Source organism: Balaenoptera borealis (genome assembly GCF_965194805.1).
Source record: "Balaenoptera borealis genome assembly, chromosome: 13".
In the NCBI taxonomy this organism is placed as follows: Eukaryota; Metazoa; Chordata; class Mammalia; order Artiodactyla; family Balaenopteridae; genus Balaenoptera; species Balaenoptera borealis.
The window spans coordinates 4,348,213-4,562,446 of NC_138870.1; the positions used below are offsets into that span (position 1 = coordinate 4,348,213).

The 214,234-nt window shown below is 47.9% G+C and overlaps 3 protein-coding genes across 32 annotated transcripts; 1 reads left to right on the forward strand and 2 right to left on the reverse strand.

The window, feature by feature from the left end:
- Positions 1-1,853: 1,853 nt before the first annotated feature.
- Positions 1,854-167,607, reverse strand: CRACR2A (calcium release activated channel regulator 2A). 12 transcript variants are annotated; one of them, XM_082352884.1, is made up of 20 exons: positions 167,531-167,607; positions 111,608-111,852; positions 110,892-110,950; positions 76,824-77,074; positions 67,106-67,217; positions 65,842-66,025; positions 62,192-62,338; positions 47,927-48,017; positions 44,450-44,545; positions 42,875-43,062; positions 38,083-38,154; positions 34,379-34,424; positions 32,265-32,371; positions 28,683-29,001; positions 24,719-24,851; positions 20,105-20,186; positions 19,887-20,001; positions 13,840-13,941; positions 11,539-11,615; positions 1,854-10,061 (listed from the first exon to the last, which is right to left on the reverse strand). In XM_082352884.1, the coding sequence occupies exons 4-20, from the start codon at positions 77,037-77,039 to the stop codon at positions 9,977-9,979; spliced, it is 2,172 nt and encodes a 723-aa protein (XP_082209010.1). In that variant the 5' UTR covers positions 77,040-77,074; positions 110,892-110,950; positions 111,608-111,852; positions 167,531-167,607; the 3' UTR covers positions 1,854-9,976. The 12 variants fall into 12 exon arrangements, with proteins under 12 accessions (XP_082209010.1, XP_082209014.1, XP_082209008.1 ...); XM_082352888.1 differs by lacking the exons at positions 110,892-110,950; positions 167,531-167,607 and adding exons at positions 119,193-119,477; positions 125,927-126,312; XM_082352882.1 differs by lacking the exons at positions 110,892-110,950; positions 167,531-167,607 and adding exons at positions 119,193-119,477; positions 125,060-125,266.
- On the forward strand, positions 29,009-32,244 carry LOC309610270 (uncharacterized protein). 11 transcript variants are annotated; one of them, XM_082352921.1, is made up of 3 exons: positions 29,009-29,384; positions 29,430-29,462; positions 29,499-32,244. In XM_082352921.1, the coding sequence occupies exons 1-3, from the start codon at positions 29,187-29,189 to the stop codon at positions 29,604-29,606; spliced, it is 339 nt and encodes a 112-aa protein (XP_082209047.1). In that variant the 5' UTR covers positions 29,009-29,186; the 3' UTR covers positions 29,607-32,244. The 11 variants fall into 11 exon arrangements, with proteins under 11 accessions (XP_082209047.1, XP_082209043.1, XP_082209040.1 ...); XM_082352917.1 differs by having other exon boundaries at positions 29,009-29,534; positions 29,577-32,244; XM_082352914.1 differs by having other exon boundaries at positions 29,009-29,462.
- Positions 167,608-168,394: 787 nt separating the features above from the next.
- On the reverse strand, positions 168,395-204,287 carry PARP11 (poly(ADP-ribose) polymerase family member 11). 9 transcript variants are annotated; one of them, XR_014233808.1, is made up of 10 exons: positions 204,081-204,287; positions 186,978-187,106; positions 185,996-186,116; positions 183,598-183,673; positions 180,530-180,602; positions 180,320-180,450; positions 173,120-173,271; positions 170,959-171,059; positions 169,158-169,261; positions 168,395-168,473 (listed from the first exon to the last, which is right to left on the reverse strand). XR_014233808.1 is itself a non-coding variant. In XM_082352894.1 (10 exons), the coding sequence occupies exons 4-10, from the start codon at positions 187,101-187,103 to the stop codon at positions 171,279-171,281; spliced, it is 996 nt and encodes a 331-aa protein (XP_082209020.1). In that variant the 5' UTR covers positions 187,104-187,106; positions 195,895-196,051; positions 203,476-203,531; positions 204,081-204,286; the 3' UTR covers positions 171,124-171,278. The 9 variants fall into 9 exon arrangements, 8 of the variants coding, with proteins under 8 accessions (XP_082209024.1, XP_082209023.1, XP_082209020.1 ...); XM_082352894.1 differs by lacking the exons at positions 168,395-168,473; positions 169,158-169,261; positions 170,959-171,059 and adding exons at positions 171,124-171,595; positions 195,895-196,051; positions 203,476-203,531 and having other exon boundaries at positions 204,081-204,286; XM_082352898.1 differs by lacking the exon at positions 168,395-168,473 and having other exon boundaries at positions 168,616-169,261.
- Between the last annotated feature and the right edge of the window lie 9,947 nt (positions 204,288-214,234).

A 214,234-nucleotide genomic window follows, 5' to 3' on the forward strand; every position in this document is an offset into this window, starting at 1 on the left:
GGGCCGAGGCTCCGGAATATCTGGGCACAGACTGTGACCCCTGCTGTGACAGCAGCCTGTGAGGTGTTCACAGGTGGCTTATCGGGAGCTGTGGGGCTCTGGAGAGAGCAAACAGCCTTCCTGGAAAACAGAATGCGGACATTTGGGAAGGCTGGCCGTGACCGCCAGGGAAGTGGGCTGCAGTCTCCTCATCTGGGACAGGAGGGGGCTTGGTGAACCCAGCTCTGGGGTCAGCCTGGCACTGCATTTGCACACAACGGCCAATGCAGATGACCCCCTGGCCAGGCAGGGATTGAGCTGGGAGTGAGGGCGCCCCGCATGCCCGTGGGGTGGTCTCCCTTGTCTCCTATGAGCTGAGGAGGGAACCCAGACCCCAGGGGCGCCCAGACACCGCTCAAGCGGCAGACTTCCATGCCATTGAGAGAAGGGGAGGGGTGGGGAGGGGGGAAATGGGCCTCATGAATGAAAACTGCTCTGGGAGGGCGCAGGAGAGGGGGAGGGAGGAAGGAGGGCGGGGCTGGCACAGAGGAAGGAAAACGCAGCCTCATCTGCTTGTTTGTGTTTCTTGTATTCAAGATGCTGAGTTCTAGCATATTTTTAAATCCATCAGACGTGAAAGGCTGATTTAAATAGATCTGCAGCATGAAGCTGGTAATTTCACTTGCCACGGTGGAGGAGCTGGCAGGACACTGGCGAGGATCCAGCGCCTCTCCCCGCGCCAGGGAAGCTGTAGGAGCACGGCTCTCTGGGGCGCTTTCAGGCAGGTGCTTTCCCCGCTGACTGGGGGAGGGCGACACAGGCTGCGGGGGTGGGGAGAGGGGTAGTGGGAAACTGAACTCGAGATGTGAACTGGCCCAACATTCTCCTGGTCCAGGGGAACTTCCTGGTTTAACCCATCCTGACTCCCTGTCACACACTTATACTACATACTCTCACTTCGATCTCAGCTCAGAAGAATCCTAGACTCTTGGGGTTCGTGGGCTGGAGGTGAGGGCCTGGCAACTCATGGTATCTAGTTTCTCACCTGCATTCCTTAAAGCAGAACCTCAACACCTGCTTGAATGCCTCTCGTGTCGGAGAGCTCAGTACCTCACGTGGCAGCCTGCGCCATTGCTGGAGAGCAGTCACTGGGTAAACTTCCCTGGGATGACGCGAAAGCCCCATCCTCTGCGTTGACTAGTTCTTCTCTTGTCCTCTTGGCATGATGCCAAAGTCAGCCCCTTACCCCTGAAGACGTACTCAGCTCCCTCCCCCAGCCCGGTGCCTAGTCTCCTTCCCATAAACTTACCCCATAAATCTCTGCAAAACCAAAATATTTCTGGGTGCTAAACTAACATATTTCCTGTTGTAGGAATGCATATTTTCCAATGCAACAAAATTCCAGGAACGACAAAAGACTCTGTCATTCAATTTTGTTGTCATTCAACCCACTCTGGCCCCTGCTCTGGGACCAGGCTATGCTTACCGTTGGCCTTCGGTGTATGGAGGTCCCCTCATCCCCAGGAGCTTGTCTCCAGGGAGAGGCGCCAAGCTCCTAAAGAGACAGGTGTGCACAGGTGGGCAGGGGCAGCAAGGCCGGCAGAGTGGGCTGGGGGAGTTGGCTCGGGGCCCTGCAGGGAGGGGAGCCTGGGGTCGTTGTGACGGTGTTTTTATGATGCGTCAATGTATAGTTGTGGGTTTCTAGGTGTTTCCTCCCCTCAGTGCCCTGAAGCTCAAGGGCTGTCAGCAAGCTGGTCTTCCTTTCCTGCTCCCTCATCTCCTGACACAGCCCAAGACAAACATCGGGTGTTTTAGAGCCTCAGTGGTGGCATTGAAGAGGATCCATCCTTCACTCATTCATGGAACATAAACGCTTGTGAAAGAGGTTGTTCAAAAAATGTATTGTGGGAAAATAGACATAGCATACATTTACAGTTTTAACCATTTTAAAATGTACAATTCAGAGGCATTAAGTACATTCACAACAGTGTGTGCAGCCATCACTCACTGCCCTCCAAGGCCAGAACTTGTGCCTCATCACAAAGTGAAAGTGTTTCATAAACCATGCGGGTAAAGATGGTTCGATTAGGAGTCTGGTAGCTAAAGTCTTAAATCCGCCCATCCACCAGTCCGGTGTCTGTTACGTGCCAGGCCCTAGTAAATACAAAAGTGAATGAGACCTGAACCCTGCCAGGGGGAGCCTGGAGTCTGGATGCCGGGCCCCCGTCCACCTTCAACGCAGAGGAGGAAGACACAGAGCGTTCTTAGACCAAGTGTCTAGCTTGGAGGAATGCAGGATTTCCTTGTTTTATTAGCCTAGCGAAATGGGAAATGCTCTTGCCTGAGACCCCAGCTTTTCCAAGTACCAAGACTTGAGGGATTTTCTCTCTTGCCTATTGTGTTTTGGCTCTGGTCTCTTCACGGGAGACAGATGTGGTAACTAGTTTGCCTAGAGCTTTTCAGTTGACTAAGCCCTGTCCCCAGGGTTCTCATTTGACCTACACATGCCTGGTGAGGGTAGTCGGGCAGAGAGAACTCTTTTACAGCCTGGGAAGCTGGGGCTCAGAGCATCAAGCAGGTCCAGGTTCTGCCCAATGCCGCAAACTTGTGTGTAGGTTCTCACTCTGCACAGGTCTTTAGGGGCTAGAGAAAGCCTTTGGGAGAGGCACCGCCTGGGTGAAGGTGGCTGGTTCCACACCAGGAAAGAAGAGGGCCGGGCAGGGAAGTATCTTTTAATGCTCAGAGGCATGGAGCCCAAGTCAGATTGAGCTGTTGAGCTGCCAGCGGGAGCCGGGGCGGCCGCAAGGTGATGAGACAGAGACTTTGATGGGCCTCACACTGTCTGAAAGGCAATCAAACCGCAGCAGCTGGAACGGTCCTCAGCACTTTGTGTTAAAGCTGGAAGCAGCTCCACATTGGAGCCAGCAGGCAAACCCCATGGGTCTACTAGGCCACAGGGGTCCAGGTGTCCAGCCAAATGACCCACCAAGTGGTGGGCCTTGCTCTCGAGACACGATGCTCTGCTCTTAACTGGACCTTTAGGCAAACACTGCTGGCCAGACACTGTGCCCAAAATGAGGTGACAGAGGTGAATGTTCGTGCCCTCAGGGGATCGGTCCGTGGACACTGTGTATAAATAAGCTCCACACCCAAACTTTACAGGACGGCCCGGCAACCCATGGACTGGATGTTGGATCACCCCAACCCTCTGCCCGTGACCTAGTTCTACACCTGCTCATTGAACCCCACTTCCATAGTCACATGACCCAAACTCATTCTTATGCCCCTTGAGCACCACATGTTTTAATTCTTCTTTTTGAGTCAAAAAAGATTCCATCCTCTCTCTCCATGTTCTTTGGGCATTTTTGCTTAGTAGCGCAGTGTTTTTATGTGTAGTATTTATTTTTATAGGTCAGATGGGTGCAGTCATAATCATTATGATAGCACAGGCCTCACTGGACCTGGGAGTCCTTATTTTTGGGGAGTGGAATCTCCCGGTGCTGTGACAAGGGCCTGCAATTACCACTTCTGGATCAGAGCCCAAGCCCTGATAAAGCCCCAGCCCTTGGAGGGGATCAGTCCCTGGACCTGACCCAGTCCTGCCCAAGGATGATAAATGGCCCAGCCTCACGAGCGCTCCTCAGTTTCCACATTGATCTCAGGTCCTCTGCCAAGCACCATTCGGCTTCCCAACCCCCATCACTTCTAGCAGGGTCCTTCCTAAACAGGGCACTTCGATTATGTGCCCTATTTGTGTGAAGGGTAGAGTTATGATGTTCTTTGTTACTGCTGCTGCTGATAATTAGCGTGTCTATTAATAGAAACGTTAATAGTTAGGAAGTGGGGAGGTTTAGAAAGCTCCTGTATCCTGCCAACCATCTCCATCCTCACCCCACCAACACACACCCCAGGATAAGGAGGGAGGGAATAACTAATGACTATGGATTTTGACTGAATTGGTTGGAAATTGTAGAACCACTTTCTGTTCCCCAGAATGATTGGAAGAGAAATAGCAGGAAACCTAGGGCCAGTCAGCCACAGGACAGCTAAGTCTTGGTTTTTGTATGCTTATATGCTGTGATTTCATTATTTTGAAGTAATTAAACTGCTTTTTAAATAAGCTTCTGATTTGCAGTCTTCCCACACCTATCCCTTGTGAGTGAAGCTTTGTGGAATGTCTGGATTCCTGGCAGGAAGGAGAACACTGCCTGAGGATTGCTGGCCTCCCTTCACTTCCCCAGGGAACTGGACACCTCCTTGAGAAGCTCATCTCCAGCAGGGCAGCCAAAAGCTCAAGGTGGAGGGGAGGGTTTCTCAGACCTAAACAACTTCTGATTTTAAGGTGCCTCCTCCAATCTAGAAGAGAAGAAAGACTTTGGGGAGGAGGTTTGGGATGGGGCTAAGGAATGAGACCGGAGTCCTGGCTACATTGTGTGAAGTGGGAGAAGGAAAGCAGGATGGCAAACAGAGCTTGATTTGTGCACAGGGCAGATGGCTGCCAGTGTGAGGTCTTTGAAACTTTAAATCCAGCTATTTAAAATATGTTCAAAGACCTAAAGGAAACCATGTCTAAATAACTAAAGGAAAGTGTGAGAGCAATGTCTCACCGTAGAGAATGTCAATAAAGAGACAGAAATTATCAAAAAGAATCAAACAGAAATTGTGGAGTTGATAAGTACAATAATAAAATTCACTAGAAGTACAATGAAAAATTCACTAGAGGATCCCAACAGCATATCTGAGCAGGCAGAAGAAAGAATTAGTGAGCTTGAAGATAAGGCAATTGAGATTATCCAGTCTGAGGAACACAAATAAAAAATAAAGAAAGAAAGAAAAATGAACAGAGCCTCAGAAACCTGTGGGACACCATCAAGCATGCCAACATATGCACAAGCAGGTTCTATAAGGAAGGGAAAGGGAGAGAGGAACAAAAATAATATTTAAAGAAATAATAACCAAAAACCCCCCAAATTTGATGAAAGCCATTAATTTATACACCCAAGAAGCTCAGTGAACTGCAAGTAGGATAAACTCAAAGGGATCTATTGTTAAACACATCAAAATCAAACCACTGAAAGACCAAGACAAAGAACTTTGAAAGCAGCAAGAAAGAAGCAACTCATCACATACAAAGGATCCTCAATAAGATGAACAGCTGATTTCTCATTAGAAACCATGGAGGCCAGAAACAGTGGGATGGTAAAGTCAAAGTACTGACCAAGGGAAGAAACCCTGTCAATCAAAAGTTCTATATCTGGCAAAACTATCTTTCAAAACTAAAGGATAAATTAAGACATTTCCAGATAAACAAAATTGAGACAGTTTGTCTCTAGCAGACCTGCCCTACAAGAAATACTACTGAAATAAAAGGACACTAAATAGCAACTTCAATCAACATGAAAAAAATAAAGAGCACTGGTAAAAGTAATTACATAAATAAATTAAGATGATATAAATGTATTTTTTGTTTGTAACTCCTTTCTACTGACTTAAAAGACAACTGCATAAAGCAATAAATACAAATCTATGTTGATGGGCATAAAATGTATAAAGATGTAATTTATAATAATAACGGGGGGGGGAATGGAAACTATACAGGAACAAATTTTTTATACTATTGGAATTAAGTCATTATTAATCCAAACTTTTGTAAATTGAGATATTAATGGTGACCCCCAGGGCAAGCACCAAGAAAACAAATAAATTATACATAGTAAATAAAATTACAAGAGAATTACAGTTCTACAATAGAAAATTACTAAGACAAACAACAAAAGGCAGTAGTGGAGGAATAGAGGAACAAAAAGGACATCTGAAATATAGAACAGAAATAGCAAAATGGCTGACACAAATCATACTTTACCTATCACATTAAATATAAACAGATTAAACTTTCCAATTAAAAAGCAGAGACTGGAAGAAAAGATTTAAAAACATGATCCAACTACATGCTGTCTACAAGAGAACCACTTTAGATTCAAAGGCACAAATAGGTTGAAGGTAAAAGGATAGAGAAGATACATCAGGTGGAAGATGTATCAACCAAAAGAGCTGGAGTGGCTGTACTAACATCAGACAAAATAGATTTTAAGACAAAAATTGTGACTAAAGACAAAGAAGCACACTTTATGATGATAAAGGGTCAATTCATCAAGAAGAGATAACAATTATAAACATACAAGTGAGTGAAGTAAGTCAGACAGAGAAAGAGAAATATCATATAATATTGCTTATATGTGGAATCTGAAAAAAAGAGTACAAATGAACTTACTTACAAAACAGAAATAGAGGTCACAGATGTAGAACACAAACTTATGGTTACCAAGGGAGGGATAAATCAGGAGACTGGGATTGACATATACACACTACTATATATAAAATAGATAACTATTAAGGACCTTATTGTATAGCACGGGGAACTCACCCAATACTCTGTAAAGACCTATATGGGAAAATAACCTAAAAAAGAGTGGATATATGTATATGTATAACTGATTCACTTTGCTGTATAACAGAAACTAACACAACATTTTAAATCAACTATACTCCAATAAAAATTTTAAAAAAATATATAGTAACTTAGAAATAGAGCCCCAAAGTACATGAAGCAAACTGAGATCTTTAAGAGGAGTACAGGAGAAGCAGCTCTGTCCTAAATATTTGACCCCCATGACTCATTATGGTGCTTAATAGTCTAGCACTAAGGATTTATTCCTTTGAGTTAAAGTTTTGTCTCCTTTAGAGTTCTTTGTTAAAGTATAAATATGGCCCTGAACACCACTGGCATTAACACCTTAGCTGAAATTGGCTTAAGACCCTTTGGAGCAGTGACCACTCATGACAGAGTCAAAGGGTTGAGCCATTTATGATGGAGGATGCAGGTGCCGCCTGTGGGCCGGGGGGAGAGAAGGGGGGAGAGGAGTCCAAGACTGGGCGGAGGTATGAACACTGGGGAAAGAGTACAGGGCGGGGAGAGGTGGGAGAAAGTCAGGGTATCACAGAGGAACAGAAAAGACCCCAGAGGGGCTGTGAGGGGAAATAAGTGTGGGACAAGGAGCAAAGCGACAGGGCTGTTGGTTTGGTGATGGAGCTTGTGGTGGCCACTCAGGGTGAAGGCAGCAGCAGACCCAAGAGGAGCCCAAGGAATCGGAATTGGGGAGCGGGCATGCCCGACGAGCACAGGGCATCCCTGGGTAAGCACCGGGAACGGGCTGAGGCCGGGAGAACCACGGCGGGGAGGGAGAGTGGTGGGGCGTGGACGCGACTGGAAAACCAGGAAACCCGCAGGACAAAGACGGGCAGGGCCAAGAGGCAACGCCGGACACAAGCTCAGAAGCCGGGGGAACGGGCTGGACAAGCAGGCACACAAACGAGGTGGTGTCCGTGCGGTTCCCAGTTACGGGAGGACGCTTAGTGTTAGCTGCTGCTAAATCTGAAACTGAGGCAAGGCAAGGGGTCTGGGAGAAACTCGACCTTGACAATGACCACAGCCCCTACTTGTCAGCACCTGTGTGTTCTGGGCACTTCACATGCACTGCCTCCCGTGATACCTAAACTCCCTGTGAGGTAGACATGGGAACCTCCCGTCTACAGACAGAAAGGAAACCTGCTTAAGTGACTTGCTCAGGGTCATTCCCGCAGCAAGGGGGTGGAGCTAGGAGGCTTTTCTGACACACTGTGCTAGGCTCTGGGCCGGGCTGGCGGCCACTGGGGTTGCTTCAAAGGAATAGGCAGGGAAGGGGCAGCTGAGACCCAGGGACACAGAACTTCTGAGAGTCTCTCTGAGGTCCCCCTCTGCCATTTTTTTTTCAGGTGGGGTTGGAGAAGGAAGCAGCAGAGGCCTAACGACCCTTCCTGCCCCTCTTTCTGCCTGGATCTTTGAGGGTCCGTGGGGAGTTACCCAACATGCTGCAAGGCCAGGCACTAGGGTCAGCTCACCCTGCTCGAAACCCAAGCCAGGGACTAGTGTCTGGGGATAAGGGCACCTGTGGGCTTGGGGAGCCCCAGGTACAGCCTGCTGGCCCCATGAGTCCCGTTGACATCTCTGTTTTTTGTCAGAAGTGGGAGAGCTTGTTCATTTTCTCCATGCTGTCCCCTCTCTTCTACTGCCCTCCACATGCACACACACAGACATTGGAGGGCCACTTCTGGGTGACCCATCCCACTAGTGAGACCATCAGCAGTGCCCCCTCTTAGGGAAAGGAGCTTCCTGTGGGTCCCTTCACGCCTGGACTGGGGGCCAGCAAAAGTTAGACAGTGAACACAAGCCCTCTTAGCAGGAAGAACCTGAAGCATCAAACAGCCCACCCCTTATTTTACGGATGTGACGGGGGCCCGGGAGGGAGCAGGCGTGCCCAAGATCCTGGGCCCCTCCTGGTGCTCAGTGCTGGCTTTTGTCCCCCACCTCTGTGGGCTCCCAGGGGCCTACAAAGGCTGGACGAGAGAGAAAGTCTGCACACGGCGGCTGGCGCTGGCTTGTGGCCCATGGGCTCTGACCCTGAGGCTGGTTTGGCAAAGAGGCCACAGGAATACCCTTGGGAGCTCTGGCCGGTGGCTTTCCCTCCCGCCCCACGGTCGGGCTGGCTGTGTGCAGGTATCTTGAATCATCTTCTTGGAGGCCTGTGGATACTTCCTGCTCCCTTCCTTCCTGCATGCCCCACCGCACATGGACACCACCCAATTTCCTACAGGGGGTCTGGGTCTAGCCCTAGAATGGTCATCGGCAGTGATATTTATGATCATTGCATCCAAACTCCCAGCCAGCGCAAGAGTGCCCTCGCCAACCCCCTGGACACCAGCCAGTGACGCTGGAGCGCTGCCAGGGGTTGGGACCTCACCACCTAGTGGATGGGCCCACACACGGGCCCAGATCAGTCCCCTCCATCCAAGTGCCCTGTGCCGGGGCCCTCACAGGGGTGCCAAGGCCGACAGCTACCCTCTGTTCACGCTCAAACCCCAGCAAAATGTCAACATCACAGCCACACTTTAAAAAAAAAAAAATAGAGCCTTCTAGAAAAAAGTAACATAAAGTGAAATCAGTAACTGTGGACCTGGTGTTGGGCCTCCCTGCCTGTCTGTCAATCTACCCTGTTAATCATCATGTACAAATTTTGAAGAGCTATTTTGAGAAACATTTAGAAAATGGCTTTTACATAGCTATGTATACTTATTTATACCCTCAGACATGGCCTCTCTGTTTAGCAACAGATGGTTTTGTTGCCCTGGTTTTCATCTCCTAGGCAAAGTTAAGCAGTTAGTAAGCCCACTCCCTGACCCCAGGCGTACATTTATCGCCCACACTCCACCTTGGCGTCAGGGGTCTGGGTGGCCGGCGGGGAGCAAAGGCTGTGGTTTTTGCAAGGCATGGCCCCAGAGACCCCAGGGGGACAAATACTGGAGGCACGGTGGCTGCTGAGAGGGGAGGGGCCCAGAAGCTTGGGAAGGAGCAGGGCCACTGGGGGGAGAGGCTGGGACACGATGCAGGTGCCCCAGTGTGTTTTCTCAACACCCGCGGGCGTCTCAACGTCCACGAAGCATGTGCCAAGGGTATCCCACTGCCATCCGGAGAACAGGCTCCAAGGCCAGACCAGCTGCCCCAGTGCTGTGTCTTCGGCCTACAGGAAGCAGCAAGTCTGCCTTGTTCAGTTGCCATGGCAACCTCAGTGCCGAGGCTCCTAAGGGCAGGGGGCGAGAAGGGAGGTGGGAAAGGCACGTGGTGGCTTTTCTGGAAAAGCTCATCTGTTGTTTCCCCAGGAAACCAAGCTGGGGGGAGAAAAAAGAAAGGAATAGGCAACTGGGTCTAGACAGAGAAGGGGGAGAAAGACCCCAAGATGCTCCAAGAGCAGCTTTCCTGACGGGCTGTGTTTTCCTTCCTTTGGGGTGGGGGACATCGCTGACAAGGATAAAGGTCTGGGTGGGCCTTGGTGAGGGCATCTGTGCAGGAGGCAGGGTAGGCCCCGTGGCCTCAGGCCTGGGTGGGAGTCCTAGGGGGCCTGTATCAGCCGCAGCAGGCTTTCTTCTTGGCGGGGCGGTCAATCTGAATGGTGTTGTCCCTCACTGTGTCTTCTTGTTCCTTGAGGATCCTGGGAGAGGGGAAGGTAGAGTGTCAGCAGCAGAGGAGCTGCTAGGCACCTCAGGTTACAGGCCATCTGGGTCACGAGGAGGGACCCAGCCTCCCCAGAGCATCAGAGAGAGTCCTCCAAGTCTCCCCCGGCGAGCACAGGTGCACGACTATAATTTGTAAAGCCAGAGTGTAGTCAATATGGGTCCTTCATAACACCTCCTCCAGGAAGTCTCTCCTGATGCTCTGATAGCACTTGGATCCTTTCTCCGTTCTAGCCCCATCACTGGGTGTAATGCACTGCTTCTGTGCTGGCTCCCTCAGCAGAGGGTGAGGGGCTGACGGCAGAGACTGTATCTTTTGTCTCTGCAGCCTATCACAGTACCCAGCACACAGCAGAGGCTCAAAAATTATATTTATTGGTTATTAACTTTATGGTGGGGCTTCCCGCATGAGCACAGCTCCAGATTAACTATAAGAGGTGAAGGATTAAAAATAGCATTAAGTATCTTATCCCTGCTTTATACTTTCCAAGAGCTTTCACCTGAAGCATGTCTTCTGATTTTCACAACAACCCTCGAGTGGGCAGGGAAAGTACGATGGATGTTCCTTTGCTGGGGGCAAAGCTCAGAAAGGCAGGGTGACTTGCCCCGGGAATCAGTGGCAGAGAAAACCCTAGAATTTTCCCCATAACTCCCTAGGTCTTCCATAACTCCACCACCTCTCCAGTGCATTGAAGAAGTTGTCCTGGGCTCTTAGTTACTCAAATAAAAATATTTTTTAGATGCCCCAAGATGAAGGCTGAGCGCAAAATGAGCACTAGTCAGTATTTGCCGGCTGGATGGATAGATGGATGGAGGGATGGATGGAGGGAGGGATGAATGGACAGACGGAAGGAGGGGTGGACTGATGCCTAGATGGATGAATGAGTGAATTGCCCAAGGAATGAAATGGGGCTTGTGTGGTTCTGTTTCCTTACTCTCAGTGTAGGCAGAGGCTTACGGGACCGGTCTCTTGAGTGCTGTCCTCTTGGGTGCCTCTGCGTCCCCCATCGCAGCCCCTCTCCTTGGGTCCCCCTCCCCCTCCCCCAGGAGCCCACAGTATAACCCAGCTGGCTGCCAACTAATCCCTGCTAAAATATTAGCCAGCATTGAGGGGCCTCTGACCTGACCTTTCCCAGGAGCATTTGCATTTAAAAAGAGGATCCCTGGGAAAAAGGCAGCCTTTAAGGCTCAGAAGAAGACTGCACCATTGTAAAGCAATTATACTCCAATAAAGATGTTAAAAAAAAAAAAAAAAGGTAATGGATTTTGACAAAAAAAAAGAAGACTGCAGTTGGGGGGCGGTCGGGGTGACAGGCAAGGAGGCTTTCTTTTTGTCACTGTGTTTCGGAGGGCTGTCCCTCACCCCTGGGGTCCCACACAAAGGCCTAGGCCTCCAGCCGCTCTATCCAGACGGCTCAGATGGACAGAGGGACCGGCTCAGTGGTGTCTCTTTACCTGGCCAGATGGAGCACGGACTCTTGGGTGTTGTGACCGGAATAGGCACTGCATTCGTAGAAGATCAGGTTGTGCTTCTGGAATCAGAGAACAGAGGGCACGAAGGAGAATATGGGGGGTGGGGCTGGAGGGAGCCATGGGGGGCGTGGGAGAATGCCCCTCTGCACTTACCACACCCTCACTTCCTTGTGTCGTCCCCTCCCCACTCTGTACCAGGTTGATTTCTGTCCCTCGTGCTCCCTGACTGATGCAGGTTCTGGAACTATCTCTCAGGGGAGCCGTAACAACTATAAAACAACAGGACCTACACTGCTGCCTTCATGTTTTACACTTTCTGGAATTGCTGTCCGGGATGTATCGGCTCCTTTCTTTTCACACCAGCCTGTGATGCAGGCCGAGACACAGAGGCCAGGGTGGGCAACATCCGTCCCACTTTACAGGCAGGGAAACTGAGGCTCAGGAAGGTACAAACGGCGGGTTGGCCTGTTCAGGTCACAGCGGGGCTCCCAGCAGCCTGCTTTCCCCAGGACACGGGCACAGTTAATTCACACACCAGTTAATTAATACTCCGGCTGCCCATGCCGTCCGCACTGGCGCCACAGGACAATTGTCCATCACTTTGCTAGGCCGAAGCTGGACGGTGAGAGTGCAGGTATGGGTGTCCTGGCCAAGGCCCATCTTATTCCACTTATCACTCCCATTAACAGGTTTCCTGCTTCCTTAATGACAATGATAATGGCATCTGGCATGAGCCCTGGGGGGTCGGGTAGCTGAGTGCAGACACTTCTGTGGTTGCAGGTCAGGAGGCCCCGCGAACGCTGGCCCAGCTCCATCCTCTGCCTTCACCCAGTCTGGTCCCTGCACACCTCGGTTGGGCCCTGACTCCCCTTCCATCTGTGGAAGGATGAAGGCTCTGTGTGGGTGCGGGCAGCACACAGGACCTAGAACTGGGAGACGTGATTTGCCTTCCAGCTTCGAGTCCCGACCCCACCCCTGGGGCCAGGTGATAATTTGAATAAATCACTTAACTTCTCGGAGCCACAGGTTTTTTTTTCACTAGAAAGGAAGAGAGAAAGAGAGAAAGAGAGAAAGTGAGAAAGAAAGAAAGAAAGAAAGAAAGAAAGAAAGAAAGAAAGAAAGAAAGAAAGAAAGAAAGAAAGAAAGAAAAAGAAAGAAAGAAAGAAAGAAAAAGAAAGAAAGAAAAGAAAAGAAAAGAAAATGGGATGATAAACTAAAAACACAGGTCTGCAGTTCCTTAATCGAAAACCTTGGATCCAGATGTATTTTGGAATCCAGAATTTTTGAGTTTTATAAAGCGAATACTTGTCTATAATGTGTATTATATAATAGCCTCTGTGGATCTGGGATAGCACGCTATAATCAAATATATTAATAATTCTTCAGTGAAATATTTGAATATTTGTTCAAAGTGAGGTAAACAAAACCCATAAATAGCCTCACATCGGTTCCGGTCAGGTTTTTTCTGCCAAACGCAATGCAAAAGCCTTTGTGCTCAGAGCTCCTTGGGCTGGGAAATGTGGATGCAGCCCATGGACATGCAGCTGCAGGCCTTTCTTCCTCCTTTTCCCCTTGAGTTTCACCACCTGTGCCTGCCTTCCTAGCCTCTGAGGTCCTGAGTCCCTGTCTGGAGCAAGCACACTGAGAATTATGGAATCCTGGGGCTGGGAAGCCCTGTCTCCCCAGACACACAGTTCCCCGAAAACCACTCTGAGGCAGTAGAGGAAGCCAAGGAGCGAGCATGGCTTGTGTTGCTGCCTGACTTCCATCATGCCGCAACGGTTCCCTGCTTGGGCAAGAGGGCTGATGCTTATTTTACTGGTCAGCTTTGCAGCGCCTGCCCTGAATTTATCTGGAGTTTGCAGCTTGGACGCTCAGTCTTGGTAGGAAGGATGGATGCTCTAACAGAGCTGCCCAAGGAAGAGCACGCTGCCCGACAGGTAGTGAGTGTTTCATCCCTGAAGGCAACCAAGTAGGGAAACACAGATGATGGGATTCCAGGATCAGCTAGGGGACTGAAATAAGTAACTTCCTACTATCTGAGGATTCATAATTCTGAGTTCCAAGGAAGAGAAGCTGGGAAATTCCCCACACCTGAGTCAAGTTCTCTGCGGAAAGTTCCACGTGCAGCAGCTGGACCAGCCCCACGATGCCAGGACACCATCCAGCCCGCTTGCTGCCTTCACAGGGGGCTCCCAGAGAAGGTTCCCACACCGGCTCTTGGGCACATGCCCGACTCCCCTCGGGGTCCCTCCCTGTCCCAGGGGGATGCTCGCCCCTCACCTTGGCCAGCTGCTCTCCCAGGCTCCGCGGCACTTCCCGCTCTTTCTCGTTGTCAGCTTTGTTGCCCAGCAGGAGAACGGGACCGCGGTCTCCCACAGCTTCCTGCGGAACAGATACCCCCCAACTGAGAGAGGCGCCCTTCAGGAGAACCGGGAAGGGCAGGTGGAGACCCTGGTTGCAAAGACACAAACTAGCTTGCGAACCCCCTGCTGCCACAAAGGCCGGCGATGACAGAGTCACCCCAAAGCACAGAGGGGACCACCATCTCCCAGAGCCCCAGTTTGCCGGGCTTCTGCAAGGTGCTCAAGGCTGCCTCTGGGTGCCTCCCAGCCCTCTCAGCGCAGGGACCCCCCTTTACCCCGCTCCTCGGGTCCTGGCTGGAACATGCAGCCTCCCCGTGAGCTGGCACTGGGAGCAGGATGAGGGCACAGCTGACGCTGATACCACAGGTGTCCGTACAGAGCCCCCAAGGGCGTTCCCAAGTGACCAGACTCGATCGATGTGACCAGAATGAACAAGGAGCTGCTCAACGGGCTTGTGAGGTGGTCCAGGGGCTGCACGGTCAGAAGTGTACCTCCGGCGGCCTTGACCTGGGCACGTAGCTCCCCGAGGGCTGGGTCCAGATCCGATTCACGGTCTTGGGTCCACAGCGCGTGATACATGACTGTCATGTGCCTCCCTGGAGGTCACCCCATGGGGACCCCTGTCCTGTGTGTCCTGGCTCTGAAGGAGCCCTGATCCGGAAGAACGGGGGCCACAGCAGTCGTATTTCATGGGCCAGAAGAACAGGTTTATTCCAGGGCTCAACACTACTTACTCCTCCAGGGGCTGTGTCCTGTGTCATATCAGCCAGGGGCCTGCACCCCAGGGTCCCTGCACCCAGGGTCCCTGCATCCCAGGGTCCCTGAACCCCAGGGCCCCTGCACCCCAGGGTCCCTACACCCCAGAGTCCCTGCACCCTACATCCCAGGGTCCCTGCACCCCAGGGTCTTTGCACCCCAAGGGCCCAGGACGCATAGCTACTGAGTGAGTCAATATGGTAATGTTCACATTTACGCAGGTTGTTATTTTTGCTTTGTGAGATATTTAATTAGGGGCTTTTAATCATAATTTGGTAATAAATAGGTATTCACTGCAGCTCTGTTTCACTAAGTAGAGAAGGCCGTGGGACACCAGAAGCCTGCCGGCGGCTAGCTTCGCCAACAGTTCGGCTGCTTTACCCTAGACCCCGTCAAATAAATGTCCATGGTCCATCTGACAGGTCACCTGTTTCGGGTTTAAATAGCATCACATTCGAAATGAAGCCTCCGTGGTTCCTCAATCTACACATTCATTTTTATTGCAGTTCAGCAGTGAAAAAACCTCTCATGTATTAAATGAGAATGTTAAAGCTCAGAGAATCCAAAAGAACATCCAACAAAGCATTATGAGGACCCACCCTTTAGTATACGGGGCCACCTTTCTCTAATCCTTGGCTCTGAATTCTTATTTCCAATGACCTCCCTGCTATTTAGTGTCTCATTAACCAGAACGCTCTAAAGGCAGTATTTCCACATATTCGTGGTGAGATGGTAATGAACGTTCGTAACGATGACTCAGAGGCCCAAGATCTCACAGTGCCTTCTGACCCTTCAGAAGTAGACTGACTTATGCACATGGTGGTGGATGTGTTGGGTAGACTTCGCCATATTCCAGTTATCTGCGAGTGAGAAACCCACTGACGGCTACGTGCGTGGACCCTGAGGCTCCCTCTTGACCAGACTGCGGGTACCGGGAATACCCCGTCCCCCACCTGTGCTGTGCCGCAGAAACTTGTGCGAAGAGCTTTTCACAGAAAAGGAAGAAAAGAGGAAGAAGCAGGAATATGGGCCAAAAGACTTGCTATTTGGAGCACACGCGCGCGAGAGATATTTGTAGATGGATGTGTGAGGAATGACTAAGGCTGGTGGGGTTTCTTGACATGGAAATGCTCTGAAAATAAGAGCATCAGGCTTGAAATCCCAGGGTGGGATTCTAGCCTGGAATCTGGTATTAGTTGTTACGGGCGATGGCTTGTTCCTCCCTTGCAAAGGGGATGCCGGGTCCTGAATGACCCGATAGGATGAGGTAGGAACAGTCAGCCCAGCATCTGGGCCCTGCACCATGAGCAGCAGGGCTGCCTCTTGGAAAAGGAGAGGCCGCCTTCCTTCCTAAAGTGATTCCTGGCTAAAAAAATAAAAATAAAAGAGCTTAGAAGGAGCAGGAAAAAAAAAGCCCAGGCCCCAGCTGGAGCGGTGGTTTTCTGTTCTTTGCAGCGTTCCCCTCTTATACAAACTCTCTGGACCCCTCGTGTCCCCTCCCAGGGCCCTGGCCTGTGCTGATGTAGGAGAATTAGGCCTATCTCCAAAGACGTGGCAAAAATAAGTGAGAACACACATAAGGCCAGGGCGTGTGCCACCCATTGCAGACAGCCAGGCACTCTCACCCCGGCCCCAGGTCACCCTTCGACACAGGAGGCACTGGGGCTGGGCTGGGGGTTTCACGGTCCTCTCTGACTTGAACCTCGAGACTTGAGCTTTTTGCCTACACTTTGCACCATTCACCTACTTAACGAGGGTGTTGGCCTGCCCACTGCTTGGACAAAGAGGCTCATAATTATCCACCAGATGAAGCCACACTTACTTTTAAAAGTCCAAAGGGCACCTCCTTTGGTGACTAAGTCTAAGGCCACCCAATGTCTGCAGACATTTTTATAGGTGTTGCTAAAGTCCCATGGGCACACCAGGTCAGAGGGACCGGTCGGAGGGCAGCTCCCGGGCTGGCCACAGTCTCTGTGCAGGAGGCCCAGGCTCTGTCCGGCTCTGCCACGTCTCTCTGTGGGACTCACCTGGATCCCTCCTCTCTTCCCTGAGCTGTGAGGTGGGCTCCAGAGCTGGCTTCTGTCCTCCCTCTAGCCTCTCCGCCTTCCACCACTTCAGTTACCTTTCTCTGAACTTGAACTTCTTGGAAGACAGACTTGTTGAAATTCAAAAGATTCCCCGTCTCTGATTTTCACTTACAGGAGCTGTCAACTCAGAGCAAGGGTTGGCTTTCAGCTCAGGACGTGCAGCTGTTGCATTTGGTTGGTTGTAGCGTGTGTGTGTGTGTGTGTGTGTGTGTGTGTGTGTGTGTGTATGTGTGTGTATATGTGTGCGTATGTGTGTGCGTGTATATGTGCATGTGTATGTGTGTGCATGTGCGTGTGTGTGTGTGTGAATACCTATTTGCTGGGAGGCAAGAAAAAGCACTTAGCCAGGCGAGTGCTGCTATTTCTCCAGAGGCAGAACAAAAAAATTTCTCAGCACATTAAAGCATGCATTTATGCTCAGAAGAAAATGACTGCAAAATTATATCTTGGGGGTTTCCATATTTATCCGCCCCCCTGGACGATGAGTCAAAACAAGATTTATTTGCGTAGTTCGTTCTCAACTGCCAGCACTTTGAGCTCAACTTGGAACGTGGGAAAAAAAAAAAAATCAAACTGCTATTTTTTGCCGTGTGCTGTACATTGTCACCGGTGACAAAGATCACAGAGCGAGAGCCAGTCAGCCATCCAGGAAGGGAGAGGAAAGCTGCAGAACTATAAAACAAGAGGCTATGTGAGATTAATCTCCCTGGCTTTTTTCTGGCTCAGAGGCACTGGCCTTGCTGGTTGATGACTTGGGTCCGATGCCACTTCCTTGATGCATAGGCCTAACAGGACAGTGCTCTTGGGATGACAGAAAGAGCCAAACGAGATGTTAACATGCCAGGACTGCAGACATTGCGGACCAAACATCTGGATTCGGGAGAAATACCAGCCCATTGGGCTTGTACCACATCCTATCTTCTCTACCTGATACAGGCCCCAACGTCTTCAGATGTCCAGGGTGCCTCACGGTCTAAACATGGGGCCCTTAGAGCCTGACCAGTTTCTCCTCTAGATGGGACTGGTTAAACCAGTACCACGCGGCAGAGATTTGGTGGTCAGGAGGGTGGGGGATGCTGAGTTGGTAGGAAGGTCTAACTGCTTTGATTTCCTGGAAGTGCACAGGAAAGCTAAATGGCGGGAGAATCAGCACAGAGTGTGTCTGGGCCCCGCTTGGGTCTTTTCTGCAGGAGGCCTGCGGGCCAGGTAAAGGTGCTGAGGTGGGAGAGGAGGGGGTGTGGGGCAGGACACCTCATAAAGCAGAGCAGTCGCCCCTTCTCTTGTGCCCAAGGCATTTGGTTCCCTCTGGGCTGGCAGGGTTCTCTCATCCACACACACTTGCTCCATCCCGGCCCCCCAGAGGGTCAAGTGCCAGCCCCTATAGAATGCGGGGGCCAGGAGGAACCTTCCAGACCCTTTGGTCCACCCCTTCATGGAGTGACTGGCCCACGCTTCACGGCCAGGCGGTGGCTGGGCTGGGACGATGAAAATGTCCTTTGCAGGGAGCTCCACGCCCCCCCAGCAGCTGTTCCTGCCCGACACAACCTAGGAGTCAGTCTTTGCCGTGTATAATCTGTGGCAATTTCAGCCCTCTCCTTGGGTACAGCTTTTCAGGTTGATGGGGGAAGGGGCGCTGGGAACAGCTGGCCACCATTCACTTAATAATAAGGCTTCCGAACCCAAAGCCTGTTATTAAAGCTCCCCCTCCACCCTCCCTTCTCCCGGCAAGGCGAAACACTGGGAGTGCTATGGAAATTCAAGGTGCGCCACAAACATCAAGCGCTGATTATTTTCAGTTCCCCTCCGATCCAAGAAGGTGTCAAGTTTTAATCTATCACCTGACGTCTCTGATGGCTGGTTGCCAAGGCATAACGACTTCGCTTTTCAAGAATCTTGAGAACAACTGCATTTAGGATGCCACGGCTCTGTATCCTCAACACACAACCCCACGTGACACACCTGCTCGCAGAACCCTGGGGCCGCTGCATCGGTGCATCACACTGAGTCCTCCAGAGCGCGTGGCGCGGGCTGGGCACGTGGGTCGTGCCCCGCAAATTCTTGGTGAAGGAACACAAACATCTTTGAAAAGGATTTAGAATCTTGCTTCTCAAAGTGTGGTCCCTGGACCAGCAGCATTGGCTTGTTAGAACTTGTTAGAAATGCAGAATCTCAGGCCCCAGCCCACACCTGCTGACCCAGGATCTGTATTTTAACCAGGTCTCCAGGAGATGTTTCATGCATCTTAGAGTTTGAGAAGCACTTGTTTAGGCTGGAAACCATCGTGGCTGAGAAACAAAACCACCTGGGGGACTTTTGCTTTTTTTGGTTTTTTTGTTTTTTGGATTTCTAGGACCTGAATCATTCTCTTTGGGCCCTGGTGTCTGTTTTGTTTGAAAGCTTCACAAGTGATCCTGATGTTCATCTAAGTTTGGAATCATCATTTAAAATTTACCTGTACCTTCTGCAAAAATTTTAAAGCAGGAAAACGCAAACTACAAATTATACAGAGGAGCCCCATCCGCATATGGATAATCTGAGTTAACCACAGACGGATCTGCCATCTCAGCTTCCACTGGGGAGTGGCTCAGGCGATGCTTCTCGGCCCTACCCCGGGCAGGAACAGGCCAGTCACGCAGTGCTCGACCCAGCTTTCTGCAGAATGGCCAAACTCATGCTTCAAGCTGCAATGATGACCCCCTGACATTTCTTCACCTCCACCACCACCTTCAAATTCAACCAGACGTTTCACTTCCTGGCTAGATCCCAGGCTCTCTGCAAAACAGGGGCCTTAGAAACTACAGCTCCCTACTAATGGCAGAAAGCGTAGTTCTGTAAGTTTCTCTCCATCCATCCCTACTAATCCCAGACTATTTGCATTGCCTCTTCCCAGCTCTAGTATACAGTCGTCCCTCCCTATCTGCCCTCCCCCCATGAGGGCAGGGACCGCACCTCTCGTGTTCACCTTTGGGTCCCCAGTAACCAGCCTGGTGCCGGGCACTTGGGTGGACTGACGCATGGACGCCTGAACCGGTTTCTTCCCGGAGAAGGTGGGGTGTGAGTCAGGTGTCCAGAGAGGGCAGCGGGCCCAGGAAGAGGGGCCGCCCGGAGGCCCCCAGCTCACCTCCACGCTGCTCAGCCACGGCCGCACGGCCACGAAGGACTGTCTGGCTGTGAGATCGTACATGACGACGACGCCGTCGGCCTTGCGGAAGAACTGCCGGGTGATGCAGCGATACCTGCGCGAAGGGCCGGGTCACGTGCGCGGCCTCCTCTGCCGCCACAGCCCGCCCCCGCGGGGAGAGGAGAGGCGGGGTTACCGGGGAGGAGGGGGGTCCTCACCTCTCCTGCCCCGCCGTGTCCCACAGCTGCAGGGCCACTCGCGAGTCGTCCACGCGCACGGTCTTCACGCGGTAATCGATGCCTGCGGGGGGAGCCGAGCATCATGTCCAAGTCCGGAAGCCACGCCCCAGCCTGGAATCCCATCAGCCCGAGGGGCGGCCCTCCCCCTGCATCTCCTGACAGGTGATGTGGGCCGGGACAGAGCATTGGGCGGGGAGGCCCAGGACCTAGGTTCTGGTCCTGTCTCTGCCGCTGACCGGCTGTGGGACCTTGATCCAGTCACGGAGCCTCTCTGAACCGCAGGCTTTTCACTGCAGTGTAATCCAGACCCTCTTTAGGGATCAAATGAGATCACATACGGAAAAGCAATCTACCAACGCAAAGAATCATCATTTACTCCCTCCTTGGGAAGATGGAGCAACAGAAAGACTGTCCTCAGATTCCTTCCTCCCTCCCTCCCTCCCTTTTCTTCTTTCTCCCTAGAACCCTTTTCAAAGTTCCCATAGTAAAATCCGAATATCCCTGGGGGATGGATCACACTTTCAGACTTCCATTGTGGTAATGAGAAGGTAGGTGGAGGAGAGGAGCAGGAGGGGAGGGCTTGGCAGGTGGAGGGAGGGACGGAAGAGAAGAAAAGGGGTGGGGGAGGGAATCAGAGGCAAATCCTCCTTAGAGATGGAATCAGAGCTCCTAATCCCAGCCATCAGGCCACTTGCAATCCTCCCTCTGAAGCTGTGACCCTACCTGGAGTCATGGATCCCAGAGAGAGGGTGCAGGGCAGGGAGATGTACTGTGGACCCCACAGCAGCCCTCAGACAGAGGACCTAAATGTAGGTGCTTTGATAAGAAACATTCCTCCCTCCTACACCCTGTGAGAATGTTCACAGATGCTCAACCAGGTTTTAAAACGTTTTTCCCCCTTAAGGCATCAGATCTTGGAACCAGAGGGCATCCCCTCCCAACCTCTAAAAGGCCCAGCCTCTGGGGTCCTTACTCTGGAGGGCTCAGGGGACAGCAACAGCAGCCTGGCCAGATAGAGACAGACAGACAGACAACAAAGAGGCAGTTGATGGAAAAGGGCATCCCTTCCACGGTCTCCAGGCAAAGGCGAGTGTGTGAGGGGCCGGGCAGGGGAGGAGAGATGGGAGGGTCATCTGCTCCTACAATGTTAGCAGGACTACAGAAGCCCTGGGCTCACAGAAGAGAGTCAGAGAGAGGATGCGCGTGTCTGGGTAATGAAAAGAGGGACGTGTCCCATTGGTAGAATGCTTGGTATCCCCAGTTTCCATGTGCCATCTCTTCCTCTTCACCGCGCTTCCCTGGGACATCCACGTGCGGGTTGCTATCTGCACACACACGCGCGCACACACACGTACCCATACTCACACGTGCACACACGTGCACCCCCCTTCTCTTCCCAAACCATAGAAGGATAAGGAAGCAGGAGCCCAGCCTTGCCCAAGCTGGTCAGCAGCCTCAGCGAGTTGCAAACCCAGTTCTGAGGCTCACTGCTCTTTTCATAGCAGTACCCTGGGCACGGGGCCCCTGGCAGCTTCGTTTCACCTAGAAAGTCCAAGGCTAAATGCTCCCATCAGAACAGATGGGAACCGAGGGACTTCTGAGACGCCCGCTGCACCCGTTCCAGCGGTCCGGGAGCCCAGACCCCACGTTCCTGCCTCAGTCCTGCCTCTGACCAGCTGTGTGACCTTGACGACATGACTTCACCCCATCGGGGGGGCTTCGCTTTCCCCATCTGTAAACTGAGGCGTGACGGGGGTGCTGGAGGGAAGTTGGGTGTCCATGATTTTACGTCCAGCTGTAGCGTTCAGCAAACATGTGGGGGTGACCCCCGACTTGCAACCCCAGTGGTTCCTGAGTGAGGACTGGACCTCGGGGGCCCCATCACCGTGGAGTGTACTGTGTGTGGGATGTGTGGGTCAGAGCTGTGGGTGATGGACCCCAGGAAGGGCGGCGTTCACCTTTCTGGACAGGACAGGTCATTCCAAGCAGGAGGGCTTGGGAGCGGGGAGTGCCAGCGAGATGTCCCGGAGGGGAAGCTCTCGGGATTTCTCTGTGGAGTCGAGGAGAGGGATGGAAACGGACTGGTGCCCAGGAGAGGGCAGAAGAAACACCTTGGGCCGCGGGCCGTGGTTTAAAGCAGGGCCATGAACCAAGGCGGGGCCTCGGGAAGAGCTCTGGACTCAGAGTCCGGGGTTCTAGAGCCTTGGCCGCTGGCAGCCACTCTTCTCATTGACAAAATGAGCTCCAACGTTCTGCAAGAGCCATCGTTTGACGTCTCCAGGACACCCGCAGGGCCCACACACCTGCTTTACAAGGGATCCGCTGGTGCTAAGGTGCGGAAGGCAGGGGCGCCCCAAGACAAACTGTTGCATCGTGGAAGCCACACCACGCACAAGCCGAAGGTGGAGGACAGGTCACGTGCTCATGAGGGGCTGGGCGATCAGGAAGGCCCTTCGGTGATGGAGGAGAGCTTTAAGGCACCACCGCGCCCCTGCTGGTGCTGTGCTGAGGGTCCAGGGCTGCTCTGCTTGACAGGGGTTGGCCTGCTTGAGCCCAGGACTCGGTGGCTCATCTGTGTCTTTAAAGGGAGCATCTTCCAGGCGGCTGGTGTGACATCAGCTCCCTGACACGTGTGCCGGGGAGGCTAATTCCAGCTGCTGCTCTGGCTCGTTTTGCACAGCTCGATGAAGGGCGTTCCAGATTTGGAAACTTTGATATTTTTCCCCTTCCTAAATTGTAGGTGTTTCCATAATTGGCCTCCTGGGGAGTGCAAATTAGTCTGATTTTCTCTTTTTCAGAGCTTTCCATCTCGGGGGCACCAGTTGGAGGTGTAAGCAGACCCCGATTCCCTGATTTTACCAACAGGAGAGGCACCATGTGCACCGCCGGAGGGCCGCCCCTGGGGGCTGCGGCATCCTTCCCCTGCTCCCACAGCCTGTGCCCGAGCTGTGACCTCAGGGGTGGTTCTGTGGCCACCCCATGGAACGCTCCAGGGCGGGCCAGTCCAGCTCTGCAGCCGCTGCTTCCTGCGTCACCACACTCGGCACACGGGGGTCACTCCTAGCATCCCTTCCGGCCGCACGAGGCCAGGCTCTTCTGGGCCGTCTTCCCATCAGAGTCCCGATTCTTCACCTTGGGATGCGCCCAGTCTCTGGGTGGGATGGGGCGGGGGGTGGGGCATGAGGGGGCTCCGGATTTGGAAACTGCAAAGGCTCAGCAGTAAGAACAGGGTGCCTACAGTCGTGGGAAGAGACCCATCTGTAGGAAGAAAGTTGGAAGGAAGGGCCCGTTCAGGTTACCCTGGAGGAAGAGACCAGACTCTCCCCAGGCAGGCTCTGGGGCAGGAAAGTTTGTCTCGGATTGTCTTGGAGGGCCAGCCTGTGAGACCTCCAGGGGTCAGAGGTGGTCTGGACAGAGCCCTGGGCTTGGAAGCAGTCTTGGCTGGCCCGGTTCAGATCTCTCATTTTTTTCAGGTGAGGAAAGACTGAAGCCGAAAAGGAAACACCTTCTCCCGAGGTCACACAGCTGATCAGTGGCAGAGCTGAGATGAAGGTCCGGGACTTCCGATGCCCCATTGGACCTTAGCAGCCTCCCCTGCCTGTGCCAGCCTCTGCCCGCCTCCTGTGGCAGAAATTGGGCTCTGAGCACGCACAGCACAATACTGTTAGGGAGACAGTGGGCTGGGACAGCAGGGGTGCATGTGGGGTTGGGTCGGGACCAGTATCAGCACCAACCAGCTGATGGGAATGAGGACCCGCCTCTGGACCTCTCTGGGCCTCAGTGTCTTGGTCTGTCCATTGGGCTGATAGCAATGCTTGCCTTTCAGGGTTGTTGGGAAGACAGATGGAAATGATAAATATCAAAACCCATGGGAAATATTCAGATCATATCAATGTATTTTTAATATAATTGACCTAGCGTGGTTAAATGGCACATAGAAGGCACCCAAAGGATTCATTGTGTTTTTTGCTCGAGTGATTCACCTTGGTAGAAACTAAAAGGTCAATATGCCCTTGGGTCTTAACCACATACTCCAATGCAAGGAGCACCTCTGGGTGAAGGGGCAAAGGCTCCTATCTAAATACAGAATTGCCCGAGATAGTAATGGAGGCGCATGAAGCCCTGATCAGCTATTAGTGGCTGAGCTTAACGAGTGTCCACGATGGACTCCCGCTGTCACGCAGCAGGCCCGGGATGCAGGAGGAGGAAGCCTGATGGGTAAAAGAAGCCCCCACGGCACTGTCCTCCATCCTGCCCGTCTACACGAGTGTGCATGCACGCACGCACACACACACACACACACACACACACACACACACAGAGAAAGTGGGGAAGGGATGACTGAAGACAGACAGGCTCAGAGAGGGGACAAAGGGCCAGAAGTCCACCTTTGCCAACTTCAGAGCCCCTCATCTTGGGCATAGGAACCGTTTGTGGTCCCATCCCCGTGGAGCACCAGGCAGAGGGGGGCCTCACCTACCAGCCAAGCCTTCGGCCCCTCCCACGGGACTCCAAGTCCCTCCCTGGGCACCCTTCTCACAGCCGCCCCTTCCCAGAGGTGGGCTGGGGTCCAGCCCAGGGCCGAGAACTCACCCACGGTGGCCGCTGAACCCGGGGAGAAACTGCCGTCGCAGAACCGGCTCAGGAAGGACGTCTTCCCCACGGAGGAATTGCCCACAAACACGATCTTGAAGAGCCGGTCTGGGGTGGACACAGAACCTTCCTCCTGTGGAAGACAGACAGTAGGGTCAAATGCTGGGACGGCCGCCTGCCACCCCTGCCCCTGACCTGTCCCTGCGGTGTCCAGGGAGGGGCCCGCAACCAGCACCGGGGAGGCTGCTCGGGCCTTGGATGCGGGAAGCTTCGGGCTTGGGGCACCGAGGCTCCTTCCAGCTTCAGCAGCGGGAAGAGAGACCTTCATTCCACCACCACTGTTGCCCACGTGCTGCGCCGCAGGCCCTGTGCTGGGCCGGGTGTGTGGTGGAGGGAAGGCGGCCACGTGTACAGATAGTCACGGCACGATGTTCCCAGTGCCCAGAGCACGGACGAGGAGTCAAGGGTCTCGGGGTGCGGGGGGCTCTGGGCTGGGGCTTAAGGGGGAAGCAGAGATTCTCTGCAAGGGGGGGTGTGGGGAGGACAAGGTGGGGTGTTTGCAGGGGAAGGGGAGAGAGAAAAAGACGGCTTGTCTATAACTCGGGGGCAGACGCATCCCAGGCTGGGGTCGGGCCTCTCGTTTCTGCCCCGTCACTGAAAGCCCGGACCGGAGGGAGGACACGCTCGCCTCCCTGCGTGCTGCCCTTCTGTCCCAGCTCACCTTCCATCTAGGGTCCCTGCCTGCCCTGGAAATAAGGCAAGACAGCCTCCACTCAGTAGCTTGGGAAATCCCAAGATGCCAGGCTACAGGAAGAACTTTCCAGAACACAGTCATGGTGCTGCTTCTCCAGCCAGCAGCGGAAGAGACTGGGAGCTGGCCTGCCTGTTACTCTGGCATGCTACAGCCCAGCGGGAAATGGACTTGCTCCAGGATGCTGGGTGAGTGAGAGGCAGAGTGAAGACCAGCACAGGGTCCTTTCTCCGAATGGTCATTAAGTCCCGAAAGCCGCGCGCTCCCCCAAATCCTGCCTTCAGGCCCAGCCCAGCACTGCCAGGCCAGATGAGGAGGCTTGTTAGAATCTGTTTGGAAGTGGATTTGGGGGGAATTAGCTCCTCTCACTGAGCAAATACCATCGTGGAGGAGCAGCAGATATTAGCAGTACTTGAATTTCAGAGAAAAGCCATTAACAGCCTTTTGGGGAGAAATCAATTCCATGCTGTACTTAGGAGGGAATTCAAGGTCAATTACAGGAATTTAAACCCAACTTCAAAAAAAAAAAAAAGAGAGAAACCCACACTCAGAAACGCTGCCCTGGCCCCAGTCTCTTTGTTCCTGCAATGCACAAGCGCCACTCTCTGCCAGGCCTGTGCTCCATTCGTCCTTTGTTTGAGACTAAAGCTCAGCGCAGCCATTGGTCCACCCGAGGCCCGGGGACGGTGGGAGGAGCTGGTCTTGGCTGCAGAGGCAGTGGCTGACCTCGCTCTGCGCTCCCCTCACCCTGGCCCCCGCCCCCCGCAGGACGCTTATCCCGCAGACAGGATACGATGATCAACCCGGTGATGGTTCGGTTGGGGGAAGGACCCACCTCACAGGAGCAGCGAAGCTATTCCGGTTCTTGCCCTTAGCCTGGGGGACAATCCACCTGCCCGTGAACGACAGTGAGACAACAAAATTGTGGGGAGGGGTTGGAGAAAGTCTCCCTCCACTGGCAAGTCAGGGGATCTGCTCTCACCCTCCTTCCCACCACTGTTGTTGTTTTTTTTAAAAGCTTTAAAAAATGAAAGTAATATATACTGATTTCTAAAATTAGGAAACTTAGCAGAGGGGAAATTAATAACTATTCATAATTTACCCCCCAACCCTGAAATGGTCACTATTCCTATTTGGATGCATTTCTTCCAGGCTTCTTTCCTTTTTTTTTTTTTTAAAGAATAGCTCTTTATTTATTTATTTTTTGCATTTTAATTTTATTTATTTATTTATTTTTGGCTGTGTTGGGTCTTCTTTTCTGTGCGAGGGCTTTCCCTAGTTGCGGCAAGCGGGGGCCACTCTTCATCACGGTGCGCAGGCCTCTCACTGTCACGGCCTCTCTTGCTGCGGAGCACAGGCTCCAGACGCGCAGGCTCAGTAGTTGTGGCTCACGGGCCTAGTTGCTCCGCGGCACGTGGGATCTTCCCAGACCAGGGCTCGAACCCGTGTCCCCTGCATTAGCAGGCAGATTCTCAACCACTGCGCCACCAGGGAAGCCCCAGGCTTCTTTTTTTATATAGATGAATCAATATATGTTTTTTAAGAGAAATCTGATATACTATGTATACTTTATTTATATTATTATATATAATATAAATTTATGTATAATTTTCTATTTGTTCCTATGTTATTAAATTATATATAAATATTTCTGAGTCACTGAAGTTTTCCAAAAATGTGATTTTTAATAGCACTATATAACATTCTATTAAATTAATATAGTCTAATTTATGTCCCTATTGTTGTTTTTTCAATTATTTGCTCTTATGTACTTACATTCTTGAATTAAATTTTTGTCTGATTTTGGTTATTTCCTTAGGAAAGGTTGCTAGAAGTAGGAGGGCTGGTTCAAAGGAGGCGGACCTTTAAAGTTCTTGATTCCTATTATCAAACTACTTTCCCGAAAGCTGGTACCAATTGATGGCTCAGCGGCCTTGCAAGGGACCCTCTGTTGAGGTTGCTGTGTGACTGACTTCCAGCAGATGCATTTCCTCTCTGCTGCAGTTTCCGTCCCAGCTAAACGGCAGCGCATCTCGGTGCAGCCGGTGGGGATGCAGAGCGGTGGGTGAGAAGGCTGGGCTCCCATCACTGCGGGCTGGGTGGGCCTCCTCGCTCTGTGCTCTACTTCCCCACCTGCCTAAGGGGAGAACAGATCTCTGATGCCCCTCATCCGACAAATGCGAGGATCAGATGCCACGGCAGACACGGACGCTCAGCCTCTCCCTTCACCCCGTCTCCCGTGGACCTCTTAACACTTCTTTCACATTTGGGGGGCTATTGTGGGGTATTTAAAGCCCCATTTGTGCCCACTGCCAGCAAGTGTAGTCTGTGCACTTTTGGGGATGTACAAGGTGGTGTTGGAGGGATGCCCCACCCACCAAGGGCCCCACCCACCAAGTTCTCCCCCCTCCCTTGGCCCAGGGCCCTTCAGAGGAGTGGTCTGTAGGCATGAATCTTAATCCAGGCCCAAGAACGATAACCGAGGCCAAGAAGTCCCTGTGCAGGGGCTGGAGAGGGCTCGCTGGCACGCATGCTAACGCCATCACTCGGACCGCTCAGCTCTGAAGGCCGCCACAGGGTGAGGGAACTGTTCTAGAGGGTCCAGTGGCGGGCAGGGGGAGGGCTGCGGAGCCAGTTCCAAGGCCTGGGTCACAGACAAGGTGAGGAGCATCCGCAGTGATCCACAGGAGGATGGTCCCTGCGGCCTCCTTCTCCCGGAGAACTCAGCAGGGAGAGCTGGTGGGGGGCGCGGGGATGGAGGGTGGGAGTGGAGGGTCACACCGCCGGGAGGAGCAGGAGGCGAGCTGATTAGGAACCGAGGGAAAAGCGACGGTGCGCAGACTTCCCCAGCAGGGACTGGCCTGCAGGGAGCGGTTACAGAAAGGACCAGAAGAGGTACCATTTTTAAAGCATGTGACAGCTGACGCTAATTGCCCAGCAGAGGCTCTGTCCTACTCTATAAATGCAGAATCTGAATCCGAAAAAAACACATAGCGGCCAACAACAGAAGTTGTTAGGAGACTGTCTCCAGATCCCCGAGTCTCCATCATGACACTCGGCAGAGCAGAGAAGGGTGGTACCCGAGGGACATAAATTTGGTGCATCACCAGGCCTGCTGAGTCTGGCTTCCTGAGTGGCCTTGGGGCTCTTGGGCTCACACTCGAGGAACAAGGCACAGAGTGACCCACAAGCCAGCGTGGGATGCACCCTTACCTTAGACAGGGTTTCTTTTCCGACGGGCTGCCCTCGGGGAGATGCAGGCGTGAGTCCCAGAGGTCGGGACGGCCCGATTTGTCCCTCCACTCCCTGGTCGGAGGCCTCCCCTTCTTCCGGGCATTTGTCCAGTGGCTGCTCAAAGCCACCCCCCAGCAGCTGAGGCAGCGGGTCCTCTTCAATGGAGATGATTCTGCAGAGCGGCCGGGGGCTCAGACCCCCGGTCCCCGGCCCCTCTTCTGTAAGCGGGTACCCACTCAGGCCCAGGGAGCTTCTCCTCCTCAGGATGCCAAACACTTCTTCTTCCTCCTCTGACTGGCTGTTTTGGAGAAGAATGAAGATTGGGGAGAATATCATAAAATGTATCTGAATGGAAGCTGGGGGTCTGTGACAAACAGATAGTTGAGGAGCACACTTTTGGGGGGCCGAGGGGAGCCAAGAAAAGGAAAACCAGACCAAGCATTGCTTAGCTCATTCATTCAATGTCCTTATGATGAAGGTGAGATGAAGGTGAAGGTGATGATGAAGGTGAAGGTGGTAAAGGTGAAGGTGATGAAGGTGAAGGTGATGAAGGTGATGATGATGAAGGCGAAGGTGGTGAAGGTGATGATGAAGGTGAAGGGGATGATGATGAAGGTGAAGGTGGTGAAGGTGAAGGTGGTGAAGGTGAAGGTGATGAAGGTGATGATGATGAAGGCAAAGGTGGTGAAGGTGAAGGTGATGAAGGCGAAGGTGGTGAAGGTGAAGGTGATGATGAAGGTGAAGGGGACGATGCTGAAGGTGAAGGTGGTGAAGGTGAAGGTGAAGGTGATGAAGGTGAAGGTGATGAAGGTGAAGGGGATGATGATGAAGGTGAAGGTGAAGGTGATGAAGGTGAAAGGGATGATGATGAAGGTGAAGGGGATGCTGGCTCCCAGGTATTAAGCTAATGACAGCCAGCAGCAGATGCACACAGCCCCCGTCCTCGTGGAGCGCTTGGCTTAGCAGGGCTAGAGCAGTCATGACACACTCACTACACTGTTCCAGGTTGTGGGAAGTGCCACAAAGGAGAAGTAAAGGTGTGAAGAAAGGAGCAAAACAGATGTGGAAACAAAGCATCCCGGGTTAACAGTCGGTGGCCTTTGCCCTGGTCCCATGCCAGCCCTTACCAGCTGTGTGTCCCCAGGTAAGACGCCAACTCACCAGGCCTGTTTCCTCACCCTTCCGCCCTGCCCACCTCCCCAGTAAGCCAGTGCCTAAACCAGACCTGTTAGGGAAGCAGCCCTCGGGGATGCAGGTGAGGGGGACCACTGCTCTGGGAGGGACCCCGGCACGGCAAGCGTCCACCACCAGCTCAGGGTGGGAAGGAAGCCCTCCACCCGCTTCTCCTTCCTTCCTCCTTAGCATCAGGAGTGAGTGGCCTCAGAGGCCTGAGTGCACGTTTGCTTGCAGAAGCACCTGAGCATCCAGAACAAGGGGAAGCAGCAGGAGGTGTGCAGCAGTCGGGCACCAGACGTGGGTCCAGGGCACGGGCTGTGTCCCCAAGGTTTGCGAGCAAAGGCCCCACGGGCCCTCCTGGTGCGGCCCCTTCTCAGGCCTTTATGAACAAGTCAAGCTGAGGACTGTTTTACGGGGAGGAACTTGAGTCCAGAATCGAAACACACACACACACACACACACACACACACACACACACACACTCAAGAATTAGAAAATAGAGCAGGATGCGGGGGTGAGGCGAAAGTGGGCGAAGGACACAGAATATGCAGAACAGGGGAAGCCCCTTCACTTTGCCCCAACTCCCGTCCCCCGGCTTCTAGCATTTCTGGCCCCTAAGGACCAAAAACAGAAAAAAAAAAGAAAAAAATGCGAGTATCACTGTTCTGAACTCTGGACACTTCTGAAAGAGAAATTAAGGTATAGTGCTTGCTCACAAAAGTGCTGACTTAGTTTGGATCCCTTGATATAAAATAAAGGATTTGTAGCAATTCAAGGACTGTTACACTTATTTATAAAGTCAGCGTTTTACAGAAACTGTCATCTTTCCAACAAATTTCTTCTACATTCTGACGAGCCTGCTAAGTGCCTAGCCACTTTAGCACACAATTAGTGTTCCCATCTGCTTTCACTCTGCTCACACACACGAGTGCACACGTGTGAGCACGTGTTGTGAGCAAGTATGCACACGCACAGATGCAGAGCATGGCTTTTCAAAGGCCTTGCAACTAGAAAAGAAATGGACACTGAAATGACCCTAAATGAAGCGTTTCTTGGAAAAGCTTCTGACTTGGGAAATTCTCAAGCACTATTACGTTCTGGAATACCTTCCGCTTAGCATGACTAAGCTCCTTTTCGGTTTTGCCACCAAATGCTATGCACCAGCAGCAGAGAGCAGTCACCTCTGACAAGGTCTGCATGGGAATTCGGGGTTTGCAATTTATCGATTACTCATCAATTATCGTGTTTCCTCCACTCAATTATAAGCTCCATGAAAGCAGAGATGGGGTCTATTTTGTTCACCCCGTGTCCCCAGCACACGGCACTGAGTCTTGCACACAGCAGGCACTCAGTAATGGATATTAAGGGCAGGACTCATGTCTAATTGATATTTGGAGGCTTCACAGAACTCAGAGAATGTCAGGTACAGAGTAGGCAATCGGTCTCTGCTTGTTGGAAGCACATATTCCATTCCGAGGAACCAACAGGTGAACTGTTGCTGCAGGAATTTGGCTCCCATGTTGTGTCTCCTGGTTCAGCTGTTTAGAAGAGGAATCCACGATGGTCAGGTGCAAGGTCTTGACCCATCAGCGGATCGACATCCCCAGGTCACCTCCACTTGGCATACCTGTCTATGTCATGCTTGCTGTCCTCAGGGTCTCCTGGATGAGCAAATTCACACACTTTGTCCCGGGTTTGATACTTGGGGATCTGGCAGCCTCCACCTCTCTGTGGCCATCCATGGGATGAAGCACGCGCCCCAGAGAAGACAGGGCAGGGGTAGGGGCGGGAGGCTGGCGAGCCTCCTTCGGGGAGCAACGGGCCACCCCTCTGGGGACTTAAAGGCAATCGTGTGCTGTTCAACAACAACCAAGCATGTTATCCCTGAGTTAATTAAATATGAATTATTGAAAGGAGTCTGTCAGGTACAGGCCCCATTCTCATCTGTAAAGGACTTCAACGATTGGAGATTCCGTACTACACTCTAATTACCCTTCAGACTCATGCAGTCTTGTCCCTGGAAAACCGAGAGCATCCATCCTGCTCAACAGACAGCAGAGCCCGGCCCAGCACGCACTCCCTCCCTCTCTCTGAGCCCTCCTCCTCCCACCCCCTCTGTCCCTTGCTGATCTGCAGCCCCTCTTCAGCGCTCCCTGGCAGGCACCTGAGGCGGTGTCAGGAGACAACGGCCTGTCCTCAGTGCTTGCCCTGCAACTAGATGTCAGAACAGGAAGGCACGCGTCCTCCAAGATTCAAGGGGAGCGACAGTGGCTGTCCCCAGGCTTCCCGCCAGCGCCAATCTGCACTCAGCTTGGGCTCACAGCCTGCTCCCAACCTTGCAAGACCAAGGAACAGGCAATGAAGGAGCCCAGCGGGGTGCCTTACCTTCTGCGCACCCCTCTGCCGTCCACGTACTGGCTGATCACAGAGCCAGATCGCTGCTTCTGGCTCGCCTTGGAAGCAGCTGTGTTTGCCTTGGCTGCCTTGTCTTTCTGTAGAAACACAAAATGCCCTCAGATCCGCGCCTACTGATTTGTCCCAACGTTGGAGCGGAAAAGGGCTCAATTTCCCCACCTCATAGTTCAGGCTTGAAATAAAACTCTAAAGGAAGCAAGTGATGGCCTGGGCTCCCAGCTAGCCTTCACCCACTCTTTCCTTCTGCTGTCATCTCTCACCATAATTCCTCCATCTCCCGTCTAATAAGCTAATCAAAGTTTCGAGCCTGGGGTCTGCCAGGTTCCCCTTCCCAGGAGTAGTGATAATTTGCAAGAGGACAAGCTAAATGTGGGATGCATAGGAAAAATATTTATGGGCAGAAAAAACTCTGTGCATCTTTAAATCATACACACTCTTCAGTGGGGCTTCAATCCCTCTTTATTTCCAACCCCCCAGATAGGAGGATCAATGAACCCAGTGCCTTGTCCACAGCTACGAAGCTAGGACAGGGTATTTCAGATCTTTCGTGGAAGTAGGCTGGCTGTACGTAAATTGCTCCCGTATCTGCAATGGAGAGACTGGGAGGAGTGGGGGACTTACACCTGCCTCGCCAGGGCTCCCCTGACAGATGTCTTCCAGATAAGGGGTGGGGGTGGGGGTTAGATCACAGGAAGAATCTCTCATAAACCAGCCAGCGCCGTGGTTCCTAGGGATCCTTCCTGAAACAAGGAGGGGTTGCAGTGCTCCCAGGGCCCCCGAAGGTATGGCTGTCATCCCAACTTAATCTTTAATTGTGATTCGGCATGAACATGATTTTATCCCTCTTTCTTCTATTCCCCATGAGGGTTCTTATTCCCTTCATTCCATTCCCTTCTCAAAGCAGAATGAGTTTGGCAGGTGAAGGGAAGCGAGGTCAAGGGATTAGGGTGACATTTGTTAGGAAGTTTTAAAATAAATTCAGTGTTACTTCTTAAACAATTATAACCATTACCACCATCAAACAAACATGTGTAGGCTTAAGTCTTGCTCTGATAGTACACACAGGTGGGTGGCAGAGACATGTTGCTGACAGCCAGTGGTAGAAAAGACATTGTGATGTACAAGGTCCCTAAAGGATTTGCACTTATAAACTAGGTTGCACCGAATCCGGGGCAAACTAGCTGCCATGTACTGACCGCATTTAGGGCACTGAACAGCTGAGGGTCCAGCGCAAGACCTTCCTTTCCAAGAGTTTTTCACACACACAAAAATCCCTACAATATGGAAAAAAGGATAGAGATTCTCTTTCCTCATGTGATGATTGGGGTCATGGTCCAAGGAGGCTGATGATTTGCCCGAGGACACAAGTGAAATTCATGGTGCGATAATCCTGATAATCAGAATGTCACATCAATCCATCCTGCCCGCCTTTTTCTTCCCTTCAGAGCTTCCACAGCTACTGTCTAAAGGGGAGGATGTTAGGGGAATGAGAAATCCTAGATTCTGTTTAACGCAGCCGGAAGTGAAATTCTTTAAATAAATACAGGATTTTCGTGCTATTTGGGAAAGTATGTAAGTGTGGCACTCAGGTTCAGAGAAGCATGAGTCCCCATAGGGTAAAAAAATTGTACATAAAATCAACTATGTAAACGGTGAAATATACATTTTTAATTCTTTCTACGACAGTGTAAAAATGAAAATTTTTCATCAAAAGATCAAAATGTTAATGAAGAAAAAAACTGAGCATTTTGGTTTAAAAGCGATGGTGCCATTTCAACTGCACCGTCTCATGGATGGAACGATCATTTCTACATCCAAGAAATGTGGGACCCTCCCAAGTATTCCAGTCTCGTGATGTCAAGGGGAAAGTGTGTCACTTCACGGAAAATTAACACACTATGACCCTATAGGTCAACCTGAATTTTTACTATTTTCAAAAAATCTTATGCCACCGTCCTGCCCACACAAAGGAGTGACCAGATTCCAAGCCTCAGGATCTTCTTGGGCCAGTCCCAGCGCAGGTCTGGCTGCCACTGGACCCCAGTCTTTGTCTTCCCCCAGGGTAGGGGGCACTGGCCAATTACCTGAAAACATATGTCCCGTTCATCCCGAAGATGCTTGTTCCTTTCCCTGTGGATGGAAAAGGGGAATCTATTCAAACATGGGGCTTGCAGTCAACAGATCCAATAGCATTGGTTTGACGGTCAGATGGGTACAGAGGAAGGCCAGCCATGGAAGGCCCGGGGAGGGCGTGGAACCACTTTCCTTAGGGATTGTGGCTAAGGGCAGAGGGTAATTGTGTATAAGTCAGGTCAGAGGCAGGGGGATAGACAGAATGGCCTTGTGACACCCAGGGCCCTTCAGGACCCTGCACTGGTCCATCTGATCACTAAGGGAGCCTTCCACAGAGCTGACCAGGTGTTCCAGCTCCGCCTTGAACTTGCTGTTGCCCCCACCCCTTCTCTAAACCTTTCATTCATGAGTGCATGGGTGCCTGCATGCCACACGTGTCTCCCTGAGCCCGCACTGTGTGCCGGGCACGGCTCCAGCTGTCAGGGCTACGCCAAGGAACGGAAGAAAAAGTTCCTGCCCCCAGGGCATTTGTATTTCATTGCTATTGAGAAAAATAAAGTGGGGAAGAAGTGGCATAAAGAGGGCCAGAGATGGAGGGTGGTCAGGGAAGACCTCACTGAGGAGGTGGCATCTGAGCAGAGGCTTAAGGGGTGGGGAGGGGAGGGCCCAGCAGGGATGGGGAAGAGCGTCACAGGCAGAGGGAACGGCAAGGGCAGGCCCTGGGGTTGGGAGACACGTGGTGTGCATCCAGGGGAACGGAGACGAGGGAGCGGATGCTCAGGGTGAGGTCAGAGGAAAGATGGGGGAGGTGGGGGTCTGCCATCCCCTGCCTGTGGGCCATTGTCAGAACTTTGAATTTATCCCAATGAGATATGAAGCCATGGGGGGGTGGGCTTTGGCCGAAGAGTGTCCTGACCTGACTCAAGTTTTAAAAGGAGTCCTAGAAACGCTGTGCTAAGAGTGATGTGCTGGGGGATGGGGCCCTGAGAACTGGCCCATATCTTAAGCAACATGGAGGTCATTGGTTCCATGTTCGGTGGAATAGTGGGAGAAAAAGCCTGGTGGAGGGTTGAGAAGGTGAGGCTGGGAAATGGAGACGGCCGAGTGTAAATGGAAACAACTCTTTGGAAAGTTCTGTTGAAAGTGATGAAAGAAATGGGAAGTAGCTGGATGGGCCGGTGGAGACAAGAGATATTAGACAAGAAGTATTCTAGCACATTTGTCCGTCTCTCCCAAAGAGAAAAAACTGACAATAGAGGAGGGAGAAGAAAGACGGGAGTAGCCCTTGAGGAAGGTGGGATCTAGTTCCAGAGCACGAGCTGGGGGCTGGCCTTGGCTAGCAGTGAAGGCAGAGGTGGGGGGCGGAGCACAGGGGGAAGGTCTCAGGATGGCGCTGGCCGCCGTGAGGATGGGGAGGAGGCGTTAGGGCTTCAGTGGGGGACTGAGTGGCCTTGGGGACGCGGTGCAACCGCAGAACGCACTCGAGGTTACGGTGGGAACTTTACCTACCAAAGCGTGAGGTTAAGGGGATGGCCAGGTGGCCTCAGGGTGCTTTCCAGTTTTGTGACTCTCTGACCCTCTGACTCTCCCGGCCAGTGGCCTCAGAACCATCAGCACTTTTGAAGGGGAAGAGAGGGCACGGCGGCGGTCTGGCCCTTGTCATTGCAATGCGGCCGTGCTCTGGCGCCTACTGTGTGCAGGCACTCGGCTACGTGTGCTGCATGCACCCTGCGTGTTAGACCAGAGGTGGGCTGGGGTAATGGCCTCGGTCCCCTGGTCCTGCAGGAAACAGCAGGAACACGTGTGGGGTTGTTTTGGACCAGTTACACATCTGATGGGCAGGCAGGCACACAGCCAGGGCCTCAGGACAAGCTCGTGGGGGCAGTAGCGGGGTGCGGGGAGGGTATCTTATAAACCCTGAGCGAAGGGAGCTCCTCCTGCCACAAGGACCCTCCCTCTGCGGGCAGTGGCGTCAGCAGCCTTGCACCCGGGTGAGGACTTGGGGAGCCTGGGGGAGCCACGCCTTCGTCTCTTGTCTCCTGGAGCATCTCCATGCAGAGGCTCCGATAGGCAAGGGAATGTTCTGCTCTGTACGTGTGTCCTCCGTCCTTCATGGCACCGCCCTGCGGCGACGGCTGCGCACCAGTCAGCCATTCTCCCAGGAAGCCTGTGACACAGGCCTGTCCAGGAGGCGGACAACTGCTCAAGGTCACACAGGTGATGAGGGGCAGGGCTGAGTCTGGAACCAGATCCAGCTCCAAAGTGCACGTTCCTACCAAGCGCCTGCCCGGAAACTGTTTCCATGTGCCCCCATTTCCCTTAGGACGGCAGCCCCTCACCACTGGGTCACACCCCGGCCGTGGTCCCGATCGCCCCCCCCCATTCCCACTGTCCTCCCTCCCCACCTGCTCCCAGCTCTCTCTCTCTCTCCCTGATGCCCATTTCCCCCGGCTCTCTGTCTCCACCCGGAGATCTCAAGAGTCTGCCATAGGCTGTCCCGCCACATCCGGGCCCTCCCCAGCTGGCTCGGGGACCACACAGCAAGGTTCAGGCTGGGATTCTGCACAGACGCTGGTCTCCATGAAAAAGACCCACAAGTGTTGGCAGAGTGCTGCCTTGCCAAACTCCCCTGCGCCTTCACACTCAATCTGCCCCTGTATTTTTTTCTAAGTACAATAGAAAAAAGGGAAAAAACCCAACCAAACTCGTTCTTGTACATCTTATTCTCTGCCTTCACTAAAGCCTTCCTGAGAATCCAGACCTTCTCTCACAGGGATTAGAACTTGGCCACTAAGAACCACTTCCATCTCCCCGGCCTTTGGAATCACATCTTGAGGGAAACAAATCTGAAATGCATTCAGTTTGAAGAACTTTTCTATTTGGTGGCATCAAAGATGCCAGATGCAGTGATCTTACCTTGCTTTCAAATTAAAAAAAAAAAACAAAAACCTAAAAACTGTCAAAAGGTACCCAATTCAAACCCACCTGCACTTTAAAAATCAGGCCCCAAATTCCATCACTATTCCCCAAGAGGTGTTTGACAGGCAGCAAGTATAGTAACTTAGAAACCTCAGAGACGAAACTGAACATTCCATCTTTCCCCACACCCGTTTGGGTTTGGTTGTTTTTTTGGGGGGATAATCCAAACCAAACCAATGAGCTTTGAATTTACAGGTAGCTTAACAGGTTGAGGACACTCCTGACGCCCTTCTTGCTGGTCTGTTTGTGATTCATTTACTCATTCAACAAACACGAACAGAATACGGCAGAAGAAAGAGCATCAGCCAGCTGTGGACTCAGTGCCGGCCCTGGCAGCGAGCGCCTGGGTCACTCTGGTAAATTAGTCCATCTCTCTGATATCAGCTTCCTTGATGGCTAACCCCTGTGTTAACAGCTGCCCTACTTCCCAGGTTTTGTTGAAGACGAAGGAGATACTACATCTGGCATGGATTAGATGCTCCATAAATTCAGTTCTCCTCCTACCTGAGCAAGTCCCGTGCCAGGTACCAAACAGAAGGAGGCAGCGCCTGCCTGCAGAGGTACAAACTGGAGAGGGGGGTGGGCACCTGTGTAAATGGACCAAACATAATAGAGAGGCTGTGCTCAGTTGTCCAACAGTACGTTGGCGACCAGGGAAATGTGGGTGCTCCCTCAGCAGGCAGGGAAGACTCTGGGGGTGCCCCTTCCCACCCAAGGCTCTGGGAGGCGGACGCACCTTAGGAAATCCAGCTGTTTCAGGAGCGCTGACTTCTCCCGCTGCAGACTCTCCGTGACGCGGTACACTTCCCTGCAGGGGATGCAAGACGGCAGTGATGAGTGACATGGGGGGGAGGGTGTGCTACCAGGGCACGAGGCAGTGATGAAGTTGGACCTGGAAGGTGGTGCCCGGGCTGGCCTTCCGCTGGAGAGCACGGCCTCGTGCAGGGCTTATAGCCAGGTCTCACCAAATCGTCTCAGACACCCTGTTTGGAAGGTGAAATGATCCCTGTTTTATAGACACAGACAGTCAAATAGGTTTGATAACTCTCCCTGGACAACCCAGGACTGAGCCAGGGTCCTAATCTAGACCCCCAACTCCCTGTCCCAAGGATACAGCTTGATGATGACTGCACTGTTTTCTCAGGCTCCCAGTGGTCCTGCACTGCCCCCACCAGAGGTCAGGGAATCAGATCAATATTCTTCTCCAGCCCAACCTCAGAGGGTGAGAGCAGAGCTGGTGTTTCTCCCGCCCCCCGTCCCCCCCATGCTAGTTTAGTTTGTTTGCAGGAGCTATTGAAGACCTATCTTTCCTTCCCCACCTTCCCTCAACAGTCTCCAATCTGTTCCCAGAGATCTGGAATTTCCACTGTTGCGCATTCATTTCTTTGACTAAAATTTCTTATCTCTACCTACAAAGCAGAGATTTAATGTATCAATCATTATCCATCATTTACATCACAGTGTGAGCGTGTCAATCATAGGAGTTTTGAGAAAGGGGAGAGAGAAGCTGAGACATACACAGGGTGGCTGGAGGGCAACTCAGGCTGTGAGGCAGGGGGCTGTGTGTGCTTTGTTTACATCTGTATCCTCGACACAGTGGCTGGCTTGGAGGTGCAGTCAACAAATAGCAGTGGGAAGAGAAAAAAGAGAGAGGGCGAAAGGAGGGGTGGGGAGGGAAGATGGCAGGGATGGAGGGAGGAAGAGAGCCGGAAGGGGGGAGGGGGGGTTAGGGAGGAATCCAGCACCACTCAGAGAAGAAAGGAAAAAAATAAAGAATGGGGTGATGTTGGAAAATAAACCTTGCTTAACTGCACAGTTCTGCTTCCATCCTTCCCTCTGTGCTCTGCACCACAGTTCAGACATTTTAAATCTCCCCCAAGCTTACTGCAAAGGGTCCCATATTTCCAAGCCACAGCCTAGTAAATGCGTCACTGCCACGGGCCGTCAGGGCTGTCTGGACTGTCCACAGGCTCAGCTGCGTAAGGATGGTCCGCTGGCAGCCCAACCACGGCACCACGAGCTTGCTGGGGCCACAGGACTCGTCCGTCAGGCTCGCAATCGCCTGATTCCTTGAGCGGGATCTGTGGGGTTTTCCCCTTTATAGCAGAATTATAAAGTCAATTTGCGACAGTAACAGACTGTCTCAAATTCCAAGTTCACCTCAGACAATGCTTATTAAGCAACAGAACTTCTCTGGCTCCTGCAGAGCTGCAAACTCCCAACATTTTATTACCAATTATATTTAATGTCAACTGGAGGGAAAACAGTGTCTTCCCCATCATCCAAGCTGGGTCCCTAAACGCCGTCTGGGACTCTGCTCCGATGGGCACCAGGTGAGCACAGCTGTCTGCTCGCAGCCTGGTGCCCTGGGAGCGCAGGTTGCCTGCGTCCCGCTCTGGGGCTCCGCCACCCCCATCCCGGGTCCTGCTTCTTCCTGGGGCAGCCGGAAGCAGACGGCTTTCCCCGCTGAGGCCAGTCACTCACACCGGAGACCTAACCTAACGGGGTCTCACGATGTCTGACCGAGGGGCCAATTCCTCCACAACACAGAGGACCTCACTCCAAGCCTCCTCTGGCCCTGCTTACAAGGCACCAGGGACCTTGGCACCGGGCACACACACACATACACACACATACGTGGTATGTATCGGTGCAAACCTATGTCTGTTTGTCTAGTGGACACACATCTGTCTAAACATGCACACATATGTATATTCAGATAGATTTTTTGTGTTAACAAATGGAAAAGCATTTCTACAAAAAAAAGACACTTGGATATTTGACTAAAATGACCTTGAAAGTCCTTCTAACCTAGATGTTCTACAAGTTTATGTCTGGCTAACAGGTGAAGTGAAAGGAACAGAACTTGCCATTTTGCAGTAGTAACTGGTGAGAGGTTTATGGCTGCTGGGAGGGAAGGGCTGTTGGCTGTGTTTTTATGAGAAAGAAACATGTACAGAACACTCTGAAAGGATCCACAAGGAGCCGTGACTGGCGCCCTCTGGGTGGCGGGAGGCTGGGGGTCAGGGGGTGGGGGGGCGCACCTCTTTCTGTCACATTTCCTGCCTTGTCATAAACCACCTCTCCCCCAGATACAAGTTAATTAACAAAACAGACAGAGGTGCTGCCTTCCAGCCGAACTTCATCTTTATATTGTCTCCCCTGCTTGACTGCGCCTTCTTTATCTGATTTTAAACTCTAGTTCTCCTTCCTTGGGCATCTTCAGAGAACAGGAAAATTCATTTTGTCCGTTCAGAACTCCAGCTGATACAGGACGGGGTCTGTTGGTCTAGAGGCCCACTCTCCCCCCTCCCAGCAGCATCCGGCAGGGGGACGTCATCGGGGAAGCACAGGGTATCAGGAGGACGAGGCTCTGACCTTGTTTTCTGACACTAACTAGCTGCGTGGCTGTGGGCTGCTCACTACCCCTCTCTGAGCTTCCGTTTTTCATTTGTGAAATGAAGAGGTGGGTTCCAGCACAAAGGTCCTGTCGGTACTGCTGGTCTGGGATCCTGCTCTACGGAGGACTAGCTAAGCCTCTCCCTGCCCTTCTCTCCGGGCCTCTCTGGACGAGACACGCTCTCCTGGGCTCCAGACGGTTCCCTGGCTGCACACGCTGCTGCAAGCTTCTTATTGAAAAAAAAGTCGTGAAGGTTCTGGACTCATTTATCTCTCCCTCCTAACCCTCCTTCCCTCTTTGTCAATTCCCAGCCTCGGGAGATTGTGTCCCTGGCTTGCTTAATTAAGATAAGACTTCAGAAAGATTTTAATCCTCACGCTGTGATGTGTTACCCCTGCTCCGGGGCTCATTTCCATTTGCGGTTCTCAGGCCTGTGCCTTTCAGATGTTTGCTTTCAGGACTTGATTGAATTTTAAGAGCCTGACTCCTTAATTCTGTTTATAAAGTTAAGCGCCTGGTTGACCTGATCTCAATGGGGAGGAACTGATTTTGCTTGTTTACAATGAAATATCCTGTCCTTCCACCCGGCATCCAAGCCTTGGAATGGAGGGGTTGATTTTACTTTAAGTCAGCTGCTTGGGAAGACATTTTTCAACTGGAGATGTCTTCCGAGGGTAAAACTCCAAATCCAAACATATCCCCTCCCTCTCACTCTAGATCATTCCCAAACAGTACAGGACACCACACATGAGCCAGACAGCAGAACAATTTGATTTAGGCTGATGCACCAACGATTTGCCAGCGGTCAGACAGAGTCAGGGCTTTTGAACAAAGAGAGTTAACACACGTAAAACATCAAGCATTGGTAAGACTGCCCTTTTTTGGAAATCAGACTTTATACATTATCTCACCCAGGACCAGGCACCCAGGTTTTGCAGAATGACTACATGAGTCCTTGAACAAGCGAGTGAGTGAAGGGCGGCCAGTCCTAGTGCTGGGCACAGATTTTCCGGCTGATTCACTTGTCACTGTGGGGAGTCAGCAGCGTGTGTCCAGCGCTTAGCATCTCGGGACAGGTACTTAACACCTCTGACCCGCTTAGCGTCTCGGGACAGGTGCTTAACACCGCTGATCCTCTTAGCGTCTCGGGACAGGTGCTTAACACCTCTGACCCTCTTAGCGTCTCGGGACAGGTGCTTAACACCTCTGACCCTCTTAGCGTCTTGGGACAGGTGCTTAACACCTCTGACCCTCAGTTTCCTCATCCATAAATTAGAGCGGATAACAACAGTATCTGGCACATCAGGATGCTGAGAAGTTCAAATGAGATAATGTCAGATTTTCGACATAAAAAGTGCCCAGGACAATGTTGAAAGCACTGAGTAGCTTTCAACAAATGTTGCTGAGGTGAATCCGCCAATGAATGCCCTGGTACATGGATGAACAGATAAGCAAGTGAGATTCCGGGGCCTCAGAGAGCCCTTGTTCTCAAAGCCCAACACTCCTGAGACCGATTCCTCAGTGACTTCTCTGGCTCAGGTGCAGACCCAGCCCTGGACTGGTCCCAGGGGCACCTCCATCCAGCAAGCTGAACCCAATGGCTGGACGCCTAAAGTAGTTTATCAGCAAACCAGTCCCCAAAGATGTGGGGCTGCCCACACAGAGGAAGGCTGAAAAAGGAAGGAAAAAGAGGAAGGAAAAAAATGGGCAGAGCTGGGGTGAAGCGTCCAGGGCACTGTCGCACGCCCTGTCGAACTACACGCTGACCTCGGAAGTCTTCCTGGCTCACCCTGTTCTTCCAGGTCTCCGAACCATGACAGTCAATGTCTGGTCTTTCCACTCACTCAGGATCTTCCCCCAGACTGCCTCCTATTTGTTGGTTGGACAACGTCTTTCTAATCACATAATAAATGTTCTGAGAATGAGGCTGTACGTTTCTTGTCAATCCTAGGTAGTGCTTGGCGCAGAACTGATCTGCTTCATAGTCTCAGAACCCTAGAAGGTTAGAAGAGGTCCCAGGGACCAAGGAGCCCCATCCCCATGTTATGAGCAAGGAGAAGGGTCTGGGGGGCGGGCTGACACGCTCACAGCAGGGGACGGACCTGGAGGGCACAAGGGTGACACTCACATCTCCTTCTCCTGGTGGAGTTTTCGGGCCTCTTGCTGGAGGCTTTCCAGCTGCTGCTGGGCGTCCTGCAGCTCCCAGGACGTCCGCTCCAACTCCCGGGCCAGCTCCTGGTTGGTGAGCTTCAGCTTGGTGTTCTCAGCCTTGGTTTCGTGCTTGTCGTCGTGCAGGGCGGTGCACTGGCCTTCCAGCTGGAAAGGAACGGGGGCGTTGTGCAGAGGGGAGCGATGAGCAAGCACCCCCCCGCCCCATCAGGCTGGTCTTTCCCAGCCGCGCCCTGCTTCCTCCACTCGGTGGGCGGGAATCCATGCTACTGCCCCTCACGGCCCTCAAGCCTCAGTCAGCTTTGTTCTGCCCCTTGATGCACACATACACGTTTCTGGAGGCAGGAAGAATAAATTCAGTTTAATGAACGTGGCCAGTAAGAGAAGGAGGAAGCAACAACAAGGAATTTTGGGTGATTCTCAAGAGGCCCCTGAGTAATCAGGCAAGCATGCAGTAATTAAGTCAAGTGGCAATCATTCACTGGAGGGGTAAATCTAATTGGTAAGAACTTAATGCATAATAGCGAGGAGGAGGAGGGAGAGGATGAGAAGCCAGGTAGACGGTGCAGGGGAGCGGGGAGGCAGCTGGCAGTGAGAGCGTCTTGCTGCAGGAGAGAAACCAAAATCTACAGGTTGGGTACTCAAGAGGAGTGGAACCGTCTCCAGCCTTAGCATGGGGGTGTCTTCAAGTGTATTTTAATGTGCTGCTAAAGATATCCCTCTCTATTCAAATGGAAGCAATGTGTCCGGGTCTGTCCAGGGCTGGATGCCTTCCAGCACCAGACAAAACAAAACAGGAGCCCAGTGGCACCCGGGCCTCTCTCTCCTACGAGCCCCTTGCTTTGGAGAGGCGGCGGCGAGCGCGAGGTTTGCCTAGGTAACCCGTCTCCCTGGGGTCCTGAGCCACGTGCTCCCGGCCACAGCGGATGGACCCTGGGACACCATCCAGCCTGCCTCTGGGGACTCAGGTGCAGCAGGGGTGCGTCTGGTGTCTGCATCCACCCTGCGGGGTGACGGGAGCTGTCCCAGAGGAGGCTGAGGCACCTTGTGCGGGCACACGGGAAGACAGGGGATGGACACATTGACCTTCGTCCTGGTCAACCTGCCGTTCCAGCTGGAGGCACCCCTGGCCATCCTGGCAGGAAGACATCACAATCTGCGGCCTCCCCCCAGATACCAGTGTGTGTGACCCCCCGTACCGCAGCATCCCCCTTATCTCTCATACAGGATGCAGGAAACAAAGTAACGTTTTGGCATTCTGGTGGCTCCTGGGCATAATTATACCATGATGTCTGCGGAGGATACTTGGGGGAATTCTTGGCAATTTTTCCAAGTTAAACACCAGGCGTTGGAGAGTAAAGGCTTTATCTTGGGATCACCTGTGATTTCAAATGCTCTCTTTTGTACAACTAAATGGTTCTTCTCAGATTTAAGAAAACAGAGTCCTTAAGTGAATGGCAGGGGAAGTGGGCAGGTGCCAGAGGAGAGGATGGAGTGAAAAGCAGGTGCTCCGAGGACACGGACAAGAACAGACCCGCCTCTGCTTCTGAATGAGCTGCTCCAGCTCCTGCTCCTTGGAGAACAGCCTCTGTTCCAGCTCCTGACTGCAGACCTGGAGCCTCTTCGTGTCCTGCCAAGCCAGGAAGAAGGACACGTGAGACCCAGATGCACCGGGACGGAGATTTTTTTTTTTCCCCACCTTGAACCTGCTCAATAGCAGGGAGGGGCCCGCCCATCCTTTGGGGTCTTCCCACAACATCCCAGGGCTTTGGTCACCCGCCTGCCCTGGCGGATGGAGAGTGTGCACAATGCCAGCTCCCACCACGTACGACCATGTCGGACGACCGCCTCCCACAAGAGAGGCAGCGGCGGATAGTGGGCGGGTACCGAACGGGGAACAGAACGGGGGCTGAGCCGCAATCTCAGGCCTCAGGCCCCTCGTCTGTACCCTGGAAGATGGAACGTCCTTCCGGCTCGGATATGCTGTCCATGTTGGGCGCAGTCATTCAATCCTTTAAACTGCCCTCCCTCTGAAAACACAGGGGCCCCACTTCTTCCTCCTTCAGGCGGGTCTAGGCCCTCGCTGTGTCCCCGCTGGGACGGAGGGCTCCCAAGCTCCCGGGGGGATCTCTGCCCTGAGCTCCACAGCCCCTCCCTCCTGCCCTAGAACCAGCCTTCCCCACTGAGGGATGCGGAGACCCCCGTGATGCAAGCGGGAAGGGGCCTGGTCGTGGGACAAAGAGGACAGTGTGTCGCTGGCAGGATGTCTGACACTCTCACCAGCGCCTGATCCGGTGTAAGGGCCCTGAGTGGGCAGCGGGAGACTTGGGGTCCAGCCCTTGCCTTGCCCAGCGTCCCTGCTGTTTTCTTCCACGTCGCTGTTTCTTGGGAAACAAAACTACCCGCACCACCTGCAGCTCTCTGCTTGTCCGAGGCACGGCCGCGGCGCGTGACAGGCAGGAAGAGAAGAAAGCATCACAGCCTCCGTATAACTCACCACGGGAGCCCCCCGGGCTTTCCGTGACGTGGAACGACACCGCCCCAAGGAGGACGGTGGTGAGAGGCAGCCCTAGGGGGCGGCCTGTCTGGGAGCAGCAGAGTGAGGGGACAGCAGCCCCCTTCCAAGCCCAGGGCTCTTCCTCGGCTCCTCTTCTGGGGATGCCGCCTCGCCCCCTGCCCATTTAGGACAGGCCGGCGGGGCTCGGGGTGAGGCCGTGACTGTCCTCGTGTCAACCACACCTGACGGCGCAGGCAGGGTGCGCCAGGCAGCTCCTGCCCCCACGTTTGCTGCGGGGAATCTTCTCCATCCCGCCGGTGGGGGGTGGGGCAGCAGCTCCAGGACCCCCAGCTGATGCCGGCAGCCCCACGAAGGCCAGACGGAGTGTCTTACTGCCCCTGCCCGGCACAGAGTGCTGAGGGGGTCACGGCCAGTGAGATGCCGAGCTCCAAGCCCTGGCCAGAGGCTGCAGCCTCTCACGCTGTCATGAGCTGTAGGCCACCGTCCTCACACGGTGGCCAGGCCAAGCCTGCGCATCCAAAGGTTTAACAGCACAGCTGAACACGTGTTCACAGCTCCCACGTGTACGCAGACAGCATACAACCCAGCGCTGAGCCTGACAGGCGTCTGGGGCTCAGAGGCCTTGAGAAGGGAGGAGCCGGAGCAGAGGGGAGGGGGGGTGCGACAGTGGGGTCAGACCCCCCAACTGGTGCAGATTTGCCCTGGAATTCCCCCCCACCCCACCTCTTTCCGCGCCCAGTCCCCAGGCGTTGACTTCTGGAAGCAGCATCTTTCCTCAGCTATGACCTTTGACCTGTAGTCATGGTGGGGGCGAGGGGGCCGAATGCCGCCCCCTCCCCCCGCCCCAGAACTTAGCCCCTCTGTGCACAAAGCCACTGGGGTAAAGGGAGCGGGTCTACTATTGCAGGGGGTGCGGCGGGGGTCAGGCTGATGCTCTCGGAAACCCCCCGTAGGGTCCGCTCAGTGAGGAGCTCCGAGTTCTCTCTGCCGTGTTCGCCTTCACTAACGCTGGAAGTCGGGGGAGGGCGGGGTCAGCCAGGATGCATTAGCGCTCTAAAAAGGAAGGCGAGGGGGAGGTCTGGAAATACCGCCCAGCCTCCAGAGGGTTCCGGGTGGAGAACACAACCGGCTTTTTCTGGAAAGCATTCTGACGCCCTCTCAGCTGGAAGGGCATCTGTGATAAGAAACGGGGCCGTGGTGTGGCTAATCGGCAGCCTAAAGTGAAACGTTGGTTTAGACAAACCTGCCTTAAGGAGCAGGGAAGGGATGTGACGGCGGCTCAGGTTCAGCGTTGACAGGCAGCAGGGATGGGGTCTCTATGTTCAAAGTTCATACGTTGAAACTTAACCCCCAAGGAGATGGCCCCAAGGAGGTGGGCTCTTTGGGAGGTGACTAGGTCACGAGGGCAGAGCCCACCAGAGTGGGATTAGTGCCCTTGTCCGATACCCCAGAGAGCCTGCTTGCCCACAGAGAAGGACACAGAGAAGTTGGCAGCCTGCAACCCAGAACAGGGCTGTTCCTTGAACCTGACCACGCTGGCACCCTGATCTTGGACTTCCAGCCTCCAAAGCCGTGAGAAGTGAATGTTTGTTGTTTATAAGCCACCCAGGTTATGATATTTTTGTAATGGCCCCGAACTAAGACAGGAGGCCACCTTTCAAGATCCAAGACTTTTCCGCTGAGAGCCCAACAAGTGGATAATCCGAAAACGGATAAGAGGGAGTTTCTTGTAGCTCTGTCTGGTGAATATGTTCCCCTAAAGCATCCTGCTTAGCCTGGAACAGGAAGGGATTTCACCAGTTCTGAGCTCCCAAGACAAACAGCAGGGCTTGGTGTTGAAGGCTAAGCGCCAGACCAGGAGCAGGAATGTGAGTTTTACATCTTCCCCCGTGGAATCCGAGAAGCGTGGAACTTGAGTTGTCTTGGGAATTAAAATGTCTAGGTTTCCAAGGGGAAAGGATGGGAAACATCGGCTCTAACGAGGGTGCCCTGAGGGGAGCTGCTGGGCGTGGAGTGGCACGGGCTGTCGCGTTCGTGCAGGCTTGCCGTGGAGGTCTCAGGAGCAGCCAGCATCAAGCCAGTCTTCAGGCTGCTTTAACTGGTAAAGCCCCTCCATCCTTCTCTGCATTTATTCCTTGTTCATTCGTTCACTGATCCAACAAAATACTTGTTGAACGCCTGCCTGCTGTGCTCCAAGCACGGTGGAGGTGCTGAGGGTGCATTAGTACGTAAAAGGTAAAGATCCCTGCTCTTTGGGGCTTGCATCTTAGTAGGACGAGACAGACCACAATCAATAAAAATAAACCAGTAAATTATATGCCATATTTGAAGGTGACAACGGCCTTGAAAAAAATAAGCAAAGCAGGGAAACAGGAAATCAATAGTGCCATGGGGCACTGCAATCTTAGAGCCGGGGCTGAGGAGAGGGCACGGTCAGAGCAGGTGGTATCTCAGCCTGGCCCGCAGAGCCAAGCCCCGGGAATGGGCTCTTACCTTCAGGAGAAACTGCTCTCTCTCACTTTTGATTTGCTGTTCCATCTCCTCATAGAGGTGCTGGATTTCTTCATCGTAGGCAGCAATTTTCCTGCACAGGTGACAAAAGGAGAGCGTGAGGAGATGCCTTTATCCCCCAGTGGAGCTCTGGGTGGTTGGGTGACCATGGCGGTTGGGTCAGCCAAGGCTGCAGGGTCAGCTCCTCGGATCAGCTGACCACTGAGGCCCGGTAGGACCCTCTCATCCTCCTGTCTCCCAGCTGTCCCTCCCAGATGATCCACACAGCCCCCCCGGGGAGCGTCCCTGGCTCTATCTTCCTGCCTCTGCTTTATCTCAGCACCAATCCACCCAGCCTCTGTGACACTCACCATCCTATTGCCCACTGACCCCTATGCTTGCCGACAGCATAAAGGTGTGCAGTGTGGGCTTCCTTTCTGCTTGGTTTCTTGGTTTATGTCTTTCCCACTTTGGGCGCTTTCTCTCTACCTGGTTCCATCAGCACCATCTGAACTGTACTCTCCTGGAAACTATTCTCTACCTGGTTCCATCAGCACCATCTGAACTGTACTCTCCTGGAAACTATGTGCTGAACTTTGCGTGACCCTCATTTCTCACAGGATCTCAAAAGGCTGCATGGTGATGACCACCACCACCATCACGACGCCCCTAGAAAGGAAGGGGGCCACACCTGTCCAAGGGCTCACCCATCTCGGCACAGGGCCATGGGAAGGGCGAGGCTGGTTAAATGCTGATGGCAATAGTGACACGCTGGGTTCTCAGCGTCCCCTCCTACTCCAAAGAGCCCCACAGGACAGGAAGTAAGTAGCTGGCCTCTCTGCTCCTACATGGAGATAAAGACAGAGGCAGCTCTGGGGACAAGGTTTGTGGGTCACCCCTGGGATGGCTCCTCCTTCTCTCCCAGTAATAGATCCTCCTTCAAGTACTCCCCCAAGTTCAAATGGGAAGGACCAAGTATTAGCATTTGAACCAAGACTGGAGATGATCACATGTGACATTCCCAGGGGACTGCATCTTTACACCTCTTCTCTGACCGGGCATGGGAGGCCCACTCTGCCCCTCGCTCTCTGCCCTCTTTCCTGTTAAGGAAACTCTAGGCTCCAGCAAGCAGGCTTATGTCATAGCTCTCCAGGTCTGTTTTGAACCTGTAATATACACACCTACTGCCAATTTTGGCACCTGCTATTCTAAACTCAAATGCTGGCACTCCCTTGTTCTTTATTCAACGAAGGAGGCTTTTATAATTGAGGAAACAGCCCTGGTTCTCGGTTCTAAGAGGTATCAGAGAGATTTCGGAAGAAATCATCAAGGATAGGAAAGCATTCATTCCCCTGAGCCTTCCGTCATTCAAACTCCCACCTCCCTGTATCCCTAAGTCCCCCTAGGACTCCAATCCAGCGCCAAGCCTCCCCCGCCGCCCGAGGCTGCACCACAGCCCAGAGGCTGCCCCTTCCTCACTCGCTACCTGTTGGGGGAACCTGGCACCATATGCACAGGCTGCCATTTTGACTGGCATCCTTCCAATTCTACAGAAACCACACAACTGACCCAGACGAGGGAACCGGTGTGGATCTGCATGGTGAAGGTCACTCACCTGTTTGAGTTCCCTTTCTTGGTTGTATCCCCAAGACCACAAACCTGACTCTGAGTGAGTACGGCACTGGCCCAGGGTGCGCTCAGCAAGAGGACACAGCTCTCCAAGACTCCTCCAAGCCAAGGCTCTGTGTTCAGCACTGGGCTTCCCATCCCAGGAGTAACAAATGTCTTTCTGGTGAAGAGTGAGAACTCTCTTCTTGGTAAATGACAAATGTTTGGATTGTTACTTTGGTTCTTAGCTACCCCATAACAATTACAAGAAAATCTTGGCAAGAAATAAGGAGCCGAGGCACCTGCTGTTGCATAGGGACACCTCAGGGACAGAAATGATACAGTGGAAAGGAAATTTCAGAAACAAAGATGGTCTTCCCCTGGTGCCTGCAATTATATTCCTGTGCTGGAAGAAATTCTGATGCTACGTGGTAAATGGTATCCAGGAAAACTTTAGAGACGGTGATTCCAACTATATAAGTACCAGGGAACTAATAAAGTGATATGAGAAAAACTTAAAAATGGATTTGATGCCGCTAAAGCAATACTAATTACAGTCATGCATATAAGCTGTGTACCATTTAGGCCTAATAATCATGCAGAGCATTAATTCTACACTATCATTAAATGTGTTATATTAACTTGAAGTTTTATTGGATTAAATTAATAAACTCTATGCTTCTCGTGCTCACATGTTAGTCTGTTAGTCGTGAAGTAAGTAATTTTGCAAATTGCTACAAACAAACAAACAAATGGGGGGAAGAGAGATGTAGCCTCTGAATGGCACCTACTCCCAGCCCTCATCACAAAGGATGCGCCCACCACAAAGAAGTCCTGGGATGCAGGCGGGCATCAGCGATCTTGGGCCCACACTGGATCAGACATGGAGCTCATTCTTTGCAAACGCTCTTGAACAAAACCGGCCAGCATCCTGGGAGGCTGCCAAGGCCTGAATGACTTCAGAGGATGAGCCCTGACCCAGGGTCGGACACCCGAGCCCCGGGAATGAGATCATTAAGGTGCTGTGCACACCACTCCCATCACCAAACCAGCTCAGAGGGCAGAAGACCTCCTCCGATCCCAAAGTAGCACCTGTACCCCTGGTTCCTCCCAGCATCATCTCGATGACCAAACAAGAGAGCAGGTGTGCAAGGTATTTGGAATTGCAAAGTCCTAAATGGATGTAAGGGATTATTCATTATTGTAATTATTATCATGGGTTGCGGGGGGCAAAGGCTAACACTCCCCAAGGGGAGGAGGGTCTTTGTTTCAAGAATAAAAGGGTTGCTAGGTTTGGAAAGGGTCAGAAGCAATCAAGAAGATGAAGAACAGAAAGCTTAGTCAATAAAACCTCCTGTCAGAGCGATCCATTAGAGATGCAGGCTGTGTGTGAGCAGGGGCTGCAGAGAAATCATTTTTCTGGGAGAAACAATGGCTAGAGACACTCTCAGAAGATCTGGGCATATGGCCTATGGTGCTCCAGCCGGGCTTACCACGTCCTGCCATCAGAGGAAAGAGGCAACTGATTATGTTTGCTTCTTATACACCCCTTTGTTGCCACAATTTCTAAAACCACTCAGATTGCCTGACGCACACAAATACAGACTTTGAAGTCTTCTCCATGAGTATTTCCCTGTCTGTTCCAACGCACTGACCCCCTTCTCTGACCTCGGAGGACACCATATGTCTTTATTTGAACATTTCAAAGTCCTGAACTACTCTTTCCTTTGGGTTTATGCTGTCTTCACTAGGTTACGAACACTCAGACATTGATGTCACCCACAGGGCCTGTGCTCAAAATGTTAATGCTGAAAATCTGTAAGAAATAAATTTAAGACTTTGGATACCAGACTCAGAAGTCCATGGGTGGACCACATGGCGGGAAATACCAGATTCCAGGGGAGTTGAAGAATTTCGGGGTTGGAAGGCTTGTCTGATCCAACCACCTGTTTTTCCAGTGTTAAAATCCTCGCCACAAAATCTCCACCAAGTATTTACCCAGACTGGGTTAGAACACCTCCAGTGAGAGGGAACGCTGGATCTCTAAGCAGGTCTTTCATCTATGGACTATTCTGGCTCATAGACATGTGTCTTTCTACGACCTTATCCTGCCTCTGTGTAATAACCCTTCATATATTTAAAAACAGCATTAAGACCTCAAGGAGTAGCCTTGGGTTGCGGTCATGCCTCTCCACTTCCTCCAGCCATGTCTCACATGGAATTTTTTCTTTTGGAAGTCCCTTCACCATCCCCTTTACTCTTCTCTGAATGGGCTCTAATTGAGCTTTCTCAAGCCATAGAGTCGCAAACTGAATGCCCAGTGTATGAGGTCTGATCGGTGCAGATTAGATCTCTCTTGATCTAGTTGCTGCCTACCTATTCATGCAGCCTAAGAGCACATTCACTTTTCTGGGCACTCACATCACATAGTTGATGAATGCTGAACCCATTTGTCGACTAAAACCCCTAAACCTGATGGCAGAGTGATGGTTTTTGTTTTAAAGATGGTGAGACTGAGGGACTTCCCTGGTGGCACAGTGGTTAAGAATCTGCCTGCTAATGCAGGGGACATGGGTTCGAGCCCTGGTCCCGGAAGATCCCACATGCCACGGAGCAACTAAGCCCATGAGCCACAACTACTGAGCCCATGTGCCACAACTACTGAAGCCCGCACACCTAGAGCTTGTGCTCCACAGCAAAGACAAGCCACCACAATGAGAAGTCCACTTGTTGCAACTAGAGAAAGCCCATGTGCAGCAACGAAGACCCAAAGCAGCCAAAAATAAATTAATTAATTATTTTAAAAAACAAAGAAAAAGATGGGGTGACTGAATCATATCTCTCCCACCTTGTGCTTTTGCCATTGGTGTTTTGGATTTTGGCAAGATCTCAAATGTAATTCTGTTAGATTTTATGCTTGTTAGATTCAGTCCATCTTTCTCAACTGTCACTATCTTAATGGATCCCAACTGGTGGCTCAGTGTACTCAATGACCTTCCAAATTTTGTTGATATTTTAAGTTTTCAATCATAATGTAATCTAAATAACCTATAATGTTGGTTTTGATTATTTAATTTATCTGAGATTTACTTAGAAGAACATTTTAGGGACTTCTCTGGTGGTCCAGTGGTTAAGACTCTGAGCTCCCAGTGCAGGGGGCCAGGGTTTGATCCCTTGTCAGAGAACTAGATCCTGCATGCTGCAACTAAAAAGCCCCCATACTGCAACTAAGGAGCCCACATGCCATAACTAAAGCTCCCGTGTGCCATGACGAAGATCCTGTGAAGCCAAATAAATAAAATAAATAAATATATTTTAAAAAAGAAAAAAAGGAAGAGCATTTTAAAAAATATATAAACTGTTGGTTTCTAGTTTTATTGTATTATAGTAAGAAAATATATTGGTAAGGGATTACTTTTTGGAATCTATTAGCCTTTCCTTTGTATCCCCATATTGTCAATTTTTACATAAGTTCTATAACAAGAATGTGTATTCTACTGCAAGGCACACAACTCCACATTCATCTCTTAAATCAAGCTTGCTGGCTGATGGTTTCAAATACTTTGTATATTTGATGTGCTTTTTGCTTGACTGATATGTCAAATTTGAGATAAGTTTGTTGAAGTCTTCTAAAACTCTTTTAAAGTCTTGTTTTTATCAAATTTTCTTTGTTTTTCTAAGTTTCTGCTTTTTGCGTTTTGCTATGTTGTTTGGCACATACAGGTTTATATTTGTTGTATCTTCTCTATGGATGGACCTTTTTTTTTTTATTACTACAAAATATTCTTCCATATCTCCCTTAATTCATGCCATTGGTAAACATGTTGAACACGACAAGAAGAACAGTCTGTAATAGAGCTCTCTGAGCTATTAATTAATTACATGGGAGCATAAATATGCAACCTGTCTTCTATTAACCACTCTGAAAACACTCCCTTCCCCCAGGGCAGTGTCTAATGATTTCATTCTATGATAGCTATGCCTAGTTATTTTGAACAACAGAGGGAGGAGGAGACAGAGAAGAGATAGATAAGAGAAGGGAGGGAAAGAGACACGAGTTCTCAGGGGGACGGGGGACATATGTGTGAAGGAGCCAGGGAGAGTGAGTAAGAGTCATGAGCACTAATTATTTATCCTCTTCTTTCTGTCTCACTATGATAGCTGGGGAGCCTCTCTTGTGTAGTCCAGGGTAGTGTAGGTCTTAACCCCCTGCTGACACCTACAGTTGGCTCCGAGTTCATTAGACCCAGAGTGAGAAGGCCTCGGTTCAAATCCTGCTTTTGACATTTATAAGCTTTCTGGCCTTGGACAAGTCACATTACCTCAATGAGCTCGAGGTTTTCTGTATCTGGAAAACCAGATGGTAATACCTGCATTAGAAAGAAGTCATGTGTAAAAAAAGGGTACACATGAACTTATCTACAAAACAGAAATAGAGTTACAGATGGAGAAAACAAACTTTCGGTTACCAGGGGGTAAGGGGGGGAGGGATAAATTGAGAGATTGGGATTGACATATACACACCACATATATAAAATAGGTAACTAATAAGGACCTACTGCATAGCACAGGGAACTCTACTCAATACTCTGTAATGGCCTATATGCGGAAAGAATCTAAAAAAAGAGTGGATATATGTATATGTATAACTGATTCACTTTGCTGTACACCTGAAACTAACACAACATTGTAAATCAACTAGATTCCAATAAAAATTTTAAAAAAAGAAAGAAATCATGTGGACTTAGTAAGATCATGCATGTGGAAATGTCTAGCAGACCCATTACGTCACCATCAGCATTAACAAGTATTGACTGACTACTTCATAAAACAACATTCTGGGTAACATAATTTAGACTTACCGAATGGTCTCTGCCCACCAGGAATTCAGCATTTATGAACTCCAAGTCCACGTGTAAGTGGCGTGGAGGAAAGGAACAGGCAGAAGAGGCCACACACCGCCCCACGGTGCCAACCCCACCCCATGGTGCCTTCCTGAGCTCCAGCTGACATAATTCTGCGACCACAGAGCCTTGGCTGAGTTAAGTGGAGGAAGTTACCTGCTCCGGCAGTGGGGCAGGTGTAGAGTTATCAGGGGAAAAGTTAAGAAAGGCTGAGTCCAGACAAGGGAGATTTTCAACAGTGGGGGAAGGAGAACAATTGTATACTGAGGATGCTGCAAGGGTAGTGATGGACTTGGAAAGGATGGAACCTACTGAAAGCCAGGGTGAAAGGCCCAGGTGTGACCTCGAGGATGCAATGCCACCCAGGACGTCTGACTGTGGTGGATTGCGCCTCTCAGAAGGATGACTCTGTGTGTGTGTGTGTATGTGTGTGTGGGTGTGTAGTGTGCACGTGCATGGTATCAGGGGTACTGGAGGTCTAAGGATGGGACACGTGGGAAGCAAAATGGGCTGGGAATAGAGATGCTCATGTGAATACAAGGCTTAGGTTCAAAGAGGCCTTCAGAGAGAATTCGCAGCGAGCAAGGACTTTCCCTGCCAGCCTCCCACAGGCACTGTGGAAATTAATTAAGCTTCACAAAGTGCATTGCACACAGAGAGTCAAGGTGCCAGGCTAGAACAGAGCATTAATACTCAGTTCCACCGGGGTTCCAGCTGATGGCACACAGGCTAAGCCTTTCTGCTATAGAATATTACTTGGTCAACATATTTTTTTCCTGTTCCCTCTCTCCTTTGCCTTCACTTAGGAACAAAGGGTCTCAGAAAGTCATCTGGTCCCGCCTCTAGGTTCTAGGCAGGGTGTGCTGAAATCATTCCAGGAAAAAAAGTAGCGTCTTCCTTCCCTAAATGAAAGGATAGTCTTGACCTTGAACAGAACAAATGGCATTCTTCTACAGTTTAGATAAATTTCAGAAGCCGAACTCAAAGCAGAGCTTCAGAAATGGCCACTGGCCTTGGAGAGCAGTCGCTCTGATCTCATGTGTTTCCGTGTGGACCAACAGTGGTCTGATGCATAGGACTCCGGTTTGCAAAGCCTGGGGAAAGGCAGATGCAGAGAGAGGAAGAGTTCCCCTCCCAACACAGACAAGTGTCCTGTATCCCATGTGAAGGAAGTGAGGGTCGGGGCAGTGCAAGTGGCCAGTGTGTGGTCACCTGGTTCCCTGGGCCAGAGTGGGGGAAGAATCCAGGCCTCAACTCCCACCCCACGTGCATCTACAGTACCACACTTCCCTCCCAGCATCCACAGTTTTAAGACAAATATCATACGATATTGCTTATATGTGGAATCTAAAAAAAAAAAAGATACAAAAGAACTTATTTACAAAAGAGAAATAGAGTCACAGATGTAGAAAACAAACTTATGGTTGCCAGGGGGAGAAAGGGGGGGGGATAAATTGGGAGATTGGGATTGACATATACGCACTACGATATATAAAATGGATAACTAATAAGGACCTACTGTACAGCATAGGGAACTCTACTCAATACTCTGTAATGATCTACATGGGAAAAGAATCTAAAAAAGAGGGGATATATGTATATGTATAACTGATTCACTTTGCTGTACACCTGAAACTAACACAACATTGTAAATCAGCTATACGCCAATAAAAATTTTAAAAAAAGAAAAAGAAGGAAAGAAAAGAAAAAAAACCCAAAAACCTGACAACTCCAAACCTCTGCATTTAGGATTGTCAGCATCCAAATTCCATCTGGCATCTGTCAATTGTGCAGTGAGCATGCCCTGGGGTGAGGAATGGGGCCGAATGTCTGGAGGTTGCCCCCTTTCCTGGGTCTCCCCCGCCCCTGCCCCTCATGCTCTGATCACGGAGTGAAGACCCTGGGCCAGAAACATCTCAATGAGTCTGCTATTTGCCGGAGAAGAAAATGGAAGCAAGTTCAGCCTCCGCCAGCTTTGCCGTGGGGATGAGAACAGTCATGAGGGACTCAGACTCACCACTGCCCCCTGCCGCCTTCCCCACACAACTGCGGTCTCCGGCTGCAAAGGGAGGCTCTTACTAGAAAAACCCACTTAGGGTTCCCTTGTTCCCCTGAAATCAGTCTCTCTCAGTCTCTCTAATGCCTCTCTGTCTCTGTCTCTGTCTCTGTCTGTCCCTCTCTCTTTCACATGCACACAGCCCCACACGATTAGGGTAGCGGTGAATGAAAGGCAAACATAAGAGTTTGTAGAAAATTCTGCAAAGGCTGTAAAATCGCCAATTGGATTTTCAAGACGGATGGTTTCTCCCTAATTAGATTCTGCTGCCTTGTATAAACCAACTTTGCAGCTTTATCCCATCCTATAAAGCAAACCATTTCTCATCAGTCAAGTTTACAGATCATGCCCGCGGTGCACACAGAGCACAAATCGACCTCACCTTTCCATCTGCTCTCAGGGCCAAGTTAAAATGTGCTTCTGCCTCCGATAATAATATACCAATAAAAAGACACGTGCGTGACTAAGCTGTGGCCTTATGGCCTAGAGCCCTCCCCAAGAACTTCCCTCCACTCTGAGAACAGGAGTGGAATTATAGACTGGAAGGGCTCCTGGGCGTGCCTTTTGCAGGCTGGTACCTTCTGGAAGAACAGGCTAGAGCAGCATTTCTCAGTGGGGTGTGGGGTCTGCCTGCATCAGAACCCCTGGGGAACGTGTGCTAAGATGCACATTGCTGGGTCCCCTGCCCCCAAAACACACTGATTTAGACCTCCTGGAGGAGGGACCTGGGAATTTACTCTTTAATCGAGAGTCCCTGGTCATTCTGAAACAAGCTAACATTCAAGAACCACACAGCTAAGGCTCGTCACAAGTGGTACGTAAGGGTCGCCTGCCATACGTACGATGCTTTAATTGCTGCCCTACCTGGAAGCAAGGCCAAGGAAATGATGACCTCCCCGCCCACACACACACACACACACACACACACACACACACACACACATCACAGAACACCAGTTATCAGGCTTGTGTCAGGTGCCGGGATCACAGCTGGGCTGCCTGTCAGGTTGTGAGACACATTCCCTCCTGGTCTGGACACCCTTGCAGAGCCGAGGAAAACTGGTCTAGACAGAAAGCAGCAGCATAGTGGCTGGGTGGGAGCTGCAAGCGAAGCCCTCCCAAAGCCCCACCCCCCATGCTCCCGAGAAACTGCCCAAGGCCTGAATCATTTGGACGAGGAAAGACTGTGCAGAGGAGGGACTGATGCCAATGAGGGTGTGGGGAGCATCACGAAACTTGTCAAGGCCAAGGGTGGTCCACCGAGGATGCAGAACAGGATACTGAGCTGCAGAAGACTGAGAGAGGGCTGCCTTTGATCTCGAAAGCACTTTTCTTCAAAGAGCTCAAAGCACTCCCCAGACACAGCCTAATCCATTCTTACCCCCATCCTCCGGGTTAGATCTTGGTAAGGAACTCAGCCAGGGCAACTCCTCCGGCAGATTCCAACTCTGCTCCAAAGTCAGAATCCCTCGGGATATTTTATACGCGCAGACTTGGAGCCCTCACCCCTGACCAAGGCAACGGGGCCCTCCTGGAGTAGGGCCCCAGCATCCCCTACTGGTGAAAGGTCTGAAGTTCCTGCTGCCTCCAGGCAGTATCGTTCTACATGGGGAGAGCTCAAGTTTTTTTTTCCAGATCAACATAATTGGGCAGGGTGCTTTCAGTGGCAAAGGAATTCGTAGATCTGATGGCCAGAAGTTCCTCCTCACGTCAAACCATGTCTCCCATGGTAAAATGTAAGGTTCGACAAGCCTCTGCATGGTGCACACAGAGAAAAGCGGCTTGGTTGCAATCTGACCCCCTCCTCCTCCGAGGGAGGTGGAGGGAATGCAGTCCGCTCTGGAGGTGCCGCAGACGAGCTGGGCACTAGCCCAGGGCCCTGCGTTCCACCTGGCCCCCACCTCACCCCGCCGGGCCGTGGCTGCTTCTCGGTGCACACGCACCAGCGTCAAACACTGAACCCAGAGTATAACTCAGATCTAAGGTTTTCTCAACTTCCGTCCCAAAGGCAAGAGGGTGGGAGGTTGAAGGCCCCCAGGCTTGCTTCTTTCCCCTGCTCCCGATATGCAGGGTCAGAAGATAAAATCCACGGCCGGGAGGAAAGGCCTGGAGTTGCTTCTGACACTGCCCTAGAGCCTGGGCCTCCGGACATCAGCTTCAAGATGTCAAGCCGAAGCACTGCCCCCGCTGTATCCTCCTCCCTCCTAGAGGCTGGGGGTGACCCTGGAGGATGCGGCAGGGGGGCCTTTCTCACTCACTGCAGTGAAACTGTAACCCTGAGGGACACGGCCAGCCTGGGGACCTGGGACCAGGACTCCCCCCAGGTCGGTCGCAAGTCTCTGGGCCCCGTGGGACAGAGAAACGAGGTGTGTGGTTCGGAAAAGGGGGAGGCAGCTGAGGCCACTGCTGCCAATGGCCACGCTGTCAGGTGCTTCAACAGCACGGGGATTTCCTGGTCGGCTTTGCGGCAGAATTTTTACAGCTCTGCCTCACTGGTGTGATCATAAACTCCTCAAAGACGGGGACGCTGTGCTCCGTTGGCTCAGCTCAGCCTGGCACAGAGTAAGTGCCCGTTACGTGCCAGCTACTAGTCACACGCGGCTGTACCCTGGTGCCCAGCCCTGGGCTGCGCACAGCAGTCAAGTCTCGTCGCCCTCTCTGGGACAAGCGCTCATTTCCCAGATGGAGTGACATGTTAGCCCCTGGGCTGAACAGCCTGCTCGTGGCGGAGCCTGGGAGATGCTCTGACAGTCAGGGTTCCCCAGGCTGCAGCCCGAGCCAAACGATTCCCCAGACCTTCCTTTCTCTCCCTTCACCAGCCAGAGTGTGCCCCTCCTGCAAACAAGCCCAGACCCCCAAACTCGCCTCCTAGATGTCCCAGAATCACTTAGCCTCACGCTGAGCCATTTGTCAAACCTCCCATCTAACTATTCTGTATCCCATTGGGGTTTCAGTTTTTTCTTTGACTTCTAAGCTGCAAGGACCTCCAGGGATCCCCTGGTCCAGGTAGAACCCGGAAACAAGATGTGAACAACCTGTTTTCTTTCTTTAACAGAAGAGAAGAGAACACAAGAGACTCTAAGAGAAGACCTCAGAGCCCGTCACATGTCATGAGGGTGAACACATTTCATGAAACTTTTGTCTCAGTTATTCACACACACAAGTGTGTGGGAGCTGCAAAGTCAAGCGCGTGTCTTCTGGCCAGTCACAATCAGAAAGTTTGAACAACACCAATCCCGTTCTCGAATGTTGCCGGTAAGGAAACAGATGCACAGAGAGGTAAAGCACATTGCCTGAGGTCACACAGCTGGTCAGTGGCAGTGCCTGGGCAGGACCTCAGGTTTCTCCTGTCTCCTGTTTCAGTGCTCTGCTCGCTACAGGTCTCTGGGAAAAGGACTGCCAGAGAGCTCAGTGACCCCCAAGCCCACCCGAGCCCCCCGGCCGGAGTGGACCCCATCAGCTGACCTGGGGCAGGGGTAGCTGGCAGGCATATGAACGGAGCATGGGCACAGACGGCTGGAACTCCTGGCTGAGCTAGTTTCGACCATGCAGCTGAGAGTGACCTTGACTTTCAGCTCAAGAACTTTTTAACCATCATTAAATTGGAACAAAAACACGAATGGAGGCCACTTAGAGATGGATGTATGGCCCAAGAGGCTCTGCCGTAAGTCTCTCCCTGCGGAGGTGCAGGCCAGCAGAGGGGCCCCCTGCAGGTAAGATTCTGGGCCCTGAGCTGGGTCACTGCAGGCATTCAGGCCCTCGTCTCCTTATGAAACAAGGGAGCCGTCCCCTCTGGGGGTGCCCCCTGACTTTCACTGTGGCCCCTTGGGGTGATCAGTGCTGGACTCAGAGAGGGGGGTGGTGAGGGGCAGAAAATAAGCCTCGATTTTACACATGGGAAAATTGAGGCTCAGAGAGGCCAAGAGACCACAGCAAGGTCACAGAGCTAGCTGGTTGGAGAGCCAAACATGACTCTGACCCAGAGCTCCTGATTCCCTGGGCCTGCTTCTCACATCCACACAAGAGACACCTGGATATCGTGTTAAAACGCAGAGTCGGTAGGCCTGGGGCGAGGCCTGAGGTTCTGCATTCCTGAGAAGCTTCCAGGTGATTCCGAAGCTTCTGGTCCGTAGACTAGACTTCGACAGCAAAGTTCTACGCTGTGTTGTCTGGAAGGATAAACGGATCCTTATACTTCACCTCCAACTCTCCACTTCAGCCAGGCAAATCCTCCAAGACTCACCGACATAGTTATTTAAAATAGTTATAAATGTTATTATTTTAACGTTCATCAAATACTAAGTGCCAACACTGTTCTAAATGCTGACATGTAATCCTCACAGGTCTATGAGACGGGTATTACCGCCCCTATCTTACACATAAGGAAGCTGCAACTCAGAGAGGTTAAGTAACTTGGCCTAAGTCACACAGCTAGTAAGCAGCAGAACCAAGATTCGAACTCAGCTCTGACTCACAGCTTATTCAGCTAAAGGCTCTATAGCGTATACCCTCAACCCCTCTCTCTCCCAGCCCTGGGAGCCTCGCCCCAGAATGCTCTGAACACTCCTCTAGCCCGACCGTGTTCCCTCCAGCACCACACGGCCACGATTTCTCATCATTCAGGGTCCTAAAGGTCCTCTTCCAGATCTGTGTATACCCAGTGGGCCTCAGCAAGTTATTTTAGAGTTGATGGGGAGGAGGCGTGAGATGAAAGGGAGCTCAGGGTGGTGCGTGGGCAGCGGTCCGCACACGTGGTGATCTCTCTCTATATTAGGGGCTTGTGTGCTTTCTTGTGGTCTCTGTTGGAATCGCTGAGGATTCCTATGGAACATGAGCAAATCTCCGGGTGGGACAAGGGGCCCGGGGAGGACCTCCTCAGGGTGCTTCCGATCTCGCCCCCCACCCAGCCTGCGTTCTGGCTGAGGCTTCAGGACGGTAAGCTGTCCTGAGTTACCCTGTGGGTCACAAAATCGAGCTCCTTGCTGTAATGTTCGCTGATGAGTGTGGACAAGCACAGCGCCCCGCTGGCACACTCGTCCTCACAGGCCAAGGGACACCCACCTGGCGGGCCCGCACCGGCGGCGCCCGGGGCCTGGCCAACTCGGGCTTGGCTCCGAAGCAGTGTCTGCAGGGCCCGAGCGCGTTGCCTGGTGCGGCGCCCTCCAGTGCACGAGGGGTTCTAGGACGCACCGAGTATCTGGAGAGACCCCAGGGCCAAGAGGGCAGCAGGACAAACTGAAGACCATGACGGGAGTGAGAGGGCAGGAGGGCCGGGGGCTGGTCCAGGGATGGGGGTAGGTCCCATAGGCCGGGGCCTTACTGCCCCGGGGCAGACAGAGTGGTTTCTAATGGGTCTCGGGCACCAGACCATCTTGCTCTGAGTCCTGGCTCTGCCGCTTACACACTGTGTGTTCTGGGGGCGTGTTACTTGCCCTTTCAGTGCCTCGATTTCCCCGTTGGTAAGTTGTGGATAATGACAAATACCCAAATGGGCTGTGGAGGAATTTAGGATGGTGCCTAGCACATGGCGAGGGCCTAATAAATGTGAGCGGGGGCTTAGAAATAGATACCCGGTGACAGCCCCGGGCCCGGCCCCCGCTCTGGCGGATGGTCGTAAGGCGGCATCACCGAATAGGAGACGGAAGAGGTGTGTCTGGTTTGCACGCGTCTGTACAGAGGGCGGCTGAGACTGGTACCCACTTTTTCAGGGCGCACTCCAGCTCGTCCTTCTCCTCGTGGGCTTCTAGGAGCTGCGAGAAGATTCTGGTCAGGAAATCCTCAAAGTTGGACAGTAAGTGAGGCTCGTCCTTCTTCAGCTGCAGCCAGAGTTGCTTGACGTCATTTTCACTGTGAGAGAAAAAGGAGCATCAGGGTGGGAGCGTGGCCGTGAGGCTTCACGGGACACACGGAGGTCCCAGGTGTGACGCCAATGGCTAGAGCATCATTATCATCGTCAGTAAGGAACAGCAGTGGCTGACATTTATTGAGCGCTTGCCGCATGCTGGCTGCTTTATGCACATTTGCTCATTTGACCTTCCAGTGAGGCAGGTGCCGCTAACACCGCCATTTACGGGTGAGGGGACGGATGAAGAGAGGGGAGGTGAGCGGCCTCAGGTCACTCAGCTGGGAAGTGATGAAGCCGGGAGTCATGCTGGCCTCCTAATGGCCACACTCAACAGCCTTGCTTTCTGTCTCCCGCGCTGAGCTGGTGGCGGGGAGCACACAGAGCCGCGGGCCAGGAGCCTCTCCAAACGCCAGGAGGAAGCGGGAGGACAGGAGCCCAGCGCGCGGGAGGACGGATGCCGTGGAGCTGAAGGAGCGAGCCTGCCGCCCCAGGAAGGACGGGCCTCACGGCTGAGAGGGAAGGACGTGGCATCTGCTGGATGGCAGGAGGCAGCTGTCACCGCAGGGAGAGGAAGGGAAGATGCAGCAGCCCACTGGGGCCTGGAGGCAGCGGGCGTGGTGACAGGAGAGAGCAAGGGACGGAGCAGGTCTGAGAGGTGTGTGTGCACGCACGGAGAGACGGGTGGAGAGTCGGGAGGATGGAGGCCAGCAGAGAGGCACAGACACACAGGGACGTGCCTAGAACCGCTCCCTCCCCAACAGGCAGGCTGGCGCTCAGCGGAGGAGACACACGGGTCACGGTGATCAGGGAGGGGAGGGCCGGGAGGCGGCACACCCATGGACCTGCTCTGCCTCTGGAGAAACTCAACAGTCTACAGCCAGTGATCAAACAGACAGCCAGAGGGTGACCTGATTTCACTCATTAAATTCTAAAACCCCTTTCATCTGAAGGTAGCTACAACTAGGGACCCTCAGGATAAAGAATAAAATCCTTGTGCTGTGTGACAAGCACTATATCCGAGAAATTTTACTCAAAAGTGATACTTGATAGTGCCATGTTAGTAATGTGCCTGGGGTGTAAATGTTACTCTCCACACCTAGCAGAGAAGAGGCTCACCGAGAAATGAACCTACTTCTGGTCAGTTATCTGATCATCTATCCAATCATCCCTCCTTCCCTCTTTCCTTCCCTTGCTCCATTCCATCCAAACATCTCCCAACTCATCTAGACCATCCATCCATCCCCCATCCATCCTCCCATCCATCCACCCAACAAGTATTTATTATTTGTTGAAAACCTAGCACTGATCTGGATGACATGAGAGATCTAGGAAACGAGAGAAGGGGAGGTAAGGAGCCTCCTGTTTCCCAGAATAATTTCCATTTTCCCCCATACAGAACACGCTGTGGCTGTGGCTCTATTGGGCTGTAGATACATGGGGATTGCACAAAGGGTTCAGAGATAAAGGGTCTCTGGGAGATACCACGATGACTTCCCATCACTGTGGCAGGTTGCCCCTCATAAGGTAAATGCCTTATAAAATCAAATGCACCTTGCTGGCCGAGGTCTGTCTGTTCCCATCCCCTGGGTTCCTGCTGGAGCCTGGCAGAGAACCATTAGGGTGAGAGCCTCCAGTGAGATTTGCAGACCTATCTGACGCTCTTCCAAAGCTATCTGAACCTCCTAGTCGTGGCCACATCACCCCCCCACCCCCGCCAGATTTCTGGAGAAGGGATAAGTCTCTCAACACTGGATGAAAAATAAGCCAAGGCCGATTAGCTGCCAAATCCCTCAGCCAGTCGAAGCACCGAGAAAAGCCGGGAGCCCAGGTGTTCCGTCTACCACTTCCGGACAAAGCCAAGGCCACTCTCTTGGAAGGACACAGGGGTGCAGGGTGAGAAAGGGTCCTGGGTGGTCAGTCCATCCGTCTCCCTGCTTCCAGAACAGCACACAAACCATCTTGGTCGGTGAGATCTTTAAAGACCTCTGAAGTTTTCCAGCCTCCTCTGTTTCCTCTTCTGGGGTCCTACAGTCTGGACCGTTTTCCCTCACGCTGCAGCAAAAGCCCACTTCCTTCTTGTTTAACTTCAAGGAGGATGACAATGGCCGGGCACCATCTTCTGTGTGTCGGTTTTTATCGACCACTCCTGGAACCTTCCCCAGAGCCTTCTCTTCTCCAGGAGCTCTCGTGTTGGCTCGGCCCTGCGCGGGCCTTTGACTGACGTCCTCAGAGAAACCTCTGGTGAGCTCTGATTTGAGAGCCCTGCCAGGAGGGCGGCGGCCCAGAAGTGATGGGCGGGCAGAGAGACGCCTCTCTTTCATGACAGCGCCTTGGCTCGCCCACACTGCCCTCTCCTGCCCCCTCCTCCAGGACGAGCCTTCACGGGGTCGTGGGCATGGTCACTGGGCTCTGGCCTCTTGTCCTTGGAGAAGTGGAGCTAGTGTCCCCTCTGGCTTGCCCAGGCTTCTGCCAGGCTGTCTCAACTCTGCCACAACCTAAAAGACGCTGGGAGCTACACATGCTTCCTTGGCCTGCATGTTGTGTGAAGGCCCCTCTCTCTTGCTTCCCCTTTATCATTTTCCTCCACAGTCTTCTTCTTCCCAAGCTCCACACATACCAGCTCCAACCATCAGGCCATTCCGCCCCTCACTCATGAAACACACACCCAACCCAAGACCTGGAGACCCCAACACAAAAAAGCAAAAGGCGATGGCAAAGGGGCAGAAGTTCTTCCATGTTTTTCGGGCGACTCTCTGGTTTCCACTAGCTACAACATCACTTGATTTCATTTCATTTCATGGCAAAGATCTGGGTTTACATCTATGCGTCTCTTTCTTACAAAACACGTTTTGCAAAAAAGAAAAAAAAAAATGGGGGTATTACGTTTGGTTCGAAGTTGCGGCCACCTAAAATTTTCAGCTGAGTTACTGATCACCCAAGTGATGGGCTGGTAAAAACAGGTTCACCTCCCACCTCGGCTTCCAGAACAGGTTTGGTTCGGCTCAGGGATCTGATGTGCAGACGCGTCCGTGTAAGGTGGCTTTGGCAGGAGCACAGCACGTGGGACGCACTGCAGCCCCGGAGACCCAGCGGCGGTGGAGATGCTGGTGAGCTGATGGTGACAGGAAAGCCTTAGGCGCGACGCGCCGAAACCCTCAAGGGTTTCAACCCTTGCACAGCCCTCTGATGGGCGGGCAGCCCTCAGGGAGCAAGGCCAAGCCAAGGACTGTACTGATTATGGACAGCAGGGGGGTGAGGAAGGAGTGTGGGAGATCAGGGGATAGGAGTGTTTCCCGTGAAAATAATGTAAAAAGCAGAGGCAGAGCCCTCGACCCTGACGCAGACAGGTCACGGCCAAGGGCAGGCTGCACGGAGCCAGTGGCCTAGCTGGAAGCAGGGACCCAGGGCTTGGCTGAGGGCTGAGCAGCCGTTAAGGTTGGACAGAACAGATGGAGAGGTTGCCCCTAGGCTGGGCTCCATCCCCCAAATCACGGTCGCCACTTACTCTTCCAAAACCTTTTGGGCTCCAAGCCTGTCCATCAGCGTCTGGAACTGGGCTTCCTCATCTTTGTCCATGTCACCCAGCTCCTCATCCCCTCTGGTCTGATACACCTTCTCTTCCTGGAGCTGGGCCGGGTGCTCACCAGTATCTTCCTGACTTGCCTTATTCTGGCTGAAGAAGAACTGACCTGGGGGATGCACGGGCACAAGGATCTGGATTAGGCAACACTCACCCAGGAAGACCTTTGCTTCCTCAGTTGCCAGGAATCAATCGAGGTTCAGCTGAGAGGAGAAAAGGGGAGGCCAGACTCCCTGTAGCAAAGATCCTTGGATGCCAGGCTCTGGATTTTATGTCTTTCCTACTTGGATGAGATTCTGCCAGAGATGCCAGAATCTGGGAAAGGCAGAGCGTATGGCAGGTACTACGGCACCTTTGTGGTTCTTAGTCTTTTAAAGGCTGGCTTAGAATCATCTCTTCATTGATTTCTTCTCTCAACAAGACCTTTCCCCCCATCGCACTCCAGCAGCCTGCTTGCCTGTGCTCCGTGTTATCACCCAGGCATCCTGGCCACCGGCATCACTGTGCTTCACATTTACAAGTCAGTTACAAATTCCTGAAGGTCAGGAAAGGCATCAGATACTGCCAGGCAAATACCTGGCACCTTGAAGGAGGCAGATGTATGGTGATTTATCTGACCCATATTTGTTCTAATCAATACCTGATCAGTATTGGATCTGATGGTGCATCTGTTTTTCTTTTTTTTTTTATCTTGTTCATGGATCTCAGTTGTTTTTCCTCCTGGTCACCTTGAGAACGCCTGGTCTATTCAAACCCTTTACAGATTCCTCTGAAAGCTGGTGCCCCTCAACCTGGAGGACTCGGCCACGCTCAGGTTGAAACGAGCCATACACGCCTCCCACTCTGTGGTCCACTGGTATCTCGGCAGAAACGGACAGGCTGGAAATCCCATCTCAGCCCCCCCCACCCCTCTTAAACTGAGCTTTCTGCTAGAGCTTCTCTGCCCGTTCCTTGCCATTTTCCAGTAGGAGGGGACCTGGCGGTGACAGCGTGGTGGGCACTGAGGGGGCAGTGGTGTGAGCAGTGGAGACGGACACATGAAAAGAGACCAAATGACCCACGGCCTGGAAACTTCAGGAGGCAGGAGAGCTTGTGCTCCATGGACCCTCAGAGCTGGTGGGGCAGGGAAGCCCTTATACGGCTTTAGGCCAGCCCATACCCTGGGGCCCCAGCATCCACCAGAACTTACTAAATCCAGCGGTGAACTCCGCTGGGGTCAGAAAGCCGTTGCCGTCAGCATCCAGGCAATCAAACACATCCTCCAGGTCCTCCAGGCTGAGGGGCAGCTCCTTATGGAGACTCTGCAAACGATTCAGACCGCGCTGGTTAACCCTGCTCATCACGGACGGCTGCCCAGGGGCGCAGCGCCTTCCGCCCCCGCCCCCCGACAAAAGCCAGAAGCCGGGTCCTGAAGCTTCACCACCCTTCTCCTCCTCTCAATATTAGGACACCCACCATCTCTTGGTTGCCTACTCATGTGGTAGGCAACTTGCTGGATGATTTATAAGTAAATATGTGTATATTTATTACTATATTTATATATAATTTACTATATATATGTTTGCATTTAATTCTCATGACAATTCTTTGAAGTGGGCATTATTATCCCCCTTTTATAGATGAAGCATGATGTTAAATGACCTGTCCGTGCCAGTAAGTGACATGGCCAGGATCAAATCCAGGTCTGACTTCAAAGCTGGCACTGTTCACAGTTGTAAAGGACCAGAACTGCATGGGACTGAATCTTGTTTAGGATAATACCTGCACGACACGATGCGGTCAAGGTCAATGAGATAATGAATGTAAAGAATATTGCACAGTGCTTGGCACAGAGAAAGCGTTCAGTAAAAAGTATGAGGGAGGTACAGAAAGAAAGGGGGAAGCAGAAGGTCCCCACCAAGGCCACAGACCCACCAAGGTTACTCAGTGAGTGAATGGCACAGACAGGTTTCCCTCTGGTTTCACCTGCTCTGCCCAAGCCCCTCCCTCTGTCCCCCTGTTGTCATGCAGGTGTGGGTCACACTCTCAGAAGCCTTCCCTGATGGAGGCCACTCATGTCCCAGGGCTGCAGTTTCTGTGGACACACACTATGGTCCTTTAGCTCTGAAGGGAAGCCGGACAAGGCCACTGGGTGACACGCACCCATCAAACCAGCCTGCCCCCCACTCCTGCTCCCTGCTGGCCCTCAACTACTTCCTGAAAAGACATGAACTGCCACTGGCTTAAGGTATGGAGAAGAGTATTTGTGTTGGATTTCCCTGTCGGTCCAGTGGTTAAGACTTTGCCTTCCAATGCAGGGGGTGCAGGTTCGATCCCTGGTTGGGGAGCTAAGATCCCACATGCCTCACGGCCAAAAAAACCAAAACATAAAACAGAAGCAATATTGTAACAAATTCAATAAAGATTTTTAAAAAGGTCCACATCAAAAAAAAAAAAAACTTAAAAAAAAAAAAAACAGAATTGTGTTGTAAAAGGGAGTTGGCCAAGATGGGGTGTGAGGTCACTGGACCTGAGTCCTGGGCTGCGCCGGACCACGCAGGGAGACAAGGGCAGACACTGATGGATGAGGAGCAAAGTGGCTGAGCTGCGGATGCTTCCCTCTGGCCTCCGCCTGATGCACCGGTGGCCCCAGGCCAACGTTAATTTGCATCTTTGAAGCAAGTACCCTCTTCTACCCTAATAATCAAAACCTTCCAGTGAAGACTCCCCAAGGGAGTTCATTACAGCCCAGCTGACCCTCCCCCATCCTCCCAGTTCCCCGAGGGATGACTGCACAAAATTGCCACTGTGCAAGTGACTGACGGCTGAAGACAAGAACCACGGGGCCACAGGAAGGAAGGTACACGCCCATCTGAACAGTCAAAAAGAGCTGGCAGGTGTTGAAAGCCCGTAACGTAACTTGCGAGACACTCGGTTTGACCCTCAGGCACCCTTCTAGCTGATAAGCCATAACCATTAATTTGGCAGGTACTTGCATTAAGAGAGACGATGGGGCTTCCCTGGTGGCGCAGTGGTTGAGAATCTGCCTGCCAATGCAGGGGACACGGGTTCGAGCCCTGGTCTGGGAAGATCCCACATGCCGCAGAGCAACTAGGCCCGTGAGCCACAACTAGTGAGCCCGCGCGTCTGGAGCCTGTGCTCCGCAACAAGAGAGGCCGCGATAGTGAGAGGCCCGCGCACCGCGATGAAGAGTGGCCCCCACTTGCCACAACTAGAGAGAGCCCTCGCACAGAAACGAAGACCCAACACAGCCAAAAATAAATAAATAAATAAATAAAATAAAATAAAATAAAAAAAAGAGAGAGACGATGATGCATTACAACGTGGGGAGACAGGATGATGTGGGAGCCGTTTAGAATCACTGAATTACATAGGAATGAGGTTTTTAAAAAGGAAGGTGAGAGTGTGTGCAAGGATTCCAGATGTGCATCTGCTGAGCAAACAGCAGAATCTCTGGCTTATCCACAATCCATAAACCAGCGGTCTCAAAGCCAAAGGCAGAGAATGCAGGGCGAGGATGGAGCCAAGTTTGTAAGCAGGAAGTTCATTAGCTCCATTTGAAGCCAAAGGCATCACATTGGAGGTAGGGTGAAAACCCAAGATTCCAGTCCTTTCCTTGGGATAATCCTGCCCCCCTCCCTACCCTCCGCCTGAATGTGATCTCTAAAATGTGGTCTCTCACACTGTGCCGGACCCAGAAAGGGGCTGAAAGGAATTGCAGAGTCAGTGGGACCCTCAACTCGCCTCTTGCCCAAAACACCCACACGTGGACACCCTTGCTCTTGTTAGCATTACCCAGGAAGAGCTAGGTCACAGCCCGCCTCAGGCGCCATCCCTGAAGCCAGCAGCACTTCTGACCCCAAGTCCTTCCCATGCTCTAATCCTATTCCTTGTCTCTGTCTCAAACCGGCTTCCTGCTCTTGCTGTCACTGAAGCTGCGGAGGGCAATATGACATCCTCCAAGTCATACTCCCTCTTCACATCCCGGCAAAGTAGTACCGAGGTCTTCTCCAGCCTTCTCTGCAAACGGCACAAGCCTGATGCCTCAACCTCTCTTTATTGGCCCTACCTGAAAAATCCTTTAGTCTTAATAACCATAATTACCTCTTATTTATCTTTCTTCTCTGGGCCTGCAGAGCCACGTAAAACCAACTTATTCTGCTCTTGTCCCCTGGGTACCTAGCGCTGTCTACATTTTTAACTAAAGGAGCCAAGCCAGGTGGAGAGGGACGCGATGATTCATTCCACGGTGCTGACAACCCGCGAAGCTCTGAGATTTGCCTAAAGTCACAGTGGAGGCCAGGCTGGGATAAAGAAGCAATTTCCCCTTCAGGGCTTCCGCTGTCAGCTAAGGGTTCTCCGTGCATCCGTGCATCCTTAATTCCTTTCTCTCACTGCTATCCCACCCCTGCCACCAAAAGTCTGCCCGGCCAGCACCACCCGTGCCACCCTTCCAGAATCCCGCTTCACGGGTGGATCCTGTCTCCCACTCCCACCTGGAAGAGCAGGTGAGGGGGGAGGGAGTCGGGGAGAAGGCAGGCTCGCCCTCCTCACTCTGCCCACGGCCCAACCAGCGGCTCTTTATGATTCCACACTCCCTCCGACCGTGGCCTCCCTCCACCGCCTTCCAGTTCACTCTAAGTTCCTGCTTCCTCTGAACCCTGAATTCCTGCATCACTTCCTCAGGAAGCCTCTGCAGCCCCCGGCTTAGACCAGTGATCCAGACCCCCCCAAACACATTTCTTTCGTTCATAAGTCTCACCTCGCTTTGTACTTTACATACTGATGGATGCGATTAGTGGATGAATGTCTGCTCCTTCAGTGGCCTGGAAGCTCTGGGAAGAGGGACCCCGTTCATTTTTGTTCACTGTCATGGCCCCAGGATCTAGCCCAGTGCTGACAACCAGGCGGTATTTAGATACTTGTTGGACAAGTGAATCAATAAACGAGTGACTACGAGTGATAGCCGGCGGTCCTGAACTCCTGTCCATGGAGCCCTGGTCTAGACCCCATCCACTCTAGGTCCTGACCAGTCCCCGTCCCCCACCCAGGGATGCTCGGCGAGGTCTTATAAACTGGGGCGTGGAACAGGAAACAGTCCTGCAGGAGCCATGCTGAGGGCGCAGGCTCCCAGAGCCAGGGGAAAACGCTGTCTCCCGCTACACCCCACCCGGACCCTCTACCTTCCTGGTCACCAGCCCGCAACATGCCTCGTGCAGCTTAAAGCCAAGGGTTGCACAGCTTCAAATGCATCTAAGGGAAATGCTCATTAAAGAGAAAACCAGGAGATCCACCTTTACAGCCAGATTAATCTCTCCCTCTTTCCAGGCTCCCAAAGCCTCCTGTTCAGACCCTTCTCTCAGCACCAACCACTCTCTTCCCTGTGGTAGAGCCCAGATGCACCAGACATCTTCAGGATGGGAGTGTGAGGTCCAGAGGTGGGATCTACCTTGATTCCGCCTGGTGCCTTGATGTGCTTGGTTCAGGCTGACGGCCGGGTGCAGACAGGAGTCTCAACCTCTGCGCTGTTAACATCTCGGGATGAAGAATTCTTTGTTGGAGAGGGAGGTGGGGGAGGAGCTGCCCGTGCTTTATGGGACATTTAGCAGCATCTCTGGACACCACTTAGTAGATGCCCGTGGCATCTCCCTCTCCAGTCACTCCAATCAAGAATGTCCCTAGACGTTGCCAAATGTCCTCTAAGAAGCCAAACTGCCCTCGCTCACATAGACTGGACACAAGCAAGCGCAGCACCAGCTAGAGACGAATGGAAGGGACCCTCTCCAGCAGAAATGCCCCTTCTTGATCTCTCAGGCAGACAGATGACTTGCACTTGACCTCCCAGTACGACAGTGCAGCCGCTGCGGAAACAGCGTGGGATCCCTCAAAATATTAAAACTAAAATTGCCATATGATCCAGCAATCCCACTCTGGGGTATATACCCCAAAGAACTGAAAGCAGGGACTCAAAGAGCATTTGTACGTCCCTCTCCATAGCAACGTGATTCACACCCAAGGGTGTGAAGCAACCCAAGTGCCCATCGAAGGCCAAATGGATAAACAAAATGTGGTAAATAGATAAAATGGAATCTTATCCAGCCCTAAAAAGAGAGGAAATTCATGTGCCACCATGTGGAATCTTGAAGACATTTTGCTAAGTGAAATAAGGCAGTCACCAAAGGACGGATACTGTATGATTCTACTTATACGAGGTCCCCAGAGGAGCCATATCCATAGAGACAAAGTAGGATGGTGGTCCTGGGGGCTGGGGGAGGGGGATGGGGAGTTAGTGTTTAATGGGGACAGAGTTTCTATTTTGCAAAATAAGAAGAGTTCTGGTGAGGGTTACACAACAATGTGAATGTATTGAAAAGCACTGAAATATTCACTTAAAAATGGTTTCAGATGGGGAATTTTGTTACGTGTATTTTACCACAATTTAGAAACATCACAGAGTGGAGGACACTAGGAATTGTGTTAAGACTCGGGGTATAAGTCCCCCCACCCCCAGTGACACACACACACACACAGTGAGCATTTATGGAGAGATTTCCAGGCCCCAGCTCGGGGCTAAGTGCTCTGCATGTACACACACGCCTGATTCTCTTCTAACGCTGGGAGTTAGTTATAAATAATTCACAGATGAGGGGCTACAGCTTAGAGGGCTTAAGAGACTTACACAAATTCACATTGCTAGTAAGTGGCAGATTCAGGATGAAAACTCAGGGCAATGTACCACAAAATTCTTTAAGAGTCTCTTTGTTAACCTAAATCAGGAGTCAACTGGCATCCCCTGTAAAGGCCAGATCATGCATATTTGAGGCTTTGCGGGCCTTTGTCACAGCTTCCCAAGTCCGTGTTGTAACTTGGAATCCGCCGTGGATGGTATGAGACGGAAAGAGGCCGGCTGTGTTCCAATTACACGGCACTCACAGAAACAGCGAGCGAGCCAGGTTTGGCTGGCTGGCCAACTCCTGGATGGTTCTTTACAGTTTGGCTAATCCAGGAATTCCAGGCAGTGTTGCAGAGTGGGTACTTGGCATTGGTAATAACCATTACACTCCTCTAAGAAATCAGGGAAACAGGGTATATGAGGCTGCTGGTCTCTTCAGAGATCTCCTGCCCGACCTGACCCCATCTCCCTCTCCCAACTGGAGGCGTCCCTTCACGCCCTCTTCAGCCTGGTCCTCCCGTGTCCCTCTGCCTCTCACTAGGGACCCTGCGGCTCACGACTCTGGTTCTCTAGGGGACCCCTTCCCTGCAAAGCAATCTTCACCCCACTTCTGCCTGCAATGATCTCCATGGGACACACAGAGGGGTTCATTGTGGAGGAGGGAGTGAGGTCTGGGGGGCCACGGGTGGAGCTGAAGACCCTCCAACCCCTGCCTAAACTCTGCGCTCACAGCTCAATATCATCCATCCAACGTCCCGTAGCAGGACCTGCTCCTGCGCAACCCGAGCTCAGGGCGGCTTGCATCCTGGCCTCGGCCCCGGGGACCTGCTCCTTTCCGTCTGTGGTCCTGCTCGGTCAGGGTGTCTGTTTGCCCACGGCTGCTGCCCTCCGATCACCTCTCGGATGCCTGGGTCTCCCCACCTCTCGGATGGCTGGGAGCCTGTCTCACCCCCTGCAGGTGGATTTCTTCCGTTACTCAGGAGAAAGAAGGATGGCCGCACCAGGGGACCAGCCCTGCCCCTCCCTCTCCCCCAAAGGGTGGCAACTGTGTGTGGTTTTGTGCCAGCTCCCCTCCCCCGCCGGCCCCTCCTGCCCAGGCGCCCCACCCCGACCCAGCCCCTCTCCGCCTTAACAGGCCTTTCCCGGCATCTGGATCTGGGTGTGCGTGCATGCTGTGAGCTCTTCTCCGGGTCCCGAGAGGCCGTGCTGGGAGCCGAGGGTGAGAAAGGGGGTGGTGACCAGGACCAAGGGGCCAGCCACCGGCCACTGCGGTACGTGCGGGGGTGACAGCAGCAGGCAGATGTCCTCAGTCCTGCCAGGAGAACCAAGGGCGCGTGGGCCTCACAGGGAACCCAGGGGGGACAACAAGAGGGTGACTTTCTTCCCAAATCTCCTTCCAGCCCATCCTCCTCCAGACATGACCGTGAAAGCGGCAGGGAGGCGGCCCTTCGACGACGCGTTTTGTTCTCTCGTGATATCATTCTCTCAGCTTGAAGAGCTGAACTTTTCAAATGCTTCGCCGTGCACAGGCACGCAGAAAGTTCAGGAAACTGCAGCCGGCAGAGCTGAATGCCACGGACCCAGCAGACCAGCTGGTGGGATGGCCCGCCCTCCTCCCGCTGTCTGGACCAGGGATGAGGCCGGAGGGAACAAGGCTGCTTTGGTGTCTCTGGGATCTGATGCTTCTGACTTCATTCCGAGCCCAAAGCAAAGGATTTCTTGAACAATTGATACTTTACAGTTTAAACTCACCGTGCCTCTCCCGGCCTTCACTAGAGTGGGCTTCGGTGCAGGTTAATGGGGGTATATTCAGTGAGAGTGCTGAGTTGCACTGTGCATGTGACCCACGGTTGACCCTCAATAAAAGAGAATTCCCTTTTCTTTCTTTCTAGAAGGACAAGCACAAATGAAACATGCCATTAAAACCACTCTTACAAGCACCATGGCCACAGGCCTGTGAAGGACAACTATGAATTCCCAGGCTGGGGTTGTCGAGGTTTTCTCAAAACACACCTAGGCTGGACTTCTAGGTGGGGTGAGGCTTTGGGGATGAGTATCAGGGGCAGAAATTTACCAGGTGTTAATTGCTGAAAACTAGAGAGACCCAGGCTCGCCTGTGGGCTAAGGTACCACTGTTCCCAGGTCTTTCCCCTCAAATCCTGCAGCACCTACTGGACGGGGAAGAGTCTGGGAGAAGCCAGAATATTCCACCCCGTGGGGCTGGTGGGAGAAAGGCCTGCGGTGCTCCATCCAGGTCACAAGCCTCCAGGCCGCGAGGCTCACACAGCGAGTGGAGGTGGGACGGATACGAACGAGGGTCTGCATTTCATGGCCCAACTTCAGTGTACTCTGAAAAACCAGCCTTAAAAGAGAAAACCTGCCCATCGCGGGTCTTCTTCCCCTTCGTGCAGCTGTGTGTCCCTCCCCAAAATGCCCCTGACGTACGAGCGATGGGAGGGCGGTGTGGAGAGATGCTGTCAGAGGTCCAGTGCAGCCCGCGCTTCCTTTATTCTCGGGGTGAAATCATGACTGCAGCATGAGAGACTTAAGGAAGACACTGCGAAGGCACCAGACCAGGGGTGGGCAAACCACGCCCCGCCCTGTAAATGGGACCCAGTGCCTGTTTTTGTACAGCCAGAGAGCTAAGAATCGCTTTTACATTTTTAAATGGTTGAAAACAGTATCAAAAGAAGAATAATGTTTGGCGACACATGAAAATGACATACAATGTACATTTCAGTGTAGGTAAATAAAGTTGTTTGGCAACAGGCCACACTCTGCTGTTTCCACACTGCCTGTGGCTGCTAGCGCTGCTGTAACCGAGCAGGACCTTACGGGGCCTTCGCGGGACAGACCCTTCCCCGTACCCTCTGCTTTAGCTCCTCTCTGGAGGACCTAGATAATAGTATCTGATGCACATGTCCTGAGTTGTTTTACAGATGCTAAAACCACCACCGGGCTTCCCTGGTGGCGCAGTGGTTGAGAATCTGCCTGCCAATGCAGGGGACACGAGTTCGAGCCCTGGTCTGGGAAGATCCCATGTGCCGCGGAGCAACTAGGCCCGTGAGCCACAACTACTGAGCCTGCGTGTCTGGAGCCTGTGCTCCGCAACGAGAGGCCGCGATAGTGAGAAGCCCGCGCACCGCAATGAAGAGTGGCCCCCGCTTGCCGCAACTGGAGAAAGCCCTCACACAGAAACGAAGACCCAACACAGTCATAAATAAATAAATAAATAAATAAATAAATAAAATTTTAAAAACCACCACCAAACGGAAGACATTAACTACTTGATGACCACGAGCACATAGCCCCTAGGCCTCCTGGAGCCTAAGGATTGATCATGCGAACCCCTGTGATACCGCCCGGGTACCACCACCAACCAGAGAACTGTGCACGAGCTGATCACATACCCTGGGACTCCCCTCTCTCACCTGGCCTTTAAAAATGATTTGCTGAAAACCACTGAGGAGTTCGGGTGTTTTTTTTTTTTTTAACTGTGGACCATTTTTGAAGTCTTTATTGAGTTTGTTACAATACCACTTCTGCTTTATGTTTTGGTTTTTTGGCCCTGAGGCATGTGGGATCTTAGCTCCCCGACCAGGGATCAAACCTGCACCCCCTGCACTGGAAGGCTAAGTCTTAACCACTGAACCGCCAGGGAAGTCTGAAGGAGTTCAGGTGTTTTGAGCACTAGCTGGCCCGGACTCCTTGCTTGGCGCCTGCAATAAACGCTGCCCTTTCTTTCACCACAACCTGGGGTCAGTAGATCGGCTTTACTGTGCATGAGCAAACAGATCCAAGTTTGGTTCAGTAACACCGTGACAGAGCTGACTGAGAGTCATGGCACCTCTTGGGAGTGGCTTGGGCACAGCTCGGAGCTGTGTTGTAAAGTAACAAGTCAGTGCCTTTCCACCTTTGTTCCAGAAGGTTCTTCTCCGTGTCTCACTTAAGTTTCTTATATTGCTGCCACCATTTTCCACAATTCTGGGGAGTTACTGACTCAGAGAAAATAGCCCCCGAGTCTGACACCAAGTGAAGGCCAGAAAAAGAATGAACCCAGGAGATCTAGCTCCCAGGAGAGTTTAGGCCGATGCCTCCTTCCAGGACAGAGTTGACGGCATCTTTTCTGTTAAAGACGTCACCTCCTGTGGGGCAGGCTCCAGCTCAAGAAAGGGAAACCCATGCATTCCAGGTGGCATTCCAGGTGGGCAGGTGCAACCCGGGACCCTCTTACCTGCATATCCCTCCTGGCGATGAAGCCCTTGCCCTCGGCATCACAGGTCTGGAAGAACTCCTGTGCCTTCCTCAGCATGGTCAGCTGTGCCGGTGCCAGCTCCTGGGTCCCCTCACACGGCAGGTCGTCCAGGGAGCCCAGGCAGGCCCCGCTCCCCTGGTGCCCCCAGCCAGGTCCCCGGGGTCTGGAGGCCACTCTCCTGTCGGGGGTGGCCATCCAGATCTGTCAATTTCTTCGAGTCTTTTCAGAACCTGAAGGTGGAAGATGAGAGAGAGGAGTGGGTGTGGTAGGGATGGAGGGAGGCTGGAAAAGGATGAGAGGGGATGGGAGGGAAGCAGAGGACCGCTCACCAGTGCCTGTTTCTCTCTTCATCAGCACAAGCTCGGAACAAGGGGAAGTGTGCCCTGATCATTAACAGATCAGCCAGCCCATCAAAGAGAGCAGAGAAGAAGGGGGAAAGAAAAACAGACATTTCCAGCTTGAAAGGAGGTGGCCAGAGAATTTCTCCCAATCTAAATCAATGGCAAGAACACAGATGCTGATAGATCAGCTTCCATTTCTGGAGTGTTTACTTGCGAGTCAGGCCCCACACCGTGGTCTCTATATACATTTACCCATTTCCTCGCCCTCTAATGGTGGGATTTCAGTCATGGTGACTGGCAGTGGAGGAAGGTCTTTGGGGTTGGGTTCCTCCTCTATAGCCCTCCAAATAGAGTGCATAGCAATCCACTACTACTGACCAGCTGTGTGAGCTTAAGAGAGCCCCAGAGCCACTCTGGGCTTGGGAATTAGTAAACCTGACCTCTCCGTTCTAGGTCTGACTTTATCTGGCCCCCAGCTTCCCTGGCCCATGTCACAGGCGATGCATGGCATAAAAGAGGCAATCTCACAGTTCTAAAGAAGTCGGCTATGAGCACTAGAAGAGAGGCACCACCTCTTATTTGATTTTAACCCCAGGCATCAGCCCAAAGATGGTATAAAGTAAGTGCTCATTGATTCTCTGTTGAATGAAGGAAGATCGCTCTTTCGTAAATTCTTTGCAGGGATGCCTGAAAGCATTTTATTTCGGTCAGGAAGCTCTTTATATGGGATTTTCATCTCATAAAGAGCAAGTCCGGACTTCTGTTTCCAGAAAAGATGGAATAACAGGGACTGGATTTACCCTCCCAGGTGAAATAACCCAAAATCCAGATGAGATGTATATATACATATATATATATATATATATTTTTTTTTTTTTTTTTTTTAATGGTTTTCCAGACACTGGATATCAGGCAATGAAGGATAGTGAACAGCAGGGCTGGGACGAGGGTGAGCGGAGGGAGGCCCCTAAAGTATCAGATTAAGAGGCGCCGAGTCTCAGGTCCTAACCCTGTACTCCCACTCTTGAGAGTGTCTTCTTAAGGTGCAAGAAGAGGATTCCACTCTCGAAGCTGTGTATCTGAGAGTGACCAGCTTTTTAAATTTTGCTCCCAAAGGGCCCACACTTGCCTCCCTCTAGTCTAAGCCTTGTTCCTGAGAGATGGGAAACAAATGAAATATGCCCCATTATTGCGTAAAGAGTTTTCAGTTCATGGCACAGGAAGGGGAAACCCAGGTGGCGCCTGACAGACACCCTAAATAGAGGAAACCCAACTATAAGCTGCCTAAAAGAAATGTTCTTTAACATAAAGACACAAATAGGGGACTTCCCTGGTGGCGCAGTGGTTAGGAATCCGCTTGCCTATGCAGGGGAAACGGGTTCGAGCCCTGGTCTGGGAAGATCCCACATGCTGTGGAGCAACTAAGCCCGTGCACCACAACTATTGAGCCTGCACTCTAGAGCCCGCGAGCCACAACTACTGAAGCCCGTGCACCTAGAGCCCGTGCTCTGCAACAAGAGAAGCCACCACAATGAGAAGCCCGCGCACCGCAACAAAGAGCAGCCCCCGCTCGCTGCAACTAGAGAAAGCCCACGCACAGCAACAAAGACCCAACGCAGCCAAAAGTAAATAAATAAATAAATAAATTTATATTTAAAAAAAAAAAGACACAAATAGGTTAAAAGTAAGAGACTGAAAAAATATATAGCATGTTAACACTAGTCAAGGGAAAGCTGCATATTAATATCAGGCAAAGTGGATTCTATAGAACAAAGAATATTAATGGAGATAAAGTCATTTCATAATGATAAAGAGGGCAATTCATCAATAGGATAAAACAATCTAAACACATATGCACCTAACAACAGGTGCAAAAAGCAAATGCATAAAACAAAAACTGATAGAACTTCAAGGAGAACTAGACAAATCCACAATCACATTCAGATTTCATTATCCCTCTATCAATAATTAATAAAACAAGAAGACAGAAATCAGTAAGGATACAGAAGACTTGAACAAAACTGTCAACTATTTTGACCTACTTGACATTTATAGAACAATCCACCCAACAAAACCTGAACACACTTTCAAGTGCACATGGAACATTTACCAAGACAGTCCATATTCCAGTCCACAAAACAAGTTTCAATAAATTTAAAAGGATTCAGTCATACAAAGTATGTACTCTGACCACAATGGAATTATGTTAGAACCAATAACAGAAAGACCTCTGGAAAATCTCCAAATGTGGAAACTATGTAACATACTTCTAGAAACCCATGGCTCAAAGGAGAAATAAAAATGGAATTTAAGAATAATTTGAACTAAATGAAAAAGAAGTACAATATTTCAAATTTTGTAGGATATTGCTAAAGCAGTACTGAGGAAAAAATTTATAGCCCTAAACACATATATTAGAAAGGAAGAAAGGTCTCAGGCCAATGGCCTCATCGTCTACCTCTAGAAACTAGAAAAAGAAGAGTAAATTAAACCCAAAGTAAGGAGAAGAAATAATAACAATCAGAACAGAAATCAATAAAATAGAAAACCATAGAGAAAAACAATGGAGAAAATCAACAAAACTAAAAGCTAGGCCTTTAAGAAGATCAATAAAGAGAGAAGATACATATTATAGTATAAGGAATTTAAGATGACATCATTATAAATTCTACAGACATTAAAAGGATAATAAGGGAATATTATGAACTACTTTATGCCAATAAATTTGACAATTTAGATGAGATGGACAAATTCCTTGAAATATCACACTAAATATCAAAGCTCACTCAAGAAGAAATAGATAGCCCGAACAACACTATACCTATTTTAAAAATTTTAAAAGAAAATCAACAACTCGGTTGTTTTTAAATGGACAAACATTTGAACAGGTGCTTCACCAAATAAGATATGTGGATATCAAATAACCACATGAAAATGTTCATCATTATTAGTCATAAGGGAAATGAAATTTAAAACCAAAATGAAATGCCAATACACACTTGTTAGAATGTCTGAAATGAAAAAGATTGACCAAGTCTCGGCAAGGATGTGGGGTGACAGGATGGAACACTCATATGTCGCTGGTGGAAATGTACACAAACATACAATCCCTTCGGAAAACACTTTGTGGTCTCTTACAAAAGTCAAACAAACTTCTACCATCTGATCCATCCATGACACTCCTCAGTATTACTTACCCAAGAGAATAAAAGCATACGTCCATACAAAGACTTGTCCATGAAGGTTCACAGAAGCTTTATTTGTAGTAGCCAAAAACAGCCCAAATGTTCATCAGCAGGTGAACTGGTAAGATTGTGGTATAAACACACAAAGGGATGCTACTCAGTTTTGAAAGGAAGGGACTGTTGATCCAAGCCACAAACTGTATGAATCTCAAAATAATCATGTGAGTGAAAGAAGCTGGACAAAAAGAGTGCATCCTATTTGATTCTACTTATATCAAATTATAAAAAATGAAGACTCACCTATAGTGACAGGAAAGAGATAAGGGAGGGTGGGGGAGGGTGAAAAGGAGGGATGACAAATGGGCAAGAGCAAACTTTTGGGGGTGTGGATATGTTCGAAATCTTAATTGTGGTGATGGTTTCATGGAGATACACATATACATACAGACAGACACACATACGCAAACGCACATACATGTAGATACAAATATGTATCAAAACATCAAATTATACATTTTAAATATGTGTGGTTTATTGCATGTCAATAGTTGACTAGATCTATTTTTTTAAAAAAAAGAATAGGTCAACTCTCACCACTATTATTCAACATAGTTTTGGAAGTGTTAGCCACAGCAATCAGAGAAGAAAAAGAAATAAAAGGAATCCAAATCGGAAAAGAAGAAGTAAAGCTGTCACTGTTTGCAGATGACATGATACTATACATAGAGAATCCTAAAGATGCTACCAGAAAACTACTAGAACTAATCAATGAATTTGGTAAAGTAGCAGGATACAAAATTAATGCACAGAAATCTCTTGCATTCCTATACACTAATGACGAAAAATCTGAAAGTGAAATTAAGAAAACACTCCCGTTTACCATTGCAACAAAAAGAATAAAATATCTAGGAATAAACCTACCTAAGGAGACAAAAGACCTGTATGCAGAAAATTATAGGACACTGATGAAAGAAATTAAAGATGATACAAATAGATGGAGAGATATACCATGTTCTTGGATGGGAAGAATCAACATTGTGAAAATGACTCTACTACCCAAAGCAATCTACAGATTCAATGCAATCCCTATCAAACTACCACTGGCATTTTTCACAGAACTAGAACAAAAAATTTCACAATTTGTATGGAGACACAAAAGACCCCGAATAGCCAAAGCAATCTTGAGAACGAAAAATGGAGCTGGAGGAATCAGGCTCCCTGATTTCAGACTATATTACAAAGCTACAGTAATCAAGACAGTTTGGTACTGGCACAAAAACAGAAATATAGATCAATGGAACAAGATAGAAAGCCCAGAGATAAACCCACGCACATATGGTCACCTTATCTTCGATAAAGGAGGCAAGCATATACAGTGGAGAAAAGACAGCCTCTTCAATAAGTGGTGCTGGGAAAATTGGACAGCTACATGTAAAAGTATGAAATTAGAACACTCCCTGACACCATACACAAAAATAAACTCAAAATGGATTAAAGACCTAAGTGTAAGGCCAGACACTATAAAACTCTTAGAGGAAAACATAGGCAGAACACTCTATGACATAAATCACAGCAAGATCCTTTTTGACCCAGCCCCTAGAGAAATGGAAATAAAAACACAAATAAACAAATGGGACCTAATGAAACTTAAAAGCTTTTTCACAGCAAAGGAAACCATAAACAAGACCAAAAGACAACCCTCAGAATGGGAGAAAATATTTGCAAATGAAGCAACTGACAAAGGATTAATCTCCAAGATTTACAAGCAGCTCATGCAGCTCAATAACAAAAAAACAAACAACCCAATCCAAAAATGGGCAGAAGACCTAAATAGACATTTCTCCAAAGAAGATATACAGATGGGCAACAGACACATGAAAGAATGCTCAACATCATTAATCATTAGAGAAATGCAAATCAAAACTACAATGAGGTATCATCTCACACCGGTCAGAATGGCCATCATCAAAAAATCTAGAAACAATAAATGCTGGAGAGGGTGTGGAGAAAAGGGAACCCTCTTGCACTGTTGGTGGGAATGTAAATTGATACAGCCACTATGGAGAACAGTATGGAGGTTCCTTAGAAAACTAAAAATAGAACTACCATATGACCCAGCAATCCCACTACTGGGCATATACCCTGAGAAAACCATAATTCAAAAAGAGTCATGTACCAAAATGTTCATTGCAGCTCTATTTACAATAGCCAGGACATGGAAGCAACCTAAGTGTCCATCATCGGATGAATGGATAAAGAAGATGTGGCACATATATACAATGGAATATTACTCAGCCATAAAAAGAAATGAAATGGAGGTATTTGTAATGAGGTGGATGGAGTTAGAATCTGTCATACAGAGTGAAGTAAGTCAGAAAGAGAAAAACAAATACAGTATGCTAACACATATATATGGAATCTAAGGAAAAAAAAAAAAAAAGGCCATGAAGAACCTAGTGGCAAGACGGGAATAAAGACACAGACCTACTAGAGAATGGACTTGAGGATATGGGGAGGGGGAGGGGTGAGATGTGACAGGGTGAGAGAGTGGCATGGACATATATACACTACGAAATGTAAAATAGATAGCTAGTGGGAAGCAGCCGCATAGCACAGGGAGATCAGCTCGGTGCTTTGTGACCACCTAGAGGGGTGGGATAGGGAGGGTGGGAGGGAGGGAGATGCAAGAGGGAAGAGATATGGGAACATATGTATAACTGATTCACTTTGTTATAAAGCAGAAACTAACACACCATTGTAAAGCAATTATACTCCAATAAAGATGTTTAAAAAAAAAAAAAAAAAAAGAATAGGTCAGCCAGACCCTTCTCATATTCCCCCGGACTTGCAAATCTAGGCCTGCCTACTGTGTTTATTCCCAGGATCCTGTTTCTTCCTCTTACCTTCAACTCTGGCAAGCCGGAAATGGCTGAAAATTAAGTAATTTCCCTGTGAAAATGCTCAGTCCCTGAGTGTAGGGAGCTAAATGAACTTGGAAAGTAAGGGAGCAGGGCAGAGTCCCTCCTGCGGACAATTTCCCTTTATGAGTTCGCCTCCTTTCTCCTCTGGCTTTGACCTGCAATCTTCCCACAGCATCTGTGGGGTTTCCGAGTGGAAGGGAAGACAAAACAACAGAAGTGTTTCTACTTTCATTTCAAAATAAAATGGAAGCCCTGTGATGGGCTCGGCTGCCTCACACTTGGATGAAGCCCTGTGATGCCCTGGGCCCCGGCTGGACACAGCTTTCTGTCTCCAAGATTTTTTAGGCCGCCAGAAAGTACACTCATAAAAGGGAAAATGGTGCGATGCGTTCCAGAGGCAAAGGGCGAAGGCCATCACCATCACAAAGGGAAAAAAGAGCCCACTTTTATCTGCCCGTCTCTATCAGAGCCGGCAGACTGCCATTCTCCCTCCAGAATGGTTCCATGAAAGCCTTTATACACAGATGGAAATTATCCAGCCCTCAAATATTTCCAGGAACATTTCCCAGACTTCCAAAGTAATTCACAGCTTAGTAACTGCTGTAATCAGAACGTTCACGGACCAAGCCTAAATCCCTTCTGAAGGCCCTAAGCTCTCTTCCCCCTCACTCTGGGCTCCACGGAGCTGGAGAATGGCTAATACCTTGCGGCACACCACACCCGAGGCCGACTTGAAAGTCACCCTGATCCCCCTTGAATCTCTCCTGCAGCAGACAGTTAGGAAATCAAGAGCCCCAAAGCATCTTCAGGATCCATTCAAATCCCATTAATCACCCAGGCTCCAATGGAGGAATATTCTATATGTGGCTGTACCCCACGTGTCCACCACTAACTCCGCGTTGGCCGTGTCAAAAAGAGGCAGATGGGCCAGTCGTGTCAAGCTGTGAGGACACGGGAGGGCTGCTGAGCAAAGGATCTGAAAGGGAGCTGCCCCAGGAAAGGACGTGAGATGCTCACAGGTCTTACCGGACCCCTGGGAGGGAGCTTGTTAAGGAAGAATCAGGGCCTCAGACAGGAGGTGTGTTAGTTTCCTAGGGCCGCTGCAACAGAGGACCAAAAACTGGGTGGCTTAAACAACAGAAACTTACTCTCTCACAGTTTTGAGGCTAGAAGTCCAAAATCCAGATGTCTCAGAGCAGGCTGTGCTCCCTGAGACTCCAGGTAGCATCCTTCTTGCCTCTTCCCAGCGTCTGGAGGTGGCGGCCACCCTGGAGTCCTCGGCTTTCGGCTGCATCTCTCCTGTGAGCTCTGCCTTCTCCATCACGTGGCCTCTCCCCTCCCGTGTCTGCCCCCATCCTCTTCCTGTCTTATCACCAGTCGTATTGATTAAGGGCCCACTCAATGACTTCATCTCAACTTGACTAATTACATTCATAATCACCCTACTTCCGAATCAGGTCACATTCCGAGGTCCTGGGGGTTAAGGCTTCAACATACCTTTCGGGGACACAATTCAGCTTCTAACTGGTGGTGTCTTAGAAGACCCTGAGACAGGGATTTGGGTGAAAGTGGCTTGTTTGGAAGGGACACGGGAAACACTGTCCGGGGAGTGGGAAGGGAAGCAGCCTGTGAGAGGCACCTTCTCCAGCCAGCAACGGGCGAGCAGCTGCTGGGGCTTGGGGCCTCCCAGGAACTCGAGGGTAGATCACAGGTCTCAGGGATCCAACCTCAGGGGAAAGGGTCAGGCTACTTGTATGTCAACCCCTCAGTCATGGGGAGACTGCCCCTGAGGGTGTTAACCCCCAGCGCTCCAGTGGGCCACGGGGGATGGCTTTGGAGAAAGCCCCCAGGCAAAGGGACAGAGGCCAGCAGCTGGAAGTGGCCACAGGACAAGGAAATGGTCAGTCCTCCCACTGTGATGAGGGCAGGCCACCAAAGGCATCTGGTACATAGGACGTGGGCGAAGGAGAGGCTCTGGGCCACCCACATGCCATCCACACAGGCCCTAACCCTCAATTGCCCCATCTGTAAAAAAGCAGGTGACAGTACCTACTTCCTGTGAGGACCGGGCAACGTAAAAACACGTAAAACACTTGGAAACGATGCCTGGCAAACAGTAAGTGGTTGGTAAGTGTGAGCTCTTACAATAATTTCTAGGGCATTTTCAGTATTATTCGTTTTAGTTCGAAATTCTGATAGTGAGATGACTCCTTGGGAGGTGATAAAATAATGAAAGACATATAAACTCATAATGATGCTAATTATATTTCGCAGTTTAAAAAGAACTTTCACTTTTATCATCCCATTTCCATAGTGATCCTGTGAAGCTGTCAGGACTGGCTGTCTTTTCCCTCTTTTAGTAATGAACATCTCAGTCTCCGAGAGGTTACGTGACACATCCAGGGACATCAAGAAGAGCTAGGACTTGAACTTACCACCCCTGAGAGTAAGTGAGAAGACCAGAAGCATACTGGGGCTGCGTTTGTTTTCTAGGACTCAGTGAAGGGCAGTTTTCAGTTTGTCCTCCCTCCCTGTAAGAACACTCCACAGTCTGCGCCAACTCTCAGCCTTGTATGTGTCTTCAGGGCCCAGTTCTAAGTCCGCCTCCTCCGAGAAGTCTTCCCTGACTCCCTGGTCTGGACTGCTTTGGCCTCTGTCCCTCTGAGGACTTACTCTTTTTTCATGCTTTATGCATTAGAACACCCAGCTTGATCCAGTTGGCTAGATTTTCAAGTGCACATGATATGTCTTATTTCTTCTGCAAAAGCAGAAGCCCTATCAATAAATCTTAGTAAGTGTGAAATTGATATTTGATCATTTAAATGAACAAATTCCCAGCCTGGTACTTTGCATAGAACAGGTGCTCAGTAAGTGTGTGCTGGCTTCCTAACTGGCCACTGAGAGTGAGGGCTGAGAAGGGAACGTATTGGTGGTAAAAGGAAAAATATCTCTCTGATCTTTGTGCCAGTTCCTGGTGCAGAGCTCCTAAAACCCTCAGAATTTCCTGAATGAAAGCAGGGTCTTTTGTTATTTACAATGAGCCCCTTTTCAACTACACCTGAGTTCGTGCTAAGGAGTGACTCTGGGTGGGTTTCAGGAATGGGGGCTGGTGGCCAGAGGAACCAACCATGTGATTAGAAGTGGCGACTGAAAAAAATGCACGGCCTAAAAGTTGAGAATTACGTTTTGTTTGAGGACACTCCTGAGGACCCTAGCACGGGAAGGCAGCCTCTCAGATCGCTCTGTTCCAAAGAGGCAAGGAAGGAGCCAGGATACATAGGAGTTTTTGCTGAAAAATAAAACTCGTAGTCGAAGATCAAAAGATGACTGCTAATCACAAAACCCGGACATCTCAAGTTAATGATTTTAGGACTTTTCTATGTATGGGAAGATGCAAGAGTCCGGGCTCATTGAAATTATTCCTTTCATACGCATCGTAAATATCTAGGGCCAGTATCTTGTTTTTCTCCATCCTGCATCACCCCAGGGTGCACGGCTGGGGGTGGTTGCAGTGGCTGATAGCTTGATGGTCTCCACATTGTTGTTTAAGGAAATGGTGACATTTTTTGTCCACAGTAGGTTGGAACTTTCAGCCCCACCGCCAACCTCCAGGAAGGAGGGAGAGGCCGGAGCTTGAGTTAATCACCCATGGCCAATGATTTAATCGATTCTGCCTACATAAGAAGCCCCAAAGGATGGGGCTTGGGGAGCTTCCGGGTTGGTGAACCCGTAGAAGATCTAGGGGGTGCCACACCCATGCCATACCCTACCTTCCCTTGCCTTGGGCATTTCTTCCTTCTGGCTGTTCCCCAGTTGTATCCTTTATAACAAATGGTAATTATAAGTAAGGCACCTTCCTGAGCTCTGTGCGCTAGAGAGTTTTTGAACCTGAGGAGGGGTTGTGGGAAACTCAGAATTTACAGCTAGTCGGTCAGACTTATGGGGGTGTATGATGAGGCCCCCCAAGGTGGCTGCTCTCTTGCTCTCTGTACATCCCCTGCTCGACCAGTCCCTGCTGCATCCACACCTACTCACATGACTGACCTTCCCTCCTAATCATACAGCCTAATCAATAAATGCCTAGCACTTGCCCCTAGCCCCAGCTAGTGACTGTCCTCGTCTTTAGATCAGAGCGTCTCCACTATGATAGTTGATCAAAGGGGTGTTGAGGGGTGTATCCCTCTGCTGGTTTTCCTGGTAACCAACTGATGGGCCAACCTATGTCAATCCCCTCTACAAGTGGCAACCTCCCTCTTCCCCTGGGAGTGAACACCGCTGCCAGGTCCTGCCTGCCATCTGCTGTGCATGGCGGGGTGTCACTCCAGGACCCTTTTGCTTCCGACATGTAAAATCCCCTGTTCAATAAACCACCGATGTCTCTGTCGCCGTCTCCAGGCTCTTTTTTCGGTTTTGAGGCTGGGCGAGTACAGGGCTTGCAGGTCTGCGGCGTGGAGCGCAGGGTAACAACTTGGGACGCGCAGCTGGCATCTGAATGGGGACAGGCTTGTGGGACTAAGCCTTTACCCTGTGGGGTCTGTGTTAGTGTTAGAATTGAACTGGATCCTAGGACACACATTTGGTGTCAGAAGTGGCGTTAGAAAAAAAGACACCGCCATATTTAACAATCAGTCCCCCTGGGTGGGTGGGGAAGAACCCCGATTTGCAGCTTCTGCCTATTTCTATGGTGTCAATATTCCCACCGTGGCCACTGTCAAGCTACCGACCGTCAGCTCTCACCACGAAAGAAATTGTGACGCTAATGTTTCTGCCCAGGGTCTCCCGAGAGGGTGATCTCTGAATCCCCAGCACAGTCTGCACAGGTGAAGACGCCTCTTTAAACTGTATTCCCCACCCTAGGCTTACAGGGCGGGGCCCATTTTAAATCCATCTGAGTACCTGGGAAAATGTGCTTTTCCCAAGCTTGAGGGTCTCACAGGTGGCCTGCCTGACATTCATGCCTGTGGCCCCCCGACACCCCACAGCCCTGGGAAGACCCTCTGGTGGGACCAGGGCAGTGAGACAGATGAACAAAGATGCTGCTTCTTCCCCAACCACTGCTCAGGATAAAAATATTAAGCACAGGAGCCAGGCCAGTCTGGAAAGGAGTCTTTCCCTGTTCTGTATCAGATTGTTCTTTACTTCTTCAACAGTGCTGGGGGGCTTCGGACAGTCCCACCTCTTCTCTGATAGCCCTCTTACTGTGGTGGGTAAGAACATCAGGTCCAAGTCCAGAGCCCCCGAGCCCCTGGCTGTGTGGCCACAAACAGGTTACTCAACCTCTCTGAGCTCCGCTTTCCTCACCTGTACAATGAAGGCAAGGGTAGTACCTTACGAGTGTTAGCTACTGTTATTATTCTTATCATTATGGAACCCAAACTGGCCTCCTCCACCCCAGATACAATTCTAACAAAACAGACTCATAAACAAAAAAGCAACACAACGACAAAAAAACACTACCTGAAGAGATATGATCTACCTTTGATGGCCCAGCGGGAGGGGACCTCATGGTGTGATGTCACCCACCACAGGCCACCAGGAAGGCAACATGCCCCACCAGCCCATTTAAGGGGGCAGCTGTACAGAAGCACCTTTGAGAGGGCAACTCACCACTCTGCCTGCTGTGGCTTATTCAACCGCTATGTTCTGCCTCCTTTTTCCTTGAATTAGGTCCAATTTCCTTGTCTGGCCTCAAGGGAGACAGGGAACAGCTGTTTCTACCGCTATAAAATAAGTCTTCCAAGTCTGGACAACTAATATTCAGCGGCACCATTCACGCTTCTCTTGCTATATTATGAGATACGTTAAAGGCCTTGATCATGATTTGGGGGTCTCCGCGACACGACTGCTGTTCACACTAATTCGTCTCATAATTAGTGGTTGTAAACCACTTTGAAGATAAAAGGCGTTTTACAAGAGCTAAGTCCTATTATGATTAGCTTTGCAATATTTCCTTGCAGATGAGTACATCAAAGCCAAACACAGGCTCAGAGTGAGATCTGGTGGTTAATCAGATGTATTTCAAGGCGGCTGGTATATATTAAAGACACTGCTGCAAAATTTACCAACATTAAAAAAGTGCCTGCTTTCTTCCCAACAGAACAAGCTCTTTCCCAAGACTGTCAGTGCTGATGTCTGACAGACGAGCGGAGACCAAGAGCTAATATATCCTCTGGGCCTGGAAGAGAATGATTCAATAATGGCACCTGGCTTTGTATAATGTCTTGATTATTGTCAACATGGTTCTGGGCCCCCTGTTCTCATTTTATTTTGTTTTCGCGATCATTCTATGATATGGGCAAGTAAAGTTAACACGATCCCTGTTTGACAGATGAGGAAGCTGCAAAGTGGTACAGCCGGACACAGTTACGGATGCAGTTACCAAGGCGACACTATGGATGCCCCACCCACATCCCCTCCAATATTTGTGCACTACCCACCCCCTCCACCGTCCCCGCCTTTGTTCTAAGCTCCCTGCGCCTGTGACTCTTAGAAGGCACATCCTTGGGCTTCTGGAGTTGCTTTGTCTCATGGACAGAGCCAGAAGTGTCTGAAGTTTTCCAGTCACCCCTAAACAGCCCTTAGCCAATACCTGCTGGTGCAGAAGCAGGGAAACCCATTGTTCCCTGCTTCAGTGGGGAAGACTCTGAGCTGGGATTTACACTTTTGTCAGGCCAGGCTGAAGCTGGAACTCTGCCCCACATCACACTCTGGCTTCCTCCCCTCTCCTGTCCTGTGTTCCTCTCCTTTACTAGGTCTTCCTGGAGCACTTCCTTAATAAACCACTTGCCTGGTCAGCCCTCTCTCGGGGTCTGCTTCCAGGGAACCCAACCTAAGTCAGCTCTCTCGACTCGGCACGAATGATAATGTTTTGCGTGTTTTCTATTAAATACGTGCTCCCGGTTCCCCTTAGTTCCGATCCTTCCCTGCCAAGTCTCCAAAGCAGATGGAACGTCATGATCAAAGGGAAAACAGGGGCTTTGAGAGTAGAGAGCTAAGAGCTAGGGGCATTAGGGTGGACACAGAACTAACTGTTTCCCACCTGTCCCATGGGAGGAGGGTCAGATGGGACACTGAATATGAAAGTGAACCATGATGTTGTACACAAATGCAGACGTATCCTCACCATTGCTATGGGGAAGGGCGGAGAGCAGAGGAAGAAGGGCAGAGAGACGGGCATGCTCCACGGGGAATCGACTCCTACGAGAAGCGAGTGCCTGGCACCAGCTCCTCGTGGAGAGGGGCCAGCAAAGGCTCCAGGCTCCTCTGCCCACGTGTAACTGCAGGGCAAAAAGAGCTACGAAAAGTGACAAGCTTCCTCTTCCAGAGGCCTCCTTTAAACAAACTTAAGTGATATCCACTTGTTTCACCAACTTCCCCAATGGGGAGGGACAGACCTCTGTCATCTAATATTTAAGCAACTGTGTCCTCATATCCCTGATGAACACAGATGCAAAAATTCTCAACAAAATACTAGCACACCAAATTCAACAGCACCATTGAATGGATCGTGCACCATGATCAAGTGGGATTCATGCCTGGGTTATAAAGACGCTTCAACATATACAAGTCAATCAGTGTGATACACCACCTTAATAGAACGAAAGATAAAAATTGTACAATCGACTCAAGAGATGCCAAAAAAGCACTTGACAAAATTCAACATCCATTCATGACAAAAACTCTCAACAAATTGGGTATGGAAGGAACATACCTCAGCATAAGGAAGGCCATATGTGACAAGCCCACAGTTAACATCATACTCAATGGTCAAAGGTTGAAAGAATTTCCTCTAAGATCAGGAACAAGACAAGGGTGTCCACTCTCACCACTCCTACTCAACATAGTACTAGAAGTCCTAGCCAGAGCAATCACGCAAGATAAAGAAATAAAAGGCAGGCAAATCAGAAAGGAAGACATAAAATTGTCTGTGTGCTGATGGCATAATTTTATATATAGAAAATCCTAAAGATTTCACCAAAAACCTGTTAGATCTAATCAATAAATTCAGCAAAGTTGTAGGATTCAAAATCAACATACAAAACTCAGCGGCGTTTCAATATACTGACAGTGAATTATCTGAAAAAGAAATAAACAATCTCAATTACAATAGCATCAAAAACAATAAACTACTTAGGAATAAATTCAACCAAGGAGGTGAAACATCTGTACACTGAAAACTATAAGACACTGATGAAAGATACGAAGAAGACACAAATAAATGGAAAGATAGCTCATGTTCATGGATCAGAAGAATTAGTATTGTTAAAAAGTCCATGCTACCCAAAGCCATCTGCAGATTTAACGCAATCCGTATCAAGGTTCCAATGACATTTACTTGCAGAAATTAAAAAAAAAAAATCCTAAAATTTGTTTGGAACCACAAAGACCCCTAATAGTCAAAGCAATCTTGACGAATAAGAACAAAGCTGGAGGCATCACACTTCCTGACTTCAAACTATACTATAAAGTTATAGTAATCAAACAAGTATGGTACCAGCATAAAAAACAAGACATATAGACCAGTGGAACAGAATTGAGGGTCCAGAAATAAATCCACACATATACGGTCAACAAGGGAGCCAAGAATACTCAATGGAGAAAAGACAGTCTTTTAAATAAATGGTGCTGGGAAATTAGATAGTCACATATTATTCAGCCATAAAAAAGAAGGAATTCCTGCCATTTGTGACAACATAAACCTTGAGGGCATTGTGCTTAGTGAAATAAGTCAGACAGAGAAAGAAATACTGTATGATCTCACTTATATGTGGAATCTAAAAAAAAATTAACTCGTGGATATAGAGAACAGATTGGTGGTTGCCAACAGTAGGAGGTGGGGGGATGGGTGCAGGGGGTCAAAAGGTACAGATTTCCCCTTATAAGATAAATAAGTCCTGAGGATGTAATGTACAGCAGCGTGACTAGTTAATCACACTCTATTGCATATTTAAAAGTTGCTAAGAGAACAGATCTTAAAAGTTCTCATCACAAGAAAAAATTATAACTATGTGAGGTGATGGATGTTAAGTAAGTGTGGGATTCATTTCACATATATTCACAAACATACACCAAATCATTATGTTGTACACCTTAAACTTCTATAATGTTATATATGTCAATTACATCTCAACAATGCTGGGGAAAAAAGATAGAAAAAAGAGAAAGAAGCTCAAGAAAGCTTGGGAGAAATGGCTAGTCTGATGAACTCGGTTTCTCGAATCTAAGCGTCCACAGATGATCCTCATGAATATTAAACACAGCATCGGAGGCACCAGCACAGGGCCTGGTGTTGAGGGCTGTGGGATGTGGATGAAGGTCCTGGCTCTTCAGAGGATGGGTAAATCCTCACATCTGGGGGACATTTTTGCTACCGGTGACTCAAATCCCACCTAGGAAACACACAGAGATGAGAACACCTTACTTTCCACTGGGGCCACAATTTTATGACAATTTAGAGAAAACTGGCAGAAAAAGCCCCTCCTAATAGGGCTGCAATGTCTCAGAAGAAAACGAACTCAGTCCTATCCTCTTCCAGGTTGTGGGGACGAGGAGGTGAGGAGGAGGGGTAGCAGTGGGCTGTCTGCTTAGCCACGGGAGTCTGGAGACTGTGCCCAGCCCAGCGGGGGCAGACCCTTGTGCATGAGAAGGGGGTGGCCTCAGGGCAAACTAGACATCCCCTCCAGAAGCCCCAGCTCTCAGCTGTGAAGCTTTCTGCATCCAACCCACAAATGTCGTCTGCATCACTGAAGCTCACCCTTGAAGACAGAGATGCAGAATTGTGGCATCCCTACCTAAGTGAGATGTGCAGAGTATTTGTCAGAGGAGCATAAGGGCCCCAGGAGGAGAGCCAGCTGAGGATGCTGGGGTTGGACCAAGCTTTGAGACAGGGAGAGGATGGGGCTCCTGGCCTGGGGCAGCTTGGGGATGCTGAGGCCGTGAGCCTGGAGAGGCACTTGGCAGAATGCCTTGGCCACGTGCTAAGTCACAGCATCTGTGTGCACGCTTGGCATGACTGGCAAGAGGCAGTGGTGATGGCCAAGGGGGCCAGGGCGATCCGTCACCCCCGGCCGAAGCTCCAGCCACAGCCGCAACTGCAGACCAGACGGGTATCCCCAGTGACTGTGGCCTCTGCTCAGCTCAGAATATGCACAGTTCATCCGAAGCAAATCCTTCTTATTCTGTACAGCATGTGGGCGCTCGTTCACTCATTCAATGAATATTTACTCTGGGCAGGCACTGTTTGAGGTGCCAAAGAGGCAGCAACAGGCAAATCCAGCAAGCTCTGGACCTCGTGGAGCTTATATTCCAGTGGAGAGAGGCAAACAATAAATCTCTAAACCCAGTCAGCATTTTCAGATGATGGAAAGTGCTGGAGGAAGACAAGCCCATCCCTAGAGCACCTCTCTATAACCCTCACCGGCACTGCTGCCAGCTCTGCTCCCCGGGAGGCTGGAAGAAACCAGAGTGGGGAGGCGCCTCCTTCTAGTGGCTTCCCAGGCAGAGCCGTCAGCAAAGCCAGGGCACTGGGAGGACACAGAGGAGTGTCGCCGTGTCTGCTCCCAGCTGCTGACACCTGGCAAACTTCGGTCACATGTGTTCCGAAAAAAACTCATTTAGGCTGTATATAAGATGTTAATAGTGTTAGCTCTAGATGATAATCTTAAGAGATGATTTATTTTGATTTTATTCTGAATTTTCTTTGTTTTTTCTTTTTTTTAAATTGAAGTATAGTTGACTTACAATGTTGTATTAGTTTCAGGTGTATAGCAAAGTGATTCCATTATATATATATTATATATATATATATAATATATATATACACACACACATACATTCTTTTTCATATTCTTTTCCATTATGATTTAGCACAGGATATTGAATATAGTTTCCTGTGCTGTACAGTAAGACCTTGTTGATTACCTATTTTATTTTGTTTTTAAAATTTTTATTGGAGTATGGTTGCTTTACAGTGTTAGTTTCTGCTGTACAGTAAAGTGAATCAGCTATATACATATACATATATCCCCTCTTTTTTGGATTTCCTTCCCATTTAGGTCACCGCAGAGCACTGAGTTGAGTTCCCTGTGCTCTAAAGTAGGTTCTCATTAGTTATCTATTTTATACAGAGTCGTGTATACTTGTCAATCCCAATCTCCCAATTCATCCCACCCTCCCTTCCCCCCTTGGTAGCCATAAGTTTGTTCTCTACATCTGTCTCTCTTTCTGCTTTGCGAATAAGTTCATCTGTACCATTTTTCTAGACTCCACATATAAGCGATATTATACGATATTTTTCTCTTTCTGACTTACTTCACTGTATGGCAGTTTCTAGGTTATATATAGTAGTTTGTATCTGCTAATCCCAAACTCCTAATTTATCCCTCCCCCACCCGCTTTCCCCTTTGGTAATCATAAGTTTGTTTTCTATGCCTGTCTGTTTTTGTTTGTAAATAAGTTCATTTGTGTCATATGTTAGATTCCACATATAAGTGATATATGGTATTTGTCTTTCTCTGTCTGACTTACTTCACGTTGTATGATAATCTCTAGGTCCATCCATATTGCTGCAAATGGCATTCTTTTTTATGGCTGAGTAGTATTCCATTGTATATATATATATACCACATCTTCTTTACCCATTCATCTGTCGATGGACATTTAGGTTGCTTCCATGTCTTGGCTATTGTGAATAGTGCTGCTATGAACATTTGGGTGCATGTATCTTTTCGAATTATAGTTTTCTCCAGATATGTGCCCAGGAGCAGGATTACAGGATCATATGGTAGCTCTATTTTTAGTTTTTTAAGGACCCTCCATACTGTTCTCCATAGTGGCTCCACCAATTTACATTCCCACCAACAGTGTAGGAGGGTTCCCTTTTTTCCACACCCTCTCCAGCATTTGTTATTTGTAGATTTTTTAATGATGGCCATTCTGACTGGTGTGAGGTGGTACCTCACTGAATTTTCTAATATTTTTGTAATTTCAATGTGTTATTTTCTCAATAAAGGAAAAAACATATCTTTTTTTAAAAAAAATGAGAGGATTATTCTAGCTAAATCAAATGAGTAAGAAATATGTTTGGACAGGTAGGCACGGAACCAGATCTAAGGGTGATGAATAACATCCTTCCAGGCCACTTTATGGTTTACAAAGCAATTTCACAATAAATACCTCCTTCGACCCTCACAAGACTTTCCCAAGGTTACATAGAAAATAAACTTCAGTACAGGAAAATGCCTGGCCCTCAGGGCCCTGACTTCAAGGCCAATGTGTTTTCTGTTATTCCACCTGTCCTTCTGTAACTGACCTCACTTCTCTTTACAGCTGAAGCCCTCCAAAAGCCACTGAGCACCCCAGCTCCGGCCCCTCTCCCCGCCACCACCTTTGCCTCTCCTGCAGTGACCAAGCTGATTGACTCATCCATGCATTATTAAACTATAGTCTTTCCCAAGCTCCTACCAGGTTCTAGGGGTATTGAACTGGGCCTTGGGATACAGGGCAGAGCCGAAAAGGTCTCCAGTGCAGGAGAGAGGTTTTACCAAGTTAGTGAATATATACTACAAATCATGGTCATTGCAGTGAAATAAAAGTAAAGGGTATTACGCAAATGATTAGCATCAGAGGAAGCTGCTTGGATCGGGGCGCTTGACCTTCCTCCACATGGAGCAATACATTGTCACTGAGCCGCAAGGTAAGCCAGGCAGACATCCTAATTGGAGGCCAAGATCACAAGAGCACAGTTCTCAGAGGATGCGCATTCTGGATGGACAGGCAGCGCACAAAGCCGGATGAAAACTTAATTACGGGCAGCATGGGGGAACCTCCCTGGCGGTCCAGTGGTTGAGACTTCGCGCTTTCACTGCAGTTGAAGTGGGTTCGATCCCTGGTCAGGGAGCTAAAATCCCATATGCTGTGTGGCACGGCCGAAAAGTAAAAAAAAAAAAAAAAAAAAAAAAAAATGGGGGGGGCGCAGCACGGGCACTCACAGCGATGGAACAGCCCCTGGAACCCTCTCTGGAGCAAAGCAGAATTTACCAACCAGATCACCAGGGATGTCACAAGTCAATTCGGGATTGTCACTGGGAGAAGCCACAGAAAGAAGGGGCACGGCCATACAGAAAACGTGTAGCTGACAATGCAAGATCTAAGTGAGGGTCCAGGCCTTCAGCACTACAGGACACTAGAGATGGGACAGGACGGGAGAGGGCTGACAAGGAAGAAAGTCTTCAGGGTAGGAGGGGACACTTAAAGTGGGCCTCAGAGAGTGAATGGGATCTGGATGTTCCTCAAGGTCAATCCATTCAGCAAGGCCACGAGGACGCCCGGAAGACCCACAGCACAGCCTGTGGGCCCTTTCTCCTCCAGACATTGGTGGCTGGCTTCCCGGCCGCTCCACCACGTCAGAGGGATTTTAAGCGTCTCTCCCGCTCTGCTCTGAAGAGCCAGGCATGCTGCTAGACACCCCAGGCTGAACATCGAGAAGATTTCCGCACAGGGCGAGCTCCAAATGCTGAGAACACCTGGCTAACTAGGTCACCTGCACAGTGGATTCTACTGCGATACATGCATGAGCGAAGTGCCAGACTGCCAGGTGCTGGGACCCACCGGGGGCAGACAACTCAAGTCGTGTTGGTTGCCATTTGACGTTACAGGCGCTGCTGCGGTGATCTGGGCTACGGTGAGTGACCCAGCCACATAGACTCAACCCTAACAGTGGTAATAACCATACAACAACGGCAGCAAGCTTTCGTACGGTGCTTTAGAGTCAACAAAGATGTTTGTCATCTAAGCCTAACAGCTAACATCATATTTGTAACACAGACATGACTCTATGGCATCCAAAGCTCGTGCTGTCTGATTTGTCATAAGAACATGCCAGCAGGTACGGCTTCTGGACAACAGCTGGTGGAGGGCCAAGCCCAGGGTGCTGGACATCTCCCGTCTTCCTCTCCTTGGGACACTGAGTCACCCGTGAGGAAACCTTCATCTCCAAGGCCTGCGAGCAGAGGAAGAGAGTCTTCAGCGGAGGCCGGAGAAGCTGGCTTCATCCGGGATCTCATTCTGCGCTCTCTCTGCGTTAAGAGCATCAGGCTTTGGCTTTAGGAAGCCCTGGGTTCAAGCCCCGGGTCTGTGACTTACTACGTGTGTGACCCTCAGCAAGCTCCTAACTTCTCTGAGCCACTTTCCTCTGTTAAGCATGGATAATATGAGCATCTCTCTCATAAAGGTGTCGTGAAGATAATAAGGTACAGTGCTTAGCCCGGGGCCCGGCCTATGCTTAGTGCTCGTTAAGTACTAGTTGTATTATTACCATTACTATTATTATTATTATTACAGAGAGGAGAGCTCAGTGTCATTTCTTCACCTGAACCCACAGACTAGGACAGCACCCTGGGGCACGGCATATTCCTCTCTCTGGATGAAATCAGCAGCCGGGGGGAGGGGCAGAGCACCCAGGGAGGGGGCCCCCCTTTCCGGGCTGGCAGCACCCTCCTGCGAGCAGCAGGACCTGCAGTGAAGCGCTCCCCTCTGTGTTCACGGCTGGTGGGGATGGCGGACTGTCACCCCCGAGCCCCAGAGCCACACTGTCCGACACAGTCACCACGAGCCACACCAGGCTGTCCAGCACTGGAAACGTGGCCGGTCCAAAACGAGACGCGCTGTAAGAATAACCTAGTTCCCAAAAAAGGAATGTGCGATGTCTAATTAATAACGTTTTAGGTCGACTACATGCTGAAATGATAACCTTGGGGTATATTAGGTTAAAGAAAATGTGAATACAGTTAATTTCGCCTGCTTCCTTTCCTTCTTCTTCAGTGGCAACTAGAATGTGAGAAAGTTCGTGTGCTCACATAGACTTCGGCTGCACAGTCCTGGTCAAGAACACGAGCTCCATGAAGCCGAGGCTCTGTCTCTCTGGTTCACTGCTGCGTCCCCAGCCCCCCGGGACAGGCCCTGAATGCATGAGCACAGGGAGGTGTGAGGCCTGGAGGAGAGCTTTCAGAGCTGGAGGTCAGCTTGAGGAGGCAGGGGCAGTTTGGGAGTCGTACACAGGAGTACACTGAGTCTGGGAAAAATATTAAGAACGTATCCCCAAACGGCAAGAGTCAAATCAAGTGCATCCCAAACCTAAGTTCTTTCTACTAAATCCCTTTACCGCCCACAGCAACGCGGAGTAGAGAAAGAAAACTAGATTTCGGATTTTCTTACAAAGCACATTGCCCTCCATCGCCAACAATGTCCTAGCTTTGGGCCTCGGGCTCCTGAGCTCCCCTTTTGCAGCTTGTAAACCACCAGGGCCCCTCAGTTTCATGTCTCATCCTGTCATATAGAGAGGCTGAGCCCTAAATATTTCCACGCTCTCCTCTCCATGCTTTGGCCCCCAAAGAGCCTCTCTGGCTGAGATGCCTTCACATCACCCATATCCATAAAGTGTTAGCTTAAGGTTCCCTTTCATTTTACTTGGGTTTCAATACTTTTCATCAGAAGCCAAAACCTTGCAGACTTTTTCCTTGATCTTGTCATTAAATTCCCTCAGAGGTATTTGATTCTAGAAATAGCCTCTGCTCTGCCACATCTCCTTGAAAGAAAAAAGACATCTAAATAACAAGCATCCTGCCATATTCACATACAAATCTCAGAAGGCAAATGGGTCTGTCGCCCTTGTATCTGCTCTTCCTGTTCGGTTGCCACATTTTATTCCCAAAAAAGGAAGGTGGTCAATATACCTCCAGCCGCCCATGTTCTCCACGTACGCCTTGAAGGGATCCTGATGTCCTGTGAACATTTTCTGCTGCCTTTGTCCCCGTGAAACCCTCCAATGTGCTCTGCTCTGCTCTGCTTTCCCCTCTGGTCCCCTCCTGACTTGATGCCACCCACCTCCCTCAAAACCGAGCTTCTTGGAAGCATCTGTCATTTCCACTTCCAACCCCAGCTCAAGAGTCTCTTGAGTTTTATCTGAGCAAAGGTATTTTAGAGCCAAAACTGATTTCTCAGAGAAGAAAAATCTCACTCTCACCTTCCCGGGTGACACGCCAACACTATTTTTGATCAGAAAGAATAAAGAAAGATTGGCCAGAATCAACTGTGTCATTCTAATGCAAGAAAAGGACCTCCATCAAAAAGCTGCTTTCAACTCAACCCGATTTGGGATGCAGACCGCACATAATCACCCACCCATGTTTCAGCCGCTGAATCATTATGGATTTTCATCCCCTTCCCCAGCCACCCAGCAGAGCACCTGACGGGCCAGCAGTGGCTGGTGCTTGAGGAACGCACGTGAGTTTTAACCAACCAGCAAAGCCCAGGACAGCACATCTGCCTCCTCAGAATAATCATGCGCTGCATCCCAAGGCCAAATGGATCCACCTGGCAGTTCTCATGCGTGGGCTAACATTTACAGAGGCCCTTAGTGCAAGGCGCTGGGTTAGGGGACAGGGATAAAAAGTGAGTGACACGTCATCTGGGCCCGCAGAAAACTCACCATCAAATGCAGACAGATGCACGTGACAACCTAAAATGTGAGGTAGAACGGGGCAAGGTAATAAGTGTGTGTGCGTGTGTGTGTGTGTGAGTGTGTACTGAAAAAAAAAAGATGGGAAGGAAATATACCCCAATGTTAGTAGTGATTATCTCTGTTTATTGGGTTTATGGGTGATTTTTTTCTCTTCGTTACTGTTTGCTACATTCTCAGATCTTTCTTCTTAGGATAAACATAAATGTGATTTGGTGAGAAGTGAAGACTTTGCAGAGGATGGGGTACATACATGGGCCCTGCAGGATAGGGAGAATTGGGCAGGGAGGAAACGAGGGGAGGAGATTCCAGGCAAAGGGGGCAGCATGAAATGGCCCACCAGGCTGCAGCAGGGGGAGGCCGATTTGGGGTAACGCGAGCAAGAAGACTATGCCTGGGCACTCACGTCGAGAGAGGCAGGACTGGGGGCCTGGGAGCCTGGGAGGCCAGGCCAAACGGACTCAGTTGTTTATTCTGTGCTCCTCTCGCCCTTGGTGTTTGCTGTTAATACATCACTCATCACACTGCGTTACACTTGGTTCTATTCAAATCTATCCCCCACTAAATTTTTAGCTCCTGGAGGTCAGGGATCCTGGCTCACTCGTTCTGTAACCATAGCATTAGCACAATGACTAGCACAGAACAGGAGTCCACAGAAGCTTCTTGGATGAGTTGAATGCTAAGGGGGGTTATTTTTTATTTCGTCGGTGATAAGCACTTATCATGGGTTCCAGAAACTTACGCACTTGAGGCAGCTAATACATGCCAGGCGCTGTGCTGGGTGCAAGGACATTGTCCTAACTGATCCCACTTACAGCCCTGTGTGATCTCGACCGCCCTCGTTTACACACGAGGCTCAGAAAGGTCAAGTCACCTGCCTGAGGTCATACAGCCAAGGGTAAGAGAACCAGGACAGTTTGAAGACAGTGTGGAGGACGGAGTCAAACAGAAATCTCATACAAACAAGGAGACTAGAGCAGGGAGGGGCTCTGGTGACCTGGGCTGGCCCAGCTGCTCAGAGTGGGGAGGGGAGGGGAGGAAAAGGCTGGAGGGCAGCCTGAAGGCAGTGCCGACACCTGGGCATGGACCGCGCCTCGGCTGCTTCCCAAGCGGGCTCGTTATTTCTGCTGTCAACTCAGGGACAGACAGCTCCACAGGGGCTCACCCATCCCTTGGAAGAGCTCCCGCCTCTCAGAAACAGGGCCTGTGGAAAGAGCCCCTTGCCAGCCCGGGCTGCAGGCACCCCTGCCACTCCCCCATCCGCCGCAGGGCTTTACGACTTCCTGGACCTCGACACTGTCCCGGCAATGTCCATCAAACTGGCCCCGACCACAGCAGACATGAACTCCCCCGGCCGAGATGGAGGCAGAATTGGGAGCCAGAAGTGGCTTCCCATCCATCTCGATCACTGACTAAAGAGGTCAACTTTACCGACTTCCTCCCCACCCCCCCTACCCCCCCCACCCCCGTCCCCCATCAGTTTCCTCATCTGTAAATGAGGAGGGTCCATTTGTAAATAGGGCAGATCTTAAAGGGGCAGATGCCCTTTAAGACCCTCAGACTAGGTTTACTGTTGTAGGTTCTCAGGGACCTCGACCCCTCTCTAGCGTGTATGCCCATCGTAACAATGTGTAGCATCAGTTAACCTCTCCCTCTCCTGCCGGACCTGAGCTCCCCGAGGGCAGCTTGGCCCGTTCCCAGAAGCATCCTCAGCCCTGTCCTGAGGGCCCAGCCCGAGGCCGCACCCCGTGTCTGCCCACTGAATGGACCGGTGGCTGGTCTTGGGGCCGCCCCTTCTCCGGGTTGTCCCCGCGTGTGGGAAGGCAGCCAGCCCTAGACGTCCCGTCCCAGCAGGGATTCTCCGGGAGGCATGACTCCCTGGGGTCCGGTTTCTCCCCACAGTGCAGGGGGCCAGTTAGTGTCAGATCGGTGGGTGTCCTCCACCCACCCCGGGAAAATCCCTCCGGTTCTCTTGCAAATAGGACGACATCGGAGGTGGAGGTTTGGAAACAGTTTGTGTGTCCGCGTTCAGAATGCTCTGCTGCTTGACTGGAGACATCTTCACTGGTGCCCTCTCTCAGGATCACAGTGACAGCAAGGCTCGGGAGGGGGCGGCTCAGCGCCCGGGAGGCTTAGCGGCGGCGGTGGTCCTCCGTCCCTGACCTCAGCATCACGCTCACTTGAAGATGCCCTTCTTTTTCACAACCCATAACGGGCAGGGCTTCCTGGAAGCGGGAGGACGCCCAGAATGACCTCTACCAGAGCGTCCTATCCAGGGGACCCCAACATTGCTCCCCGAGGTCAGCAGCTGCCTTCCGACCTGCACCCAGCATTCTGCAGCCTCGCCCTTGACGTTAAAACAGAAGCCACTGACCTCACAGTGTCAAAGCGGGGTGTCCATGGAGGAAGTGACCTGCTTTCTTTAAAGACATTCATCGCCACAAAATGACATGACGGTGTTCCTGTGCCCTTCCTTCATACCTGGGACACCAGGTGACGTTGAATCCCCAACACGGCGGATGGATGGCTGCTCCCGTTTCTGCTTCTCTCTGCAGTCCACCCAGGCCCCCCTGCCCACCCCCAGTTCAGGGCACCGTAGTCCCTAGACAGCTCCTGCCAGGCAGCATTTAATCGCTCCTCCACCCCTAAGGCCATCATTCTTAGGGTGACCTCTCTGCTCCCGTGCTACTGGTCCTTTCTGAGTCTGCTATTCAAAACAATGCCTGGGAAATGCACACATGCGACCCGGTCACGTGATTAGTGAGTGCCAGGACAAACACTCTCAGCTCCCGCTGGGCTGGCCAAAGAGTCAGGGAGGACTCTGGTTTCCCAGGCTCCATAAAGAACGTTTCCCCTGCTTCTGTTGGCAGAAAGTAGGGTTTGGGTCTGGGTTTCGACACAGTGCCCATGAGATGCCTCCAAAAGATAACTGGCTGGTTATTAACAAAGTACAGTTGGCATTGTGCATGCTTGGAAGCTGGCTGCTCTCATTCCAGTGCGGTGGGCTGAGGACGGTCCCTCTGGGGTTCATCAGAAGTGATGGAGCTTTATTTAGGGGTCTGCAGAAGGGATCAACTTCTAAGGCGTCGGCAGATCCACCCACTGATGTGGGTGAAGTCACCCAGAGCTCCCGGGCTGGGAAACAAATGCTTCACTCAAGCTCACGAAGCCGCCATGGAAAGAGGTCCCCCCGACCCCCAAAGCAGGGAGGGGCGGAGAGCAGAAGGGACCCAGTGTTGAGCCGTGCAACCTCAGGCCAGGCAGGCAGGCCTCCAAACTTCCAAGCCACACTGCTCCCTCCTCAGCGTCCCTCGGTAGCCCCCATGCTTGTGGAAGGAAGTTCAAACTCACTTCCCGGGTTCCTGGGCCTTTTGTGCTCTAAGGAGGTGTGGCAAAGGCAATTCCCTGAAATATGCCAGGAGAGATGGAGAGGAAAGGCATCATCAACTTCTGGGGTGCTCTTGGGGGGCTCTGTACAGGAGTTCCCACTCGTCTTAGGAACAGCCCTCTGTGGTAGCCACTCTGCCTCTATTCTACCTCTAGCCGTGCCTTCTCAATTTCATTCATTTTGCTTCCATTTCTGAAAAACTCCTTTACTCCCTCCATCTCACCAAATTTTTTTAAAATGGTTCTTTTTTTAAAATTTATTTATTTTATTTATTTTAATTTTGTCTGCGTTGGGTCTTCGTTGCAGTGTGCGGGCTTCTCATTGCGGTGGCTTCTCTTGTTGCGGAGCACGGGCTCTAGGCACACGGGCTTCAGTAGTTGTAGCGTGTGGGCTCAGTAGTTGTGGCTTGCAGGCTCAGTAGTTGTGGCACATGGGCTTAGCTGCTCCGCAGCATGTGGGATCTTCCTGGACCAGGGATTGAACCCATGTCCCCTGCATTGGCAGGAGGATTCTTAACCACTGTGCCACCAGGGAAGCCCCATCTCACCAAATTTTATCCACCCTATAGGCAGAGCATTCGTTTCCTGGGGCTGCCGAAACAAATGATCAAAAACTGGGTATCATATATACACTACCAAATGTAAAATAGATAGCTAGTGGGAAGCAGCCGCATAGCACAGGGAGATCAGCTCAGTGCTTTGTGACCACCTAGAGGGGTGGGATAGGGAGGGTGGGAGGGAGACGCAAGAAGGAGGGGATATGGGGATATATGTATACGTATAGCTGATTCACTTTGTTATAAAGCAGCAACTAACACACCATTGTAAAGCAATTATACTCCAATAAAGATGTTAAAAAAGCAAAAAAATACCCAACTAGGTATCTTAAAACAACAGAAATGTATTCTCTCATAGTTCTAGAAGCCGGAAGTCCTAAATTAAGGTGTCCACAGGGCCGTGCTCCCTCCGAAGGCTCTAGGGAGAGTCCTTTCCTTACTTCTTCTGGCTTCTGGCGCCTCCCGGTGTCCCTTGGCTTGTGGTTCCATCACTAGAGGCTCTGCCTCTGTCTTCACACGGCCTTGTCCTCTTTGGGTCTCTCCTCCGTGTGCCTCTTATAAGGACACCTGTCATTGAATTTAGGGCCCACCTGGATAATCGGGATGGTCTCACCCGGAGATCTGTAGCTGAATGACATCTGCAAAAACCTTTTTCTGATAGGCTCACTTTCATAGGTTCTGGTAGTTGGGACAACCAGAACCTCTCAGTACATTAGAATCATCTGGGGACAGTTTTAGACTCCAGATGCCTGGGCCTCACTCCAGAGATTCAGTTTCACATGATCCTGAGTGCGGTCAAAGTGTGAGGAGCGGGGTCGGGGAGGGGAGCAAGGTTTTATTGTTTGGTTTCTTAGAGTTTCCCAGGCTCGAGGGCTCACAGCCTCTCATCCAAGCAGACATCATGGGTGACACCAACTTTCACTGATAGCATGATTTTCAGTTTACTCACAAATCACACTGCCTGTCATCTATTGTTTTTTCAATGTTGCACAAAGAAGGTCAGAGACCTCAGAGATCATTTCGTCTAATGGTGCCCCGCCCTCTCCAATCAACACCCCATTTTTATAACAAATATTTGGAAACGCCCCCTTCGCCACCAGAAATGAAACTCCTAGATAAATCAGTTGACCCATATGCATCATTGAGCTCTAACTGGAATCTGAAGGAGAAAAAGGAATACCATTTATAACAAAATAATAACTTTTTCAGTAAGGAAGTACTAATGCGTGACTGCTCTGGAACCCAGAATGAGGCAGACAATGCTTATACCTACTCGTGATGGGTAAGGTTAGGCTAAACAATCCATATAAGGAGCACAAGGAAATAAAAGAGCAGAGGACAACACAATAAAACACGTTAGGATGAGAAATAACAAACCCGTTTACCTGTCTGCATCTGGTAACAGGAAGGAAATCACCTCACCGCGAAATTAAATTACAAGTGTGGAAATAGAGAAAACAAAGAAGTAAATTATTCTTGTGAATGAGCTAAGCCTTATATACAAGTATGATGTAATATACTTTAGCATGCTGAGACATGGAACAAAGTATCATGGAAAACAAGTCTCTAACCTGGAAACTCCACCCATGGAGGGGGGTAGGCACACATATTCAGTCTTTTTTTTTTTTTTTTTTTTGAATTTTTGTATTTTATTTTATTTATTTTTTTATACAGCAGGTTCTTATTAGTTATCCATTTTATACATATTAGTGTATATATGTCAATCCCAATATTCAGTCTTTAGCATTAAAAAAGCCTTGGAGGGCTTCCCTGGTGGCGCAGTGGTTGAGAATCTGCCTGCCAATGCAGGGGACACGGGTTCAAGCCCTGGTCTGGGAAGATCCCACGTGCCGCGGAGCAACTAGGCCCGTGAGCCACAACTACTGAGCCTGCGCGTCTGGAGCCTGTGGTCCGCAACAAGAGAGGCCGCGATAGTGAGAGGCCCGCGCACCGCGATGAGGAGTGGCCCCCGCTTGCCGCAACTAGAGAAAGCCCTCACACAGAAACAAAGACCCAACACAGCCATAAATAAATAAATTAATTAATTAAAAAAAAAAAAAGCCTTGGAAACATTATCCTTTTCCTTTAGGGAGAGGGGAGAGGAAGATGGATTGGAAAAAGTTGTTTGGTAGATCTCTAATGAGAACATCAGAGTCAGAGTGAAACACACAGGCAACCCCAAAGGAAATCATTGTAATATGTAAATTTTGCAAGAGGTTTCTTATCATTGAACTCCATATATATGTATATAGATAGATTAGATTATACATATACATACAGTAGAATATAAACTATTTCAAAAACAGCTTCTATAAAGAAGTTCACCGCGATGGTGGCATCTCAGGTGCCTGCTAATTTAATAATGTGCTGCCCCATGTCCACGTCTGTTAGATGGAGTCTCGAATCTCCTGTTACAAAGGTTTCCTTGCCTTTGCAGTAACTACACGTTGCACTGAAACCCTTTTCAGTTAAATGTATGTTTGGAAATGCTCTAAACTAGACAGAACGCGTGGAGTGGGGAAATTATCGAATCACCTCAGGACTCTGCCTTTATTCCATTTAGGCTTCTCTTCTCGTCCCAAAACAACCAGCTCCTAAATCACTGGGCTTTGGGCATAACTTCTTTGAAAATGTTTCACACTACTATGTCAAAGGTATTAACTGATTTCTCTTTGTGTTGGATTGAGTTTGGCAGGGCAGGTGATGATTCTTCACTGATGGGGTTGATTTGCACATGGAACCACAACGAGCATCCCTAACCTGCACCCAGTCAATGCCAAGGACATCTCTTAGTCACACGGCAGCTCAAAGCCACCCCACAGATTTCCAGAATGCCCTGTGGGGCTTCAACACTCAAAGCACTGTGGTCCTTGGACCAGCAGTAGCACCTGGGAGTCTGCTGGAAATGCAGGATCTTCAGCCTTGGACTAGACTTACTGCATCAGAATGTTCCTTTTAGAAGGAGACCCCCAGGTGATTCATCCACTCACGGAACACAGCGAGGCACTACTCCACCGACCCCATTAGGAATCCTCACCAGTTCAACCTCATTCATTTCTCCAATGAGGAAACAGGCCCAAGAGGGCAGGTCAGCTGTACATTTTGCTCCTCTTTTTATTTTTTCTAATTGAAGTATACTTGATTTACAATATTGTGATAGTTTCAGGTGTATAGCAAAGGGATTCAGTTATACATATACATATATATGCATATATCTATGTTCTTTTTTCTTCGATTCTTTTCCATTACAAGGTATTGAATATAGTTCCCTGGGCTCTACAGTAAATCCTTGTTATTTATCTCCTCTCCTTGTCACTAAGTTCCTTGAGGACAAGAAGGACACAGGATTCTTCTCTTGAATGCCCACCCAGCTGCCAGCACAGAGAAGCCCACACAGCTGTGGGCCTAGAAGTGCCTGTTGTCTGTATTCCCTCCAGACTCCAAATTCTCCTTTGTACCCAGAAAGCAGCTCGCTCCCTTTGCTCGTCCACAGAAGCACAGGCCACATGCCCCCAGCCCTCACGGTCACTGGGGCACATCTACCACCTTGGTCTTGTCAGTTTCACCACCAGCCCCAGCTGCACGGAGGACCACAGGGTTTGACGAGGCACCGGCTCCCTCCCCCTCCCCCTGCCTGTAGGCCCTTGTGGTTAGCGTCACACTCGAGAAAGAATAAATAGAAAGCAACCCCCCACCCCATTGTTCTAAGATAACCACAGAGATGACAGATGCTGCAAACTTGGGCAAGATGAAAGATAAACAGTGACTATAAAAAACCAAGAAAGGCGTGTCCCAGTGACGAGAAGCCCCGGCCTGCAGATCCTTCTGCTGGGGTGTGATTTCAAAAGTCCAATACAGCGGCCTGTGAACTGTGCCCTCCTGGCCCCATCCCCGCCCCCAGGCTGGCCAGGCTGGTCCTTCACTGGGGAAGAGAGTGAGTGCCTCACAGGGAGGTAAGTCCAGCTCACCTGCTCAACAAATGACCAGGAACGAGAAAAGCTGAGCTGGAGGACAGCGAGGGGAAAGGAGGCTTCCTTCCGGCCGCCTCTCGACCCCGGCCGAGGCCGTCTCAAGGAGCCCACGGCCTCGGGAGAGTAGGACCATCAGCCTCCCCCCAGGCTGCAGGCAGAAGGATGGCTCAACACCTTAACTCACAGCCTGCGCTTCCGGGCCCCGCTTCCTTCCTTCATCAGGCAACGGTGGACCCAAGACAGGAAACCACCCACCTCCTTACTCCACGGTGAATTTGTTTCTCTTGTCAAGAAATTCAGGACCCAGCCTGACACATCCGGGTACCAGGTGGCACTGCAGCTTTCGGTCCACATGTCCTCACTCGGCCCCTCCGACCAGGATGTGGCTCTTCCGTCTCATCTCTCACGCCTGGCACAGGGCCTGGCATGCAGAAGGCGCTCCATAGATGTTTGGGCATAAAAGACCCTCAGGGGCAATGAAGCCAATTCCTCTCTATACAGTGTGACAGACCGCAAAGGATGAGCCATCGCCTTTGTCAGGAGAACAAGATGGCATCCTCTTTATGTGCCTTCTTTGGGGCGCGTCGCCATCTCACCCATTTTCAGAGATGTTCTCTTTGTCGTGACCGTCCTCACCATGCCACCACTGACAGCAGTCACAAAGGTGAGAGGTGTAACCATAAACCACACCTCTTTTTTAAGACTCTGGAGGCAGCATAATATACCGGCTAAAACAACAGGTTCTAGAGCCTGAAATTCTTGGGTCAGATCCTAGGTCTGCCATGTACAAGTTATGAACCTTGGCAGAGCGACTTCACTCCGTTACTGTTTTCTTGTCTCTAAAACAGGAATAGGGATACCTTGTCCTCGTGGGGTTCTGGTGCGATGACATATGTCATCGAACAGTACTCCTGACTGTCTTGTTCGTTTTTACTGCTGGGCTCTGAGCAGCTAAAGTTCTCCAAGCAGAGCAAAAGTGACCAGCGAGCAGAGTTCCTTCCCTCCTACTCTGAGATGAGAAGAAGGCAGGGGCCTAGCAAGGCAAGGATGCGCTCAAGCGCTCAGACGATAACACACAGGGGCCGACCCATCAGGTGCAAGTGAAGCAGAATCACATCCACGTAGACGTCTGCCCTTCCCTTTCTTCTGGAAAAAGACAGCCTCCCTGGCTTTCATTTTCCACTTTGAAGAGACATAAGGACGAGAGCAATTTCCCTTCCTTCTTAATCTACTATGAGAAAAGCAGCACCCTCATGTGCTCAGTGAGAGTCAACGCTCAGCCTTAGTGGAAGAGACAGAGAGGGGGTGGAGAAAACGTTGGATGTGGGCAGCAGGCTGGTCTCCAGTTAGGGACCCTTAGAGACAGCTGCCACTCGATCCAACCAGCTGTCAACAGTCATTAGAACCCAGTGTTTCCAGCCCTTTTGATCATTCAAAGATATTTCCGAATTTTAAAATGTTGTACGTGTTCAGGTACAGGACGAAATACAGTTTTATTCACTGCAACGTTACTTGTAATAAACACCAAACAGCTATAAACAGCTTGTGTCCATCAGCAGGGATTGGTTGAATAAATGACGGTGCATCCATACAACAGAACACTCACAACCATACAACATCTATGGGATGCAGCGGTTCTTAGAGGGACGTTCATAGCGATACATATAACGGAATACTACACCCCTGTGAAAAAGAAGGAGAAAGCTCTTGGTTCACTGATAGGGAAAGATCCCCAAGATCAATGAAGCGAAAAAAGTGAGGCAAAACAGCGTGTATAGTATGTATACTATAATTATGTAAGAAAGAATGGGATGGAGGGAGAATGTATACTTGTACTGCTTCTTCTTTGCAATAAGAAACTCTAGAAGGATGTATAAGAAACAAATAAAAATGGTTACTGGGAAGGGGGCAGGACGGGCAGATGGAGGCTGGTATAAGAGGTCACTAGATATCTTTCTATAATGATTTCATTTTTGAGCTATGTGAATATAGCACTTACTCCAAAAATAATATAAAAACAATGTGAACACCAGCCACTGTGAACAACACACATCTACAGGCTACACATGGCCTGTTGGCCTCAGCTTTACAACCTCTGCACTAAGGGGTCCCGAACGGGAGGCAGAAAGTTGGCAGCAAGGGGTCCAAGTTGTATTGGGTCTGAAGACCAGCAGGCTGTTCAAATCTGGCATCTGGAACCCCCTCTGGGTTGCCTGGCAATGAGCTGGTTGGGCCCAGGAGCTCCTGTTCTCCCAGGAGAAGGGGGTGCCACTCTCCACCCCCTTCGGAGCTTGGGTTTCTCCACCTTCCTCCCAGTTAAGGCTGACCGGAACCCAGATGGTCTGTTTGCTCCCTTCCTTTGAGGCCTCTCCCTGACTTGTCCTATAAAAAAGGTGCAGTGATAGGAGCGTGGCGTCCCTCCACTGGCCAGAGCGTCATGTGTGTTCCACTGGGCCCAGCCACGTTCCCTGGAGGACGCCGAGAGAACAGAGGACACGGCCCGCTGATTCATCTCCCTGTTCCTTCCACCCCCACCAAGGGACACAGTAACTATTCACCCCTGGCCCCGTGTACGTCCTCGTCTTGTCACTGAAAAGAGCTCACTTAGTGTTCCAGGTTGAATTACGATCTCCAAGAAAAGGCACAGTGAAGTCCTAAATCCCAAGACCTCAGAAGGTACCCCAATATGACCGGTGTCCTCAGAAGAAGACAGTCGCATGAAGACAGAGACACACAGGGATAAACCGTGTGACAACGCTGGCAGAGCGTGGATTACGCGGCTGCAAGCCGAGAAACGCTAAAGATTGCCAACCAACTGCCAGAACAAGGAGGAGGCCAGGAAGGATTTCCCCTGCAGGTCGGAGAGGGAGCAGGGCCCTGCCGACACCTTGACTTTGGACTTCCATCCTCCAGAACCGTGAGACAACACATTTCTGTTGTTTTAAATCACCCAGTGTGCGGCACTCATTAGGGCAGCCCTAAGGAATGAATACACTCAGGCCAGCTCTAGTGGCAAAGGCATCTGACATTCTCCCACCTCACTAGGTGCTCAGGAGATGCTGATGGCGACTCTGCCCAATGAACGAAAATTCTAGGCCCCGACTGATCACGTTTTATCGCACAGGTATACAGCGAACAATCAAACAGTACGCAATTACTGAGTACTGACCTCGTGAAGAATATAAGAGAAGTAGAGTATTCTGTGACTGCCCTCAAGGAGTCGACAATCTGAAGATTTAAGACAGACACATAAAACGTAACAACACACATCACAGTGGCCAAATAGGCGTGACTTCACCCCCCAGCGGACGCTACATCAGTCACCCGTAACTAAACCCCACTGTGCTGCCATCTGGACTCCATCTTCTACTGTATTGAATTTTGGCTGAAGAACTGGGGAAACTAGAATGTCAGGCTAGCAGACAACTTCTAGAAGCTGTCACCCCTGCTCCTGGCCTGGAACTCAAACTTCTCGCCCACCCACCGCGGAGGCCCACTGCTGTCCGTGACGTTCCTCTGCCACCCTTGATCGAAGGCTCTCACGTTGGTTTCTCACCCACTTGCTTTTTCTGTTCAGAGAGGCAGGCCCTGGAAGGACAGTCAGCCTTTCCTGCAGCCCTCCACAAACCCGGCACGCAGAAAACACAAGCGCCACGTGGTCTGGGAGTCCACTTTGGTAAGCTGACCAACAGTTTTTAAGAGGGGCTACGGAAGATGAGAGATACTGTCTCCTGCGGCATCATTCCGAACCTCTGCTCGTTCGGCCCAGCCTTCCTGCAGGCGGCTGCTCCCACCATACCTGCCTCTAGGAGCCTCTGATTCTCACCATGAGAAGCCTCGTGTCCAGCTACACACCCGGGGTGGGCAGGGGTCCGGGCAGCTCACCTTGACTGGTCTCTCCTGCGGTTTCTTCTGGATCCCGGTCTCCGGGGTCCTGCTGCACCGGGGCTCGTCCTGCAGCTCTCTCTGTAGTAAGAGCCGTGGCCGTGCTGAGTGCCAGGTAGAGCCCCAGGCCGGGCTGACGAAGCGAGGTGGCAAGTCGCCGCTGCCCCACCCTTGACAAGCAGCCCAGTGGCCCGACAGTGGCTCCAGGCCAGTCTCCTGAAGGGCAGCTGTGGTCAGGGCGGGACCTGCCGGCGGAACACACAGAGGGAAGGTGTCTTCAGTTTGGCTTCAAGTAACTCATTATAGATCTCAGGATAGAGAACACCCTGAAAGTCTCTTAATTTTCCTCCTGGGACTCCTGAAATCAACTGCCAGCTGTGGTCTGGGTCAGGTTTTGCAGCAGACCCTGGTTGCCTGCCTAATATCACTCATTTTTCCCTTCCTCCTTTCCAAAAAGATGCCATTTTTGTTCATCACTCAGGGTAATAGGCGACCTTCTGCTCAGCTCAGGGCCCCATCCAGTCAGAGCAAGTGCAGGCCCTTGCCGGAGGGGGGCGGGGGTGGGCTTCTGACCCGCCTCTGCTCACTGAGACAGGAGAGGGGCTTCGTGGGAGGGACCCTGGAAACGTTTTCCTGGCCCCTAAGGGAGATGCAGGCCCACCTTCCTCTGGTATCAGGGAAGTGGCAGGGTTAAGCTTTGTTCTCTGGGATGAGATCTCTGGCTTTAATGCTGACCTGGGACTCCATCCACACAGCCGTGAGAAATCACTGAAGCCACACCTAAAGGCTGCAAGAGACAGGATCTGACTTGCATGTTTAAAAGGTGACTTGGGCTCCTTGTGGGAATGAATTTAGGAGGGGGAAGAGGGGGAGTGGATACACTGAGACCCGTTAGGGGAATATTACAGTCCAGACAAATGCTGGTGTATCCTGACCAGGGCAGAGGCAGATGAGTAGGTACAGGTGAATGGATGCTAGGCTATTTAGAAGTGGGATCAAGAGGATGGAGGGGTTCGATGCGGCAAAGGCGGAGGAGAGGTGGAGGCTGCCTCGGACTCCGTGGTCCTCTCTACATCCATCCTGGGAACTCTCAGAGATAAAACGACTCCTGAAAATCTCCTCCTCTTGTTTGGTCCATGCTCCTTCTGGCATCACGTCCTCGGTGGGTGGGTGCTGAACAGAACAAACCTCCGCTGGGTGAGCCGCGCCGTGACTGCTACTCACTGAGGTACCTCACGAGCTGCTCGGGGCGCTCACAGAAGCCTTCAGTACAGGGTGGGCTTCTAGGTCCAGAAGGCCGACCTCCATTGCACTGCTTTTCCCTCTCCTAGTTTTGTCAATACTAAATAAATATGCTGGACTTCTATTTCCTGCGTTACGGCAGGCTAAGTACTTAGACGGAACCTCCCACTGAAAATCTTGTATAAATGATAAAAAACAATATTTCTAAAAGCACTGATAAGCTGGCAAGAAAGGAAGGAACTCACTGGCCAGGCATGTCTTCAGATAATGGGATATTCAGGTTCTGACTATAATAATGACTATAATGTAATTAAAGAAATTAAAGACGTGCTGGTAAATATGAACAGGGAACAACAACAACAACAAAAATGAGAAATAATCAAGAAGACTTGAAGAAAAATGGACCCAAGAGAATTTTTAGAAATAAAAATTAAATAACTGGAATCACAGTGGACAGACTTAATAGCATAGTAGATACAGCCTGAGAAAGAAGCAGTGAACTAGAAGCTAGGTCAAAATAAATTAACCAAATGCAGCCCAGAAAGACAGAGACTCAGAAAAATATGGGAGCTTAAGAGACATGAAAAATAGAGGCTAACATATTCTTAAAAGCAACCAAAGAGAAAGAGTTCCCTTTCAATGGTTACAACGTAGAATACCTTCCACACGCTAAACCAAAGTAACTGTCATCTGAGAATTCTAGCCTTAAAGAAAATGTCCTTTAAGAATAAGAGAAATGAAGACATTCTCCAATAAATAAAACTCTAGTTTGTCACAAACAGACCCTCATTAAATGACATTTTTTAAAGGGGTATTTCAGATGGGAGGAAAGATTCTAGATGGGAGATCTGAGATTAAAGAAGGAATGAAAAACAAAGAAAATGAAAATAGAGTTTCTCAGTCTGTTGTTGAGGAAATAACATCAGTTGGGAGTCAGCCATATTTATCTCCCATCTTGCTGTCATTTCTTACTACCTGGGAAGTTTGAATCAAGTTACTCTCTCAGGATCTTGATAGCCTCATTTTAAAAATACATAAGCAAGGTCTCTGTGAGGAATAAATGAGCCACCACATATAAATGCTCAGAACATAGATTCTGCATTTAGAAGGTGTGAAATAAATGTTCACTTCTGATCTTTTCAAAAATTAATAAACAAGCAAGTAAATAAGACATTGTTAGCAAGAAAGAATCCCTCCCTCTGCTTCAAGTGTGAGATAGAATTCTAGCACTTTTCCACGTCGTAAAAGCCTGCATTGCAGAGCTGATGCTTTAGAGGTTTTCTTTTCATCTTTTCAGTAGCAAGCCTAAGATCTTTCAGACAAAATATTTATGATTTCTTTATTTTATAAATACTGCATGTGAACACACAAGCCCCAGGGATAGACCCTGGATTCCAGCTTAACTCACAATTTTAAAATAAATTTGTGTTCACAGTTTCATGAGATCATAAAATACGTGCTGGCCCATCCATGGGGGCAAAATGCTCTGTCCTGCCCACCCCTTCCCAGGGCTCTTCCGCCAACTAGGAGGTAGCAGCACACAAAGGATCCCTCTGTGCAGTTTCTGCATCCTGCCCCCCGGCCCCCGTGCTGACAGATACCCTCCCCAACTCCACCCCTAACTTCACTCTCCTTTTCATTTAGGGCAAGGAAGCCAAGCTAAGGAAAGCGACCTTAGTCTCCTTTAGATTCTCTGCCTAATTTTCATATGGCACCAATTTGGTGGTGGGGGGCAGGGAGGGGAGACGGGGATGGAGAAGGGACAGATACACTCAGAACCACTCTTTCCCTGATGATGTCAAGGAAACAAATAGCACCAGTTAGGAGGTCCTAGGACCCGGGCTGACATCCTTACTCTGCCCTTTGTCACCTATGTGTCCCCAGGCAAGCCAGTTAACCTCTCTGACTTTATTTTCCTCACCTGTAAATTGGAGTCAACAATTATTCCATATTTGTAGAGCATTTTACAATTTCCCAACTGTTTCCTCAGTCATAATTTCATTTACTATGCACCGTCAGGTATATAATACCCAGCATAATGCTCACCTCACTGCTGTCAAGATTTAAAAGCAGAGCGTGGACGGCTGTGTACACGGCAAAGAGCTCCATCCGCATGAAGGATCATCACCAGCGTCACATGATTGACCCTCTTAAGAGCGGGGGCTCTGCTGTCCAAGTGCCCATGCTTGGATTGATTCTACGCTGACCGGCTGTGTGACCTTGAGCGAGTTGCTTAGCTTCTCAGTTCCTCCCTTCTAAGTGAAGGATGGTAAGATTAGCCCCATCTCGCAGCTCAGGGCTCCGTACACGGGAGGCTCTCCGGGAACGAGAACCGACTGTAGCGACACCAAGTTAAGCCCACGGGTGTCTGACCACACACATCCGCACTCCCTGACTCCCAGCATCCTCCTTCCTTTCTTATCCGTGGTTACATCCACTCTCCCCACGCCTGGGCAAATATTTGCAAAGGGAGGGCAGAAGCTCTGAACAACAGGACACACTGTGGATGGTTTCTTGAAGACGACCAGCCTTCAGATTCTCACTAGCTTTGTGGGTGTCTCCAGGCTGCTCTGGAAGGAAGCAGAGCCCAGGCTCCCTGAGGTCCCCGGCAGCCCGACTCTTCCCACTGCCAGCTGAGGGTCTTGCTTCGGCGGGCCAGAGAGTTCTGGAATATAGGTCGCCGGCTAAGCCTCAGTGCCCTAACTGGACTGTGCGGCCACCCTATTAAAAGGCACCCAGGCCTGAGCCGACACCACGTGGACCTGTTAGATGACCTACGAAGCAAATGGTTAATTAAGCCCAACTTGATGAATGGATGGAAACCACTGGGTTGCAAAAAAATATAAGCAGCCCCACGTAAACGCACTTTCACCTGTCGCTGCTTCACCCCACTGTCACGACCTGCCTAAGAGACGGGAAGGACAGCTATTTCATCAGTGAGGCAGCCCAGGACCACCACCAGCACGTGGAGAAGCTCCTCCCGACACGAACCTGCCACCAAGCACAGCTGCTCACCCACCTGCCGGCTCTGGCCCCCGGCACTGAGTTCTAGAACTGCATCCTAGGAGGGCCGCATCTGGACCCCATCAGATGGGGCAGGCCCAGAGGACGGGAGCTGGTCACTCAGCTTGCGTCTTAGTCCCAGGAAAGAAAACACATGCTCAGTTGGCCTGGAGGTCAGGCTACCTGCCGTCGGCAGTGGGGTGGGTACACGTGTCCCCGGGTGATAGCGAGACGGTCAGCCACGACCACCCCTGTGCTAGTTAGCACCTCTTTCTAAAGTGACTCTGGACAGCCTGGCCCAGAGACTCCGCCGGCTGCAGACGGAGCATGGCACTGCTGCCCGGTGAGGGACACGCCACAGCCTTGGGCAGGTGGGGGCAGAGAGGTCTCCACCGACCATTGTGACCAGACCTCGGACGGGGCCAACTGTGAAAAGCTGCCTTTGGCCCTATAACCAACCAGGGCTGATGAGGCAGCAGACAGGAAAGAAATCAACAGTGGCCTATTGTTAAAAGGGTATCACCTGGCTTTTCCTTGCCGTCTGTTTTGTTTGGCTTTCCTGGTGGATAAGTTTGTACGAAGGGAGGCAGTCTCTGAGTGTGGGCCTACCTGCTTCCCCCTCAGCCCCATAGCACCTTCTGTGGGGTTCCGATCACCATCTCCTTCCTAACGGAGCGTGGTCCATGTAACACACACCCACATCCATGCAGACTCTAGAGAACCCCCCTCCAGAGCAGACACTCGTGTGCCAGGCAGGGCCAGCTGTGCTTGATTCTATATGACAACCTCTATCCACAGGAAGCAGGAAGGTTCAGAGGGTCCAGGGCCGCATCCTGGGTCCTCACAGCTTTTAGATGGTAAACTGAGTCAGTGGAGGCCAGCCAGAGGAGGAGGTGACCCTTAGAAATATGGAGAGGGTCAAGGCACATCTTATGGCCTGGGCAGAACTTCATTGGTTTAATTTCCATGCAGACTGGTGCTCAGATGCTGTCTACTAAGACGGACTGAAGAGCCCCCATGGAACATTCTTCCAGGACCCCACCACTCCCATTTGCTGAATTCCACCATCCTTGCAGGCCCCGCTCTGTTCTCGCCTAACTAGTTAAGCCTCTCCAAAGCCCACGTCCTTCTAGAGAACATACAGTCTGTCCTGCTCCCTTGGCAGGGGTCTCCTATGCTGTCAGAAGAAGTACTGTGGCCTTTGTTCTTTCTCCCAGTACAACGCACTGCACACAGTAGGTGTTCAACCATTTTGCTTTTGTTCCGGAGGGTTTTTTTTGGGGGGGGGGTTGTGCATTAACATTCAATAAAACCGCATTGATTTATTCCCTCCAGCGTCAGGAAATTCAGATGTGGTGTGTGGAATAACATGATCACTATTCAGTACAAATTAGAGCTTTTGATTCTATTTCTAATTCCAGTAAATAGGACTTGTGCGTTTAAAAAAATATTTTTAGTTTGCAATGTGTGATTACATAATGGAGGCCTAATCATTTTTTTTTTTTTTCATTAACATTCATTTCCCTTAGCAGTTCCTTTCTGCGTCTTTGTTTCTGATTTGAGCTGTGGTTCAATGTATTAAAATTGCGTTCCTTAAAAAGAAGTTCCAGGGCAGACTTTTTAACTGGCCCTCCCCACCCCTGTATTTCTGACTGGCCTGTGCCTGGGGCAGCTCACCTGGTGTGGAGTCAGGGGATCTTACAGGTGTGCTAACAGAGCTCTGGTATCAAGCAGAGCCCTCCACCCACCGGAGCAGCTCTTTGCAGGCAGCCAGCGTGGGGCGCAGGGAGAAGCAGCATGGTGGGGTGTCCCTGAGGGAGGTGTCTATACCAGAACTAGGTGTGTGGACTCAGACGACTTATTTACCTCTCTGAGCCTCGGTTTTCTCATCTGTAAAATGGGGATGCTAAGTCCTAGATGAGAAAAAGTGCCTGGCACATGGCAGGCATTCAATACATTCTCTTATTTGCAGGGGTCCCTGTGGAAGTCTGTTGGGGGCCGTGCTGCTTCTCCAGCTGCCTTCATCCCCAGAATTACACCACATCTACTGAAACCAGAACCCCGAGCCCCGAGCAAAGATGAACCCCCAAAACCTGAGTACAGGGCAACACAGCAGGGGCTAGTATAGTTCACGGAGAGGGTAATGACAAGCAACAAGAAACATGCCAGAGAGCTGGGCATATATCTGGAGAAAACCATAATCTGAAAAGATACGTGCACCCCAATATTCATAGCAGCACTATTCACGGTAGCCAAGATATAGAAACAACCTAAATGTCCAATGACAGATGAATGGATAAAGAAGATGTGGTGCATATATACAATGGAATGCTAATCAGCCATAGAAAAGGATGAAATAATGCCATTTGCAGCAACATGGCTGGACCTAGAGATCATCATACGACGTGAAATAAGTCAGACAGAGAAAGACAAATATCATATGCTATCACTCATATGTGGAATCTAATTTAAAAATAAACATAGAAATGAACTTATTTACAAAACAGAAACAGACTTACAGATATCGGAAACAAACTTACGGTTACCAAAGGGGAAACATGGTGGGAGGGATAAATCAGGAGCTTGGGATTAACATATACACACTACTATATATAAGAGCCTACTGAATAGCACAGGGAACTCTACTCAATATTCTGTGATAACCTATATGCGAAAAGAATCTAAAAAAGAATGAATATACATATATAAATATATATATATATATATATACGTATAACTGAATCACTTTGCCGTACACCTGAAACTAACACAACATTGTAAATCAACTTACTCCAATAAAATTAAAATATTAAAAGTTCGTTAATTAATTAATTAATTAAATGCCTTGCTGAGCCCCTCCCCCCAACAAAAAAAGAAATGTGCCAGAGAGACACAGCGCAGAAGATAAAAATGCTAGAAAGAATGCCTGCTGGAGAACTAGGAAACACACTTAGCCACATTTGTAGCAGGACAACCACAACCCAGAAATAAAGTACCTTGCCCTGAGCAGACGCAGGGTCAGGCGACAGCAAGACACAAAGAGGGCACAGAAAAGCACAACTGATCACCATCAAGAACAAGAGCTGACGTGGTGACCCAGCCCCTGCCGGCCGGAAAAGTGAATCCCAACGACACATGGCTGGTTGGAGTCAGAACTGTTCCCGGCGCTCAGCACCCCGAGGGGCAGGTTGGGTTGAGCCCGTGACCCTGGGGCCAGGTTGCCTGGGTTCAAATCCCAGCTCAGCCTCTCGGGAGCCGTAGGACCTCAAGCACGTTACTCCAGCTCTCGCAGCCTTGGCTTTCTCATCCCTAACATGGGGAGAATAACAATAATAGTTACCTATCTTGCAAGGCTGGAGTAAGGACCAGTGAGTCTGCTGGAGCCAAGCTCTCAGCCGCGCCTGGTGCATTTCTGGGCGTCCAGCCTCAAGGCACAGGTGGGAAGGGGGTTCCTGACATTCTCTGTTGGATCAGGGTAGCGCTGCGGGACGCTGGTCTCCTTCCCCCACCTCAGCACCAATGCAACCTTCCAAACCAAAGCGGGCAAGGGTTTGTGTTTACACGGCTTCAGTGTGGCAAAGCTCCATCCATTCACCAAATCCCGGAGCTCAACACGGAGCGATCTCTAAAGTAAATAAAGTGAAAATAAGCCAATCGCCCAGTAATAGGAGATTTTCCTCTTGTCTGCCCTGGTAATTCAGCCATTGGAGCCAGCCTCCTATTCCCCTGAGTTAAAAAGGGAGTTCAGGAAGCTGCCTGGCCAGAGATGCAAATGCAGGTCTGGGAGGCGGGTGTCCACACCGCTGGATCCTGGATCCGGCAGGTCTCAGCACACCCACAGCGTGTGCACTACGTCTTGCCCTTCTCAGCTTTCCTCTCGGCCCAGCAGGACACGGAGCTGCACAGGCCCAGGGGTCCCGGGAGCAGAGGGCTGGGGCCAAGCCAACGAGCCACAGGGCTGCTCTACTATGCAAATAAAGGGCCTTCAGCACAGGCTCAGTGGGTTCAGAGGCCCTTGGAATCTGAGCCTCGTGGGACACCTGTCTGCTCCCTCCTCCCTGCATCTTCCAGAACCGCTGGAGTGTCACCAGAGTCAGGCTCTGCTGCCCCGTGACTGCCCCCTCGGCCACGCCAGCCCGACCAGGATGTGTCAACAAACGGGCAGGGGAGAAAGTACTGCTGACATTCTTTGGAACCAGGGCTGGGAGCCAAAACAAACTGACAAAGGGAATGCAATGTCTCGGAAGAATCTGTCACAAAAGAAAAGCTCATATTCCTCAAGCTGGGAGAGGCCCCTGAGTGTCACTTAGTCCCCCAGACGGTGGCCCCTGAGAGTCCCCTCAGGCAGACAACCCACTCCCCACACTGGCCTTCAAGAGGGTCTTCCTGTGTCTGACCCAGTCCATCCGTCCCCGTGACCTTGTCTGAATGGGCAGAGCGGTTACAAGGCAAGAAAGAAGGGAGAGACCAGCCTGAAGCAGGTGCAGAGGCCGCAGAGGACAGAACCTGCAGGGCACTTCCTCCCCATCACCTCGGGCTCAACCACAGATGAAGTCAGGCTAAATCGGCCTTTGAGAACAGCTGGGAAGGTATGACAAGGACCAAAAGGTCACGAGCTGAGTCGTAGAAAGGGACAGAGAGTCTTGTCTGTGCCAAAGCTGTTGGTGCATCCAAGCCTCCAGGGCCAGTGAGGTGTGAAGCTGTGGGCTCCGGCTCTGGGGCAGCCAAACTGCCTGCTGCAAATCCTGCCTCTGCCGGTTACTGGCTGTGTGACCCTGGGCATGGTGCTCTGCCTCTCTGTTTCTCTTCCTGTAAAGCGGGAATGATAGCAGCGCCTACGCCACTGGGTTCTCGTGAGGCTTAACCAAGCAGATGCACGTCTGGCGCTCGATGTGTGCTGGCTGTCATCAGGATGACAACTCGCCCAGGACATCCTGGCTTCTGCCCGTTGTCCCAGCATCATTGCCAACACTCTGCCTTTCACTCTCAAACGTGAACAGGTTGCAGGATGGATGGTCAGGCTGAGTAGCTCTTGTCTCTTTTTAGGTCCCCCTGGTTACCTCCCTGCTCCACGCTGCCTGAGGATCAGACAACCAGGTCCCAGAGGGTGTGTCCCCCAAGGTAGCTCTGCCCTGTGCCGGAAACTTGCTCAGTTTTCCTTTCCTCCTTTTCTCCTCCCTTTGTCTCCCGGTCTCCCGCCTGTTCTCTCCGCTGCTTCCCTACGGGTGCCACCTCATTTACATTCCGACTTTAGTGGGGACTTCCCTGGCTCTGCACACGGGGATGGGATGCTTTCTGGCTCGCTGACTAGACTAGCTAGGTCTCACCACATTTCCCTTAGAGAAATGGAAACCCTCTGAGATGTCAAACATGACTTGACCACCAGACGGGTGAATGGAAATCGTTTTCCATTTTGCGTATGGGTGTGAGTGTGTATTGTTTAAGGGGGAAAAAGAGAATAACAGTTGGAAAGGGTCCATCCGATGCGGGGGTCTGTCTGTGAAAAACCCCACCCAGGGCGATTTTATAAAGGGAGAGGCTGGAGGCTGCCCCCCGGCATGGCAGTGGAGAGGGCCAGGAGCTCAGGGGTCGGCACCCTCTCTGCCACTCACTCACCACTGGTGAAGGACCGTGATTTCTGAAGCCTCAGTTTCCCCATCTGTAAAACTGAGCACACTTGGCCCTAGGTCACCCAGATGCTCTGACACTGTGAGAGGCCTGGCCCTGTTCTTAGGATCCTGAAAAGGCACTTGTGGAATTCCACAATATTCTGCAAACCCATCTTCAGGGTCTGTCCAGCCCTTTTCATGGGTGAAACACAGGAAGGAACCAAGGCCTGGGACAGTGTGACAACCTGAACGAATTCTCACCCAAGGAGTAATGGCAAATGCCTGAGGGCCCTGAGCACGGACACAGCACGCACGCATGTTCTGTGTGGGCGTGAACTCAGCGACTGACTTACCAGATCCCTGGGGGATCCCCCACCAAACTCCCTCAGCCCGGCCACCCCCCAGCTGCCTGTGGGCTCAGCAAACCCATGACAGGGAGCCTCGAGGCAGGGGTGCAGGGCCATAGCTACTGCAGCCCCGATCCCGGTGCTTGGGACCATCACAGGCTCACACATCTCCAATCACCACCAAACCCGACGCTGCTCCAAACCTGGGCTTCCCTGTCCAGCACTGGGACCCCAATCTCCATCACCATGGTCTCTTTCTCTGCTCAGGCCTCTGACATTTACTTAGCTGCCAGATTGGATCTATTCCAGCTTTCTCTGGTTCAGTCTCTGCCCCACCACTCATGTGCTGTGTGACCTTGGACAAGTTGTTGACCTCTCTGAGTCTCAGTTTCCTCCTTTATAGAGTGGAGACAGTAGTAACAATCTCTTCGTAAGGTTGCTGGGAGGACTACATGGGAGCCTGGGTGGAAATGCCCTACCACGGGCCCTGGCCGGTAACAGACTGTCTCTCCTCCTACCCTCGCCCTTTAGCAGCATCCCTGGCCCTGGCCGGTAACAGACTGTCTCTCCTCCTACCCTCGCCCTTTAGCAGCATCCCTGGCCCTGGCCGGTAACAGACTGTCTCTCCTCCTACCCTCGCCCTTTAGCAGCATCCCTGGCCCTGGCCGGTAACAGACTGTCTCTCCTCCTACCCTCGCCCTTTAGCAGCATCCCTGGCCCTGGCCGGTAACAGACTGTCTCTCCTCCTACCCTCGCCCTTTAGCAGCATCCCTGGCCCTGGCCGGTAACAGACTGTCTCTCCTCCTACCCTCGCCCTTTAGCAGCATCCCTGGCCCTGGCCGGTAACAGACTGTCTCTCCTCCTACCCTCGCCCTTTAGCAGCATCCCTGGCCCTGGCCGGTAACAGACTGTCTCTCCTCCTACCCTCGCCCTTTAGCAGCATCCCTGGCCCTGGCCTGTAACAGACTGTCTCTCCTCCTACCCTCGCCCTTTAGCAGCATCCCTGGCCCTGGCCGGTAACAGACTGTCTCTCCTCCTACCCTCGCCCTTTAGCAGCATCCCTGGCCCTGGCCTGTAACAGACTGTCTCTCCTCCTACCCTCGCCCTTTAGCAGCATCCCTGGCCCTGGCCTGTAACAGACTGTCTCTCCTCCTACCCTCGCCCTTTAGCAGCATCCCTGGCCCTGGCCTGTAACAGACTGTCTCTCCTCCTACCCTCGCCCTTTAGCAGCATCCCTGGCCCTGGCCTGTAACAGACTGTCTCTCCTCCTACCCTCGCCCTTTAGCAGCATCCCTGGCCCTGGCCTGTAACAGACTGTCTCTCCTCCTACCCTCGCCCTTTAGCAGCATCCCTGGCCCTGGCCGGTAACAGACTGTCTCTCCTCCTACCCTCGCCCTTTAGCAGCATCCCTGGCCCTGGCCGGTAACAGACTGTCTCTCCTCCTACCCTCGCCCTTTAGCAGCATCCCTGGCCCTGGCCTGTAACAGACTGTCTCTCCTCCTACCCTCGCCCTTTAGCAGCATCCCTGGCCCTGGCCTGTAACAGACTGTCTCTCCTCCTACCCTCGCCCTTTAGCAGCATCCCTGGCCCTGGCCGGTAACAGACTGTCTCTCCTCCTACCCTCGCCCTTTAGCAGCATCCCTGGCCCTGGCCGGTAACAGACTGTCTCTCCTCCTACCCTCGCCCTTTAGCAGCATCCCTGGCCCTGGCCGGTAACAGACTGTCTCTCCTCCTACCCTCGCCCTTTAGCAGCATCCCTGGCCCTGGCCGGTAACAGACTGTCTCTCCTCCTACCCTCGCCCTTTAGCAGCATCCCTGGCCCTGGCCGGTAACAGACTGTCTCTCCTCCTACCCTCGCCCTTTAGCAGCATCCCTGGCCCTGGCCGGTAACAGACTGTCTCTCCTCCTACCCTCGCCCTTTAGCAGCATCCCTGGCCCTGGCCTGTAACAGACTGTCTCTCCTCCTACCCTCGCCCTTTAGCAGCATCCCTGGCCCTGGCCTGTAACAGACTGTCTCTCCTCCTACCCTCGCCCTTTAGCAGCATCCCTGGCCCTGGCCTGTAACAGACTGTCTCTCCTCCTACCCTCGCCCTTTAGCAGCATCCCTGGCCCTGGCCGGTAACAGACTGTCTCTCCTCCTACCCTCGCCCTTTAGCAGCATCCCTGGCCCTGGCCGGTAACAGACTGTCTCTCCTCCTACCCTCGCCCTTTAGCAGCATCCCTGGCCCTGGCCGGTAACAGACTGTCTCTCCTCCTACCCTCGCCCTTTAGCAGCATCCCTGGCCCTGGCCGGTAACAGACTGTCTCTCCTCCTACCCTCGCCCTTTAGCAGCATCCCTGGCCCTGGCCTGTAACAGACTGTCTCTCCTCCTACCCTCGCCCTTTAGCAGCATCCCTGGCCCTGGCCGGTAACAGACTGTCTCTCCTCCTACCCTCGCCCTTTAGCAGCATCCCTGGCCCTGGCCTGTAACAGACTGTCTCTCCTCCTACCCTCGCCCTTTAGCAGCATCCCTGGCCCTGCGCTTCCCCGTATGCCCTGCAGCCCGGCTCAGCCTCCTCTCCTTCCCGGGTTCCCCTCCCACAGCATCCTTGGCTTCCCAAATATCGCTGCCAAATGACAAGTTCTTCTGAACCCCAGTGACCTCACTGCCCTTCTCAGAACCCATCCCAAAATGCCCAGGCCGAATAAGAAGCGCGAGTTCCCTGGCCTGACACACCAGGCCTTCCCCGACCTCGTCCCAACCAATGTTCTGCACCACACTGCCCACTGCGTTTTCCCTGGTCCCCAGACACCGCCACCTCCCCGCCTCTGCTGAGACGTCCCTGCCCCCAAATGCCCTGACCCAGCCTCCTCCTCAAGGCCCAGCCGAAGCGCCACCTCCAGAGGGCCACCTGACCCGTTCTTCGCAGAGGTGACCACCCCCTCCTGCAAACTCACCCTAGACTAACGTTATTCATCACCCTTTCCAGTCAGTCCTTAGAGGCGAGGGGACCTCCGAGGGCAGACACAAGCCTCTCATTTACCCCCCAAAACTGTGCACAGAGCAGCTCTGATGGGCAAACACTACCCAACATGGCCATGCATGGTAATGTCACCCAAAAAAGGACACGAACCCTGGACCCCCAAACTAAAATAATTCCAATTCTATACGGAGTACGCTGCCCTAGCAAGTTTCATATTCCTAGGCCCACAGCCTTGATAAAAAGATTCTTTGGTACATGCTGGTTTCTTCCAGAGACAGGGAACTCACCGCCTCATGAGTTAGGCTCTTCTCCTGGACTCTGATCTGCCCCCCTTCTGGGGACTCCCACCCTCCGGGCCTTTCCTGCTGTCTGGAGCCGCTCAGAACTAAGTCATCTGGGGTCCTTGGTATCCTCTTCAGATACCAAACCCAGGGCAGACTCCCAGCAAGGTCACTGCGTGTATGTGGACAGACGTATGTAGTCAGAGGACTTTCCCATGCACGCACACACGTACACACACATGCACACACACATGCATACACACATAGGCCAGAGTCAGCAAGGCTGGCTGAGTCACGCAGCCAGACCACAGCTCAAGTGGGGCCAGGGAGGAAGTGCCGCCCCATTTCCTGACCCTCCGTTGCTCTGGGAGGTTCTCTTTCTGTCTCTTTGTCTTTCTGACTCCGTCTCTCCCAGCACTTTGTTTCTACTCAGGGCCACAGCCTGCTGTCCTGGCCCTGTTGCAAGGGCTCCCAGCAGCACTGACCTCCAGGTGAGGACTTCTGGCTTCCAGACCTGCCATCCTGAACAAGTCACTTCACCACTCTGAACCTTGGTTTCTTCTTCTGTGAAATGAAGAGGCTGGGTGTGGCGACAGGGTCCCTGAGGTCCCTTCTGATCTCAGACCGGGGGCTTCTGGCCCTCCTCTAGTCCGCAGAGGGTTCAGAGCGTCATGAGGGGCCAGGGCCAGGCAGGGCCTGGGGACAGGGGTGGGGAGTCCAGCTGCTCCTGGGGCGCACACCTCAGAACTCCATGTGCTGCGCACACTCGCTGGCCCCCGCGGCGGGCCAGAGAGCAGGAAGCGCCACCCGGGCCGGCTGCCGGGCGGGGGCGCCCACACGCACCTCCCACCTCCCTCCCTCCTCCGGACCCACCTTGCACCGGCCGCCGCCGCCTCGACTCTGCCGCCACCGTGCGCCGCCGGCCCACAGCTGTCAGGCACCGCCCGCTCTCCCGCCGCTCCGCGCGACCCCGCGCCGCTGAACCGGCCCCCAGCGGAAGCGGCGCCGGGAGCCGCCGCCTCCTGGGCGCCCTCCGGGATCTGCGCGCGCCCGCCGCGTGGGGACCGGGCCGGTGGCGACCTCTGACTGCCCTGCGGGGGAGCCTGGGTGTCGAGGGCGGGGCTGCTGGTAACAGCCTTCCTGACTGGTCGGGCTTCCTGGGCCCCTCTGTTCTGGAGTCCCAGAGGCCCCTTGCCCCCATTCCGGGATGTTTCCAGGCATTTCTCTAAAGGTGGACATCAGTCCCCGGCCTTAGCAGCCCGCTAGAAAAAGTTACAGACCAGGTGAGTCTCCCTGAAAACCTGCAGGCCCCCTCCAGCTGGTATCTCTGGGGTTTTGCCCTTTATACATTTCTGCCTCTTCTGCACATTCTACCGTGGTCATGAGGGCTTGTGTAATAAAAAGCATCCAATTAATAAAGCATTAAATAAATCTCCAAAGGCCTCCTGAGGCGGTCGGGCTGAAGGATGACCCTGAGCCTGGCACACAGGGCCCTCTACGCACACTCTCTGGACACGAGCTAACTTTCCAGACTCACAGCTTCTCCCCCAAACACACACACGCAGCCACGCTCTGGCGGCCACACACCAGCTGCCGGGGACTCTTGCTTTGCCTGGAATGCGCTTTCCCATTCTTCTCTGCCTGCACACGAAATCCTACTCATCCATCCAGGCCCCACTGCAATGCCCGCTTCTCAGGGAATCCTTCCCCAGACGCCGGCCCCAACAGAACTCTCAGCCCCTTCTTGGTGAACCCATGGTTCCCTCGCTGGTTTATAGATTAGCATCTCCTTTCTCTGCCCGGTTCTGCTCCCCTCCCCTCCACACCAAGCCCCGTTCCAGGAGGGAAGGAAACACTCGATAAACACTTATCGAGATGCTGTTACAAATTGCTGTGTGGTGTGGACGTGCCTCTCCATGAAGCCCGGGTACCACAGGCTCACAGCGTCCCCTCGCCCCACCAGAGCGAGGGGATGCACCAGAGCCGTCCCCACCAGAGGTTCAGAAGGCTGTCAGGCCTCCCCCGCCCTCCTTCTCGCACCCCTGCGCCACGCACTGGGTTTCTCCGTCCCTGCTCTGGGGTATGCCTGCTTGCGTCAGCCCCAAGGTCAAAGATGACTGTGTCCATCCCTGAGTCTAGTGCTGCCCCGTCACACACAGGTGAGGGCTGGCCTTCCAGGGAGCAGAGCAAGCTGCACGGATGGCCTGCCCTTCTCCCAGCCCCTCGAGGGGAAAGGAGGACCTTTATTATCAGCGTCCGAGGATTGCAAGGGCTCACGTAGCTCCTCTGATGCGAAGCCTACCCACCCCCGAGGGCAGAGAGATCAGGGGCATCAGAGGTACCTACCATTGCTGTCGTTGTTGTTAAAAGGTAGTACTAATACTGTTACGGTGCGGGTTGAGATTGCCTTTCGAGTCCTGAAGCCATTCCACGTACTGATGCTTGTTTGCCCCCCCGGGTCCCACGAGGTCTTAAGATATCAGCAGTGAAGTACACGTCTGGAGCCAGAGACCTGGGTTTGGACCTCGGTGCTCCAACCTGTCCGCTGTGACCTTGACGAGTTACTGAACTTGCCTCCATCGCTAGCATGTGGGCAGTGACAGTTCCTGTATCACAGGGTTGCTCTAAGGATCTAAATAATAGTGTGTCTTTAAAGGGTTTAGAATAGTCGCTGGTACATAAAAAATGCCGAATTTGTTGGCTCTTACTGATTCTTTGCTACCGTTCATTGTATTATTTTACAGGTGGAGTAACTGAGGGTTGGAAAGGCTGAGACTCATCCAAGGAATCGCTGCTTCCAAGGGGCTGTTTTTCTCACCAAACTCCACTTATTCTTTGTGAGGGAGCTCCTGCCCACACCCCCCCCCGCGGGGGCGGGGGGCACGTAGAGCAGTCCGTGGGCTTGCAGGGCACACTTCAGGGAGATGCGCGCTCCTCTTCCTGAGTCCGTCCCCCCCCCACCCCGCCCCCGGCAGCGTCTCTGTGTTTTCTTGCTAATGTGCTGCTCTCAACTATAATGGAAGGCCAGTTGCTCGTGTGTGGTCCCCCAGGGGAACAGTGGAAACATTCCCTGTCCAAGTGCAGGAATTTCCTGCTGGCCCTTCTTCCTTATTATCAGCAGCTACGATGACAGAATTTCCAACAGGTGGAAGCCAAAAAAACAAACAGACCTTTCAATGTTGACTCTCCCGGGCGCCACGCAGAAGGACAGCATCTGTCCTGCTTCCCAGAGAAAATGTAAATTTTGTTTAAAGCTATTTTTTTTAAAGCTACAGTTGTCTCTTGGAAGAGAAAAAATAATCAAGACTACAACTGCTTAACGTTATTTCAGGAAAAACAATACAGAGGGTATAAAACATCTCACTAGACAGCAATAAAAGATGAGATTTGTAGTAGGATTTTGCTACTGATTCCAGAAGTTGTAAGTCCTCCTAAGTCCCGTGGAATCTCCTTGGTGATGCCTTTGGCCTGCCCCTAGTCTCCTTTCCCGGTTTGTCACCTGGGCTCAGGTTTCCTCGCCTTTTTCTGCACAATGACCTTGACTGCATACTTTTATTCTCTCCTGCACCGAATGCTCCCTACACAGGATGGCCAGATGATGACAAATGCAAAGCACAGTCTAGACCTGTCCCCTCTCTGCACAAAAAAAACCTTCCATGAACACCCTTTCTGTGTTTTCTGAATGAACTCCAAAATCTTTAGGCTGGCCTCCAAAGCCCTCGGCACCTCGCTCCTTCTGACTCACTGACAACAGGCCTTTAAGAGCCCCTCGTTTGCACTCCAGCATCAGTGCTGTGCTGACTTTGTTCTCCTGCCCAAAGGGCCTTCCCTGCCCTCTCCATCCAAAGTCCAGGGCCAGATCCAGCTCTCACGCTGCCCCTGCACAGGAAGCCTTCACCCTCACCTCACAGCGGGGGGGAACATCCTACTCCCCACCCCCGACTCCCAACCATGTCTCCCAGAGACGCGATCGCACTGCCGCCTCATACCCAATTTATTTCTGGAGTTGGTGTCCCAGAGGGGAAGGGAATAGAGAGGTAGAAACAAACTCTTTGGCTTTGAGCAAACCGGGAAGTTTCTCCCATCTCCAGTTTCCTCACGCGTCATATGTCGTTAACGCAGGACGGACCTGACAAGGTTGCCGTGGGGAGCAGAGGGGATAATTCACGTAGGCAGCACTTAGTCCGGAGCGTGGGACTAAGTCAGGGCTCACAGTGACAGAACGGAAGAAACGAGGAGAGAGACAGGGTGGGGGGAAGGCAGGGCGGGGGATAGAAAAGAGGAGGGGATGGAAGGAAAGAGAAGGGAGAAAAAGAAATCGATTACCTCCTTTTTCTACTGGAGTCAAAGGACTTGCCTCTTCTTAGATGAAACACACACACATAACCTTCCTTGGAGACAAAGTCTGACATAAAAATGACATCAGGATCAGGGAAAGGGTGAAATCAATTAATATTTTTAGGTCCACTGTGTACATTTATGAGCTGAATTCTATTAGAAACTTAACATTTTCAAAATGGGAAAAACAGTGGCAATCACCCATCCACCCCCACTGCTTTTCTGCTAAGGAAATGGCAAAGGGCAAGAGCTGCTTAAGAGGCAGAGTCCAGACTGAAAAGCTTTCAGCCCAGAGCTCTTACCTTCCTTGTACATCGCTTCTCCAGGCTTGGGAAAGACACAGGAAAAACCTCCTGCTCAGAGGGTAACTTCCAGCATGAGAACGTAAAGCGTTTGATAAACCAGTTCTCCAAAAAGCAACTATAAAGCTTGGTCAAAACTGTCACAAACAACCATTTCAGCCCTCCAGAAACTGACCGAAAACATGCCACAAACTGAGAAATGTTTGTCCACGAAAACGACTGAATTTGTGTTCTTGCCTGGAGCTGCTCCCATCCCCAGCAGCTCTGTTGTTTGATGGTTCAACCAGGGCAGACTGGGAAAACGAGCAGTGTTTTGTCATTGCCAGGGGGGCCTCTGTATTTGGAGAGGTGTCAATTTACACAGTGATCTCAGAAGCAAGTGCACAGGGAGGGCCCGCGGCTCTGCTAGCTTGACACTGGTGAGCAATGGACTGCTGATTACCTGGAAATTTAACAGGAAACTGAGGGAGGTCAAGCAGCCATGGGGAGAGGGATAAACTCTCCACATATCACGGGTTGACCCAGGTTGCAAGCACTGCACAGACAGGAACAGCCCACGGCACCCACACAGTGCTGGCCAGTGGAACCTGCCCACACGTACGGTGGAGATGCAAGGGCTTGATGGAAAACAGAAGCCTGGGCAGACTTGGAAAAAAAAAACAAAACCTGTATATTGGAGTGTGCTGCCCAGCTCACTCACAGATTTATCAGCAGAGAGTGGAGGTCTTACTGGCTCGCGGTACTTGAGCCCAACCTGTGACCAACCTTTGGTTGAACACTGATCTAAGAAGACAAAGGGTGACTATAGAAAGCTAGGCTCAAGAATAAAACAGAAGAAAAACCAAACAGCAGAGGCCTTCATGGATGCACCCTGCAGAAGTGGTAAACTTAGCAGATTTAGTGCGGGCAAGTTATTAAACAAACACACACACACCAAAAACCAACAGCATTCAGCGGAAAATTAGAAGACATAGTCGCTAAATATACTATGTAAAATACCCAGTTTTCACCAAAGAAATTACAAGACAGTCAAAGTAACAAGAAAGTGTGACCATATTCAGAAAAAAAATTGCAGTCAAGAGAAACTGTCTCTGTGTGTCCCTAAGATGTTGGGTTTATCAGACAAAATCTTTACAGCAGCTATTACAAATATGTTTAAGTAAGTAAAAGAAACTATGTTAAAAAATTTAAGGAAAGTATGACAACAATGATTCAATGAATTTTAAAAACCTCAATAAAAAGGTAGAAATTATACAAATGAATCCATTCTGAAACAATGGAGGCCACAGAGGAATGGACTGGCATATTCACAGTGCTGAAAAATATCTTCCCAGATAACCAAAGACCAGGATAATGTTTTACTAGCAGACACACCTTACAAGAAATACTAAAGGAAGTCCTTTAGGCTGAAAGAAAGTAACACCAGATAATACTCAAAACCACAATAAGAAATGAAGAGTTCCAGAAATGATGAAGACGTGCGTAAATACAAAAGGCTCTATAAATATATTTTCTCATTTCTTCTCCTAACTTCTTTAAAAGAAGTTGTATAAAGCAAACATTATAACACTGTATTATTGGGTAGAAATAGCTATGTAGAAATAGATATGATAATAATGGAACAAAGGAGGGAGAGGAAAGGAAAATATATCAAAACAAAGTTTCTAGAATTAATTTAGTGTTATTCTCAATTAGATTGCAGTAAGTTGAGATGCATATTATAATACTTAGAGCAACCATCAAGAAAGTACTAAAAATACAGCAAAAAAATCAACGGAGGAATTAAAATGATACACTAAAATAGTTATTTAACACAAAAGAAGGAAGGAAGGGAGGAGGAGAGGAATTTAAAACGACATGAGAAAAATAGAAAATACCAAAATAGCAGATGTAAATCCAACCATATCAGTAATTACACTAAATGTAAACGGGCTACTGTGATATTGTGATTTATGATAAGAAATATGTATTTCGTCTTTGCCCATGGTTTCTGGCTCACAGCTCCCAAAACCCTTGGGACTTCCTAAGTGATTAGAGCAATAGGGGCATCTTTTGTTATAATATTTGGTCTCCTGTCCTCAGTTCCCCAAATAGCTTCAGAGTCATACAGGTAAAATGGGTGTCTTGTTATTTATAACAAGCCCCTTTCTACCACAACTGAGTTTATGTTAATGAGATGACTTTTGGAAATCCCCTAAAGATGGGGGGAGCTAGTTGGCAGGGGAACAAACCATGAATTGAGAGTTGGAACTTTCAGTCCCACCCCCTGATTTCTGGGCAAGGGAGAGGGGCTGAAGGTTGAGTCAACTACAATAGCCCACGATTTAATCAATCACGCCTGTGTAATGGGGCCTCCATAAAACCCCCAAAGGATGGGGTTTGGAGACCTTCTAGGTTGGTGAACCAGAACACTTCCATGTGCCACCATGCTGGGTGCCAAACTCCACCGGGACAGAAGCTCTTTTGTTTGGGACCTTGTGCTATGTATCTCTTGATCTGGCTGTTGATTTGTATCTTTTGATATCCTTTGTTTCCTGAGTTCTGTGAGCAACTCTAGCAAATTAATCAAACCAGAGGAGGGGGTCGTGGGAACCTCCAGTTTATAGCTGGTTGGTCAGAAGCGCAGGTAACAACCTGGACTTGAAATTGGCATCTGAAGTGGGGGACAGGCTTGTGCGACTGAACCCTCAACCTGTGGAATCAGATGCTAGTTCCAGGTAGTGTCAAAATTGAATTGAAAACCCAGCTGATGTCGGAGAATTGCTTGGTGGTGTGGGAAAAAAGACCCACGCATGGAACTGGGTACAGAATTTTCACTAAACACTCCACTTAAAAAGCACAGATTATCAGACTGAATAAAAAAGAGCAAGACCAAACTATATCCTGTCTACAAGAGAAGTGGCTTAGAGTCAAAGGAACAATGAGATTAAAAGTAAAAGAATGGAGGAATTCCAGTTTCAGCTGTAACACGTAAAGAGCTTGGAACTCATCACTTCTATACTTGTGACAAGATAAAAGCTGAACCAACTGAAAATAAATGAATATCTTAGAATATGAGTATCAGAAAATGGACGTCACAGCCAAGGCACCATCCTGGGGGAACAGGTGAATATGGAGAACCAGAGCCTCGATCAGCTCATCTGGGGAAGAAGTCACTGTGGCCATAAAAGGGTAGAAACACTTAAGTGATAATTTTGAAGAACTGCTGGAGGCTGAGTGTGGATTTGCTGGAGAGTGAGAATCTCCTGGAGGTGCAGTTTTAGGGAGGCCCCCCCCATTTTTACGAGTTCTACCTTCAGGAACCCACTGGATTCTCAAGGTCAGGACCCGACACAAATTCCCTCATGTTTCAGGCAGAGGTTGGGGGAAGTAACCATTTTTATATATGCCCAGAACATTCTCCATAACGAAGTTCTGCTCTCCAAGGGACCAACTTTACCAGAGCCTTATCCACTGGGGGGGAAGGGCAATTAACCAGCTCCAGTTCCCTAGAGCCTTCCTGTCTCACCTGAAGATACACACACTATTATATATAAAATAGATAACCAACAAGGACCTACTGTATACTACAGGGAACTCTATTCAATATCTTGTAATAAGCTATAATGGAAAAGACTCTGAAAAAGAATATAAATGTATATATATATGTGTGTATGTATAACTGAATCACTTTGCTATACACCTGAAACTAAAACAACATTGCAAATCACATATACTTCAATTAAAAAATAAAGGGTGGGCTTCCCTGGTGGCACAGTGGTTGAAAATCTGCCTGCCAATGCAGGGGACACGGGTTCGAGCCCTGGTCTGGGAAGATCCCACATGCTGCAGAGCGACTGGGCCCGTGAGCCACAATTACTGAGCCTGCGCGTCTGGAGCCTGTGCTCCGCAACAAGACAGGCCGCGATAGTGAGAGGCCCACGCACCGCGATGAAGAATGGCCCCCACTTGCCGCAACTGGAGAAAGCCCTCACACAGAAACGAAGACCCAACACAGCCATAAATAAATAAATAAATAAATAAAATATTTAAAAAAATAAAAAAATAAAAAGGCAAAAAAAGACAAAGAAAAAGAGAGAAGGAAAATGACACAGGTCAGAAACTTGGATCTATATAATCAAAGGGAGAACATCAGGGAAGGAATAAGTGAAGTAAAATAAAATTTTTTACTTATCTCATTCTTAATTGATCTAATTGATAAATATTTGTTTAGAGTAATAGTAATAACAACATTTGGGGTGATTATACCATATAGATAAGTGAATGACAGCAATATTATAAAGGACAGGAGGGAGAAATTGAGAAGGAAAAGAAAGAGGGGAAAACAAAAAAAGAAACAAAGGACAAGTGTAACAAATATAAGACGGTTATAAATGCAGTAGATGTTAATCCAATGTTATAAAAAATCACTTAAAATATGAATGTCAAATACAGAAATCAAAAGACCGAGATTGTCACAATGAGTAAAAGCACAAGACCCAACTATATGTTGTCTATAAGAAACCCAATTTAAATATAAAGACACAGATATATTAAATAAAAGGGGTGCACCATGCTACACTAATCAAAGGAAAGCTGCAGGAGCTACATTAATATGACAAATCAGACTGCAGAACAAGGTAGGTTGTCATGGATAAAGAAGGACATTACCTAGTGATACAGGAGTCAATTCCCCAGGAAGACTGAATCCTTAACATGTACGCACCTGACAGCAGAGTGTCAAAATAGAAAGCAAGGAGAAAGAGACAAATCCACTATTACAGTTGGAGACTTCAGACCCCTCTTTCAGTAACTGATGGATTCAGTAGGCAGAAAATCAATAAGGATATAGTTGAACTGAATAGCACAATTAATCAACTGGATCTAGGCAACACTCACATAACACTTCAACAAAAGTAGAATACACAGTCTTCTCAAACTCACATGGAATATTCAGCAAGATAGACACATTCTGGACCATTAAACAACATTTATACACAATTTAAAAGGATAAAAATAATACAAAGTGTGTTCTCACCGCAACAAAATTAAAGTAGAAATCAATAACAGAAAGATAGATGGGAAATCCCAAAATATTTGGAGATTGAACCACACGTTTCTAAATAACTCATGGTGAAAGAAGTCTCAAGTCAGTCTACCTACCTCTCCAAACATTACCTACTTTCCTGTCTCAAGAGAAATTTTAAAATATTTTGAACTAAATGAAAATGAAATACAACTTATCAAAATGTGTCGAATTCAGTGAAAGCAGTGCTTCAAGGGAAATTATAGGATTGAATGCATATATTAGAAAAGAAGAAAGATCTAAAATCAATAATCTAAGTTTCCATCTTAGGAAACTAGAAAAAGAAGAACAAATTAAATCTAAAGTAAGATCTTAATAAATGAAGGTGAAATGGTCATGGATTGGAAGACTCAATGTTGTTAAGATGTCATTTCTCCGTAATTTGATTTTCGGTAGAAATGACAAGTTGATCCTAAAATTTTATATGGAAAATGCAAAGACCTAGGGTAGCCAAGACAATTTTGTAAAAGAAAAAAAAGTTGGAGGATTTACGCCACGTGATTACGAAACTTATTAAAAAACCTTCAGTGATCGAGGCAATGTGGTATTGGCATCAAGACGGGCATATAGATTATTGGAACAGAATTGAAAGTCTAGAAATAAAACTTTACATGTATGGTCATTTGATTTTCAACTAAAGTAACAAGACAATTCAATGGAGATATGATCATCTGTGCAGCAAGAGGGACTGGGATGGGGGATAGCCATAACCTAGATCCTTCTCTCACATCACACATAAAAATTAACTCAAAATGGATCATAGTCCTATGTGTAAGAGCCAAAACTATAAAACTTTTAGAAGAAAACATAGGAGAAAAATCTTTGAGAAACCTTGTGAAAATCTTTATGGCTCCAACACAAGAGCCATAAAAAATGGATAAATTGCACTTTATTAAAACTAAAAAACCTTTATGCTTCAAGAAACCACCTTAACAAATGGAAAAATCCAGCCACAGACTGGATAAAATATTTGCAAAACATGTATTTGATAAAGGACTTGTATCCAGAATATAAAAACTTTTACAACTCAATAAGAAACCAAACAACCCCACTGAAAAATGGATAAAAGACTTGAATAAACATTTCACCAAGACAGACATATGAATAGTGAATAAGCACATGGAAAGGGGCTCAACGTCATTAGTCATTAGGAAATGCAGATGAAAATCACAGTGCGATACCACCACACACCCACTAGTGTGCTCTATTTAGAAGGACAGTATTGACGAAGATCTGGAGAAATGGGAACACTCACACATTCCTGGCAGGAATGAAAATGGTACATCTACTTTGGATATAAACTTACCCAAAACCCAGCAAATTCACTCTAAGGAATCTATGCAAGAGAAATGAAGATGTGTTCACACAAAGACTTGTAAGTGAATGTTCACGGCAGCATTATTCATAATAGCTCTAAATTGGAAATAATCCAAATGTCTACCAGCTGCTGAATGGATAAACCCAATGTGGTATATCCACTCAATGGAATGCTATTTGGTGCTAGAAAGAAATGAAATACCTGTGCATTTTACAGCATGGATGAACCTAAACAAATCATGCTTCAAGAAGCCAGTTGCAAAGCCTATATATATATTATATGATTCATTTATATTAAATGCCCAGAAAAGTCAAATTACAGAGACAGAAAGCAGATCTGTGACTACCTGGGTCGGGAGATGGAAGTCAATGTTGACTGCAAATGAACTTAATAACATTTTTAGGATGATAGCAATGTCCTCAAACTGGCTTGTAGTGATGGTTGCACAACTCTATACGTTTATTAAAAATAATTAAATCATATACTTGCAAGGGGTGAATTTTAAGGTATGCCAATTATATACCTCAATAAATCTGTAAAAACAAAGTCTGATGCTCAGGACTGATTCAGCAAGGGAGACGTGCCCTCCGGAAGATGTAAGCCCAGAGAGACAAGTACAGACAAGGCCATCCTGCTGTGACATAAATTCCCTCTCCCTCCCCCTGACCCACCCGGGCTGCCTGCACGGTAGCCCCAGCCAAAGCCAGACCTGGTCAGGTCACGCCTTTCCTGTGGGCCCTTGGATTTCACTGTCACGAGCTCTGGGACATGGTGCCAGGTTTCAGCCTCCTGCTCAGTACTTTTTAGCATCACGATATCGAGATAATTCTGATACCTGTTGATAGTCCATATGCATTTATTATAAATCTAACAAAAATAAATTCTCATCTACAATCTTGGCTTTTGCACAGAAAAAGAACTAAATGTAGTTTAATGCTTTGTACTTGCATAACCTGGGTGACACTTTCTGCCCCAACAAGAATAGTTATCAAGCATCTAAAACATACTTGTTGTTTGTCCCCCAGGAATGAGTGTATATATGTGTGTGTGTGTGTGTGTGTGTGTGTACGCTCCAGGAAACCTACGTGGAAGACGAGGCCTGGAGATGTCATCTGGTGTCTTGAGTGTTCTTTGAGGGACACATCTGGGAAGGAATGAAAGGCTGACGTCATCACTTCCTCTGCCAGCTTTGCTGCTTTGGGACTTTTCTTTCTTTTTTTTTTTTTTTTAAGGAAAGAGTTTTGTTAGGGCTGCAGCTGGCTTCCCCCAAAGAGGGATCAAACCAGCACATTTCCTGCTCTTGACTTTCCCTTTTACTCTGGACCCCGTCACCAGCTGAGTTTTCCAAAATTCCTTAACAGCTCATTTCTTGATTCTCATTCATTTCACAGCAGATGGTTATGGAGCTCCTAGTTTGTGCAAAAGGCTATCTTGGATGCTGTGGGGCATACAGAGATGGCAGAGAATGGCCCGTCCTCGGAGAGTTTACAATCCAGTTCCAGCAGGAGGTAGACAAGGTGCACACAAATACCTAAACTAGTAGCTAACGTGGTAACAGTGATACAAACGGAGCCGTCAGAATTTTGAGGAAGCGAGAAGCCTTTTGAGGGGAAGAGTCAGGAAAAGTCTTTATGGAGAAAGTATTGCTGAAATCAGACCTTCAGGATGGATGTAACTGTGAGTGACAAAGTGGCAAGACCACTAGTAGAAGCAAAGATATGTACATGGAAGTAGAGGCTTTTAGAAATGGGAAAGCACAAGATGTATTTGGGAGAAAAACCATATCGTTTTGCTAAAATACAGAACTGTGTCCGGGAGCAGTAGCACATGAGTCTATAAATATAAGCTGAAGTCCAATCACGTGGGACATCGACTCCCAGGCAAGACTTTGATTCACTTCTGGGCAGGCAACGTGAACCTTCTCCGACTCAAAAGGCACGTAAATGATGGAGACGCAGACTCTGGCTCCATCCTGACCAGATCCATAAGTCATACCTGGAGAATGTCCCCATATGGTCACAAAATAGGGATGGTTCTCCTGGGTGACCTTTAATTCCCATCCAGCCTGAGACTGAAGCTCGGTGGGCCCTGGGAGGCCATGAACGGAAAATGAACTCTCATCTTTTGAGGCCCTGTGTGGCCAGAGCCAAGTATGGATCTTGGGGTAAGAGCTGGCCACCGGGGGATGTGCCCCGGGCGTGGTCTGCTCACAAGTCAGTCTCTTCTGAAGATTAGAAAGCGAGGATGGCCTTCCTACATGCATGGTCTCTCATGTTTCAAGGACCAAGTGGGCTGGTCCCTACCGCTAGCACGATGGTCAGCCAATACGGGGCGTGCGCCCATGCTGTTTCAGGATCTGTCAGATAAATTGGTATTAATTCCACTGTACAGACAAAGGTTCTTAAGTGGAGGAACCAGGCAGGCTCAGGCAGGCTGTCAGAAGAGTTTAGAAGGTGACAAATATGCAGAATCTCTCCCAGCTCTCCTCCGGGGATCGTTCCCTAGATGACTTGGCTGCTGGTTCCAGGAATACAAAACACCTGCTGGGGCCAGAAGTCGTGCAATGGAAGCAGAAGGGAAGGGCACAAGCGAGGGGTCCTATCTCAGAAAGAGGGACGGAGGGGTCAGAGATGTAGTAAGTCAGACGACTGACTTTTAAAAAAAATTTTATTGGAGTATAGTTGACTTACAATGTTGCATTAGTTTCAGGTGTACAGCAAAGTGAATGAGTTATACATGTACATATATACACTCTTTTTTAGATTCTTTTCCCATATAGGTCATTACAGAGTATTGAGTAGAGTTCCCTGTGCTATACAGTAGGTCCTTATTAGTTATCTATTTTATATATAGCAGTGCGTATATGTCAATCCCACTCTCCCAATTTATACCCCCCGCTTTCCTTCCTGGTAACCATAAGTTTGTTTTTTTCATCTGTGACTCTATTTCTGTTTTGTAAGTAAGTTCGTTTACAAGGCAGTAACTTCTGCTTAAATACCGTGGATCGGCCCTGAAATGGAAAAGGATGAGGGTGGGCACTGGCTGTGACAGCTGGAAAATTAAACTGAGTTAATACAGAGACCGTGACAAGCCAGCAAAAAACAGGCCACCAGCATTCCAAAGAAGCTGCCATCAGAAGCCAGGTCGAGATTCGGGGCTGCTCAGTGGATTTAGTTAGCTGGACATTCCCTGGGTTCTTTTCCCACTTCAGCCACTTGGCAAGCTCTGTTGAACGTGGGCATTTTTTCCTCTGCTGAACTGATGACCTCCAACGTGCCATCCACCCCTAAAACTCTCCATTCCTTTACCTCAGTAAATTTCACTACCTGGGCTCAAAGTATACGAAGGATCTGAAAAAGCCACGTGGTTCTGGAGATTTTAAATGTTTTGAAGCCAAAAAGCTTTATATTTAAAAAAAAATAGCAGAGTCCTGATCAGACAGTTAAATTGGGATACTCACTTTCTGGCATTTTCTTTGAGTGTATCACAGACACACACAAAACACCATTTCTAAAGGTAGACGAGAAGACAAAGAATTAGAAATAGAAGTAGGGAAAAAAGTAGACTCAGATACAATATTTTAGTACATGCCTAACTTGCAGAAACCTGGATTTTAATTGAAAATATCTACAAGTCTAATTAAACTTGTAAAATTTTTCTAGAACGGAAGCCAGTTCTACAGATCAGGTCATCAGTTCTCCTCATTCCTCTCCAGCCTCGAGCTTCTGCACGTCTCCATGCTCATTCCTGCTCCTTGTTCCGGATTTTGCATCACAAATCGATGGCATCATATCCCCCCAGACAAGAAAAGTCTTTCACTCCTTTCCCTCACCCCTGACACCCTCAGTCACCAAGTCCTGCAGGTTCAATCTTCTGCATGTATGTTGACTGACAGCTGCTCTGCTTCCCATCCTGACACTGACTGCTCAAGGTCAAGGCCTCATCATCGCGCACCTGAACTATTGCCACAGCCCTGGAAACGAGCCGTGTCTCTTTATTCAGGGCGTGCATCCTGTATCAGGCTCTCTTAGGCCCGGGACGCCGTGATGAGTAAGAGAGCCTCACTCACACGCTTCTGGACAATAAAACGGCTAAGGTTTATTAATGAATGAAACCTCTAAGAGCCGGACAGGAAAACCTGTAAGTACGATCACTGTAAATTAGGGTAAGCTCTAGGAAGAAAGCAGAGGGAGAGGTGGCTGAGGGCAGAGGGGCCGCACAGACGGTGCAGCTCTAGGAGGACACGGGGAGCTGAGGCCTGGGGGAGGAGAGGCCGGCCTCACCCAGAGCGTTCCGGGGCCCTGAAGACAGGAGGCTGGAGGCAGCGAGCAGGAGAGGCTGGTGCAGGGCGAGGCTCAGAGACCGAAGGATAGAAAGCCTCGCTGTCCTCAGGTTGGAGCTGGGATATTTTTCTAAGTGCAGTGGATTCTAATGATAGGTTTTAATCAGGGGTTGGGGGGTGTGATGTAATCTGACTTATGTTTGTTGGAAATCACTCGATTAGCATTTGGCCAGTGGACCGGAGGGGGTGAAATGAATGAAGAGAGGGCAGTTAGGAAACTACTGAGAGGTCACTGTGGCTTGGCCGAGCCGGACAGTAAAGAAAGTGGGGAGAAGGGGATGGATCCGGGATGTGTTCTGGGGGAGGGCCAGTCTTGATGTGTTGGTGTGGGGTCATGAAGGAGGAAGAGGATGTCTGATGGGAACTCACTGGTGGATGCTGGTGGTATTTATTATGCTGGGAAAAATGAGGGGGAAAGCAGGTTTTAGACAGCCAAGAGGAGGCCAAGAAGGCTTTTAGATACAGGATGCTGTGGGTCAGGAGAGAGGCTGGACATATAAAACTGGGAGTCATCACTCAATAGATCCTATTTAAATCAGGGACGAGGTGAGATCACCTGGCAGCAGTGGAGGGGGTGCAGCTAGAGAAGACAAGACATGAGAAAGGGAGGTATGAGAATGCCCAGGATGGAACCTTGAGACCCTCCAGCATCTGGAGGTCAGGAAAAGGAGGGACAGCCAGCAGAGGAGGCTCTGATCTTCTCAGAGCCTAATCCACCCTTCATGCTGAGGCCAGAGTGACCTCTCCAAACTCAGATGTGGTCCTGACTCCTGCCTGCTAAGGCTCTCCCAGGTTCTCTGATGCCCCCCCTCCCCCGAGTAAATCTAGCCCCTTAGATGGTATACAAGTCCCTTCACAATCTAGACCTAAACTTCCCTTCCGGGGTCCTCTTCCTCCCTGCTTTTATCACACACTTTAAAATCGTGTTGATTATCTGGGTACACATCTGTCTGTTACTAGATGTAACTTAAGGAAAAGGATTGTGTCATTTGCATTTTCAATGCCTGGCACATAGTACGTGCTCAATGACATTTGCTGAGCAAGAGGAAAGAAGGGAGGAAGGAAGGAAGGGAAGGAGGGAGGGAGATTCTTTGCGTGAGAACCTTCACACAAAGAAGAATACATGACAACGTCTGTGCCATCTTCCTTGGCATTTTTGGAAACCTTGAAATCTGGGTTGGGATGAGAAGAGTGCCATCTAGACATAGAGAGATGCAGGAATGGACCCTTTCTGAAGTTTTCCCAGAAATGTAAACCACTGAGCAGGCAAAGCTGGAACTTACACCAAAGAAACCTTTGTGAGAAACCAATGAATAACAGCAATGTTTGCAGTGACATGGTACTATATACAGAAAATCCTCGAGACACTACCCAAAAACTATTAGAACTAGTAAATGAATTCAGTAAAGTTGCAGCATACACAATTAATATACAGAAATATGTGGCATTTCTATATGCTAATAACAAACTATCAGGAAGAGAAATTAAGAAAACAATCCCATTTACAATCACATCGATGAGAATAAAATACCTAGGAATAAATCTAACTAAGGAGGTAAAAGACCTGTACTTGGAAAGATATAAGACACTGATGAAAGAAATTGAAGACAACACAAACAGACAGAAAGATGTGCTGTGTTCTTGGATTGGACGAATTAATATTGTTAAGTGACCACACTACCAAGGCAATCTACATATTCAGTGCAATTCCTATTAAAATACCCATGGCATTTTTCACAGAATTAGAACAAATAATTCTAAAATTTTTATGGAAACACAAAAGACCCCCAATAGCCAAAACAATCTTGAGCTGGAGGAATCAGGATCCCAGACTTCAGACTATACTACAAAGCTATAGTAATCAAGACAGCATGGTACTGGCACAAAAACAGACATATAGATCAATGGAACAGGACAGAGAGCCCAGAAATAAACCCACACAGTTATGGTCAATTAATCTAAGACAAAGGAGGGAAGAATATACAATGGGGAAAAGACAGCCTCTTCAATAAATGGTGCTGGGAAAACTGGACAGCTACATGCAAAAGAATAAAACTGGACTACTTTCTCACACTATATACAAAAATAAGCTCAAATATATTAAAGACTTAAATGCAAGAACTGAAACCATAAAACTTCCAGAAAAAAACACAGGCAGTACATTCTTGGACATTGGTCTTGGCAATATTTTTTGGATATGTCTCCTCAGGCAAGGAAAACAAAAGCAAAAATAAATAGGACTATGTCAAACTAAAAGGCTTTTGTACAGTGAAGGAAACTATCAACAAAACATAAGGCAGCCTACTGAATGGGCAAGTATATTTGCAAACGATATACCTGATAAGGGACTAATATCCAAAATTTACAGAGAACTCACGCAACTCAACATCAAAAAGACAAACAACTTGATTAAAAAGTGGGCAGAGGACCTGAATAGACATTTTTCCAGAGAAGATATACAGATGGCCAACAGGCACATGAAAAGATGTTCAACATCACTAATCATCAGGGAAATTAAAACCACAATACGATATCATCTCACACGTGTCAGAACAGCTATTACCAAAAAAGACAACACACACACACACACACATATATATACATATATACACATACATATTCACATATATGCACGTATATATACATGCAATGTATATTACTAATGAAATACTACTCAGCCATTAAAAAAATGAGATCTTGCTATTTGTGACAACATGGATGGATCTAGGGGGTATTATGCTAAGTGAAATAAGTTAGATAGAGAAAGACAAATACTGTATGATCTCACTTTGTGTGGATTCTAAAAAACAAAACAAACAAAGAAAACAAAATGGAAATGGACTCATAGATACAGAGAACAAATGAGTGGTTGCCAGAAAGGAGGGAAGTGGGGGGACAGGTGAATAAGGTGAAGGGAATTAAGAGGTACAAACCTCCAATTATAAAATAAATAAGCCACAGGGATGTAATATATAGCATAAGGAATATAAATAAAATATTGTAATAATTTTGTATGGGGACAGATGGTTACTAGGTTTATCATGGTGATCATTTCACAATGTATGCAAATATTAAATCACTACCTAGTACACCTGAAAATAACATTATACATCAACTATATTTCAATTTTTAAATTTTTAAAATAAACATTGTGCATGCCCATGTGAAATATCACTGCAGAGAATATTTTTATGTTCCAGTTTTTATTTGAGTCAATTGTTTCAGGAAACATGCAGGTTTGGTTTGGCTCTCGAACATTATATCCCATTCACGTATTTATAAAAGACCTAACTTACACCCTGTTTCATGGTTCAGCTAAAACCACTAAATACCACATGTAATAGAAAGAAGAATGGAATAGGAGTAAAAGACTGAATCTTATCACAGTTATGTGATCTCAGGCAACTCATAGAATTTTTTATCTGAACATTGGATTTCTGAAATGGGAAATGGGGAGAATTTTCGCTGCATTCCTCTGTCAGTCTGTCGTGGAGAACAAACAAAACAATGTGTATGAAAACATTTTTTAATTGTTAAGAAAATTTTATTGAGGAATAATTTGTATGCAATGAAATTCATAGAGCTTAAGTATACAGCTCAATGAGTTTTTTAAACCTATGTACACACTTGAGTAACCCACACTTCAATCAACATGCAGACATCACTACCACCCCAAAAAGTTACCTCTTCCCAGTCAATCCTCCCCAGGCCCTGCTTCAGATCCAAACACATCTCTCTTTTTCTTCACTGTGGGTAATACATATATATATATATATATATATATATTTGTCTACTCTAGAACTTCAGATTAACAGAATAATACAATATGTATTCTTGTGTGTCTGGCTTTTTTCCCCAGAATAATGTCTGCGAGATTTATCCACATTGTTACACATCAGTAGTTTATAACTATTTATTATTGAATAATATGCCATTATTTATCCATTCTCCATTTTGAGTGCAATTGGACGGGCTTTGGCAAATGTATATACCCTGTAACCATCACGACAAGCAAGACAGAACATTTCCATTACCTCCAAAAGCTCCCTTGTGCCCCTTTTACCACCAAACCTTTCTCACACCATGACCCCAGGCGCTACTGTTCTTTTTATCACTACAGTTGTGCCTTTTCTAGAACTTCATATAAATGGACTCATACACTGTGTAGACTTGAGTGTCTGCTTTTACTTACCATGCTGTTTCTGAATTTATCCACATTGTTGCATGTTATCAGTAGTCTTCTAATGAATGAATGTATCACAATTTGTTTACCCCTTAACTAATTGATGGACACTTTGTATGTATCTAGTTTGGGGCTATTATTAATAAAGCTGCTAAGAAAATCCGTGTACAAGTAAGTCTTTGTATAGACGTATGTTCTCATTTCTGTTGGATAATTATGTAAAAGTGGGGTTGCTGAGGCATTTAGTAACTTTATAAGAAACTACCAAACTGTTTTTCCAAAGTGGCTGTATTTTTGCTTTCCCATCAGCAATGTATGAAAGGTCCCACAGCTCAAAGACCTTGTCAACACTTCATATTGCTAGTCTCTTTAATTTTGGCCATTCCAGTGGATGTGTAATGGTATCTCAACGTGGCTTTAATTTGCATTTCCCCAATGACTAAATAGTGTTGGGCATCTATTCATGAGCTTATTTGCCAATCATATATTTTCTCTGGTGAAGTGTCTGTTTAAATCTTTTACACTTAAAAAAAAAATGAATCATTTTTCTTCTTACAACTTAACTGTAAGAGTTCTTGTTTTGGATAAAAGTCCTTTATCAGATACATGTTTTGCAAATACTTTTACTTAGTCTGTGACTTGCCTTTTTATTTTCTTGAAATCGTCTTTCAAGAACAAAATTTTAAATTTTGATGAAGTTTAATTCATCAGTACTTTTGTTTTGTACCTTTTGTGTCCTACCTATGCCTACCCAATGTAACAAAATTTTTCTCCTATAGTTTCTTCTAAAGTTTAAAAAATTTTAGCTCTATGTTTAGATTTATAATATTGTGAGTTATTTTTTAATGTATGGTGTGACATGAGTCAAAGTTTATTTTTTCCCACATAGGTATCCAATTGTTCCACTGCTATTTGTTAAAAAGTTTACCTTTTCTCCCATAGAATTGGTGGCTTTAACAAAAAACAATCCATTATATATGTGTGGGTCTATTTCTGGACTTTCTTGTCTGTCTTTATTCCAATATGATACTGTCTTGATTACTGTAGCTTCTAATATGTCTTGAAATTGGGTAATGCAAGCTGGTGCAAATTTTCTCCTTTTTCAAAATTGTCTTGACTACTCTAAGATCTTTGAGTTTCCATATAAATTTAAGAATCAGCTTGATAATGCGTCGAATTTATAGAACAACTTGAGGACAACTGACATCTTAACAATATTGAATCTTTTCATCCATAAGCATATAGTTTTTAGTGTAAAGCTCTTGCATACATCTTGGTAAACTTTAAGTATTTCATGTTTTTTGATACTACTGTAAACAGGATTATCTTTATCCCAATTTCCAATTACTAGTTGCTAGTATATAGAAACACAATTGATATATGTTGTGTATTGTCCCTGTATGTGCAATCTTGCTAAACTCTAGTTAGTTCTATTCACTTTTTTGTAGTTTTATTTTTGAAGTTCTATTCACTTTTCGTAGATTTACTTTTTTGTACATATTAAGAGTATGCCAACTGTAAATATTGTTTTATCTCTTCCTTTCCAATTCACTTCCTCCTTTCCCTTCCTTTTATTCTTTTTCTACTTGACTTCATTTCCAAAGAGCTTTGGTGTAACGTTGAGTAGAAGTGAGGAAAGCAGACATCCTTGTCTTCTTTCTAATTTTAGGGAGGGAGCCTATAATCGTTCGCCGATAAATATGATGTTAGCTGTTGGCTTCTCTTAGATTCCATTCATTAGTCTGAGGAAGTTCCAGTCTGTTTCCAGTTTGCTGTGTGTTTTTATCATGAACGAGTTTTGAATGTTCTCAAATCCTTTTCCTGCATCTATTGAGTCGATCATGTGGCTTTTCTTTTTGTCTACTGATGTGATGAATTATTGATACATTGCTTGATTTTCAAAGATTAAATTAATATTTCATTCCTGGGACAAACGGCACTTTGCCAGGATGTTTATTCTCTTTATATGCTGCTGGATTTAATTCGCTCATGTTTTGTTAAGGGTTTTTGCATTTATGTTCTTGCGGAGCACTGGGCTGTAGCTTTCTAGTACCGGTTTTCTCCGCTCTCCAATAAATCGAGATAAAGCACGGATGCTCACACACACAGTTCAAGGCGGCGGAGGCTTGAGGCTGAGAGGCGGAGACGTTGAGTGTGGCTCCTGGGGAAGGAGCTTGGCCGGGCCACTCCTGCTGCCGCTCTGGGGTGCACGCTGCCTCTCTAATGGCTCACTACAAAACAAGCGTTGAAAGCTGTTTGCCTTTTTTCATATCAGCAAAAATCCTCTTCGGATTTCTTTCGGTTAGCAGAAACAGGTACTAATATAGGTCTTTCATAAAAGTGAAGTGGCACAACGAGAACTTTCAAAAAACAGAGGACGCCTGTAATAACGTTGTCTGGTTTGGGTATGAGAATAATGCTGAACTCATAAAACGAGTTAGGAAACACCTTTTCTCTTTTGCTTTATAAAAGCATTTTTGTAGGATTGGTATTATTTCTTCCTTAAATATTTGATAGAATTCACCAGGGAAACCATTTGGGCCTGGAGTTTGTGGACAAGTTTTAAGTTACAGATTTAAAATATTAAATAGATATATGAATTTCCAGTGCATCGCTTTCTTCTTGAATGGGCTCTGTCAGTTTGAGTTTTTCAAGGAATTTTTCATTTCATTGAAGTTGTTGAATATATTGGCATAAAGATGTTCATAATATTCCCTGGTTATTCTTTTAATGTTTGTAGAATCTGTAGTGACATCCTTTTTTCATTGCTGATATTGGTAATTTGTGTGTTCTCTCCTTTTACTGATCAGGTTGGCTAGAGGTTTATCAATTTTATTGATTTCTTCAAATGAACCTGGTCTTGGTTTCATTGATTTTCTCTACTTCTGTATCATTAGTTTATCCTTTTATTTTTATTATTTCCTTTCTTCTGCTTACTTCAGGCTTAACTTGCTCTTCTTTTTGTAGTTTTGAAGATGGAAGACGTGATTATTAATTTAAGACCTTTTTAATTTTCTAATGTGATCATTCAACATGATAAATCTTTCCCTAAGCACTGTTTTAGCTGCATCTCACAAATTTTAGCATGCATGTTTTCATTTTCATTCAGTTCGAAGTATTTTCTAATTCTCTTTTTAATTTCTTTTTTGACTATGTGTTATTTAGAAGAGTGTTAATTTGCAACTATTTGGGGATTTTCCTGATGTATTTATGTTATTATTTTTGTTGTGGCCAAAGAACCTACTCCACATAATTTCAAATACTTTAAATTTATTGAGACTAATTTTATGGACCAGTTGATGGTCTATTTTGGTGAAAGTTTCATGTGGACTTCAAGAAAATTGTGCTTTTGCTGGGTGGAATGTTCTATCACTATCAATTAGTTCATACTGCTTGATAGTATACTTTTCATTTCAGACATTATATTTTGCATCTCTAGAAGTTCTAGTTGGGTTTTTATTATATATTCCATTTTCTTCTTCAATATGTTAATGTTTTTCTTTACATCTTTTAGCATATATATAATTGTTCAAGGTCCTTATCTGCTAATTCCATCAACTCTCTCATTTTTTGATCTCTTTCTATCGATTTATTTTTTCTCCTGGCTATGGGTCATATTTTCCTGCCTCTTTGGATCCCTGGTAATTTCTTATTGTATAACAAACACTGTGAATTTTATGATGTTGAGTGCTGGATTTTGTTGTACTCCTTTAAAGAATGTTGGGTTTTGTCCTGGAATATGATTAAGTTACCAGCAGGTATGTTTATTCTTTTAGAGGCTTGCTTTTAAGCTTGATAAAGTGGGTCCAGAGCAAAGCTCTACTATAAAGGATGACCCTTCTAAGAACTCTGCCCGATGTCCTGCGTATTGTAATTTTTCTCCATTCAGGTCAGTGGCATGGGAAATATCCTCAGCCTTGTATGAGCTCTGGTAATTGCTCAACCTACTCCTTTCTGATGATTATTTCTTCAGCCTTGTGGAGTTTTGCTTCACACAAATGCAGATCATCAGCCAGAGACTGGAGGGGACCCCTCTGCAGCTGTCTGGGGCTTCTCTGCACCACAAATTCTAGCTGCCTTAGCCTCCCCAATCTCTGAGCTCTGATCAACTTAGTGAGACTGCAGGACTTCCTTTGTATCCCCTTGCCCTGCATTGCAGCCTGTAAACTGCCTCCAGACAGTCAGCTAGGGCATCACAGGGCTCCTCTAGTTTGTTTCTCTTCTTTCAGAGATCCTAGTCCCACACTCCCTGTTGTTCAATGCCTTCTAATTCTTTAGGGCAGGAGGGAAGTTCCCAAAGCAGTGGCTTCTACTCTAAGTCCCACTTATGTACATTAATTCTCATTATAGCCCTCTGAAATAGACACTACTATTGTTATGCTCATCTTACAGATGTGGAAACTAGACACAGAGGAAGGAAAAATCTCACCCCAATTCATGAATCTGGTTAACGTTAGAGGTGGGATTTGAACCCAGGAAGTCTAGCTCATGGTTTTAAGCACTGTGCTATATTGCTTCTCAAGTAAGTATTAGAAGTATAAAAATCCCTAAAACACGCCTCGATATTTGAAGAAAGAGTAGGATGTAGCCCTGGTCTCAAGTTTAAAGCAGGTGCATTTAAAGCATGGGCTATAGGTAGGCCGTATTTCCATGCCTACAGGATGGCCTGGGGCTTGACTCCATTCATGCGGACCTGGTACAGCTGGGGGTAGACGTCCCATAAATACTAAGAGACACCAGTGCTGGGGTGGGCAGGAGGAGGAAGCATGCTTCAGTATAGAAGAGGGCGCCTTGGACTGACACTGGCACCACCGGCATTTCAAAGAGTGATGTGTTCAATTTGCCCAGCAAGGCTGAGAGTCAGCACTTCGCGGCACGGACATGATGGTCTGGAGAGCAAATCAAGGGGGACACTTTGCAATTACAGAAGCTACTGTGGAGGCAGGGAAGTTGGGGCTGTGCAGAGAGGAGTAACTGCTGACTGCACAGCTCGGCCATCATCGCAAGCAGAGGCAGCAGACCGGACGGATGCCTGACTTCCTCTCCTTCCCGTGCAAAGAGCTGTCTTCATTCATTATCCTCAGACTCACACCCTCAGGCAGTGAGTGGGGTCTTCGCAGCTCACCAAGTCTGTGCCCCAGACCCTACGAACATCAGTCTTACACTCTCCAGAAATGTCAAGATTTCAGGGGGTAAATGCTATTTTGCACAGTACAAGCTTATCACCATTTTTGAAAGTAATAACTAAAGAGGCTCCCAAAAGAGTGATCTGTCTTTTAATCATTGACTTTTTTACTCAGTCATTAAAAGACAGCTATCTTAACTCTGTATTGGGCATTTGCTCAGTTGAAAAGCCCTCAGCATTCTGCATATTTTTCTACAATAGGCTTTATAACACCCTGTCTTGCTTACCCCAATACCTTGGCAGCCGGCAGACTGCATCTTATAGCTCTACTCCAAGAGATGTTTTCATGCAAACCTTCGGTTTTTTAGGTGCAAATGCCTCTCTGAGTCAATCTATCTCCCTTTTGCATGATGATGTCTTGGCCTTCTTTCCATCCTCGGGATGAAAAATCTACCTTCCATCTGTGCCAGTTATTAATTTAATGTCTTTCAGCTCCAAACCCCCCATCTTTCTCCTGCTTTGTAACACTGGAGCTGGACCCTACAGGCTAGGTTTCTTGTTGCCAGCTGGCTGGACGTGAGGTTTGGACAATAGGAGCGTGGGTGGGACAATGCAGGGCTGGGAGAGAAAGAGGGCCTTTTTCTTCCCCTTCCCATTGTCTGTTTCTCAGAGCAGCGGCAAGCAGATCAGTGAGCAGGCATCCCAGTGGCTACTCGTAGGGGCAGCAGGCTGCCCTTGGCGGTCAGCAGTGGGCGTCTTCATCCTGGTCACCATCACCCATCACCACGCTGCAAGCAGCGTGTTCCCGTGACACAGGAAACTCTCCTCTGGGGTCTGAGGCCAGCGTGCACGTGGGCCCTTTACTCTGAGTTTCTAAGCTTCTTCCCTGTTCACTTTTCCCTCAGTCCCCAGCCAAGTAGCTGCTTCCTGCAGTTACTGGCTCTCTATCCCTTAGAGTTCTCTTGGACCCCTTTTCATAGTTGCCAACCCCTTCTATAGTCAAAAGTCTCTTTATTAAATTTCCCTGTTCAAACTTCCGCTGTGATTTCTGTCTCTTGCCTGGAGTCTGAGTACACTAAGTACACTGTGGTGTTTGATTTTTATTTTTGAAGAAAGGACTCTTTTTATTTTGCACAAAAGACTCTCTTTTATTAGGAAGTGTGTGTGTGTTTGCATGTCTTTGCCATTAACATAGGTTTAAAGTGGCAACTTAGCACCGTGGCTAAGAGCACAGGAAATGAAGCCAAACTGGCTTTGCCACCTGCTAGCTGTGTATCCTTGGGCAAATAGTCTCTTTGTGCCTCAGTGTCCTCATCTGTAAAATGGGGATAAATAGGCTTACCATATAAAATACAATGTGCCCAGTTAAATAGGAATTTCAGATAAACAACAAATAATTCCTCAGTATAAGTGTTAGGGGAACCACTGACTAAAACCCCCTGCCCTGGCCAGGTTTGCACGAGTTATCTTACGACAGGAGGTCCTGGTAAGGAACACAGAACTAACAAGCTACCACCAACCGGAAGAATTCAGGAAAGGTCAGAAGGAGAGAGGAGACTCCAGTCCATATGTCCTACCAACCTCCCAGAATCCTTCTCGCTGGCTGAGCCACACGCGGGCCACCAGGAAGGACCCTGAGTCAGAATGATTGGCCAGAGACAACCTGGAAACTCACTCCCTCGCCATAAAACCCGAGACTGCAAACCACGTGGCAGAGCAGTTCTCCTGGGTTCCCTTACCCTCCTACTCTCCGCCCAGGGGGTGGGGGGCCCTTCCCAATAAAGTCTCTTGCTTTGTCAGCACATGTGTCTCCTCAGACAATTTATGTCTGAGTGTTAGACAAGAGCCCACTCTCGGGCCCTGGAAGCGGTCCCCCTTCTTGCAACATAAGTATGTTCCAAATATTGCAGGGGCGTCCATCCTGTTTTTGTACTTGCTAAATCTGGCAACCCTAACACTACGTCGTAAATGGTCAGATGAGTGACTATGTGTGAAGGGCTTGAAACAAACTTGGCCCAAAAGGTCACGGGAGCTGTCACTCTTTTGCTTGCTTGTTACAGGGTAGCAGTGCCCTCCTCCAGGGATGCTCTGCTGTGAGTCACAATGTTCCTGCTGTGTTCATTGTTCCCTTTAGTTGCACTGCCCTTGCACCCTTCAAAGCTGCGCCAGGCAGTCTTTTTGGCGGGAGTGGCCACTGAGGACATGATTATGCATGGGACCCCGGGAAGCTCAGTCATAGGCTGGGCCCTGATCCACGAGGCGGGCTGCAAGAAGCGTGCTGTCCAGTAGAGCAGTAGGAGCGAGTTAAGCCCATCAGGATTTAGGCTGGAGAGGACGGAGGGGATGGACCAGCAAGGACCAAAGGGAAGAAGAGCGGATACACAGAGATGAGAAAACGTGTCATGAGAGAGACACTGAGGCAGAGAGGAGGAGGACAGGTGTCTTAAAACCGCTGAAAGCCTGGTACTGTTTCCAGTTCCAGCTCTCATGTCGTCCTGCAGTGAACCCCCTTTTTCCTCTTGAGCCGGCAGAAACGTCTGCTCCTTGCAAACAACACGCACAGTCCCCCCGCCCGCCAACCCTCACAGACAGCCAGTCAAGGAAATGATTACCCTGACTTCATGTAACTAATGACTGTCTTTCAGGCTCTGGTAGGGAGGCTGGGGATAAAAGTTGAGAAGCGCCATCTCTTTCCCTGAGGACCCTGGCATCTGGAGGATGGAGAATTCGGGGAGAACACACGTGGAGACAGTATACTACTCAGTAGATGCGGTGTGTGTAAGGTATGGTCTGTGTACCTGCGGTGTGTGTAAGGTATGGTCAACTAGCTCACTTGGTAGGAATTACAAGTTCATCTCCTGGTAAAGTTAATGTTTTCTGAAATATATAAAGCATTCTCACGCTAGCAGAATATGAGATGGGACAATTCTTTCCTTTTCTTTCCTTTCGCTTCCAGGCGTTGAACTACACCTCACATTTGGTGCAAGGTTGTAACCGAGCTGGAACCTATGGGGCCTTTAGGGTCAGACCCCTCCCTTGTACCCTCTGCTGTAGCTCCTCTCTGAAGGAGCCGGATAATAGTATCTGATGCACATTTCCTGAGTTGTTTTACAGATGTGAAACCCCCTACCAAATGGGAGAAGTTAACTACTTGATGACCATGAGCACATAGACCCCAGGACTCCTGAAGTCTGAGGATTGATCATGTGAACCCCTGGGACACTGCCCTGGTACCTCACCATCTGCCAATCGGAGAACTGTGCACAAGTTGATCACATACCCTGGGACTCCTCTCCCTCACCTGGCCTTTAAAAATCCTTTCCTGAAACCCATGGGGGAGTTCGGGTGTTTGGAGCACTAGCTGTCCTGGACTCCTTGCTTGGCACCTGCAATAAACACTGCCCTTTCCTTCCCTACAACCCAGAGTCAGTAGAACGGCTTTACTGCCCATGAGCAAGGGGACCCAAGTTTGGCCCGGTAGCAAGGTAAGTGTTCTGGAGATTGCAATCTTGGGAAGGTAGAAGGAACACAGAAAGCCAAAAGCCTCAAGCAGTAGGAGAAGCAAGGCATTTTACAGCTTAAGGGAATAGGAGTACAAACGTCATATTTTTAAAGTGCATGTACATATACTCACTTATAAACTACATACAAGGGGGTATATGTGCACATGCGTACGTGCATGCAAACACACATGTTAAAGACAGCCTGACAGTGAGAGGATCTGCCACAGCGATAATGCTTAGAAGACCACCAGACCATCTCCTCCAAGGGATCACAGAATCACGTTCACCGTGATCTCTAAATACTGTGAAGCGATACAGGGCATAGGCCTTAACCAGAGGCTCGGGGTCACAGGAAAGAGGATGTAGAAGGGTGGGAGGGGGAGCTGATAGTGTCAAGGCTCCAGGCGGTAAAAATTCAATAGAGACGGAGGACAAGTCCTTGAGAAACCCAGCTGAGACCCCCTGGAGGGGTAGGCGCGGTTACTGGCTTGGCGACGTCAACCCCAGGGCGCCCTCTGGCGTACGGCGGCGGCTGTAGCCAGCGTGGACCCGCGCACGGTCAGAGCAGAGGACCATCCTTTCTCTGGTTTGAAGAACTCACGAGCCCCTTCCCTCCCCCACCTCCAGCTCCTGGTAAATACGCAGGACTACACGCCAGACTCCCGGACCCAGGAGAGTCAGGATTGTTACGAGAACCACAAAGAAAGAGATTTCACTCCCCTCCCGGTCAGTCATTCCCACCAGTCAGTTTTTTCTTTCTAGAGATGTGTCGCTACCTTTCTGATCCAGGGGTATGGATACCTGTGGGAATTAGGACAGGTGAGCCATGGAAGGCTGCTCTATTCACTCACAGACCTGTGTGAGCCCAGGAGGCACTGGGCACCGTGTCAGATGTAAAGTACTTGCTACAGCCCAGGCTGTGCTCTAACACTGAGGTATACTGACCCATCGAGCTGTCACAGCAGCCCTGGGGGACAGGTGATGCTTTACTGATGGGGCAGCTGAAGCGCAGAGGGGCCACACAGCCTGCGAGTGCTCCTAGCAGGACTTGAGCCCAGGCTGCCCGGCTTCAGAGTCTATACTGCTAATCGCTGCACTGTGCTGCCCTGGACACGAGTGTATGGCAACAGGCCTCGCCCACGGAGAATGACACAGTCTAGTGGGTGTATTCCCGGAGCTCATTACCCTTTCGAAGTAGGGGCCCCAAGTCCCAGCTCCCCCTGCCCTGGCTTCGCTTCAGCACAGAGGATGATAGTTTTTGGAAACCAAGGCCAGTGCCACTGAAAATAAACCTGTGTTTCCCCTTCAGCCCTCACCTTAGAACGGGCCAGTCCCTGCCCTAAATGATAATTAGACCGTCTTCTCCAGTGATGGGATAACAAACCTTCAACAGACAATTGCTTTAGGCTGATGTATTCAATCCAAGAAAATTGTGTGCAAATTAAATCATACTTTCCTGGTGAATTACACTATAATGGCACGGAGGGAATTTATAACTTTCTTAAAAAGGAGTCTCAGAAGACCAACATATTTGGTCAAAAAGTAAGAAATTCGCCAGGAGAACTCAATGCACAAGGCCCGCAGGCAACATGCGCTGGATCTCAGTATTTGCTATTTCTGATGCAGCAGTTAAATCCGTAACAGCCTTGGTCCTCTGTGACCCGAGTCTGATCATCCGTTCCCCGCAGTGGATTAGTGACCCAAAATGAGAACAAATCAACTGAAGGAGAGAAATATAAACCATAAAATTGGGCTGTTGACAGAGATCCTGCGTCCCGTGGTTCAGTTGCCAGATCGGAGGTGATGGAAACTGACCCTGCGGGTGGACACAGTGCTGAGGCCCACGCTGGCCAGGCAGTAGCACACAGTCAAGTATCAGGGCCCCAAGCACCCCTAAGGCACCCGGTAACCCCCATGCCGGTAGAAGCTGGGAACCTGCCTGCTCTTTGCAGGCTGAGGGCAGCTAGGCTCAGGCAGGCGGATACCAGGACTGCTCTCCAACGTAGGTGGGGATTTAGTCCCTCATACGATTCAACTTATGTCTCCCTCACCCTGGTGAACAGGACTTGCTATCCCATCATAGGAGACTAAGCAAAGAGACTAATGTCTCTTGGGCTTTTCCTCCTTGACAGATATATAGATATAGGTATCTGTATAGATACAGGTATAGATATAGGTATAGGTATACATATACATATACATAGATAATACACTTAGATAATTTTGTATATTCCTGGGTGAGAGAACTCACTTGGCCTTGTGTTTAAGTGCTGGGCTTTGGAGTCAGACAGCTGTGAGTTTACATCCTTGCTAGTTACTGAACCTGGGACATGTCACAGTCTCTGAGCTTTGCTTATTTGTAAAATTGGGATGATGACGCCAGCCCACAGCATTGTGAGGATTCACTGAAATAATGTCTATTATTCTGCAGCTATCATTTCTGTTAGGAAATTCACATTTAGGTGTGACTTGTAAGATCTGTGTTTGCCAAGAAAGGTGAAAGCGTGTCGTGACAACCCAAGCAAACCCGGACGAGTAAAACTGCTGAGCTGGAAGAGATCTGGGAGCTCACCTGAGCGGGGGACTGGGCTGAAAGGAGGAAGAGGTGAAAAAGAAGGTGAGGAACTGAGGAATTCCGAAGACACTTCTCATCTGCACTGATTCATTCCCTCCAAAACCTTTCCTGTGTCTCTCCTATGTACAAGGGGCCACGTCAGATAGTCTCCTTGCCCCAAACATTGTTAGAGGCTGGGGTGGTGGGGAGATGAGGCATGAGCCCACCTCGTGATCAGCCATGAGAGCAGCTCTGAGGACAAGCGCGTGTCTGCCTGGAGGGTCATTCATGAAGGGGCGACCTCGCTACATCACCTTCCCTGGGAGGCTGCCCAGTCCAGCTGCCTGTCTTTCCTGTCTGTAAACATCCTCAGGGCAAGGAATTCCATTGCTGCCCTGTCACCAGTTCTGCGTTTTAAAACCATGACAGGAATAAGGACCTACTGTACAGCACAGGGAACTCTACTCAACACTCTGTAATGACCTATATGGGAATAGAATCTAAAAGAGCGTGGATAGATGTACAGCAGAAACTAATACAACACTGTAAATCAACTATACGCCAATAAAAATTAATTTAAGGGGCTTCCCTGGTGGCGCAGTGGTTGAGAGTCTGCCTGCCAATGCAGGGGACACGGGTTCGAGCACTGGTCTGGGACGATCCCACATGCCGCGGAGCAACTAAGCCCGTGCACCACGACTACTGAGCCTGCGCGTCTGGAGCCTGTGCTCCGCAACAAGAGAGGCCGCGACAGTGAGAGGCCCGCGCACCGTGATGAAGAGTGGCCCCCACTTGCCACAACTAGAGAAAGCCCTCGCACAGAAACGAAGACCCAACACAGCCAAAAATAAATAAATAAATTTAAAAAAAATTAGTTTAAAAATAAAATAAAATCAAACCAAACCATGACAGACAATTGTTTTTGATGTCTCCAGAAACATCTTGTTCTGTAGTTTCAATCTGGCCCCTCTGGTCTGTCCTCAGAGAGGACGGAGGGCATCTGGGCACCATCTTCTGCATCACAACCCTTTAGGGGGTTGGAGACAGTTAAGAAGTTCCTCCAGAGCTCCAGACACAATTGCCCATCATGGACTGACGGAGAAAACAGGACACAGACACGGTCCTTCATTTTCACGCAAACAAGTTTCTGCCAAATTTAGTGACACGGAAGACAGTGCAATTGCCTTTGGCCACGGACAAGCTGTTGGATGCAGGCAGGGGCAAGGTGGCTAGTGATTTTCTCCCAAAGACAACAAATAGACTAGGAGGCACCCTGGGACCACGTCATCACTATTAAAACCCACAGAAGTTCATTCTAAAACTGCAGTTTTAGGGGACAAGGGGTCTGCTCTCCATCCAGATAGTCACCTCCTTAGGGAGAGGCAAGTGGCAAAATGAGGAATAAAGAGATAAATCAATGTTATATTTTAATTTGATCCTAAATAATTTGAGGTGGTACTAGCATTTTTTTTAAATCCATTTACTACCTCCTAAATCCTTCCTTCAGAAAGACCATTTCACAGACACACAATATTCCATCTTATGTATGTACTGAAATATATTTTTCATTCTCCTATTTTGACCAGGTACGTTGTTTCTAATTACAGGCAGACCTCAGAGATACTGCGGGCCTGGTTCCAGACCATAGCAATAAAGTGAATATCTCAATAAAGTGAGTCACGTGAATTTTTTGTCTTCTCAGTGCATGTAAAAGTCGTATTTATCCAACACAGTAGTCTATTAACTGTGCGATAGCATTATGTCTAGAAAAACCCATATATATACTTTAATTAAAAAATACTTTTTGCTAAAAAAGGCTAACCATTATGTAAGCCTTCAGTGAGTTGTAGCCTTTTTGCAATGGTAACATCAGAGATTACCATAACAAATATAATAACAATGAAAAAGTCTAAAATATTGTGAGAATTACCAAAATGTGACACAGAGACACGAAGTGAGCCAAATGCGGTTGGAAAAATGCGCTGATAGACTTGCTCGACACAGGGTGGCCACAAACCTTCAATTTGTAAAAACACAATATCTGTGAAGTGTGGTAAAATGAGGTATGCTTGTATTTGATCTTTAAAAATAATGTTACAATGATCATCTTTTTATATTAAAAATAATTTCACAGAGAAAAATGTAAAGGCCTTTATTTAGGCTCGAACACGATCACAACTATAGGTTCTATTTGTCTGATTTCCCAGCAATTTCTAGAAGAAAAGAAAGCCCTAGGATCTTTTGGTTGTTCACAAGGGCAGTATTTCCCAGCTGTGCAACCAGCATGGTGCTCAGGTCAGGGAGACATTAGTTCCACTGTGCTCTGTGCTGGGCACATTAAATCGGAAATAGTATCTGTTCCAGACACCACCCTTCCCAAGCAACATGGACAAGCATCTAGAAGAGTTCAGAGAGCAGCTAAGACCCGGAGTAGAAAGACCCCGAGCTCACCTCCTCTCACGAGCACACCAACATTGCAACTATCTACAGAACAACCATCCATGAAAAAGACCCGAAGGGTTCAGTAAAATCCAATCACTGTCAGATGAGTATCGGCTGAAAGACGTGAGAGACTTAACCCTGAAGAAGAAGACTGAAGCTATGAGATCACAGATTTCAAATATAAGGAAGAGCGTTTGCGGGAAGAAGAATTAGAATTGCTCTGATGCCTAAGAGCTATAGCAGGCAGATTTCAAAAGATGTGGCCCGAGAACAGTTAAAAGTGAGAGAGAGAGAGCGCTGGTGGCCCCTCCTGGATTTAGAGATTGCCTTCTCCCCACGGAGGACCATGAGAACAGAAGAGCTGGGTGAAATCAGAAAAGGCCTGAGAGTGAGACAGCTGGTCCCCCTCCTCCTCTGTGCCCTTGGATGCTGGCATTCTTCAAGATGCCTCCTCACCTCCGGTCACTTCCCACCTCCAGGCACTTCCTACGCTCACCTTGGGTGAGCTCATTTGCCTCCATGGCTCAGACAGCTACTAATCCAAACATGACCTCCAAATCTCTATCCCTGGTCCTGATCTTCCCCTTGAGCTCCATTACCACCCAGAGAAGAGTCTTTTAAACTGCAATGGATCAAGATCAGACTTCATTATCTTCCTGTCTTCATCAGTCAGGACTCTCATTTGCAAGTGTCAGAAACCCAATAGTAACTACCTGAGGCAAAGAGGGTAATTTATTGGCTCATGTTAACCAAACCGTAGGACAGGCAGGGACGAAACTAGTTTCAGGGATGCCTGGCACCAGAGGCTGAAAGGCCACCGGAACTTCCTTCCTTCCGTCTCTCACGTCTACTTCTCTCCATATGTTAGTTTTATTTTATTTTTTCTACTGAAGATGAGCTTTTTCCAAATATTAGAGACATAACCATTAGCATCTCTAGGTTTGGAACTTGACAGATTCACCATCAGAAAAAAAAAAGAAAAGGCCCTTACCCTCAGTGACAAGTCAAAATTCAGAACTATCACGGAAGGTCTCAGATTAGGTCACATGCCCATATGTTGGTCAAACACTCTGGACAGTGGAGAAAATAAGACAATATGATTGAACTAGCCTGTATCTGGTATCCACCCTTAGAACAATCATTATAGCCAAGGAGATGCCTTTTTTATTAAAATATTTTTATTATTTTTAAATTTAAATTAAAAAGGTAGCTCTTGTTAAGGCTCACTTATTCAGGTTGGGTCAGGAGAGAACAGGTGCGCCCAGGTGTGTCTGCTGTCCCCAGGAGATGGGAGCAGCACCAGGTAAATAACATGTGAATGTCCACTGCGCTCTCCAGCAATGCTCTGTGTTCCGTATCCTTCATCTCCCCCAAGGACATCTCTACTTATCCAGTCTTGCCCACTGTGCCTGAACTTCCTAAAAAGTTTGGTCGGTTCCCCAGACAAAATCCAAACTCCTTTGCTTAGAACACAAAGCCCCTCCCAACCTGGCCCAAGCCATCCCTCTGGCCGTACCTCCGCTGATTCAGTTGCTCCACTCTCTGCTTCCCAGACAAGCACACGTGGCTGCCACACCTGCTCGCTATTCCTCGGACACACAGCCCCCCTCCAGCCCCGCACGTTCGCCCACACTCATTTCTGCCTGGATTGGACTGTCTTTTTTCACTCTGTCACCTGTATTTTCCTTCAAGATTGAGGTAGAAAGTGGCCTTACTCTTAGGTTAAACCTACCCTGCTCTCCAGGCGCATCTGACCCCTTTGTATTTCCCAGGACATGTGAATTCATTTCTCTGATCAACACTTATCACAAGGAATTATCATTTATTTGTTGACCTGTGTGTCTCCTTCTGAGGTCAAGAGCTCCTGGAAGGCAAGGACCATCCGTTGTTCAACTTTGAAGTCAGTTCTAGTACTGGGCCTGGTATGTGAATGGCTATCTCCGGGCACATAGTGGATGGTCAATCAATGTTTTGTGGTTTTTTTAAAAAATGTTTTTATTGAAGTATAGTTGATTTACAATGTTGTGTTAATTACTACCGCACAGCCAAGTGATTCAGTTATATATACATATGCATTCTTTCTTTATATATTCTTTTCCATTATGGTTTATCATAGGATATTGAATATAGTTCTCTGTGCTCTACAGTAGGACGCTGTTGTGATGTTTAACGACTAAAGCAACAATGAACAGTTTCTACTTTTGAGAATTAATTTGGTAGTTTTAACAGCTGAAACCTCACATTACCAAAACTCCTTAGTTCCTTTTTTTTTCTCTAGGAAATGAGAGTGAATTAAAGGCTAATGAGTGGGTGAATTTGGTTTCATTATTTCCATCCAAAATACTTTATTCAAGTTCGCCAAATGCTATTGTAACAACCATCGTCCCGTATTGCCATACACTTTTGAAGCTTCTTCACTGTCATATTAGTCCGAACGGTAAACAGACTTTTATCTTCCCTGGGCTCCAAAGTGCACACTGCGCTACTGACAAGTGAACGGACAATGTACCTGTGGGGTTGGCTACATGCTAAACAAGGCAAATACCTGTTTTTCAGTCCTGAGCCTTTTCCCTAGATTAGCAGATTTCGGCCGCAAAGATTCCACACAGTTGTGCTGTGTAAACTGTTATTACAATTAAGAGCGTTTAGTTTTGAGTGATCTAACTTTGCACACGCATTAGAGTTTATTCAGAATGACCCCCCATGTCATTCCCTTGCAATTTGCTTTCTCACGTAGAAGACTACGGCATGAAGTCAGCCAGCCAGCTCCTGCGAAGCCCCTGTACTCCCTCTGCTCTAGGTGGGGACTTACCACCCAGAGTCGTGCCAGTTTCCTTACACTTCATAGCCCCAGACATTTGGGGGAATTCCTCAAAATCTAGATTCCCTATGAGGATCTTCCCTGCCTGTGGATGTCACATAACCTGCGTGGCAGCAGGGAACACCCCCTGGGGTCTCATTCCTCTTACTACAATGGACCAGACTCTCAAAGGTCATCTGGCAAGAGCGTCCACTTTCTCTCAAACACCTCTGGCTAGGGACTTCCCTGGTGGTCCAGTGGGTAAGATTTTGCGCTCCCAATGCAGGGGGCCTGGGTTTGATCCCTGGTCAGGGAACTAGATTCTGCATGCCGCAACGAAGATCCCATGTGCTGCGACTAAGACCCGGTGCAGCAAAAATAAATAAAAATAAAAATAAAATAAAATAGCTACAAGGATATATTGTACAGCACTGGTAATATAGCCAATATTAAAAAAAAAAAAAAAACAAAACCTCTGGCTCCACTGAAATACCCTCAATCTCTGCTACTTCATCCTTTACTTTAGTATATTTTGCTTAATATTTAGTGTTCTGTCTACCCTCCTTTTTATGGTCCAAGACTGATGTTAAACTGGGAGAACTGGGAACATAAATTGCTTTGCAGAAGTGACCTTGTTTTTATTTTTGGCGGCTCTGAGAGAGTGAGAGCTGTGGATCACAGAAGACAAGAGCTAGAATGGGCCTTAGACCACCCCCTCATGTTACAGATGTGGAGCTGAAGCCCAGGGGGAGGAAGTGACTTGCCAAGGGTGGGGAAGAGCCAAGATGAGATTCAAGTTAATGCAGGGAACTGTGAAACCAACGAATATACATGCGCATATTTAAGGCAATAAGCTAGATTCTGCCAGAAGAAAAGAGAAGAAAAATTACAACCTGGCCGTGAGGACTTGACAGTCGGTGATGGCAGGTTCTTAACCGCAGGCCATGGTAATCTAGGAAGAGCCAAAGCCCTAGGTGCTATTGTTGTTATCGTTGATGATGAAAATGGATGAAGACTTCTCAACAGAGAGTCCTCAGGCTGGAAGGAATATCCGAAATCCTACTACTCTTATCAACAACCTGCTCCGCCCCCAGCCCACCAGGCTGTCTGGAAGCCGGGGGATGGAATCTAGGTCACAGATGGATTCTTATTCGTGCCGCTTGGCCTGTCCTTGCCTGGTCTTCCTCTCCTGCATCTTGTGCTCTTACACTCCTTGAGAGGCGAAGGCCTGTGTCGAGATCTGACACTAGCTCTCCACTGTCACTTTTCCCAGGCCTCTGGGCCTACACCCTGGCCTGATAGATGCCGTCCTCTGGGAAGAACTCAGCCAGGGATAAAACTGTATGTAAGTGTGGAGCAGCCAGCGTGCATCAGACACTGTACCAAGCGCTTTCATAGCCCAGTCTCGGGTAATTCTCACAGCAGCGTTAAAAGACAAGGGGACAGGACTTCCCTGGTGGCGCAGTGGTTAAGAATCCGCCTGCCAATGCAGGGGACACGGGTTCGAGCCCTGGTCCGGGAAGATCCCACATGCCGCGGAGCAACTAGGCCTGTGTGCCACAACTACTGAGCCTGCGCTCTAGAGCCCGCGAGCCACTGGGCCCACGTGTCACAACTACTGAAACCCGTGCACCTAGAGCCCGTGCTCCGCAACAAGAGAAGCCACCGCAATGAGAAGCCCGTGCACTGCAACGAAGAGTAGCCCCCGCTCGCCACAACTAGAGAAAACCCACGCGCAGCAACAAAGACCCAACGCAGCCAAAAATAAATACATAAATACGTAAATAAATAAATAAATAAAAAGACAAGGGGACAGCGGCTCAGAGAAGCTGGGCGACTTCTCCCAGCCCACGTGGCTAGAAAATGGCTAAGCTGGGTCTGTAACACACGGTGGTCTGACTCTGAAACTTATGTTTTTCATTACATCACATTGCTTTGCAAACAGAAAATGCTAAACCCAGGACACACATATTTTTTAAATGTTGATCTTATAATACATATAGTTTTTAAATGGAGGCTATCAGAGCCCAGAGCAGGCAACTACAGCCACATTACAACGAAGTTACAGTAGAAGATGGATTGCTGGCCCCGTGATCACAAAGCCTGTGGCTGGGATCTCTGCCAGCTCTGAGACTGACACATGACCTCGGGAGTCAGCTTTTCCTGTCCTCGCAGTGACAAATTACTACCTGACCCCACCTCAGTTTCACAGGAACGGTATGAAATTTTACCTTTAAAAAATCTGCAGCGTACCAAGTTCAATTCCTCGGACTTTGAGAGAAGTATTTCAGAAACGTGTGTTGATATGTCATAGATTCCAATTTTAAGCTAAGTTTATGGCCCAACGTTTGGACACACATTTGGTAAAGAGCACAGATATGCAGTGTTCCGAGGTGCTGACTTCACAACTGTAAGAAAGCGAGTCTCTTAGCTGTGCCAAGGAGGATGGTGAAACTCCGGGGCACCATAACGTAACGATGACACGGAGCATCCCCGGAGGTAGCCTCGTGGGGAGATAAAGAGGGGGAGAGTAAGGCAAGACAGAAGTTACAGGATTAGAGACTGTGAGTTCACTTATTTGATGCCTGAAGAGGGAAGGTTTGAAGAGCATCTTTGTATTTATGGACTCAAAAAGTACCCCCAAATTATTTGCTGGATGACATAAAATTTCATATGAGAAAAGGAAAGAAAATAGGATTCAGTGATAGTACGGGAAGAGGTTATCTGGGAAGCGCTTTCCGACAGGCCAGATTCTAAAACATCTGAAGAGGTCACTGTTGGAAAGGGGCCTGCTTTTCCCAGCAATTATTACAAACGGGAGGAATACAGACCCAGATGGACTTGACCAGGGACGGTGCCACCTCGTGGCAGAGGAGACCAGGCGCTTTCTGGAGGGGACTTCCACCCTGCTCTCTGAAGTTCAGTGACAGGAGCTCAGCTCCTGACTTTGCGGCTTGGGTTCTGGGGTGAGATGCTGCCCTCTAGTGCCTGTTGCTCCACGCTCAACAGCACCTCACTGCCCAGGCGCCAGTCTAATTAGGAGCCCCCAGCATCGTGGGGTCGGTCCTCCACCCAGACAGGATCGCCCTACACAGCAAAGCCGTTCAGGACACACTGTTTGTTGAATTAAACTATCCTCTTGAGAAAACTATGAGAGGAGCCAGTGCAGTGTTGAGACGTGAGGATGTCAAGTTCCCTTACACCCCCTGAGTGTGGACCACACAGGGGTGCAGCAGGGAACACGCAGAACACCTGGTCTGGGTATCTTCACTGGGCAGACATGGTCCGAGGGGTGCAAGGTACGGGGAGGGGTGGCAGGTCTAAACTTCATGCTGAGTTTCTACCCCTGCCTCGTGGGTGCAGGGGTTGGTTGTTTGGGAGTTCCAGACAGGATGGAGAATTTCTTGGTGGGCAAGCTGAAGAAGGCATTTCAACTAGCAAAACGGAGTGACACAGACAGTCTCTAAATCTCCTCTTATGCCTGACTTTGAGTTCCTTGAAGGAAGGCAGGGTTTTCACCACTGTATCCTGCCTGACACAGTGCCTGCTACCTAGTCCAGACAGATACTCAGCTAGTGCTTTGTTGAATGAATGAATATATTCACTTACAATTTCCCTGGGAGAAGAAAACTAGTCCAAATAAATAGTTAATTAATAGGTTGAGAGAGAAAAAGAGAACAGCCCCTGACATTTAGAACCTCGCCTGGCACCTGCACTGCCATGTTATTCTCCCATTGCTCATCAACTCACGGAATGCCAACCTCGGGCAAGGTTACGAGGAGACTATGACCAAATGAGACACAGCAAGGCCACCTCATAATTTTGTCTAAGCACAGACGAAAATAAGGTCAGTGTGCCACCCAGAGAATACCAAACACCCATCCCTCAGCCACAACGAGGTCTGCTGCTTCTTTACACATTACAGCTTATCCACAGGCTTGTCTTCCCCTCCTGCAGATAAGACCTAATCGTAGACTCGCCTGCCTGCTTCCTGGCAGCCTCCAATCTAGGGCAAAGCCCCATTTCCTTAGGTGCTCCCCGAAATCCTCAATAAGCTCTTTCTAAGCCCCTCTTCCTGGGACACTCCACCGCTCCTGGTCTGGACTCTCGCTCGCTACAACCCTGCTTGTTTAGCTCCAGGGCTGCTTCTGCGGATGTTTGGCCGAAGGGCATTGACCAAGTAAATGTTAAGGAGGAACAAAAAGAATACCCCAAGTGCAGCGTGGATCCTGTAAGGATCCCAGGGCTGTGAGAGTTGTGTTCGTTACAGAACACTTCCCGAACGAGCAAGGGTCTTCTATATTAACACCCGATAATACCCCCCTAGGCGTTATCCTAAGCACTTCACAGGCGTCCTTTCCTCCCGCCAGGCAGCACTATTATTATCCCCGCTGACAGATGAGGCGGTGACGCACAGGGAGGGGAAGTAACCTCCCCAGGGTCAGAAGCTGGCAAGCGGCGGCGCTAGCGTTCATCTAGGTCATCTGACTCCAGAGCCCAAGCTTCAGATAAACAGGACCCCGAAGGTAGAAGGAGGTATGCAGTGTGTGTTCTGGGAGGGCGGGAGGGGGCACACAGGAAGGCATGAGCAAAGGCCCGGGGGCAGGAAGTAACAACTCTGCCTAACGCGCATCTGGACACGTAGTAAGTTGAGTAAACATCTTCCCAAGCCCCGCTGCTGTCCCCAGGTAACCCCAGCGCCGGCCTGGCTCCCTGAAGGCTGGCTCCCAGGGCCAGTGCAGGCATTAGGGCAACACATTCTGGTTCTTTAAGTGGCTTTGATCCAGCCACCTTCACTTGAATGATAAAAACTGCTCCATGGGCCTCCACCCACACCTCGTCCCTCATCTGCCGGAGCCTGGTAGGGTAGCTGGGTGTGGCCAGAATCCAGAATCCACCTAAGTAACGCGCGTCCCTCTTCTGGGTCTCCACATCCAGATGTCACTTCTTAGGGAAGCCTCCTCTGACCCCCGGGAGAGGTTAGATCTCTTTGTCACAGGCTCCCGAGTGGCCTCACCTTCCCTTTTGGTCGCTCTTGTGACAGTTCAGGATGTGCCCTCCTGCTGCACGGTAAGTCCCATGAGGGCAGGGCTGTGTTGGACTCGGTCACTGCCGGGCGCACCCCGGGAACTCAGAGTCGTGAACTCAAGGAGGAACAGACTGAGTGGCGGGAGATTCGGGGAGAACCGGGTCAATCCCTTTCCCTTCCCATCCCAAACGCTTGCCTCTTGGGCCTCAGTCAGGTCAGGTGTTGCCTAGAGAAATCCACCCACGGGCTTTTCTTCTAACAAGAGTCCGGTCAGTCCTTCACAAACTTCACCTTCTGAGAAGTGACCTTCCCCTCTGGTGAGTTATCCAAGGTCACACGGAGCCAAACAGCAAAGCCAGAAAGAAAACTCAGATCAGCGCTCTCAAGATGGGGCTTGATATGTATACCTACAGCTGATTCACTTTGTTATACAGCAGAAACTAACACACCATTGTAAAGCAATTATACTCCAGTAAAGATGTTAAAAAAAAAAAAAAAAAAAAAAGATGGGGCTTGATTTTTTTTTTTTTTTTTTTTTTTTTTTTTTTTTGGCTGCATGGCTTGCAGGAGTTTAGTTCCCAGACCAGGGATCAAACCCGTGCCCCTTGCAGTAGAAGCGTGGAGTCTTAACCTCTGGACCGCCAGGGAAGTTCCTTGATCTTTTTCTTAAAGGAATAAAGAGGAGGAACGGGGCCGGAACACTGACTCTCTCAGAATGCCATCGAGTGTGGACTTAGAATGCCTGCAGCTTCCACATGTGACCCAAGGAGATACTGAAGTGTAATGGGCCTCTCAGGACGAGGTGCTTCTTGAAAAGGACCGGGAAAAGACAAGAAGCACCAGCTGGATTTACGGTTATGATGGCAGCGACGATGTGCGCTCACTTCTGGATGCTGACTCTCCTGAGCTGGCTGAATAGTGAGGCGACAGTCGGAACCAGCTAGCTGTGCAGCCTCTCCACAGAAGGTACAGCGAAGCTAAAAAGCTGCAGGGAACACACATGTCTTTGGCAAGGCCCTATGCTCCCTTCTCACAAGAAGCCAGTGCTAACTTCTTAGATCCATAGCCACACAGGGAGAAAGTTCAAATAAAAGCCAAGTTCTTAGCCTGCAGGGCTGAGGAATGAAAGCCAGGAAATTAGAGTTGAGAAAACGCATTACATAATCTTACAGCAGGAGGCCGAGCTGAGTCACAGCAAGGAAGGGGCCGTCAGGTGTTAGGCATAAGCAAGACACCTTCCGACCTGGGATAGATGGAGCCCAGGGCAGCAGAGGAGGGGGGCGGGGGAAGAGAGGGACCAAAGCAGCTCCCCAGCCAGCTCCCAGCCTGGAGTCTGGGAAAACATGAGAAGAAAACTACTCCTGCGGAACAGTGAAGGTTAATGATGAACTATGAACATCTTTCCAAGACGTTTGGGGCTCACCTCTCCCTTATACATCACTCTCACTGACCAGGCAGCCCCCGAGAACCATGTACCTCATATTTCTTTAAAATGTTCCTTTCTTCCATCAGCGGTGCCCAAGCATCACGATCCAATTATTCACGGGGAGTGAAGCAGGGCGGCTTGTTTCACCAAACCTCTTCCTGCATTTAGTGCAAAGAGGTAAAATGAAGCAAAATCACTTTGCTAAAGCTTCGGATCAAAAATAATGTTTGACAAGCCTTTTGTTTTTCTTTTCCTTGCTATCTTTTCATTATCTTTCCTTTTTCTCTTTACAAGTACAGAACGTATACTTTCATTTAGAAGTGGACTGTTTTACGCAAAACAAAATGTTTGTTGAAAAATAAATAAAACATCCTTCCCTGGGGCCAAGAGGGCAGTCTGGGACGGAAGCACGACCAGGACCGCTCACTATTAAGACTGTTTTTAGCGCTGCTCCTGGTGACCCGGGAGGTGACCTCAAATACCTGGATGGCTTAGGCACAATTCTGTAAAGATGTCACTTTTCTACATCATCAAAGCTCAGGTGAATTTTCATCGTAATGAATCTCAATAATAGTCCAGCATTTAGACAGACTGGGACATGGTTTTAGCGAACGGAAAACTTGACTGTTTCCGTGGGTAGTAAGCCTTAGTCATTCTGCTTTGCATTTCTCCCAGCTCTACAATTAAGGTATCTTTGATACCTTCCTTTTTGGCCAACAGAAGCTTAAAAGATTAAGTGAAATGTCTAACGTTCTTCAAAAGGACATACCGGGAGTGGCTGGAGGTTGGTGGACTCAGGAAGCTTGCTCTTCGGGTGACCGCAGAACACCCTCCAGAACGCTCCTCTGGGCCAGGAGCCACCGAGACTAAAGGCGCCAGGCCTTGGTCTATTTCAGAATTTTCAGTTGCACGGAGTAAATGCTGTTCCCCACGGGTTATATGCTTAGCTAGTGCTCCTGATGATTCAAACTGAGAGCAAGGGTCTTCCCCCACCTGCAAGTCAGTTACATAAGAGTTACAGGAAACAAACACCTCCGGAGTCCATTAAGTTTGAGCTGAAAACTTAGGTTTAAATAATGCCAGGTGGAGATGAGACACAGAAATCACAGAAACAAATACATGGCACACACAGACCTCCAGGACCTGCTCCGGAAAGCTTTAATCACTCCATGTAGAAACAATACATTCATACATCCAAATAACTCCCAAGTCTTGACCAGCCTCACTGGAACAGTCTATTGTATTTTGTATTTGGCATTAATACAAAACCTTCCTGTTCATTACCGCCAAGATTTAGGAGACTGTTACTTATAAACACAGTTTTTTTTTTACCCTGAGGCTGATATTACCAAAGTGGAAAAGAAGAATTACTATCAGCTGGAGTGTATTTAATGCAGAATTTAAAAAATCATTTATTCATGACTCTGGAATGTTTCTCTCCCCACTCCCACCCCCAACACTATGTGATGACAAGAGAAAAGATGGCAAACGGCGGTGTCTGGTCTGATTACACTGATGACACGATTCTCAACTCGATCTACTGATGAAAACAAAGACACTAACATCGATGAACTCAACACTATCACGTTTAAAAAAGGGCATCACAATCAGCTCTTCCTTATAAAAGGGGAGCTGGTGTCGGTCTCAGACATGAATAACGGCACAGTTGTTACTTACAGTGTCTAAGGCGGGGCACTCTGCCTACTAGAGATGAGCCAGGTAGCCACGTGCAGAGTTCACACCCGTTGCCTTGCAAGTTTCAACCTTGGGCTCTTAGTCTCCTGTAGATCAGATCGGCACGTGTCCAAAAGAGTAACAACCCCCAAAGCTACAACAGTTACCCCATTCAAGTGATGCAAGAGGCAATCATGTTAAATTGGAAAAAAAAAAAAAAAGATAGCCGTGTTGAAGTGCGGACCATCTTAACATCATTTTGTATGCAAATAACAAGTAAGCAGAAGAGCGAGCGTTTCAGAATCTGACTCCCTGATGTCTCTACGGTCCTCTTTTGGGAGCGAGTCCGGAGCAGCAGTGTGCCACCTCCCACAAGGCAGCCTGGTGACTTTCCCGCCTGTATTTCCCTGATGACCTCAGCATGCTTCTAAGATGTGTCCTTTCTAAACACTAACAGCACTTGATCGAAACCGGCTGTTAGTCTGCACATCAGAATTGGGAAATCTTTTTTGTCACTTGACTGCAAAGTATTGGACGTGCAATTTCCTGAGTACTGGGTACTCCCTGTGCACGACTTACTTTCGGCTGCACAATCACGTGTATTCTGGGCTACGATGAGGATCTGGGGGTATGTGGCAGCTGAAGAATTACACACCTAATCATGCTCCCTACTCCTGATTTGTATTATTTCTAGATGCCTTCCCAGTTCAAGTGATGGAACAAGCGTCCCAGGCATAGACGTTTACTGGATTTTTCTTGAGAAGTTAAATTACGTTCACTACCTTTCAGCCCAAACTGACTGAAGATAATGGAGAGGGAATTTAGTATTAAACTGAGTTAGAAAAAGGTTTCCCAGAAAAGATACCAGTGTTCTTTTTTTTTCAGGTAGAATCATAGAAAATCAAGGTTGGAAAAACACTTAACAGTCATATGGCCAATTCCCCCACCTGACACCCTAACTCCTGTATAACATCTCTGCCTCGTTGTCGCCCAGCCTCTGCTAGAATAGTTTGAGGGGCAGGAAGCTGTTCCAACATCACTTAGCCCTCCTTAAAACAGAATAGCCAAACAGGTGCAGCAGGGAAACAAACTTCCACTGGGCATGATTATGCATTATACCGAACTTTTCAAGAGAGTTAGCAGATTGTCAATTGCTACTCAGAAGATTAAACCAGATTTGTTCCAAGCATCCCAGGCCTTCTGCAAATGATTCAAAATGGGGAGATACAATTTAGAAGTGTGAATTTTATAAATCATTGCTGAATAGCTGTGTGTTTGTGGGGGGCAGATAAAAAAATCTCTTAGAAGTAATCATTGTAGTGACCCCAAAACAAAGGGAAAGTATGTGTTTAAAATAATAAATAAAAGTTTCATTCTGAAGATGCAATAAAAACCTCGTGCAGTAAGTCCTGGTACGAGAATTCAGGAGCGCAGGGGGATGACGCACGGGCTGATTACGGTCAGTTCAGCAGAAGAGAAGGAGAAGGGCAAGGCCGAGTGTGCGGCCTGCCGCCCGAAGGCATCGGGAGCAGGGCACCCTGTCTTGAGCCTCTCCTTCTGGCTTGTTTGGCAGCACTGCCAACGATTCTCTTGTTTCTATTTCTCTCAAGGTACTCAGGCTGCTTCAAGGTTTTAAATTCCACCCCCGCTTCGGAAGACTAACAAAGCAACACATAGATCGGTGGACAATCATTTCAGAACTCGTTTACAAAGGCTCAATTCCTCTGAAGGGACACCTTTATGTCTATGTTTTTATTTTTTGAACATACATATGAATAAGTCTATTTGAGCTGAAAACATTTACCCTGAAGACACGGATGTAAACTTTAAAGATGGAGGGACTCAGCTGATTGCGTTTTGAGCGCTGTCTTTCACCCCAGGTGTTAAAACAGCAATGGTATCGATCTGTAACAAACATGAGTAACAAACATGAGTAATGGACAAAAACAAAACAACAACAAACCAACCCTAAAGTCAGTATGTCTTTTTATAGGGAGGCCCCTTTCTTTCACATCTGCTTCAAAAGGATCAGATAATTAACATTGAGCAGCTAGGTGACCGGCAAGCAGATCTCCCTGCGAAAAAGAATAAAACTTCTCCGACCATGGAAGCTTGGAAATGAAATCAGTGAAAGTCTATCAAGTACTCAGGGTAGATCTGGTTGGCATCGAACACCACGAAGACCCTGGGATTCCAGGTGTCATCCACACAGCTGTCATACAAATTCACGTAGCTCCCGTCTTTGGAAGGAGGGCGCACGAATTTGGAGTCTCCGTTTATGTAATCTCCAATCAGCACTCGGGCAAGAAACATAGATTTGTACGTTCTAAACAGATGCTGCTGTTGCAGGTTTACGCCGTGAACCTGGAATGTGTTTCCGTGCTTTACGTCGTCTTTGCAGAAGCGGCTGGCATAAGCAGCATCTCGAGCAAAATAGGTTCCTTAAACAAAAAGGAGCCCGAAGAGCCAAGATTACTCCAAGGAGTGTATGAAACACAAGCAAAAAAAACACTGTGATTGTTAGGGGGAGAGACACACGGAATTGGGTAACAGGAATAGACATGGAATTTCCTCGCCAGTAGGTTTTAAAGAAAAGAACAGAAATCCGTCTGTTATGGACAGCTGTGATGCAGGCTGCCACTGGGATAGATCTGTTAGTACAGACCAGAGTCCCCACCACCAACACCATCCCCGTCCCCACCAAAACGTAGCAACCAGACTTGTGTTTTCAAAAAGAGTCTTATAAAGAAATCCAATACGTAAGATGGATACAAATGGTTTCTGTGATTACAAGTGACAGGACCTGCCTTGTCACTGCTCGGACCTCCCTCCCACTTCTGTTTCCTTCCACCCTTTCCCCATCCACCACCCACCCATCTAAGCATCCACTGGAGAGCACAGTGAAACCATGGGTCTGCAGAGATGATTTCAAACCCCAAGAAACCACATTTCTGTGCTACAGGGTAACTGCTCAATAATATTTCTGGAGATGAGAGAACCCCATATCCAGGAAAAGATTTCTGGAGAGTGTGATGTTATTCACACCTGAACGTTCCAAAAGGACAAGCTCACTTGTCCGCTGCCTAAAGAGGAAACCTCCGTGAAGAATCCGACTCTTCCAAAATGGTAGGCCTAGGAGGCTGACATCATTAAGGGAATACTTAACCTAAAACATTTCGGAAATGAACTGCAAAGTCTATTACCCAAATCCGACGGGACTTAATGTAACACCTTTCTGATCCTCTTACAGTTAAATAAATGGGATGGCCTTTAAAGTCGTTATTTTTAAAATTAATTTACTCTTAAAAATGTAGCACCTCCTGATCCTGAGTGGTAGCCAGTTCTCTTGCTGGAGGTTAAGGTACAAAATAAGGACCAAGCAAAGAAATGTCCACCCCTTACCTTTTCCCCTCCCCTCTCTCCTTAATTTGCTTGAGTAGTGAGCACAAACTGGACAACTTAGACTTTCACAACATTAGAAAAAAGGTGAGGATTTCCCCCATTATTCCTTGATGCTCATTAATATTCCTACCTATCATTTTCTAAAAAACAAAACAAAACAAAAAATAGACCTATGTACAATGTACACATTAATTGATTTATTTTATAGTGCTCTATGTACTTGACATAAAACAGTTCAGTGTATGGGTTTATCCATGGAAGGGACTTATGCATGGAAAGTAAACGTCATAATGCAAAAATCAGCTAATCTGGACATGATGCCCCATCTGAGTGACTGGGACTTGGGGGGTTATCTAATCTGGTAGAGGTGTAAAAAGCTTTCCTTCCATCTTGCACACCCAGGAAGTGGCTTTTCGGTGTCTCAGAAACTCTGAGGGTGTGCCAGGAACCCAGTACAGTAACTTTTAACTTAGTGACTCTCAAGCCCCTGAGCTACAAACAGTCACTCCTCTCTCAGGAGAGGAGAGTCTCTTCTAGCGCTCCAACTGGATCCTGATAGTTACCTTTTCCAAAGAGAGCACCGTGTATACCATTGATTCTCCAATCAAAGTTATGAATGCAAATTGCTTCCACAAATTCACTGCTGGTGCCATGAAATAGCATCTGTTCATTAATCTGAGGCACGCCTCTTTTTTTCTTGAGCTGAACCTTTTTCCTAAAAACACAATACACAGACACAAAACACACAGATATCTACCATAAGTGGCATTATAAATTTTTCAAGGAGCAAACCTCAATAGAAAGGGTAAAACAGAACACAGTTCTTTAACATACATCATAAGTGGACAAATAGCTCTGGAAAATAATAATCTCAAATGATCTTGCACACATAAATCATCTCATCAAAAATTATTAGTTAATATTGACACTGAATGTTGAAAATTATACCAAAAACTATAGGTATCCCAGACAATGCCCCATCATAGTAAAGTGACTGATCGCCTAAACCAACCAAGCATTACAGATGCTTAAAAATGACACTACAAACAGTAAATAATACATAGTTCACAGAGTCTTTAAACAGTGAATTCCTCGAGCACGGACCATGCCTTAATCTTTTTATCCCCGGACTAGGACATGTTGGTTAAACTGAACTGAACTTTGCATCTTAGGGCTGGAAGGGACATGAAGCCATCCAGTTCAAACCTCTTGCCAATGGACAATTCTCTTCCAACACATAAAATGATATTCAATGTAGGACTTATTGTAATAGTAAAAAAACAAACAAACCGAAAACAGCCTAAAATTCTTTCACAGCAAAAGGAATAATTATATATTTATACATGAAAGTTAAAATAATGAACTAGATCTATATGTATTAACATAGATACCTCTTGAAAAATAATGTTTAATGTAAAAAGAATGATGCAAAAAGAGACCTATGTCTCAAAATAATAATGTGTATTGTAGAGGTATACAAACATAGGTAGTAAAAAATATAAAAACACGGATAAGAAGGTATCACAGCAACTTGAGGGGGAAAGAAGGAGGAGAGGATGGGGATGGGGGAAACATTCCACCTTGATCTCTAATGCTGTGTATCTTAAAAAAAAAAAAAACCAAACAAAAAAACCCAGACACAAAGATGAAGAAAATGTCACAAATATTAAAATGTTAAATCTGATTGGGAGGTACATGGGTGTCTGTAAACTACTGGCTGCATTTTCATTTAAATATATTTCATTCAAAAGATGTCTTAAAGATTAGAAAGAACCCTCCCCTGTTAACTCCGTAACGAGAGCTGCCCCGTGCCTGCTCAGCTCACCCCGTGTCCGGCGCTCCCCGCTCCGCACGACAGCCGATCTATTGGCCATCAGCTGTAATTGTGAGAAAGCCACCCCCCGACGGTGAACCAGAATCTGCCTCCCTGGTACTTCTACTCTCGGTCTTAGTTATTCCCTTCTGAACACAGAACAACCAAACGCTTAACACAAAACAACTCCAAATATCCAGGAATAACTCTGAACACCGATAGGCTTTTTTCCCCAGGTGAACAGACACCACTGTCTCAACTACTCCTCCCAGGGCACAGCTTCTAGGCCTTTCTCCACCCTGGACAGCCTTTAGTGGGCAGGAATCTGCTGGACACCTTCTATTCCGAAAATGCTGGGAAGAAAGAGAAACAGAGCCCAGATGTCGTGGGACGGCGCCCAGCTGAGCTCGCTCTGCACCAGGCGTCACGCTACTGATGGAAGCTTGTCGTCAGTTAAAGCTGCCGGGGCTTTCTCAAAGCAGGCTTCTCTCGGCTCGCTAGATTTGTGCAACTGATGTCTAAATCTCATGCAATAGGTTTATTTCAATTAAGCTTTATCTTGATATAGTAATTTTAAAAGTACAGAATTTATAAAGAGCAGGCAGCTTAGGGACTGTTCGGGGCTGGGGGGAAGGACACTTGCCCTTAAATGCCAAGAGAATGGAAATGTATATGGTCGTTCTCAGAGCCCTCTGGCAGCATGTATCAAAATTCAAATGCATATGCTTTCATCTACTGGAGACAGTCTTTTCAGACCATTAAGCATGACATTAGGAAGATGTGCATTAAACAAACATTTATTTCAGAAAAAGCCAGCATGTTTTCACAAAGAACAAATTATGCCAACTTTCTTTTTGGACCTTTATGTACTGTCTGCCTTGTTTTTTTTACAATGCACATTTGTTGCTTTTCTAACTAAGAAAGAAATCTTTTTAAGAGAAGATAATCATATTTGTTTAGACTCACTGTTTCAATCTTCCAAGGTCTTTCTGACTCCTGATTAATTCACCCTACAAGTAAGCTTCCCCTTCTAGTTTTGAATCTTCCACAAGTGTGATAAGCAAGCCTCCTACATTTTCATCCAAATTCCCGACAAGAGATGTGGAAGGGCTCAAGAAGAAAGCATGCATGCCATTCAAGTTACTCTTTGATAAGACTTTTAACCAGGTATTACTTTTTCCCTTTGTATGGTCACCCGGCACCCATCTCTCCATCTCGCCTCCATCGTAAGGGCCTTTCTCAACCACTCGTAGAAATCAAGTTACACTGTCTAAGGGGCTTATCCACCTACCACTATGGCAGTCCTCTTAGTTAGCGGAGCATCAGTGAATTCATTCTGGTTTTTTCTAAGTAAACATTTCTTTAACATACGTCCTTCAAATATTAAGCTTCACGGTCTATAATGACTAGAATCCACGCTATAATCAAGATATTCACTCATCACTACTTTGCAGGCACAGATTAGAATGAACTTTGGTTTCAAAATTCACTCGAGTCTCTCTTAGATAAGATAAATGAAGTGGTGGTTAGTGAAAGAGCCGGAAGTGTGGGCACCGAAATTCTGCTCAGCCACCGGATAGGTACAGCGTCTATGGGATGGGGTGGTCACAGCTCTGCACCCCCCATGGTGTGCACGGTTTACTTTAGTGCCCATCGCCAAGGCACCCAGGACACGCGGAGACTCACACTGTGACCTTGGTCTAGAAAGGCTAACATTGGGTTCCAGGGCCTCTTGGGCTCCAGATAAACCTTCAGGGAAAGTCACAGGATTGAAACCAAACTAGGTTCTCCACCACCCTGCCCACCTTTGCCCAACCCCACATTCATCTCTGAACTTACTGAAAATGCTGTTGCACCCACTTCTCAAAGATGTCTTAAAAGTACCCTCCCCCCCAGGGACTAGGGTGCCAACCGGGCCAGGCTGGGTGTGCCCCACATTCCAAATGCAGCAGGAAGAGCTTCGCGCTCTGGACTGGAATAGGTTCGTCCAGTTTAGACCAGCGGTTCTCCCTCCTGGCTGAACACCGGAATCACTTGTAGACCTTTTTAAAGATAAAACTGTCAGAACGCAGAGGCTCTGATTCAGTGGCTCTGGGACAGGTGACAGATGCCCAGGTTAAAGAGCTTCCCCAGGTGATTTTGACAGGCAGCCAGGATGGAGAACCTCGCACCTAAATCAGCATTCTTAACAAAGCAGCAGCCTTCCCTGCTCTTATTTCCTGCTGCCTTATCCTTCCCCTCCCTGGACCAGTCCAACCGTCTCCCCTCACTGCTCTAGAATTGGGAGTGCTGGAATCAATCAAACATCGCCATGGTTCCCACCCCAAATCCGCACGTTCCCACGTCAGCTAAGCCCTCGACACTGATGGAGACCCCATGGTTCCCAGGTTAGCTCTTTCTCCCCGCCATGTTCCACAGCGGCTGTTTCCTGTCTCCCCTTTTCCTCTCTCTCCCTCACATGCCCCCCCCAGCACCTCATTCTCTGCAGGCGACCTCACTTCTTCCTTCCCCAAGGAAACAAAGTATCAGGAAGGAACTCCCTGACCTACCTCATCTCCGATCCCCTCCCCCTCCTCATCTGTAAATCTAACTGGACCACCCTGTCTCTCTCCTTCTGACCCACGTTCTCTGAGTCCCACCCCATTACCCCTCCCTCTCTCTGCTGTCTTTTAAACTCTCCCTCTGCGTAGGTTCTTTCCTATAATAATGTAAATATCCTCAGGTCTCTCCCATCTTTAAATTCGAAAAACAAAACCAAGCACCCTTCCCACGCCCACGTCACCATCTTCTCACATCTCTCACTCTCTTCACTGCCGAGCGCCTTGAAAGAGTTGTCAGCGTTTGCTGTACACACAGTATAGCATCTACCAACGTTGCTCTTGCCTAGGGTACCAAGGACATTTTATTGCAAAATCCAAAGGACGTTTTCAACATTCATCGTTCTTGGCATCTCTGCCGTATGTGACCCTGAGGACGACACATACTCGTGTCAACCACGTTCTTCCTTCGGCTCCTGTGATTCCACATTCTATGGGTTTTCTTCCACCTTATGTGGTTACTTCTCAGTTTCCTCCCTGGGCTTTCTCTTCCTCTGTTCATCCCTTCCAGAGTTTGGTCCTTACCCCCTTCTTTTCCTAATTGACATAAAATACTTGGTCATCTTATCAATTCCTTTGGCTTCTATGACCTCACACTTCCCAGTAACTCCAAAACCTTTATCTCTGTCTACACTGCTCTCTTGAGCTCCCAACCCATGTATCAACTGCTAACCCCTCCCCGTCCTCCCCAGACCAAAACCTGTTCCCACCCATTTCCCTCAGTCGATTAGAACAAATAAGTCTGAATCCTTGGAGTTATCTTTCCCATCTCCCTTACCCACCCCATCATGCACATTAAATCAAGTACCAGGCAATATCATTCTATATCTCTAATATCTCAAAACAGTCCTCTTCACTGCAGTGGTACAGATAGCACCTTGGTTCAGGCCATCCCGTGTGTCACATTTGTAAAGACTGAAGCAATTTCCTAAGTCGGTCACCCTTCTGTGATCCCTTTAAGCCCGTTTCTCAGTCTCAGCACTGCTGACGCTTTGGGCTGGGGGGCGCTTTGTTGTGGGGCCCGTCCTGTGCACCGCAGGATGTTTAGCATACCTGCCCTCCGCCCCGCAGACGCAGTGGTACCCCCCAGCCTACACCGTGACGACCAAAAACAGCTCCAGTCATTGCCTAACATCCCCTAGTGGGCAAAATCACCCCTAACTGAGAACCGCTGCTTTAAACTCCTTCTCCACAGTGCAGCCTGATAAATTATTTTTCTAAAATGCAAATCAGCTCCATCACTCTCTTGCCTAAAGTCCTGCAATGGCTTTCCACTGTCCCAGGGAAAAAACCCAAACCCCTTAGTTTGTTTACAAGGCCCCGCGTGGCCTGGCCTGTGCCAACTCTCTGACCCAGACGCCAGGTCAGTCCAACTCATAAGGCTGATGGAGAAAATCACACGACCACCCAGTGGGTCTCCCACAAACCCCTGCATGCTCTACCTCCTGAGTACTTTTCTAGCACCTTCTCTCACCATCATCCTATCTTCTGTCCTATTTGAAACCCTCTCAATGTTCTGCATTCCCTCTTGTCATCGATCTCTGGCCCATGCTGCTCCCGATGCCTGGGGTGCCCTCCCCTCTCCTCCCGCATCCAGCCCAGACGACACCGGCTTAGGAAGTGCTCCGTGACACCCCACACACACCCTACTTCTGTCCAAGCTCTGGTCCTGTGCACTCTTACATCCCGAGCGCCTAGAACAGTGCCTGGCACACAGCTGGTTCTGGAACATATTGCTGGAAGAAGGGAGGAAGGAAGGAAGGCCTGGACAACATGCAGACTGACATCTGCTGGACTCATGTGGGCTTCCCGCCTGTATGGTGAGTCACAGGTTACGTGACAATGGGGTGGACGACTTTATTTTCATCCTTCAGGCAGAGATCAGAATGACAGGCTGTCTTTAAAATGCGACTCAGTATTTTCTGCTGTCACGGCAGGTGGCAGGTTCATTTCCCATCACAGATTTCTATAGGCCGACCTCACATAACATCATGAATGGCATCTACAGAGTAAAAACATCTCCAGTGAGATTCTTAGTATATGATGTGTTGGGGATTCACTGGAACATTTCTACCACTAGGAATTAATTGAGGTCTCAAATTACGAGGAAGACTGATAGGAATTCCACCTCAGAGGCCCGATTAAGAAGAAGGAATTAAGTCTTCATCAGAACATTTTAGGAAAACTTACTTTATTCACTGAGAGAATAAGATCAAAGAAGACGGAGGCTTCCATCCTCCTCTACAAAAGAATCACCTAAACAAGACCTGAATAAAACCTAAACTCAGTTAAACTCAGTATTGTCAGAAATAAAAGTGGGCTGTGGCCAAAGACTCAAAATTACAAAGAATACAAGCTGAAAACCCTTATTTTATGATATAAACTATTATGAGAATAAAACCTGGAGTTTACTCAGGCTGTAGGAACTGACCTACCAGAAGCATGAAAGAATTCTGCATATTATCACCAAACAAAAGTCAGCCTGATTTTCAAGTATATGAGAATGAAATGAGTTAAGGCCTGGGATTCGCTTTAAAATACTTCAGCAACAACAATAGCATAGCAAAAGAGGAGATAGATTATGATGGTAAATCTAGATAAATGTTAAATCAGGATGATGGATACACAGGGTTCATGACATTAGACTCTATTATTTGAAATTCTCCTGACTAAATGTTAAATGCTTGCATTAAAAAATATTAGAAATCAAACCTTGAACACAGATTTAATAAAAGTATTTCAGAAAATCACTTATTTTAAGTAATGCTTGTTATTCAGAAAAATACAGCACAATGTGTTCGTGTGGACAATACCTGTAAGTTTCTTGTAATGGGCTTTATTTTTAGGTTAAGTGCACACCAAGCAATCCAATGGGTCATTTCCAACCTAAATTGAGTAATGAATGGAGATTTTAAATCTAGAACATAAACTCCGGGCTAAGCAGGGAATTTGAAGGTACGTTTTACAATGTCCTTCAAAACTAAAAACAAGCAAATGACTCACAGGCTAGGAAGTCTGAGCCAACAAAGTCATAGTAACAGAACTAAACAGCTTCCCAGAAGCCCTGGTAATGCTGATTCAGCCACGACGCCCAGCTCGAAACTCTGAAAGCAGTGCAGAAGAGGCTGTCAGACAGTGTTGTACGGGACGCTGGTGCTGGCTTACGGAGCAGCTCTCCCTGAGGACGAGGAAGAGAGCTGAAAAACCAGGTCAAAACACGCACAGTGCGTCTACACAGCTCACGTGGTGGTGCCACTGACAATGAATACAATTAAACATTTGTGCTTCACTGTCTCTGAGACTGTAAAAGTCTCAGAGGCCAAGGAGGGGGTTCAGAGTAGAAACTGTCTCACCTGCAAAAGAACTCCCACAAGTCTAGGTTTTGAATTCTCTGAATTCTTTTAATTCTGTTGCGATCCACTGTTTTCCCAAAGAGACTAGCAACTCCATTGTATTCGTGTGTTTGATTGTGCAAAGGAATGAGCTGGAAAGAGAAGTTTGCACAGTTTTACTGGGGTCCTTTCCAATCTCTCCCACCTGCAGTTGGTCAGTGCGGCTCTCACCTGATAGGGCAGGTCGGTATTCACATTCTCCCAGTGGAGTGGCATGGGGATGGCCTCATTTTCACAGATATAACTTTAAATAGAAAAGACAAAACAAAATATTAGAAGCTGATTAGAATCACTGTCAATGACTTAGACGTTTTCTCCCAAGCTGAATTTTCATGCTGAGGTATTGTGACAAACGCAATTAAGTGTAGTCCTTGGTTTCTTTATTTTAAAATATTTATTGAATATCGGCTTGTGTGCAGCTTTTTAGGGGCTGAATTGAGAAATCTGATGGGAAACGTCTAATCCTACATAACATTAAGATTTCAAAAATAGTCGTTTAATTCAGTCTTGTTTTTCTTATTTTTTCAGAATTTCTTTTAAATGTAGGAAGATTTTAGGTGAAGAAAAGGAATTTCCAAGACGAAAATCAAAACTTCTTGATTAAAACAACAAACCTCTTTAACAGATGTATACTGACTATTAAATACCATCCAAAACCCTCGGCTGCACGTTTGACATCCTTCAAGATCTAATTCAAACCTAAACCCTTCTCTCCTTATTGTCCACTATCCCCCTGCACGGTCCGCATGAACTCACTCAGCGGAGAAGCCAGTAAAGTTATCCACCATGTTTAAGCCACTGGATGTGAACACAGAAAAAGACAAGGATCTTGGGGAGCTTGATGGCAAAAGGCTGTAACTGATAATATTGATATGAATCCTTTCTGGTGACTGGAGGTTATGGAAGAAATTCATAAATTTCAAGTCTATCTTTAGCGTACTTTTTAACTCATTTCAACTTTGGGAAGATCACACAATCATATGATTTAAAGATGAATAGGTATAAAAAAGTGAACGGTGGACGGTTTCCCCTCCATTCCAAGTAATCACTGTTTTTAGTCTCTTGGGTATTCTTCCAGAACTTCTCGAGGTTAACACAAGCCTTTTTTTTTTTTTTTTTTTTGCACACATGAATGGTAGCATAATCATGTGTCTTTTACAGCTGCTCTTTTTTTTCACTGACTATGTTCTTAGAGATCCTTCTATATCAGTAGGTAAGAGAGCATCCTAGCACAGAGCCTGGCACAGGGCAGACACTGCTGCATGGACACACCCCTACTGATGACAAGCCCCCTACTGATGACATTTAGCCTTTTTCAACTCTTTGCTACTGTTAAGGATGCTGCAAAGAACAAGTCTGTCCCTTTGTCATTGTACATGGCCACGTGCCAATTTTTAGGATAACATCTTTGAAATGGCATTTCTGAGTCAAAGAATATATTTATTCCTGATTTTGACAGAAACTGCCAAAGTGCCCTCCTCGAAGGCTATACTCATTGACATTTCCCCCAGAAATGTAGAGAATGCCTATTTGCCAACAACCTCTCCAAAGGAGTGTGTTGTCAAACTTGAGAATTTTTGTCAATCTGATGGTAAGAAATAATCTGGTATAATTTGTATTTCTCTTATTACGAGTGAGGTTGCATGAACTGTTCAAATTCTTCTAAGAATTCTTCTGTTCTCATCCTTCTAAGGGGTTGCTGGTCTTCTATTTAGAGATTCCGAAAAGTACTTCAAATACTATACAGATGAACCCTTTGACTGTGATACCGAGTAACAATACCTTTCCCAGGTTTTCTTTGTTTTTTTTGGTTTTTTACTTTGCCTGATGTATCTTTTAGCTATGGAAAAGATTTTTGTTTGTTTGTTTAATGTTTGTAGCCTTAGTTAATTGTAAATTCCTTGCCGATAGGAAATGTACTATTCACTTTGCATGTCAAAAAATGCTCAGTGTATTCCTGTAATAAATAAACATTTGTATATCAATACCTCGTCATCTTCATCACTCTTCTGTATCCTACCTAACTGTTCTTCCTCTTTTATTATCTTGCTTTTTGTCCTCTGTTGTGGTTAATTCCCTCCCTGTCCTATCTTTGTTCTATGGCTTGTATAGTCTGTGAGAGAACAAAGTGCTTGACCCCATTACGTGCTTCTCCCCACCAAAGGGTACCAGATATAATAACACACAGTTACAATAACAATTTTCCATTATTATGTCTCATTTTTCTCCCAGATTCCATACCCTTTGAAGATAAGTAATTCTTTTATTAAAACCCTTACACTTAAGAATGAGGATGTGATGTAGCTGGTAAGGAAGTAAGATTCTCTCCCTTCCACAGAAGTACTGGAGCATTCATTATATAAGTACTTGAGTAACTTTTAAATCATGACCCTAAAATGTAAGCCAAAAGTCTCAAGAAGCTAACTGACAGAAACTTTAAAAATTTCTGTCTTTAATCCTTTCAAAATATCTCCTTGAAAGGAACAAATGGGCATCTCCTACAATTCGCATGCTAGCATTGTTTCTGTTTCATTTTAAATTCTTTGAACAACAGGAATTTCAATACTTGATTGAGGAATTGTTCCAGAAAACAGGAGACATGCCCTTCAACTCCATTCATATGAATAACAAATATTTATTCTCTTGTGGCATTTATACCTCTCTTTTCAGGCTATAGACAGCAGGAGACAGAAAAAGGAAAACTTGCCACCCAGATCCAGGAAGCAGGAGGCTGTGCCCTTGTCCCACGCATCCCCATCTTCCCAGGTCCCCTTTAGTCACTACAGATTTGAAATTACTTCTAGGAGTTGCCCAATGGGGTTCAGTGGAGGTGAAGACAAAGTGGGTAATTACCTAGGATTTATGGCCCAAATAACTGGATGGTCCTGTGAGAGTCTTTCCAAGCTAATTAAAACTTACCTCAGTAGGTTATGTTAAGGATTTATAGCAGAGAGCATAAAGCATTTTGTAACTACCGTGCAAAGTGCTCTAAAGAACTGAAAAATACAAATATATAAGGGGAAATGAAAAGGACAACAGGAAAGGAAATGCCAGCAGAAAATAACAATACTGCTCTTGCATCAATGAATGTGAAATTCAGTACAGAAAAGATCAATATTAAGATTATTAAATAACCTACTGAAACATTTTCAGTTTATTTGTTCCTCTGTTAAATATTAAGGAAGAAAAGAGAGAGAAAAAGCCCACTCTTGCTTTCCACCCCATTCTCTCCACAATACCTGAAAGCACTGATAGAAAAAGGGGCTCTTTTTATTAAGCGCTGTTTTCCAGTGGTGAGATTCATCTGCTTCATTTCTGTGCAAAAAGACAAAGATGTTAGATAAGTCCACAGAAACACACTGTGCTGTAAATTGTCATGAAAATTTCTAGCCACACTACATGATGGTCAGGGAATCACGGAGCTTTGGGAGTAGCTACTAAGCACAGTATATTAGGGATACTTGACCAACATCTGTTTATCATGGCATAAAAATAAGCTTCATCGCTTGATCTAAGCTCACACAGGAGGAAGCTAACCTCATACACGGCTCAGTATGTAAGGTCTATCCCTTTCTGTACCATACTTGGGTTAAACTGACCTGAAAATAGGAGAGTTCTCAACTTAGGAAAATTAAGAGTACTAGAAAGAGAAAGAAATTACAGTACTGAATCTTCTGGTTGGCTTCTTAAGTGAAAAATGTTACTTTGATTTCTCCAAAAATTTTGGAAATGATAAAAAAGATATATTACCATGATAAAACGTGTACAATTCACAGAGTTTCAAAAATTTGTACATTTCTTGCCTTCTCTTTAAATTGTACACCTAAACCAAAAAAATAGAAAACCTAGCTAGACTCAACACAGACTTATATGGAAGATTCTAGTGATGAAAGACTAATGAACTAACTAAAGTATCATTTTCTTCTTTCCTCTGTTCCTCAGCTGTGGCAATATTTACTAGGCCCCCCTCTTCATTCCCACAAAGTTAGGTGCTAAGTCTTAATGTGAGATTCTCGTCAGTTTACCTTGCCTAACTGGCATCATTCCACGCCAAGGTAAAGGGGTTCACCCATCCAGGCCAATGCTGTGTGAAGTGTGTTTGCCCTTTCCGTATTCTCCTAGGCTCTGCACACACTGGCGTGACCACCGTGCAGGAAAAAAGAAAGGTCATCCCAGCACATGCAGTGAAGCCTGTGCTGCGTTCTTCTTATACTACCTCGTTTTGAGTTTGCTTTTCACCATTTTTATAGAGAAGCCGAGCTGGCTTGGGGCAGAACCATGGGGGCTAACTTTACAAGTGGTACGTGGGAAATGCTAATACCTGTACCTCTGAAGCAGTGTCATCACACAGAGGAGCGGGAGCTGGTGCTATTATATGTGACCCCTATTCTTTGATGAAGACTTAAATAAACTGCACCGTCTGAGAGAAATCTTCCAAAAAATACAGTTTACGAGAAAATATTCTTTCAGAAAATGCGGCTTGCTGGGCTACTACCAAAAGCTCTGACAAACTCCATCCTCTACATGAAGCTTGATGTCTGCACATTGTGATGTCTCAGTATGGCTTCAAAACTGACAGGTGTACACGAGACTGAAGTGTCTGCCGACACCTTCCGTCTAAGACAAATGTCAGGCCCCCTTAAAGGCAGCCTATTTGCCTAATGTCGTAAAATATGCTTAGTCAGGAGTAAGAATCTAATGGCTTTAACTCTTGATTTAAAAAAAATACTAACTCTGGGGGCACAACAGTCATTAGAGATCTGATTGCATCAGTGTCTTAGTGGACAAATCTCCTGCAGCATGTCTGGGCCTTGGCTCCTCCCAGGGAATCTCCTAGGGTTTCAACACCCTCCCTCACCACAGTACAGCACTGACTCTGTCATAACGACTCTACTCACAGAAAATAGGAAAGAACATCTACAGGACTGAGCTGTGTGGCAGCCCAAAGGCGCTTTTGTTAAGAAAGCCTCCCCCTCCAGGTTTTGTTTGCCTCTAAGCGGTAAACAGCTGAGGCTGGCAGCTTGAAACTGCAGGGTGAGTCCAACAGGTTTCTCATAGGGTCCCTAAAAACATGCCCATGTATCATGGATGAAATACAAAGCGGGGCTGATTTCCAGATTAGCTGGTTAATCTGTGAAAGAGCCAACAAAATCAGAAAGTGGCAGGCGGCAATGTCCGTTGAAGAGTAGTTTTCTAGGAAAGACACCAAGAGATGGGTCATTCAGCTGAACTTTGGTCTTAAAACTCAATCCAGCTACCTATGACTCTGTCGTGTAACCTCTCTGATTGATCCTTAAAATATCTGACTGATCCTACCTATTTCAAAAGGCTGAGAGGATGATGAATAAAACAATGGCTTAGAGGTGTTCTGTGTTCCTTAGAAGAGAAGCATTACAGGAAAATACAGGACAATCTCCATATATGTTAGTATCTATAAGCATATAAATAACCTTTATAAAAGGCAATGTTGCTCAAAAAGATTTTAAATCTTGAATTTTTGTACAGGTATTTTTATGTGTTACAAAAAGTATTTACTCTGCTGTCTGCAAGTATGTCAACTAATCCTGATTTTCAGAACTGCAGATTTCACCATATCAACATACTAAGAACACACAACTATTAGGGAAAAAAACATACCTGCAAAGTCTATCTTGTAGCTGAATTTGGAAGTAGTAAAAGAAATGGAGCCACAAGGGTTTGTTTTGAAGCTTTTTTCGATATCTTCACTGCTAACTGAACACTGAATGTTGGTATCCGGCTTTAAGACAAACCAGAAAGTTCATTTACCAGCTGTTCACAGGAATGGCTTGGCCACAAAGGCAGTAATGGGGGACGGAGACCGAGATTGGAGGGACAGAGGAAACTTACTAATCACCTGTTCTAGTTCCCAACACATGGGGAGAATCACAGCTAAGACAGCATATGGAAAATAGCTTAAGGATTTCCAGCAAAGAAACTTCAACAACTGGTTATAAGGACTTTTTTCAAAGTACTACAGTGTTTCCAAATTATTGCCAAAAATTACACATCTTAAGTGGCTCAAATCAAATCTTCTTTAAGTAGCCTTGTAAGCAAAAAAAAAAAAAAAAAAAAGTCCACAAGCTCTTGAGTATGGGTTCAAGTCTCAGCTTAACCGTTAACGAGCTGTGTGACTCAAGACCAATTACAGTAACTTTTCTGAGTTGCACTGTCTTTGGCTGTAAGACAGAGTGCTAGAATATGCTTTCAGGTTGCTGTGAGGCTGGAGGAGAAGACATCTCTACACCCCCTAACCTAATACCAGGAGCACAGAGGCGTTTAAGACCGGCTTGGTTGCTTCCCCTTCCCTTTGTCCACCAAACCAGGCCTGGCCTTGCTCACATGTGCCGAGACCATGTACCCCTCAGTCACACTTGCACTCTGGACACACCGAAAACACACACCATTTCTTCTAAGTAAACACTGTGAAAACCTGGGGAAAGGAAAAGGACCAGAAGAATTTCTGATTTTTCTTTTCGTTTCGCCCTCTGACTTCCCTGAGGTTTGATTTCTTTCGGGTGTTGCCCGTACTCCTTTTTCACACTGGCACAATGGTGCTCCGTGAGTCCAAACCCCGCCTGCTCCGCCGGAGGGGCGCTACCTGAAACATGTGCCACTTCCCGCACTCCGCCAGGTAAAACCAGCCCCACTGCGTGTCTGACGTGTCCATCTCATCCATCTCGCTGTTTGTAGTCTTGGATAAGAATTCTTCTGCTCTGTGAAACATCTCCTGAAATGCCGGGAAGAGGGAGAGGAAGAAATCGTTTTCTTAATAACCAGTGTGCTTTTCACATATCATTTTTCTTCTCACAAAGAGCTGTATTCCAACAGTGATGTTGACAAATAGCATTCTATCTCGCATACTGGCTCTGAAGATAAACATATTAAAATGTTAAATTATCACATCTGCACATCTTTCTTGGACATGGGCCATAACATTCCAGTTTTTTAGCAGCAACTGCTACAGAAACGATTTGGGTGTTTTGGGTTAATTGCTTATAAGAAAAATTCCATAGTGGACTGTTTAGAAAGAAAAAGGAAAGATTCAGTTTGGGATTATGAAATAAACCACAAATTTACTTTTTTGTTTAAACTGTCCACGATCTGATTAAAAAATCTGGTCTTTATTTTAAAAAATGTTCACTATCCTCACACTTAACAAATAACACAAACAATCAGACACTTAGGTGGGTATATCAATGTCCACACAACCACTTAAGTAAGCTGTATCAGCACCTATAAGCACTCCAGATTCTCAGTTTAGTGCCAAGAAATTTCTGTCTTATCAAATGTTCACGCATTTGGTCAAAAGGATCCACTATCACAACTAGTTAAGACCAAATACAACTGATTTTTGTTTTAAATATTCATATTCCGGGAATTCCCTGGCGGCCCAGGGGTTAGGACTAGGCGCTTTCACTGCCGGGGCCTGGGTTCAATCCCTCGTTGGGGAACTAAGATCCTGCAAGCCGTTCGGCACGGCCAAATAAATATTCATATTTCATTTAGTGGCACAGAAAGATGTTTATAGCATATAGTGTTGAGTACAAAGAAAGTTACGATAAATAGAAATAGTATGATCCGATTTTAATAAAAAATACATCTATATTTACCCACATGAATGTTTGTGTACGTGTCTGTATATGTATGTGTGGGTATACGCATATGTACATACACACAGAAAACGTCTGGATGGATACATAAACATTTATCATAGTTTTTCCTGAATATTAGGATAATAATAATATTAATCCTTATAGGGCTCTTACTATGTGCCAGGTGCTGTCCTCAGTACTGCACAAGTAATAAGTCACTTGGGCCTCACAACAACCCTTTAAGATATGTACTATTAATACCTCAAATTTATAAATGAGGAGGTCACACAACGGGGATGCCAGGATTCAAACCCAGGCAGTCTGGATCCAAGGTCTGTCCATGTAAGCACCATAGGCTACTACCTTATACTTCCTTATCAATGACTTTATAATCTTGCCTGTATTATGTACACATTATTTTTGAAAAGTTTTAAACATTTTTGGGGGGAGACTGTGATGAAAAGGAGGTCATCAGAAAAGGGGCGAAGACGTTAGTCAAAGAAGATTCAACTTTATCTGGAATGTGGCTTTCTGTTCTCATTCTTTAAGGGTTTTTAAATTATTAATTTAAATTTGCACAGCTAACACATGAAAATCTCTCCTTGCAAAAAACCAGAACATTCAAGATAAAGCTAAAGACTCTTTTTGACTATCACTTCCATTCCTGGTACCTCTCACCTTCCTTCGCCAGGGTTAATCAATACTGTTTGCTTACTGTGCAATTTTCACGCTTTGCTCTGTGTGGGTGTGTTTCATCATATACACACATATAAACTTATATGGTTTCTGCTGATTTGTTAAAAATTTGATTTCCTATATCTCTTTTTCTTTAACAAAGAATATGTACTATACTTGGGTAATTTGGAAAATATTTGTTTTAAATTTCATTGTTTAAAGTGTACAGAGGTGGTGTAACCTGGGATAAGCTTCCATGGCCTTGTTAAGACCACAGCTTCCTCCTCACAGAGCCTGGATGAAAGGCTCCTTCCTCCCGGGGCTGCTGGGAGAGGTGGTGCTTGGTCCTGCAGCAAAGTACCAGGCACAGCACCTGAGCTCAGGGAATGGGGGCTTGTTATTTTCTCATTCACGTTTGGAAACTCTCTCCAAGGGATGCTTTGTGATTATGTTCGGGATTTTTCCTTCATGTTTTAAAGTGGACTGGCGACTAAGAAATGAAAACCAGAACACCCTAGGAGCAAGAGCTGCAGATTTGGGGCCCGCTATTTACCTTATGTATCTTAACCCAATAAAAAAGGCAATGATTTAAAATTTAAGATCAGTTGTGTAGGTTAACTATTCACAACACCTGCTCTTCCTTCTATGACTTATTGTTCACATAATTTGCTCATTTTACTCTGAGAGACAAAGAAAGCGAGAGTGACTTAAATTTAGTTTTTTTTCTGAAAATAACCAGAAAAATTTGGAAGGATGAGATTCAAGGAAATAGTTAAGATAAATATGTGGCTTATGAGTTCCATCTAGGAGAAAAGGGAACGGGAAATAGGAAAGCCCCCTTTACACAGCATACATGCAACATGTGTGCTTTGCTACGTCACACTGTTCCCAAGACCGCACCGTGAGCCAGGTTACAAGTGGACGTGTTTCACCAAAGTCCCTTCAGAGCGTCCTGTCATGAGCAGCTCTCGCGGGGGGAGGTGGGCAGGATAGACTCGTCTCACATTCATCCCTATGCGGAGAGGGCAGCACCACAGACAGCTACCACTGCCCTGAAGCGCTTCAAATTTTATAAAATTCCTTGTCAGTTTACACAAATTTTTTCCTGTACAACCCAAGGCACAGGAGAAGTCATTCTCCAATTAACTTTAGGGAGAAAAAACCAAAGCAGAGAAGATACAATTATGTTGTCTAGAATCATGGAGCTGGCAGTTCAAAGAAGATTCTAGAAACACCCGAGGCCTCCGGACCGTCAGCTCTTCCCTAAGCTATCGGCCCCCTGCCTCCTTTTCCTACATGGACAGTTGTTCCTTCTCTCCTCTGGGGCCAAAGCTGAATGTGACTGCTTTGCTTCACAGATGCTATGGCTTTCTTTCCAAAGACTCAGACACAGTTCGTAAGACTGACTCTTATGGTTTGCTACAAGTTCATCCTCCAAAGGAATGGCTATTCTGTATAATTAGGCTCAAAGAGTTAAGTCAAGCTTCAACGAACAACTTTAAAATACTGTAACCAGAGTATTAATGGATCTAGGATAGAATACATTTACAGGCAACAAAAGGAGTGTGCACCAGTTGTCCACCAGGGAAAAGGCAGTGAATGAATGTTAGTGGAATGAATTAGATCAGCCACAACACCATCATCTGCCTTGCTTTTCCGGTTTTTAATTGGCAGACGATGATACTTCCTGCACTTCAGGCTGAGGAGGACAAAAAAGCTAGTATAAATTGGAAAAGCGTTTTGTAAATTTTCCAGTGCAATGGGTATGCTGGTGGAGCTTGTCTGCAACGCTAACTATTCCAACCGGAATACTTATGCAGCCTGGGAGCAATCAACCTGGATCATCAAATTGAAAGGCCAGGTGGGAGATGGGCTTAAAATCAAAATCCTGGTCTATGGGAGAAAAATAATACCACCTTCCAGTTTGGTTAAAACCTTTCTGATGAGTTTATTAAAATAAACAAAATATAATCTATTTTGTTAGGATAAACATAACACCTTGAGGAAATCATAGCTGGTAATGAAAACTTCCTTGTCTCTTATAGGAAGAAGGTCCAAAACTGGATACTGAAAGCTTACAATCAGGGTGGAACTTTTGGAATGACGGAGTAAGGAGTGCAGTGGGCCCCTCCCCAGCAAAACTGCATTTTAACTGGTGGACATTGTTTAAAAGAACAACAACATTTAAAGTCTCTGGAAATTGTCTTAAGATCATCTAGCGAATAGAGAAATATTTATTCAGGAAAATCTACTAAATCTCCAGAACAGGCAAGAGTCTGGCATTTGGGCCGAGATCTGGTCCACCACTCCCCACCCCACCCGCTCAGTGTTGCAGACGAGAAGACAGGGGCTCCCTTTCCCTCCAGCTCCCAATCTGGGCCTATTTCACTCTGGAAGGGTCAGGCTGCCCACAAGTGGAGAAGGTCTACTCCGGGCAGGCAACACAGAGGACCAATCTCCTTTCCTCTACCCGGTCCCCACTCATTTGGTGGAAGCTCCAGTCCAGGCCCAACCGGCTGTGAACACTGGGCCCTGATTGCTCCCACCCAGGTACAGGGCGGTTTCTAGGGTAGTGGTTTCACGGCAGGAGGGGTAAGTCAAGTAGACCAGGGGCTGCCACCACCCCTCCCACCCAGGGTGTCACTCTGGGAAGAGTGGGCTCCCAACTCCAGCTCCAGTGACACAGGGGTTCTACTGCAGGAGGAAAAGCACATCCTAAGGACAAAGAGATCCATGACTCTGCCTGAGGGGACTGATTCTACGTGTAACGGAGTGTAGAGAACCTCACGTCTAAGAGCATTATCGAAAAAAATGGAAATCTTTGATGAAAAACAATTAAGGAGAGGCCTGAAGCTCTGATACAAGCAGAATGGCACAGTAGGCAGAAATTTAATATAGAGAACCAGGGACAGCCAAGAAAGCCCTCCTGGGATTATAGTCAACGGTGGGAGTCAGGAAGGCTGTGCACAAGCTCTAGGCGGTATCTACCCAGGAGCGGTCAGAGCAGGTCATGGGGCAGACGTGACAGCATTCCCAAGGCTGCACACAGACCCATCAACACAGGGGGGTGGCCTCACTGGCACAAGGGGGTTAAACATAACCTCTGACCAAACACTGAGCGAACTATCCTTTCTCCACTGAGTCTTACTTTTATAGAAAATCAGTTGTCTGTTTGTTTGTGGGCCTATTTCTGGACCCTCTATTCTGTTCTAATAAACATTTTCTCTATCTTGATACCAATACTACACTGTAGTGTTAGCACTCCAAATTTATTCTTCTTTTTCAGAAGTGCTTTGGCTAGTCTAGATCTTTTCAATTTTGATTGGGATTGCATAGTGACCTATCTGGAAGAATTGGCATCTCAACAGTATTGAGTATTCCAACCCGTGAGTGAGGTACATCTCTTGACTTATTTAGGTCTTACTTAACTGTTTCAATGTTTTACAGTTTTCAGTGTACAGTCCTGCATATCACTTATGCAAGATTCACGACTAAGTATTTCATATTTTTGATACCATTGCAAATGGAATTGCATTTTAAATTTCAATTTCTGATTGAATGTTGCTAGTACATAGTGATACACTGATTTTTGGATATGGTTCCTGTATCCAGCAACCTTACTAAACTCACTTATTAGTTCTAGGAGATTTTTGGACATTCCATCAGATTTTCTATAGGCATTAGATAGCTAGCTAGCTAGCTTTACTTCTTTCTTCTAGCATATAGATGCCTGTTATTTCTTTCTCATGCCTTACTGCACTGGTTGTAATCTCCAGTACAATGCTGAATAAAGAACAGGCATTATTTCCTTGTTCCTGATCTTAGTGGGGAAGCATTTGGCCTTTGACTACTAAGTTTGATATTAGATACAGGTATTTTGCAGATGCACCTTGTGTCAGGGGTCCCCAAGACCACTCTCTGGTTCACAAGAACTCACAGGACTCAGAAATTGTTCTACTCATGGTTACAGTTTATTACAGTAAAAATATACAAAGTGAAATAAACACAGGGGAAAAAGTAGGTGGGATGAAGTCCAGAGGAAACCATGTACAAGCTTCCAAGCGGCCCCTCCCAGTGGAGTCACACAGGACACGCTTAATTCTCCCAGCAACCATGTGTGACAAGTGCAAAGTGCTGCCAATCAGGAGTGTTCACCTGAGCCTAGGTGTCCAGGGTTTGTATTGGGAGTTGGTCATGTAAGCCTATAGCGCCTTTGTGAATGACCTCAGCTGCTGAAGTTCCAGATCTCCAGAGGCAAGGAACTCACCATAAATCACACTTCTAGTATAAACTTTCTGGACAGACTGGTGGAGGATGGCTGAAGTTTTCAGGCGTGCAGATACACTCATGAGACAAACCATTCCAGGAGTTCAGTTCTCTGGAGCTAGGCAAAGGACAGTCATAGAAACAGGCCTTTCTTGAGAATGTGCAGGGTTTGAGCAACCGAGGCCTGCTGAGTTAACATTTTCTGCACACCCCGTATCAGGCTGAACAAGTTCTCTTCTTATCCAAGGTTGCTGAGGGTCTGTATCAGGAATAGATACTGGATTTTGTCAAATGCTTTTTCTGCATGCATTGAAATAATCACACAGTTTTTCATTTTAGTTTGCTTATATAATGAGTTACACTGATTTCTGTTCAAATATTAAACAAACCTTGCATTTTGGGGATAAACATCATTTGATAATGATGCATTAACCTTCTTATATACCGTTAGGTTTGATTTGCAAAAATTTTGTTTAGAATTTTTGCATCTATGTTCATTAGGGATATTGGCCTGTAGTTGTCTTTTAATGTCTTTGACTGGTTTTGGAATTAGGGTAATGCCAGTTTCATAGAGTGAGTTGTGAAGTATTACCTTCGTTTCTATATTCTGAAAGTTTGTGCAGAAAGGTATTATTTCTTCCTTAAATGTTTGTTAGAATTCGCCAGTGAAACCACTGGGCCTAGAGTTTTCTTTGTGGGTAGGCTTTTTCTTTAAATTTAAATTCTTTGGTAGATATTGGGCCATTCATGTGATTTATTTCTTCTTGAGGGAGCTCTGGTAGTTTGTGTCTTAGAAAATATGTCCATTTCATCTCAGCTGTCACACTGATTGACATTAAGTTGTTCATAACATTCCATTATTATCCTTTAACGTTTGTAGAATATGTAGTGATATTATCTCTCTCATTCTCAATATCGGTAATTTGTATTCCTCTTTTTCTTTTTCCTTTTGGTTTCATTTTCTCTGTTGTTTTCATTTCAGTGCTTTGCACTCTAAACTTTATTTCTTTGCTCCTGCTTGAGCTTAATTTGCTCTTCTCTCATTTCTTAAGGAGGAAGCTGTGGTCATTGATTTGTGACATTTCTTTTTTGATATAAGCATCAGTATAGCTATAAATTTCCTTCTAAGAACTGTTTTAGCAGCATACCACAAATTTGATATGCTTTTATATGTTCTATTTTCCCTTTTTATTTCTTTGATCAATGGGTTATTTTAGAGCGTGCTATTTATTTACCAATACTTGAGGATTTTACAGATCTTTTTTATTGAATTCTAATTTAATTCCATTTTAATCAGATAGTGTACTTTATAAGACCTGAATTCTTTTAAATGTATTGGGACTCCTTTTATGGCCCAGAATATGGTCTATCTTGTTAAATGTTCTCTGTGTAGTTGAAAAAAGTGTGTACTCAGCTGTTGCTGGTGTACTGGTCTATAAATATTAATTAGGGCAAGTTGGTTGATAATGTTCAAGTCTTCTACATCCTTGCTTATTTCTACCTACTAATTCTATCAATTATTGAGAGAGGAGTATTAAAATCTCCAACTATAATGGGATTTGCCTATTTCTCCTTACAGCTCTATTAGTTTTGCTTCATGTATCTTGACACTCTGTTATTAGGTGTATAAATGTTTAGGATTGTTAGTGATTAACGGACCTCTTTATCATTAGGAAATGACATTCTTTATCACTAATAATATTATCTCTGAAACCTACTTTAATATTAACATACCACGCAAGCTTTCTCTCTAGTGTTAGCACTGTATATCTCTATTTATCCTACTTGTGTCTTTACATTCAATGTGTGTTTCTTGTAGACAACTTACAGTTGGGTCCTGCTTTCTAATCCAATCTGACAATCTGCCTTCTAATTGGGGTGTTTAGAGCATTTATTTTGGTATGATTATTGATATGGTTAGGTTTAAGTTTATCATCTTGCTTGGTCCCATCTGTTCTTTGCTCCCCTTATCATATACCTTCTTTTCGGGATTTCACTTTATCTCCTTTGGTGGCTTATAACTCTTTGTGTGTCTACACACACTGTTTATTTCTTCACTTTCCATGCATGCCAAAACCCACTCTAATTTAGCTTTCTAGCTTCTGGGCTAATATCTTCCACCACCGTCTCTCTCTCTCTCTCTCCCACACACACACACACACACAAGGAGGCGCTTGCTAGGATCTCCAATGAGCTTCAAGTTACCAAATCCTATGCACTTTTATCAGACCTTGTCTTATTTGACCTCTCAGTAACATTTCACAGTTTACCCACTGTCCTGCGTTACTTTTTTCTTGGTTTCCATTAAATCACTCTCTCCAGATCATCTTAGATTTCTGGCCACAAACTCTCCATCCTCTGCAACTTTACTTCGGTTCAGCCTATAACTTGTAGGTTACTGGGGCTCAGTCTTAGCCCTTTTTTGTCTTTCTCAGCATCTTTAAAACATGGTCCTCAAGAATTAGGAAGTAGTTCAAAGGTATTTTTCACAGAAAAAAAGTAATGAAAGAAATTTGATCACATACAGTTTGCAAAGCTGAAATATAAGATTAATTACAATTTTCACAAAAATCCTTTTATTTTCATAACACCTCAATATGTTCAGTCTGTGTTACTGAGTTCATATCAGCTAGTGTTCAGCAAATACAATGGTGTAAAACCAAATAAATTTTCACATAATCTTCTAACAGAGCCCCAAGTCAATTTGCTTTGTTGATAAGGATAGAGAAGCGACCAAGACTAAAGGGGCATTACCCAGCTAAAACAGGTAAAAGTCTGAATATTGCTGAGAAGCTGTCAATCCAAATTTAATGCCCAATTTAATTGTTGTTACAAAAAAAAATAAACAAACTATTAACAAAATTTCTTTATTAAATGACTCTGTTGGAAGTCACATCTTATCAATGGCACATGACATAGAAAAGCAATTATTATCACTTGAGTGTTTCAACATGTGTTTAGTTTTAAAACTGAACAAACTACCTGAGCAAAAATACAAATCCGTTCTTGCAGTACACGTAGTATGTAACGGGGTAGAAATACTCCACAACTTTTTGTTCTGCTTGTGGGTGGAAGCTCACGGTACAAGGGAAGTCAGTTTTCATTCAGGCGGTGATATTTCTGTGAGCTGTGACACGGGCTGAAAAAGGTGCAATCCATTCAAAACTGACAGAGCATGAGCTATACGAATAGCAAGGAAAGGTGCGGCTGGGTTCCTAAAAGATGTTTTAAACATCTGGGACAGTCAGAAGGCACCAACGTGCCTCCTGATTGTAGCCGAGTGTGGAAGGAAACAGTGAAAACTGAATACCAGCAAATCTTGACAACTCAGAGTACGTGCTCTCAGATGCTGAGGAAAGCAATGGCAGTGTGTGCAAGATTACTCTTCCCACCTAAGTTTACTAGCTGCCAAGGACAGAAGTGCTGACAAGAGTTTCTGAAAGGAGGGATGAGATAAAAACGTTTCTTCATGATGCTAATAATACCAATGGTCATTCTTGATTTCCAGAGGCCTGCTGAAGTGGATGCTGAAATACAGTCAGCATCATAAATACCTGGAACCTACTATTTCAAGGCCAAAATACCCCAAATTTTCATGCTGAGAGTAAGACACCAGATTTCCCAAAGTCAGCAAACTATGCTGCAAATGGCTCAGTGGCTAGGCTGTGATTTCTTCCCGGAATCTGATGGTTTTCTTTACTCATCAGAGAGTGAGACTGACTTTACTATTGTGGCTGTATAAAGAACACAGCCAACGCTACAAGAAAACATGAACAGATATTTTCCGGAGACTGAAGTAGTCCCAGAATCCATTCGCTCCCTGCTTCCAAACATTCCGGCTGGTTGAAACATCCACCCCTACAGTTAGTTAATATTATAAGTGTATCAATTTGGCAACTGACAGAGCACTAGGAATAGTCTTCAGGGACTAGGAAGAGTCCCAGAATTCCCGTAATTTCTCAGTCTGTGTTTTCTCTTGTTATTCCAAAACATCTAACAGGGCCAGCAAACACTAGTTGCAAATCTTGACAATCTATAATTACAGCATGAGATTTCCTATTTTAATAGAAATATAGGGTAAAAAATTCAAGTGTCTGGGTCTAACCTACATCTCAAGCTACCTATCAAGTTAGATACTTTGTAAGAGGCTGCAAAAATGTCATCTTTTTAACAATAAAAACATTATTCATTTTTAAAATACGTAATATAAACAATAAAATATTGTTTAAAATTGGTGATCTGCATGGGTGCTGAAAATTTGAGAAACACTGCCCTAGGGATCTCACTTGCTCCCAAGATTTTAAAAGCCGTCTGTCTATACAGGCTGAGGCCATAAATGGCCATTTCTAGCCCAGCCTTCTCCTCTGAGCTCCACTCACTTATCCAACTGCCCCTTTGACTTTTTACTTGAATGCCTCACAGGCACATTAAACCTATCACAGGCCCCAAACCAAACTCCTGGTCCCCTCCACATCTCCCCCTTTCCCAGTCTCCCCATCTCAGGGAAAGTGGCCCTTCTTCCCGGCTGCCTGTGCCAGGAACCCAGCCTCCATCACTCAAAGTGCAGCCTGGGTTGACCCACTCCTCTCTCTCCCCCGCTTAGTCCAAGCCCCCTTCACCCTCACCCTGGACTACACTGTACGTTCCTAAGTGTCTTTGAACAGACCTCCTGATGCTCCCTGTGTGAGCTTTTAATCGCTGCTGGAACAAATTACCACCAACGTAGTGGCTTAAAGGAACACAATTTCTTATGTTACAGTTCTGCTGAAGTCTGACGTGGCACTCACCGGACTAAAATCAACTAGCGATTCCTGTCTGGAGGCTGTCGGCGGGGGGCTGGGGGTGGCGTGGGCGGGAATCTATTTCCTTGGCTTTTCCTGCTTCTAGAAGCTTATCACATTCCTTGTTTCATGGTCCCCTTCATCTCCAAAGCCAGCAACCTTGTATATCTTTGTTGTTTTTAATTCATTTTTATTGGATTAGAGTTGCTTTACAATGCTGTGTTAGTTTCTACTGTACAGCAAAGTGAATCAGCTGTACATATACATATATCCCCTCTTTTTTTGGCTTTCCTTCCCATTTAGGTCACCACAGAGCACCGAGTAGAGTTCCCTGTGCTATACAGTAGGTTCTCATTAGTTATCTATTTTATACATAGTATCAGTAGTGTATATATGTCAACCCAATCTCCCAGTTCCCCCCCGCCCTTGGCATCTTTGATTATCCTCCCATCCTCACATCGACTCACTTCTGTCTGCATCTTCTAAGGATACTTTTAAGGACCCTTGTGATTCCACTGGGTCCACCTGGATAATCCAAGGTAATCTCCCTGTCAGTAGTCGGCTGATCAGCAGTCTTAACGTCCCTTTGCTCTGGGACCGAACACATTCCCAGTTCCCAGTGACGCAGACACGGTTATCTGTGGCAGGCCATCATCTGCCTCGTACACTCTCTAATAAATAACTCGTGTTCCACACAGCAGCGACAATGATCTTTTTCAAAACGCAAGTATGTTCATGTCACTTCCTGTGTAAAACACTTCGATGGCCCCCACTCCTCCAAGGATAAGGTTCAAACCCTAAACATGTGCCACAAAGCCACACATGGCCTGTTCCTACCTACCTGCTGGCCCTAACTCCTGGTTCACCGCATTCCAGCCACACACGGCTTCGCTCACAAGCTCCTTTCTGCCTCGGGGCCTTTGCTCAGGCTGTTTCTGCTGTCTGAACAGCCCTCCTCCCCTCCCACCCAGCCTTTACATGGCTAACTCTTGCTCAATCCCTCAGATCTCTGTAGAAGTACTTTCACTGGGTGGCCTGACCTGATCTCCAAGTCCAGCACTAGCTCCTCCTATTACACGTCATCGTACTTTTTCTTTCAGAGCTTCTACTACAATTGGAGCTCAATGTTACTGTGTAACTATCGGCTTAATGTCGCCACCCTGCGCAGACTGCAAACCGGTGTGGGCTGGGCCTATTCTGCTCTGCTCACCACTGTAAACCCTTGGATTCAGAGCTGACTGGTTTATAGTAGGTGCTAAATAAATACATAAGTGCCCTCAGACGTTATTTCCAAAGCAGGTCTAACTCTTAAGAGGGGGAGCTGCATGAGCCAAAGACCTCGGCATCCTGCTTGAGCATCAGGCCAGGCGGGCCACAATGGGCAAACTGCCTCACCCCATCCCTCGGGCCTCAACCACAAACACGTGTCTCCAGCCTGCTTCCCAAACTCTCTTTTGTCCCCTGATACCAAAAACTACGAGACTCATTCCTTAGCCTTGTGCAGCACCCGCCACGCCAACCCTGGAAAGGCCACAGTATTTCTCTCCTCCTGCTCGTGGGCTGCATCACTAGAAAAGTTCCAAACGCACAGGAGATGGTGTCACAAAAACGTCAAGGTTTCCTGCAGTTCGAGAACCCTTCCTTTAGCTCTGAGTCCCTGTGACTCTCCCACAGGGTCTTTTCTACTCACTTTAAAGCCTAGATCCTAAGTTGGACTGGGAAGAGTATCTGTTCTGGAGCCAGAAAGTTCTGGGTTTAGAACCTGGCTGTCCTCATTCAGAAAGTGCACCCAACTTTGAGCCTTAGTCTCACCGCTAAAAAAGAGAACAATAATTTATAAATCCCCACCTCAGAGGTACTGGATGACCCCATACTCTATTTAGACTGACCCCAGCCACCAAACACTGGCACGTCACACTCCTCTGTCAGCTCAGCTAAACCCACTGCTAGAACAATTACAAAGAACACCAAGAAGATAAAGCTGTCAGTTATGAACCTGTGAGTGTACGCTGGCCCTAAGAACACATCTTCATAGACACTACATTCTCTAGAACTTTCACTGCCAGGAACACATCCTACCTCTGTCCCCCTCCAGCCCGAAGGTACGCCTATAGAACATACTGCCTCTTCAGACAGGCTGTCGCACAGATGCCAGCTGCTGTCCTCGCAGCGCCCCACCCTCATCCTCTCGCGATGTCCTCACCGAGACGACCACGGGACATGCGCTTTGTCCACGTCACTCCTCCATCCAAGCTGTAGTGACCATTCTCTCACTTCCATGGCCGTTGGCCATGTTGCTTCCTCTGCCCTTCCCGCAAGACCACTTCTGGGACTTGGACACCTAGCTCAAGTGTAACTTGCTTCAACAAACCTTCCCAGGCCCCCAGACACCCTCTGGTAACACTGTCCCCACTCAAACTGTATCTCCAGGCCCTGGAGGGCACGCTATGACTTGGTCCAGGTTTGCCCTGCCCCTCCCTAGTGCCTGGAATGGTGTTTTCCAGACAATAGATGTTTATTCAGTGTTTGTTGACTGACTGCGTGAAATAATGACTCATGACTGAGGGAGCTGGATTTAGACATACTGACTTTGAACTCTCGGAGGGACAACCAGTAGAGCTGTCCGTCACCCAGTTCAGAAAGGGGGTCAGGACTAAAGATGTACATTTGGCAGGCAGAGTCACTAAAGAGGTATCTGAAGCCTTGGGGCTCACCAAAAAAGGATGTGCCGAGAGAAGAAAAAGCTTAAGGTGGCACATTTCAGGGGCAGAAGAAGGCAGTGCAGCTCACCCAAGATTACGATTCAAGGATGAAGCACAGAAAGGAGAAGCAATCCAAAGGAATACAGTCCCAGGAAATCAAAAAAAGAGAGTTTTGAGAAAACCTCCAGTGGCATTACTGTTGCAAAATGACAGAAGAGAGGGAGGTGTGCAGGTGGCCGCTGTGCGTGGTGATTCGAAAACTCTTGGTGACCCCCTAGCAAGTCAGGTGCTGGGGCAGAGGCGGGGCTGGGGGTGCTGAGGTCTGAGTACGAAGGGCAAGTGTAAGACTATTCTCTCAAGAGGCTGGACAGAGGAAGGAGGGAATCATAGTGCCAAGGGAGCGTGGAAGCAGCTGTGAATATAAAACAACAGAGAAAAGGGAGGCTCAGCGGGTAAAGCGCTGGACCAACGCTATCACTGCCCCGACCCAGCGGCAGGGTGGTGGCGGAGAGGACACGGGTGCTAAACGACTCTGTGGCTCACCCACCTGCGAGATCTGGGGGAAGTCACTTCCTTCTCCCTTAGCTAACTCATTAGATTGTTCTAATCATATGAATTAATAAGCGGAAAGGAATTCTGAAGAATTTATCACTCTTCACAAAGTAAGGTCCTATCACTGCAACAGATGATTTGTTATCGAAACAGATGTTTGTCATTTTTCATTTTCTATTGTCAGAGAGAAACTGAAACTCCCTCCTATGTAATGCTGATACTGACTCCATTTCCTGCAAAAAGGGGGAAGACAGCGGCAAAGAGGGGGAAGACAGCAGCAAAGAGACAGAAAAAGGCAGGGCGAAGTCAGGGTACACAGAGTCAAGGCAGTGACGGCATCCCATCCAACTCCTTCCTACAGATCTGCCATTTTCCTACACTGGGGGACGTAAGCCCAGGGCCACCTGCCCCGGGTGGGTGGAGAACTGCCAGGATTTCACACCAGAACTGAGTGCCTGCTGCCCTGTCAACCTGCTTCTGCCTCGGCAGGGACCTCAAGGGGCCTGGTCAGTGAAAGGCTTGAACGGAATCATCACTGACCTCGTGACTGTCTTGAAAAATAAAATAAAATGGTGCACTGAGATAAAGTTTATTTATAGCTCCTTGGTTATCTTGTTTTGGGTTCCCCCGCCCAAGAAAATGTTCCAAGTTCAATGGTGATTTTCCATACTCAAACCATGTCATGGAGACTTCCCACGTAGAAGGGGCGACTGCTTCTGAGCATTATCATGGCCAGAGTCAGTGTAGTATTTCCTCAAAACACTTGCGAGCGGAATACAGTATCACACAGAAGGCGTATTTGCAAGAGGAGATAAATTTGCAGATCACAGGTGGCATATCAAAGTCATGGAAGCTACTAAAAAAATACAGGGAGAAACTAGCAGAAGTCTTCAGTTAAAGCAGTCCTCTATGGCCTTCCTCCACAAAGCAGAATTTATTGTATCATTCAATAGAAAGAAATGGTAAACAGTAATTTAAATTGGTGGGTAATACAAAAGTCATCTGTATTTATCTTTAGGATGCACTGTGGGTTTTTTTTAATCTTTCCAATTGTGTTTGGCTTCGAGAAGCATTAAAATTAATTTTCATTCCACGAGCACAGCTGGACAGACTATTCAGATGCCTCTTCTATTCAAAGAAACTAACAAATTACAAGAGGAAATCCATATGCAGAATGTTCACTGTACTTTTACAATATGAAACTGCCCTTATTGACAACATTCATACGCTCAGAGGAAGAAAAACAGTACCGGTAAGAAAACACAGGAGCATTAAGATCTATCAGAGCAGTGTGATAAGGGTCAAAAGAAGAATGTGGGCTTGTAGGTGGAAGGTTCACCACTATTAACAAAAGTCAGTCTGCTCTACTGAAATCAAGCAAAATCATTAGGGAGATTTCAGAGAAAACCAAGCCTTCCTTCCAAAGAAGTGAGATAATGCTATAACAAAGCAAATATATGAGATACTCATTAATGCCTTTATAATCCTCACAAACACATGAGTGATCCAATAGCCAGTTCTGATGTATATGTGATGGAGGAGGGAGAATGAACCACGGGAGCAAAGGACTCTTCCTAGTATTGATGCAATCACTTTGTTAATTCAGTGGATATTTACTGAGTGCCTACTGTATGTCAGGCTCTGTTCCCTAGTCTGAGGATACCGTAGTAAACAAAACAGACAAAAATCTCTGCCCATATGGAGCTTCTAACACGGTGAAGGACTTAAGACATGTGACTTTGGGCAAGACATGTACTTGGATGACTAAAGGGCATGTTATGGAGAAACCAGGAAGGAGAAGGACTGCCAATAAAAACTGAATACAACACAAACACACACATACACACATATAATAATAGAAAATGAAACTTACTGATGACAGATAGTGAAACTTAATATATAAGCAGAGAGCACATTCTCACAATTTGAAATTATTTTTGCTAAAATCAAAACCCAGCAATTACTTTCCTCTGATGTGGCCTTAAAGGATTGTATGTTTGAACCAAAAAAAAAAAAGTGGGGGGGGGGAAGGCTCTTATATGATGACCATCGCTATTCGATGGCCTGGGATGTAACCATGATACACAACCAAAAAAATCCAGACCAACAGACTAGTTTCTACCGGGTAAAAACGTAAAAACAGAAGCAAATTTACTGACAAACTCTCTAACTTATCTGGAAATATATGCCAGGAATGGAAAAAAAAAGAAGTAATGATTACAGCAAAGGAGTTACTGCAAATATGGAAACAGGGTTATTAAACTAAATTTAGGAAGTTATCTCAGCACGTGGGGTAGTTGCACATATTTAGGCCAACAATATGCTGATACGTGATTCTGCCATTTTTCCAGTCAACTCAAAGGCGTAAATAGTGCCTATTTGCCGTGTAACTAGGCGATTTCACCTCTAACGGGAGATTAATGGAATACTCTTGGCAAGCGGATTCCACTCTTTGAAGGCTGCATATTAAATAAATGAATGTACAAAAGCAAGGTAAACAAAAATGCATGCAGACACAATGCAAATACCGGAGGGAGACACAAGACTTGCAGTGGAAAAGCTCCAGGTCATCAGTTTCTGTCCACTGGAAAAAAAAAAATCTAAGAACCTCACCACCTAGAGGCTTAGAACACACGCTCGACCACCCCAGTTTTCCATGGCTGTCCACCAGGAAGGGAAAAGGAGCCCCGGCGGTTCCCCTTAGGCCCATTTCAGGACCCGGAGGGCGAGTCCCCTCGCTTTGGACGGGGATGGGGGTGGGGCTGGCGGGTACACCTGAGCCTAAGTCAGTCACAGGTCCGAAGCCCAGGAACTCCAGCCAGAGAGCAAAACGCCAAGTTTACAAAGACGGTGGAGGGACGGGGGCGGAGAAACCACAGCGAGTCCAATCACTGGGATGGGACAGCCGCACGGCGCTGGGGACCCACCGAGCCGTCTCCACTACTCGCAAGGCGGCTGCCCGAGCCGCCGGGGCCGGGGCCTTCGCGTCCCCGGAACTCAACAGCCGGTCGGCGCGGCCTGGGAGGGTGGGGGGCGGGGGGTGGGGGGTGGGGGGCGTAGTTCCCGGGAACCCCGCCCGTCCTCTCCCGTCAACCCCGCCCATCGGTCCGCCCCGTCCCGCCCGGCTACTCACCGGATTCGCTTCCCACATAACGGTGGCGAAATCGAGCGGAGAGAGCCTGGCGGAAGGGGCTGGCCGCGGGGCCGGGGTGCTGGGTTTTTCCCGAGGGCCCGGGGTGCGAAAGGACGGAGAGGCAACCTCCACGCCAGCCTCCCCGTCACAAACCGGCGTCTTCGAACCCCCTCGAACCTCCCGACTTCCGGCCGAAGCCGGCCAACCAGCGCCAGCCCCGCCCCGCCCCGCCCCCGGAAGCTCCCCCCCGCCCCTGCCTCTCCCTTCCGGCCTCGGCGCGGAGTGGGCGGGGCCTGTGAGGGTCTGGGTCGTAATGCGGTTGTTAAAGGGCTACCAGTCCAGCCACCCTCCGGGGCTGCATCCCTTCTGCAAAGTCCCCTCCAAGTGATCCTCAAGCCTCGATATTTATTGATGACCTCCGATACTTATTGATCACCGTATAGGGAGTGTAGTGGCCAAGAGGCAGACAGGCCTGGGAATTAATAGCCTGTGGGACAAGCTTCCGACTCGGTTTCCTCGTGCTCAGAATGGAGGTGATAATAATAGTATCTAAGGGTGTGGTGTGATCATTGAAGGCACCTAGCATGGTGTTTGGTATACAGTAAGTGCTCAATGAGTGACGGTTATTTGCCAGACACTGACACTGTGCTAGGCTCTGCAACGAGCAAGAGTGACCCATATGCAGTCCTCATGGAGCTTAGAGTCTAGAGAAAAAAGTGAGAAGTAATTTAGATAAAATTAAAAGGTGCAGGATGGTCTACAGGTAGTATGGCAAGTACAGGGTTCTTTGAGAGGGTGCCTACCTAGGACAGGGTGTCTGCCGCCCCCCAGTCCAACCCCCCCACCAAGAAGTTTAAGCCAAAACTTCAAGGATGCCCTCCTATTGAAGTTACCTGAGCTACAAAAGGGGAAGAATCTTCCAGGCAAAGAAGTACCATCTACCCATAGGAAATGAAAAAGGAACAGTTTAAGCTCCTTCTGAATTTTTCTACACCTCCACACATTAAAATTTTTTTACTTGATCAAAGAATACCTACAGATTTTTTCACCTACTATGATATAGATATCTTTCATTCCAATATGTAGAGTAATTCTATTTCAAAGTAGTGGGGAAAGAAAGGATTATTCGAGAAGTGATACTGGAGCAACTGGCTTAGCATTTGGCAAAAATTAAAGAGGGAAAAAAAAGGTAAAGTGAAGATCCCTATCCCAATCCATTTACCAGAATAAATTAGAGAGTGCAAATTTACACACTATTCTTTTATTTTTTTTAAAGATTTATTATTTATTTATTTTTGGCTGTATTGGGTCTTAGTTGCTCACACACTATTCTTGAGTCTAGTTTGGCAATATGTAACAAAATTTGAAATTTCCATAATCTTTTATTAAACAATTCCATTTCTAGGAACTAATTTCAAGAAGGTAAATAGACAAATGTACACAATAATCTGTACAAGAATGTTTATTGCTATATATTTTGGAATAGTAAAAAATTGAAAACGACTTAACTATCACAATGGATTATTTCAAGTGTATATGTGTGTAACGTGTGTACGAACTATGAAGTGCTATGTGTATGTATCTTGCATCCTACCATGCTGAAAATGTCTTATTAGTTTTAATAGCTTGTCAGCCGATCTCTCTGCAATTTCTATGTTAACAATCACATCACTTACAAATAATGCAGTTTTCACTCTTCGTATTGCATTGGCCAAAATTTCAGAAAATTTTTGAAGAATCTTTGTTGCTGCACGGGTTTTCTCTTGTTGCGGTGAGCGGGGGCTACTCTTCATTGCGCGGGCTTCTCATTGCTGTGGCTTCTCTTCTTGCAGAGCATGGGCTCTAGCATGCGGGCTTCAGTAGTTGTGGCCACTAGGGCTCAGTAGTTGTGGCCACTAGGGCTCAGTAGTTGTGGCTCGTGGGCTCTAGAGCGCAGGCTCAGTAGTTGTGGCACACAGGCTTAGTTGCTCCGCGGCATGTGGGATCTTCCCAGACCAGGGCTTGAACCCGTGTCCCCTGCATTGGCAGGCGGATTCTTAAACACTGCGCCACCAGGGAAGCCCCTGGATATTCTTTAAATACACTATCATCTTCAAAGAAATTTCTTTCTATTCCTAGTTCACTATAAGCTTTTAATTGGGAAAGGATGTTAAATTTATCAACTGTCTCTTGAGCTCTATCACTATATTCCTTTTTTATTCTGACTCATTAATATAATGAACTATACTAGTAGGTTTTCTAATGTTCAACCCATCCCTACCTTCTTGAAATAAACTCTGCTTAGTCACATATTCATTATTCTTTGAAAAAACTACTGCATTCAATTTGTTAATCTTTTATTTAGGAATAAAATTTATTTATAAGTCATGAAATTGATCCATTGTTATCGGTGGGTTTTGGTGATTGTCTTTAAGTTTTGCAAAGTGAACAGTAGCAATTTAAATAATTTAGGAACTAGCTCTTCTTCGAAGGTGGACTGGATTTTTACAAAGCAAGTTTAACTGAAAAGATTAGGATGAAGTCCTTAACTTTTTGTGGGGTTGGAGCTATACTTCATTTCCTTGAAGCCTTCGGGTTGCCTGGGCTGGTGGTCAGAGAGGGAGATGGAGAGAACACAACTGACGTAGATATATCTCAGGTGGATATGTTTTTAAAATATACTGCCATATCCCTAATATGAAGAGAACACATTTCATAAACTGAAAAGAGCTGTGAAAAGTCTGGTAATCATCTTTATTCTTGTTATTCTGGATTTATGACCACTGTTAGAGAGCAAGTGTGGGAAGAGACCTTAGATCCTTTAGTCCAGGGGTCACAAACAGAGCTAATGAGCTTTAGCCCACAAAGTATTTTAAAAGTTTTGATAAGTGCCCACCATTTTAAAACGGAAATTTCACATTAAATAATGTGTTTCTCCAGCTTCCCTTACACACCATCCTCCTGTGCCAACGACTGGTCATACTGACCCCTTTGGACTGGGAACGGGTTCTTAGCTTTACCTGAGTTACCAGACCTGTATCTCTTTTCCTCGTTTAAATTACCTTCCTGGGCCCCTTAGGTATTTGGGTTCATAACTGATGGTAATCCACCTCTTATTTTGCTTAGGAAGTGGAATGGATCCAGGACTTTCTAGAATGTTCTCATAGGAAACAACGTCATGCACTTTCCCATAACTTTTTCCAGGGAGGGTTCAGACATGGGGCTCAGCCTCCCATGGTCTTCCAAGAGATGACTCTCTGTGACATGGTCTGGGGCTGGGACGGCTTCCCTCTGCATCATCGTTCCGGGCTAAGTGCCACAGCTGTAGAAACTATGCATCCTGACCACGGTCACTAGTTTTCTCAGGAAAGCCAGACAAATAGAAGACATTTCCCTTTATCTTTCTTGTGTCCTATGTGTGTTCTGGGTGGTGATGTCTTAAACTCCGCTAAGCCCAGCCCAGGGATCCTGAGGGAGGGCAACCTCTCTCGCACCTGGTTGAGTTGATTAGATCTTGGAATGCTAGGAGAGCAGGGAGGAATTGCCCAAGGGGAAAGGAGAGGGGGGGAAAAGGCGCAGAGGAGACCTATCTTATGTCTGGAAAGCAAGAAAATAATCAGATGGAGAAAACAGGCAGATGAAGGAAGAGACTGGCAAGGTCAATTTGTGGGGGGTCGGGGGGGGGAATCAACCTCCCCTAAGACAACAGAAAGAGAAGAAAGAACCAAGTAACTGGTGAGATTCACGATATAGTATTATCTATTATTTGAATGTTATTTTCATAATTGTTTTTATTTTTAACGGCCACATGGACAGCCAGAAATGGAGGGGGCTAGCTAGGAATGTATATGGGGGACGGGCTGTTTTCGACAGAAAGGGGGAAGCAGGAGACGGGAAGAGGCACAGGGAGAGATGAGGGGCCGCGAGAGGGTCCAGGAGTGAGGGAGAAAAAGCTGCATTTGTGCCCATCGGCCCTGAATATAAAGACCCAGCCTCAGTCTGAAAAAGAGCCAACAGTGAGGCAGCGCCAGAATCAGCCCTGCTGCTGGGGTCTGACAGTTAACAACTCCAGCAGGAACTAAGAGGTGAAATAAGCAGATGAAACATTTGCTGAAGCCGAGATAGGCATCCCTGGGTAGGAATTTTTTTTCAAAAAATCAGAATGAATCCTGTAAATCTTCCTAATTAGGAAACAGGACAAGGAATTAAATTCAACTGGAAAAAAAAAATGAAGTGCTAAATAATTCACTCACACTGAACGGAGAGGCTCTCTTGCAAATACCACTGATGATTAGTTTTTGCTGCTGGGGGGGGTGGGCAGGGGGGGAAGATGTAGGCACAGTGATAGACATCAGCATGCAGCTCACAGCAGCAGTCAAAAGCAGCAGCTGAGATGTGTGGCCATCCTAATTAGAGGATGGAGAATTCTGAAAAGGCTCTTGGGCTGTGACATTCCTGGCTGGGGCTTTCCTTCCAGGAATGCCACTTTAGGGTTTTGGTCATCGCATTGTCAAAAAGGACTTAATAGGAATGATCTGGAAAGAGAGAACAGAAACGACTTAGCATGTGAGAAGCTTCAAGGTGAAAAGCAGAAAGCAGGAAAGCACGTCAATAAGATATCATTTTTAAAATTAGGAGAGAGGGAGGCAAGCACAAGCCTTGAGTGGTGGAAAGGGAGGCTGGAGGGGGGGACTTTCGCCATTTCCTAAGAATCACATCCAGGGAGGTCAGGAAACCACAGCAGATTATCTGAGTTGCTCTTCAGTTCTTCATTCAGCAACTATTTAGCAAGCTCCCTCAATGTTCCAGGCACTGTCCCTAGCTTCCTAGGCTATATCAGTGAACAAAATAGAGGAAAATCCCTACCCTTGTGGAATTTACGTGCTGGGGAAGGTGAGGTGGGGCAGGCTTGGGGCTTGGGTGTTGGGGGGATGGACACAGAAAACGTGATGTAACAAATAAGCACATTGTATAGTATGCTGTAAGGTGATAAGAGCTATAGAAAAAACATAGATACGGGTAAGGGATGTTGAGAGTATTCAAGATGGTCCTCATTGAGAAGCTAAGATTTGAGGAAGTAAGGGAGCAAGCTGAGTGATATCTGGGCAAAGAGGATTCCATGCAGAGGGAACAGCTGGCCAGAGTTTCTGAGAGAGAGAGAGAGAGAGAGAGCGCGCGCACACGAGTGTATATGTGTGTGTGTGTGTGTGTGTGTTTGAGGAGAAGGTGTGCAGATGGAACAGGGCCTGGTATAACATGAAGTGAGGGCCTGACACTGTTATAAGCTCTTTATGTAATTAACAAATAAAATTCTCACAGCGACCCTGTAAAGTAGGTACTCTCTTTAACCCCTTCTACCTGAAAAGAAACTGAGGCACAGAGATATTATTTAACCTGTCCAAAAACAAGAATCTGAACCTCGGTGCCTGGCTTCAGGACCTGTGCTCCTGCTCACTACTCTGTGTGGTTTCCACACGTCCACTTCTACCACCAGCCCCGAGCACCCAATCGCAACTGGAATTCAAGTACTCCGCTAGGACAAATTTATGTTCTTTTTAAAAAAAGCAGTGTCGTTCCCTGCTTTATCACCTACAACCCTCTCCCTGGCCCTTTGCTCCCTTCTCTACCAACACTAGAACTGCCTCTCCTGCAAGTTCATCCCTGCGGTCCATTGCTTCTGCCCAGAAAATTAAATAACTCTCTATGGATAGAGCTTCCGTTCAGCTTGGGAGGGGGAGCTGGGGAGCAGTGAAGGGGTGCTTCTGTGGATTAAGAATGCCCTACAGATCTCGAGGAGGCAGGGTGGAGCATCCATTGCATTTAAAAACTAGATCTCGCCTTTCCTTCTACTCCATCAGGCGCTGTGTGGGGCTGTGTGTTTGTAGCTGTTCACTCAAGACAAAGCACCTTTATACCAAAAACCACTGAATTATGCAATTTAAATGGAGGAATTGTATGGTATGTGGGTTATAGCTCAATAAGGCTGTTAAAACAATCAATTTTTTTAAAAGATAGGATCTTGGCTTTCCCCTCCCTGGTTTACCCTTCTCCTGACCTCTATCCTCAGGGACCCAGAACCACACTCAGAAAGATGTTCACGGTTCCTCAGCCCCAAGCACAAAAGTTGCAACTTTGTTTTGACTCTGAGGGTTACAGCTTTATGCCAAGGAAGACAAATGACTCTTTCCCATTATAACTTCAGTATCAATTTTCCTTACGAGAAAAAATAATTCTAACATTTTAATGTTAAAACAAACACGTACTTATTATGGAGTAGAAGGCAATATTCACATACATGAGGGTTTGGAGCAGTTTCTTGCTCGTGGTTAGCTGCTCCCAGCTGGGGGTGGGGAGGCGCCCTGCCTCTCTGCCACTATGGGATGTGCCATGTTAATGTCCAGGACAGTCAGGAGATTCAGGGGCTGATCCAAGTTCTGGTTCTGATGCGCTGAATGGTGTTAAGCAAGTCACATCCCTTTTGGGGCCTCTGTTTCTCATCTGATGAGATAAGTGGACCAGGTAATCTCCAAGGTGGCTGCCAGCTCTCGCAGCCCATGATTTGATGCCATAAGGAGATGCTGGGGTCAGATATGTCAGGCAAAGATACAGGAAGCAAAAGAAACACTCTGTGCCTTTGAGGAACTTTTCATTTACTGGAGGAGACTAAAAAGAGAGCCACATGTAAGACTTGACAAAGATATAAGATAAACCATGTAAAGAATGCAAGAGACAGGAAGTAGCTGAGAATCAGGTGTGATCAGATCTCTGGTCCAGTTCACCTTGCTTTGACTCACCTGTGCACCTAAAGCAACAAGGAGGCTCTTACCCTGCCGAGTCCTGGATCTCATGGGCTGGGTACCCCTAATACAAAGGCACACCTTATCGATCTTGTGGATGGCCTCAAATCACCAAATAAGAAACTCTCAGAGGAGAAAAGGGATCTTAGCATCATCCAATCCAAACACCTCCATCTCCATTTAGCATTTGGGAGGATGCTTGTCTTGTGCTTATAATAATTTGATAGAATATCCTCAACGTTATCCTCGATCCTGAATAATCCTGAAACAAGAACAGGAATGCACATAATATCCTTCTCTTCAAAGCCCAGTGGGTTAAATAAGAAATGGTTTAAGACAAGTCTTGTCACTGGCATAGACTTGAACACTATCTGCCCAGCAACCACTTCTCAAAAATCAGTGCCCTAAAAAAAAATTAAGTTCTTACACCACTTTGTAGGATATTTGTGCATTTTCCTATCTAGTTCCATTTACTCTCTGGGGCTGTTTCTGAACATCTCTGCAAGTCTCCGGTCACAAGCCTTTGCATCAAGTCTTAACCTGCCCTGAGTTCTAAAAAAATTGAAATGAAAAGGAAATAGATGAGAAAAATCACTATGATTTCTCTCATTCAATTTGTTCATTTTCATTCTTCCTGGGAGCTCTGGCCTCCTGGATTAATACTCACTCTGGAGACTAGACTAAAAATTGATATCTCTGGGTGTGATCTTGGGGAAGGCCTGCCTGGATGATACACGGGTATTAAACATTTGGCCCCAAGAGGTTTCTTCCAATCCAAATATTCTGGGGTCCAGAAAAGAATGGTGGTCCCTCATAGATTATTCAAAATTGGGTTGTTACTCCCAGGCTGGAAAAACGCGCTCATTGCATCACTAGATGGCGCTGGCAGACAGGCAAGAATGGCTCTGATGTTAAAATGTGAGCACAAACTTTCTAATAAACCAGAGAATTCCTTTGTTTCTGGATGACCAAGATCAGCTTTTGTCAAGCACATGTCAGAATAGCTTTCTGGAATAGCGATAATCTAACTGTACTGTTTTACCCTAAATCAGCAAAATGGTCAGGACTGAATGAAAGCAGTATAATATACTTCTGGGTAAAAGTATTAGTAAAGAACTATAAATCTCTTAACTAAGTAGGGTCCAAAAACAGAGTTGGTGATAAGGTTGACATTCTTATTCTGATACGGATGGGTCTTTGCCAGTGAGATGATGCGGACCTGAATTCGGGTAGCCCCAAATGAAATTAGGAATTAAAGTAGGAACTCTCCTACTTCCCAAGAAACCATATTGTTTTAACAAATCTGGATCTGTGTGAGGATTATTTGATGGGTCAGTTGATGAATAATTCACTATTTGAACCCTAACGACTAACCAAGTTCCGATAAGTGAACATCTAAGCGGGGTCGGGATTTTGGATTTGGAGGGAAGCATATGTGGCCTCTGCCTCCCTCTCAGCTCCCACGGTAACCACTTCCACATTAACGAGGGCTCGTCCAGTCTGTTTAAACTCTCATGGTAATTGCAAACTGACCACTGTCTTATATTTCCAGAGAGTTCCAACAGTTAGAAAGTTCGTCCTCAGATTGCGCCAAAGCCTGGCCCTTCATAACTTCTACTCATGGATCCCGTTCTGCCGTTTTTTTATATGACTTCTCCTTGAATATGTGATGATTTCGGCCTTCTCAGCCTAAAATAGTATCAGTTTCTTCAACCATTTTTCATATAACATAGTTTCTGCATCTTTCTTGGTTACTTTTCTCTGATTTATCTTCAAATATGTTTTGATCCCATAGCCAGCAGGCCCCTTAGTTGCCTTGATTTAAACACTATGTATCAATAAATGCAGCCAAAATTTGGTTAACTCTCTTCACTGTTTTTTCGATGGAGCCTGTGGGCAACTAAAACCCCCAGGTCATTCCCATGGGTGTGGTAGGTCAGATCGGCCCAATCCTTGGATATGCAATTGATTTTTAGAATTAAAATGCAGGTGTTAAGCTCTGTGATACGATGTGGATTTAAGCTCATAGCTGTGGTCTGTCAAAATTACACACGATCATTTCATTCCGACTCTGGTGCCAGACAAACCTGGATTCAAAATTTTGTTCCTCCCCTCCTGAGCTGTGTCATCTTAAGCAAACGATTCATCTCAAATCATCAATTTCCTCATCTCTAAAATAGAGATAACATTCCTACCTGCCTCCCAGGGTGGTACGATTTAAGTGTGATAATTCTGTGGGAAAAGTATGTTTAACATAATTCACAGAACACAGCAAGGGTCCTTCATATTCGCTGTTCCTCCTTGCCCATGTCATGTGAAAATCTGATAAGTATCCCCTGTAAGACAAAAATACTCTCAGGGAAGAGTAAAGAGAGACTTCCATGGCTCACCACCATAGCGTCCTTTCAGGCTGATATACACACTAATCAGCAGTCTTTAGGTCCAAGTCTTACACCAGCCATGGCTGTTCCCACTGGCTGTGAGCCAGTTCACGTCTTAGCCACAAGGAGATTATGATGGATCTTGTCAAGCGCCGTGCTGAAAGCAAGTATGGTTTTGACGCCACTGCTTTCTACTAGTCCAACATCCCCATCAAAAAAAGGAATAAATGAAGACGTGTTTTGTTTTCTGAGATTTCGGGTTGGCTCTGAGCGATCTCTGCTTTTCTAAAGACTTACAAAGAGTCTACTTAATAATCTGTTCAGTTGATGGGTTAAAGTGGTCAAATTGTGGGTTATTTCCCCCTTCGTTTCTATCATTATAATAATGGTTGTGGAGTAAATAGCTTTTTAAAATTCTGTTCTAGAATATTCTGCCAGGGATAATTGTCAAGCTGACTGGCTTATCGTTTTTATAATGTGCCCCTTTCCCCCTTTTTTGAGAATGGGGACAACTTTGTTCTTCTCTTGTCTGTTAACAGTTCTGCTATTCTCCATGCTTTTTCAAACATTATTGACAAGGGTTCTGGGAGTTCTTTGAGCAACCTGGGATGTGATTTGTCTAAGTCTGGAGATTTGAATTTATTAAGGGGGCAGGGGCGGGGAAAAAACACCACACTAGTTTCTAGCTCTGGCTTTTCCCTTTATCCGCTGAGTGCACGCGGGCAGGTTTTGATTTTATTTCAGCTGTAATTTCCCCATCTGGGAAATAGGCATTTGGACCAGATGAAGTTGAAGGCCCCTTCAAGGTCTGATGGTCTCTGCTCTATGTCTCGAGCCAGCTAACATTTTCTAACTAACTGTTCTCATTTATCTTGGCTTTCAGTGTCCTCTCAGTAAAATTGTTCTACCTTTTATTTTTAATTGAAGTATAGTTGATTTACAATGTCGTGTTAGTTTCAGGTGCACAGCACAGTGATTCAGAGATATATATACGTGT

Excerpts from the sequence above, each read along its gene's own strand:
- LOC309610270 (XM_082352911.1), top strand. The coding sequence starts at position 29,187 with ATGAAGGTGAAGGTGATGATGAAGGTGAAGGTGGTAAAGGTGAAGGTG. Across the intron at positions 29,385-29,414 it reads TGATGATGATGAAGGCAAAG|GTGGTGAAGGTGAAGGTGAT; the intron begins GTGGTGAAGGTG and ends ATGAAGGCGAAG.
- CRACR2A (XM_082352878.1), bottom strand. The coding sequence starts at position 77,039 with ATGGCCACCCCCGACAGGAGAGTGGCCTCCAGACCCCGGGGACCTGGC. Across the intron at positions 38,155-42,874 it reads CTCCACCAGGAGAAGGAGAT|GGAAGTGTACCGCGTCACGG; the intron begins GTGAGTGTCACC and ends CATCCCCTGCAG. Across the intron at positions 11,616-13,839 it reads TGGGAGAGCAGCTGGCCAAG|AAGCACAACCTGATCTTCTA; the intron begins GTGAGGGGCGAG and ends CTCTGATTCCAG.
- PARP11 (XM_082352892.1), bottom strand. Across the intron at positions 186,117-186,977 it reads GGAAGTGGCACATGTTTCAG|CCGGATACCAACATTCAGTG; the intron begins GTAGCGCCCCTC and ends TTTGTCTTAAAG. Across the intron at positions 171,596-173,119 it reads CGGTGCTCTCTTTGGAAAAG|GAACCTATTTTGCTCGAGAT; the intron begins GTAACTATCAGG and ends TTTTTGTTTAAG.